This window comes from Peromyscus eremicus, chromosome 5 (genome assembly GCF_949786415.1).
Source record: "Peromyscus eremicus chromosome 5, PerEre_H2_v1, whole genome shotgun sequence".
Lineage (NCBI taxonomy): Eukaryota > Metazoa > Chordata > Mammalia > Rodentia > Cricetidae > Peromyscus > Peromyscus eremicus.
Genome location: NC_081420.1, coordinates 43,985,227 through 44,273,584, shown reverse-complemented (window position 1 = coordinate 44,273,584; position 288,358 = coordinate 43,985,227). Strand labels below are relative to the sequence as shown.

Sequence of the window (288,358 nt, the reverse complement as noted above, 5' to 3'; positions counted from 1 at the left end):
TGTAGCTCTCTAACATCATCAAAGAATCTTCTCATTTTCACCAGACCAAAACCATTACAAAAAGCCACAACTGGTCAAAATGCAAAGAACAACTGACCATGGAGTACTCAATTCCAGTCGGTACATCTACAACACAAACACCTACACCTCAGCCTCAGGAAACATCTCAGAAGAAGGGCTGGAAAGACTCTAAGAGCCAGCAGACCAGGACATCTGCTGCAAGGTTGTGTCATGTGTATAGGATAGGAAGCTACACTGTGAAACCTCAACAATATGGTAGCCTAAACAAGACCTCAACAACAGGGACTGGAGAGATAGCTAAGGAGTTAAGAGCACTTGCTGCTCTTGCAGAGGACTCGCTTTAGTTCCCAGGATCCACTTGGTAGTTTACAGTTACTGCCCATAACTCCAGTTCCAAGGGACCCACCACCCATCTCTGGCCTCCGATAGTACTAGGAATGCATGATGCAGTATACTTAGATGCATGCAGGTAAAACACTCATGCAAATAAAATATAAATAAATCTTTTAAGAGAAAAGAAAATGTTAAAAAAAAAAAAAAAAAAAACAATGCCGGGCGGTGGTGGCACACACCTTTAATCCCAGCACTCGGGAGGCAGAGGCAGGCGGATCTTTGTGAGTTCAAGGCCAGCCTGGTCTAGAGAGCGAGATCCAGGAAAGGTGCAAAGCTACACAGAGAAAGCCTGTCTCGAAAAGACAAAAAAAAAAAAAACAAAAAACAAAAAACCTAAACATTGACACCACCAGTTGATATGCCAATGCAAATGGGGGAAATCTCCCAAGTCCTCTTGCCTAGATGAAGAGCTACAGGCAATTAGTGACTGCTGGACAGGAAGAATCACCCTTTCCAAGGGATGAACCTCCTAATCAGTTACCAAGTGGTCAGCCCTAAGAATATTGTCATATGATCAAGACTAAATGGACTCAGTAGGTAATATTTATATATTTATATGTACATGTACATATAAAAATAATAAAGAAAAAGAAGGGATGGATAGTGGGGGGACATGGGAAGAGCTGGAGGGAGAAATGGGGGGTGAATATGATCAAAATACATTGTATGGAATTCTCAAAGAATTAATAAAAAACATTACCTTTTAAAAAGAATATTTCTGTGGTGAACAAAAATATATACAGCTTAGAAGAATCACTGCGTGAGTATGCTGGGCTTCAAATGGCCCTGAGGAGTGTGTGGGAGGCAACAGCCTGAGGCATCACAGGCAAAGAAGAGTAGAAGGGTCAGGTGTTAGGATGATGAGGAAGTAAGAAAGTAAGATTCTAGCCGGGCGGTGGTGGCGCACGCCTTTAATCCCAGCACTCGGGAGGCAGAGCCAGGTGGATCTCTGTGAGTTCGAGGCCAGCCTGGGCTACCAAGTGAGTTCCAGGAAAAGGCGCAAAGCTACACAGAGAAACCCTGTCTCGAAAAACCAAAAAAAAAAAAAAAAAAAAAGAAAGTAAGATTCTGATATACCTTAACTAAGGTCAAGTCTGGCCCCATGCTAATGCCTTTTCTCACAGTGCTGAAAGAAACATGGCTGAAATGTCTAGCTGGACTCCATAAGGAAATAATAATATTTCCTTATTTTCCAGGAAAATATGGAAAAACAAAAAAATTACATTTCTTAGAAACTTTTTAAATAATTGTAGTATCATCTTTTCTACTTCTAATTTTTTGAATTTTCCACCCAATATATTTTGTTCATATTCTTTCTACTTCTCCAACTCCTCCCAGATCCTCCCTCTCTACCCATCCAACCTCCTGTTCTTTTTCTCTCTTAGAAAAAAATAGAAGAGTATGCTGACATCTCTAAAGCTTTCATCAAATGATGGCTGAACCTTAAAAACTGTTGCTGCTACTGATGCATAACATACTGCTATTATTGGTCTTTTTACATAAATGTAAGATATACTCATAAACAATTTTAATCTTTTGAAACTTTATCTGTGTGCTGACAACTTTAGAAAAAAGTACCCCAGTTTATCATGCTGAGTTGGCATTGTACAAAAGTTAACAGCCATGTTGGTGTAGAAACATTAAATTTGATTTTTTTTTCCATTTGTACGGGGTAACACATGGTATTAAATATGTAAGGTCTAATCTACCTGGGTTTGATTAGAGAAACTAATAAAGAATTCTCTAAATAAGTTTCAAAAGGCACAAAATGGAATTTGTTTTGTGTTGGCCACTATTCCTGAGCATGAGGCCTGGCCTGAAGTGTGATTGATATACCCAGTATCACTTCATCAAAGAAAATTGATTTTCCCCCTCTCAGGCCATAGCTGAGACTTTGTATCCACAGCTCAGAATTTCTATGGCTTGAACCTGTACAGGGCTTGAGCATGCTATGACAGTCTCTGACATACATGTAAACCGTTTCCTTAGAGTTGTCTGGCTCTAACGGTATTTTTGCCTCCTTTTCCACATAGATCCCCAAGCCTTGAGGGGAGGAATGAGTGCTCCAAACCTCTCACTCTCTGCACATTGTCATTAGTCTCTGTGTTAGTTACCGTCTACTTCAAGAAGAAACTTTTCTGATAAACTTTCAGCAGTATCATTTAGGAGTTTTATTGCTATGTTAATTCATTAGAGTGAAACTGATAGGGTTTCTCCTTAGGCTCATGACCTATCTAGTCTTAAATTCTTGGCTTCATTAACAATGTCAGGTATAGATCCCACTCATGGAACAGGTCTTAGATTCCATTTTTTAAGTGGCTGGTTACTTCCATGACATTTATGCCACTGTTGCACCAATGGGTACATCTTGCAGGCATATTCTTATGCTTGGCAGTATTTGAAGGGTTAATATCTGGGAGACTGGTGATTACTTTTCTCTTCTGGTAGCATGAACAGCACCTTCCATCAATATGAAACCCAGTCCATAGGGGGTGAATCTTCTAGTTGGGCACCAGCTCAACTTCTCTGTGTTTGATTATATAAGTGTGCGGTGTCTTCAGTAATAGAGTCTTACCATGAGGTTGTGGGGGCTAAAGAATAACATTGGCAAGAGTCTGTAATACTCGAGATGGGATCTATGGGACCTCTTTGCCCAATAACTCAAAATTTACATAACCCATTCCTGGTACTGAAGGTTTTATTTGGTAGAACATGGTGTCTAGTTGGAGCACTATCTCCCCCATTATATGGTAACTCCACTTAAATTTACTTTATATATGCATATATTTGGGAAGCTTCTACAGTAGAAGGCTTCTGCATGGCTTTTCAAAAGACCTTTAGCATTAAATGCTCTACTATACATTCTCACCCATATCCTGTCCTCCCATTCTCCTTCCCATTTAATGCCCCTATTCTAATTTCTCCTTTATCCCTTTATAATACCATATTCTAGTTCCTCTTCCTTAAAAGATTCTCTCCTCATCCTTGATCCCTTACTAGCTACCTAATCTCTGTGGTTATTCTAACTGAAACACACATATCTAAAGCTTAAAAGCTAACACCTTCATATAGAGAAGTCATGCAATGTTTGTCTCCCTTGGTCTGGGTTACCACATTCAGGATGACTATTCCTAGCTTCATCCATTTACCTATAAATTTTGTGATTTCACTTTTCTTAATAGCTGAATAATATTCCATTTTGTAGATGCATCATATTTTCAATATCCATTCATCTGTTGAGGGACACCTAGCTTGTTTCCAATTTCTGGCTATTTTGAATAGAGCAGCAACGAATGTGACTGTATCTCTGTAGTAAAAGGTAGATTCTTCAAGAGTGGTATAGTTAGAGCTTGTGGTAGATCTATTTTGAGCTTTGTGGGGAACCTCCACACCAACTTCTATCATATCTGTATCTGTTTGTCCTCTACCAACAATGAATCCTTTCCCCTGAATCCTCACAAGCATGCACTGTCCTTTGTTTTATTGATCGTGGACATTCTGACTAGGATAAGATGAAATTTCAAGGTAGTTTTAATTTGGCATTTCACTGATGGCTAAGGATGTTTTATATTTTTAAATATTTCTCAGTACTTTGTGTTTCATCTTTTGAGAATTCTCTATTTAGTTCTATATTTCATATTTAATGTGTATTTGGGAGGGTTTTTTGATGTTCAGGGTTTTTTTTTTAGTTCTTTGTATATTCTAGATACTAACCCTCTATCAGATATAAAATTGGTTTTTAAAAAAATCCCATTCTGTAGGCTATCTCTTTTTTTAAAAGGTGATGTCCTTTGCTGTACATAAGGATTTTTCACTTCATGTGGTACCATTTATTGTTGGTCTTAATGTCAGCTATTTGATAATCCTATTCAGAAAGTCTTTCCTGTGCCCGTGAGTACAGGCGTACTCCCTACTTTCTCTTATATCAGATTCAGGATATTTGGTCTTATGTTGAGGTTCTTGACCCATTTGTGGTTGAATTTTGTGTAGGGTATTAGGTAAGATCTATTTTCATTCTTCTACACATAGCCATCTAGTATAAACTACTCCATTTGTTAAAGATGTTTTCTTTTCTCTGCTGTATTTTTTTTTTATTCTTTGGCGAAAATAAGACAGTTTCTAGGAGTATGTGGACTTATGTCTGGGTCTTCAATTCAACTCCATTGATCAATGTGTCTGTTTTTATGCCAATACCATCACTGTGTGGGGATCAATATGTAATTTCAGATTTAGTAGTGTTTCTTTTATGAAACTGGATACCCTTATATTCAGTGCATAAGTGTTTAGAATTATAATATCCTCTTAATGGATATTTTTTAATGAGTATGCAGTGTCCTTCCCTATCTCTTCTGATTAGTTTCAATTTGTAGTCTATTTTGTCAGATATTAAAATATCTATTCCTGCTTGCTTCTTGGATCTGTTTTCTTAGGATACCTTTTTCTATCCTTTTACCCTAATATGGTATCTGTCCTTAATGGTGGGAATGTTTCTTGCAGGCAAGAGAAATATGGAAATTGTTTTCTAATCCAATCTGTTAATCTGTGCCTCTTCATTGCGCAATCAAACTATTAATATTGAGAGTTATTATTGAGCAATATTAATTCCAATTATTTTGCTGTTGTGGTGTTGTTATTGGTTTTTTTAGACCTCCTTTGGTTAATTGTACTAGGATTATTTAATCATTAGGTCCTCTTAAGTGTAGCTAATGTTCTTTTCAGACTGAAGGTTTCCTTCTAGTGTCTTTTGTAGAACTGCATTAGTGGACAGAAATTGCTTAAACTTGCTTTTATCATGAAATATTTTTCGTTTTCCTTCTATTACGATAAATAGGGTATTATGGGTTGGCATCTGTGGTTTTTCAGAGCTTGTAGAGCATCCATCCAGGGCTAGGCCCTTCAGAGTCTCCACTGAAAAGTCAGGGGTTATTCTAAAAGGCCTGCCTTTATATCTCATTTGGTCTTTTTCTATAAAGTAGCCTTTAATACTCATTTTTACTCTTGTTCTATACATTTGGTGGTTGGTGGGCTAGCTGAAAGGGGAGGGTGGCAGGGAAAATAGCTCTTGGAATTGCTACCTAAATTTATGATTAGAATTCTAGACTACAGATAGTCCCACAGTGGTACAGTGGGAGAGGTAGGTAATCTGCAAGAAAGCTGAAAAAAACAGCATCTTTTTCCATTTTAAGGTAAAAGCAGTAATCATGGTATCTATTTATTATAACAGACAATTCTCATCCAAAAGTGTTCATTAAATTCTGTTTCCTCAATACTTGAAAATTTTGTAGACAATATTAAAAATGATAAATTATAACACTAGAATGATAAAATAAGGTCAATAGCAATAAGAATCTAAAGACATAAATTAGTGTATAAATAGGATTTAGACTCACAACATGAAATACTGGTCATTATTTAGCAACAAACAAGTGTCAGCTACATGATTAATACTGTGCTCGTTCTTTAGGTTGAAAGAAAAGAGAAAACAACACTCTTAAGGTAAAGTGCATTTAATGTGTACACACAGTCTCAATTTGTTACTGGACAAAAGCCTATTTTATCTGCTCAATACCCAGTCATTGAATAGATGGGTAAACAACACATGTTAAAAAATGGCTTAATGGTTGTGGCATAATAATCTGAATATCTCTCATAGCATTCCTCACAGACTGGATTAGTCTTCACTGCTTTTCACTTTTTAAAAAGTACACCATACAAGCCATTAAGTGCATTCATATTGCTGTATAGTTGATGTGGTGGCTCTCAGCAATTTCCATCGGCTTTTACCCTTAAAACCTGTACTTATTGAACAGTTCCCTACTCCACTCTCCCCTAAACCATGGCAACCACTATTCTACTTTCTCTCTTAATTTGACTGTTCGGGGTAACATATACCAATAAACTCAAACAGAATTTCCCTTTTTTTTTTCTTGATTGTCTTACTTTACTTGGCATAAGGTCTTTAAAGCTCATCTGTTTAGTAACATGTTCCTCAGTTTAGTTTCCTTCCTTTTTAAGTTGAAAAATGCTTCAATGTATGTGCGCACATGTCTGTGTGTGTGTGCTTTGTTTATTATTTCATTAGTCAATGGAAACTTGAATTGCTTCTACATTAAAGCTATTGGAATTAAGCTGCTGTGAACATGGGTCTATAAATCTTGTCAAGATCTGGATTCTTTTAGGAATCTACCCCGAAGTGGAATTGCTGAATTATATAATAGTTCTTCTGCTTAAATTTTTTGAAGATAAGGCCTGGGTATGTAGCTCAGACTAGTACCATCCTCCTATCTCAGTCCTCTGAGTACTGAGATTACACACATTTGTGCCACTACACCTGGAATGTATGTTTAAATCTTATTGCTGTTTTGTACACAAAGTTTCCAATTTTATTTTTGAGACAGAGTTTGTTATGCTACTTGGGCTGACCTCAGACTATTGATCCCCCTGCCCAAGCCTCCCAAGAGCTAGGATTGCAGGTACTCTACCCTGACACTCAACAAGGATTCTAATTTCTCCACATCCCTGTCAACCTTTCTTTCTTCTTTCCTACCACTCCTCCTTCCTTTTGTAGCCATCCTAGTAGGGATGAAGTAATATCTCATATTCTTTTTATTTATATAGATCTATTAAACATTATTTAATTGCTAATATTGAACATCTTTCCTTGTACTTGTCAATTCTCCCCTTCCCCACGTGCATGTGTGCGTGTGTGCATGCGTGTGTGTGTGTGTGTGTGTGTGTGTGTGTGTGTGTGTGTGTGTGTGTGTTTGGGGTTTTGTTTTGTTGTTTTGTTTTGTTGTTGTTGTTGTTGTTTTGGTTTTTTCAAGACAAGGTTTCTCTGTGTAGCCCTGGCTGTCCTGGCACTCACTCTATAGACCAGGCTGTCCTCAAACTCACAGAGATCTCCCTGCCTCTGCTTCCCTAGTGCTGGGATTAGAGGTGTATACCCCCACCACCCGGCTGTACATATTTTTAGGAGAAATGTATATTCAAGTCCTTTGCCTATTTTTAACAGGCTGTTTGTGAGACTAGTCTTTCCCATAATCAAGTTTTTGCCAATATTTTTAGCTTTGCTATTTTTCATTTGTGACACTTCTGTGGGGTTTACAGTCTCCACAGCCAGATATCCTTGGTTCTGCAATTGGAGTCTATCAATATTCCTGAGTCTAGCATTCATGACTCTTGTTCTACATACTTTTGACCTTGTGAATAAATATGCTGTGGTTCAAATAAAGGATGAGAATGTAATGCTGCACTGTGCTGGCTTAAAAGACCATCCGAAGAATGGAAAAAATCATTAGCATCCATGAAATGCTATCTTAACTCTAACACTTATTCTTTATCCTTTTAAGTATAAAATGTCTTCTTATCTATCATTGCTTCTTTTAAATTATGGATTTTTCCCCAGGCCTATTACTATAAAGGGAAACTATTTAGTTTTGATGAAAGAGTTCTTGGAAGGTGGCTAAGCCTTGGCACATTTATTTGACACAATCTGTGAAACACTCAATTTGTAAAGGTTTTAAAATAATTACTACTTTCACATTAACTAAAATTGTCATCTTTTTCTTTTTCTGGTCCCTGATTCCCAAGAAATTCTTTTGTGGGGGTGGGGTGTTTGTACATATGCTCACCCATGCATGCATGTATAAGGTAAGGAAGTTGTCTTTCTGCCTGGGTCTTCTGCTTATCTGGTGTCTCTGTTTATCTCCACCTTGTTTTTTAAGACAGAGTCTCTCTGTGAAGCTGGAGCTCACTATTTCATATTGGCTAGCCAGTGCACCCCCAGGATTTGCCTGTCTTCACCACCCCAGGAGTGGGGTTACAGAAGCATGCCACCACACCAAGATTTCACATGCCTGCTGGGGATCCAAACAGTTCCTCATGTTTGCATAGCCAGTGCTTTATCTACTGAACCACCTCCCAAAGCCCTCCAAAAGAGTCTTTAAACTGTGAACTATTGTATCCATATATCAAAAGTTAGACAGTTAATGATAATCCAATTTATTTTGATGGATAAAGAGCATAATACATTTATAGCAAATGTTTAGTTCTAAGAGATCTAGAATTTCAGAGCATATAGAGAAAAAAGCTCAACTTCTCTTAGGTCTTGGGTTTCTCTTTCAACAATCAATAAAAAAAGAAAAAGAACATTGCTGGGCAGTGTCTTTTTAATCCCAGTACTCAGGAGACAGAGGCAAGCGAATCTCTGAGTCTGAGGCCAGCCTGGTCTCCAGAGCCAGTTCTAGGATAGCCAAGGATACACAGAGAAACCCTGTCTCAAACAAAAAAGAAAAAGAAAAAGAAAGAAAGAAAAGAAAAATTATGCAGAAACTGTAGTAAAGTCCCACATTTATAAGCTTTTGTTATGAAATAGTTTCATGATAAATGGTACTTAGATACCTATAGTTATCCCCAGCAGACAAGTTACTTTAAGAAGAGCAATTTCCTTTTTTAACATAATACATCATCATTTTATTCATAGTCCAGTAGGGTTGTTTTTAGAGGGGTGGCTGGGAGGGTTGCCTATGAAGCGTAGAACCCAGGGCCTTGCTTAGGCTAGGCAAGCACTGTATGTATCATTATGCTACAGGTTCAGTCCTTGTCTGAGATAGAACCTTCTTGAAATAGAACCTTGCTATGGTGCCCAAGCTAGCCCTGAACTGACAGTCCTCCTGCCTCCACTTCCCAAGTTCTGGGATTACAAACAAGAACTAGCATGTCCATCACCAGTCCAGTAGAACTTCTTAACCTCACAGTTCATAGGAAACTATCACAATAGTCCTAATTCTTCTCACTATAGTCTAATACTTCTAACTATAATCCTAATACTCAGAAGTAACTCAGTATCATCTTTACTGTTGGGAAAAAACATTTATTTTGAAATCTGGTATATGGAAAAATGATCTTTTTACTTGATTTTAAATAGTTGAAAATTTATGTTAAGTTAGTAATATCATTTAATCATATTAAATATTATCTTTTCATACTTAAAATTCTTGAAGACAGAAATTTCATGTTCACACTACTGATATTTTTAAAGTCTTACCATTTTATTTCCATGTGATCAGAACCTTTTATCTGCATTTCTACACAACCATCCATTCTTCATCAGACATAAAAACGCATTTTCTCTGAGTCTCTGTCTCTTCACCTATTAAAAACAGGACCCCAAGAAAGACACAGGGATCGCCCAACGACAGAGAAATGGAATGAGATCTACATGAACAGCCTGGACATGAGTGGGGGTAGTGAAGGGCGAGGGTCGAGGGAAAGAGAGCTTGGGTGAGTGGGAGATCCCAGCTGGATCAACAACAGAGAGGGAGAACAAGGAATAGGAGACCATGGTAAATGAAGACCACATGAGAATAGGAAGAAACAAAGTGCTAGAGAGGCCCACAGAAATCCACAAAGATACCCCCACAACAGACTGCTGGCAATGGTCGAGAGACAGTCCGAACTGACCTACTCTGGTGATGGGATGGCCAAACACCCTAATTGTCGTGCTAGAAACCTCATCCAACTACTGAGGGATCTGGATGCAGAGATCCATGACTAGGCCCCAGGTGGATCTCTGGGAGTCCAATTAGCGAGAATGAGGAGGGTTTATATGAGCGAGAATTGTTGAGACCAAGGTCGGATAAAGCACAGAGACAAATAGCCAAACAAACGGAAACACATGAAATATGAACCAATGGCTGAGGGGTCACCAACTGGATCAGGCCCTCTGAGTGGGTGAGACAGTTGATTGGCCTGATCTGTTTGGGAGGCATCCAGGCAGTGGGACCGGGTCCTGTGCTCATTGCATGAGTTGGCTGTTTGAAACCTGGGGCCTATGCAGGGTCCCTTGGCTCGGCATGGGAGGAGGGGACTGGACCTACCTGGACTGAGTCCACCAGGTTGATCTCAGTCTGTGGGGAAGGCTTTGCCCTGGAGGAGATTGGAATGGGGGGCGGGCTGGGGGGAAGGTGAGGGGGGCGGGAGGGGGGAGAACAAGGGAATCTGTGGCTGATATGTAGAACTGAATTGTATTGCAAAATAAAAATTAAAAAAAAAAAGAAGCTAGTGTGTCAATATTTCTAGTGGAGGGCAGTTTGCCTGTCAAAGTAATACCCTTGCAAATCATTGCCCCTTCAATTTGAAGATGCAAGTTCATTGTTTATCTTGGAGTGGTCCTAGTAAATGCATGGATAAAAAAATAAATAAATAAATAAAAATAAAAAAAAATAAAAAAGAATCCCATAGAACTTGGCTAAGCAATCTTACTAAGCTTTTTCATCAGTAACCTGTGCTTTGTTAACATAAGTGTCAATTATGGTTTATGTGATGAGTGATGAAAATATATTAATTACTTTATATTAATTATTTTGTCCTTATATATACTCAAAAGAAAACAGAGGTGAGAGAAGAAAAGATAGCAAGATCTTGTACAAACTCTCAGGTAAACACTACTGGAGAATTGCTATCCTTCACTCCATGAAAAAAAATGTATTTCTTAAGCAAGAGTTGAGCTAAAGAATGTTCAAACAGGACCACTTGTCTTTTTCAACCGAGTCTTCAAATCCACAGAGAATTGCCCACATGCAGGGACATCAAAGCAAGACATACTAAAAGATTATGAAAGAAGGTTCATTATCCTTAGATTTCTTCATCCACCAAAGAATACTCAAGAAAAGGTGGAAAAATATGAGATATTTAGAAAGGACTTCCTCATAAAGAGTCCAATGCAATCCATCTCTACATAGAGGAAGAACAATCTACCCACCATAGGGCCACATAATGGTGACTTCAAAAACAGCATCATAGAGGTCATGGCTACATCAGAAAAACAGCAAAACAGAGAAATAGCCCTCTTGCCAAAGAGGAAGAGGGCTTTTTCCCTGTGAGCCAAATGACCCATCAGGAAACCATTACTAGTTGGTTTTTAAAGGAACCATACCCATGAAAGGTCCCCCACAGCACCAAGGGATATTAGCAGTGTACCTTGGATATAGATGACCACAAAAAGCCACAAAGAACTGTAATTTGTGTCTAAGAGAAACTTAGAGCACTCCCTCCACAGACAGGGCCAACAGCAAAGCTCAGAAACCCGGAGAGCTACTGAATAAATAGCTGCTCAAGCACTGGCTTTCTGGGTTTTTTGTTTTGTTTTGTTGAGAGAGGGGTGGGGTTTGTTTTAGTTTTGGTTTTGGTACCCTATAATTCATGTTTTCCCTGGAAAGGTTTGACTCTAAAGAAATCACAAATGGCATGGAAGAAATGGATCCTAAAGGAATGAATGAGAAGTGCAAAATAAAACAACACTGAGATTTCATTTCACCCCAGTCAGACTGCTAAAGCTCATGAAAACAAATACTGGAGGGGTGTGGGGGAAGGAGAAACCTCTACCACTGTTGGTGGGATTACAAAATGGTGCAGCCACTCTGGAAATCAGTGTGAAAAATTCTCAAAAAGCTAGAAAAATAAATCTACCACATGATCCAGCTATACTTCTCCTTGGTATATTCCCAGTGAGTGTAATATTCTACTGCAAATATTCTTGCTCAGCCATGTTCACTGGCACTCTATTAATAATAGCAAGTACATGGGAACAACCTAAATGTCTTTCAACTGATAAGTGGATAATGAAAATGTTGTACATATACTATGAAGTAGTATTCGGCTATAAAGAAAAATAAAATCCTGAAATTTTCAGATCAGTGGATGGAAGTAGAAAATTATTATACTAAATAAGATAACCCAGACTCAGAAAAGACAAATGTCACATGTTCTCTTTTATTTGTGGATTCTATATCCTAATCTTTAAATGTGAGTCAATAATGTGGAGCAACTTCAGAAACTAGGAAAGAAAAAAGAACCATGATGTGGAGAGAGAGAAGAAGCTTTAGAGGTAGACATAGTTGGACACAGGTGCTATGACAGTGAAAATGGGGGACAAAAGAGAAGACTTTAACTAGGGAGAGGAGAGGAAGCGTAATACAGAGAAAGAGGAAGGAAAGAGGGAAAGGTAACACTGAGGACGTTGAAAAACACATAGGGAAATATTTATGTTTACTGAAGAATACATATGTAATATATATTAGTGAACATGTATACATAAATAACTTAGGTGAAGTTATGTCATTTGGGGTGATAATGATCCCCCAAGAACCATTAACTATCTAATAAAAACCCTAGCACCAAGCAAGAAAAGCTCCACTTTGAGTGGTTGGTCAAAGAATCCAAAAGATTCCTCAAAAAAAATATAGGCTATTGCTGTTGTCTTTGATTGTCTCCCACAATTTGAAGGTAGGACCCTATTGCTAAAGACATCATATACTTCAGAAACATGACTTCAAGAGATAAAGCTGGCACTGATCTGGAAGTCTCCTCCTTGAAGACTAGCTCTCATAACGTCTGGAGGTGCTGTGTAAGATGTCAAGGGAGAAAAAGCAATTAACAGGCCTATCCAACTGTAATGCCTATGAACCACAATGACCAGGGGAGCATGATATGTCCAAGGAGGCAATAGTGGCACTTACATCTCAGGGGAAAACAACAACCAAGTGGACTTAAGGCCTGATCAATAGAAGAAAATTCACACTGGGTTCTATAAACTTGGCCAACTACCCACAGATGATGAGGTCAAGAGCCCTGAAGGAGAACCTACTACTACCACTTTCCTAAATCAATATAATTCCCTACTGCATTCTAAACCTATCCTTAGAGGCACAAATAACTGTAGTTGTCCCTCATCAAAGAAGCTTGTTTTTCAGCAGATGGAAACCATCACAGAAATCCACAACTGGTCAAAAATACAATATAAGCCCTACACTTAAGGCCCAGAAAACATCACAGAAGAAGGAGTTGAAAGATCATAAGAGATGGAGGACCAGGACATCTACTATGAGACAGTGTCTTCTATATGGCACAGGAAACTGTTCCCATGAAGTCTTAACAATATTGTTGCCTAAACAAGACCTGCACAGTGACAACACTGACTGATATTTCAAAGTGGATAGGGGAAATCTCACATGATCTCACCTCTAAATGAAGAGTTATAGGCAACTAATGGCTACTAGATGAGGAAGAATCAGTCCTCCAAGGATGAGTCCTCTGATAGGTTTTCTAATCTCAAGTGGTCAGCCCTAAACACATACATACTAGCAACACTAAATGGATTTAGTAGGTTGTATTTATACACACACACACACACACACACACACACACACATATATATATATATATATGTATATGTAACAATAATAAAGGAAGAAGTCATGAAAAAATTTTAATCAATATTCTCAATGTCTTATAAAAATAAAACAATAAATTTTTATATAAAATTAATCTATATTTTACATAATATTTTTATTGATTATTTGGGAATTTTACACCATGAACCCTGATCACACTCACTTCCCAGTCCTCCCAGGTCTGCCCTCTACCCTAGTGACCCCCCCCCAAAAAAAAAAGAAGAGGAAAAAGGGAGTCATCCAACTTGTGTTGCCCATATACTCAGTGGAGCTTGGTCAAACTGGTGGCCAGCCTCTTAAAGAAAACTGAGTCCTTCAACACCTGTACCCCCCACTAGAAGCCATCAACACTGGAGAGCTACAATTTTTAGGAATTCTCTTCTATGGCTTTCTGTCTAGGCTGTTACTTGGTGAGGAGAGGAATAGGGGTTGTCACAGAAGCGTTCCATTCCCACTCCCAACTGTGAGTCTGCAGTCGTCAATACCATAGCAAAATTAGCTTCCTTGCCCTTTACAGCTATCCCAAGCATGGATCATGGACTTCCACATGGTCTCCAGCATCAATATGTGCCACAGACCTCAAAGTAGAAGTACAGACCACAGACATCAACATGGCCCTCTGCCAAAGCACAGGCCACAGATACCATCATAGCCTTCCACAGCAGCACAGGCCAAGAACATCCACATGGCCTTTGATGGTAACATGACTATGGACATTAACACTGCCCCCAGCTGCAGTAGGACCACAGACCAAGACATGGCCCTCGGCAGTGGCACTGCCCATGGACATTGACATGACTTCAGGGGCAGCACAGACCGCTGATATCAACATGGCCTCAGGTGGCTGCACAGGCCACTCACATCAACATGGCCCCTAGCGGCATCATGGCCCACAGACATCAACATGGCTTCATGCGGCAGCACAGACCACAAACAGCTGCGTGGCCTTTGGTAGAAACTTGGGCCACTGACATCAACAGGGCCCTGGCTGCTGTAGGATCAAAGACATCCACATGGAACTCAGACTTCAACACATGCTAGGGCAGTGGCCCACAGATACCAAAGTGGCCTCCAGTGGCAGCACATGGACCACAGAGGTGTTTTGAGGAGGTCCAATCCAGAAAATGAACTGTTCTTCATCTCGGACATCCTGTGGTTGCTCAGAACCAAGGCTGGGCAGTGTGTTCAGGTGCTGAGTCTGTGCAAGCTCCAGGCTGCTGCACACCACCCTGTTGGCCCTACACAATAAGGACATGTTTCTCCATCCATTGCAGCCTTCTCTCACACTTGTCACCGCCATGTGTCTCTAGTTCACCACTTGGTTCCTCTATCTTCCCCACCTCTCCATCCAATATTCGTTTGTGGTAGTGGCACTGGAAACTGCAATGTGTCACATAGTATATTTTTTGTCCAAACAGCTTTACATGCAAATACTCGTTTTAGTGAGTCGTTGGTCTGGTTTAAAGTTTCTGGTTCCTGAAGCACCATAAATACTGGACTATTTTGGAGACTCGTCTCAGATATCCTGCTGTTACCCAGAATCGGGGTGATAATGGGGCTAGGCAGGGAATCCAGGGACAAGTTCTGAACAGACTCTGTCACTGTGAGCCTCACCCAGCTCAACCTTTGTGCTTGTAAGGCTCTCCTGGCTCTGTCTCCCAGCCACAGTGGCTCCATGCTAGAGCAACCCTATTCAGTAACGACATGTTCTGAGGGATCTCCAGGCTGCTGCACACCACCCTATCCTAGGTTCTGGACCTGGGCATGATTGTTGTGCTTGTAGACTGTGGGAGCACTGCTGCTCTGAGCTTTCCATCTCCCAGCAGAGCAAGCAGCAGGAGCCATAGCCTTGGTGGCTCTATGCTGGGACTGGCCAGTACTGACCTACTTCTGCAGGAGCTCCAGGCTATAGATTGTCAGTCTCTGCCTCTAGCGGCTCTGTTCTGCCATCTTTCATGAGTCTATTTTTTAGATTTTTTTTTAAACTGTTCTGGAGTTATTTGGGGCTCTGCAGACTCCTTTCCCTTTGGCGCCTCCATGGGTCTCTCAGACACCTTGGAGCTCCACGGCAGGTGCCACCATCTTCCTTTTTCTTAAATTAATCTATTTTAAAGAATTTTTCATAAAGCAGTCTTCAGTTTTAGATTCCTGTTTACACAAAATTATGACAGCATAAGACCTGTACAAGCTGAAGCCAGACAAAAATCCCAGCATCAAGCCAGAAGGTGTCACCCAGTCCCCACGCTAAATGATGAGTAACTGATAGCTGCTGGAAAATGGAGAGTTAATTTTCTTTAGTGTGTGCCCTCTGAAACACCAAAACGTTCCAGTGGATGGTCACACCCCCAAAAGCATACAGGCAGTACTAAATGAACTAAATAAGTTTAAAAAAAATGAGGACACAAAGTTGAGTGGGTATGGAATAGGGGGATGATCTGGGAAGAGTTGGGGGGAGAAGTGAATATGGTCAAAATACGATAATTTTTCCCAAATAATAAAATATTTTTAAAATAAGAAAAGAAATTGGCTATGATTTTCTAAGTCTTTCTCCCTCTGTTCTTTCCTCCTTTCCTTTCTTCAAATTTCCAACAAAGCAGGCCCAATATAGAGAAAAGGGGAAGTCATAAATTGAACTAGATAGAGTCTGAAAGTTGTTCATTTTTTTAATTTATTTTTAAGAGAGGGTCTCCTACAATGCCGACTAGCCACCAACTAGCTATGTAACAGAGGCTAGCCTTGAAGTCTTTGTCTCCTACCTCTGCCTTCCCCAAGTGCTGGGATGGCATATAGCATCATGCCCTGATCTTAAGCTTTAATATTAAATTGGACTAGGCTTTTTAAATACTTTAAATGAAATAATAACAAAAAGTATATAGAGAACTTTCCTGGGATTTCATCCTCTAGGAGGTAAATAGTGCAGGTTTACAAAGAAGAGTGGGAACGAAGACAGTGTCTGTTTATAGCACATCTGTTGCATGTGTGTGTGGGGAAAACATTTGAAGATAAAAGGTTATGCATTAGGGGACAGCAGGAAGGTACAAAGTCACTTTCTGGAATCAGCCCACAGCTGCAGACACATATCTCAGTGCTTACTTTAGGGCTGTTTTGAAATCTTGTGATTATTCACTAATTTCTCTTCTCTTGCAGATGGAATCATCATTTGTTTAAATAATGTGTTTAGTATGAAATGTAAATATATCAAACTCACTATGAGGCTAGGCAGATGGCTACAACATTCTGAAATTCTGGGGAAAATCTATTTCCTGACTGAAGAGAAGGCAACACAATGCTCGGGGTTTATACAAGTAGTTTTATGTTAGATGACCATGGGGTTCTTTTAGTTTCAAAGCCTGTCAGATCCATATTGATTACTTATTCAATGTAAAAATATGTCTAATGCTATGTGACCATCTGAGGATTAAGAGGATTACTTTAATTTTATTCATTTTTTTAGCACATGAACTATACATAATAATGGGTTTCACTGATATTTTCATATATGATTACAATGTATTTTGATCATTCACCTCTATTCTCCCTCCCTTGTCCTAATGTTGCTTCTGTTATTAAAACTTTCTTTCTCAATTTTTTTTGAACTGTAGAAAATTCAGGAAACCTTCATTTTCTACAAGCAGAAATAAAATTGTACGTTACAAGTACAATTTCACAAGACCTTTTAAATGGCTTCCCATCAGGTATACCAAATGCCCACAGTTACTATTGCTATGATGAAACATGACCAAAAGAAATATGGGGAAGAAAGGGTTCATTTGGCTTACACTTCCTCATCATAGTCCATCACTGAAGGAAGTCCAGACAGGAACACAAATAGGGCAGGAACCTGGAGTCAAGAGCTAATGCAGAGGCCATAGGGTGGGTTGGACGGCGGTGTGGGGGTTGCTTACTGCCTTGCTCCTCATGATTTGCTCAGCCTGTTTTCCTATAGAACCCAGGACCATCAGCCCAGGGGTGGCACCACCTACAATGAGCTGGGTCCTCCCCCACCAATCACTAATTAAGAAAATGCTCTATAGGCTTGTCTAGAGCCCCATCTTATGGAGGCATTTTCTCAAATGAGGTTGCCATCTCTCAACTGACTCTACCTTGTATCAAGTTGACATAAAACCAGCCAGCACATGTTCTTACCAGCAATGTACAAAGGCTTCATGGGGGTGCTCATGTTTTGTGATGTTAGACTTAAGTGTTTATTAAACTCATTTCTTTTTTTTTTTTTTTGGTTTTTTTTTTTTTTTTTGGTTTTTCGAGACAGGGTTTCTCTGTGTAGCTTTGCACCTTTCCTGGGACTCACTTGGTAGCCCAGGCTGGCCTCGAATTCACAGAGATCCGCCTAGCTCTGCCTCCCGAGTGCTGGGATTAAAGGCGTGAGCCACCACCGCCCGGCTAGGAGTGCATTTCTTTAACTTGGCATTTTCCTGAAGAAAAATCAGGCTGAATATCATATTTACTAATTTTAAGTTTCCTTTTTAGAGCTTATTCTTTTTTCTGTTGAACTAGACCTCTTTTTCCTATTTAATTTGATTTTTTTCATTCTGGATTTTTCTTCCAAGATTTTATGACTTATCTTTTAACTTTTTAATGGTACCTTTTGATGCACAAAAGTTTTTAATTTTAAAAAGTAGTCAAATTGACCAACATTTTTCTTTGTGGTTTGTACTCTGTGTTGTCTACAAAACTCTTCCTTACACTTTAGTCATGAAGATATTTTCCTCTAATAGTCTCAAAACATAATATTTTCAAAATATTTTAAAGTTTGAATTTTCATACTTAGGACTTAAAACATTTTTCAATATATAGAACCAACTAAAAGCTCATTGCCTTTCTTCATACTGCTAGGAACTGATTCTACCATAATTGTCTGAAAAATACATTTGTTGAGATCAGGCTGTGCACTACCCTAAGTTACTTTATATTGTCTAAAACAGGAGGTTTTCTGACTGTGAATTGCATTGTACAGACTCCATTTTGCAAGCAGCATTTCACTCTGTACTTTGGTGGACATGTACAAAGCACCGTCTGTCCAGTCCCAACCACAAAGCACGGGCTGATAAACAACTCATTCCTAAAGTAAGAAAGGGCACAACCCTATAAATTTATTAAGTAAATGTGGACTATAGAAGCATATGGGCTATTTAAACCATATCAAATAAATAAATTAATTAAACAGGATCAAGAAATTATCAGATATACCAGACTGACAAAGGAGTATAACTGCCTCACCCATACCCCATGAACAAGGGGACACAACACTGCAATGGTATTTGTCACACCAACCTGTCAACTGACTACCCAGCGTATGTCCCAGGATGGACAGGGAGGATGGGCTCCTGGTTGTCCCAGAGACTTCAGCTCAGCTCCATTTTCACTCTTGACACAGTTTTCTTGAATTGCTATCTGTCCATCCACCCATTCATCTGTCTAGATCCAGTCCTGCCCTTTGCCTCTATAGCTTCCACTAAACCTCATTTCTGCAGCTCTGCTTGGGCCCTGCAGCCTGACTCAGCAGCAACATCTGCAGCATCATTTTGTTATCCCATAGACTCTTTCCATCTCTATCAGTTCTGCCTCTCAGGCCTCTTTGAAACTCCTTTAATTCTGCTATGGCCTTTTTAACCCCTTTGAAACCATTCTATAATATACATATACAGAAATTTACTGTGTGATGTGTAATGAAAGCTCTGATCTGAGAGTTAATATTAGTAAATAAAATTATGATAAAATAACTTGTATTTGCTCAGCTAGATCTATGGAGAAGAATGGGCTGCTCAACAAACTGCTGCCAACAAAACTGCCATACCTTATGAATTTATTATTACTCAACAAATCTGACATGGAATAAAGACACAAATATGATTATCTATGTTTCTGACATAGTACACTCACAACATAAATGACTCAGCCTTAATATTTAACAGGGAAATATGCTGCCATGGTTCTTACTAAAAACTGGCTTGGCTATTCTTGTCCTTTGGTTCTAATATATGCTCTCCTTGTGCTTCAGAGGCATGCTCCAAGGTCTTTCTACTTAGAGCTAAAGAGTAAGTCTAAACCCTTGGGTATGTTCTCTGAATTGAGCCCTTAGTATCCCTTGCCAGGCCCTTTCTTCAAGACGAATCCTATCCATACAGGGTGGAGATTAAGAAGATACTAATGATGGAGAAGCAAAATCAAAGTTTCATTTTCCAAGCCACCTCCTTTCCCAAATTCCCCATCCCAAAGGAAGTTTTATTAAAAGATATTCACTGTTCCCACCAAAATTCAATCTAGTCAAATACTGTCATGTTTATCCTTCCAGAAAGAAAGAGTAATGGAGTGGACAAATAGAAAAAAAGAAATATTTTTAAGTGTGATGAAAAGGATTCATGCTGCTAAATTTTTTTATTAAAAAAATGCTCCAAAGACACAATTTTACATTGTTAAGAGAGGTTCCTTTGTAGATCTACAAGTATAGAGAGGTATAGAGTGACCATTTAAATTTTAATAATAATTTTAAATTATTTTCAATTTTAAAAAAATATTAATAATATTAATATAATTTTTAAAGTCTTCCATTTTAAAAATATAAATCTGTACCATTAGAGATTTGCCCTACTCAGGTTCACAGAAAGCAATGCAGTTTTTGCAAAAAGTAATTGTTAAAAAACAATAGCTTTTTAAACACTGCCCCCTACTGTTCACATTTAGCTTCCTTTGAAATGATAAGGACCACAGAAATAATAATCAGGCCCTTCCGCATTTGAAATCAGTTTAGCATTTTCACTCAGTGTGCCAGATTTCACAGATTGGGGCAATTTCAACTATACAATTGTCGGGCTTCGTTAAAGCAAATCCCAGGCATTTGAACATTACTCTCATCAGTAATAGAGCCAACTCCAAAGAGGGCTGAATTGGACTTGGGCAGCACTGACAATACAGTAGCAACCCTGAGAAACATCAGGAAAGACAAGAATCCCCATGATGACATGTGCAATGTTAGACTGGTATAATCAGTCTTAGTTTTAAAAATTAAAAAGAAATCTAGCAAGAATGACAAACTTCTACAAAAGAAATGAATCTTGCTTTATATCCACACAAACTCACATCCATCTCATAGATGATTTCTGCTTTCAAATGATCTGTTGACTAGACTTTCTGACTAATTGCTTTGCTCCAAATATGATTAACAATAGATGAAAGAGAGTGGCCAAAGCAAATCTCAGGTAGAGCTGCTCAACATCCTATGATCACAAAGCGCATGTCAGCACTTGTGCTGGCCAGTCTTCTGTTAGTGTGACACAAGCTAAGTCATATGGGAAGTGGAAACCTCAACTGAGAAAATGTCCCCACCAGATTGGCCTGTGGGCAAGTCTGTGGTGCACTTTCTTGATGACAGATGTGGGAGGGCCTATCTTACTGTTGCTGGTGCCACCGTGGTCCTGTGTGCTGTAAGAAAGCAGACTAAGCAGTCATGGGGAGCAAGCCAGTAAGCAGGACTCACTCCTCTGTGGCCTCTACTTCAGTTCCTGCTTCCAGGTTCCTGCCTTAAGTCCCTTCCCTGATTTACCTGGATGTTGTACGATAAGCACTAGGATGAAATATACCCTTTCCTCCCCAAGTTGTTCTGACCATGGTGTTTCACCATAGCATTTCAGAATGACTGTCAAAGGATGGAAGGTGATGAATCACTTAATATTAAATCAAAAAGCCTGGGGGATTTATTATATAGTAATTTACACAATAATGGGTTTCATGATGTAATTTTCATTTATGTATCTATTTTGATCATATTTACCCACAGCAAAATTTCCTACCCCTTCCTGATGAACCTTATTCCTCTTTCCAAATAGCCTCTCTTCTGATTTCATGTTTTTAAAACTCTAGATTCAACATATGAGAGAAAACATGCAATCTTTGTCTTTCTGAGTCTTATTTTGTTTAACATAATGATCTCCAGTTTCATCCATTTTTCTATAACTGACATAATTTCTTTCTTCTTTATAGTTAATTAAAACTTAATTGTGTCTCTACACTACATTTTCTTTATCTGTTTATGTGTTGATGGTCAAACTACACTGATTCCATAACAAAGCTATTGTGAGTAGTGCGGTAATAAGCACTATTAGATATTTCTAACATATGCTGACTTTGATCCATTTTGGCATAGACCCAGGAGTGGTATAGCTGAATCATATGTTATTTCTAACTTTAGGTTTTTGAGATACTATTCTTATTCATTTCCACAGTCACCAGAAAAATTTACACTCTCATCAAAGGTGTACGATTCCCAGCCCCCCTCACCCCAGCCCCGACCACCACCAAAGTGTTTTGTTGCTTGTTTTCTTAAGGTTAGCCACTCTGACTGGGGGAGGCAGAATCTCAATGCAAGTTTGATTTGTATTTCCATGGTGTCTAAGAATGTTTAACATTTTTAATGTAAGAAGCTTGGATTTTAAAACTATTTACCATTAAATAGTTATATAGCCTCAGGTCCCTTAGCAATTCAGGACACTGTGCAGATATTATTCTAAAGATTGTCAGGAGGTAGTAATGAAGGGAAATCAAGAAAAATGACAGGAGTTTTATTCCAGACTGCCTTGCCCCATTCCTCCTTAATCCCCTAGCCCTACCACTAAAAACCATGGGATCCACCCATTTTCCTCTTAGCTGAGAAATACTAGCTTATATCATCTTTCTCCAAGGACTTTTCTTCATTATATCGGACATTTTGAGGCCATTATGATAGCACACACTTGTAAGCCTAGCACTCAGAAAATGGAGACAGAAGGATTAGGAGTTCAAGATCATCCTCAGCTACAACATAGAAGGTTCAAAGGTCAGCATGGTCTAGATGAGACCCTGAGTTTAAAAAAAAAAAAAAAAAGATAAAGGGCTGGAGAAATGGCTCAGTGGTTAAGAACACTAGCTGCTCTTCCAGGTTGAGTTCAATTCCCAGCAACCACATGGTGGCTCACAACTATATGTAATGAGATCTGATTTCCTCTTCTGGGTGTGCATTGAGACAGGTCACTCATAGACATAAAATAAATAAGAATTTTTTTAAACTACAGAATTTGAGAAGTGGAAGAAAACTCAAGGTTCCACAATAATAACTGAAGGCCCAGAAAACCTTTTGATCCTAACTATAATTATGTATAAATGTGAATTTCCAATTCAGAAAAGAAATACAAATAACCACTAAATCTATGAAATGTCCAGTTTAGGTCCTTAATAGTTCTGTTCAGCAGTTTCTGTGGCTTTGGGAGAAGGAATGCAAGTTTCTTATAGAAGAAAAAAATCTCACTAAAGATAGCACGGGGTTGAAATACCTGTGATGGAACAGTAGATGATGTGAGGAGCAATCTTGTCTACATCTTCATATCCTAGGCCCATCTCAGAAAGTTTGCCAGGGACATAGTTTTCCACAAACACATCACTAATGGCTGCAAGCTGAAAGGAGAGGTAAAGATTAATCAGATTTTTTGAGGGACTTCCAAACCTTCAACAACTTTTCCCACATAATAGAACTATAATTTTAATAAAATTATCACATTGTAAGATCCCATAAAAAGAATTACAGGATAAATGAAGAATGTTTATGCAAACAAAAAAGCTCCAATAAATTACTTGAACTGCTATCATCAAGGAAATAATGGTGATAATATTTTTGTAAGTGTATTCTATTAAATAGATTCTGTACCCTTCAACTGTAAGAAACATTTACTAAACATCGTGTCCAAAACTATTCTCAGAAGAATAAGTAAAAATAAAATATAAGAACATAAAATTCATTAATAAAATCTCTTAAAACCTTCACCAAAAAAAGAAACCCTAAATACAATATCATCATTATACTCTATCCTTACACTGTACTATTTCTAATTACAACACAGTTTAGTACATTAGAACATGATTCTGAAATGCCTTTATACTTTCAAATGTTTTTTCCAAAGAATTTTAAGTGTCTTTCATGAGATGTATTTTATTTTGATTTTCAGCAACTGAAAGGGTGCATCTTAGCAGACATCTCAAAAAGAGAATATGTTATCCTTTGAAGTTCTAGAAATAAAAGCATCAGATGAGTAAGTGTCCTTTCCAAAGACACACAAAAAATACATCAAGAAATATGAGCATCATAGCACTACTCTAGAGCAGGGACTTATTTACTTCACATCTTAGAGATTTAAGAGCAAAACACCAGTCTCAGCTGAGGTCCAGTGAGGACCTCGTGGAGAACACCATCACAGTACATGAAGCATATGCAAGAGAGATCAACCACATTATGAAACAGGCAGACAGAAAGTAGGATTTCATTATTCTAATGAGAACTGGAATCCCACGAGAACTACCTTAATTTATTTTGAGGACAGATACTCCCATGACCCAGCTAACTTACATCTTCCATTTCTACTATATTCTTCTTATATGTTCCACCATATCCCAACATTGTCAAGCTGAGGACTAAGCTTGAATTGACTAAACAAGAATTCTTGGAACCACACTCAAACCACATCCAAGTAATAGCAGATAGAGACAGAAAAGCTGCATGTACGCCACTTAAATATCATGGTATACAGGTATCCTTTCCAAATCTCACGTTAAATTGATAGACCTCTTATATGGGTGAGCTATACAGCATACTCCAGGTGTATTATTCTATTGCTATGATTAAATACTCTGCACAAAATCAGCTTAGTGGAGGATGGGGTTTATTTGTCTTACACTTCCAGGTACAATCTATCATTAAGGAAAGTCAGGGCAGGAACTCAAGCAGAAACCATGGAAGAAGGCTGCTTACTAACTTACTTTCTGGCTCATGCCCAGGTAACTTTCTTCTACAGCCCAGACCCATCTGCCTAGGTATGGTACCACCCAAGTGAGAAGGGCCCTCCCACTTCAATTGTCAATCAAGACAGTCTCTCATAGACAAAGCTATAGGCCAATGTGATCTGGACAATTCCTCAATTGAGGTTCTCTCTTCCAAGGTGACTCTATGTTGTATCAAATTGACAAGAAAAACTAACCAGCACACCAGACGAGCCTCAATATAAGGACATTTATTAATGTTGATGATTCTACCAAACATTTCTTAGGAAAATGGAAGGAAAGTGTTGTTATTAAATGCAAAACACACTTTAGTTACATCTTAATTTACTCTACAAATTTTGTTGATCTGTTACTTACAAAGCAGCCTTTTTAGATATTGTAAAAAAGAAATGCTATCAAGTATATCTAATCTTCTGTATATATAATCTCTGTTGCATTTGTACTACACGGTAATTAATGTAATGTTTAATTATGTAAATGTTACTAAATATTTTACTTTTAAAACACTATTGGGTGGCAGAGGAGGTAAGTCAGCAGTCAAGAGCACTCTGCAGCACTTCTAGAAGACCCAGGTTCAGTTGCCAGCATCCACATGGCAGCTCACAATCATCTGTAGCTACAATCCCAGGGGAATCCAAGATTTTCTTCTGGCTTACAGGAACCTCATATATATGGTGGACAAACAAACATACAGGCAAGACACCAATACACATAAAATAATAAACAATAATCATTAAGATTGTTTAAAACCTAAGGCGGAATCCTTCTCCCCAAAACACCCAACAACTTGAGTTTGATCTCCATAGCTTACAGAGTGGAAGGAGACAACTGTGTCTTACAAGTGATTCTCTAACATCCATATATGCTCTGTGGTACTCACATGCACACACACAATAAAAAATTAAATAAATAAATAAACAAACAAATAAATAGCATCCATATATGCTCTGTGGTACTCACATGCACACACACAACAAATAGATAGATAGATGGATAGATAGATAGATAGATAGATAGATAGATAGATAGATAGATAGATAGATAGATAGATGAAAACATAAATGCTTGGCCATATATTTTTAATTGAAAATAGATTCTTCTCTCATACAATACATCCTGACCACAGTTCCCCCTCCCTCTAGTCCTCCCAACTTCCCCCCATCTCCCCTCTCCCCTAGATCCATTCCCCTTCTATTCTCATTCAGAAAAGAGCAGGCCTCCAAGAGATAATAACCAAACACAACAAAACAGGATACAATATGGCAAGGTAAAATCCCTCATACTGAGGCTGGACAAGGCAATCCAATAGGAGGAAAAGAGTCCCAAATGCAGGCAAAAGAGTCAGAGAAAACCTTCTCCCACAATTAGGAGTCCCACAAAAAAAAAAAAAAAACAAGCTAACAGCCATAACATACAGCCAGAGGACCTGGTACTGACCCATGCAAGCCCCGTGCTTGCCACTTCAGTCTCTGGGAGTCCTTATGAGCTCTGCTTAGCTGATTCAGTGGGCCATATTTTCCTGGTATACTCCATCCCCTCTTAACTCCTACAGACTTTCCTCCCACTCTTTAGTGGGGTTCCCTGAGCTCCAAGTGGAGGAAACCTATGGAGACCTCCTCTAAATTGAAGAATTTAGACTCTCTTTCTCTCTGGATAATATCTGGCTGTGGGTCTGCACCCATCTCATCTACTGCCAGAGGAAGTCTCTCTGATGATGACTGGACAAGGCATTGATCTGTAAGTATAACAGAATATCATTAGGAATAATTTCATTTATTCTTTTTGCCAGTTGTGTCTCATTATACCTTAGGTCTCTGAATTATCTATTTTCTGGACATCCAGGCAATGCAAGGCATGGGCTCCCTCTTGTGGCATGGGTCTTAAGTTAAACCAGACATTGGTTGGCCACTTCCACAAGTTCGGTTCTACCACCGTCCCAGCACATCTTGCAGGCAGGATAGATTGTACATCAAGGGTTTTGTGACTGGGTTAGTGTCCAGATTTCTCTTTCTGTAGCCTGCAGAGTACCTTTCCATGCCAAAGAGACTAGAATGTAGGGGTGAAGGCTTCACGTAGGTACCAGCTTGACCTCTCCGCATTCAAGGAGCTATGTGGATCTTGTCCTCAGCAATGAGGCCCCACTGTTATTTTCAGAGAACAACCTCTGTCCTAGCATCAGCCTGAGTAGTTTAGGGACCTTCATGGGACCCCACTGGCCAATAACTCAACTGAGTATAACCCAGTCCCACCACTAGAAGCCTTGCCTGACTACAAAAGATAGACAGTTCAAACTCTATATCCTCTATTACTAAGAGTCCTAGTTAGGGTTACCCTCATAGATTCCAGGAAGTTTCCACTGCACTAGATTTCCATACCACTCCCCAAGTACCCCACTCAATTCCAGCTGACTCCCCTTACATTCACTCCCTCCATCACTTCCCCCTCAACCTGCCCCCACCTGCTCCCCTCTTCCCCTGCACATCCAGTCCACCTATAAAATCTATTCTATTTCCATTTACCAGGGAGATCCATGTATCCCCTCTAGAGTAGTTTCTCTTTACCTAACCTCTCTAGGTCTGTAGAATGTAGCTTGATTATCATTTACTTAATGGCTAATATCCATTTATAAGTGAATACATATTATATCTATCTTTCTGAGTGTGGGTTACCTCACTCAGGATGATTTTTTCTAGTTCCATCCATTTGCCTGCAATTTCACAATGTCATTTTTTAACTAACTGAATAATATGATATTGTGTGAATATACCACATTTTCTTTATCCATTCTTCAGTTGAGAGACATCTAGGTTGTTTCCAGTTGTGAATTATCATGAATAAAGCAGAAATGAATATGGTTGAGCAAGTATCCTTGTGGTGGGATGAGGTGTCTTTTGAGTATATGCCAAGAATGATATAGATGGATCTTGAGGTAGAATGATTGCCAACCTTCTAAGGAACCACCATATTAATTTCCAAAGTGGCTGTACAAGTTTGCACTCTCACCAGCAGTGGATGAGTGTTCCCTTTATTCCACATCATCACCAGCAGAGCTGTCACTTGTGTTATTGGTCTTAGCCATTCTGACAGGTGTAAAATGGAATCTCAAAGTAGTTTTGATGTGAATTTCCCTGATGGCTAAAGATGTTGATGTTCTTTCAGTGTTTCTTGGCCATTTGAGTTTCCTCTATTGAGAATTCTCTGTTTAGATGTATACCCTATTTTAATAGGATTGTTTAGGGGTGTTGTTGTTGTTGTTGTTTTGGTATCTAGTTTCTTAATCCTTTAGCTGATGTGGAGTTGGAAAAAAAAGTCTTTTCCCATTCTATATGTTGCCACCTTTTCAGAATGACTGTGTCCTTTGCCTTACAGGAGCTTTTCAGTTTTATAAGGTCCCATTTTTAGTTGTTGATTTTAGTGTCTGTGCTCTTGGTATGCTGTTCAGAAAGCCTTCTCCTCTGCCAATGCGTTCAAGACTACTCCCCACTTTCTCCTTACCAGGTTGAGTGTATCTGGTTTTTTGTTGGGGTTTTTGATTCACTTGGACTTGAGTTTTGTGCAGGGTGGTAAGTACGGATCTATTCATATTCTTCTACATGCAGACACCCAGACTGACCAGCACCGTTTGTTGAAGATGTCTTTTCCAGTGTGTTTTTCTGGTTTCTTTATCAAAAATCAGGTGTCTATATGAATGTGGATTTATGCCTGGGTCTTCACTTCGATTCCATTAATCAACATGTCTGCTTTTATGCCAGTACCATGTCGTTTTTATTACTATAGCTCTGTAGTACAACTTTGTTGTGGGATATTTGATTACACTATGAAACTCCAAGACTCTGTTAATAAAATTAACCTTGGATCAGGGGGTGAAGCCAGTGACTAGTTGACAGGAATAGGCCATAGAAAGTAAGGATGACCCAGGAATATGGATAGAGAGACACACACAGGAAGGAGTAGGGAGGGACTCAGAGATTAGAGGTCTTTTTGGTTTGGGATGAGTGGAGAGATGCTCTCTTTCTGGGTCTCCAGACAAAAAGGAAGGTCAGCTGGTTCCTTCTCAGCTTCACTGATCTAGCAGGTTTTCACCCTAACATCTGACTCCAAAGTCTTTATTGGTAAATAGAACAATAGAGCCTTAGTTAAAACCTACATTTGTTGGCCACAGCCGAGCCAGTGCCAGTGGAACTGGAAATCCTGCCGGAACAGAGTCCGAACTTCGATTTGCTGACTTCAGGGCCACAGGACAGAGGGTGGTTAAAATATCAGTAGGTTCAGGTGTGGCCACTAAGCCAACAGAAAAACAACATAACTTAATATCAGGAATGGTGAACCCTCCAGAAGTTCTTTTATTGCTCAGGATTGTTTTAGGTATCCTGGGTTTTTCGTGTTTCCATATGAAGCTGAGAATTATCCTTTCAAGGTTTGTGAAGAATTACACTGGAATTTTAATGGGAATTGCACTGAATCTGTAAATTTATTTTGCTAGGATGACAATATATACTATGTTACTCCTATAAATCCATGAGCATGGGAGATCTTTCCATCTTATGATATCTTCTTCAATTTCTTTCTTCAAAGACTAGGAGTTAGGTTTTTTTTTAAGACTTGGGAGTTTTTATCATACAAGTCTTTCATTTGCTTGGTTAGAGTTACCCCCAAGATATTTTATATTATTTGAAGCTATTGTGAAAGGTGTTGTTTCCAAGATTTCTTTCTCAGCCAATTTGTCATTTGTATATAGAAGGGCTACTGATTTTAGTTAATCTTCTATCCAGCCATTTGACTGAAAGTGCTTAAAAGCTGTAGGAGTTCCTTGGTAGAATTTTTATGGTCACTTGTGTATACTATCATATCATCTGCAATAAAGATACTTTGACTTCCTCCTTTCCAATTTGTATCCCCTTGATCTCTCTTCAGTTGCTTAATGTTCTAGCTAAGACTTCAAGTGCTATATTGAATAGACATGGAGAGTGGACAACCTTCTCCTGCTCCTGATTATACTGTAATTGCTTTGAGTTTCTCTCCATTTAATTTTATCTTAGCTATAGGCTTGCTGTAAATTGCCTTTATTGTGTTTAGGTATGTCCCCTGTGTCCCTAATCCTGATGGGACTTTTATCATGAAGGGTGTTGGATTTTTCAAAAATCTTTTTCCACATCTAATGAGATGATTACACTTTTTTTTCTTTCAGTTAATTTATATGGTGGATTACATTAACTGATTTTTATATGTTGCACTATCCCTGCATCTCTGGAATGAAGCCCACTTGATTATGATGGATGATCTTTTTGACACGTTCTTGGATTTGGTTTACAAGTATTTTATTGAGTATTTGTACATCTATATTCATAAAGGAAATTGGTCTGTAATTCTCTTTATTTTCATGTGGTTTTGGTATCAGGGTAACTCTGGCCTCATAAAATGAATTGGGCGATGTTCCTTCTGTTTCTATCCTGTGGAATAATTTGAGGAGTATTGGCATTAATTTTTCTTTGAAAATCTAGCAAAATTCTGCTCTAAAACCGTCTGGCTCTGGGCTTTTTTTGATTGAGAGACTTTTAATGACTGTCTCTATTTCACTAGGGGTTATAGGTCTATTTAAATTGCTAATCTGATCTTGATTTAACTTTGGTAAATGTACCTATTATGGAAATTATCCATTTCTTTTACATTTTTCAAGTTGTTGGAGTACAGGTTTTTAAAGTATGTCCTTATGATTCTCTCAATTTCCTCAGTGTCTGTCGTCATCCCCTTTACATTTCTAATTTTGTTAATTTGGATATTCTCTCTCTGTCTTTTAGTTAGTGTGGATAAGAGCTTGTCTATGTTGTTGGTTTTCTCAAAGAACCAACTCTTTGTTTCATTGATTCTTTGTAGTGTTCTCTTTGTTTCTATTGTATTGATTTCAGCCCTCAGTTTGATCATTTCTTGCTGTCCATTCCTCTTGGGTATGATTAGTTCTTTTTGTTCTAGAGCTTTCAATATGCTGTCAAGTTGCTAGTATAAAATCTCTCCAATTTTTTATAAGGCACTTAGTGCTATGAATTTTCCTCTTAGTACTGCTTTCATTGTGTCCCATAAGTTAGGGTATGCTGTGTATTCACTTTCATTGAGTTCTAGAAAATCTTTCATTTCTTTCTTTATCTTTGTCTTGAACCATCTTTCATTCAGTATAGAGCTGTTTAGTTTCCATGAGTTTGTAAGCTTTCTGTTGTTTCTCTTGTTGTTAAAATCCAGCTTTAACCCATGGGGGTCTGATAGGATGCAGGGAGTTATTTCAATTTTCTTTATTAAGATTTGCTTTGTGATCAAGTATGTGGTCAATTTTGAAGAAAGTTCCATGAGGTACTGAAAAAAGGTAAATTCTTTCAAGTTTGGATGAAATGTTCTGTAGATATCTGTTAAGTCCATTTGGTTTATAACATCTATTAGCACCAGTGTTTCTCTGTTTAGTTTTTGACTGAATGACCTATCCATTGGTGAGAGTGGGGTATTAAAGTCTTCCACTATCAATGTGTGAGGGTTAGTATGTGATTTAAGCTGTGTGGTGTTTCTTTTATAAATTTGGGTGCCCTTATGTTTGGGACATTGATGTTTAAAATTGAAATGTCATCTTGGTGGATTTTTTTCCTTTGGTGAGTATGTAATGTCCTCCCCTACCTCTTTTGATTAGTTTTGGCTTGAAGTCTATTTTGTTAGATAGTAAAATGGCTACACCAGCTTGCTTCTTACATCCATTTGCTTAGAATATCTTTCTCCAACCCTTTACCATGTCTATCCTTGATATTGAGGTATGTTTCTTGTATGCAGCAGAGAATAGATCCAGTTACTGTATCCATTCTGTTAGTCTATATCTTTGGTATAGGGGTATTGAAACAATTGATATTGAGAGATATCAATGAACAATGGTTGTTGATTCTTGTTATTTTGATGTCGGTGGTGGTGGCAGTGGTGGTGATGATGGTAGTGCTTTCCTTTCGGTTTTGCTAATGTGTGATTATTTATTTCCTGTGTTTTCATGGTTGTAGTTAACCTTCTTGGGTTGGAGTTTCATTCTAGCACATTCTGCAGGGCTAGATTTGTAGATACTGTTTAAATTTAACTTTATCATGGACCATTTTATTTTCTTCATCTATGGTGATTGAAAGTTTTGTTGGGTATAGTAGTCAGGGGTGGCATCTGTGGTCTCTTAGAGTCTGCAGTACATCTGATCACTTCTGTCCAGGCCCTTCTGCATTTTAGAGTTTCCATTGAGAAGTCAGGTGTAATTCTAATACATTATTTGTTCTTTTTCCTTTGAAGCTTTTAATGTTCTTTCTTTGTTCTGTTTGTTTTTTGTCTTGATCATCATGTGGCAAGGGAACTTTCTTTTCTGGTCCAATCTATTGGTATTCTGTGTGCTTCTTGTACCTTTATAGGCACCTCCTTCTTTAGGTCAGGAAATGTTTCTTCTATTATTTTGTTGAAAATATTTCTGGGTCTTTGAGCTGGGATTCTTTTTCCTATATCCCTATTATTCTTAGCTTTGATCTTGTAGAGGACCAGCTCCCACTATTATTTACCCCAGGAACTCTTGAGGAATGAGGGATAAGAGACTTAGTTAGAAATAAGGAGAAAGAAACAGAGAGAAAGCACAGGATAGACTTGGGTGGGCCTGGATCCTTATCCACAGGTCCAGAACTTTATTTCAAAGGTCTATTTATAACAATGCCAAGAGGTGGAGCAAAAGACCTCCCCCTTGCTAGCTATAGTCACCTGGTACCCAGGCCTGTGGTCCAATCAACCTCTTATGCAGTCCTTCTAGGTACAGCCACTAAGAAATCTAGTGGGCTCCAACATGATCTCAGATTTCCTGGATGTTTTATGTCAGGAATTTTTTATATTTAACATTTTCTTTAATTGATGTATCCATTTCTTCTATTCTATCGTCAATGCCTGGGGTTCTTTCTTCCATCTCTTGTAATCTGTTAGTGAAGCTTTCCTCAATAGTTCCTGTTCGAATCTCCAAACCAAGGCAATAGTTTTAGGACAGCCTGGATTTTGTCTAATTCTTTGTAAAGTTTTTCTTTCAGTTAATATTCAGTTACACTCCCACAGCAGAAGGAGGACCCACAGCAGATAGCAGGAGACACAGAAAATTTTCACTACACTTTCAGTAGCATGCTAGGAAGAGCAGCAAAACAGGAGAAACCATAACAAAGGTGCATGAAGTGACACCAGAATAGATTAAAAAAAAAAAAGCGGCACCAGAAAACTCCCATCCTTTCAGAACTTGACTGAAGCAGTCATAGGCACCATTTTAAAACAAAAAACTGTATAGGTAGCTGAAAGTTTTCCTGTTTCCCACCTGGTCTGCAGTCACTCAGACCCAGGTAAACACACAGAGGCTTACATTAATTAAAACTGCTCGGCCATTTGCTCAAGCTTACTACTGACTAGCTCTTGCCCTTAAACTCAGCCCATTTCTGTTAATCTATATGTTGCCACATGTTCCGTGGCTTTACCTGTGTGCCATTATATGCTGCTCCCTGGACGGCAGGCTGGTGTCTCCTGACTCAGCTTTCCTCTTCCCAGAATTCTCCTTGTCTGCTTATCCCATCTATACTTCCTGCCTGGCTACTGGCCAATCAGCGTTTTATTAAACCAGTGTACAAAAGCATTATCCCACAGCATTGTATCTAAATATTTAAAAATTAAAGATAAATAAATAGATAAAATTTAAATAACCCTTGTAGAACCTAGAATTGTTATTTTGCTAAATGGTCATTTGTCAAACTACCTTCTAAATATTTGTTTATATCCATAGACCTGGACTATAGTCAACCTTGCTCAGAGATGCTTCATTTGCAGTAGACAGTAGTCAATGTAGAGATGCATAACTGGTCGCGGTGTTGAGAATGAGAGATTAGGTGTTCAGTTCTAAATGGGACACCTATATTAACTCCAACATTACGACAGCTCAGGGAACATTGCAGAAGAGAAGGCAGAAAGAAAGTAAGAGCCCAAGAGTAGGGAAGAAATTAAAAATTTTCAATTTAAAATAAAACAGCAACATAGACGCTTGCTGAGTCACTGATTTGGTGGCCCCAAATCCTCTGTGAACTGCATGATTTGGAAACTCAGAGCCACTGTCACCACACTATACACCCAAACATGGCCAGCAGAATACCTCTAAAGTACAGGGAAGTAAAACCATACAGTATTCACTGATGTGAAACTGTTGAGAACCAGCATCTACAGAGGAACAAAGACTGTGCTTCATTGTGGTATTAGTGGTGACAGTGGTAGTAGAGGTGGTGGAGGTTATGGTGAGTTGTGTTGTGTTTTATTTTGAATGTTGAACACACTCCAACTTAAAGAATATAACTAAAAAGTAATAAACCAAAGCAAAGAAATCCCAACACAGTAACACCAAATTCATGGATAGTGGCCATAGAAACAGAAGAAGAACCTAGTTCTAAAGAAAAAGAAAACTATTAAGAATCAAAACAAAATACCCCAAAGGTAGCAAAAGAGATGTCAATCCAGAAATACAGGAGGCAGTTAAAACATAAGGCAGGGAAGACTAGAAAAGAATGACCATAATATAATCAAAACACTAAACAGACAGAACAAAGAAAGTATATTGAAAGCAGCAACACAGATGGACTGATTCACAAATAAAGGCAGGCTCATGAGAATACCAGATTATTCAACTGAAAATTTAAAGCCAGAAAGGTTTGGAATGTTATTTTTTGTAACTGCTGAAAGAAAGAAACCACTGACCCAGACTGCTATGCCCAGAAAACCTCTGTCATAATTGAAGGAAAAATAAAAATTTTCCATGATGAAAATAGACTATAGGAATTTATGACCACTAGGCCAGCACTACAGGGGACACATGATGGAATGTTTCAAACTAAAGTGGAAAGCAAAGCCATCCAGGAGACCTCAGGAAAGAATAAGCCATGATAGGATAATAGCTAAGTAAGAGAAGAAGAGGAAATAAAACAAATACTAAAAAAATCAACAAATCAGCAGTAATCAATGCACAACTTTCAGGAACTATTACTATTAGTGGTCTTAATTTATCAATCAAAAGACACAGAGTATTAGATTGAATAAAAAAGCAGAGATCAGCTATTTGTTGCCTCCAAGGAATGCACCTCACAACATAAAATAGACACCTTAGGCTTGAAATACAGAAAAAGGTATTTGAAGCAAATGAACCCAGGAAACAAGCAGGTGTCACTGTTATGATATCTGACAAAACAGACTTCAAACCAAAGCTATTAAGAATAGATAAGGAATGTCATTTCATACTGACCAACAGACCACTACATCAGGAGGATATTGCAATCCTAAAGATACATGCCCCAAAGTTTATCCCAGTTTCATAAAACTACTACTACTGAATGTAAAGTCACAGACTAATCCCAGCACAGTAGTTCAGGGTGACTTCAATACCCTACTCTCACCAACTGACAATCATCAGGACAAAAAAAATTAACAAAGAAATGTTTTATTTAAATTATACCATGTGATGGCTATTCTTAATTATCAACTTGACTACATCTATCAACTTAATTAAAATCCAAGCAGCTGGGAACACTTATGAAGGGTTTTTCTTAATTGGATCCTTTGAATAGAAAGACCTTAAATCCAAATCATTTGAGGTCACAAGACATGCCCTAAATTTGGGACATACCTTCTGCTGGCAGCTTTAAAAAAAAAAAAAAAAAAAAAAAAAAAGAACTTGAAAGAAGGAAGCTTTTGTTTTTTCCTGCTTTCCCTCACTCTTGCTGACAAGTTCATTCCTTCACTGGTATTAGAGCCTACTTCTTTGGTATCCTGACATATACTGAAGACCAGCTGAGACATCGAGCCTCAAGGACTGACCAACTATTGGATTCTTGAACTGTCAGAAGACAACCATTGTTGGACTAGCAGAACCACTTCCTTTAAGATACTCTAATAAATCCCAGATAGATGCATAGACAGACAGACAGATAGATATGATAGAAAATAGATATAATAGATGATAGATACAATAGAAAATAGATATAAATAGATATGATAGATGATTGATAGAGATGATCGGTAGATATAGATAGATGATTGATTGATAGATGATAGACAGAGATAGATAGATAGATAGATAGATAGATAGATAGATAGATAGATAGATAGATAGATAATGACAGGTTCATTCTAGAGAACCCTGACTAACTTGCCATACATCAAGTATCTTAATAGACATCTACAGAGCATTCAATCCAAACACTGCAGATTACACATTTTGTTTTTCTCAGAAGCCCATGAAACTTTCTCTAAAATAGGTTATATGTTAAGATACAAAGAAAATTTTAACAAATACAGTGAAATAACTACTTATAGTCTTTCTAATATAATAAAATAATATTACAGATGAGTGGTTCCCAATCTTTCTAATGCTGCGACCCTTTTATACAGTTCCTCATGTTGTGGTGACTCCACCCATAAAATTATTTCATTTCTGCTTCATAACTGTAATTTTGCTACTGTTATGAATTGTAATGTAAACATTTGTTTATGCAGGATAACTGATATGTGACCCCCAAACAGGTCACAACCCACAAGTTGAGGACTACTGCTACAGATCAACTGCAAAAGAAATCCCAGCACATAGAAAAACTAATGTAAATTAAACAACACAAGAAATAATGAACAAAAATGAAAATACAGCACATGAAAGTCTTAGAAAAGAAATTTATAGCTCCATAGGGTCAAGAAAATATGCTCTCCATAGCACCATAGTATCAGCTTTGTAAGAGGGACACCAGCACACTTGAAGAACTCTATCATTGTTCTTCCCTGGGTGCCCAACACTACAGTGGGAGCCACAGCTGCGCGACAGTATAATTTAAATTGAAGTGGGATTAATTAGATCCTCAAGTAGCAAAGGCCAAATAGCAGCACTGAGTCAACAAAGGTAAGGTAAACATTTTTAATGTAATGAGCATTAAAGGCAAAGCCATGTTCACAATGGCCTGACTTGTATAGATTTTTGGCACTAGCTAGTTAATTATTAATAATCATGGTGTTCCTAGAAGTGAAATAAATAGGAAGTCTACTAAATTCTCATTCAATTTGTAAAAGCAGAAAATTTTCTGAACAAGTGAACCAAAGCTACCTTGGATCACAGAAACAAAGAACCATGGTCCTTCAACCAATTTCCAGGCTTGAATCAGTTTAGAAACAAAACTCCTCAAATAAAGTACAGGCTGATTCTACTTGAAGAAGGACCCAGCTCCAACTCCAAAAAAAAAAAAATAAAATAAAATACTAATGAATCTTTCTCCCATCCTTACCCCAAAGGAACTTACGACTTTCTGCTAGGGTAACTGTACACTGGAGAAAATGAAATAATCAGACCATTCAGGGCCTACTAGACACTAGCTCTGAATTAATTCTTGGAGACCCTAACATCACTGTAGCCCTCCAGTTGAAGTAGGGGCTTTATGAAGGTCAGGTGATCAAGGAAATTTTAGCCAAATTCTGAATCATAGCAGCCCAGTAGGTTCCTGAACTCACCCTGGGTGTATTTTCCCATTCCCAGAATGCATAATTGGAATAGATATACTTAGAAGTCAGAAGAATGTTCATATCCATTCCCTCTTCTGTAGAGTGAGGGACATTATGGTTGGAAAGGCTAAATAGAAGCCATTAACCTGCCTATACAAGGAAAAATATGTGAATCAAAAACATTTTCACATCCCTGAAAATGATTACTCCATCAGGGTCTTAAGAGATGCAAGGGTGGTAGTTCCCACTATACATCCCTTTACCTCTCCTATTAATCCTGCGCAGAAGATGGATTTATCATGAAGAATGACAGTTGATTATTGCAAATTTAATCAAGCACTGACTTCAAACAGCTGCTGGACCAAGGTATGGTTTCCTTGCTTGAGCAGTTACCTATCTCCTATACCATGTATGCAGCTATTTATCATACAAACACTTTTATCATCATTTGTGTCCATAAAGACTTCCAGGAGTAATATGATTTCACCTGGAAAGGCCAGCAGTACACCTTTATAGTTCTATTTCAAGAATCAATTAATTATCTATCCTTATGTCATAACTTAGTTTGAATGGATCTTGATTGCTTGCCTCTGCTACAAGGTATTATACTGGTCCATTATACATGGCATCGTGATGATTTGATAAAGCAAACAGGAAAAAGCAACTACTCTGGACTTGTTGGTAAAGAATATGCACAAGAGAAGATGATAAACAAGTACAATCAAAATTCAAGAGCCTTCTAGCTCAGTAAAATGTCTAGGAATTCAGTGCTATAACACTCACTGAGCTACCCTTTCTAAGGTGAAGAATAAGTAGTTGCACCTTTCCCCTTCTACCACCAAGAAAGAAGCACAAGGCTTGGCAGGCCTACTTGGGTTTTGAAGCTAGTACATTCCTCACTTGATTGTGTTACTCTAACCCATACAGCAAATGAGTTAGTTGGAAAGCTGCTGTGGGGTGTTCTGTATGGCAAATGTGTTGCACTGATTGCTTAGTAAATAAAACACTGATTGGCCAGTAGTCAGGCAGGAGGAAGTATAGGCGGGACAAGGAGGAGAAGAATTCTGGGAAGTGGAAGGCTGAGTCAGAGACACTGCCAGCCGCCACCATGACTAGCAGCATGTGAAGATGCTGGTAAGCCACGAGCCACGTGGCAAAGTATAGATTTATATAAATGGATTAATTTAAGATATAAGAACAGTTAGCAAGAAGCCTGCCACGGCCATACAGTTTGTAAGCAATATAAGTCTCTGTGTTTACTTGGTTGGGTCTGAGCGGCTGTGGGACTGGCAGGTATCAAAGATTTGTCCTGACTGTGGGCCAGGCAGGAAAACTCTAGCTACAGAAAGCTGTTGGTTTTCAGTAGAGTCTAGACCAGGAGAAGGCTTTTCAACAGGTCTAGACTGCTATATGGGCTGTTGTGCCACTTGGATCACAAGATCTAGCAGGCTCAATTGTATTAGAGGTGTCAATGGCAGAGAGTAACGCTGTTTGGGGCTTTGGCAAGCTTCCACAGGTGAATCACAGAAGTGGCCCTTAGAGTTTTATAGCAATAAAGCTAAAGTTGATTCTTTGGCTTTAAAAAAATTAAACTTGGTTGAAACTTGGTTCCCTAACCAAATGGATACAAATCCATTAAAATGAATTGAAAAATCTTAGTGACGATGAACAAATAAAATTTATCTCACATGATGCAGGCAACCACATTTGCATCAGGAAATAACTGATAATAATTGTGGGTGATATACAGCAAGAGCTCTTCTGAGCCTTTAAAACATATTAGCTTAATTCTAAGCACCATGGGAAGAAGTTACAGTACTATTCCTACTTTAGTGATGAGAACATTGAGGCACAAGGAAATCATCTACCTAAATTTACATAGCTTGCAAGGAAAAGAGGCAGAGTTCAAATCTCATGTCAAGATGCATATCCTTAACCACCGTGCAATACTACCCCAGAAGAAAAACACGCTAAGATCAGATCTCGAAATGTTGAACATCTGGAAAAACATGCCAGTGAACGTGTGGTTTCTGAGGGTTGTGATCCCATGTTCAAATGTCAGCTTTCCCCCTTATTTTTGTTAAAAGCCAAAAAATTTTATTAAAGTAAATATTAAATTTAATAGAGTTTATTTCTAAAAAGAATGATGCATGTATCAGGCAATGTTGAGAAGCAGGAGAGATCCAAGGAACTCCACACAGCAATGTGGGTAGCCAACACTTACAAACAAAAAGAAATCACATCCAAAAATGACCATCTTATCAGTTGGCAGCCTAAGATTGGCTGAAGTTTTGTTGTTGTGATTGAGAGTTCATTGTTTATCACAGTAATATAGCTAAAAATAGTTTACTTGATAAATTAAGTTGCAATTTACTACAAATATGATAGCTTTAGGCCAAATTTAACATTAATTATGTCATCTTTAGGATATCATTTATATCCCATGCCACTTAATCACCTTCCATAGCAATGAGGATTCTTTTTTAAAAACAAACAAAAAAACAAAAACCATATTTATTTAGTTACAAGTAGTGCACACCTTTAATCCCAGCACTCAGGAAGCAGAGACAGGGTATCTCTGAGTTCAAGGCCACCTGATCTGCAGAGTGAATTCCAGGACAGTCAGGATTATACAGAAAAACCCTGTCTCAAAACCTCAAACCAAACCCAACCAAAACTATTTGTTTGTTTGTATGTGTATGATCATGCACATGCCAAACATGCATGTGGAAGTCAGGGTACAATTTATGGGGATTAGTTCTCTCTTTCCATCATGTAGGTTCCAGGATTGAACTCAGATCCTCTTGGCAGGAAGCACCTTTACCACCTGAGCCATCTCACTGGCCCAAAAAATAAAAATTCTAATATTTCATTTACACAAAAATTTGTAAGGCTTTGAGGGGAAAGTGTAAGTATAGTACTCAAGTCTAGAATCTGGTGCCAAAAGAACCCAACCTGTAATATGAGGACTTTAATTACATGCAACAAATAAAAAATTATTGAGAGCACTATGCTCACTAAAAAAAAAAAAAAAAAAGTCAACTCATAAACATACAAGCAACACTTAATGGATTCAGTGGGTTGCCTTTATATATTTGTTAACATATGTATGTGTGTAACAGTAATAATTAAAGAAAAACAGGTCATGAATTTGAGAGGAGGTGGGGAGGGGGACATGAGAAGGGTTGAAAGAAGGGGTGATGTTGTAATTATATTTTAATTAAAATTTAAAAATCCAAAACACGGGGGCTGGAGAGATGTTTCAGAGGTTAAGAGTGCTGGCTGCTCTTCCAGAGGACCTGAGTTCAACTCCCAGTGACCACATGGTGGCTCACAACCATCTATAATGGGATCTGGTGCCCTCTTCTGGCATGCATGCATACATGCTGGTAGAACACTGTATATATAAGATGTATTTTTTTAATCCAAAACGCTAGAGAGAAACAAGGCACGCACACACAAATTATTAAACAGGACTTAAAGCCACAACTTACAGGTTGGCAATAAAACAGTTTTAAGACCTTTTCCCAGATATCCAAATCCCTAATAAGAACCCAAGCACTAAGATACCATAGCACATACTGTACCTCTTTGACGATTCTCACCCCTCTCGGATCCTTGATATTAACAGCTATACTCTAAAAATCAAAATGTAGACATTAAAATGTTTTCCTAAACGGTCTCATCATCATTGGCAGTTCAACAGCAGAGCCATTCATTCATACCACACAAATTCTCACTGTAAAGCAAGCTTAGTTTCTTTTTTTTTCTTTTTTTTAATTTTATTTTATAATTTAATTTAATTTTACATATCAGCCATGAATTCCCTTGTTCTCCCCCCTCCCACCCACCCCCTGCCTTTCCCCCAGCCCACCCCCCATTCCCATCTCCTCGAGGGCAAAGACTCTCCTGGGGATTGAGTTCCACCTGGTAGACTCAGTCCAGGCAGGTCCAGGCCCCTCCTCCCAGGCTGAGCCAAGCGTCTCTGTATAAGCTCCAAGTTCCAAACAGCCAGCTCATGCACTAAGGACAGGTCCCGGTCCCACTGCCTGGATGCCTCCCAAACAGATCAAGCTAATCAACTGTCTCACTTATCCAGAGGGCCTGATCCAGTTAGGGGCTCCTCAGCTATTGGTTCATAGCTCATGTGTTTCCATTCGTTTGGCTATTTGTCCCTTTGCTTTTTCCAATCTTGGTCTCAACAATTCTCGCTCATACAAACCCTCCTCTTTCTCACCAATTGGACTCCTGGAGTGCCACTTGGGGCCTGGCCGTGGATCTCTGCATCCAGTTCCCTCAGTCATTGGATGAGGTTTCTAGCATGACAATTAGGGTGTTTGGCCATACACTAAGCCTATAGGCTGAAGATTATGCCCCAATGTTGCAGAGAAACCAAAAATCATCCTGAGTGAGGTAACCCAGACTCAGAAAGACAAACATGGTATGTACTAACTCTTAGGAGGATACCAGATGTAAAACAAAGATGACTAGACTGCTACTCACAACTTTAGGGTGGCTACCTAGAAAACAGGACCCCAAGAAAGACACAGGAATCGCCCAATGATAGAGAAGTGGATGAGATCTACATGAACAACCTGGACATGAGTGGGGGTAATGAAGGGCATGGGTCGAGGGAAAGAGAGCTTAGGGGAGCGGGAGAGATCCCAGATGGATCAAGAACAGAGAGGGAGAACAAGGAATTAGAGACCATGATAAATGAAGACCACATGAGAATAGGAAGAAGCAAAGTGCTAGAGAGGCCCACAGAAATCCACAAAGATACCTCCACAATAGACTACTGGCAATGGTCGAGAGACAGCCCGAACTGACCTACTCTGGTGATAGGATGGCCAAACACCCTAATTGTCATGCAAGCTTAGTTTCTGTATGAACAAATACTTAAGTCATCTTCATTGACTTAATTTACAATCAACAGCAAGGATCACAGTAAATACTTTTGAGTGTTAATGCTGTGTAATACCAATAGAGAAGCAATAAATGTAAAGAACCAAATTACTTGTCTTTCACAGAATATTTCAATTATGAATTCTCATAATTTCTTAAGTTATTTAGTAGAGGAGGAAGAGTAATACAAACTCTATTGCTTGGATGTGATCATGAATATCTGAAATATTAGTTACGTATCAAAGCCAGCCATGATATCAAAAGTTTTGTAATTGCCAAGAGAATTACACAAATAAAGCAAAAACAGGAAATAGCCTTACTTTTTTATTTCGATTAACACTGAGAAAATATGTACTTTCTGTGTCCACAAAAGGAGGTCCCCAAGTTCGTGTGTCATCACCAGCTCCTGTAAATGATAATATGAGCTGTTAATTGCAAACCAGCAGGCTCACTCCTGGGCATACTCTCAGGTACCTGAACAAGGTCAACTCATCCTATGGAATCCTTACCCCTTGGGGCTTCTGTAGCTCAACAGAACTTCCCAGATCTCCACTTTTTAATGCCAACTACTAAATCATTCCATATTCACTTTCACTAACTTGTAGTATTGAAGGTCAAAATCCAGAAGGAAGTATCTTGTTAGTGGTCTTTAGAGTTGATAAACAGCCAACTTAGGGGGGCATTTTTTCAGTTTTTGTCAAGCATGTTGATTAGTTTCTTCATGATTTCTTAACATTGAGTATGAAATGAAAGTATAGAGTAAACAAAAGATGTGTGTTACATATTATTTAAATCTGAATAATAATGTGAGTAAATGTGCTAAAGTAGCATAAAGGGCTGAGTATATAAGAATGACTAATAATCTATAAAATATTTCTGTAAACCAGGTGGTGATGGCACACGCCTTTAATCCCAGCACTCGGGAGGCAGAGGCAGGCAGATCTCTGTGAGCTCGAAGCCAGTTTGGTCTACAAAGCAAGTTTCAGAACAGGCAGGGATATTACACAGGGAAACCTTGTCTCAAAAAAAAAAAAAAAAAAAAAGAAAGAAAGAAAGAAAGAAAGAAAGAAAGAAAGAAAGAAAGAAAGAAAGAAAGAAAGAAAGAAAATAAGAAGAGGAGGAGGTATGGTACTGAAATAGGACTGGAATAAGGAAGCTTGAACTTTACAGAATCTGGAGTGGGAGGTGTGAAGTGGGAAGTTCAGCATTCTCCAGCATATCCAGCAAAGACAAAAAGTGGAGTATATCACTGACTGGTGGGTGTGGTGTTGCCTCTGGAAAGCAGCACTTGATAAGCACTTCTGCCGGTCAAGATTGACAAGCCCAGGCTCAACCAATGCAAGGACATTCACCTTGGTGCTGATGAGAATTTTCTGCTAACTGCTTTAGGCTCTTAGGAAAATCTATTTAGCAGGAAATTTAGTCTCCCAGGTATTCTACTTTGAAGGGCTTATCACTTATTGTAAATTAATAAGTTCATACTATTATAAACTATTATCTTTTGAGTCTTGTGGATAAATAGCTACTATGGAACTAGACGGGGCCATTCTCATTGATTTGAGAATTCTGCCCCAGGTCCTTAAGGATCAAATCTTTGAAAACAAATGATAATATAGTTTCATCGTTGTTTTTGAGACATGTTATTATTTAGCACATGCTGGCCTAGAACTCCTTAGGTGGTAAAGAATGACCTTGAACTACTGATCCTTTTGCTTCCACCTCTCCAGTGCTGGGATTACAGGGAGCACCACCACACAGAATAATAAGGATAATTTTGGAAAACTCCAAAATAAACAAGCTAAAGAATAGTGTAGAGGACAAGAAGAATGGGGATTATGCATAAATACTTGTTAGAGAACAGGGGCATGCTACATTGACACTTTCCTGAGCATTTTATCAATAATAGCATGAACTAACAGTTTGCCAAAATACTAAAAAGGCACCAAATAAAGTGAGAAATGTATGCACAGAGGATGTTTGCTTTGTATGAAAAGGAGAAAGAATGAGCTGGAAAGATGTTACATTCTAGCACTGGAGTCTGAGGCTTTAAGGCTCCAGGCCAATCTGGGTTAGGTAAAGAGATGCTACTATAAATAAATAAATAAATAAATAAATAAATAAATAAATAAATAAATGAATGAATGAATGAATGAATGAATGAATAAATAAATAAATAAATAAATAATTTTTTTAAAGTAAAAACTTCCAAAGAATTTATCTAAAATTCACTTTTTCCCTCAAACTTTTATGATAGTAAAATGGCAAAATATTTCTTTTATTTGAAAATAATGACATAGGTTGGGTTTTTGGGTCTCCTGTTGAAGAACTTTGATTCTTTTTCCTTCTCTCTATCTGTATTCTATTTCCTTCTTTTTCTGCTCCTTTGCCCTTTAGACCCAAGTCAGGGAGTATAGTCACACTAACCCATGGGACCACTCCTAGGGGCTTAGTAGCATCAGGATCAGAACTGAGTACTTATACATTCTTTATTAAGCGTGTGAGCTTGAACAAAACACCTTACTTCTTGGTGCCTTTGTTTTCTCACTGTTACATTAGGACGAGTTCACCAGCATATGGAGTTGTTGCAAAGATTAAACAAACGTCAGTGGAGGGCTTAGAGCTTTGGCCAGCACTTGGTGCAACTATCAGCACTGTAATTACCTACCGTAACAGAACTTTCCAGTATATGAGAGGGAACTAGCTTGAGCCTGTTCTTGATACATGTAAGTATAAGACAATTAATACAGATACAGAGAAAGATGGGGAGTGGAGAAAATGCCTCATTTCCATTATTTTCTCACTCAGTTTATGGGTACACTAATCCTGAATTATTTAAAGAACTATCAAGAACATGTACTAGCCCAACTCTACTTCTTAAAGGTAAATAGATTTACCTGGTCTTTCCACCTTTATAACTTCTGCTCCAAGGTCGCCTAAATTCATAGTGGCAAAAGGTCCTGCCAGTACTCTATAATGTCAAAGAGTAATAAATAAATGACCATTTTGAAAATCTATGTATTAAATATTTTAAGTCAATTAACACAGAGAAACTCATATAATGCTAACAATGTTCAAACTTGCTAAAATTGTAATTTTTAGTATTTATCAGGAGCTTTAAAAAATTATAACCCCTCTGATGCAGGAACTTTATTTCTAGAATTTTATCCTGAAGAAGAAATTAAAACAAAAGCAAAGATTTGCATATAAAAACTTTATTCAGGCAACTGGGTGACATTTATTAATGTCTGTTGTGGGATGGTCTGTATGTCAAGTGTGTTGCTGATTGGTCAGTAAATAAATCACTGATTGGCCATTGGCTAGGCAGGAAGTATAGGCGGGACAAGGAGAAGAATTTTGGGAAGTAGAAGGCTGAGTCAGAGAGACACTGCCAGCCGCCACCATGACAAGCCGCATGTGAAGATCCCGGTAAGCCACAAGCCACGTGGCAAGGTATAGATTTATAGAAATGGATTAATTTAAGCTGTAAGAACAGTTAGCAAGAAGCCTGCCATGGCCATACAGTTTGTAAGCAATATAAGTCTTAATATATGTCTGTGTTTACTTGGTTGGGTCTGAGCGGCTGTGGGACTGGCGGGTAAGAGAGATTTGTCCTGACTCTGGGCCAGGCAGGAAAACTCTAGCTACAAATGGCGTCCAACGTGGTGGCAAGAGTTTCCACCTAAAAACTGAGAAAAAAGATTCTAAAACGGAGCTAAAAACAGCTTCCTAATTGTCTCTCTCAAATGAGCGGCAGCTGCCGGTTTGAGCTACTGGTGGGTTCCTGGCATGCACGCTCAACCTGCAGTATGGCGGGAATGAGGCCTCTGCAAGTGGCACATTAAGCTGTGTGGTGGATTTAGCCTTTGCTAGTACAAAACAAAAACAAAAAAAAAAAAAAGAGGTTTCTGGGCTACACGCTGCTTTGATAGAAGCATAGACCCACTATTTCTGAGAGTTGATGGCTCCCAGAGCTGGCGGAAAACTTACTACCGCCATGTTGGAAAGCTGAAGCGGGCAAAGCCAGCAGCCATAGCGCCAGCGCTGTTTCAGGCTTAGAAGGCTACAGTTTAAAGCAATAGGCTCAAGCTAATATAAAATAAGCCACGTAAAGATGGCTACCACACAGAGAATCTAGATTATGTTCTCTTTGATATTCGTAACTAAAGAAAAACATTTGATTACAAAAGCTGTTGAGTTATGCCAAAATGTATATTTTAAAGATACCTTAACTTCAAAATTTGGATGTAAGGATATGTTGCTTTGGAAAGGAGGCTCTGCTTTTGTTTTCACAGAAAGCCAGAGGCTATGGATTTGTTCCAGATTAAGATACATCAAGTTTGACCAGCCAAGACCACCTGAAAGGTCTCCGATGACACCATGGCCCAGATGATCCAACATCTAGAACCATTTCAAGGCAACTGGCTCAGATGATACACCCTCATGGACTACTCCATAATCCTAAAATATTCTTTGTGTCCCCATAAGATACAGTGCCCCCCTCCAGCAGGAAGTAGTAAGAGAAACTACGCCCAAATTCCCAAATATACCAAGCTGACTTTGGAGATTATATATAAAGGTTAAAACCTTCCTTTTTAAGAAAAGAAAAGAAAAGAAAAGAAAAGAAAAGAAAAGAAAAGAAAAGAAAAGAAAAGAAAAGAAAAGGGGAACTGCTGTGGGATGGTCTGTATGTCAAGTGTGTTGCTATTTGGTCAGTAAATAAATCACTGATTGGCCATTGGCTAGGCAGGAAGTATAGGCGGGACAAGGAGAAGAATTTTGGGAAGTAGAAGGCTGAGTCAGAGAGACACTGCCAGCCGCCACCATGACAAGCCGCATGTGAAGATCCCGGTAAGCCACAAGCCACGTGGCAAGGTATAGATTTATAGAAATGGATTAATTTAAGCTGTAAGAACAGTTAGCAAGAAGCCTGCCATGGCCATACAGTTTGTAAGCAATATAAGTCTCTGTGTTTACTTGGTCGGGTCTGAGTGGCTGTGGGACTGGCGGGTGAGAGAGATTTGCCCTGACCGTGGGCCAGGCAGGAAAACTCTAGCTACAAATGTCATCTTTCATTAACTTAGTGAGCACAGAAAACTATTCAAAATATATTGGTACATTTAAAATATAGGTAAAAACATAACTTCTATATAGTTCCAATTTGGAGGAAAAGTTAATTATTCACAAATATGTATATTGGAAAAATTCATGAATACTATACTTACTGTCTTTGAAAATAATGACAGTCCAGAATTTCTTTTCTGTTTATTCACCAAAATTTCAAAGTAAGCATTTAAATATCTCTTTATAGCCTTTTCAAAAAAAAAGGAGGGACTCAATCACTAACTGAAGATAATCCAACACAAACCTTGTTAGATCCAGAATTCTCACACCCTCCAGTGGCTTCATACTATCAGTATCTGGCAAAACAGACAACATTGAAGGGTATGGATTACAAATTTCAAAGTAAACAATGCATAATTCTTCATGTTCTAAGTAATCTGTTATTATCAAAAGCATTTTTCCTTCACAATAATTCTGTTTGATAGGTAACACAGAAACCTTGACCTGTCTCATTAAAAACAATCTACATGGGGTCTGACAGAAGCATAATGAAAGGATTTACAGCCTCTCTCCTCTGCAAAGACTGACGGCTGCCACTCAAGCCTCTCTCACCAAGCACCAAATGGAGCCTGCTGGAGCCAGAGGGATGTGACAACTTCACCTTTCCAATCAGCACAACTGTGCCAGAAATGTATTCCACAGAGTACTATTCTAATTTCTTACTTCTTGTTATTAATTCCTACCCTTGCCTGTACATCTGATGGTTTCTAGACTGTACTGTGTATTTCTCTACCCACTCGTTTATTGTCACTTTCTACTTGTACTTTTCACCGGCCCCTCATACACTCTCCTCTTACTCCTGTCTTCCTTTTTCTCCCAGCCTTATACCTCTCTCTTTATTTCTTGATTACACCATCCCTAGCTTTAACAGTCTCTAAAATCTGTGGGTCCTAAGTATTTTGGCTTTCCCCTCCCAGTTTATTGCCCACCATATCAATTATTTTTTCATTTTCAAAGTTGATCTAAATCTAATACTTATCCTTATCTTTGCTTACCTACTTACCTCCCATGCCTAATCTTAGTTACTAAAATTAGTGTATGCCCTACTAGTCAAGTTTGTTTATCCTCTAACGCTTACTGAAGGCAAAGGGACTGTATTAGCTAGCTCTGTATCAACTTGACACAAGCTAGAGTCATCAGAGAGGAAGGCGCCTCAGCTGAGGAAATGCCTCCATGAGATCCAGCTGTAATACATTTTCTCAATTAGTGATCAATAGGAGAGGGCCCAGCACATTGTCAGTGGTGCCATCCCTGGGCTGGTGGTCCTGGGTTCTATAAGAAAACAGGCTGAGCAAGCCAGGGACAGCAAACGAGTAAGCAGCTCCCCTCCATGGCTTCTGCATTAGCTCCTGCTCCAGGATCCTGCCCTGATTGAGTTCCTGTGCTGACTTCCTTCAATAATGAACATAAAAATGGAAGTGTAAGCTAAATAAACCCTTTTCTCCCCAACTTGCTTTTTTGTCAAATGGTGTTTGGTCACAGCAACAGAAACTCTAGACAGGGACCACAACTGTTAACTAGCTAACACAACGTTTAAACAGGCCAACCTGATATAGAAAGATCCCTCACTGAAACTTCCAAAGTTATTATGGATTGTATCAAATTGACAGTTAAAACTAACCACTGGGATTGGTAACATGGCTTAGCTGCTGAAGGCAGTTACTTCCAACCCTGACACCCTGAGTTCCACACCTGGAACACACAGAGTAGAATAAAACCAGCTTCCACAAGTTATCCACTGACCTACAAACATTCATTGGGAACATGCACACCTTTTTGCATACACACACATGCAAATAAAATAACCAGCTCTAGGAAGAATTGGTGAAGGGGGAAACATGTTCAAAATATATTATGTGGAAAAATTTAAAACCAGCCTGTGGTGGTATGGTCAAAATAGTGGTTAATGGCTAGACAGAAGTCAGGAGACAAAGGCAGGCTGGTCTCTGTGAGTTTGAGGCCAGCCTGGTCTACAAATCGAGTTCAGCCAGGGATGTTACACAGAGAAACCCCATCTCAAACAAGCTAAAAAAAATGCACTCAAAAGGCAGAAAGACAGACATGGCCATATGTAAAGGGTTGCTGATCAGGACAGTTCCAGATTTCTTAAAGATTTTTTGTTTGTTTGTTTGTTTGTTTGTTTTTGTTTGTTTGGGTTTTGTTGTTGTTTTTAGTGGGTTAGTGTGTGTGTGTGTGTGTGTGTGTGTGTGTATGTGTATGTGTGTGTGTGTTTCTGGAACAAGAAGAATTGGCACTTGAATGTATGCAGACACCAATGGGAACCAGAAAAGGGTATTGGATCCCCTGGAAATGGAGTTACAGGAGTTTGTGAGCAGCCCAAAGTGTGTGCTGGGAACTGAACACTGGTCCTCTGCAAGAGCTGCAAGCAGTCTTAACCACAGGGCCATCTTCAAGTATCAGATTTCTCAATAACATCACTAGAAGCTAAAACATATATTTTTAAAGGGAAACATTTTTTTAAAAATTGAGGATATAGAAATTTCTTCCCTAAGTTCTAAATCCAATCAAAATACAAAGCATGTGTGAAAATATAAAAATAATATTGAAAACCTTTATCACCACGTATCCTTTCTCAGAAAAAAAAAACTGCCGCTAGGTGTCACTATTCAACAAAAAGATGAGTAACAAAAAATAGTGGCTTACACAAAAGAGGAGAGCATAAGAGGGGATGCTGAGGATCAAAATGGGGTACAAATGGTTCAGGATACCTAAAATGCAGCGGGGGGGGGCTGTTAAATGGAGCTCCGACACATGGTCAGATGCACCTTTGAACTGGGCTGCAGACACACCACACCACTCCGTGTGAACTGACTTTTGAAATACTCTTAGGTCTGATGGTCTGTACGATGGACCCCATTACTCAAACTACTCCAAGATAGCACATCCAATCATCCAATCCCATTTTTTACAAGATGACTTTTTTTTTTTTTTTTTTTTTTTTTTTTTTTGGTTTTTCGAGACAGGGTTTCTCTGTGTAGCTTTGCGCCTCTCCTGGAACTCACTTGGTAGCCCAGGCTGGCCTCGAACTCACAGAGATCCGCCTGGCTCTGCCTCCCGAGTGCTGGGATTAAAGGCGTGCGCCACCACCGCCCGGCACAAGATGACTTTTTATAATCACTTGTAATAATTTCTGACTAACAATTAATATTATTTCCATCCAACTACATTGCAATTTAAAATCATTAATACATGAAAGCTGCCCCAGGAAAGGATAGCAGCTGCTCCCTTGAGATCTCAAGTGGCATGAAGGGATCCAAGGGAACTACTAGGAAGGGATTTACCACCTCTGCTCTACCACACACCAGAACACCAGCGCTCCAGAGACCAGTGGATCCTACTCAACCCTCCTACATATGGTTTCACGTGAAGCCAGACTGGATAGAGCCAGACAAATATGAGAACTTTAACCTTCCACACATCACAGCTGTGCCAGCAACTCATTCTCTAAGTATTCTTTTTTTACTTCTTACTTACACATATTTAATTTCCACTCTTGCATATATGCCTCATGACAGTTTTGAGTGTGCCTGTATATTGCTCAGTTAGAATGCAGGACTGTTGTTTATGTTTCTCCACCCAGATACCATAAGACATACTTTCTTACACTTTTCAGCTTCATCTCACTACTCTTCTTCTCCCTGTGTTTTCTGCCTTCTCTCATTCTTATCCCAGCCTCCTTTTTCTTCTTGGTTGCAACCTTCCAAAAATTTAATAATCTCTAAAAATCTATGGATCTGGAGCTAGAGAGATGGCTCAGTGGTTAAAAGTGCTAACTGCTCTTGTAGGGGACCAGGTTCAGTACCCAGAGCCCATATCAGATGACTCACAAGTGCACGTAGTGTGCACGAACACACATTCACACACCTGCATACACACAAACACAAATCAAAATAATAAATTTTTTAAATAAACAAATAGAATCTATGGACCCCAAAAGTATCTGAACTTTTCCCTCACAGCTACTTTACCCACCTCATTTTTTTCTTTTCAAAGTAGATCTAATATTTAATTCTCATCCTATCCACTGTACTTTTCTCCCACCCATATGTTTAGTTAAAATTTAAAAATACTCTATAATACCCTTGGTTGCTTATTGTCCAAGAGTTATTGAAGTCAAAGTAGCCACTGCATAATGAAAACACCAAGCAGCTATTGTTGACATCCCAGTTAACACATTACTCAGGGAATAATGCAAAGTTTACACTAAGTAACCCTGAGCTCCTGGACTGAGGAACTATTTTCTAAACTACACTCAACTCTTACCACATCCAAGTTCGACTTGAATATTACAAATACTTCCATGAAAAGAATATAGCTAAAAAATAACAAACCTAGCAAAGAAATAACACCACAAGTAAATCCCAATGCAGTAACAAAGAAATATGAGAAACCAAGACAACATAACACCTCCAAAAATTACTAATCCTACAGTAATGACGTTTAATAAGAGTGAGTTAAATGAAATCTTGCACAGAAAAATGATTATAAATATATTGAAAAAAGCAAAGAAAAATAAGCTCCTGAATAAGAACACAAACAAGTAAATAAAATAAAGAAGGTGAAAAATATGAAATATGAATTCAACAAACAGAAATACTGAGGAAAATGATCTAAAATGCTGGAAATGAAGAATATAACACATCAAATTAAAAAAACTGTAGCAAGTCTCATCTATAGAATGGATCAAGGAAAGAATAGACTAACTCAGCTTGAAGACAAGATAGAGGAACTGGAACAATCCAACAAGGACAAAAATAAGCTAATAAGGTACCAGGAAGAATCCAAAATGGATATGACACTTTGAAAAGACCAAATATATAGGTAATAGGCATAGAAGAAGAGTCAGGTCTAATGCCAAAGAAAGCATTTTTAAAATAGTCATAATGGGAAATTTCTCAGAACTAGGAAAACAGATGCCAATCCAGATGCAGGAAGCAATTAGGACTCCAAACAGACATATAATAATTACATCATATAATAATTACAAAACTAAATATAAAGAACAAAGAAAAGATATTGAAAGCAGAAAAAATGAGACACCAAGTCTCAGGTAAAAATAGGCCCCAGGAATAACACCATGTTGTTCAACTGAACTCTCAGAAGGCAGGAAGGCCTACACAAATGTGTTTCAAGTTCTGAAAGACAACAACCTCCAACCCAGGCTACCATCCCCAGCAAATATTTCTGTCATGACTGTATTAGTATTTGCTCCGTCACAGTGTTTCCTGCTGTTGTAAAATCTTAAAATGCACATGGAAGCATAAGAGGCCCCAGATAGCCTAAGCAATCCTCAGGAAAAAGGATACTGGGGGAGGTATCACCACATTTGATTTCAAATTATACTGCAGAGCCATATTACACATTGGAGAAAAGAAGCATCTTCAGCAAATGCTGCTGAGAAAACTGTATAACTATATCTAGAAGAATGGATCTAGATCCTTATTTCTCACCATGCTCTAAAATCATTTCTAAATGAATCAAGGACCACAACGTAAGAACCGAAACTCCGAAACTGTTGCAAGAAAAAGTAGGGCCTGGTGGTAATGATGCACACCTTTAATCCCAGTGCTTGAGAAGCAGAGACATGTGAATCTCTGCGAGTTCAAGGCCAGTCTGGTCTACAAAGTGAGTTTCAGAACACCCAAGGCTATTACATGGAGAAACCCTGTCTCACAAAAGAAAGAGAGACAGAGACAGAGAGACAGAGAGACAAAAAAGTGTAATGGTATTTGCTCCACCCATGACCTTGGGCTATAGGACCCAAAGGTGGTGGTGCTTCTTGCCATTGTGCTGATCTCTTATAATGAAAGGGAGAAGAGTGACATGCCCCTTCTCCCTGCTGCCTTCGAGGTGAATTCACTCCCAGTCAGATCAGAGGACAACTTCAGCTGTCTACTCTGTTCTGTATTTGTGAGTGTATTTCCTCAATTTATATCTTCGTTCTTGATTTTTTTTTTTTTTTTTTTCGAGACAGGGTTTCTCTGTGTAGCTTTACGCCTTTCCTGGGACTCACTTGGTAGCCCAGGCTGGCCTCGAACTCACAGAGATCTGCCTGCCTCTGCCTCCCGAGTGCTGGGATTAAAGGCGTGTGCCACCACCGCCCGGCCTCAATTTATATCTTAATAAATCCCTATTACCTATTAAATAGACTCATGTGGACTGATCTTAATAGAAAAGAAAAAGGGAAAGTAGGGAGTACACTAAAATATAGGTAAGGACTTTCTCCAGTTGCTCAAGAAATAAGGTCAATAATCAACAAATGGAATCTCATTAAATTAAAAAGCTTCTGCAAAGCAAACTGACAAATGAGTGAAGAAACAGCTTTTAAATGGGAGAAAACTTTTGACAGTAAAACATTTGGCAGATGATTATCTAGACTATATGAGGAATAAGCAATCCAATCAAAAAGAGGGATAGGGAACTAAATAGAGTTCTCAAAAGAAGACACACAAGTGACTAGTAAACATTTTAAATTGTTTAACATCATTATTCATTAGGGAAATGCAAACTAAAACTAATTTGAGATTCTGTTTCAGACTAGTCACATTGGCCACCATCAAGAAAATAAATGAAAGTCCAGGCATAGTGGTGCATGCCTTTAATCCCAGTACTATAGAAGCAGAGGCAGATGGGTCTCTGTGACTTCAAGGTCAGCCTGATCTACACAAATGTTCAAGACCAGCCAGGGCTACACAGTAAGGCCATGTTTCCAAAAAGAAAAAAGAAAGAGGAAAAGAAAGAAAACAAATGACAACAAATGCTGGTGTGGCTATGAGGAAAGGGAACTTTTATCTGCTGTTGGTGAGAGTGAAAATTGGGGCATCCATTAAGGCAATCAGTGCGGAAGTTTCTCAAAGAGCTAAAAATAGGACTACCATATGATCCATCTCTACCACTCCTGGGAATATACCCAAAGGACCCCATATTCTCAACAGAGATACTTGCACATCCATGCTAAGTGCTGTTCTATGCACAAGAACTAGGAAATAGCCAGCTCCCCTCTCATCCTGTGAGTTTATCTGGTTCAATATAGTTTAGGTCTTGTGCATGTCTTTACAGCTTCAGTGAGTTCATTATGTGCACTGCCCTGCCCTGTCCAGAACACACTGTTTCATGATAGTCACCCACTGCCTCTGTCCCTTCAAAGCTTTCTGCCCCATCTTCCAATGTTCAGCCTAGATGTTTATCAGTGGATGAATGGATGATAAAAATGTGGCATGTATTCATAATGCAATTGTATTCAACTGTGAAAAAATGAAATTAATTTCTAGGTAAATGAATGGAACTGAAAAAAATCATACTAATTGTTATAACCTAGGCCCAGAAAGTAAAACACAATGTGTTCTCTCTCATATTTGGATCATAGTTTAAAATTTATATATCTGTGTGTTTAATTTGAATTCAATGTACAGTCAGGAAGCTGAAAAAGGACCATGAGAAGTGGGGTTGTAGTGGATAGCTGTTCTATGACCTTGAAGCATTTCTACAATTATGTTAGTTAGGTTTCCAGATTTACAGAAACTTATATCAGATTGATAGGTAATCTTCAAACACTTCATAGATCTAGAGAATATAGCATTTAAATGTTTTGATAACTTAGAATTCTATTGACATGAGACATGATTGCTCCTGGCAGCATTGATCTACTCCTGAGAGAATGTTGGGCTTCTTCTTGGCACAAAATGGCCTGCTGGGCAAAGAACTGCCCTTGCCTTGACTGCTGACAGTATGAACACTGTCCTTTCCGGATGGGCAGGACACAAGGAAAAGTGACTACTGAAACTTGCCAAGACAGGGTAAGATGGTCTTTCAAAATTCCTGCTTCTGAAAATGGTCTGTCAGATATTCTAGGCCTGTAGCCAAAATGGATGACTCAACAATGCTGAGATACTTTAGGTGACTGTCCAGGCTGCCAGCTGCCTCTGTCTATTCTCACAAAATTTTCAGAAACTACTTGCTTGCATTTTCTGTTTGCTAAGGCATTATGATGTTCCTCTCAGGTCTTGGATGGAGTTGAAGACTAAATAGTTAGTTATGATCCTCTCATATCTTAGCTAAGAACATTTCAGATACTAAAGTTAGATTCTTTAGGATAGGATAGCTATTGGAATAATCTCTGTAACATGCCATTTATCTATATTCTGGACATCTTTGGATTTTAGTATATGTCTCTTGTTTGATGTTGTTCTTGCTGGTTGTATTTCTATTTTTGTTTAGGTTATTACCTTTCCCCTCTCCTGGACAATACTTGATAATTATTCCTATTGTATATAGTTTTATATTAGGTTAGAACTTTCTTATTTAGACAAAAGGGGGAGATGTAGTGGATAGCTGTTCTGCCTATGACCTTGAAGTACATGCCCCTGGGGTATGACCTCTCAGCTACCTTTAAAACCTGAGATGCAGGTAGGTTAGGCAGTCTCTCGCCGGATTTGGATGCAGGACTGACTCAGTAGGCCAGAACAGCATGAAACTTTGTCCCAGCATTCCAGAACCTGCAACAATTCTGTTCTGTACAGTGAGTTTTTCTCCCCTAATAAATTTCTTTGCTCTTTAAGCAGATTCTGTGGATTTCTCGAATTAGGGGGTGGTGGAAAAAAAGTACGTAACGGGTGAGGGAATAGGATATATGTGAGGTGATTTATGAAAAACTCTTATGGAAACCCACTACTTTGTAATGAAATTTAAAAATACAATTAAGGGGATGGAGAGATGGCTCAGCACTTGCTGCTTTTGCAAAGGACCTAGGTTCAGTTTCCAAACCCTACATTAAGTTTCACAATTTTTTTTTTTTTTTAATGAGGGAAGGGGTAAGCCCTGGGCTCCAGGCACCTCCATGCCATTCAGGCCTCCCTCTTTTAAGTAATTGATCCATTTTTATTTTATGTGCATTGGTGTTTTGCTTGTGTGTATGTCTGTGTGAAGGTACCCTGGAACTAGAGTTAACAGACAGTTGTGAGCTGCCATGTGGGTGCTGGGGATTGAACCCGGGTCCTCTGGAAGAGCACTCAGTGCTCTTAACCACTAAGCCATCTCTCAAGCCCCAAGTTTCACAATTGTCTGTAACTCTAGTTATAGGAGATCTGATGACCTTTTTGACCTTTTCTGTCCCCCCTTGGAAACCGGGTACACACATGGTGTACATACCTACATGCAAACACTCAAACATTTAAAAATAAAAATGAATAAAACACGACCAAGTTGGCAAGAGATGCCTATTGGCACAATACTGGCACAAATATTATGGGAAACCAAACACTTTCTAATTGGATTGAAGGCCTACTCCACAAGACAGAACCTATACCTGCCACTGTTATCAGGGCCAAGAACTTGTGGCTAAACAGGCCAGGGCCTAGGAGAGAACCTACTACTGTTTCTTCTACTAAAATGGACATAGAATTAGCCAACTCCTAAAAACTTTTTGTTATACCCATACATTAGTGTATCTTTCAACCTTTGTCAGAGAAGCTTCTTTCTGCAGTAGATGTCAACTAATACAGATACACATCTGGTCAATGTGCAAAGAGACTGGGGAGTGACCTATGCTAAATGGGACTTCTATATAACACCCCTCCTCCCAGGACTTGGGGGTCATCTTGGAAAAGGGAGCAGAAAAGATTTTTAAGAGCCAGAGTCAGTGAATGACTACAAGAAAGGTGTTTCCCAGACTATGAACTCACAGCAGTTGTGACAGCATACACAAGACCTGGGCAAGATCAAGCCAGACAAAATACTAGTATGGACTAGGAGAGTGGGCATGAAGTCCCACCCTTAACTAAAAAGCTGCTGGCAGTGGATAGCTCCCAGGAAAGGGAAAGTCAGTTTCTTCAGGGATTTGAGACATGAGAAGCTACAATTGTATTTTTAAATTTCTTTACAAAGTAGTGGGTTTTCATAAGGGTTTCTCATAATCATCTCACATGTATTCACCCCTTACGTACTTTTTTACCACCACTCCCCTTCTCATTGGGCCTTTTTCAGCTTCCTGACTTTACAATGAATTCAAATTAAATGCACAGATCTATAAATCTGAAACTAGGGTCCACATATGAGAGAAAACATATAATAAATGGTCCTACACCCATGAACATACAGACAGAATTAACTGGACTCAGTGGGGTTTCAAAAACAAAAAACACAACAAGCTTGGTGGTGGTGGTGTGCACCTTTAATCCAGCACTCAGGAGGGAGGCAGAGGCAGGTGGATATCTGTGAATTCAAGGCCAGCCTGGTCTACAGAGCAAGTTCCTGGACAGCCAGCTATACAGAAAAACCCTGTCTCAAAAAATCAAAACAAACAAGAAACAAAAAACAAAACAGAGCACATGAAGACAGAATTAACTTTTTTCTTTAGTTTGTTTTTGAGACAGTGAGACTACGTAGCCCTGGCTGGATTGGAACTCCCTCTTTAAACCAGGCTAGCCTCAGATTCAGAGATCTGTCTCCCATCTGATAGTAGGATTGAACGCATATGCTACTACACCTAGCCACAGATGGCTTTTAGTAGTTAAGTTTACTTTTAAATTAACCACACAGAATTTCTGATGCTTAGCTATAACAGCACTTAAAAAAACTAAAGGGTTGGAAAACCAGCACTCTGCTGGCAGTGGCAGGACTGCATAGATGTGTTGAGTAACCTGGTCTACATGGTAAGCGCCAGGTCAGCAGACAAATGTGAAGTCTCACCCCAAGTATCAATCCCCTGCTGTGCAGTCTCTGCACACTTTGAAGATTTTATTGACCAATAGCTTTGCATACGTTAGCAGTATCAAAGAGAATTTACAACAGACGGTTTTACTTGAGATTTGGCTACTCATTAAATTTTATTTGTGAACCAAAATTAACAGGTCTTTCACAATCGCTTTCAAACATACACAGCACAATGCAGAGGAAAACTGAACCACCAATGCATGCTCCCATCTGAAATAAGATGACTTCATCCCTCTTGTTTCAACTGTTATACCAGAAGTAAGTGTCCACTTGGCAATGTATTTCATAGACCTTTGCTTTTTCATTGTTGATTTCACTGATTAAAAAATAGTCCATGTGGGAGGCTTTGCCCTGGAGGAGGTGGGAATGGGGGGGGTGGGCTGGGGGGAAGGTGAGGGGGGCTGGAGCGGGAAGAACAAGGGAATCTGTGGCTGATATGTAGAACTGAATTGTATTGCAAAATAAAAATAAAAAAAATAAGTAAAAGCAAAATTTAAAAAAAAACATAGTGGTAAAGTGGTATCTAATATTGCTGACCACATGAAGGATATAATCTGTGGAGAACATGTTAGCTAAGCTGAATTCAGGTATGATTTCAATACTGATGAATTAATAGTATGTTACATAAGGCGTCTTTAAACAGAAACATTTATTAAACAAGGCTACATATTAATACACTGATGAAATATGTAAGCAGTTTTGAAGGCCCCTAACCTTGTGTTTGCCCTGGAAGCAGGTTCATTATTCAGCATACACTACTACATGAACCACTGGCCTTATAGAGCATGACTACTGTGGAAACATGAGATTAGTTCACCAGCACATCTGAGGCAAGGCTTAGGAAGCCTACAAACAAAATTGAATGTATTATTAAAATTCAACTTGGGGACCAGAGTTTGGTTCTAAGCACCCACATCAATGGCTCACAACAGTCAGTTCCAAGGAACCCACAGGCATTGCACATGCTTGCACATGGGCACATTCATAAGCACGCACACACACAAATACATACACACAAAAAAAAACTTTTAAAACTTTAAAAAAACAGGCATGGTATCACATGCCTGAATTCTCAGCACTTGAGAGACTGGGGCAGGAGGACTGCCATGAATTCAAGGTCAACATGAGCTATATAGTGAGTTCTATTCCAGCCCGGAATACAGAGCAAAACCCTGTCACCAAAAATGCTTAAGACATCTCTGTTGTGGGATAATCTTTTTATACACTGTGAAGATGTATCTCTTCCAAGGTACCTTCTGATTGGTTTAACAAAGAGCTGAACAGCCAATAACTAGGCAGGAGAGGATAGGCAGGATTTCTGGGGAGAGAGAAAGGAACTTAGGGGAAGAATCTGAGAAGCACGGAATTCACCAGTGAGACATAGAGGAAGTCAGACATACACTGTATTGAGGAAAGGTAGTAAGTCACATTACAAAATATAGATTAATATAAATAGGTTAATTTAAGTTATAAGAGCTAGTTGGGAACCAGCTTAAACTAAGGCCAAGTTTTCATACTTAATAAGAAGTCTCCATGTCATTATTTGGAAGCTGGCGGTCCAAAGAAAGTTCAACTACACATCTCCTCATTATCAGGAAAAGAAACAGAAAGAAGAATTAATAAACTTATTTTAAAATTCATTTTGATGAGTACATGATCAAAAACTGTCAGTAAAATTATGGGGTTAGGGAAGGATACTTAGGCTAAGAGAATATACAATATACTATATCAACATAACAGACAATTGAAGCTGAGCAGTGATGGCTCACACCTTTAATCCTAGCACTTGGGAGGGAGAGGCAGACAGATCTGTGAGTTTGAAGCCAGTGTGGTCTACAGAGTGAGTTCCAGGACAGCCAGGGCTACACAGAGAAACTCTGTCTCAAAAACAAACAAACAAGTGAATACATCTACAACAAAGAATAGGGAAATAAGCATAATAGAAAAATGAAATACTATTACACAATGAAGAAATTTCAAATGACTGAGGAGTGTTAAATTATAACATTATTTTTCTTCACCATTCTGTAACATTTAAAAGGTTGACAAGGGCATGTATGGTAAGGGGATACTTTCACATCTTTAGGAATGACAATCAGTTACCTTGTATGAAGACAACCTGGCAGTTTCTACAAAACTTTAAAATACTAATATTCTACAATTAACTTTCCTGTTTACAGAATTTAATTCACTCTCAAAAAAACCTTTATAGCCAAGTGTGGTGGCATACACTTTTATTTCGAGCACTTGGGAAGCAGAGGCAGGTGGATCTCTGTGAGGTCAAGGCAAGCCTGTTTAGCAAGCTCCAGGTCAGTCAGGGATTCGCAGTGAGACCCTTTTTCAAAAACAAAAAACAAAACAGAAATCATTCCACATGTATGCTAAGAGATAGGTGTAAATATGTCCATTATGGAAGGCCTGGGGAGATGGCTCAGTTGGTGACGTGCTTGCTTTATAAGGAAATGAGTTAAATAACCAGGACCCACATGAAGCTGAACATGATGCCATGTACTTGTAATCTCAGCACCAGATTGTAAGTGGAGATATGTAAGACAAATCTTTTTTTTTTTTTTTTTTTTTTTTTTTTTTTTTTTTTTTTTTTTTTTTATGTATACAGTGTTCTGTCTGCACGTATCCCTTCAGTCCAGAAGAGGGAGCCAGATCTCATTACAGATGGTTGTGAGCCACCATGTGGTTGCTGGGAATTGAACTCAGGACCTCTGGAAGAGCAGCCAGTGCTCTTAACCTCTGAGCCACTCTCCAGCCCCAAGATGAATCTTAAAAGGTCTTATTAATTGAAAACCTGGAGCCAGATATTGTTCCTAGTGTGGCCTTGAACTAACAGAGATCCAGGTGGATCTCTGCCTCCCAAGTGATAGGATTAATGGCATGTGTGCCACCATTTTCTGGCCTCTATGTCTAATCTAGTGGCTGTTCTGTTCTCTGATCCTCAGATAAGTTTTATTTATTAGAGCACAAATAAAATATCACCACAGAGACAGGAAAATCCATGGTGATCACTGACAAGCCAGCGCAACCTACTTGGCAAGTTCCAGGCCAAGACACTGAGAGACCCTGTCACAAAAAGACAGCACCTGAGAAATGACACCTTATGCTGTCTTCTGGTTTCCACACCCATTTACATATACATAAACAAGCGCTCTCTCTCTCTCTCTCTCTCTCTCTCTCTCTCTCTCTCTCTCTCCCTCTCTCTCATACATTGCAGGAATTTTTAAAATATTTTTTGCCTAAGTCTATTTCAGGCTAGATAGAGTGTTTCACCATCCCTTTAGAATCAGCCTTTTCCAAACAGGCTATATAAAGGCTTTATGAAAGACTACATTAAGAATTTTTAAGAAATCAATTCCAAATCAACTTGTACTCATGTGTTTCAGTAACTGTTAGGCCTATTTCATTTACAAGCCTTCTCCCACTCTGAAAAAGAGAGAAACAAGTTCCTCACACATCCCAGAAGCTTATTCTTGCTTTGGTTCACGTTGGAAAATTTATTTACATGATGAAAATTGCTGCCTAGAGAACCAGCTCTTAGCAGGTCAGAGAAACTGGAGAGGAGATGTGGAGTAGGTGAACTAAAGGAGATGTGGAGTAGGTGAACTACTGGACAAACAGGCACACAGGGACTTTTCTTGGGGGACAAAGCTTAATTTACAGTTACAGAATTTATAACCCAAAGTCAACAAGCAATAGGAAAAACTGTATAGCTGTCCAGGCTTCTCCAATAGGGCATTCTAAAATCAGCTGCCCAGAGCCCAGAAACAGCTGAATCAGAAACTGGTGAGGAAAATGACTGATGTTCACAAATGCTAGACTTCCTGAAAACTCTTAACGTTGGTACAGCTCTCTAGGAGAATTGACCAAAGAGATGCCTGTGCAAATCAGAAAAGGGCAACCCCGGTAGGAGTTGAGTAACAAAACAGAGTGCATTCCTACACTGCTCAAACACCCCTCTAAGTACTAGCAGACTTATTAAGGAGCACAGCGAAAAAGAAAATGTGTGTGAGGTAGGATAGTGGGATGTTCCACTGTTCAACTGAATGCAAGAAGCTCCTTTTGACAGGCCCAAGTGGTGATCCAACTACTATTACTTTGCTAAATGGACATAGAATCAAATTGCTCTCTAAATTTGTATGTCTACACTCATACATTAGCACAGCTCTCAATACTTACTGAAGGAATTTCTTTGTGCAGATGTTAGCAGTTAATACAGAAACTCACAACTGATCAAAGTACAGAGGGAGATCAGTAAGTGTCCTCAACCACAAGTGGGGCATCTATATATATACAAACACACACAGATACACACAGAGAGGGTGGAGAGTGCATGCATGCACATATACATGAGCTCAGGAACCCTCACAGAAGAAGGGGCATGGAAAGACTGTAAGAACAAGAGGTTGGGAAAACCCAGAGCAAAACAGTGTCCTCTGGACATGACAGGACCACCTACCACACTCATTAATTCATAGCAGCTGTGGATGGCTGCACAAGACTTGCACAAGGTCAAGCCCGTCAACATTCTAGCATGGAGTGGGGAAGAGTTCCTGAACACCCACCTGTAGCTGAAGAGTTATTGACAGTTAATGGCTGCTGGAGGAGGGAGGGTCAGTTTTCTTTAAGGGTGTGGCCCGGGCTAGGTTGCTCAAGCACCAGTGCTACACAATAAGTATGTGGGCAGCACAATTTGGTACCACAGGGTTATAGAAGAGGAAGAGGAGGAGAGGAAAAAGGGAGGGGAGGGGGGAGAACAAGAACAGGAAGGGGAGGAGAAAAGGAGAGGGAGGAGAGAAGTATAAGAGGAGAAGGAAGAGGAAGAAGAAGACAAAAAGAGCTGGCAGAGGTGGGAGATAGATGAATCTGGAAAGAGTTAAGGGGCAGCGAGGGGAAGTAAATATGTAACAACAATTAACGAAAAAAGAAGTCAGGAGGGCCAGGCAGTGGTATCAAATGCTTTTAATCTCAACACTCAGGAGGCAAGGACAGACGGCTCTCTGTGAGTTTGAGGCCAGCCAGATCTACAATGCAAGTCCCAGGATAGCCAGGACTGTTACACAGAGAAACCTGTCTTGAAAAAAAAAAAAAGAGAAAAGAAAAAAAGAAGACACAAATTAGAAATAAAGCAAGGATGGGTATATGGGAGGGCTTGGAAGGAGGAAATGGGAGATAGACACAACAGAATTATATCATAATTTCAAAAATAGGAGAAATAAAATATGCTGTATGAAATTCTCAAAGAATAAAAATATATTAAAAAGAACATTGAGCCCTTATTTCACAGAACATTGCACATGTGTAGCTCCAAAGAATATTCAAGGGAGAGCAAGGGATTGCACTGAAGAAATATGGGGATGAATATGTCTGCAAGATAGAAGGTTTTATTTGACGTGTGATAGCTTTCAGCGGGTAACTGTGAAGAGCAAGAGAGATGTGTAGAGATACTTTGTGTATAAAGGATTATGGCATCTTCCCAGAGTCTTTGAATAGGAAAGGTAAAGTTAATGTTTAACAAGGCTTTTAGAGTTTGGGGAAATGGAGCAAAAGCAAGGAGTTTGTTTCTAAGGAAAAAGACTAATATTGAGGTAGCCTAACTATGTTTACATGATAAGTGCTTTAGAACTTTTAATAGATATTATCCAACTGTCCACCAGAAAAGTTTCATTCATATGTGCTGGCACTAGCGGTGTACAAAGATAATGTTTTCCATCATCTCCCATATCCTGAATATAATCTTGATTTGGGGTTTTTGTTTTCGTTTGTTACAAATCTGACAGTTAAAAATTTGAGTACTGCTATCATTAGTTCATACACAGAATATTTTTGTATCTTTTCTTGTAAATTACTCTTGGTTATTTGCTTACTGTAGAGAAAAAATTAGTAGACTCATTATATCTAGGGTAAACATTAAAATGAAATAGTTGTTTTCACTGTACCTAGGGTAAACATCAGAACAGGTGTTTTCTAGAAGTACTTAGACTTGAAGAAATCATTGTGGAAAGCATTGATTGTTTTCTGTTATCTATAGAGTTTTCTGAAGTAGCTTTACAGTCTTTGCATAGCTTTGGTCACAAGACAGTCCTGGCACTCCTGGATCATCTTGCATTACTGGGTACTGCAAACAGTACACAATAAGGACTAAGCGGCAGGGGTGTGATGTTTTCCTTCAGAAAACATAGATTAGGTCAGGGGCTTTGGTATGAGGAACTTGTTTTACCCAAAAAAACAACTTTTGTGTAACAATCAATAAATATGACTTTGCACTGCTGTTCAGGGTTCAGCTCATGGAAACTGTTCCCCCCTGCTGCCAAAGAGCCTAAATTACATTCTGAAGTAACCCTCTTTCTTTTCTTCAACTGACCCTCACAACATCAAATACCCTAACAGCTCATATTTCAAAAAGCACCTTAATCTTTTTTATTGATTTATATAGATTTTGGCAGCTAAAATATTAACTTTTAGCCAAACGTGGTAGTACATACTTTTAGTCCCAACACTGAGGAGACAGCAGAAGGCAAATACCTATAAGTATGAGACCAGCCTACAAATGGAGAGTTCCAGGCCAGCCAGGGCTCCCTAGTAAGACCCTGTCTCAAAAAAAAAAAAAAATTAACCTATTTTAACCAGTCATTATATAGTAGAAATAAATAATGCACAGGTTGAGGTTTTCTCAATCCCAGATTAAACCATTTATAGTTGGTTTGCCCATTTAAAAAGCTTCTATTTCATATTTTAAAAAGATCTGATGTTTTTCCTATTAAAATATCAAGTAGTTGCTTCTTGTATAAAAGTTTAGTATTTCTCTTGTTTTTTATGTTTCTAAATCTTTACTTTTCGTGCAAAAAATGCTTTATTTGCTGGTTTTCTGCTGCTATAACAGAAAACTAGAGACTGAGTAATTTATTTAAAAATGAGATTATTTCTCATAATCTAAGAGCTAGGACATCCAAGAGGGGACGGTGTCTACACGTAGTCTTTGTATTCCTTCCCCATGGAAGAAAACAAGAGGACAAAGGCCAGCAACAACAGGGATAACAAAGCTGAGTTTGATTTTATAACAAACCATTCTGGCAATAACTAACTTAAAACCATGCTAACCCTTCATAAGGGCTGAGTCCTCAAAGTCCAAACATCTTTTAAAGGCCAACACTATTATAGTTGTGATTAAACTTCAACTTGTGTTTTGGAGGGAACTCAAATCATGAAAGCACATGTATCATTTTATAACTAGAAAACTACGAAGATAGATTCCAATGATATTACAATGTCATCTGCTCATTTAAAGGAATCTTTCAGTGTTTATTTCTAGAAAACATGACTCACACTTCTAATGTCAGGCTCCAGCCAGACTGATGTTCAGGCCACGATATCTGCAGAAGCCTCATCCCTTTTACATATACTGACAGGTACCCTACTATGAAACTGAATCTCCAGCTAATAGACTTCCAGGTGCCAGGAGTTCTCACCTGGGGTACTGATTGACAAAAGTCAGTATTGGTGGTCATGCATATACTCTGTTCTCCTGCCTTCTGCTGGAAACCAGAGAGTCCAGATGCAGGCTTGTGCTATGAAGTCCCCACACTTCCTCAGAGACTGATTTTTTAAAAAGGCCCCAACTCCTGCCTCATGAGCCTGATTCTGTTGCAGAGTACTCACCACGTTCTCTGTCTCTAAATTCTTCAAGGCCTGCGCCATGCTAGTATCTATTTGTTCATGGTATTATTAGCCCTTCTGATAAACTACTTACCCTCGGTCAGGTGATGGTGGTGCACACCTTTAATCCCAGCACATGGGAGGCAGAGGCAGGCGGATCTCTGTGAGTTTGAGGCCAGTATGGTCTACAGAGTGAGTTCCAGGACAGCCAGGACTGTTAACAGAGAAACCCTGTCTTGAAAAAACAAATAAAAGAAAAGAAAATAAACTACTTACCCTCAACAATTCATCTCAATGTTCCTTTGAAACTCACATATAGTCCTTTCAACTCTATTTCTTCATATAAAACTATTTCTGTAAGTATTTTTATTAATTTCAATGGAAACTTCTGTTGGTATAACTGCATTAATACATGTATTATGCATGGGTGAAGCATATTAGTCAGAAAAGAAGTAAATATGTATAATACATTTCTCTTGTGCCTGACATGCTTAGAAATGAAACAGGAATAAATTTTAACAAAGCAATGGAATTTGACTCTTGAGAGACTTAAAAACAGTTCTGTAGCCGGGCGGTGGTGGCGCACACCTTTAATCCCAGCACTTGGGAGGCAGAGCCAGGCGGATCTTTGTGAGTTCGAGGCCAGCCTGGTCTACAGAGCGAGATCCAGGAAAGGCGCAAAGCTACACAGAGAAACCCTGTCTCGAAAAACCAAAAAAAAAAAAAAAACAGTTCTGTAAATCTTTGTCAATGGAAATATTAAGTGATTTACTGTGTTTGAAGTAGATTCACTCCTTCCTATTAATGAATGAGCTAATCATATTCTTTTTTCTACTTTTTAAATTTATTTTCCTATTATCAGGTTGATACAGTATAAATTCTTATCCTAACTGTGAAATGTTTCATTGAGGCTTGCCCAGTAATTGAGTAAAACCAAAACTTATTATAAGCTGCAGTCATCCTAGGGTCCCCCCTGCTATGTAGCCTCCCTGCTTCTGTGGTTTGCAGTCTGATTGTTCTTTGCTTTATATCTAGAATCCACTTTCATACATTCACTTCTCGGTAACCTACATTACAGGGGTTGAACCATAAGAGAAGATTCCAAAAATTATGAATCTAGGAGTTTGTGCAGGATGATAGATAGTCCAGCTGCCACCTTCCTCTGATAAATGGGAGCAAATACTCCTGGGGGGGGGGGAAACTGATGCCTGAGACCCTACCCTGTGGGATACAGCCTTTCCAGGGGGATGGCAACCTCACTGGGTTTGTAGTCCTGAGAACACACCCAAGCCTCTCCCTTCGTAGACCTTTAACTATAAACACATACTACTATCTAATCAATCATCTTTTAACTTCCAAGGCTTGTCCTTTAACCCAGTTTCCATTTAAAAAGCACTAGCAATGCAGAAACATGAAACTATTTACTTTTTGCAGACACATTAAAATAACCAAAATATCAATGAATGAAGCACTGATTACTGCCATTTACCTAAAAGAGGGGTGTTCAGAATCTTTTTTGCTGAGATCTGGGAATTCCTCAGAAGGGTTCCAGAGTATCTTTGCAGGTTGGCAAAGTAAGAACACAAGGTGAGCAGGATTCTGGGTCTCCAATCTCTGTTTTAAGCATTATTCTTCTGCTTTTATATATTGGGCTCTCAAGTAGGTTTTTGTTGTTGGTTTTTGTTTTGAAGATACAGCATGATGAAAAGAAATAAAACTGATATCCACTGCAAACACACACACACACACACACACACACACACATAGAGATAACCTAACGGATTACAACCTTATAGAAACAAGCAGAGTCAGTTACCTTGTTATTTTTTTTCCCCAGAGTTGAGGAGCAAACCCACACAGCCTTGTGCTTGCTAGGCAAGCGCTCTATCACTGAGCTAAATGCCTACCCCGCTCACCAGGCGGTGGTGGTGTATACTTGTAATCCCAGCTCTTGGGGAGCAGAGGCAGGCGGATCTCCGTGAGTTCGAGGCCAGCCTGGTCTACAAAGCGAGTTCCAGGACAGCCCCGGCGGCTACATAAAGAAGCCCTGTCTTGAGAAACTAAAAAAACAAAAAAAAACAAAAAAAACCCACAAAACTTTTTCCTAACTTCGTCAACTTCCACGAGAACGGAAACGCAGGGGTCAAGTCCAGCAACAATTAGTACAGGCTCTTTAAGTTATCAAGTCAGCAGTCTGCTTTCTAAAACTCAGCTTTTGTGAGTGTTTTGTTTTTTTTTTTAAGTTACCAAAACTTCGGGGACTAGAAGGTTAAGGGTGGAGAGAAGCAGGGCACGAACGCGGCCGCGAGCCCTGCAGTGTCGCCTGGCCTGGGGAGACAAGCGCTCCCGAGGCGCGAGCGCTCTCCTCAGGGAGTCTGGGCGCTCAGTGTCGGAGGGTACCTGACTGCAGGCGGCCGGTCCACAGCCCCCTCCCGCCGGCCCGGCCTCGGCCGGGTCTCCGAAAAGCCAACGCCCTGGCCAGCGTCCACAGCATCGCCCCGCAACCGAGTGAGAGCAAACCCGCTACCGCCCACCTTGACCTTAGGACCCTCGGCCAGCCCCGCCCCGTCCGCCAGCCCCGCCCCGTCCGCCAGCCCCGCCCCGTCCGCCAGCTCCGCCCAGGGCTTCGGTCCCGCCCCCCTCGGACTCACCCCACCCCACCGCTGCGCCTGGGCGCTCGTCTCCGCCTCAGGCCCCCTCAGCCCCGCCCCCTCGACTCACCCCTCCCCATCCCACGCCCGTGCCTTGGCGCTGGACTCCACCTCAGTCCCACGACTCCCGCCTTTGGAGGGGCAGACGCTTCACGCCCCGCCTTCCCGAAGCCGCAGAGCCCGATGGCCCCACCCCTCGAACACGCCCCCTTCGGGACCTCCTCCTCCGACACGCCCCTTTCCCACGCAACCGCACTCCCCCACGCCCCACGCCCCGCACAGCCCATGAAGCAGAAGGACGAGTTTTGTGTCTTCCGCTTCTGCCTTCGTGTACTTGGGTCCAACCGAAGGCCACTGATGGCACTGTTCTTGCTGGGGTCGAGGGTTTGGTTTCCCCTTTACAGTCTTTCCTCCTCTCAGACATACCCACGGTCCTCCTACTTGAGTGACCTACTTAACTCGCCTTCCTCCGGAAGCTTTGTGAGGTCGGAACCTTTGTGCAGCCGGAACTAAAGTGCCATGCGGTGCTGGCAGCCGGAAGGCTACATAAATAGAGGAATACCAGCTTTCTGGCGGTCGATCGGTGGAGTTCCGGTGAGAGTGTCGGCGAGCGAGCTCTTCAGCTTCATTTCCTGATATGCACCGACCGAATTTTCGACCCCCGACTCCTCCGTACCCCAGCCCGGGGATAGGAGGCTGGGGTGGAGGAAGCAGCTTCCGGGGTGCCCTGGGCGGGGGGCCGCGGCCGCCCTCCCCGCGGGACGGGTACGGGAGTCCGCACCACACTCCACCGTGCGGGCCCCGGGCTAGGCCGTACGGGAGCAGCCACTCTCCGCGGCACGGCGGCAGCTTCTCGGGGGCCCGTTTCGGGTCTCCGTCCCCGGGCGGCTACCCAGGCTCCTACTCCAGGTCCCCCGCGGGGTCCCAGCATCAGTTCGGCTACTCCCCAGGGCAGCAGCAGACCTACCCCCAGGTAAAGACAATAGCTAGCGTTTGCCGAGCTCTTACTGTAATGGCAGGCGCGATACTAAACTTCCCTTTACGTGGATTGTTTAATCCTCTGTGAGGTGACATACTACGTTGGCCCAATTTCGCAGATGAGTAAACTGAAGCGTAAAGAAATTATTTAAGATTACCGTAAGTGGCAGAGCTATGGTTCTCTGTTCCACAGAAATTGTGCCCTTAACGAGTATACCATATTCATATACAAATTATCTTAATCCTCCATTTCTTCTCCCCCACCCCCCACAGGGTTTTTTGTCAGTTATTTTCCGTAAATAATCCTGGATTCCCAGGGAGAGAACATGAATGATTCCCTACTGTTGTATGGCTTCTCTATAGTCCACTGCCATTTCCTACAGATGGCCATCCCTTGGTTTTGCTTTCTTGCTCTTTTTTTTTTTTAATCGTTATAATTTTCTCCCGAGATATATTAACTTCTACTCCATTTCTCTTGAAGGAAAAAATCAAGAATTGGGTATTGTGGAAATTTCCCTTCCTCATAATGAGTGAACACAAGGCAGGAAGCTCTTTGGTTAACAATTTCAATATACGGCAGGAAGTAGCTCTTTGGTTAACAATTTCAATCTACGGTGTTTTGAAAACTTGAATATTCTCACCCAACTGAATCCCTTGAGTTGGAGTTAAAAAGTATAGGAAATTTTTGTGCAATATAAAAGTTGTAGAGATCTGAGACTTAGCAGGTTAAAAAGTTTTCAAGAAAAATTGAATACAATTAATTTGATCACTGCTTGTACTGGATTTGTTTGTATTTAATAGCTGCAGGGTTATCACATTAGAAACTCAAAAGATAATAGGCATTTTTTTAAAAACGAAATATACAGTTGGTTTTAGTAATTCTTATTTTTATTTTATTTTTCAAGACAGGGTTTTTCTGTGTAACAGCCTTGGCTGTCCTGGAACTAGCTCTGTAGACCAGGCTGGCCTCGAACTCAGAGATCATGCCTGCCTCTCTCCTATTTACTGGGATTAAATATGTGGGCCACCAAGCCTGGATGGTTTGAAAAAAAAAAAAGAAAAAGAAATTTGCAACTGAATATATTGGGCTTCAGTTTTCAACTTTTCATGTGATCACCACTAATCTTCAACTAGAGTTGAAAGTACCAATTATCTCTATTAGATGTTTTTTTAACTGATGATTTTTTTCCTAAAGGGTTCTCCAAGGACATCTACACCATTTGGATCAGGGCGTGGTAGAGAAAAAAGAATGTCTAATGAGTTGGAAAGTTATTTTAAGCCTTCAATGCTTGAAGACCCTTGGGCTGGCCTAGAACCAGTATCTGTAGTGGATATAAGCCAACAGTACAGCAATACGCAAACATTCACAGGCAAAAAAGGAAGATACTTTTCTTAACTTTTCTGAAATTCAACTGGAAGCTTCATGTGTCAGGAACATCTTGGACAGAACTTTACACAACTTGTACTTGTATAAATGAGTTGAACCCAAAGATGATGACTTTGGATAATGAATGATTAGCAGACCCTTGGGACATCTCTAACTTTGTCAAGTATTGTTGATGTTAGAGAAGATAATAGGATCATTTGCAGTATTTAGCTATCTGGGAGTATGTACCACATTCAGAAGACCAATTTCCATATTTCACGTTTCTAATATAACACATTTGTTTTTTTCAGCGGTTTAAAATAAAACATTTTTGTCTTCCTAGTTAAATTGTGATTTTGTAGAACTGCTAAAATAATGCTTCATAATCACTTAGAATTTGAGGGTAAATGTTTTGTAAACTATTTTTTTAGTGAAATAGATAAGCTACTCAAGATAGTTCTCTATATATTAATAGAAAATTATTCTACATTCATATTTTACTTAGTATTTTTGTTAAAATATTGAAACTTAAAATCACTGGAAATCACTCAACATAATTTATATGCCTTTAACTAGAAAAGGCAAGGATAAATCATATATATAATGTAGGTCAGTGTCCTACCCAATTTTCTCTATATTTTGAGCATTGTAGATTTATTTTCTCTTGAAGCCAAATGGTGTGTTGATTTGCTGTCATAAATACGAGATAAAATGCCAGACAAAAACAAGGGAGGAATTTTGGTTCATAGTTTCTAAGGTTTCAGTGAAGGTCAGCTAGATCCATTAATTTGATCTTGAGGTGAGCCACAATATGGCTGTGGACGTGGCAGACACTGCTCACCCTTGGCAGCCAAGCAGCAGAAGGATAGGAAGGAGTTAGGGAGAAGAGAAGCCTTTCCAGGGCACCTTTGCCTTCTACTTCCCAATAATACCATCATGTAAACCATTAAGGTATTAATCCCCTGATACATAAATACCCTGATGGATTGGACAAGTGGGGAGACCCTTCATATCCATATATAACAAATAACTAACAATAATCTCAAATCACTTCCACAGCAAAGACAAATACATATATTTGATTCCATCAATCCCAAAGAAGACATATGAAGCCAGTTAACTATGACCTAGACAGTAAGGCCTAATTACTTTGACTCATGGACACATTTCTAATCTGAGGGAGGGTTTTATGAACTTTAGCTCAGTTTGCCTACCTGGAGTAGTAGGGAAGGGATGCTGTGTATATGTACCTATAATAATGGAGATAAAATGTGGAGGAATATCCCCAGTTATTTAAAATCAAGTCTTGAACTGTACAGTCTTTTGAAAAATTGGTCAACATTCTCCAAAAGAAAAATGAAATGGCTATTCCACCTAGTTGAGCCATACCTATTTGTTGATAAAGTCTTAAAAAGGCAAAAAAAAAAAAAAATACAAAATACTACAAGGATTTGTAAAACCTCCATTGGAGCCAGGACTTCAAAATTTTTCTACAAGTTTTTAGCTAGATGCCCTAATTTTATCATGCAAAATGAGGAAATTCATAGTACTTAAGTTCATTTATCCCTGTATTCTGAGTTTTTAGAATAATGCCTGCAAAATAATAGGTACTAAATAATTAAATATATAAATTTGAGTTATAACTATTTTATTGTATAAGGGTTAATACAATAATGTTATATGGTTATTTGAAAGAAAACATCCATATTTAAAACATCATGGGTTTTTTTCACGTGTTGTATTTGATAAAAATAAAAGCATTTTGTAAAATGCTTATTGAACTTTATAAATAAAAAGTAACAGTTGAAAATAATTACTAAACAGTCTCTTAGAAAGTATGTTGTTGGCAAAGATGAAAAATAGAGCCAGACACATGTTACGCGTGGTTATAATCCCAGCTGCTCCAGAGGCGGAGCTGACTTGATTGTAAGGTTGAGGCTAGCCTGGGCAATTAACAAGACCTTACAAAAATAATGAAGTTATGAAAGATTGTGTGTGTTGTGTTTGTACTATGTTTGGAAGACATTCAAATACAAAACTCAAAGAATTCACATTTTATGCTGGGCGGTGGTGGCGCACGCCTTTAATCCCAGCACTCGGGAGGCAGAGCCAGGCGGATCTCTGTGAGTTCAAGGCCAGCCTGGGCTACCAAGTGAGTTCCCGGAAAGGTGCAAAGCCACACAGAGAAACTTTGTCTCGGGGAAAAAAAAAAAAATTCACATTTTTTCTGCTGGACTTTAAATGAAATATTTTTTAAAAATTTAAATTCTGTTATCTACTTCCAGAGGTCTATCGAACCTTTTCTGACTTTTTAAGGAGAAAATTTTGTCCTCAGCAAAAGTGCATACACGATTAGTCATTTATTCAGAATTAGGTTTTTGATGGGGTTTTACTTTGTTTCTGCATTGAGAGTCTGGCTATGTAACTCTGGCTTTGATGAACCTAACTATGTAGATCAAGCCAGCCTTGAACTCAAAGAGAACTGCTTGCCTTTGTCTCTCAGTGCTGGGATTAGAAGAGTGCACTACCACACCCTGCTATCTTTAAGAAGAGTTGAAGGCCGGGAGGTGGTGGCGCACGCCTTTAATCCCAGCACTCGGAGGCAGAGCGAGGCAAATCTCTATGAGTTCGAGACCATCCTGGTCTACAGAGCGAGATTCAGGACAGGCACCAGAACTACACGGAGAAACCTTGTCTGGGGGTGGGGGGAGGGGGTTCCTTGAGCTGGGCATAGTGGCCCACACCTTTGGCCACAGCCCTTCAGGAGGCCGAGGCCAGGTCTGGTGGATCTCTAATTTTGAGGCCAGCCTGGTTGGTCTATGAAGTGAAGGACAGCCAGAGCTACATAGTGAGACTGTGTCTTGAAGAAATAAAGCTGAATAACGTTTTAGTTACACCAGCACCGGCAGGCAAGCAAGCAGGGGATCTCTGAGTTCGAGGCCAGCCTGGTCTACAGAGCGAGTTCCAGGATAGCCAAGACTACATAGAGAAACCCTGTTTCAACAAACCAAAAGAAAAAGAAAGATGCCTATGATCAAGGGAACACGACAATTTCCTGTTTAATCTGTCTTCCATTTTACAAAAGAATGAGAAGATTTGTTTTCAAAAAACAAGCCCAACAATTTCTACTCTTCCAGAAATCTGCCTCTTACCTATCAAGAAGATGTGTCCTTTTGAACTTTATCAATCATTTCTTCCTGTCCTGATTAAAGGAGTATGATGAAATTTAACTTATTTTTATTGTGAGTAAAATATTTCATTCAGACTGTTAGATTGCATATGAAAATGTTCAGAATTCAGATGTTTTGTCAAGTAAAGAAGATGGCAATGTTTGTTTAATGACTTTGTCTTTTTTTGTCCCCTATTTTAAAAACTAGTCTTCGGGTGAATCGCATAAAGGAAAACTAAGAGTATGAATATAACATAAAGGAAAAGCTGCCTTTTTAGGCAACAAGCAAATGGTAAGGCTATTTGCCTCATCTAAGAATATCCAAATCAAATATAAAACTATGATTGATTTTGGTGAATCAGGTTCTGTGTTTCCACCATGCTGAACAATGATGAGTTTGAAGATGGGTCTCAAACTCTCAAAATTTCTATGATTTCAAGGGAGGGAGAAGTTAAAAGCCATGTGTACTTCTTATATACTAACATTACATTTCACGTTAAAGGAATGTGGCTTAAATCAGACAAGTATAGGTCTGTAGTCTCAGGACTCAGGATGCTGAGGCAGAATTACAAGTTCAAGCCCAGCTTGGGCATTATAGTATGACCTCCTATTCTTGCTCTCCAACCCCCATCCCTTCCACCCCCAGATATTTTTCAGTTGGTGTTTTATATTTTCTGGAATTTCTTTCAGACTCTTGAAACCTTTCAGTAATTTTTGCCAGCCCATTAGATAATCTGTAAATTCTCATTAATTGTTTTCTCAGGCCTCCTTAGCTTCCTGTCATGACTCAAACCACAAGTGTTTACATTTTTACCATGAACTTCCTAGTATCATTTCCTCTATATCCAGTACTTACCACCTAACCCAAGATTTGTCATTTTATAACCCACTTAGTGAAAACACTGCCAGTTAACTTAGGCAAATGCATCTCAATTCCCACTTTGACAAAACACCATATATAATTAGTAGAACCTGCCCATTAAAATAGGAGTAGCCAAGCATGAAGACATGCCTTTAATCCCAGAAATCTGGAGGCAGAGGCCAGCCTGGTCTGCATAGCGAGTTCCAGGCCAGCCAAGGCTGCATATGTAGTAAGACCTTGTCTCAAAAAAAAAAGGCGGGGGGGGGGGGGGGGGGGAGAAAGAAAAAGAAAAACCTATAGAAATAAGTCTCCAAAATATAGTCTAGAACTTAGTGTATTTAACCCAAGAATCAGATGTCTTTATTTTGTTCTAATGCATTAAAAAGCATAATCAGTTATAAAATTCCTACTCTGTATAAATAATTATCTTCATGAAATCTGAGATTTAAACACCCTAAGTAAAATGACTCTTAAATATAAGGATTATGGACAATGTTTTGTAAGGCCTTTTGGATTACTCTCAAGGGATTACAGAATGTGATTTGAACTACTAGGTCTTCATTGGAAGTGGTTTTCAGGTTTGTGTTATTCACAAAAGTCAAGGTAGTTTAAGATGGATAGTAAATGCCTATAATCTCAGTCTAAACACCTATAATCCACCTGTAATCTAGATATATCAGATGCAGTAGGCAGAGAGGTGAGAATTAGGAGTTTAAGGCTATCCTCAGCAACTTAGTGAGTTTGAGGTTACTATAGGCTATGAGACCCTGTCTCAAAAACAAACAAATTTAAAATAATTTAATGTTAAGTCATCTTTTGTCTTTTAGCATATAATTAGGAGTCCAAGAGTATCTTATATAAAAATATTTATTTTATGTGCTTGTGTCCAGGTGTATGTATGTGCACTATATGCTTGCAGGAGTTAGAAGAAGCATCATATTCCCTAGAAAAAGTTTCAGAAGGTTGGGAGTCACTATGTGGATGCTGGGAACCAAAACTGGGGGATCTGCAGGAGCACTGAGTGTGCTTAGCCACTGAGCCATCTCTCCAGCCCCTTCCATCTCTTTTCTTATGCATATATAGAATGAGTTTTGAAAAACATGTCTTTATTTTAAAATAGTAGTAAAACTGATGCCTTTAGTATTTTTGTCAAAATTAGTATATTTTCAATTTTTTTAATTTAATTTATTTGGTTTTATCACTTGGAGAATTATTAAAGCTATTGGAAATAGATTGTTTTAAATATCAAAAAATATTAATTAATAAATATAACTTTTTGCTTTCTTTTGAGGCAGTCTCATGTAGTCCAGAGTGACCTCAAACTTACTGTGTAACCAAGAATGATATTGAACTCCTGATCCTGCTTCTGCCTCCTGAGTGCTGGGATTGTGGGCATGTGTAGCTGTGCCTGCATGACCTTAGTGTATGTGAAGGAGCAGATTTGTCCTAGGGTGTCAGGGTAAAACCTGGAGTTATACTTTTTTACACTGAGATTAAATTACGTGGGTAAGGAAGGGAAATGCAAGTTTGGAATAGATAATACAGTCTCCTACCTATTAAAGAAAAGCTTAAGAATTTTAAGAAGTGGTGGTAAATATTAAGTTTCTGTGAGATCTAGATTCTGTTCAAATAACTATAGTAAAGTAAATGTATCTTAAAATAATAGTGTTAGAGAAATGACTAATTTTTAAAGTGATGAAAAAAAAATTTTGAGACAGGGTCTCACTATGTAGCTCTGGCTATCCTGGAACTCACTGTGTAGACCAGGCTGGCTTCAAACTTACAGAGATCTGCCTGTCTGTGCCTCCAAAGTGCTGGTTTTAAAGGCATGTGCCATATATCTATACCTTTTCAAAATTACTCTAAATAGAGTATGGGACCAACATTTTTAGTGATCTCAAATCAGCTGAGGAAGGAGGGAAGGGAATATAGTAAACTCAACCCAAGAAAAGTGAAAGAAAAGGATGTAAAAGATTCAGGAATGAGGATGTGGGTCAGTTGATAGAGTGCTGGCCTGGGAGGCACAAAGCCCTAAATTTGACCCCCAGCACATAATACCCCTTTAATCCCAATGCCTGGGAAATGGGAGGCAGGAGAATTAGATCAAGCTCCTCAGCCTCACAGCTTGAATCCAGCATGGGTTTCATGAGACCCTGTTTCATAAGTCAAAAAGAAATAGAAAATTTAACATCACAGTGGAGATTTTAGCACATCTCCCACAAAAATAGCTCTATCAAGAAATGAAGAATTTCTCAGAGTATAAGAGATATTTATACAAAATGAACACACATATAATGTATACATACTTTTATAAGTATGCACATGTAATTCATTTTTAAATTTTAAAATCAGTACAAATTTAAGATTTGTTTGATAGATTACATTTTTCCTCACCAAAATAATAAATTTCAAAACAAAGTACTCCCCTCCAAGAAATAAAAGTCTATGAAATAAGACAGCCTATAAAGAATGCCTTTAAAATTAATACCAATAAAATTGTGAATTGATATTTGTAAATTCTCCCTCCACAAAAGAGTAGACTTCCAGGCTATCATTGTATGTGTAATTCTTGTATTATATGAACCTTTCTTTGGTGGAGGAAGTATTCAATATTATCTTAAACTTAACGTTAATTTATCTCAAAGTTTCCAAGAAATAAATAGAAGTTGTAGATTATTTCATTTATAGACATTGTTATCAAAAGTCCTAAACAAAATTCACCAGAGCCAGCTGCAAGTGACTGCTAGTCACACTGGTACTCGAGAGGCTGGAACAGTCTGAAAGCTGCCCTGGGATTAAGTCCTAGTCTGAACAAGAAAAGTTAAAAAGAACTAATGGTGCTTATTTCACTTATCTCTGGATTGCGGTGAAGGATCAACCTTTCAGAGTATTTTGGTGTAGTATACCTTATTACCCAGTTAAAGAACAGGATCCTCTATTAATAGGTAAATAAACTGAAGTAAAAACATCCTTAAAACTAGATACACAGACGTCTTAGAGAAGTGGAAAAAGAAGAGATCACATCTACCCAAGTGCAGAAGAAAAGATCAAACTCTCATGGGCCCGTGAGAGGAAGACTTGAACTATCACTCTCAGTCCAAAACAGTTCTGCAGTTATAGTTCTCCAGTGTACCAGTTGGGGAAAATGTAGTAGATAAAAATGCTCTAACTCTGTAGCAAGCTGTAATCTTGGAGGAATGGAGGAAAAGTACAAAGCATATTTGAAGGACTTTTTAAAGTATAACTAAATGGAGAAGTAGGTGCTCAGTACTGTACTGACCCCCCCCAATCTACAGGTAGTGATTATGAGATGGGGTTATAACTACAACTCGTCATTATGTCATTCATACTTTTCTAAATTTGGAACTGAAAATACTAGCCATAAAATATTTGCAATCTCAGCAAAATATTTTTCTAATATTTTAAATTTACATATATATAATTTTGAAGTACAGTGTTATTTTAATATTTGTATATTGTGTAAACTGATTGGATGAAGGCAATTGGCAATTCTATCAGTTAGAACATTTATCTCATCTTTGTTTTTACCAGTACTTACTTTGAAACATGCAGTTATTAACAGCCATAGTTACCCTACTGTGTTCTAGGGTTCTTAGAGAACACAGAAGTCACTCTTGCTGTTCAGCTGCATCTCTGTTCTGTTAGCTCTCTTTACTCCACCTGCCTTGTCTCTTAGTCATCCTTCCCAGCCATGATCGCCTTTTTAAAATATAACATCCCAGTGAGAACATGGTATTTGGGTTTTCCTTATTTCATTAAGGAATGTTATTCAAAAGACTGGGTGGTGGTGGTGCATGCCTTTAATATGAGCATTTAGGAGGCAGAGACAGGTGGATTTCTGTGAGTTTGAGGCCAGCATGGTCTACATAGTTCTAAGACAGCTAGAGCGACATAGTGAGACCCTGTCTCAAAAAACAAAAAGTCAACCAGGCTTATCTATTTTGCCACAAATGACAAGATTTCGTGGTTTTTATGACTAGTTAGTGTGTATGTATCATATTTTCTTTAGCCATTCATCATTTGTTGGAGACCTAGACTAGTTTCATATTTTTACTATTCCTAGCAAGTTGTTTTATTTAATTGACTCTAAATTTTAAAACAGACTTTTTTATTTTGGGGCCATACATGTGCCATGGTGCCAGTGTCAGAGGACAGTTCATGGGACTTGGTTCTCCTTTCATGGGGGTTCCAGGGGTCCACCTTGGGTCATCTGGCTAGGAGGCAAGCCCTCTTTACCTGCTCAGCCACCTCACTGGCCCTGTTGAATCTGAATTTTAATTGTGAAAGCAAAAGACCTAGAATAGCCAGTTCAATAGAACATGAGCCTGTAAAAGAGTCTAGCAGAGAATATGAGGGGCTGGAGAAATGGCTCAGCAGTTAGGAGCACTGGCTGCTCTTGGAGAAATTGAGGGTTTGATTCCCAGCACCTATATGGTAACCCACAACTGCCTGTAACTTTAGGGTAGTGGTTCTCAACCTTCCTAATGCTGAGACCCTTTAATACAGTTCCTCATGTTGTGCTGATCTCAGCCATAAAATCATTTTGTTGCTACTTCATAAATGTAATTTTGCTACCGTCTTTCTCTTTTGGGTTTGGTTTTTTTCAAGACAGGGTTTCACTATATAGCCCTGGCTGTCCTGGAACTAATTGTGTAGACCAGGCTGGTCTCAAACTCAAAGAGATCCTCCTGCCTCTGCCTCCCAGAGTGCTGGGATTAAAGGTGTGAGCCATCACTGCCCCGCTTGCTACTGCTATGAATTGTGATGTAAATCATTTGATACAGGATATCTGATATGCTACCCCTATGAAAGATTCATTTGAATGCTGCAAGGGGTCATGACCCACAGGTTGAAAAACTATACTCTCGTGGATCATACACTCATGCAGGCATATACACATAAAATGAGATATCTTTTTAGAAAAAAAGAAAAGAAAATCAGAGATCTTAAGCATTCTGCCCAAAGTTCTGCTTCTTTGCCCAGTTCCTGCCTGGTGCCAACGGATTGGTGCTGTTCTCAGACTTGATCAGAGAAGCTTCGTACTGCAGAGAGTAGTGATAATGTAGAGATTCATTAACTGTTCAAAATGCTAAGACTAAGGGGCTGTGACTTAGCAGCTATAGATGGAACATCTGTATCAACAAAGCCCCCAAGCCTCAGGGAACACTGAGGAACACATGTCAAAGTCAGAAGAAAGGAAGGAGTACTGTGAAGACTGGCCTCTGGACATGGCATAGCTGTTGCTTGCATGAACTCATCCCAGATGTGGGTACCAGCACAAGATGAAGGGTTTAAAATTCCAGCATTAGAGCTGGAGAGAAGCCCCACTGGTTGAGCACTGGCTGCTCTTCCATATGACCACTGTAATTCTTTTCCCAGCATCCACAGTGTGGCTCACAGCTAGCTCTTATTACAGTCCCATGGGACCTGAAGCTCTCTGATGGCCTCCAACACTGTGTGCACATTACATACATACATGCAGGCAAAACCCCAAAGCACTTAAAACTCCAGCTGCAGCGGGAGGGGCTAAAGGGAGCTGATGACTGCTGAGGGAATGAAACTTTAAGGTAGTGAAATTATAGATAGTGATAATGGAGAATGCATGTTAATTGTATAACCATGTATCCAAACCCATAGAACGGTAAAAGTACAAAACATTGAAAAGTCACTTTGAGGTGGAGGGTTTGGTAGGTTGCCCATGCCTCAGTGGAAGACTTCAGACAAGTGCACATAACTGGACTTGGTGAGTTTAAGAAATTTTGTAAAAAGAACTTTTTAAAAAGACATGGAAGTGCCGGGCGCACGCCTTTAATCCCAGCACTCGGGAGGCAGAGCCAGGCAGATCTCTGTGAGTTCGAGGCCGGCCTGGGCTACCAAGTGAGTTCCAGGAAAGGCGCAAAGCTACACAGAGAAACCCTGTCTCGAAAAACCAAAAAAAAAAAAAAAAAAAAAAAAAAAGACATGGAAGTGAGATAAGAGATGTTGGGGGAGCTGAAGGGAGCTAGTAGGAGATGGATATAGCTAAGATACATTGTATAGCATGTATGAGATTGTCAAAAATAAGTTTAATCTATACAATACTGTTTAACAAAAAGAAAAAAAAGGAAAGAAAATTTGGTTGACCTTTGGATTGGTGTTGACTTTAAGATAAAAAACCAAAAGCCTGATTCGTAAAAGAATTGAAGGTTGAACCTCACAAAAATAGATATTCTGCTTTGTGAAAAATGCTTAAAAAATTAAGACAGGGATAGGCACATGACTTTAATCCCAGTACTTGGAAGGCAGAGGCTGGAGGATGATCTTTGTGAGTTTGAGGCCAGTCTGGTCTACATATCAAGTTCCAGGACAACCAGGGTTACATAGAAGCTTTCTCAACCCTCGCCAAAAAAGAACGAAAATGAGAAGTCAAGACATGGACTGGAAGAAAACACTTTGAAAACAACAGTATGCCATTATATACCTTTTACAGTGTCAGAGAAGAAAACATGCTGGTGACAGATGCTGGCCAGTGGTGGTGCAGTGCCAGCTGCAGCCAGAAGAGCTCGCTGGATCCGTTGGAACTAGAGTTGTGAGCCACCAAGTGGGTGCTGGAATTGTCCCCTTGCCTGTAAAAGCAACTAGTGCTCTTAATTGCTGAGCCATCTCTCTAGCCACGTTTACTGGTTTTGATGATAGAAATTTGTGTTCCTAATAAACAGATTAAAAATGTCGGTCAGCAAGATGGCTCAGTGCATGAAGCACTCGCCACCAACCCTGCTGATCTGAATTCCATCCCCAAAACCCACATGACGGACCAAAGAATTGACTTGCAGGTTGTATCACTTGGCACCAACCCTGCAGATCTGAATTCCATCCCTGAAACTCACATGACAGAGCAGAGAATTGACTCGCAGTTTGTCCTCTGAATTCCATGGATGCACTGTGGCATGTTTGTGGGCACTCACATACAAATGCTAAATAAATGGGAAATGTAAGAAATGTGATCTTGTGACTAGCTCTTGTAACCCCAGATCTAATTCAGATTAGATAATTCTAAAGATTTTACATGCATATTTTCACACAGGAAATCTGTATACCAGTCAGAATTCCTTCAGGTAGTAAGATTCAGAAAATCTAACTTAGTTTTCCTTAAACACCAGATATCCACTTTAAGACCAGGACCTGGCTAAGTAGAGGAGCTCACATGATGCCGTCAACTCTTCCTTCCTCTTTCGTGGTGGTTCTATGCTGTCATGCCTTGTTCTTGTTTCCCATAGACTCTTCCCTCCTGAAGACAATAAGATTGATAAAACTCCCCTTAGTGACCTAATGGAGAGACTCCAGGTTCCTTAGCAGTCTTGCAAGGGTCTTGGAACTGCCTCTTGCTGGCTGGCTGTCACATGTGCATTTCCTGATCAGTAACTGACAATATGTGATATTGCTCAGGGGGTCAAACCTAGGTCCTGTGGCCTCCATAGTGGCAGAAGTGAAGGGGACACTGTTCTGCACTCCAGAGACTTAAGTATAGTGAGCCATGTAGTTTCCCAGTAGAAAGCTGAGGAGAAATAGTGCTACAGATGAAGAGCCATTTTATAGGTATCTTTTTATACATACTCTCTACTTTGTAACATTTGCAGAGAAGTTACAAAGATAGTACAGAGCTACTTGTCAAAAGCAAGGGTACTAAACACATTAAACTATAGACTATTAGATTTATTGATGGCTTATGGAGTAAACATGATTCCCACACAAGCCTGACAACCTGAGTTTGATCCCCAGAACCCATCAAAGGTCCAAGGAAAGACCAGTTCTACAAACTTTGTCTACAATGTTCTCTGACCTTGATATTCATGCTGTGGCAATAGTTCTTATTTTCTCCTCTCTTCCTCCTCCTTCCCCTGTCTCACACAGAATAATTAAGTTTATAATCCTTTTTTGTTCTATGATCCAGTGTAAAATTTTACTTAACATTGAGCACCCACCGTCTTTTAAGTCATGCCTACTAAGATACCTTAGGGAGACGGAACTGAAACTGAAGTCCAAAAACCTCTGTGTGATTTGTTTGTCCTTTTCAGCTCTAAATATACAGCTCACCGTGACCCATTATTATATCTAATTCCACAACATCAGTTTATAGTGATAGAGAAGAATAATTACATTTGAAAGGGAAAAAACTCTCCCATTAGGATAGGAGAAAAATGAAAACATAATTAATACTCACTGGTCGAACTGCATACTTGTGCTTACGAATATCGAAAGGATTTCCTGGAGGGAAAGTGAATTTTCTGATCAGCTAGTCTGGTTCTATCAGAGAGAACTCCCTTTGTCTATATGTTTTTCATATGGCTAAATCCAAGATGGGATTTTTATTATTGCCTTTCTTCTAGGTGACTATTCTTGGCAACCTACATCTTGTTCTTATAAAGTATGTTGGATATCTTTGATGAATTGTTGTACAATTTTATTATAGTTCTATGATAATTCAATATGCAGGGACTGGTTTCCTATCTTGTATATCCCTTTTAACATACACATATACAGGTTGGATTGGTATCTGCTCATTAAGTAACAAAGCAGGTATGCCAGGTATAGTTCTTGATGCTGGACACAAAACAAAAAGCCTCTCTCTTGTAGAACTTTCATTGAGGTGGACTTCCAGCCACCAGAACTGAGAGAAAATAATATGCTGTTAAGCTATTCAAATTATTTCTATCTAGCAACCCTAGCAACAAATACAGAACATGCGCTTGTTTTAAAATTGATGAAACACTGTATCACAGTGATTGGGCAGCTTTAGGATATAGGAGATTAGTGATTATGAGGAGAAATTGGTTGGCATCTTTAAGCATTTCTCTAGCAATGATCAAAAAATGCAGGCTCAAAACAATATTTGGGGGTTCTGAATCTAAGTAGGGTTTTAGCTTTGTCTAGAGGATACAGGGAAGTAAGATGTAACAAGCATCTGGAAGTGTTCAGGAAGTGGAGGCATTAATCATGAAAAAGCAATGGAGTCAGTGTTTCCTGACTTGTCAGAGTAAAGCCTGAGTTCCAGAAATTCCAGCCTGTCCCCAATATGCCACTTAACAAGGACGAATGCTGGTAAAGAGTAGATTTATTCATTGGAAACATTGGGAAGAGGATGAAATAAAGGGATCTAATGATCCCCTGGTTTGTCTTCTGGATACTGACATGAGCTTTGGGGTTAAATGGGAAAAAGAAAGAGAGCAAGACATGTATATAGTTATAGCAGTCCTGGTTTAGGTGTGATCTTCTTGATCAATCTCAGCTCCAGTCTATAAGATGGGGCCAGGGGAGTCCTTATTGCTTGAATGGACAGGATTGTTCTCTAGACATAGGGACTCATAGGGAATTTTCCCCATCTGGAGTAGGGAGATCCCGTCTTGCTGTTAGCTACCTTGTGGGCCCAAAAGAGGTGTCAGTGCTTTTCAGGGAAACACACACACACACACACACACACACACACACACACACACACACACACAACACAGCTTCTCATGCGTATTTCAAGAGTATTAAAGAGAATTGTACTGCAAGCCTAGGAGGGAATTTTTTAGACTCTTAAGTAATACATTGAAATTGAGGTCAATGTTGATGTAAAGCCTGGTATGATGGGCATGAAAGACATGCCTCTGTCTATGAATGCCAAAGAAGATACATACCAGAAGACATACACTTAAGAGTACATCAAAGTAAAGCTAAGGGTTGAAGACCATATACTTGGTGGTTAAACAGGGCCTGCACAGGTTTGCACTGGGTCCTCTACATATAGTATGGCTTCCATATTTATGGGATCCAATTTATGGGATTCCTGAGTGCAAACAAGTGGATCTCAGATTCTTGTGCCTTCTCTTAGGCTTTTTTCCTTCTGTTGGCTTGTCCAACTTTGATATGATAGTTTTTGTTATATCTTATATTTTATTTTGTTATATTTTATTATCTTTTTTTTTGTTTGTTTGTTTTTGTTTTTTCGAGACAGGGTTTCTCTGTGTAGCTTTGCGCCTTTCCTGGAACTCGCTTTGGAGACCAGGCTGGCCTCGAACTCACAGAGATCCGCCTGGCTCTGCCTCCCGAGTGCTGGGATTAAAGGCGTGCGCCACCACCGCCCGGCTATTTTATTATCTCTTAGAGGCCTGTTCTTTTGTAATGACAGAAAGGAAGTGGATCTGGATGGGAGTGGAGATGGGAAGGAGCTGAGAGGAGGGGAAACTATAATCAGGATATTCCATGTGAGAAAATACTTCATTTTCAATAAAATAATAAAATTCCAAAACTAAAACAAAACAGACTACAAATTAAAAGGGTAATATTTTGTCTTATGGGTATGTGTGTTTAGCCTGCATGCATGTCTGTGCATGAAGTTTGTGCCTGGTACCCTTGGAGGCCAGAATTCATCAGATCCCTTGGAACCATAGTTATAGATGGTTGTGAGCCACTGTGTGGGTGGGGATCAAATGACTCCAGTACAAGCAGTCAATGCTCTTTACTGATGAACAATCTCTCTAGATAACCCCCTAATACATTTTTGAAAAGACTAGATAAAAGATGACTGAATGAGAAAAAAAAAATAGGAGAAAATGGTGAGCCCTCTGAGTATGTTGGAGAGGAAAACAGATTGGCTCAGTCAGGAAGTGTCTTTGCAGCAGGTAGTGAGTTAATAGTTTGAATTAAGAATGACCTGAAAGTGAAAGAATTCAGAACACCTAGTTTGACTCAAAGCTGCCCTCACTTGATAAGGCTAAAGGCACATGGTGTCCAGGGAAGATTTGGTCAAAGCAGAAGCCAAGGAAATACTTCAAGAAAAGAGCTGATTCCTTATACCCAAGCAATACTTGCACACACTAAGATAAAACGATTTTCTTAGATTTTGCAGAGTAATCTTTACCATCCAGTAACAACATGGAGTCAGATATTTTTATAAGTAATCATTTGCAAACAAAAGTACTTTTAAAATAAATGTAAAATTTTGGGGCTGGAGATGGCTCAGCAGTTAAGAGCACTCACTGGCTGGCTTCCAGAGGAGTCCGGTTTGATTCCCAGCACCACAGGGCAACTACCATCTCTTAACTTCAGTCTCAGGCGATCCAGTACCCTCTTCTGGCCTCAGTGGGCACCATGCAAACACACGGTACACCAGTATGCATGTAGACAAAACACACATTTTAAAAAATCTTTTAAAAATATTTTAAAACTCTGAAATTCTGATACATTGTAATTACATATCTTTTGTCATGTATATTGCTTAGCATTCTGTGAACATGTTAATTGGCCCATTTTCACTGAGAAATTTTCTGCCAATATTTGTCTCCACTCTATTTCCTCTTCTACTGTCCCTGGAAAGTGGGATATCAGGATCTCTTGCCGACTTACTGATTCTCCATTTGTACTTTACTCCAGTTTAATTTTTGCAGTAAACTGTAGAAAGGAGCACCCCTTAAAATGTTTAGACTTGCTTCTTCTTCGGGTGGAGATGTGGTTTTTAGCCTGCCCACTTTTTTGTTTGCAGTTGTTTTTAATGTCCCATAGCTCTTACTTTTTCAAGTCTTTCTTTAGTGATAGCTTTAATAACTATTATTGGTAACCTTACAAGATTCCCTTCAGCTCAAGTTATGGAAATAACATTCCCGCTTTCATCAATTGTTTTGACATATGTGAATAGCTTTTATGGATAATTCTTGCCCTAGAGCGCTTTGTTCATCTGATAGAATTGCTGCTGTGCTGAAGATGAAGCCAATACAAAGAGAAGTGAAGCAAAATAACTACAAAGTAGTGGGCCGTATCTGAAGCATGATCTTCTTGAGGTGTAAGAGAAGAAATTCTCTCTTGTCTATGCAACTTTCAGCCAAATTTTCTGGTGTTTGCAAACCCACACATGCTGACCTACTAGAGGATTTGGTTAAAGTGACGTAGTAAACTCAAATATTTGGAGTTGGCAGAATGAAGGTGGAGAGTTGGAAGTAATTCCCACTATCCGAGGCATGAGTGATCTTTGCATTTGGCCATATTGCTACCTTATATATTAAGCTACTAGCCCTGTTCCTATAGTAGCATTAAGGGAAGTAAAAGAGGAAATCCAAATGATAGAATATATTGGCTATTTCCTAAGGTCCACAAGAAAACTGTATCCATTTGAAGGTGGCCTGGCTAGAAGCAGAAGTCCTTTCTGACTGTTACCTACACTCCAAGTGGACGTTTTCAGTATTTGAAAAGCTGGATTATCCAGCTGGGGAGAACAGCATCACTCATTTGGTAAAGTGCTTGACTAGTATGCAAAACAAAACAAAATTTAAAAAAACCCAGAAAAATAAAACAAAAACCTGGTCTGAATCCACTCCCAGTACTCAGGAAGTGGAGACAGAAGAATAAAAAGTTCAAGGTTGTCCTCAACCACATAATAAGTTCAAGGCCAGCCTGGGCTACAAGAGACTGTGAGACACACACACACACACACACACAATCTAAAAACAAACAAAATTGAGAATAAAACAAGAACAGCTAAATTATCTTCAAAGTGGGAGACATAGGTGATATGACTGTGGGGATAAAGTTAACATCAGTCTTTTCAAAATTAAAGGATTATGAATAATTTGTTCTCACCCAAAGCTGTTGTTTCTCATAGCCTCAAGGCCAGATCTTACTAATGAAAGATAAGAGGAACCAGTAGGTTACAGAAATAAAACATGAACGAAGGACTGTATTGTACTATCATTCTGTTCTGATCTACTACACAGAGGACTGTATTGTACTATCATTCTGTTCTGATCTACTACACAGAAAAACCCAACAGCAATTCACATCTGTCCTTCAAACAACCAGTTCACTTGGAGTTTTTTTCAAAATTGGATTTTGTGATCTTTTATTTCCAGTGCACATGAGAGACATTGGCTTGCAAAGATTTGCAAAGGTCGTGTCAGGTTTACAGGAACACAGGAGGGACAGTTCTTTCTCTAATCTAAGAATATGTAACGATTCTAATTCATAAGGAACATTCTCAGCCTACACTGAAAAGATTTGTTTCAGATTCTGACATTTTAACAGATTTTTTGAAATGGACAGTTTTTACCTGTGTCTGTTTAATCCAACTTATCAAGGCATTGAGAAAACACAGTCTGGCTCTGTTAATATGAACCTTACAAAGCAAACCTAGCTTAGGATAGAAGTTAGTAGTGTCTGCTTGTTCCAGGGGAATGACTGGAAGGAGCAGGCCTTCTGCTGGTAAATATGTTAAAGTTCTAAATTACATAAAACTAAAACCAACTTGTGATTGGTGCTCATCTTGGGTCGAAGTTAAATGCAAGCCGCATGTGAGAGCAAATCTATCAAAAAGGTTCTAAGACGGGATGGAGTATTAATAGTTTCTTCCCGGCAAATACAAAACTAGCTAACTAGCTCTCCTAATGGAAAGTAAGGAAAAAAAATATGGAAAGTTGAAGGTAAAAAGTAGTGTTTACACCACAAAGAATACAGGGGCTACATTCACTTTAGCGTTCTCCATTAATCTTTTTCAGAATAAGATAGAACTTGGAAAGTATTTCAAAAATTTATACTCTAAAGAAAGCATCAACAATGATGCTTTTATTATCAACAGGGAAGAAACAAGATTCCTTCACCACTTTCATATCTTTCCTTTCTCAATGGCAACAAAAACATCACTTCACATCAGAAACTATAATGTACTTATCTCCAGAATAAAATAAAGGTACTATATCCATTTTCCTAATGAAAATTTTAAGGAGTTTCAGTTAACTGCCTAAGACTATATACAGATGAACAAATGGTAAAGCCAAAATTTAATTATGGTATTAATCTATACTAGTTATAACACTAGTTTTGGGTTTTCAAACCTCTTCCTTAAGCACTGTGTAAGGATCTGCCTTGTCCTCTGCAGATCAAAAGCATTGTGTATGATAGGTAAATGCTCTGCCTGAGGTATACTTCTATTTCTTAATTAAATGGGCTGATGCTACTTTGTATTCACAGTATTTCCCCCATAGATGAGTATTTGACACATGATGGGTATTACCAACTGTCAATTTGATGAAATCTAGAGTCACTTGAGGGAAGGGCCTCCGGGCATGCCTATAGGGCATTATTTTGATTGGGTTCACTGAGGTGGGGAGACTTGCCCCCTGGGGTGCCACCATTTCCTGTGCAGTAATCCTCAATGGTATAAGAGAAAGTGATCTAGACACAAGCATCCATCACTCTTCTTCCCGTGGATGTGACCAGCTCTTTTGAGGCCTGCTGCCTTGACTTCCCAGTCATGATGGACTTGCACCTTAAACTGTAAGGCCAAATCAAGATTACTTTATCACAGCAACGGGAATTGTAACTAAGACGCATTTGTATTTCACACTTTATAAATTATCTTATACACGTATCAACACAGGAATGCTCAAAATGCACTTTTTCTTCCTTAGTATCTTATTTTGCCCTGCTAAAGTAGGTAATTATTTCAGTGTTTTCCCATTGTGAACAGTAAATTATACTGAGTTAAAACCTGGTAGAGAAACTCCATTGAAAATAAATTTGTCTGCATGTATGTGGGTATACATGCCGCAGTCCATGTGTAGAGGTCAAAGGGCAACACATAGAAGTTGGTACTCTATGTGGTTCCAGGGATCGAACTCAAGTTATCAGGGTCCTGACAAGTGTTTTTATGCACTGAGCCACCTACTAGTCAAATGATCTCAGCCATTCATGGTTCTACGTTCTTAAGCATGTTTCTTAACACTTGTTAAAGTCTCCTGTAAGGCTAATAGTTCAGACTCTCTGACCTCTATGTCTTACCGTCATGTCTAGCATTAAACATCTTTCTTTCCTCCTCCTCGCCACCTTTCTTCCTTGTGTAACAGACTTGTTACAAAATGTTGGTCATGAGAATAGCAATGACCATTCTTGATCTAAAAAGGATGTTACCTAGTATTCCACCCCAAATATAGCTGTACAATTGTTCTGGAAATGGCTAAAGCTATATAAGAACAGAAATACCTTTTTAAAATTGATTCTAAAAATCATTAATTTTACTACAAAAAAATGGGGAACAAATAGTTGGTTAAAGTAATATGAAAGTGGATACATTTTGTTTTTTATATTGGATCATCTCAGGCAATTTTTTTAAATCCCTGATGTCATTCGCTCAAGAGATAGATGGAGGTCCGGAACTTATCTCAGTGATAGCACTTCATTAGCATTCACCAGGCCAAGTTCAGTTCCCAGCACCAACAAAAAACACATTTCAAAAAGGAAAATATGTGGTTAGAAAAATCTGTCCTAATTTTACATTAGAAATCAGCAAGAGGTACCAAAATACAACTTTAAAACAAATCTCCGGAAAGATTAAAACAAAGGGGGTAGGGAGACAGCTCAGCAGTTCTGAGCTCTTACAGAAGATCTAAGTTCTGTTCCCAGCAGCCTATGGTCCCAGCTCCAGGAGCCTGTGCCCTCCTTTAGACACTTTCATTCACATGCACATACTCACACACAGATACACAGAATGAAAAAATATATTTTAAAGCAACAATCATAATTGTCAACCAAAAAGGTGGAGTGGCAACGCATGATGGCACACAAACAATCCCAGACGTGAGAGGCTGAGACAGGAAGCTCACCGAGTCTAAGACCATGCCTGCCCACATAGACGTAGTCTGAAAACAACTTGGCATACAGCCGAATCTAAACAGAAGACCAGTAATTGTAGCATACTAAAATAGAATCTAGTAGAATTCATGTTAAAATGTAAATACCATGAACATTTACGTGCTGAATAATATAGTATATATGAATATATAAGACAAGTGAAAAAGAATACAGGGCATCTCGCCAGTGTTTTAGAAAATAACAGAGGAAAATACAGTAATTTTATACAATAAGATCAAGTTAAAGAAGTAATCAGATTCCTAACATTAAAATGCCTCCTTTCAAAAGTTGAAGAAAATTATTACTCAACAAAGCAGGGGGAAAAAAATGAAATTAAGGATACCAAAATCAAATAGTGGAATAAATTAGAAAATAATCTATATGAATAGTGAGAGAATGGAAGTAGATTGGGAAAATGAATGAAGAAAATAAGAGGAAAAGAAACCAAGAAAAACAAAATGCTGGGTAAAATGACAAGGAGTCCTAGCTCACCTGAGACTAAGTGAGGGTCTCTGGAGCTCACAGGTTCAAGACCAGCCAGCCTGGGTAACACAACTTAAAAACTCCTTGTGAAAAGAGCAAGACTAGACCTCCTATCCACCCAAAAGAGGAAATTAACAGTATGTTTAAACAAGATATGTTTATATGCATGCTAACTGTTCAAACATATTGCAGAATATATAAATGTTCAGAAAACAAAATTCCCAGGATTTGTATTCCAAACAGAACCCTGAACAGATGGAGAATACAAATGGAAAGAGGAAAACTAAAAGATTACCTTCAAATTGGAAATAAAACATTTTTTACTTATGTGTCACTACATGTTAATTAATACCTGCCTGAGTAAACACAGATACAGAATCTTAAATACTTAGTCAGTAGTACACAGCTATATTAAAATTTTAAATAGATGGCTTAATATTGGATCCTATTAACAGGTGTCCATTACCAGGACAGGGTGGTGTCTTATGGAGAAAAGTCCTTATAAACATTGTTAAAAAATTGAACCTTATCCTAATAAATATGCTTTAGGAATAAAAAGAACTCATATTATGAAGTAGCCCATCCCTAATTTAGTTTATACATGAAGGCCAAAACTGTAAAAGTTAAAGACATTCATAAAATCAGAAAGGATAAATCAGTCAACTCAAAGTTTATTAAAAATAATAGCTAAACAGTATGGCCAGATTTTAGTTTTAAACGATTAAACTTTCCTATATAAAGTTACAAGCAGCTGGGCGGTGGTGGCGTATGCCTTTAATCCCAGCACCAGGGAGGCAGAAGCAAGCAGATCTCTGTGAGTTTGAGGCCAGCCTGGTCTACAAAGTGAGTTCCAGGACAGGCTCCAAAGTTACACAGAGAAACCTTGTCTCGAAAAACAAAAAAAAAAATAAAAATAAAGGTTCAAGCTTAAAAATATTACAATACTGGGGCTGGAGAGATGGCTCAGTGGTTACAAAAACAAGTACTGCTCTTTCAAAGGACCCAATTCTATTCCCAACACTCCCAACAGGCAGCTCCTAACTGCCTGCAACTGCAGGTCAGGGATCCAGTGGCTGGCCTCTGGGCACCTGCACTCGTGCACAAGCCTAGCTAGAAATTAAAAACACATCTTTAAAAATTATTACAATACTTACGAGGACTTTCTTTGTAGAAGCAACAAAATACTATAATCTGAAACAAAAACAAAACAAAAAACAACCTAGTACATCCAACAACAAAGAAAAATTTGGATCTTACAAGGGAAACTTAACAAAATACTATGTTCTAAGTGGCAAGCTCCTCTAAGCAAAGTTTGACTGAATGTTATTTTCAACTAAAATAGGTAATGGGTAAAGTGATGAGATGGGAACAGAAAAGGAGAGAAATGTAAAGTTCTTCTTGGTTTTTTGTTTGTTTGTTTTCAATGCAGAGTCTTCATGTAGCCCAGGCTGGCCTCAGGAACTCACATTGTTGCTGGATTACCCTGAACTTCTGATCTCCTGCCTTCACCTCACAAATGCTAAGATTACAGTTGTGCAGCAACACATGCATTTTATGCCAGTGCTAGGGGATCAACCTGAGGCTTTGGGCATTCTAGATAAACACTCTTAGCAAATGAGCTACATCCCTAACTAGTCAAGTTCTGAAGCTCTGTCCTATAACAGGTTATCCATACAGGCCATACATTTTGCTAAGAAGTGTAAATATAATAAAAACCACAACACCACACAGCTCCATGGTAAAGCACTTTCCTAATGTGCAGGGTTCTGAATTCAAGCCTCACTAAAATACAAACACATATAAACAGGTCACAAAGATCAGGATGGAATACCACAGAGACCTCAGGATTATAACCAAATCAATCAGACATAGAAAACACAAAAACTAGGAGTAGAACAGGTCAGCAGAAGCTTTTGGTGTAACTAAGTATAAGTACAAGCTTCAGAAAAGGCATAAAATTGAACCCTTGCTTCACAAAAAATAAAACTTTATAGACAAGCAAGAATATCAAATAAAGCTCATTAGTAATAAGACACAATTTTAAAAGATTATCACCTGACAAACAGAACCCTCCCTGTACTCCATTCCTAAAGAAACCACATGAAAGTGGAAAGCAAGTGTCTGAGGTGCTAAGTTTTGTCCAGCAACCACCACCCCTCACTACCTCACAAAAAAACATGGCACACTAAATCACAAGGGGTCTTTTCCAGAGTCTATTTTAAATATATACAAAAAGAAAACAAGGCTCTTAAAAAGAGACTATCAAATACAAACCTCTTTTCCTTTTAGAAACAAATGGCTTATACATTAGATCTAACTCTGAGATATTATAAAACTCTTGCAAAAGAATTTAACTGTACAACAAACTAATGGGGAGGAGTGAGGATGACTCATTTTAATAAAATCAGAACTAGAAAATTCTCATGAGGCAAGAACTATAGTCCGTCCTTTCACTGTGATCAAACTTCTGTTTCTTCCATCTTCAGTTGATCACATGACAGCCTATTAGTAACATAATAATTTAAGAAAAAATGAAGAAGCCCTTTGGTAAATGGCAAACTTATAAAATGATTTGAATTAATAGAACCATTATAAGATTTACATGCAAATTATTTGTAAGCCTGATACTAATCCTGCTGTGCAAATAGGAAATACATTTTTAATGACTTGGTCTCAGAATTAGTGCATGTAGCCTGTAGAAAATGCACAGGAACCTTTTAGTAACTGCAAAGATGAAATGCATCTGCTACCAACTTCTAGTTTTCTAAATTACTTTTCCTGTGTTTTTTCTATAGTCAAAGAAAATGGGATTTTCTCAGTTTTGTTTTCTTGAGACAGGTATCATTGTAACTCTAGCTGGCCTCCAACTCAATAAGTAGACCAGGCTAGACTCAAGCTTCTTGCCTCTGCCTCCTAAGGTCAGGATATAGACATGTGCTACTGCCTGGCATTACCAAGTTTTTAGGGGTTTTTGTGTGTGCTGGGGATTAAACCTGGGCATTGTGCCTGTTAGACAAGCATTCACTGAGCTATAGCCCTAGCCCTTAAAAAGTTACTAAATTATTACTAATAATTTAGCTAAATTATGAGGCTAGTCTAATACTGTCAGATTATTAGTTGCCCTAGTAAAAAGTTGGTATTGCTTAGGCATGGTATCAGGTACCTGTAATACTAATAGTTGGTGGGTAGAGGCAGGAGGATCAAGAGCTCAAAGCTAGCCTTAATTAAGTACATAGTGAGATCAAGGCCAGCCAGAGCTTCATGAGATTGCCAAGAAACAATAAAATAAAAAGTATTTACTGCAGAATTAGAATGTGGTGTAGGTGTAGAGGAACCACACTGGCAATATCAGCTATCAAAATTAAACCAGGGTATTCTCTTTCTAAGCCTTTTCTTCAGCTGTACTGTGGAGATTGATCATTTCATTTTGGACTTTTAGGTGCAGCTCAGACTTCAGATAGCAAAGCCAGCATCCCAAACATTTATGTATTCAAAACCTGCATTTAAGTTCCACTTCAAACAACCTGGAGTCGGGTCAAATTCACCAAAACCTTCACACATAAGTGCCAGCCATTTCAGTTCAGAAGCATATAATCCACACCGTATGTGTTTTCCTCAAATCTCAGCATTTATGAGCCAGCGAGATTTAAGTTGAAATTTGTTTCCTTCACTGACCTTGTGGCTTTGCTTCCTTACAGAGCCTTATTTCTCCATTCAAATTTCAATGTAAAACGACTCCAATTTCCATTTTATATTCACTCAAACATAATTTATTCAAACACCTAGCTCCTCCAGAAATTAATAAACTCTGTCAGCCTCATCGATGCATGGTTGAATCTTGACGATTATGAATATATCCCAAGAACTGGACAAGCAACTGGCAGGTGATAGTCACTGAGTATGTATTTGCTAGCAGAAGTGGAAGCAGTTCAGCTATCACATTATTTCACATTCCACAAACCAGCTTAGTCAATTAACTCTCTAAAATTATATTTTCAGTTTTCCAACAGATAAAGATTGAAAACTTAGACATACTGACATTTCCATGCAGGAAAAATTCATGCTGAGACATATAAACTTAACAGAAAAATTGTTTTTTCATAGGTTGTTGTTTTTATGTTCATTTTCTTACCTGCAGTCTGACTTCTTTCTACCCCCAACTTAGTACTTATTTAGACTTTACTCAAGAATACAGATTATAACCTAAATAGTCAGTGATTTTCCAGCTCTGTTCTTAATCCAAACTCACAGAACTGAAATAGTAATGGTCTGCAGCACTGCATTTACACTTTACTGATGTGTTTCATCATAAGATACATTTTTCATGTACCACCACCCTAAGTCACATTACCCTGCAATAACTGGCCTCTCAGCACTGCATTATGGTTGAACTGGTATCCCCTTTGCTTCTCTATACATAAGGTATTGTCACACTGTCTAAGAAAACACAAGTTATTAGAAGGGATAGTTCCAACTTTCTATTTCAAAGCCAACAATTTCCCTGACTTCCCAGCCACTCTCCCAACATGGATATATATCTGAAATGTTTAATTAGAAAAACTATCCAAACACAGGTCAATTTTATATAAAATATTTAATTTTTAAAACACAGGCTATTCATGTCACATAAATAGTTCCAATTTTAGGTTAGCTGCTTATGGCCAGCAGAAATACCATGTGTGACGAGTAAGAATAATTTAGATACTTTCCCTTATAGTAAAGTCAGAGGCTCTAATACTCACCATATTAAAATTTCAGAGACTTGAATACTCTATTTTGCTAAATTTCAAAACATTTCTTCACTTCCTCTAATGTTTTATTAATTTGTTAGTACTCAATATTCAAATAAAGGCAAAATATTTTTTCTTCCATTAATTTTGTTACATCAACAAAAATAATACCACCAAAAATAAAATGGTCAACTAAAAACTCATTTTATAGGCATAAAGTAAAAATTATCTTCTTTAAAGTATTCTTACTGGTTCCTGAATCATGTTTTTAAATGCAGGGTCACAAAGCAGATAAAGGGCACGAAGGTTAAACTGGCTTTTCGTAACCATTTTTCCTATTAAGATTCCAATTAAAAATGTAGAACAGTGAAAATTGTCAATTGGCACACTCAGTTTCTCAGAGTTTCTAAGTCAATTAGTGATGAGGGAGATGCTGGTTATTCACCTTTGGTTCCTTTCCAGAAATAGAATTTTGTGTTTGTGTGTGAATGTAAAACAGTGAGACTTGACAACATTAGTTATTCTTTCTCGGTTGATTTTAATAGAAGAAAAAATATGAAACGACCTAGTAGCACTGCTCTAATCTGGCAGAAGTTACAGTAAATTTCACAAAATTGAAAGGAAGAGGGAAGGTTTTTCTCTCAGTTTTCTTTTTGCTATACTAAATTAAATCTAGGACATGTTTCTACTTAAGTTGACTTTTAAAAACAATTACATAACTTAAACTACGGTGTTTGCCACCCTCCTTCTGTGACGTTTAATACATTTATTATGTGAATCATTATTACATACTCACTTCAAAAATCCTATCCTCCACATAGAAACTAGGTCAGTATGGCAGCCCGAAAGAAAAGAGTACTCTAAAATTCTCATTCAGCTATTATTTTCAACCACTGAAGTGATTAAAAAAAAACAAAAAAAAAAAATTAGTACTTCCCAGAAGTAACAAAAGGTACTGAGTTCTCCCTTTCTTTTCTCTTACACCCCTACCAAGAGAAGGTAACAGTGAAAGTTAACACAGCCAAAAGACAGGCAGAAAAAGATGTGTGACAGGCAGAGGGAATGGACCTAACAGAACTGGCCAGGCGACTCCTAAAAACTGAGAGCTTCCTGCCTCTTCAACACAATGCAGACTCCCTTTAAAGACAAGTGGGTGTACAGGCTAACTTCATCCTCAGTCCTTAAGCTTACCAGTTAAGGCACTTACTCAACCCCTCCCACCCTACCCATAGTTTTCATATAAAAACCACTATTTCATTTCAATGAATTTTGCTGGGTTATGGTAACCTGAAAAACAAAACAAAAATAATGTTGACCATTTTTTTTTATATAAAACTGTTGCATCAAGAGAAAGGTTGTGTTTTATTTTCTGAAATGAGCACAAAGTACACCTTTCACAATAACACTGAAAGCAGGTGCAAAGACTGACAGTGACCTTTGACTAAAGGTAGCTTCATAAAAAGAAAATACCAAATAAATCAGTGCCCTTTCTGATTGTTGTAAAACTGGAAGGGTGAGGGAAGGGGTTGGTTGTTACATAAAAGTTGGTCCAAACTTACAAAAAAAAAGCACAAGTGTGCATAGTTCAGAAGATCTGCAACAGGGCCATAAAAACATTACGTCCCTAATGTTAGCATCCACTTAAAACTGCAAGAATACAAAAGGAAACTGTTAACTAAAATCTGTGACGATGTACAATCAATAGAGCTAGTTTTAAGAACAGCATGAATTTAAGCAAAGGTTTTTTTTGTTTGTTTTGTTTTTTCACTATTGTATGCAAGACCCTTTTCCACATAAAAATAAAGCTGTTGTTGAATTAATATTATTCAAGTCTCTTGGATTGCTGCCTGAAATTGCAGCTAGAAAAGTCTTTCCAGATAAAAATGATGTGCCTGAGGAAAAACAGATACTCAGTATGGTAACCCTCTGCCTCGACCTCTGCCAGCTGATGTGCTAATGTGTCCTCTGTATCCTTGTGAGTATCCAGGTCCTTGGGCAGGAGAAGTCCAGGTCTGCCCATGCATAAGACTAGGGCCACCTGGATTTTCCTGTAAGTTACCACCATAGTTATAGTTGTGCATCTTTGCTGGCAAGGGATGAGTACTCTCTGGCCCTGTGGAAGGGTCGTTGCTGTTTGTGAGGACTGCAATAGGACCATGGCTATATTCAAATCTATGGTCCTTGTCTCCACTAAACAACATGGGACCAGCATTGAGGTAAATGTCTCCATATCCAGCTACTGAACTGGGAAATGACTCGGAAAAGGCAGAAGCTTGAGGTGGACCACCAGTGTGAGATGAAGCAGTACTGTAGTTCTCCAAGGACTGAATATCTGAGTTTCCAATGAAACTACGTGGTTCCAATGGTGCGGCAGCAGAGCTACTTCCTAGACCATCACTGCTAACATAAGGAGCGGCAGAGAAAGAAGATCCAAAGTTGTCCTTATAGTCTGAAGTGGGCACATACGTGTCTCCTGTGGGATAATCAATACCACCTTCTCTTTTGGGATCATCCTGGGGCTGGTGTTGAGCAAGCAGCTGTAAGAGGGCTGCCTTCACTCCAGCATGAGGGTCAGTTAGTGAAGAACTAGTGGTGGGTACATGCTGGTTTTCTGTCCGATAATCCAGGTCCTCCTCAGTAACTGGTGGTGGTTCAGGAGGTTCAGGAGGTCGTTGATCAGGAGGCAGAATCCGAGGCCGGTCTGGTTCTGGTGTCAGCTCCAATATTCTCCTGTCCTGGTGTTGGATGAGGTCATCTTGCCCTAAGTGAAACAAAACCAAGAAGAGTCAAAAGCTACTATGGAAAATGAAATACTCAAAATAAGTGGTCCCAAGAATGATCAGACATCCCATCTCTGACAAATGTCAAATGCAAAAGACGACCTCACAAGTGCACATGTTGCCCACCACCACTTAAACACAAGGTCACCAAAAAAATACACTATTCGGTTTTTCAAAGGTACTCCACGTGTTCATACTTAATGCTTGAGGAGTAAGTTACTACACATACAAATACTTATCCTTTTGGGTCAAACATCCTTTTGTATTCAGAACAAAGGGTTATTGGAAAGTTACCTTAGAAAAAAATCTATAGTATTCATAACGAATAATATGGACAACCTGCTAAACAATATGCTCCAAAAAGTAAACAGAGTAGGTCACTTGCTATCTGTCCTTACAAATGTCACTGAACGCCACAGATATCAACAACTATTAGCAAACCACTCACCAGATCCCGGAGTGCTAGGTTCTGGAGGTGGCCTGAGCTGTAAAGGAGCTTCATGTCCCGATCCATTTTCCCTCTCTTCTAGCATGACATCTTTCTGTTTTGACTGTTGAGCCTTTATTAACTGAGTCAAGAGAACTGCAAATGCACTCTGCACAGCAGCTTGGGCGGCATCAGTTTCCACTTTAGGCTGGATGGTCTGTGAAGGCTGAATTCCTCCCAGTGACTTTGAAGACTCCTGTTGTGGTGTTGATGGATCTGTCTGTTTTTCACCTGTTGCCAAAATTCCAGCAGGAAGGTTTATTTTATTTAGCTGCTGTTGAGTCTCAGAGTTTACCTTAATGTTCAACACTTGGACAAAATCAGCCATATTAACACTTGGTTTAGATTGTAGTAGGTTTAGAAGAATTGCCAATTCACTGTGGTTTAACGGCTGTCCAGGGCCTGTTATTACTAAAGACAAAATGTATTAATTAGAACTGCCATAATTCATAGATTTCCCAACCCCCACAATGTCTTCATTACACAGCATTAAAATGACATCTGAGGCAGGGCGTTCAAAAACAATTTGAGAAGGGTACTTCAGTCTATTCATCATGACATTCAAAAATCTAACTATAACATCAACTAAAACTACAGTCTATTTTGGGTATTCCCCGTTGTAAGTATATGTTTCAAAAGAGAAATTAAGACTACCACCAGACCACATGCACAGATTGAACCAAGAACTATCACCTTGTGGGTTAGAAATGACAACTGTTAACAATGTCAGGTACGCCGGGCGGTGGTGGCGCACGCCTTTAATCCCAGCACTCGGGAGGCAGAGCCAGGCGGATCTCTGTGAGTTCGAGGCCAGCCTGGGCTACCAAGTGAGTTCCAGGAAAGGCGCAAAGCTACACAGAGAAACCCTGTCTCGAAAAACAAAAAAACAAAAAAACAAAAAACAAAAAAAACAATGTCAGGTACTTTCTAAGCATTTTGTAGTCTTTATCCCTCACAACTACTTTATAAAGCAAGATCTATTATCAGCCTAAAAGAGTGGGTAATTTGCCAAAGGTCCTGGATTCTGAAATGTAATTCTGAATAGTCTCTGAATTCTTTATTATGCTATACCACTTCTCTAAAGTGAAGTTGACTTTGTAGATATTGAAACTAGAATATTTTACTGACCATGAGAAAAATCTCTGTATTTTTAAAAATAATTTATTTATTTTTATTTTATGAGCATTGGTGTTTTGCATGCATGTATGTCAATGTGGGTGTCAGATCCCCCGGAACCAGAGATACAGACAGTTATGAGCTGCCGTGTGCGTGCTGGGAATTAAACCTGGGTTCTCTGGAAGAACAGACATTACTCTTAACCTCTGAGCCATCTCTCCTGCCCCTAAATCTTTGTATTTTTATTCAAACTACTTTTTTTAAAGTTAGGCCATTTGGGGTTAGAATGGCCTACACAAACATTCATGTTGCATATTAATTCATTACCAGCAATACACATTCAGTCAATTTTCTTTATCCAATATTCAGTCTAGAACTGGCAGATTCCTGGGTTATTGAGGGGAACCTAGATTTCATTTTATAAAAGCTGTCAACTAGCCAAGCATGGTGGCATACATCTTTAATCCCAGCCTGTGGGAGGCAGAAATGGGTGGAACTTTGTGAGTGTAAGGCCAACCTGGTTACAAAGAAAATTCCACGATAGCCAGGGCTACACAATGAAACCCTACCAATAAATAAGTACATAAAGTGAATAAATGGATGAATGAAATAACTTGGTATAAAGTATCCTTTTAAACAACAGGTTCCAATCTTTTAAAATACAGCTTCTTAGCAAGGATGACATAAAAACATCGATCAATGGGATAAAGAACTTCTATTGCAGTTTTGGCTGTCTGCCTATATTTTCTATGCCTTAAGCATCCATAGAAATTAAATACTGAACCTCACAGACTATTAATGAATGGTATACTGAGTCCTAAACTAGGAAAACAAGGAAAAAGAAATCTGACCAATCATCACAAATACATGTCTTGAGACTCCTTAACTCTGCAGTGTGAGTAGCAATGAAACCTTTGTGCTAGCACAAACAATAAAGTGATGCCAAGGTTACCAAAGAGGCCACAGCGTTCACCTTTTTGCCAAATAATATGTTTTAGCAGTAGAAAAAACACATTGAACACAGGCCATGTAGGAATGTGAACAAAACAAGCCACAAAAGCATTACTGACCAGGTGCTGCACTTGAGTTGCTTTGAGATTTCAATTGTGCAGGTGGTAGCACACCTTGGGGTGTGTTAGTTCTGCTGTCATCTAAGCCCAGAGACAGGTCCTTTCTGGGGGCTTTGATTGTGGAAAGATCATCAGTCATGCCCATCTGTTTCTGTCTTCTTCGCTTTTTACTCCATAATTCATGACAATCTTGCCACAAAGGAAGGCTGAAAAAGATAGATGAATACTAAATCACAAATGTCATAACAACAAATGCTAATGTTACAATGTACCACTAAAGCCATACCCTCCCGCAAACCATTCTGGAAGACTTCATACATACATACATACATTTAGTAAAATTCCATCATACTTGGTGGTTTTAACTTTAATAATGGACTAATTATTTTTCTTTTTATTTGTCCTAATTTTTTACTGTTTAAAAATTTTATTCATGCATATAATGTACATCCCACATTCCCTCCCCTCAAGTTCCTTCCCTATCTCCCCTAAACCTCTATTCCCTCTCTCTCTCTTTCTCTCATAACTAAGTCCACTTAGTGCTACCAATATGTGCATGGATAAAGGGCTAACTGCTGGAACAGGGGTAAACTCTAAAGGGGCCACAGCCCTGAAGAAAAAGGTGACTCTTCCTTTCACAATAGCCATTAATTGCCAGTATCTCCTCAGCTGAGAGTGGCCTTCACGACCCACTCCCTCCCTCCACATTGGGATTCTGTCTGGCTTGATCCCATGTGGGCCTAATGCATACAATCACAGCTGATGTGCATTCATACACACAAGTGCCCTGGTGTAGAGATGAACTACTTTTGTCTTCTGAATAATCAAATAATTGTCCATCAAAATTATGAAGAATACATATTAATAAAATCTGGCTATTATCCTTCATACAACTTTTTATAAGCAGTTCTTACAGCACACTGTAACACTGACCAGGATTTGAAAAAGGATGCAGAAACACACTATCTGTAGAAGCCAGACATGAATAAAAGGAGAGGAAAGCCTAGAGCATCAGATTCGTACAGAACTTTGTAGTAAAACCTCTTCCCTTTTTAGTCACGTAGTTCCTACCATTACACCAACTGCATTGGAAATAAACTGATTCTGCAGATGAGTCTCAAGAATGGGTAATCCAGACACAGAGAGGCTCATTACTCATCAACAGAGGTCCATGTGATTAGGAACTGCCAAAATCACCCCTAATTCTAGAATAAGTTTTCATCTTCATATAATTCTATAACACTGAACACTAGAAAACTTGTTCTTAAATAAAAACAAATACTTGATGTACAAATTCTTTTTATCCCAGTTATAAAGCCCATGGAAACTTACTATTACTTTTCTCTAGCTTAAAGGTGAGAAAACTAAGGCTTGGAAAGGTTAATAAACTTGCCCAGAATATCTAGATTCTTTTAAGCAATGCCATCTAGTGGTATACACCTGCTGTTCTCAACTTGATGTGTATCTCCAGAGGTACACGAGGTTTTTCCAAGAGTGTACCTGAGGCTACTAAAGGGACTTCATTTCCACATGTACTCTTTTCAGACTGAGCTAGAAGAATGCCCTGAATGCTCAAGCAAATTCTTCCACAATTACTTTCTCATATTATAAAATAAAGGCATATGCAACAGAATGGTTGAATCTTAGCAATATAATATTAATAAAAATGTCATTTCCACAGGATTACAAAACAGCATGACACCTTTGTATAAAATGAAAAACAACTACATTTTTAAATGTAATTTTTTTATGAATACATACAGATGGCAACAGAAAGTATATACAAGAATAAGGAAACAGGAATGATGGTTACCTCAGGAAGAAGAGGGCAAGGGAACACGTGGGTAGGAGGAGGGGTTATGATATGATTAAAGTTGGTTATTTTCAAGGTTCTAGCTTTTGCTTGGTAGGCTCATGGCTGCTTATTAACATTTAAAATAACTAATTAAAGTAACTAAAATAAATAAAAGAGAGCCATGCATGGACCAATGATGAGTGACACAAGGATCATGATTAAACCAAGTCTGTGCACCTGAGGTCTGAAAACAAAACGAAGGCATACCTCTCAGCCATCTTACTATGGTGCATTGCCTCAGCGTGCAAAAACCTCCTGGATAACAAACAAAGGGACAATTGGAAAGGTTGACACTGGGAAGCTTTAAGGCATCAAAAACCCTCTAAAAGACTTTCCTTTCTGGGAATGTGTTTGTGTTTTATGATGTGTGCTTTAGCCTCTGTTGGGATGCTGATTTCAAATACACTATAGTACTACAGATTAGGGTAAATAAAATCATTACATCTCCTCCATTCTGACAGCCAAGAAATATAATACTCTTGTGGAAAAGCAAAGAAATCCAGGAAAAGGATTTGTTTGTTCCCTTCCACAACTTAGAGATAAGAGATTCATTATGAATTAACTTAACACTCACCTCTATGAAATATAAACATAACCTTACAATAAACTATAATGGAATAGATTAATGACACAGATTCTCTAAACAAATCAGGCATGTTCTCCAGATAACCAAAAGTATGTGCTTCCTTGAAGGTTCAAATGCTGGCTCAGCCACTTATTTGCTATCTTGTCAGGCAAGTTTCTAGACCTCTGTATCTCAGTTTTTCTTTAAAAATGAAATTAACAGTATTCCCTATTTCCTGGGGTCAGAAGTAATATGTTAATGTTTATCAAAAGGCATCCTTGGACAGAGCCTCTCACACAGTATGCACTATATTTGTGATTGATATCACTGATCATCAATCAATTGTATTAAAGTAGTTTATCAAGACATACCATTAAATTATTTTCATTATAGATCATCATATTATTGTGCAAGCGTTTAATGCTTTTTGTATTGTTAATAAGGTATAGACTAGCAGTCATTTAATTCACTTTCGTTATATAGTTATATATATCTTTTTTGGTTTTTTGTTTGTTTGTTTTTCGAGACAGGGTTTCCTCTGTGTAACAGCTGTGGCTGTGAGGAACATGCTTTGTAGAGCAGGCTGGCCTCGAACTCACAGAGATCCACCTGCCTCTGCCTCCAGAGTGCTGGAATTAAAGGTGTATGCCACCACAGCCCAAAATCAGAAAAGTTGACAGAGCATCCACTACAATTAGTGGAATTATTTCTGATTCAATAGTTTTACTCATTTGAAAAATAAAGTATTTTTCAACAATTTGATTATTGTTTTAAAAAGTTATCAAAAATGTTAGCTATATACTTTGTTTTCAAAGGAATACACCCCTACTTCATAGTTTTTCTTATATGTTATAGAGAGTGTTACATGTTGTTTACATAACTTTTTATTTACAGATTCAATGCAATTTAAACCTTGGCCTGATTGCTTTAGTGATGTATCTAAGTGCACAAATCATAATAGGTTCACAGAATACCTATCAAGTGTACTGCTATCTTTACTTTTTAATAAAAAAGGACATAAAGTATATTCTGATAAAAATTAAGTTTGAGTTACTGGGCCTTGTTTGACAAAAATTAAAGAGTTTGTAACAAAAACAAAACAAAACATCCACGAGTATATGAAGTCATAGAACAAAAACTGGAAGAGCCAGTTAAAAAAAGGAATTAATGACAAATGTCTAAACAAGCTTTCAGGTCATATGGTTTCCTTACTCTCAGATCTGCAGGGAGAAAATTTTCAAATGATCTTACTTTTTCTTTTTGTTTGTTTGTTTGTCTTTTTAAATGTGTGTGTGTGTGTGTGTGTGTGTGTGTGTGTGTGTGTGTGTTTGCCTGCAAATAAGTCTGTGCAACATATATGTACTTGCAGTCCACAAAAAGTCAGAAGAGGGCAATGTTTCCCCTGGAACTGGAGTTTTATATAGTAGTGAGCCAACCACCATTTGGGTGTGGGAACCAAACCCAGATTCTCTGCAATGAATGAGCTCAACCACTGGGCAATTGTTCCAACCCCTGATCTCTTTTTTTTTTTCCCCATAAAAATTTTTGTTTGTTTGTTTGGGTTTTTTTTTATTTATTTTTTTTATTTTTTATTTTTTTGAGACAAGGTTTTCTCTGTGTGACCACTCTGGCTGCCCTAGAACTTGCTCTGTAGACCAGGCTGGCCTTGAACTCAGAGATCCACATGCTTCTGCCTCCCGAGTACTGGGATCAAAAGTGTGCGCTACCATTACCAGCAATTGAAAAAAGCTTTTAATGCTTATTGTAGAAGGAGTTTAAAGACAGTGATATAGCTGTGCCCAACACCTTGCAGTGACTGCTTTGCAAGAGCACTCATGAAAATAAAAATCAAAATATAATTACTGTGAAACTGTGTCTCAGTCTACAGTAAACAGCACTGATTCAGAGGTATGTAAATTGCTACATGAATTATTTATAGGAAAGATCTCAGCTTGATCACTTCTAGTAGACTGCATTTCTAACAAAATTCACTGATGAATTTAAAACACTGATATATTTACTACAAATGCAGCACCAAATATCATATATTAATGATACATTATCATAAGAAATGTTTTTAAATTAAAGTCCATTTATAAATAGCCTGTTTTAAAGAAGTACAATGCCATAATTAATTATTCATACAATTTGGATACATTACAAGATTAATGTAACTGCAATACTTAAAAATGTTAATTAAAAATTCACTATTACATCTATTGCGACTTATAAATTTGGTTTTAAAAGTTTATCAACTCCAAATGAGCTTGATACAGTTTCACCAGAATCCTTTATTGTGTATTAACTTATTAGAATTGCACTACCAATAATGGGACAAAAATCACTATACTCCTTTTGAAGTACTCTATCAGGAAACACATATCACCTTGAAAATATTAATCTAATCTTGATCACAGAAAAGTAATCAAATCCAGATTGCGGGATGTTTTACCAAACAGCTGCCTTAGGCTCTTGTTAGGACCAAAGATGTAGTTTACTGGCAGCACTTGCCTTGCATGTGAAGCCCTGAACTTATGTCCACCAAAAAAAAAGAAGTCAGTGTCATCAAAACCCTCTGAGTGACAAAAAAGTGAAGAGATATGCTAAGGAAACACAGTATGTGAGTTCTGAACAAATCGTTCAATCTTGACTCCATAGAAACTTTGTACGAAAAAGAAAAAGTTATAGGGCTATTGGAGAAACTTTAATATGCATTATTAATTTTTTTATGCTTTATAATAGTAGTATGTAAAGTTCTGGTTTTTACAGATTCATGCAACAACTCAATATTCAACTACTTCAGAAAAAAATTATAAAATAACAAAGCAAATGTGTCCACACATCAATAATTAGTGAATCTGTATGAAGGATATATAAATGCTCATTTTCCTATTCTACTTTTCCGTAGAGGTGAAAACTCAAAATCAAAAGTTAAAAGAAAAAAAAACTTTGATAGGCTACTAAAATCAAGCCACCTGCATACTACTGATATATTCTAAATACGCAAAAGAACAATAAAACTAAACAGTTCAACAATGTCTGATATAGGTGTGGTGGTGCACACCTATAATCCTAGCACTCAAGAGGCAGAGACAGGAGGATCTTGAGTTCAATGTCAGCCTGTACTATACAACCAAACTCTGAGTCAAAGAAAAAAAAATAAAAACAATAAAAAAAATAAAAACAGAAAATCTAGTGAATGACTCAGTTTTTCTGCATGTCAGATGATAGTTACTTTTTAACTTTCAAACTATACCATGGGTCATTTATAATATAGTTCAATTATCATGACAAGCTCTGTAGAAGTAAACTCCATATAACTGGTAAGTGGAAGAGCCAGGATTTGAACTCTAAAGCCCATGCTTATTCATTTAAAATGTGAATTTTATTACACAAAAATATTTTATTGGAGACAGGCTTGCTTTTAATGCTGCTGATCACATTGACAATTACCAAGGAAATAACTAAAAAACTTTAGACCCTACCATAGAGAGGCAAATGGACTGCCTTCTTCCCAACCAATCCTAGAGAAATTACAGAAGCTGTAAGGAGACTCAAGAAACTAGCTATTTCAATTTCTCAAATTATGCATTTTCTCTCCATGATCTGACTCATTGCAAACATGCTTCAGATACTAACATTCTTTTAGGTAATGATAAGAATTTTCTATTGTACAGGATATGTCACAGAATATTTCCAGAACTTTTCTTTCTTATTAAACTGACTTCAGTTTGAGAGCTGGCACCACCCTTTACCATATTTGTATTCTTGGGCAAGTTTTTTAACCTCTTTGAGCCTGCTTCCTCCTCTGTTAAGCAGTGGTAATAATAATAATAAAATACCTACCTTAGAGGGTTGTAAAAAAAAGCTTAGCATAGCACTCAAAGTTTTGGCTAAAGCAGGACGACTGGAAGCTAGGGTCCTGATGTATGTACTCCACCACAGTGGGGGTTCTTATTCTTAGAGGTGAAACATAACACTATCCTATACCAGCTAAAGAAATGTTAAGGACTATTTTTGCTGTTCTATGGTAAACTCAACAGTAAACAAGCACCTGCATTATTGATGTGCAAATTATGTACTTTTCTGATGTTTTACTTAGTTAGGCATGGAATATCTTCTGATCATGACAACTAATTAACAAAGTTTTTTTCAAAGCTGTCCAGATTCTGCAAAAATAAAATCTAAAATAAAAGAAAGTCACTTACTCTGGTGGAGGCATTTTGGAGGGTTCCACATCCCGTAGGAACTCACACTGAAGAGCCTGCTCAGCAGTGCACCGCTTACTGGGATCCAAGGCAAGCATATAATCAAATAAGTCGAGCGCAGCTGCAGGGATACTAGCACCAGAGGACACAAAAGTCAAGCACTGCCTTCACACAAGCCCTGTGCTTCTGTGAGCACTTATTTTAAAGAAAAGTATTTGGTATCAAATTTGAAAATTAATTTATAATTATATTTTAAATACCAACTGCTTTATTCTAATTACCTGTATCTTTAAAATTCTCTTTACTTTGTTATTAACTAATAAATTCTTGTTATAATTTCTAGAATACTATAATAGGTAACTGCAAGTGATGAATATTTAAAAGCTAATTTAATAATCATTTGGAAGTATTAATGAAATATTGATTAAATAGTGTTCGCAGTAGTTTGTGCAAGTAATTCAATTTTCTTTTCAAGAACTATTGTTATTTTTATACAATTCTGGACTGTTTAGCAAACAGCATCTTTTATTACTCTATGAACAATCCACTGTCATAAATTAAAAACTGAATAGCTAAGTAAAATAAAAACTTAAGCTCAAGGCTGTTTCAAAAAAATTTACAACACAATTATTAACTATTTTTTTTTAATGTAAACAAATAAAGCCTAATGGGCCAGTTACTGCCTCTATGAGGTGAAAGGCCCTTTATATACAGCAAAGAGAAATGCACAAGACAAAGCCCTAGAAGAGCTGCAGCTGGGCACTGGGGGCACACACCTTTAATACCAGTACTTGGGAGGCAGAGCCAGTCGGATCCCTGTGAGTTCGAGGCCAGCCTGGTCTACAGAGCGAGATCCAGGACAGGCACCAAAACTACACAGAGAAACACTGTCTCGAAAAACAAAACAAAACAAAACAAAAAGCTGTAATATGTCTGTCTCAGGTCATAACGACATTTCAAATTCATAAGAAATGACTTTCTGAGTTGTATATGCTAAGGTATACCCATATTCTCAGCACCTGTGAGGCAGTCCAGATCAAGAGTTCAAGGTCATCCTCAGCTACATAGACAATTAAAGGCCAGCTTGTGAAACTCTGCCTCAAATATCAACAGAAGACAAACCCAAACATAATAAAAATCCTTCAACATCAAAGTGACTTCAAAATAAACAATCAATACAATATGGATATTTAAGCATCCCTTTCTTACAAAACAAATTCTTCTCTTAACTTTCGCCGATATTGCTTCTTTGGTTTCATGGTGTTGAAATATGGCAGTTTGATTACATCAGGCCACACTGCAGGACAAGGACTCCCACATATACGGCTAAACAACACAAAAAAAGGGGGGGATTTAATCATTACAAACTACATACAAAAACAAATAAAACTGTTAAATCAACTAGTTGTTTTATTAGAAGTTTAAATACTTTAGTCTTCACAATTTAATTTGAAAATCCCCAAATTTTCCACAAATACATTTAATCTGCTAAAGGGCATTCCTATTAAATAAAATGTTAAAACATAGGTGATGTTTAGAATATAATGCCTATGTGTTACAAATTAAGGAAATGAATTTAGTGTATGTCTTACTATGGTTTCAGGGTATTGGCATGGTCTCCTCTCATAAACGTAAGGTAAGGTAGCCTGGTATTAACAGCAGAATAAGACTTCCTACCCAACCCCAATAACTATCTCTAGATGCAAACAAGAGCACCCTGAAGGTAGGAATCTTGAGATAAACAGTTCTGCAGTTTCAGCAGTGCCACTGGTCATGAGTATTTATATACTTTGATTGCTCTACTCATTGACTACCTTGAAATTCCTCAATAGTTTGTGTAAACATATAAGTAATCACATTGGGGAAATAGGCTTTAGTATATAAAATCACAATGTATGTTTATCATTAGAAAACTGTCAATAAGGCTTAACACATTAAGAAAAAATGTGGGTCCATCACTGCCACCATTTATGCCTTATTTCCTGTGCACTCTAGTCTCTTGTGCTTAAAACAGTTTTCAAAACCTCCTTAAACTTCTCTTAGGAAATGTTGGACTCCCAGAGAATGGGCTCTTACAGGATCCCAAAAGGGCATAGCCTCACTCGTGTGAAGCTGATCCCCTGTCAGAATGCATCTTTTCCCACAGACTGTTCCTTCTTTTCTGCACCTGTATTTCTTCCTCGATTCTAAGCATCTGTACCCTCTTCACAGTCAGTCTACCGCACAGGTCCTTCTCTTCCCAAAGGCTATGCAGAATGGAGGTCCTTCCACACGTTATTTGTTTCTTTAGTACTTGTCTCATCCTTTGAGTTCTGATTTACACACCTAGCTGTTTCTCTTGGTTCCAGGCATTCTAATGCACATTACTAACATGGAGTATACTGGAATAGAGAGATGAAGGGCACTTTCAACTGCTGATATTAAAGAAAATTTAAGTGAGAAAAGATGAGTATTTTTGGTTACAGTTCCAAGGATAAACCACAGCCAGGTGGGAGTATGAGAAGTATGTTACAGGCAGAGAAAAAACACCTACCTATTAGCACTCACACAAACATAAGCTAAAGAGTTTCAATTGTTTTTTATATGCACTCTTGGAAAGTAAGTACTAGAGTCAACAACAGCACACAAGACACTAGAATCTTGATGTTTTAAACTTAAAAGCATTGCATTTCCAACTAGGAATAATCTATTTCCCTCAGTTTTATGTGTTTTTTGCAAAAACTTGTGTTTCCTATTGACAGTTTTAATTTTTTTTCTTTTTTGAATGTTTTTAGCCCATTGTATCTTCTAAGGAGTTAACCTGGAAATATATAGGAAAGGGTCAAAATTGAAGCTTTACAGATTTACAACACACATACACACACACACACACATACACACACACACACACACACACACACACACCGAATGTTACATTATTTAGCAATTCTCAGACAGTGCTAAAATAGTGATGATGGCACATTATAAGGCAATTTTGATCTCTAGTTTTAATAGGAATGCTCTGAATTTAATCTCTTGGGAAGCTGATGAATTCTGGTTTAAGAAACACAGAATAAACATTGAAATATATTCACAAATATAAACAAAAATTCCCACATATCTACTATAAAGGTGGCATTTCTTGAGCCAGCTGTGGTGGTACACACTTTTTTATCCCAGCACTTGAGAGGCAGAGGCAGGTAGATCTGTTCTGTGAGTCCGGACAGCCTGGTCTACTTAAGCTCCAGCCAGCTAGTGCTAAAGAGTAAGTCCCCACACTGTGTGTGTATGTGTGTGTGTTCCCCAAATGTGGTGTGTGTGTGTGTGTGTGTGTGTGTGTGTGTGTTTTCATTTACTTCTCTTTAGGTTTTAATTTTTGTGGCTTTTAAAATTTTAGTTTGTCAGTCTGAATTTTAGAAGCTCTATAGTTCTCACCACCTGTATTTCTTTTCCTAGAATTATAATGCCACAAATTACATTAAAAGATTTTCTAATGTGCATTCATCCTTATTACTCAAGCTTAATAAAGGGACTACTACATTGTAACAGTTTATAATGGTTTATTTTCCACTTGTTATTTTTAATGTTTTGCAAAAGTATGTATATGGCATCTATGTATAACAGCAGTTCTCAAAAGTGAGGTCCAGGGGCTGGAAAGACGGCCTGCTAGTTAAGATTAAAGGCATGCACCACTATGCCCAGAATTGGGAGATTTACTTCCAAGCAATGTAGTCTTAAAAATGTGTACTCATACAAACAACCTAAACCTGACACTTTAAAAGTGCAAACCTTTAGTGGCTGTGGTGACCTATGCCTTTAATCCCAGCACTTGGGCGGCAGAGGCAGGGGGATCTCCGAGTTCAAGGCCAGCCTGGCTACAAAGCAGAGTTCCAGGACAGCCAGGGCTACACAGTGAGAGATCCAGTCTCAAACTAACCAAACAACCACAAAAAAGGGTGAACCTTTGTCTGTGTCCACATAGAAATAAATTTGTCCCCCACTCACCCGATTTTGCTGCCACCAATATTTTCCACTCTTTATCACTTCTGTCTCTAGTGCAGACCTAACTATCTGCCTAAAATACTTACATAATGTGAAAATACCTGTATATTATCTTTTATTTATTTTAAATTTATTATTATTGCAGATTGAAACCAGAGTGTTTCACGTTGGGCAAGGTGTTTTACCACTGAGCTACATCCCCAGCTTAACTTTCTTGAACAAAGCAAATTATCAATAAATCAGTCATTGCAATGTAAGTCTTTAAAGCAGATTTTGATTAGTATTTCCACTTGATTGGTTTTTCATATTTGATCTGGACACCAACACTTCAGCACACACTCAGTCTCTGACTGAAGAAATAGTCACGTATCATGGCAGATAAGGTGAGACAAGGAGCTCATTCCCGATGCCCCTAGGTATGTTATCAGTCCTGTTTCTAACTGTGAAGAGCCCAAATTACAGCATCCCACAACTCACTCACATCAGTCACAGGACAGGTATCTGAACTCGGGTCTACTGAACTCAAAAGCCCCACACCCTTTCAGTATACTTTTGCTGTATGAGATGCTCACACTTCTTTCTAAGAGAGTTTACTTTGTTGAATTTTCTTTTAAAAATAATGTTATAGAATCAACTCTTGAGCAACTTTTATAAATACTTAACATCAGAATCAAACATGATGAAATACATAAACTAGAAAGTAAAACTTTCTTCCTTAGCATTCTCACTAGTCCATACTCAGGTAACAATTACTGGCGCCTCTGATGTGTATCTAAAGGGGATCAAACTGTGAAACTGCTCTTAGGCTGCTTTTCTACATTCTGCCCACGGCCTACCACTTCCCTTTTCAACTCTTAAGTATGCATTGAGTAGATGGACTGAGCTGTTCTGCTCCTGATCATTCACTCACTCAGTCTTGGGGTCTTTAATTACTTTGTTGAACTTCATTTAGATGTCTACCCAAATGTTACGTTTCTTGGTTTTTTTTTTTTGTTTGTTTGTTTGTTTGTTTGTTTTTCCCTGAGACAGGGTTTCTCTGTGTAGCTTTGAAGCCTTTCCTGGAACTCACTCTGTAGCCCACGCTGGCCTCAAACTCACAGAGATCTGCCTGCCTCTGCTTCCCGAGTGCTGGGATTAAAGGCGTGAGCCACCACCGCCCGGAGAGGTTTTTTGTTTTGTTTTGTTTTGTGTGTTTGTGTGTGTGTGTGTGTGTGTGTGTGTGTGTGTGTTTACCTGTGTGTATTTATAGAACCTCTCATCATTTCCTACACCCTTATACTTTACCAATTAGTTTTGTCTGTGCCCACCCAGAAACAGAAAATAGAAATTTGGGGATTTCTCTCCCTCGGACCCCAAGGCACTCTCAGTATGTAGTAATGCCTGCCATACAAGCATCCTATCAACAAGCATTGTTCATGCTGGGCAGAGTTGTTACATGTCCATAATTCCAGCACTTGGGAAGCAGTAAGATTATCAGAAGCTTGGGGCCAACCTGGTCTACAAAGTGATTCTAAGCCTAGCTGGGGTGAGATAGTGAGGCTATTTAATTGTCTCAAAAATTAAAAAAAAAAAAAAAAGCCAAATTACTATAATTTGCTATCCTCTATATTACAGTCTATTACCTACACACATTAACTTTACTTTTTAGAGTTCATGTAATTCCATTGGTTGATCCATATATATATACCCAAGTAGTTTCGTTACTGTAATTTGGTTTTTAAAAGCTATGTTAAGTTCTCCTATTCTTAATAAAGTCCTCTGATTCCTTTCTTCTTATTGTCCCCAACTCCATTCCTAATTATTTGCGCATTTATCCTTCCACAGAGAGAAAAAACAAATGCAAAAACAACCAAGTGTTCAGTGCGAAAACCCGTGTTTGGAAATTCTGGTTATTTATTGTAAGGTAAGACAAAATGGGACTGGGCAGATGGCTCGGCAGTTAAGTGCATGTACTGCTCCTACAGAAATTCAGGTGTTCCAACATCCTCTTTTGGACTCCTCAGGTGCTGCATGCATGTGATGTACACTCACCCATATAAAATTTTAAAAAATGTTTTAGTTTTTTCCAAGTCAGAGTTTCACCATGTAATTCTGGCTGTCCCTGAAGCTCATTACATAGGCCTCGAACCCAGAGATCTGCTTACTTCTACCTCCTGAGTGCTAGGATTAAAGGTATATGCCATTACACCCAGCTGAGAGAGAAAAAAAATATAAAATGGGGATGGAGAGATGGCTCAAGTGTTTAAAAGCATATGCTGCTCTTGCAGAGGACCCCACATCTGGTGGCTCACAATGACCTGTAACTCTAGTGCTAAAGTACCTGACACCTTTGGCCACTTGGAGCACCTACACATGACCACAAACCCACATACTTAAAAATAATAAAAACAAACATAAAAGCAAACAACATTCAAGAATGGATAAACTGCCATTTTAAAAAGCCCTTTAAAGCCTACTTATAAAAAATAAACTATGCCCCTCCAGCAGCCTTTTAAAAACTATTTTAATTATGTATATTGTATGGATCTGTATATAAATCTGTATGCACAAATATGACATGTTGAAGTCAGAAGAGGGTATCAGATCCCCTGAGCTGTAATTACAGGCAATTGTTAGCTGCCTGATGTGGGTGCTAGGCAAGAGGAGCAAATGCTCTTAACCAGAGTCATCTCTCCAGATCCTTCTCCGACAGTTTTTAAACTCTTAAAATTTTAAGAACATTAAATAATCTAGACACACACACACACACACACACACACACACACACACACACACACACACACACGATTTTATTAGAGACATATCCTTCTTCCCCACTGTATTTTCTGGTTGGTACACATTTTTAAAAGCTACTGTTTTCTTTATACATAAGTACATGATGACAAACATATCTTAATATGAGTCTTTTGTCATTTTAATCAACTGTTTTGTTCTTGGATATTTTAGGTGATTACTAGAAGGCAATTTTTCTTTTTTTTTTTTCCTCTCCAATATTTTATCATTAAACATTATTCCGGCTATTAGTGGTATTTTTTTTTTACTGCATTTAATACTCATTTATACTTAAAGACCTTATATATACCCCCAGCAAATACTTATTCAAAGCTATTAAACAGATTACTTCATATCTATTAAAAAGACTAATTACAGTAAAAAACATTTTTCCTAATACTTCCTTGTATTCTTGGGATGAATCTTGTTTATGTTAATTAATGTTATGAAATTTAACATTTTTCTATTAGTTCTTTAAAAAGTTCCTACATGTATACAATATATTTTTATCATGATAAACTTCATAATGAAAACCAGAATACTGTTTGCTTTATCTCCCACAGAAATCTCAAATATAGAAAATTTTCATTCTGTCTTTATCAAATATTACTGTTTGTGCATACTATATAAAAAAAGTTCCTGAAGTCCCATTTCTTACATGTACAGAATGGTTAATTCAAAGCTCAACTTTTCCACTTATTACTTGAAAGACCCTGGATAAATTCACTTTTCTAAGATCTGGCTTTTTATACTAAATAGAAGGCACTGCATTGTATGAAGTTTAATGGAAACAATTCAGGTGAGAGGACAAGAGCAATGCTTACTTTGAAGACTAGCTATACTCACTAACTAGCTCCAGTCTCCAACAGAATCGGGGCCAACAGTTAAGGTTTAGAGGAATCATAGTGAAAGAAAATATACAATACATAATCTAAGTATTTTCTAACTTGCCAAGGCTTCCTCTTTCAAGAGGATGCACTGAATAGAACTCCGTATTACTAACTTGTACACACCATACCCACAACACATCATTGACATTTAGTTTTGGTCTCTTTATTGTTTGCATTTCTTTTAAATACAGAGATTAAAAACATTTTCAATGTACTAAGCATAATCCTTTTCTTTTTACTTATGAAATTTTTGCTCATCCTTAACTAGTGAGCAATGTTTTAAGGTTTCTGAAAATCACTGATTCTATATTTAACTAAACAATATAAATCAACTTAAAAAAAATCAACATCCAGCCAACTCTTGATATTCACATTTCTTAACTGAGTAGGATAAATATGTCCCCTTAATAGAAAGCTCCAGGCTACTAATCCCATTCTTTTTAACATGCCATACCTTCAAGATAATATTTACCGAGAAATAGAGAACATAAGAGCATGAAACAGAAGGTTGGAAAACTGTTATATAATAGATTAAGGAACATTATAACTAATGGTTTTAGAAATACTTGCAAGAATTTACCACTAACATGCCAGGACTGGTTCTTCAAAGTAATACTTTCATAGTGCCATTTTATATATTTAGGGCTTTCTAATGTGTTTTAGCGGTCTTTTTTTATGAATTAAACAATCTTATAGTTTTTATTTTCTTAGGTTATTTTCTCTATCAAAGTCTCATTTCCGTTTTTCTTTTCACACTGTTAAGTTACAAGATTAATTTACATAGTACATGTGTTAATATTCCAAAATGAAATCCTGGGTTTATACATAAAGTTCTACAGCTTTCTGTATTGTAGCTCATTAAGTAGTTTTTAGTCCCTGGTTTTATTTTACTGCTCTCATCTGTCACCTGAATGCTCACTTCATTGGTTTTCATTTTCTTAACTTATACAATAGTTGAGTCGCTCAACGACCGGGATATGTTCTGAGAACTGCACTGTTAGGTGATTCTGTCATCATATGAACATCAGAGGGTGTACTTAAACAAATCTAGTTTGTAAAGTACCTGATGTGGCTTCTTGATACAATCAAAAGAGGCAGTAAACACGAGTTATATAAGGCTGCAGCCAGTAACGTGGCATATTGTTTTACAATAAACTTATATAAGTACAAGTACACATGAGAATACAATAAAAAGTACAAATACAGTAAATAAATAAGCCAGTAACATAGCAATTTATTACCATTAATGAGTATGGTGCACTTAATGATTGTGGTAATTTGAATGTAATTGGCCCCCATATGCTCATAGGGGGTGGCACTATTAGGAGGTGTGACCTAGTTAAAGTGGATGTGGCCTGTTGGTGGAAGTGTGTCACTATGGGGGTGGACTTTGAGGTCTCCTATGCTCAAGCTATGCCTAGTTCAGTTCACTTCCTGTTGACTATGGATCAGAGATGTGGAATTCTCAGGTCTTTCTCCAGAATCATGTTTGTGTACACACTGCCATATCTCACTATGATGATAATGTACTGAACCTCTGAACTGTAAGCCACCCAATTAATGTTTTCCTTCATAAGAGTTGCCATGGTCATGATGTCTCTACACAGCAACAGAAATCCTAATTAAGATAATGATTGTGTGTACTATGCTTACAAGTGACTAACACAGTAGAGTGGGCATCCCAAACTGTAGCCATCTGTACACTACCATGATAAAATAACTATGATAGCATTAGCTGATAGCAATTTTCAGCTTCACTAGATCACCATTGTCCATACAATTTGTGGTTGACAAAATGTCAGTATACACACAGCACGTGACTGCATCGAAGTCCGTGACTTTCTCCTAAACAAAGATTTAACCCATGATATTTTTACATTTTATATACTACTTCTGATTTGTGTATGTATGTTTCAGCAGGCATGTTCATGTGTTGTGGCAGATGTGTGGAGAGGACAGCTTTCACAAATTATTTCTCTGCTTTTCATCACATTGGTCCTCTGGTTCAAACTCAAGTCATTAGGCTTTGTGGAAAGCATCTTTACCCACTGAACGACCTCTCCATTCCTACTGCTCCTTTTAAAATGCATTTTAACTTTATTCTATTTTATTTAGAGACTATATTCTAGTATTTAATTATTTGTGAATTCTCACTTTTGGTGTATTCTAATATGTAACTAATGCTTACAAAAGTTCAAATTAGCACTGAAAAATATACCTATTATTTGGGGGGAGTATCAGTTCCTCTTGATTTTAGTTCACTTGTCTGTCATACCAAAAAGGAAAGATAAAAGCTTAGATGTGTTCCTGGTAAATTCTGTCCCTGCTTTGGTTTTATATATCCCTTAAATTTCATGTGTTGGAAAATTAACCCCAAAGCTCCATGTTAATGGAATTTGATAGGTGTAAATCCTGGGGGTGGGGGTTGGGGGTTGGGAAAGTCAGGAAGACTCATTAATGACGTACTGCAGGGCATCTCTACTATAAAAGCTAGCCTCTGGTTAGCTTTGTCTGTCTCTCTGTGTCATCTTAGGGCTTTGCACAATTTACTATTAATAAAAAGGACCTCATCATCTACTCCTTCTCAGTCCCAAACTGCCAGCCTTGAGAATCATGAGCTAAACAATTTTTATTCTGTATGTATTATCTAGCCTGTGGTATTCGGTCAGTAACGAAAGGAAATAGACTGAGATAGCCCTTTATATTTGTAGTTTCATTAAAAGTGTCATGTTTGGACACCCGTGGGACACGTGCTTCCATTTTATGAGGCAACTGGCTGCCCTGGAGTTGAAGCAGTGATAATTCTGGCCGGGGTACTTCTGACTGTAGGCATGCTATTCCCCAGAGAAAAGAGACTCTAACACACCATTTGGGTTTTTGTTTTGTTTTTTTTTGCTGTGCTCTATAGCAGAAGAAAAAATAATCTGATTCAACCACTGGAAAGAACAATATTAAGTTTGGGGACTCCCGCCTTTTTTTTTTTCCTGAGGGGAGAATTAAGGGGTAGCCAAGTTCTAATAGTATAATGAACTTCCCCAAAGGCAGAATGTCCGTTCTCTGGACTTTCTTCTTTGATTAAAGTGTTCTCTTTCTGGATTGTATCTTTCAAATTTCTAAGACAAGTTGGGAATCCGTCTCTGGTTACTGTCTGTTGCTCTATATTTTTTTCAGTTAGCAAAGAAAAAATGCTGTAAATTTGTGTTTCCTTTAAAATTCTCTATAAAAACACCTTATTCTCATTGAAACTTTCATGCAAATCTTCTAAGTTATACATTTACATTGTTATAGAGAAAACCAAACTCCTTTAAAAAACAAAAGAATTTAAAGCTTGGTGAGATGACTTATACTTGGAAATCTCAGCACTAGAGAGACTAAGGCAAGAGAAGTTCTAAGAGTTCAAGGTTGGCCTGCGTTACACAGTAAGCTCAAAGCCAGCCTGTGTTAGAATATGAAATCCTGTCTTGACAGGAAAAGAAAAACCAAAAGAGAAAATAGAAAAAAAAGAATACTCTTAAAATGAAATATAAACAGAAAGTTGACTAATGTGTATAAGCTAACTGCTTGTGAGTTATATCCTGAAAGCCTATAAAAAATGACATATGTTGATAAGTACACACATATATTCTGGTATGCACACATAGACACAGTTATATGTAAACTTACTATGTGTACACAGAATGAAGTATTTATTCATGAATTCTCTCCTACCTCATATTACTCAGCCCTATGAGGGACTAAGTTCTGTGATTTAATCCATCTCTTCGCCACAAATATGCCAGAATAAACAAAGGAACAAACAAAAACACGTTTAAGATCCTTAATTTTACTGGAACGAGTATCAGAGGGCCCGTACACTAGTTTGTCCTCCATTTAGTAGTCGCTAGACTTCAAGAGAACCATGTTGCTCCCCTGAAGAGACAAGCTTGAAACGAGCTCAATAATCTGTGGAGTATAATGTCATCCATTCCCAAAACTGTCACCAGCAGCTTACCTTATTAGCTCAAGCTGTGCAAGTTCCTGATTTGCCTGAAATATAGGCTTTTTAGTGAAGAGTTCACCAAGGATACATCTAATAGAGAAAAGTACAGCTGTCAGTATTCAATTTTCTCATTTTAATTCACTATCAAAACTTTTTAGTACCATAAGCCAATGTGTCTATCTTACCCACAGCTCCATACATCAATAGCTGGTGTATATCGTTCTTCTCCCAAGAGTAGTTCAGGTGGACGGTACCACAAAGTAATGACCTTGTTCGTATATGGTCGACTAAAAAAAAAAAACAAAAAAACCAAACAAACACAAAAAGCCCTCTTTAAAGTTAGCATTTGTAGTAAGAGATTCTATTAGGAAATGCAATATATTTTGGATAATCAAAACAATCCTACAATCACATTTAAAACTAAGATATTTAATACACAATCATAAAATGCATGGACAGTAAGCAGAAAATCCTTCAACATGAGAATATAAAAATAGGCAGTTAGCTATTAGCTGTAATTTGGTCAAAGAGAAGTCCCTCATCAACTCAATTGCTGAGTAATGATTTTCCTTTCCATAAAAGCTTTTTAAATGATGAATTCATAAAGGAATGGATTCACAAACCTGGCAAAGGACTAACAAAACAAAATGGAATTCAAATTGAGATCACCTAACAAAATGCCTGCTTTTGTTTTGGGTTTGAGGATTGAATCCAAGACTCTTCATGTGCTAGGCAAGTGCTCTACCCAAGTCTTAACAAAAGTTTGCACTTTATTTCCGTGTGCTAGGATTCAATGTGGGCACCACCAGAGTTGGCCCCTAGCAACTAGACATATCTGTGAAAATATTTAGCACATTTGGATGCACTCTGGTTTGTGAAAATAAAGTAGATACTAACTACAAAAGTAGTAGTGGTCTAGTCTACACAGAACCACAAGCTACAGCAATGGTGCTTTATCAGAAAACTACAAAAAGAATATACATGTAAACAGAGATTACTTAAATCTAGCCAAGTTATAATAATGTGAAGTCTGACTATCATCACAGTACAAACTCAGCAGCAAAGTATTTCTAAATATCAGACAATAGTCACATTCTCCATGATTTATATGAATGAAAATGACCCTAAAAAAATCAGGACCTATAGCTAAAGGATAGACTTCAGAGTAACTACCTCTTTAGAGCAATTATAAACCTTATAATTGTTTTAGATGTCATCCAAACGACAGGGACTACAAGGACAAAGAGTGAATTCCCCAGGAAAGCTGTATTCTAAGCCCATTCATTCACCTGACATGGGTTGGATCAGATTCATTTGGGGAAAAGAAAAAAGTGCACACAATTTAATCCAACAACTTCTTTTAGCAAACATAGGTCTGAAATCTCAGGAAGCCTAAGATCCATCTGAACTGCTCTGCCACAACTCAGCCAAATTTCTCTAAATAATCTGAGCGCTAATACTGTAAGTTATCAATTTGGGCATCATAATATCCCAAGCCCCCAACCCCCGCAAAAAAAAAAAAACAAAAAAAAAAAACCTTCTGTTGACATTGGTCAAACTGAATTAAGCAGTAAGAGTCTAAGGTTTTTTGGTTTGGTTCAGTTTTATTTTCAGGCAAAGTCTTACTATCTAGCCCTGGCTGGTCTAGGATTTGCTTTGTAGCCAGGATGGCCTTGAGTTTCCATTAACTTTCCTACCTCTGACCCCCAAGAACTAGGAGTCAGGCATATACCACTATATCTGGCTAGAATGCCTATGAAGCAAATGAAAATTGAGTATACTTTCCTTAGCAACATCTCTTTGCTTGTTTCCTAGCATCAACTATCTTTATATAAAGTATTTTAAATCCTGGCTGTTCTAATAAAGATGTACTTAATTATTCTTATTTAAGCATAATTCCTTCCCAATTTTCTTACTTACTTCCCATTAATTCAATGATGTACAGCAAAAGACCTGCCAGCATCAGGTCTAATCTCTACTCTCAATAATTCATTTTGGCATGATTCCACTGTCTTAAACTCTATTTTCTATCTTGACTCAAAAGTATAAAGGCTCATTCACAAACACCAAGCCCAGGAAAACACGGGCTACAATAGAGCACTTAAAATGTAACATTAAGGTGACATGTAAATGAGCTTATTGGGGGAAGAAAGCTTGGAAACCTATGAGGACTAGCTTCTAAATTGTTTCAAGGGTCTATACGCACTTGAAGCTTATGCTGTAAGACTGAAACTAGGTTGACTACTCTCAAAGAAATATTTAGATTGATATAAATCTAATTTTTTAAATTTAAAAAATAATGAAAGTTTTAGAGAATCTACAAATATTCAGGTGTTGAAATTTTATTTAAAAAGTGTTCAAAATAAAAGATTAGTTTACATGTCACATATCAAATTCTATGTAATTTATTACATAGTCAGTTTTAGCTTCAAGTTTGGCTAACAGCCTTTATCAAATTTAGAATAGTCAATTTTCAAAATGATTAAACACAAAATGACACAAAGTATAGTTCTAAGTGTATCAAGGTATTTAATGTACAGCTAATTGTTTTCTAAGTATTTCTAAAATGTTACCTTTTATCAGATACTCTCTGCTTGTTTGGTACACATTCCAATGCTTCTTCTATACAATCCTAACAATTTCAGAGCTTGGGGGAGGGGTGTTCAGGGGGATAGATTTGGTTATGGTGTTTCTTATCTTACAAGTTTGACAAGATCATTCTATGAAATTCAAAAAGATTCATGTAAAGGGATACACCTAAGAAAGATTTAAATGCTTAATTTCTCCAACAATACATGATAAAATCTTCAGTGGTTTCTTTCATTCTGTAATTTGTAGTATTTTTGAGACAAGAAGGAAAGCCTTCAGGTAACTAACTACTCAAGAGAAATCCAGGTCATTCTGCTAAAACCTACCCAGCTGCTGCAGGAAGACAACCCAGGGAACCTTTCTTTGCTTTTGTGGGTGGGGAATGGGCATGATCTCCCCATGTAGCCCCCTCAGGTAGGCCTCAAATATAAAAGGCTTCCTGTTGTAGCCTCCTAGATGCTAAGATGACAGATAGTATTCATAGCTAGCCAGGAACCATCAACAAGCTCATCTTAAATACTTTTTTGAAAAAAGGATTTCAACAGTTACAACCCAAGTCTGAGCCACTACTACTAATTCAACAGTATAGTCATTGGTTTCCTCACCTCTAAAGTGCCCTTGCCTGCCATCTTTTTAAAAACATTTTGTTTTAAAAACATAAAATCAGGTCATATCCGACTGCAAATAAATAGAACTTCAGACTCTTAAACACCAGGGTGCTTCCTAGTAGCTGAGCTTCTCCTACTGGAATACTCTTTGTCTGGGTCTTAATTAAATTTTCTTTGTTCACCCTGAGATCTTAGTTCCAATTAACTTCTTCAAAGACAGCTATCCTAACTGTCCTATCAAAAATTCCTCCAGCCACTGTCTCTACAGCCAGAATCCTAAAGTCATTATTTTACTTGAGTTGTAGCACTACTTAAATTCTTTAACTTCTCTGAATACCACGTAAATGAGACAGGGATTTGGTCTTCTTTTACAGTTCTAATGCCTAGCCTTTGGATACTTCTTACATCATACTCTGTCCAAGTTAGTACTTGTGTGTACTTTTAACTGAGTGGCATGCTGTAACTACTTAACAGTAAGTACAAACTTTTTTCTCACGCCCCTTCTTTTCTTTTGCCTTTATACTTTTTAATACTTTCACATTCCTTTTTATCTTGTAAAGAAATAATTTTTCAATTCCTGTAACATAATGCTATACATTGAAAAATAAAACTCATTTTCCCCCATAGATGCTGTCATCGTAAGACCACTTGTCTACTCTGAAATGTGCAAGTTTGTAAGTATCTATAAGAACCTACATCATAGCTTTCAAAAGTTAATTTGTTACCCACTGCTGCAAATCTTGTCTCCTGTTTCCACAACCAGCAGCACTTGTGGTAGAGAACAAGCGCTGTCCTCTTGGACTTGCTCCTTTCTTCTACAGCAGCTGCCCCGCTATATACACTACACTGCTCATCCTCACTGCAATGAGGTGTGGCCATGCAACCAATTGCATGCCACTGAAACAGGAATATACATGCTAAGACCCTTTTCTAGACATGATTCTTAATACCACCCCCTTCTTTTTGTATTTCTGGCAACAGCCTTGGAAGGCATTATAAAAGATAGCAGATTTTCCACCCAGGTTTTCTGGATGACTGTATGTGACAGTCACCATCTGAACTGATGCTATGGTTAAAGATTAATGGTAGACTGAGATAAGCAACAATTATTAAGTGAGAAATTATAATACTTTAAGCCATTACTAAATGTTTACAATAGTTTTGCCTCTCCTAACTCTAAATGTATCCAGCTACTTAATTAAGCACTTATAGGTAGGAGTGGAGACAGATTTTCCACAATATGTACTGGGCTCCAACTATTCTCCAGTAGAGACCCTTATGATATAATTCACCTCTTTCTAACACATAGTCCAGTGCCTAGTTCTATCCACAATAATTTTTATCAAAATTTAGTGCAACAGCTTTCTAATCAATTTTTCTTGCTTCCAGATTTTCAATTCACTTTCCAAAACACAGTAAAAATGATAGTCTGAAAACATATTACTAAGACTCATTGGTTCTAGTGACTAGTCACACAAGGACAATAAATCCCTTATTACTGCTTCCTGCTCCAACCACACTGAATCTTCACTTCTCTGAAATTGCTGAGCAAATGTACATTTTCTAGAGCAAGGAGACAGAAACCAAGGTGGAAAAAAAAGACAGCAAAAAAAACCTTTGAAGAAGTGAATGGTGCTTTAATGTTTTAAACAAACTCCTTTAACAAAACAAGTTGGTGGAGCATTCCTGAAATCCCAGCCATCAGTAGGCTGACAGACAGGAGGATTTTCAGTTTAATACGGAGGTTAAGGCCAATCTGGGCTATACAGTAACACTCTAACTACAATTTTAAAAAAGTAGGTTGGTGCTCTGGTTCTACCCCCAACCCCTGCTCCTCCAAAAAGGGTGCCATACCTCATTTTTCATTTTACTTTAAGTGAGAAAAAAAAAGCAAACACTGAGAAGTATGCAGACAGAAGAACTTTAATCATAAAAGCAAATTTCAACATAAGGAGAGCTAGGAGGGCATGAAGCCAATTTCACAAACCACATCACTCAGCATAGTTTATACAGTATTATCAAGAAAATGTTCCATGTTATGAGTAGGTTGTTGTATTTACAAAGGTAAAGATTAAAGTAAATAAGATTGAAATTATGGTTAAAAGTAAAAATAACTTAAATCCCAAGAAACTCAGAGAATTGTTGCAATCTGAAGAGACAATCCAAATGTAGAAATAACTTAAAATCCAGAATCCTCAAATTTTAGCTTTTCCACCTTGGTCTTCCTGGGCTGGTTACCTACTGCCAACATCCTAACGATAACACACCATAAAAAGAATTTAAAAGTAACAAATATATTTTTTTCTTCATGGATAAAAAAATAATTGTACTTCTGAAAAGTTAATCCTGTCTTTTTACAAAAATTGAATCAACACTTTATTGAAGATACAGCACTGAAAAAAATAGTTATTTGGTTGTATGCATTTATTCACTTAGAAAAGGAGACAGATTGAGAATATGAAATGAATCATTTCAATTTATTTCCATACTTGTTACATAATCTAATCAAGGACAGACAGACTGACACAAACACCATGTCAGTAAATTTAGAGTTCAATAAGTGAGTTCAATAAGCTGTTATTTACAGGTGGCAAAGCTAAACTTTATAAATACTTCAGAAATAAGAGTCTAAAAGTCAGTGACTCTCAACTGCACTTTCTATTAAGTATCGCCCTCTATAGACCACTACCAACTTGAGGTTTGCTTTACAGTGCCAGGTATTAACCCCAGTACCTTGAGCGTGCTGGGCAAGTACTTTACTACCAAACTAGTCTCTGGCCCCCATTACCAGTTTTTGAAAAGGCAGAGCTGACACTATCATTTTATCAATAAGGGAAGAGATATCTGGAGAGGTGGGTAACAACAGCAGAAAAAAAAAATTGCCTTAAAAAAACTTTACCTTAATGTAATTATCAAAATAGTTGGGGTTTTTATGTTTGTTTTCACTTATTAGCTTCCTATTTTGGTATTGTGACAGAGTTGAACATGACTATGGGAAAAATGAAAACTCTGTAACTTGGCATTCCACTTCTAAAACAAAAACATGTATATGACAGGGGAGCTAGAAGGATAAAGCCAGTTAAATTCGGCAAATCTGGGACTAGAGATGGGTCAGTGGTTAAGAGCACTGGCTACTCTTCAGAGAACCCAGGTCCAATTCCCAGCACCCATATGGCAGCTCAAAACCATCTATAACTCCAACTCCAGGGTATCCAACACCCTTCTAGCCACCTTGACACTGCACATACATGGTTCATATACATACATGCAGACAAAATACTTATTCAAATAAATTCAGCAAACTCTTTACCATAAAACTGCTACAAAAATTGTTGGTAGCCTAATGGTACCCTTTAAAAACACAAGATCAAGGTATGATTCAGGGGGCTGAAACAGAACATACTACAGAGAAAAATGTTTCTGTCCAGAACTCCACATTTACTTCCTAGCTCTTTGGGAACTGACTGGCAGTATGAACAAACAAAAGCTTTTTTGACTGAGCAAAATAAAGACACTTACACCACTCATCTCAGAGGACTTTCTCTACAATTAATTATCATGAAGCTAGCTACTTAAAAATAAATCAACATATAAAGACCTTCCCTTTGTCCCCTTTCTTTAAACAATTCAAACTGAATTAGGGACTATGCTAAGCATTAATCGGTGCTTAGGCCAAACAAATAACTATGGTTGTAGTTCTTTAGTGTCCAGCAGTAATATAGTTATAAATTATAATAATGTACCAAAGCGCTACACACACAAAATAGTGATGATGATGATGATGTGCCACAAACACATGAAAGAAGATGCAGTGACACATTTTTCAAAATGAAACAATGGGAATTACAATTGCATATAAAAGAAAAACAATTTATGTAGACTTGCAGAGGTATTTCAGAACACTGTGTTTAGGGAATTGTAAGTTCAACAATGCTACTATGGGGGCATGGCTGGAAATGGCAGTGTCTAGGAATGGGAGTAGAGAACAACATGAAACAAAAAGACTAAAGGCAGGGAATATTCTTTAGAGGGATATGTATGGTTGGTAATATGTATGTACACACATACATACATACATACACACACACACACACACACACACACACACACACACACACAATCTGTGAAAACAAATGGATAACCAAAGAAAAGTAGTATCTTTTTTTCCCCTGACATGTTAGACAGGGCTTAATTTAAGATATGCCGATCACCTAGGTAGAGATGTGCAGTAAACAACACACATGCTTGATAACCTGAAAAAATACCAACATTGGAAATTTAGATTTGTAGTGAGAACATGAATGAGATTGCCAAGGAGGTGGTAGGAATGGGACAGTAGGACATGCTAGAAAATTTAATTGCCTTTTCCATTTCACATAATCAAATTGGTGAGTACATGAAGAAAGAAACTGCAAATTTATTTTGATTTTACACTTAAGTCATCGACCTGAATGAGATTTCCATTTGTGAAGGCTGTTGAGGTACGTTATTTACTGTTATCCATATCACTCTGTAGTAGTCTTTCTCTTGTCTTATTGTCATGGTTTATAGTTTTGTCTCCAGCCTCCCAAAAGATGCTCAGCATTACCCGGAAACCCCAGAGTTCCCTGTAGTACAGTAGAACAGCTCTGCAGATCAGAGCCCCCTTCTCCCAAAACACATTTGGTGTTTTAAAGCATATGAAATAAAGCATTGTTTCCATCTCTAAAATGACAACAATTCTAGATTTAGGGACAATGAAAGTCTCTAAACAAGTGGCAAGAGAGAAATAGCCACTAGATGGCAACATTGCTTTTCACACAGTCTGCCTGAAAAGGATGGGTTAGCAAGTGTTAAAACCCTTTTCCTCCTTTCCCCTCGCATGGGATCACACAGAAATGCAGCAGACTTTCGTTACTATTTAAGTTTTGATAATGGCAACTTTTAGAAACATAACAGGTATGTATATTTGTTAATTTGTTTGAATATTTTGTAGGAACTTTGCAGCATTTTGAGTTTTGGTAGTTTTGTGAGTTGAACCCATAGCCTCAAACACGCCTCACAGGTGCTCTACCACTGAGCAACACTTTGAGCCCAGCATTTGGAGATGTAAAGATTTGTTCTTTTTTATTTTATATGTATGAGTGTTTTGCCTGTATATCAATAAATGCTCCTTGTGTATGGCTGGTGCCATGGAGGCCAGAACCAGAAGATGGCATTAGATACCCTAGAACTGGAGTTCCAGATGGTAGTTAGGTGGTATCACATGGCTGCTAGAAACCAAACCTGGGTCCTCTGCAAGTGCAAAAAGTCCTCTCAACTACTGAGCCATGTCATCCAGGCCCAAATTTAGAAGCATTAAATCCATCACCATAATATTTAGAGTCATGAAACTCACTAACTGGCTTAACCAAGATTTTAAAGCAACACCAATTCAGTGGCAGAAGTAGCACCAGGAGGTCATTTCAAGACCTAACTGAACTACAAAGTATGTCTGAGGCTGACCTGGAATATATAGCAAAGACTCTGTCTCAAGAAATCCTTACAACTGGATAGGATAAGGATAAAGCAAAGTAATCTTTCTCAACTTATGACTACAAAATTGATTTTCTTCAAACTTCAAACCAGTAATACGTGTAGTTATAATGTTTCCTCTAAAAAAAGCAGTTAATTTCAATTTTTGTGGAAACACTTTTGTTGTCCTATGGGAAAAGACATTTATAATATATAAATGTAGCTATACAGTATTTTTTCTGGAACATCTATTCCAAATGCACAGGGATATCTTCTATAAAAAGAACTTTTTAGTTATAAAAGGTACTTAGGTGTATACCAATATGGATGAAACATAACAAGAAAGAAAGAAGGGAATTACATTCAAGTATGACAGATAAATTGCATCAAGCAACTGCAGTGAAATTTGAGGGGATTAAGAAAATAGAATCCTTAACCAAATAACCCCACCCACAAAGAATAGCCAGATTAGTCAGAAATTTAAAAATGGTTATTCAAGTGAAGTTTTAGATTAAGGAACATTAAGATCATTTTCTTTGCAAATTCTACTAAAAGAAACATTACTATATTGTAGAAATATTTAAAAATTTAGAGCCAGGCATAGAGATGCACATCTTTAATCTCAACACTTGGAAAGTAGAAATAGTTGGGTCACTAAGATCAAGGCCAGTCTGGATTACATAAATACAGAAATAAGAGTTGAAAACCTGAACTATATAGCTCCTCGACCCTTAAAGTCATTCAGTCCTCTACATCAGCAAAGACACAACAACAGGAGAACTGATGAAGAAAGTATGTCATACATGCATATAGAATTCCATGAAGGTGGCGAGAAAGGGAGGTGGGAGAATCTGGGAGTTGGGGTAGTTGAAGGAGTATGACCAAATATAGTATAGGAAAAAAAAATCTAATAAAAATAAGCTATAAAAATAATAAATACTGTGTTGTTCAATGTTGTGAGAACATGATGAACCTGAAAGACATTAGGTTAAATAATTCAGGCACAGAAGATAAAGATCACATGATCTCACTTGTATATACAAGCTAAAAAAGTTCAACTCAAAATCATACAAGGCAAGAGTGGAAGTCACCAAAAGTTGTGTGTTCAAGATTGAAAACTGGTCAAAAAATATAAAATTTTCAACTAGATGGGAGATGTAAGTTCAAGAGATTTATCAAACACCTTGATGAACATAATAGCAATTCAATATTGTCTTGAAAATTACTAAGAGTTTTTTTAAGTGTTCCTACTACAAAAAAATTAACATAAGACATTAGCTAATTAGCCGGCTTTAAACATTCTACAATGTTATACATAGTTCAAAACAATTTATTGTATATAATTTTATACACTGTTAAAAAATAATTTTTAAAAAAGATAACATCACTTAATTCACAAATGTATAATTATACAAATATATAATTAAAAGCAGGAAAGGAATGAACTACACTGACTACATTTATTAAACCCAATCAATCCCACAGCTTATTTACATAAAATCATTATTTCAACAAAATGTTTTATTTTAAAAATCTGTATGAATTCTAATAAGAGTCCTATTTCTTTACCACCAGACACAAAGGGAGCCAGTCAGATACACACCCCAACTTTAGCCAGAGAAGCTCCATCTTTCTCTATCTTACACACTGAACTTCCTCACAACTGCTTGTTTAAATAGTTCCAGGGAGTTGGGAAAAAAGACTACTGTAGATATAAGTAAAACAAAAACAAAAAAGGTGAAGTCTAAAATAATAAAACAAAGTTTTAAATTTTAAACGTACTATTTATAAAGCATATATCAAACTTTATTATTAAATACACAATTAAGAACCTTAATCTCTAGATCCGCACTAAAAACTTAAGTATTAGTTTTTAAAAAGTTTAAGTTCATTGTAGTCATATTTAAAGTTCTACATTTTAATAGAAATTTTATTTATCCACCATTTAAAAATCAAACTTGTAGCCGGGCGGTGGTGGCTCACGCCTTTAATCCCAGCACTCGGGAGGCAGAGCCAGGAGGATCTCTGTGAGTTCGAGGCCGGCCTGGGCTACCAAGTGAGTTCCAGGAAAGGCGCAAAGCTACACAGAGAAACCCTGTCTCGAAAGAAAAAAAAAAAAAATCAAATTTGTTTAAAAATTAAATATACAAATTATAAAATTAAATCAGCCAAACAAGTTTTTTCTTTATTATTCAGGAAACATAAACGTCTGTATTTAAAAAAAAAAAAAAAACAGGGCTGGAGAAACAGCTCAAGGAGCACTTGTTGCTTTTTCAGACTACCTAGGTTCAGTTCCCAGCACTCACAGGGTAGTTCACAACCCTCTGTAACTCCAGGTTCAGGGGACTCAAAGGACCTCTTCTGACCTCCACGGGTAGAAGACATACACGTGGTACACATACATACATGTGGCCAAAGACTTATACACATAAAATAAAATTTTAAAAATTAACATTCTAAATTTAGTTTCTAAAACTGAACTTTGTGCTTACAATAATTCATCTCAAAGTACTCTTACCTTTCTTCTGAGCTATATAAACGAGCAAGTCCAAAATCTGCAAGTTTTATCTGTCCTCTGGTAGAAATAAGACAAAATAAAAAAGCATTAGTCTATCATGAATCTGATAATATGTATTTACATTCTATTCCTGGTGCTCAATTAAGATACAGTTTAAAAAAATATACAAATTCTTTCACTGAACTGCTGTACTACAGGCAAGATTAACCAGAGGAAAATGAACAAGGCAAATTTACAAAGTAACAACTAGAATCTTGCTTGGATAGTTTCTTTTTGTTGTTGTTATGTACCCATTCAATCATCCATATCTACAAGTTCTTAATTTTCAGATTCAACCAGCTGTAGATCAAAACTATTGGAGAGACTATATTGTACTGAAGTCATGTGTGTTAATATTTCCTACATGACAGTGTACCAACTGTTTACAAAACATTTACATTTTCAATCTAGACAAATACTACCTTAATTTATGAAAAGCCTAAAGATCCTAAAAGGATACAGTGTATAGTCTTAGAAACAATCTCCCCACCACCCCCCCCCAGGGGCTCAACACACTTATTTCAGTGGTGCTAGTGTGACAGTATCTCAGGTGCTATTTCAGTACCCAATTAGGAAAGTAGTACCTCAGTGACATCTAGACAGAGTACTTACTCAAGTAGACAGTACTCTTGAACTAAGTCATGGTGTCTGAAATTTATGTTTAAGCTGACTGTTGTTCATTCCCCAAGAAATATGAAGCAATAAACTGAATTTTACAGGAAGTTATATATTGTATTAACACTTAAATACATAAAGCTCATATCCATACCTATTATTTAGAAGGATATTTGAACATTTAATATCTCTATGCAAAAAGTTCTTCTTATGACAATAATCCAGGCCTTCCATGAGCTGTCTCATAAAAGATTTTATATGATTTTCATTAAAATGAACCAAGCCTGATTCCAGTAGTCCCATCAGATCATGGTCCATATATTCAAACACCAGGTAAAATGCACCTGAGAATGAGAACAATTAACATATTAAAGGCTTTTATTCCTATAATCTATCTAGAGATTCAAATTTTTTTAAATAAAATACTGGGATGGGGGGATTATCCTTGAAAGTAATAGCTACTTTGTCACATATTTGTAAGACTTGCTTATTCTCTCAATACTTAGTATCAAAAAATGTATCAAAAAATAGTAAAAGCAGTTTTCTTCTAAAGAAAACCATTATGATACAGATCAACTCTGCTAATTTCCACATTTTACAGTTTTTGATCTGATTAAATCCTTACCAATATCAGACAAATTGTTTTTCAGTAGAAAGTGAATAAAATCTGCATGGTTCAAAGAAAATTAAATAGTTGACCAAAGTCATCTTTAGATGGCTTCTATTAAACTTTTAACGGACACATAATTTGTTTATATAAGACCATGTGTGAAAGCATAAAAATTACAACTTTACCTTATACAACCAGTGTTTGGTGTTTAACAATCTTAAATAAAACTTATACAAACTAAATCCAAAACTATATAAAGAAATATACAATCAAGTAAAGCTTTACACAGTGAGTTCCAGGAAAGTCACTGAAAAACCAAAAAAACAACAACTAAAAAAAGCCATGATATCCTCTGTGAAAAGAGGAAAACCAGCATAATGCCAAAGAAGATACTCAAACACAGTTCACAATCAGCTCCTAACTTTAAACAGAGCAAAGAACTTTCAAAAAGGATACAATTAGCATTTTGATAAAAAAAAAAAACACTTCATGGTTACTAATTCTGTATAGACATTAACATTCAAAATTTAAGATAAAGTTATACTTAGAAAGAAAATACGATTACAGTTATTGGTAGGTGAGATGACTATCTTCCTGAAAATTTAAAAGAATATAGAGGAAGTCACTGGATTAGAGAAAAGCCTATATGCACAAAAAGCAAGATCAGACACAACCACAATTCATTAAAAGGAGGTTTTAAGGGTTGGGGAGATGGCTCAATGGCTAAGTGTTTGCTGCACAAACCTGAAAACCAGGATTCAAATCTCCAGCACCCACATAGCAATAGCTGGGCATGGCTAGGAGGGTTTATAATCTGTGTTGGGGGTGAAAACAGGCAGTTCTGAACATTCACTAGCTAGCTAGCCTACCTGAAATGGCAAGCTTCAGGTTAAATAAGAGGACCTATCTCAGGGGAATAATTACATGGATATAGCAGGACCCCCTTTCTCCTCCTCCAGCCTCCACATGAGCACACCTAGGCACATACATCCCTGCATGTTCTCTCTCTTCTCTCTCTCTCTCTCTCTCTCTCTCTCTCTCTCTCTCTCTCTCTCTCTCTCTCTCTCGCGCACACACACACACACACACACACACACAAATTCACTGTACACGCACAAACAAAAAGTTTTTAATGATACAATAACAAAAATACAAATGACTAGAACTAAATTATAACAAGAATTAAACATCAAAATAGAAAAATTTATAAAGTAATTTCAATAAAAAGACTGATGGTTAGGTTTTATTCTTTTGCCTCAGGGAGAAGGGGTGGGAACTTAACTTGACAAAAATAATTATAAAATTCACCATGAAGAAACTCTATCAGATCATTATCCAAACACTGGTGAAAATACACATTTTGCCATACAAGAAATTAATATGCCCTGTCCATGCTTAGAGAAAGACAGAACAGTGTAATAAAATACACACCAGAAAACAAATTAAATGTTTACCCAATAATTATGAGAACAATTTCAATTTTAAGAAAGTAAAAGATGACAAAATTCATTTAGATAAAATTATAACCCACAGTGAGATAAGCAGTTACATCAAAAACAAACTAATGAAAATGTAACTAACAGATTCTACTAAATAATGACTTCAGAATACCACTGGAAGACAACACAGAGCCAATGAGGGAAATGACAACTGGGAAAATATTGTCTGTGATATAAGTAAACATCATTAATATCAAAGAAGGCCTTATAAACCAGTACAAAAGAAACTCATCCCACAGAACATGAAGAGAAATAAAATGGATGATCAGATGGACACAATGGTGTATGTCTGTAACCCTAGCACTTTAGAAATATGAGAAAGATCCGAAGTTCAAAGTCATCCCCAGCTCTATATTAGGTTAAAGTAGAGCCTCCAATATTCAAAATAATGTCTGTGTCCAAAGCAGCATTAAATATACTAAATCTCACTACGACTCCAAATGATTAGATCAAAACAATGTACCATTTTAACAAAAAGATTTCAAAAGAGTATACAATATTAACAAAGGTGAGGGGAGTACATTTCTACTGCACAGCTCACAGAATAAGCCACTAGTAGCTACTGAGAACTTGAGGCTAGTCCAAAATAATTTTTAAGTATAAAATGCACACCAGATTTCTATTACTTAATATGAAATATCTCAGTAATATACTACACAATTAGATATGGTATACAGGCCTGCAACACACACGGAAGAATCTCAAATGCAAGGTCAAACTGGTTTATATAGCAAGACTTTGTCTCAGAAAAATAAAATACTAATAATAATTAATGATAATAATGGCTAATGGGCTAGAGAGATGGCTCAATGGTTAAAAGTCCTTGCTGCTCTTGCAGAAGAACTGAGTTCAATTCCTAGCCTCCATTATCATGTGGCTCCCAACTGTCTGTAATTATAGCTCCAGGGGATACATCCTCTTCTGGCTTCCATGAACATCTACATGCACAAGAGCGTACTAGTGTGCATGTGTACACACACAAATATAAAGACATATCCATTAATAATAATATACGTAAAAGCTGACACTAGGTTAAAAATTATTAAAATTGGCCAAGCGTTGGTAGCACACGCCTTTAATCCCAGCACTCAGGAAGCATAGGCAGGCAGATCTCCGAGTTCAAGGCCAGCCTGGTCTATAAAGTGAGTTCCCAGACAGTTAGGACTACACAGAGAAACCCCGTCTCAAAAAAATCAAATTATTGCCGGGCAGTGGTGGCGCACGCCTTTAATCCCAGCACTCGGGAGGCAGAGCCAGGTGGATCTCTGTGAGTTCGAGGCCAGCCTGGGCTACCAAGTGAGTCCCAGGAAAGGCGCAAAACTACACAGAGAAACCCTGTCTCGAAAAACCAAAAAAAAAAAAAAAATCAAATTATTAAAATTGATTTCATTGTGAAACAAAATCACTAGATCACATTTTATTTTTAAATAAAAACCTTCCGGTTCTATTTCTGTCAAGTAGCAATAAATGAGAGTACTAAGAACTGGAATAACACAAAATGATATTCTGCTCTCAGAAACCATATTTAGTGGAAAATTACTAGAAACAGTAAAAATTCAGAAAAGATAGTGTAACATACAATAGTCATGAATATTAGCTATCACTTAAAAGATAAAATAGAACTCATTAATAACAGCTAATTAAATTGAAAGGAAAAAACTCCTAAATGTGCAAAAATTTTAAAATTCCTTTATCAGACAGAAAGAAAAGCACACAAAGAGTATGCAAAGGAATAAAAAAATGCCAATCTTCCCAAATTAATTTGTCAATTATGCAAAAGCCCAATTTCTGAAATTATTCATGTTATGCTTTAAATGATAAAATGACCCATAAGCTCATGTACTCGGACACCTGATGCCAAGTTAACAGCACTGTTTAGGAAGGTTATGGAATCTTTAAAGAGGTGGACTCTTGCTAGAGTAAGAACTTTGAGGTTTATAGCCTGGCCTTAGCTGATTCCCTCTTTACTACTTCCAGTGTATGGGTGAAATGTGATCACTCTGCTTCCTGACTGCCATGCCATGCCTTTCCTGCCATGCTGGACCAAATCCCCTCATGAACTGTAAGCCAAAATAAATTCTTTTTCTCCTCTAACTTGCTTTTAGTCAGAGTAATTTATCACAGCAAGAAAAGTAACAAATACAATCAGAAAAAAAAAAAATTCCCCTACAATGTAGATAAAAAAAAAAACTGAGAAAAACAAAAGCCTCTGAAAAAGAAAAGAAATATATAAACAATGGCTCTACATCCTATTTTTTTCAATTTTTTAAATTATAATGTAAATTGTTTCTGTAATTAAAAAGTGTGATTCAGGAAATCCAAAAATAGATTCCAAGTGCACACTGAATTTTTACTGTAGGATAGACTGTGGGGTTGGCAGACAGCTCAGGTGACAGGCATGCATGAATTCCAGATCCCCAGCACCATGTAAAACTCAGGCACAGTGGCACATGACTGTAACATCGGTACTGGGAAGGTAGATCCCTATAGTTCACTGGCCAGCCAGACTAGCTGACTATGATGAGACAGCCTGTCTCAAAAACTAAAGTAGAGAGCAATTAAGAAAACACCCAATTTAAAGAAAGAAAGGAAACAACTGATAGTGACCTCTGGTTTCTACATGCACTTAACACACCCACACAAACAGGTACCTACACCCACTCACCCACCCCACAGAGAGACAGAGAAGAGAGGGAGATACAGAACTCAAAAGGATACTTCATTCAGTAGGATGATCTTCTTAGTAAATAGTGGTAGGATAACTAACTGCATACCCAGATAGAACGAGGTAAAAATAGTCTGTCCTAATAACATTCACCAACATAAAAAGCAAATAAATCAATTATAGAACTAACAAATAAAAACAGAAGCATTTGTTGAAAATAATTCCTTATGCTAAGAGTAGGGAAAAACACCCCTAACCAGCAAAAAACAGTAAGAAGACAAATAACGGTGACTACTATCTCTAAATCAGAAAAACAGGCTGATAGAACCACACAACTAACCAATGAGAAATCTCCACGGGGGCTGGAAAGATGGCTCAGTAGGTAAAGGCACTTGTCAAGCAAGCCCAGACACCAGAGGTGCATCCCCTGGTAGGTAGAAGGATAAAATCAACTCCACCAAGTTGTCCTCTGACCACATGTGCACCATAGCTATGTATCCCCCCATGCACACATCACGTACAGAAACAATGACATTAAATTATAAACAAAAACAAAGAAATCCCCATGGGAGCCATTACCAAAGTAGGAAGCCCAAAAATTTAACCAATGAGCTGGAAACCCAGTGTGAATTAAGTATGAATAAATGGTAAGGGGACAGACTTAGCCAGGAGAGGTATCTAAACAGGCCTGATAACCTAAGTTGAATAGCCAGATGCAACAAGGTGCAGGAAAGAACCAACTCTCAATAGTTGTCCTCTGACCTCCACTCTGAAATGCACACATGAGCATGCACGCCTTCCCCCCACCCCCACCCCCCCACCCCCCCCCACCCCCCCCCACCCCCCGCCTCCCCACACACACATATACATACCACACACCACCAATTAAGAAACAGAATATTTGGGCTGGCAAGATGACTCAGCAAATAGAGGGTCCTGAATTCAAATTAAAAAAATAATAACAATAATATGCAGTGAAGGATTCAGTCTTGGACTCCAGTACTTTTCCCAAATTTTTATCACTTAGAAGTCCTACATCAAAATGATCATAAAAGAAATTCAGTGTTCCCAGTAAAATAAAGTATTTGATATGCCCAGAGCAGTGGTTCTCAACCTGTGGGTCATGACCCCTTTAAAGGTCAAAAAATTTTCACAGGAGTTGCATATCAGATACTTACATTACAATTCATAATATTATGAAGTAGCAACAAAAATTGTTTTACGGCTGAGGGGGTCAATCACAAAATGAACTGTATTAAAGGGTCACAGAACTAAGAAGGTTGAGAACCACTGGCCCAGAGCATCTTGTTCAGAGCAAGACTTGTCCTCCAGAGTAAGTTTTTACCAGAGCTTAGCCAATAGGCTCTACTGGCATCTTCCACCTCTGGAGCCCTCCTAGCCTTCAACTAACCAAAACAAGGCTCAACTCTAGCACACTCTAGCTGTTTCTATCTCATTTAAGGGCAAGAAAAACCAGCCACAATTAAGAAGTACCTATGAACGTCACAGCCTTGAAGCACAAGCTTGCTAAAAACTAATGCAATAATAGTTTTCCTACCCCCATTCCATACCGTTAATAGTGCTCATAGACGAAAGATCAGAGAGTGCGTCAAAAGAGCATGTTTCAGGCCCTATTTAACAAAAAACAAAAAATTTCAGAGAAACTGAAAAACAACTAACTAGGAAGACAAGCCTAAACAAGAGAGAAAATTCTAGCCTCAAACCCTAACTAGTAGTATAATAAATACTAAAAAGAGTCCAAACAGATAGCCAGGTAAGCATAAAAGCTTACACTAAAGACCTATTCACCTCAGCAATCACGTATTATTTAGGACTTCAAAGAAAATTTATAGGGCATATTAAAACATAGTCTCAAGAAACACAATAAGCATCAGCATCAGAAGTAAATAGAATTATCTGATCAGGAACTTTTACAAGCTATGATGAATATGCTAGGAACATTAGTTGAAACGAGTACATAACATGTCAGAACAGATGGGCAGTGTAACTAGAAGTTCTGAGAACTGAAGGTAATGTTGGAACTTGAACACTGTAACCGAAATAAAGACTGTCTTTTCAGTATCCTGTACTGATCTAAAACCATGTCAGCTTGCACTCTCTGCTTGCCTGTGTGAATATAGACAATAATGACTTTCCTGCTCAACTCTTGTATAAGATCAAGTCAGCACATCAGAATAACTTGTAAGCCATTAAAATGCTTGACAAAGAAGGGAGGGCTTACCAATGTACATTTATTTCATTATTCCACATGGAAAGGGGTGCTATAGTTTGAATCTTAAAATTATTAATATGTAAATATATTAATTTAGGAAATCTATGGAAGTAAAAACAAGCCCTAGTACACTTCTTCACTGTCTATGCTGAAGACTTTGTTCTAAAAAGGCACCTGTAAAATAAAGGAAAGCAAAATGTTTCTACTTAAAAAAGAAAGAAAGAAAGAAAGGAAGAAAAGAAAGAAAGAAAGAAAGAAAGAAAGAAAGAAAGAAAGAAAAGAAAGAAAGAAAGAAAGAAAGAAAGAAAGAAAGAAAGAAAGAAAGAAAGAAAGAAAGAACGAACGGAAGGAAAAATTATCTTTCACAGGTTCATCAATATACCAAACGTATCCAAGGAAAGACTCACTGAGTACAAAGATATGTCAATAGGAATGTTCAAAAGTGATGTATAGAGTACTAGTTGTGGTGATACCAAAGGTGGGGAAAAAAAAAAAAGAGCAGAATATCCAAGGACCATAAAACAATTACAAGATGCTAACTTTTTTTTTTTTAAAGGCTGTATCAATCAGAGGAAAAGAGAGAAGGATGCTGTGGGATGGTCTGTATGTCAAATGTGTTGCTGATTGGTCAATAAATAAAACACTGATTGGCCATTGGCTAGGCAGGAAGTATAGGCGGGACAAGGAGGAGAATAAAGCTGGGAAGTGGAAGGCTGAGTCAGAGAGACACTGCCAGCCACCACCATGACAAGCAGCATGTGAAGATGCCAGTAAGCCACAAGCCACGTGGCAAGGTATAGATTAATGGAAATGGATTAATTTAAGCTGTACGAACAGTTAGCAAGAAGCCTGCCATGGCCATACAGTTTGTAACCAATATAAGTCTCTGTGTTTACTTGGTTGGGTCTGAGTGGCTGTGGGACTGGCAGGTGAGAGAGATTTGCCCTGACTGTGGGCCAGGCAGGAAAACTCTAGCTACAGAAGGAACCAGAAGAAACATCAGAAGCAATAATGAGTAAGAAATCATTCCTCGAATTACTGAAAACCAGAGATGTTTTCCTATATGCCAACATAGGAAACAACCATAATTTGAAAGTAAAAACATGAACTGGGCATGGTTGGCACATGTCTTTAATCCTACCACCCAGAAGGCAGAGGCAGGCAGATCTATGAGTTCGAGGCTAATCTGGTCTACAGAGTTCCAGGACAGTAAAGGCTACACAGAGAAATTCATCTCAAAGAAACATAGGCACACACAAAACATCTGCGGAAAAACTACAAAATTCCAATGGAATCAATTATAAATCCAAACATGATCCATGTATGTGATGGTAGGCTCAACATATCAGATATGAGTTCTTCCTTGCTTAATGTATAGATTTAACACAATCTTGACAAAAACCCTGCCAAGTTATTTTGTAGATATCGATGAAATGACTCTAAAGTTTAACTGGCTAACAACAGACCAAGAAGGGAAATACCATGTGTTTAGAAGAAAAGTTAAAAAACAAATACTCCTCAATCTAAGACTTACTCTATAAGCTCCCCATCATCAACATGGTGAAGCTAGAGGAGAAACATGAAAGCAGATGAGTGGTACACAAGAAAAACATGGAAATGGACTCATAAAAAGCAGAGAACTCATCTTCAACAAATATGGGAAGGCAGTGCAGTGGAAAAGTTTTCAAAAAATGTTGATGAACAAGTAAACAATATATAAACAAAATAATTCTACAAACAGCTGTGTACCATTCACAAAAATTACTTTGGGAGGGGCTTTTCAAGACAGGGTTTCTCTGTTTAACAGCCATGGCTGTCCTAGAATTCACTTTGTAGACCAGGCTGGCCTCTAGCACTGGGACTAAAGTCAAGTGCTGGGACTTAATGTGTGTGCCATCACGCTTGGCTCAAAAATTACCTCTTACTGGATCACAGAACTAAGTGTAAAATGGAAAACTCAACTACTAGAAGACATATCCAAAATATCTAGGTTTATCTTAGGATTCATGATGATTCTTTAAAAATATTTATTTTTAAATTATGTATTTGGAGAGGTGTGTGTAGGTAGGTGCTAGTGTCCGAAGAGGACAGAAAAGGATGTCTGATCTACTGGAGCTGGAATTACAGATTGTTGCTAGTTGACCAATGTGGGACCGAGAACAAAACTCAGGTCCTCTGCAAGAGCAGACAGTGCTCTTAACTAAGCCATGGCTCAATTTCTGATGAGTTTTGTATGTAAAAGGCTGACATCACAATGTTTGAAAAATTGAACCTAATAAATTATATGATAAAATTCAAAATGTCTCTTTTTAAAAAACACCCTTGGAGAGTGAAAAGACAATTTGAGAGGAAATCTTTATGAAATACATATCAGATTAAGAAAGTCTGGTTTCCGGGGCTAGAAGGATGGCTCAGTGGTTTGGGAGCACTGGCTGCTCTTCCAGAGAACCCAGGTTCAACTTCTAGCACCCACATGGCAGCTCAAGGCTGTCTGTGATTCCAGTTCCAGGGGACCCGACACCCATGGCAAAAACACTAATGCACATAAAATGAAAATAAATTAAAAAAAAAAAAAGTCTGGTTTCCAAAATATTTGAGGAATTCTTAAAACTTTACATTAAAACTCAGCATGGTGGTGACGCCTATAATCGCAACTACTCAGTAAGGATGAGAAAGAAGGCCCCGAAGTTCCCCATAAACACTAAAATCAAACCCGAGCTCCAAGTCAAAGTTTGGTGCTTAAACTCTCAAGAGTACAATGAATTTACACTCTACACAAGCTCAAGGACTGAAGATCATACAGGAAGTAACTATCATACACACTAAAACACTAATGAAATAAAACACAACTTTCCACTTAAATTTTGTATAATTATTAAAATGGCATCCAATTTCCACCTGTCCTAGAAACAGACTAACTAACCCCAATGAGAAAAAAGCCATCAGCAGACTTTGAGCTATAATGCACTAAAGAAGGCCCTTAAGAGAAAACCCTGTACTTCAGAGAACCACTGAAAGCTAGATTTTTTCAATAAACAGGAGTATCTACTCTTCAAAGTAAGTGGGAATGAAGCAGATGTTGTAAGCAGAACTTGGTTTTATTTTTAGCACAATCAAAGACTGAACCTCGGAGGTCATGCAAGCTGCAGCCCTAGCCAGAGGTCTCTGAAAACAGCCTTTCTGTCACTAATCAACCAAGCTTAAACTCTGCCCTTTCTTTGGATGTTTTATAGAAGATAACAGATTCCCATATAATTTCAAGTTATTTTACTTGGTTTTCTGACACTCTGCCCAAATCATCCTTTATAGTGTGATGGTTAAATTTATTAACTATAATACCTAGCTACTCCCTTGAATCTAGCCCAAGTCTAATTAAGGCATTTTAAAAGACACAAACTGAAGACCCCAAAATCTAAAATCCTGCCATACCCAATCTAAAGCTTTGGTCACAAACATGACACCACAATTACAAAATTTTACCTCACCTCCTAAGATGTGTCTCAAATCAAAACAGAAACACAGAAAAAAATTACCTTTAGAATAGTATATACAGATATATATTTAAAAGTATCTCACATCACAGAAAATTCTACCTTGAGGCATGGTTCCCATCAAATGTTCCAAAATTTAGAAAACCTAAAAAGTAAGTCACATCCCATGCATTTCACATAAGGGATACTCAACTTCTCTACTTCTCTATTAATAGGAGACATTGAGAAGAGGCTACCTCCACAGTGTGCTTGGGCCTTCATCAAGTTAGTTAAGAGAAAAGATTAAAGATGGGAAAATGGTGGTGCAGGCCTTTAACCCCAGCACTTAAGAGGCAGAAGCAGCTTGATCTCTGTGGGTTCCAGGATATCTATAGCTACATGAGACCCTGTCTCAAAAATCAAAGGGGGGGGGGGGTGTAAAAAAGAGGGGGAAAAAACAACTCTGGTTCTAGATGGTAAAGTAACAGTACAGATATCTGAAAAAGTCTTAAGGAATCATACTATTATCTACCTACCTATATAATACATGTAAGTTGGCATATAAATACACGTATACATTTTAAATAAAATTTTCCCATCTAGGTTGTCAAGAGTCACAGAACCCTAACAAAACAACCCAACACTAAGCACAAGAAGCCCTCTTCTGAGTTGTTGGTCAGAATAATCCAACACATTTGCAAAACATTGTAGGCTATTGTTACTGCCCTTGGTCAGTCCACAGTGCTGAAGACTTAACTCTTCAGAAATAGGGCCCAGAGGCCCCTGAGCTGTAAATGACCTAGCCTCCTCCCTAAGGACTAACTTTCAGAAAATTAATGTCTGGTACTGGAAACATAGCCAACCACCTAGGGCTAGTGAAGTCAAGGATCTTGGAGAAGAACCTAAAACTGTCATTTTCCTAAACCAGCATGATGCCTAACTACATTCTAAATATTTGTTCTTATACCCAGAGGTAAGTGTAGTCCTCACCCCGTGTATCAAGGAAACTTCTTTTCAGAACAGATGGAGACCATTACAGAAAAACCACAACCAATCAAAATACAGAGTTGTGTCCAGTCCCAAGGAAACATTTACAACACAACCAACCACCCAATACTAAGGATCATTGTGAAAGAGGAGGCAGAAAGTCAGAGGAACAGCAAGTTTGCTGTGAGATTGTCTCTTGTAGGAATATCAGCAATTATATCAATAAAGCTTCTCTAACGTGACTGCCTACACATGAACTGAACATGAACAGCAGACATGCTGACACGGATGGGGAAAGCCCAGGAGGTCTCAACCTTACACAAAAAACTACAGGCAACCAAAGAATGCCAAGAGCTAGAGAAATACTCTTCACCACAAAAAAAGCACACCAACTGGTTATCCAATACCAAATGTTTTCAGGTCTGAAAACACGCACAAGTAAACATACAGACTAAACAGGTTATATACTTGAATGTATTTAGGAATATATATGTGTATGTATACACATATATGTATGTAACAATTATTAATGAAAAAGCCAAGAATTTGAAAGAGAGCAAAGAGTTTGAAGGGAGGAAAGGGAAAGGAGAATGTTATGATTATAATGTCAAAAAGACAAAATATTAAGAGACACAAAAAAACAGGGAGGGGTAATCTAGTTGCAGAGTGCCTTTGGACCCAAGGCTGAAAAAGCCAATTCCTGTGAGACTCTCCATCCTGATGGCCAGCCCCCAATAATCATGTTACTCAACTCCACAACTTAAATCTATGGAAATTCAATATCCCATTAGTTTTTAAATAATGCTCTCAACAGTTTAACTTTAATTTATATTTTTAACAGTTTTTTAATATAAAGATACTTTTACCAGCTTCTGTATGTTCGCTGATAGTAATAAATGGTATGTGTTTAGAGGTGACAATTTCAGTGGTTTCCAGAGATATATACCTCTGAGACTGGCTACACTAAAGATAATAAATATATCCTCATCCCCAAAATGTCCTTGTAGTTATGGAATACAGTAACATAAATATTACATTAAACTTTACCTATTCCTTTATAAATATTTCCTAATTATCAATAGAACAATTTTTTTGAACTGACATGTTTTTAATGTCTCTATAGCATTTCCCAGTGGTAAATATGCCATGGTGATGTTCATAATTCCTTTCACTAGATATATAAATTGCTTGTACTGTTTATTATAAGCAATATCATAAAAAAATCAAAGAAAAACTTTCTAACTATGAAAATTCCAAATCAGAACTCTAATTTAAAAGGCACATTTTACTTTTTTAAAAAAAATAATAGAACACTGTTAATCATATATTTACTATGTCCAAGACATCATATCATATCTTAAAAAGTTCTTTAAAGGTTATGACAATCTTCTCTTTATAACAGTACATTAATATTACTGCCAATGATCCATAACCTCAGTATTTTATTCATTCTTTGGTATTTAAATTATATTCATTCTCAATCCTCCCTCCAACTCATCCTCCCAGATCCTATTCCCATTCTTCTCCTAAATTCAGGCCTTCTCCTTTATTAGTTTTTAAATAACTGGGTCCAACTAGTATTACCCATATGCATAAGGGTACACAGACATCCACAGGAGCATGGACTACCTACCATTAACCACACCACTGAAGAAACCTGGTTCCTCCTCCCACAGCAGCCATTAGCAGCTCCTCAGCTGAGGGAGTCTTGTGAGCTCCTCCCCCCCCCCCCCCCCCCGGGATCATTTTTTTCATAAATCCTTGTCCCTCCCAGCATTATAATTCCATTCAAATCTCCACTGGTAAGTTTAAAAACTCATAGCCATGTGCGCATAAAAACAACTATAATGTTTTTAAAGAAAAAGGAGAAAAGACCTCTACATACCAGAAATTAAAATACTATACTATATAACAAGGACAGTAGCAGGAAATGCAACAGAAAAGGGCCAGTGAAAAAGGAAAACCCAGAAAATTCGGGATCTTATACAGGGGAATTATGATATCAGAACTATGTGAAATAAAAACAATTTAAGTGCCAAAATATTTCTTTATAACTCTAATTAGAAAAAAACTTTAAAAAACAACAACAAAGAAACAAAAACAAAAAAACCCACATACTTGTCAGGCAACAGGTGTAGCTGAGTGATAGAATGCTTGCCTAGCAGCTGCCCTGACCTTGCACAGCATAAAACTGAGTGTGGTAACTGATGCCCAGCTGCAGTCTTCGCTGCCAGTCAGGTGGGTAGGAGAACTATTAGAATCTCAAGGCTGCCATTCTAAGCAGTGCAGTAAGTTGGGGGAAGGCAGAGATATTGTCAAAGTTCCAAAGATGGGGCTTTTGCCACCAACCCCCCGCCAAAAAAAAAAAGAAAAGAAAAAAAAAGACCTCAAGACATAGGAAATGAAAAGTTAAAAATAAGCAGGTAAGATACAACGGCAAAAAAAAAAAAAATAACAGACACAAGAAACAATTTCTCTAATCTTTTCTTAGTTTGCTTCCTATTGTTATGATAAAGACCATGACCAAAAGATACTGGGGAGGAAGGAGTTATTTGATTATAAGTTACAGTCCATCACCAGGGGGTAGCCAAGGCTACTCAAGGTAAGAACCCAGAGGCAGGAACTGAGCAGAAACTACAGAAAAGTAATGCTTACTAGCTTGCTCTGCTCAGTCTGTGTTCTTTTTCTTTTTCGTTTTTTTTTTGTTTGTTTGTTTTTTGTTTGCTTTGCTTTGTTTTTCAAGACAGGGTTTCTCTGTGTAGCCCTGGCTGTCCTGGAACTCACTTTATAGACCAGGCTGGCCTCAAACTCAGAAATCTGCCCGCCTCTGCCTCCCAAGTGCTGGGAGTAAAGCCACCATGCCTGGCTCAGTCAGCTTTCTTATACAACTCAGGACCACCTGCCCAGGGATAGTACTGCCCACAGTGGACTGGGCCCTCCCATATCAATTATTAATCAAGAAAATGCCCCACAGACATGCCTACAGGCAGTTTGATAAAGGCATTTTCTCTCTTGAGATTCCCTCTTTACAGGTGAATTTAGATTGTGTCAAGTTGATAAAAAACTAACCAGAACAATCACCAAGAAAAAGTAAAATGACCCAGCAACCTGAAGAAATGTAGAGAAGCTGCTTCATCACTCAGCCAGTAAAGCAATCCTAGCACTTGGGAGATTGAAAATGAGGGTCCCTCAGAGCAAGCTGGCAAACCAGACAAGCCAAATGGGCAAATCTGGGCTCAGGTCAGGGACCACATCTCAACATGTAAGGTGAACAGCCATCAAAGAAGAGATATCAATGGCAACCTCTGGACTCTACCTATATGAGCAAACATGTTAGATATGCACCCACAACACACATACACAACACATGCATTCACATCACATACACAACACATGAATAACAAAAATGTTATAATAAGGATAAAAGCATGAAAATATGTATAATCTCAAAATAGGGGAAAGTTTTAGTAGATAGACAAAAGATGAAAAATTAAAAGTAAACTGCATTTCAGTAAACTGAGTATCAAAAATTTTTGATGAGAAAAATTGGAATCAGCTTTCTTGTATGGTGATCTGGCTTTAATCATTAATATGAAAAGAGCTAGATATATCACTTAACCAAGTAATTCTACTTATGTACCCCATGAGAGTCCCAATTAGATCTTTATACTAAATGTTTTTTAGTAAAGTACTCAACAGTCTAAATACACCTAAGTGAAAAACCCCTAACAGAATAAGATACATCAAAATTATAGCACTATAAAATACTGTCTCTTTTTAAATTAAGGTATATAAACATTATCTATTTGTAGAAGATAATATACTTCATTTTTAATTACATAAAAGTAAACAAGTAACATACATACTTGTTATATATACACCGTCTAAAAAAGCTAAAAAGTGGAAGCCTCTTGTCTCTTCCCTAGAAAGCATATTATTTTATTTGCATTGACTACATGTGCATATATCCCCCTAATAATGTGTTTTGTTTTGTTGTTTTTGCTTTGTTTTCTGAGACAAGGTTTCTCTGTGTAGTACTGGCTGTTCTGAAACTCAGAGATCCACCTGCCTCTGCCTCCCAAGTACTGGGATTAAAGGTGTGTGCCACCACATCTGGCTGTATTCCAATGTTTTAATTAAACATTCCCTGTTGTTTGTTTGGTTTCTGTTGGTTTTTGTTTTTTTTTTTCCAAACATTGATTCTCTTTTCCTTCTACTGGGTTAATTATTATCAGCTAGTTAGATGCTAAAGTTTATTTTTTTACATTCATTTTGTAGCACTTGTGTGGAGGTCAAAGAACAACTTCTTGGAGTACGTTCTCTCACATGGCTCCCAGAAATTGAACTCAGGTCATCAGGCTTCTGTAACTCATCTTTGTACCTCTTCACACCTTCCCAGAAATCTCTATCTGCTGGGACATTTGCCAGCCTCATTTTTACTTTTCTTGACATTTTTTTAGTGCTAATAATTAAAGACTTCTAAGCATTAAGGGAAGATTGTATTTTGTGTGTGCATGCTAAGTATGTATGTGCATGTATGTGGGGGCCCATGTGCCTGTATGTGCACATGAGGAGACCAGAGGATTCTGGTGTCTTCCTCCACTACACTCCATCTTCTGATCTTGAGATACAAGTTTCATTAACCTGAAGCTCCTCATTTCAGACAGCTTGGCTAGCTGGCCAACAAGCTCACAGATCTGCGTGAATGTTCAGCAAAGAACTCAAGTCTAAATACACTTATGTGAAAAGCATTATTCGGGGGCTACAGACATGCATGGATTTACATGGGTTCTGGGGATTCAAACTCTGTTACTCAAGGTTGCACAGTAAGATTCTGACTCACTGAGCCATTTCCCCAGGCCCTAAAAGGTACATTTTTAAAAATTAACTTCCAATTCACTAACTAAACATCTGATCTCCAGCTTTAAAACTCCAGCTTTAAAACTATTCACGTCTTCAAATAGCCATCCTTTCTTCCTAATAAAAACAATTGCTTCTATTAGTGATCTCATTCTGTTCTTACCATCAACCTACTACTTAGCTATACCTATATACTGTGTGCCATCTTGCAAAGTGCTTCACTGTATTATTACATTAAATGACCACAATAAATCTAAGTATTATTACTTCCTTTTTCCAGAAGAGGAAAACAGAGTACAAAGGAAAGAAAATACTGAGCTTTTTTTTTTTAATTTAAAAATGCTAATAACAAAACTCACCATTTTAAATCATTTTTAGGTATGCAGTTGAGAGACAATTACATTCACAGTTACCCACACCCCCTCACCAATAGTTACTTTGATGTACTCTGTTTCACAAAGCATCCTAATGGGTGCAAACTAGTATATTACTGAGGCTTTGACTTACATTTCCCAAATACCTATTATGTTCAACTTTTTTTTATGTGATTCTTGGCCATTTACACATCTTCTTGGGAAGAAAAATCTACTTAGGTTCTCTTAATCACCTTGCCTTTTAATTATTTAGTTTAAAACTGGTTTTTATATTCTTGTTAAAAGTCCCATTATCAGACATAGGACTTACAAATATTTTCTCCTATTCTGTGTTGTCTTTTCATTTCTTTTTCTTTTTTAATTTGGAGACAGGGTCTCACTATGTTGCTCTGGCTGGTCAAAAACACCTTACATAGATCCACCTGCCTCTATTTCCTGACTGTTGGGATTAAAGGCATGGACCATTAATCTCAGCCTCTTTCACCATCATACCCAGCCTCTTTTCATTGCTTGATATGGTCCAATTTAATTCTGGTGAGGTGTAATTACTATTTTTTTTCCTTTACAGCTTGTGCTTTTGATGTCATCTAATAACATTTAGCACTTTAGTCTAACCCAAATACCAGGACCAACTGATTTGAGTGTTAAGACTTATTTCTAGTTTCTAAATTCTTTTGTTGATCAATAATTTACTCTCATGGTAGTGCCAGACAGTCATGGTCACTTTAGCTTTACAGTAAGACTTAAATTACAGCAAGATTTAAATTCAATGCATTCTACTTTACTCTTCCTTCTCAGACCCTATTCACTGTCCCAGATCTTGTATTTATATAAATATCAGAATCTACCTGTCAGTATTTGAAAAGCCAAGCGGCATAACAAGATAGCTCAGCAGGTAAAGGCACTTGCTGCAAAGCCTGACAACCTGCAACCAAGCCTGAGTTTGATTCTCCAGGACCCACAGGGCATGAGGAGAGAAATGACTATCACCAAATTGTCCTCTGACCTCTACACACATATCATGATACCCTCCTCCCAACAAACAAACAAATAAAACTAATTCTAAGAGCACTGGCTGCTCTCCCAGAGGACCCGGGTTCAATTCCTAGCACCCATACAGCAGCTCATACCTGTCTGGAACTCCAATTCCAGGGCTTCTGACATCCTCACACAGACATACATGCAGGCAAAACACCAATGAACATAAAATAAAAATAAACTATATAAAAAAAAAAGTTTAAAAAATGAAAAGAAGCCACTTCTAGTTTTGAGAAGGGCTACAATAACTACGAAGATAAATTGGGAAGAGTGTTATCTTAATATGATTAATTCTTTTAAGCTTTAAAAACGGAATATTTTCTATTTAGTCTTTTTAATATTCTTTCAATGATGTTTCCCAGTTTTCAGGTTACAATGTTGTAAATTATATTTTCTATCAGTTTATCTTAGCTCTTTTATCCTGTGAGCATAACTGATTGTTTCTATTGCCCTATATCTTGTACACACACACACACACACACACACACACACACACACACACAATAGTTTAGCTTCTTCCTTTCGAATCTAAATATCTTATCTCATTTTCTAGTGCAATTGCTCTGACTAATGCCTCTAGTATGCTACTAAATAGGAGTCTCAACACCACATACCCTTTCTGTTCAAGATGACATATGTAAGTTGAAATAATTTCCTTATATTCCTAGATATTGGGTATACTGATCTATATTTGAGAATAGCAGTAGCCCTTCCTTATCATCTGTATCAGTTAACTCTTTATCAGTCATGATCTAAAACTATTAGTTGAAAATTTCAAGAAATAAACAATTCATATTTTTAAGTTGTACTTCCTTCTGAATAGTGTAATGAAACTTTACACTGTCCATTCTATCAGGATATAAATCATCTTAATCCAGTGAATCCTTGGTATTCCCCCCGCAAGACACAGTTTCTCTGTGTAGCTTTGGTGCCTGTCTTGGATCTTGCTCTGTAGATCAGGCTAGCCTCGAACTCACAAAGATCCACCTGGCTCTGTCTCCCGAGTGCTGGGATTAAAGGTGTGCACCACCACCACCCAGATCTTTTTTTTTTTTTTAAAGGCAAGGTCTCACTATATAACCCTGGATGGCCTAGAACTGATTATGTAGACCAGCATGGCCTCATACTCAGAAAGATCTACCTGCCCCTGCTTCCCAAGTCCTAGGATTAAAGGAATGCCCTACTACACCCAGTTTCTTTCTTTCTTTCCTTCCTTCCTTTTCTTTCATTCATTTTTGTTTGTTTGTTTGTTCGAAATAGAGTTTCTCTGTGTAGCCTTGGCTGTCCTGGAACTCACTCTGAAGACCAGGCTGGCCTCACTCAGAGATTCATCTGCCTCTGCCTCCTGAGGGCTGGGATTAAAGATTCACCTGCCTCTGCCTCCTGAGGGCTGGGATTAAAGGTGTGCACTACCACCACCACCACCACCACCACCGGATTCTAGTTTCTTTTCTTGATCTTTAAGAGAAATTACAAATTAAAAGAGTACTTATATTTCCTCAATAGTTAAACACTAACAGTGGAAGCATTATAGTGTAACGAACACACAATAGCTAGAACAGTAGAATCTGGCTGTCTTGGGATGCATGTCAATAACTTCAAGAACCAAACCACTATTTTCTAAAGTGCACTTTTGTGTTTTTTAATCTGAGTTATAAAAGATATCTGAAGTGGGCATCAAAATCTATGAAAATTTATGTTTTGTGAAATGGGGTGCATTATATAAGAACCAAAACAAATAAACAAAAGCCAAAGGCTTCAGAGAATTTATAATTTAGTGAGGCAAATGAGTTATGACCAAAAGCAGAATACAAGGAAGACTATTTACTTTTCTTTCAAAGGCACTAGCAGCCTTTACCAGAGTACTGAAAGTCTGGGCAGTATTATAAAGTGAAGCTCATTTATTCACTCAGCAATTAACCATTTGAAAAAATTTTGTACTGGCTGTGTTTGGTATAGAGTCACACCAAAACAGGGCAGGATCCATTTTTTTTTTAAAAACCAATAAATAAGTGAAAAATAACAAACTAATTAATTATGTCTAGTTATTGAGAAGTTGTTTTTTTTAATCTTTTTTAAATGGGGAAGTTACTTTAAATTGTGTTTCTACCTAGTGGAAGTTGGAAATACTGAACAATTAAGACATCACCAATGAGTAAAATAATATTCAGGAGCAAAAATTCGTCTTTCAAACTTCAATTCGATAACACCATACTCTGCAGGATATGTTATGAAGGGTTGTTTGTGTGTGTGTGTTTAGAATTACTAACATAGAAGTATCACATGTAATGAGTTGAAGGCATCAAAGTTTACTGGCATGTTTGTGGACCCCAAAGACCAACATAACCGAAACTTAGTGCATAATCAAAACTAGCAAAATTAGGATTAGAGAAGTAGGCAGGGAGGTGACAAATGAAAATAGGAGACTCAGAGCATGTTAGAGGAAGAACAGATACACTCACTGTCTGCAATGTGGTATATAAAGGCAAAACAAATCATTTCTACTCTACTTCATGGTTAAGATCCTTAGTCCAATATTTACTAAATGTTAAGAGATATAATGGTCCCTTTTTAAGAATGGAAAGAAACAGGCTGAGAAGAGATAATAAAACGCCTTACTAATAAGGTCACAACACTAATAAATTAAGTCTGCAATCAGAGACATTTTATAACTAAAGTCAAGCCAGTAAGTATCTTCTTTTCTATTGTACATTCAGAAGCAATAAAGTAAGGTTAAGATGGCAAAGCATGTCAAATGTCAAGTTAATAAGAAACACGTACTTTACAAATGACAAAAATCATAAGACGTAACAGTTAAGATGATTCTGATCTCTACACTACATACAGACTACTTTTAAAAAGAGGGTGATTTATACAAAATAATTACCATATGATCTATCAAATATTTAAAACTGTACATCCCAGAACAGTAGTAAGACTGTGTATGTGCAGCCAGTAAAGAGACTACGTACAATTTTCAATTGTAAAGTAATTGTGATAATTGGTTTTTATTGTCAAACTGATAGAGCACAGAGTCACATGGGAAGAGAAAAACCTTCAATTAAGGAACTGCCTAGACCAGAATGGCCTATGGGAATGCATGTGGAGCACTGTCTATATTTCAGATAGATATAGGTGGGCCCAAACCACTGTGGCAGTACCATCTCTAGGCAGGTGGTCCTGGGCTTTATGAGATAACTAATAAACATGAGCTGGCAAATAAGCCAGCAATCAGCATTCCTCTCCATGATTTCTACTATGAGTTCCTGCCCTGACTTTCCTCAGTAACAGACCATGACCTGGAAATGTAAATCAAAGAAACCTCTCAACTCCCAAGTTGCTTTTGGACAGAGTATTTTACTACAGCACCAAAAAGAAACTAAGACACAGTCCAACTAATTTAACTCTGCTTTATATTAGATTTAATGTATGCCCTATGGCAACTACTTTTAATAAAAGTCAAACTTTTCTTAGTATTTTTTTTTAATTAAATGCAACCATATATCAACTTACTGAAAACAATTTCAAGAATGCTGTTCCCATACTTTGCAATACGGAACACACCTGCCAAAAGGTGCCAGAGGGAGTCTGAGGTGATGGTTCAGAGGATGAGCATTAGGATTTAATGTTCAAAACCACAGAACACATATCAAAAATGTGGCACATGAGAATGGTCACATGAATCTATAACCCCAACTCTAAGTAAACGCAGAGACAGGAAGATCAGTGGGGCTTGCTGGCCACCAAGAGAACTCCAGGTTCTTAGGGGAATAAGCAGACAGTAATGGAGTAGGACAAATGATATCTCCTCTGGCATCAGCACATAGGCACAGGCATGACTATCATACACACGCATGAGCAAACATCCCCTGCTACATCTTTACATTTTTTTCTGTGAATTCACAAAATTCATAATGTAAAAATGTGATAGAAATATACTCTAATATCTTTTCTTTTTTTTTTTCTTTTTTTTTTTTTTTTTTGTTTTTTGAGACAAGGTTTCTCTGTGTAGCTTTGCGTCTTTTCCTGGATCTTGCTCTGTAGACCAGGCTGGCCTCGAACTCACAAAGATCCACCTGCCTCTGCCTCCCGAGTGCTGGGATTAAAGGCGTGCGCCACCACCGCCGGCTCTTTTCTTAATCAGTTAAAAGTACAAAGATTAAAAATATATCCAAGCTGAAAAAAGTGTTACTATTCAGTACTTGGTTGAGCTGACTCAAGAACCTCAAGAACCACTGAAGTAAATAATGTAATTCTTTAACTCTACTAAATTTTACAATAGTTTGACATTAGAGAACATTTTCATTTACCCAATACTCAAATGATTAACACCTAGTAATAAAATCTTCAAGGTGGAAATACCATGAACTCAAAAACTTGCAATCGGAATACATACCTTTGTCCTTCTTAAAATCCAAAGCATCTTCTTTATCAGTCACTATTTCCTTCATATTGATGATACTCTGGTGGGTGAGTTGCCGAAGAATTTTAATTTCTCTAATTGCTGTAATTGGGAAGCCCTCCTTTTCATTATCCAGACGTACTTTTTTTAAGGCTACCATTTCTCCTATTAGACAATTCAATAAAAGCAGATTACTAGCTAGCAAAAAAAATGACATTTCTCTTAATTTAAATTCTTATAATTTCCATTCCTACATTTTAAAATTATAATGCACAAATTGTACTATAGTTTCCAACGTAACAAATAATATTTATAGTTCAAGAAATTAGCCTCTCAAGTAAACTATGGATCATTACACTGCATTTAACACTAATTGGTTAGGATGAGGTAGTTTTGTATTTTTTTATACTCTCTACTGATACAGAAAGAGATGGTGAAGAATGGGTTTATTACCATTCTTTCTGTATGAAGGAGGAAAGGGTCAATACATCCAGGATACTCATTCATTCATATTAATATGTACTCACACTCTCTAGATCTCTCTCACCTCTCTGAAAAGAAAATATATTCCAACATTTCTTGTCCATACTCACCAATTATCTAGTCATGAAAATGGGGTTCAGACTGTCTCAAAAATACATTTCCCCCAATAATACTACATTGCCACAAAATTTAGGTATGTGTGAGTTTTGTATCAGATATCATGTAATTAATCAGATACACATACAAACACAAAGTTATTACAAGTTAAGATTAGGTCAAGAAATGCAGTAGATTTTGGAGATTTAGGGTGTTTTATTATGTTTTGTTTTATGGGAATGTGCATAGACTTAGTAGGCTGGGCATCAGTCAGCATAAGAAAAAATTCACTATAATAAAGGCATATTCCACTTCTTTGGACAGATGGAAAAAAAGGACGAATTTTACAAATTTTCTAAGGAAAAAAATTATGCTCTTAGTCATTAAAATTTATTTTTCATTTTTATGATGTTTTCCTATAATATAGTGTTTTAACCATTAAAGCTTCTGACAGTTATAAGTAATGTTATTGATAATACAATATTATCAAATATCAATGGTTATTCTACGTTCTAACTACCTTCATTAGTTTCTAACCACAAGGTGTTCTCCCATATACTAAATGACCTCAAATAGCTGTCAATTTTAATATTAGTTCATGTTAAAAATGAACTTAAGCCGGGCGGTGGTGACGCACGCCTTTAATCCCAGCACTCGGGAGGCAGAGCCAGGCGGATCTCTGTGAGTTCGAGGCCAGCCTGGGCTACCAAGTGAGTTCCAGGAAAGGCGCAAAGCTACACAGAGAAACCCTGTCTCGAAAAACCAAAAAAAAAAAAAAAAAAAAAATGAACTTAAGTTTAAAAAATGCTAGTTCTGTTGGGCAATGGTGGCGCACATTTTTAATCCCAGCACTTGGGAGGCAGAGGCAGGCAGACTTCTAAGGTCGAGGTCAGCCTGAGCTACACAGAGAAATCCTGTCCAATTTAAAAAACAAAACAAAACAACCTAGCTCTATGCATTATTTAGTGAAATGTCTACCTTCTGTAATGTGACTTCTAATACAATTACTTTATTTCTTTGGAGGAGTCTTTCAAAACTTGCCCCCAAAATTCTTGATTATGCTCTGAAAAAATAATGTTCTGAAAAATTTAAGCTTCTGAATCTGGTCCAAAGGGTAATTTCTACAGAGGAGAGAAAGTTGGCCAAAAGAAAAGTATTATATAATTCTTAATATAAAATAACTTACTCCTAAAGACAAGCATGGTGGAACATGCCTATAACACCAGCCCTCAAGAAGCTCACAAATTGAAGCAGCCTAGACTACATACTTAAGACCCTGCCTCAGCCAGGCGGTGGTGGTGCACGCCTTTAATCCCAGCACTTGGGAGACAGAGGCAGGCGGATCTCTGTGAATTCAAGGCCAGCCTGGTCTACAGAGTGAGTTCCAGGACAGGCTCCAAAGCTACACAGAGAAACCCTGTCTCAAAAAACCAAAAAAAGACCCTGTCTCAAAAAGAAAAAGAAAAAGAAACTACTAATACTTTTGTCTAGCTACTAAGAGTTTAATAACTATTCACCACAAAAGGAACACATCACTAAACCCCACTATACAGCATAGCACAAATACTGAAGGAACAGTTTTATAAGTTTGTTGTGTACCTGTATGTACAGATACAGAAAATGCATATACAGAATGAAATGAAGACTAAACAATAGCACTAAGAATCTTTACTTCTTTGGAAATTCTTAAAGCTATATATTAGAAGAAAGACAGAAAGCAAACACACTCCACTCCAAACTTAACATTCTTACCAGTGTCTTTGTCCCTGGCTTTGTAAACTTGTCCGTAAGTACCTTCTCCAATAATTCCGATGATATCAAATTTATCCACGCAGCGTTTTCCCCAGTCAATATCTTTTTCTTTGATTTCACCATAGCGAGGCCCACATATTCTATTAAATACAGTTCTGAAGTTTTTATAGACAATCAAGCAAACTGAATGAACTGTTTAATAATTCAAAATTGATCCCACCCAATCTTAAACCTGTTCACCCTATTCTTCTATATTTGTGAACATTCATGTAAGACAAGTTATTACTAGTCGATACTATAAATTTTCATTAAAAAAAAAAAAGCCCCTACAATTCCTACATACTGACTCTTTTGTAGATTAAAGCTTAGAAGAGGGAAAAGAAGCAACGGTGCTTCTTTAAAAGGCTTTTAGAAATGTAGCTTTTCAGTAAGTAGATAAAACCAACATTACTAGGAAACTAGAGTCAGGATTCTCTACCCAGTCTCCATAAAGTTTTGTTTTTCCATTCAATGATTCTCTCTCTTCCCATAAATGTGTGTGTATACGTGTATATATAGAGAGAAGGGACTGTCACAGTACAATGGAACAAACACTAACAAAATGACTAAAAATTACTTACAAATTGAGACTCATAGTAGCATAAAATCACCATAAAAACATAGAAAATTTTTCACTCAAACAAGTACAGAAAGTGTTAATTCATATAAAATCAAGACTCAGAATTCCATAGTTGGGCAGAGATTAACAGATCTGACAAAAGTCAAATTCTTTAAAAAGATGTTATTTTGTGGTGTTTTAACCCACCACAGAAATTCAAGAATTGTAGCAAAAGAATCAAGGACAGACTAACATTCTTTCCTCATAATAGAAAATGATCTCATATTCTTAAATTACACATTACCTGAAGAGCAATACTAAATCAAATCTATCCCCAAAGTTTTAAACTTTCCCTTTGTTAAGTAGATATTTTTTAAGGAGCACCAGTTTTTTATCCCTTAGCTTCAAGGAAAAGAACTCTATCAGGTATTTAACATGAAGCTACATCAGCTCCATTTTGAAAAATTCTATGTCTTGGAAAATTAAGAATGTATGCAGTTATATGGGGGAAACGAGTAGTTAAAAGCAAACAAAACCACTGTCCATTACTCATTTTTTTTTTAGCTCACTGAATGCTGTCTTCCACTTTGCTCGATTTCAGTGTTTTTATATTAGTTAGCTATCTTAACTATAAATATCTTTGACACATACAACACCCCCAAATTAATAAATACAAACTGTAAGAAATTTTCATTTGGTTTTATTAGTCACAGCAAATAGATACCACTCGTGAAAATTTGTTTCACAACTCTCAACCTGTACATTTATGTTCAAATAAAAATACACTTTTCATTTTCATCTTAAGTGTTTTCTAAGTTTATAATGATCCAGGATATATTGTTTCCAGTCAAGTTAAGTGCAGGGAGAAAGCAAGCACATACTTAGGCCTTCTTTTGCTGTGTAACTGAGCTGCTGTTTTCTTCTCCTCTGGACTCTTAGAAAGATCATCTCCTCCTGGTAACTCAGGGGGCAACGGTAAATCAGCAAGCAGACATCGGAGTTTCTTTTCTACTTCTTTTTTAACTGCTTTTACAGAAATACTGCCTCTTAAGCTAAAGAAAAGAAAGGAGGGGCCACATAAACCACAAATATTTGGTTATATGACTGAAAGCATGCAAAGGCTGTATCTCCTATATCACACTTTAAGTCCAGCTGAAAAGATCACTATTCTTCAACCACTAAGTAAAAACTTTAAGAAAAAAATGACACAGAATTAAGTAAAAACCATGGAAATCTATAAAATGTAGATTTTAATAATGGTAAAGTACTGATACTAATTAACTGTAATAAATGCAAGGTAAATAGGGAGTGTAGAATATAATGATTCCATACTGTTGAAGATATAAGTTGGCAGTCTTGTTAGGATACAATTGTTGGTCTTATCTCTATTACATGGATATAATTTGTCATATTCTGTCTTACAAAATTTGACATTTATTTTATAAACCTAAGTGTCTTATTAATAGCAGAAATATATGATGTATCTATTTTATAAATAAGCATGCTGGACCTATCCGATTAGCATGGAAAGATCTTTAACACAGTAAATGAAAAAAAGGAGTGAAGGAGTATCATGAAGGGAGGGAGGGAGGAAAAGAGAGAAGGAAAAGAAAGAGGGAGGGAGGGGGAGAGAGAGAGAGAGAGAGAGAGAGAGAGAGAGAGAGAGAGAGAGAGAGAGAGAGAGATCTTATAAAAACACAATGGGCAATCGTAATGATCTATCTTTTGGAACAAACAGTTTACTAAAATTCTCGGAGAAGGATTCAAAGTGAGTCTGACATACACTATCTGACGAAGACTCAAGGAGGCACCAGTCCAGCAAAAAGGTGAAAGGAGCTTAAAGGAGCACCTATCAGCCAAACCCAGATCAGATGACTATAACTGATTATAATGTAGGGGGAAAAAGTTCCATTTGATTAACAGGACTAGGTAGAGTAGGAAGAACTGTCTTTTATATGTTAGCTTTATTAACAGCTATTAAGAGGAATAATCAAATTCAAAAATCATCATTTGCAGTTCCTATTATAGTAACAATTAGTAATATTAGTGGGTGCAGGGAAAACAGGTCTTCAAACTAACCAATGTATTATCCTACAGGAATATATCCTAAAGTAGACATAAGTATCCTCTACATAGAAGTTTTAAGGTTGGTCATCACTTAACCAAGTTATCACAGTTTAAGATTTTGTTCCTCATATAGTAAGAACTACATAAAATCATCTCCTAAATATTCTGGCCAAAACCAGTATTTGTTCTCAACCTAATCAAGATCCAACTGATTTCTAAATTTATAGGAAATGGAAGGGTTAAAGAAGAGCAACTTAACTGTCATCAAGAAGAAATAATCACACAAATTCAGAGGTGAAACATACATAAGACTGCAGATCCAGAGTCTTCAACTTATGGGGGTAAGTAACATTGTAATTGTCTAAGTTACATTAGCAGTACTTAATGTGAGTAAACTGAAAACTATTGCAACCACTTATTTTAAAAAAAAAAAAGTGTATACACATACACTTTCCTTATACAGAGAAATTAAGAGCATAGAAAGATATTAAATATTAGCACTTGTTGACTCTAGCAGTTCTCAATCTGTGGTTCACAATCCCTTTGGGGGGTCAAATGACTCTTTCCAGGGGGTCATCCAAGACCATCAAAAAACAGATATTACATTATGATTCATAACAGTAGCAAAAGTATAGTTATGAAGTAGCACTGAAAATATTTCTATGGTTGGGGTCAACACAACATGAAGAACTGTATTAAAGGGTCATAGCATTAGGAAGATTGAGACCCACTGCTCTAGAAGGTTGTATAAATACTAATTTTATTATTTAGCATTTTAAAATGCCTGAATACATAAAAGTAACAACAGAACACAGATTTATGAAATCATAGTCACAAAAAAACAAGTACAACCTTTCATAAATTTAAGGATGTAAATGTGACAGTTAACTAGGAGTAGAAGCATGCTTAAAAAAAGTAAAGGCGGAAAGCACTCCTTATAACATGGCTACTGAGATTATACAGACCATTACTGTTCTTTAAAATGATCTGTAAATTTCCAGTGAATAACAAGTACATAAAGATGCCTTCCATATTTAGGTTCCCAGAAGCATTAACAGAAGAGAAAAGATGATCTCCCTACATCAACAAGACAATTTCAACTAATACCTGTTTAGCACAAAAACAAACAACAAAAATCCATACCAGGTTGCTAAAAAGAAACTTTTAAACATAAAACTACCATGCTCATTAAAACTGGTGAAAGGGGGTGTAGAGGTGAGGAGTGGTTCCTCCCTTATAAAAGGAGGAACTGTTGTGAGCAACAGCTCTATGCTTACAAAAACCTAAACACTAGTCCTTTTCAAACAAAGCATAAGGTCTACTCTACTTAGTAACTCTACACAATAATAATTAGACATTTTACTTTTTAAAAATGAAATATCGCCAGGCGGTGGTGGCACACGCCTTTAATCCCAGCACTCGGGAGGTAGAGGCAGGCGGATTTCTGTGAGTTCGAGGCCAGCCTGGGCTATCAAGTGAGTCCCAGGAAAGGCACAAAGCTACACAGAGAAACCCTGTCTCAAAAATCCAAAAAAAAAAAAAAAAAAAGAAAAAAAAGAAAAAAGAAATATCATTAATCTAAGGTAGCCAATATTTCCCACAATCTTGATTTATACTAGAGCTAATAATAATCATAGTATCTGAGATGCACGGAACTTTAGCTTACAAAATTCTATCAGGTCACTTAATTCAAATAACTAATATGTGATTTTTCAGGATAAATATCCTCATCTTTGGATATAACTACATGGAATCGAGCACAGAAAAACTGAAAACATAAGACTATCAACAGCTATGATCTTCTACATTCAGTCCACTAACAAAATATATTATTTCTAACAAGAATAGTAAGGCTATAAAAATATCTTCTGCCCTATCCAAGTAATTACTTTTAACCATTTTTCTTTTTCACAGTACATTTTTATTTAATCACTTAACATTTCCCTGAAAAGAATGTCTCCTCTTTATATACTTTTGTACTTAAATCAATCGCTGAAAGAAAGAAATTATTAGCATAGTCATGTCTGTAGTAGCAGTAATAGTAAGAAAATTTCATATCCACAAAACATACAAACCCATTCAAGGAGCAAAGAAACACTGAAAAAGGAAAATCAAGAGATAGTGTAACTGAAGTTTTCTCTGGTCCTGTCCAGCCCCACAGACCCCGCAGCTGCTTGTATTCAGAAGCTTGTATTAATTAAAACTGCTCGGCCACTAGCTCAGGCTCTCTTGGGAAGCTACGGTGAGGTGGTAAGCTAAGGTTAGTTGGCGGCTATTGCTCTGATCTCTATGGCTTATACCTCTGTACTTGGCTCTGTGTTTCTTATTTAATAAGATTGTTTAGAAATTCGTCTACAATTGGTGCCCACGTGGCAAGAATTCTTTAAAAAACCGTTGGTGGCCTTACAGGCCAGGGGTTACAGAAATTCATCTACAAGACAGTGTAGAGAAAGCTGTAGCTGGGTGTGGTAGTGCATGCCTTTAATCCAAGCACTCAGGAGCCAGAAGCAGACAGATCTCTAGAGCTAAGAGGTTAGCCTGTTCTATACAGTAAGTTCCAGGATGGCCAAGGGCTACATAGTGCAAGGCCAGCTCAACCTCCCTACTCACCCATTCCCTGAAAAACAACAAAACAAAAAAGCTTTTATACTAACTTTGGGGAAGGATAAGCCAGAGAGTTAAATCATTTCTCAGTTTAAAAGTTTCATTTTTTTTCTTTGAACAGTTACTGACAAATTTCAAATCTGTGGGCACTTACCTATCAGCATCTTTATCTTCAGGCAGCATAGGAGGTAAGGGTAATGGTGGTAATGTAGAGGTCACTAAAGCCACATGCTGCTCCTTCTCCTTGGCTCCTACGCTTGGTGTGAGTGGCTTGGTTTTCTCTTTAGTAGATACTGGTTCTTCCTTTGTAGCAGCAGCTTTACTTTCCTTCCCAACAACTGTTTTCTTGGTGGCTTTATCTACAATCAAGTTATTGTCTACCTTTGTTACTTGAAGGGGTGGCTTTGTTTTTGCTTTGTCACTTTTCAAAGTCCCACCACTTGAAGGAGAAGGTGCATGCTCACTTTTAAGTTTCTTCACATCCTTTACATGGTTGGTTTGTGAGGCACAGGCACCAGTTTCTGTGTTCCCCTTGGTAGGGGTAGATGCATTTTGGGCTTTCGCAGCTTTGGCAGCTGCCTCTGCAGCCTTGGCTGCCTCTGCAGCTTTTGCTGCCTCTGCAGCTCTTGCTGCCTCTGCAGCTCGTGCCTTTTTATTCTTGTTCAATTCAGCTGCCAGGCTACTCTTGAGAGTTAGTGTGCTAGGAGAAATGCTTGAGTGACGACTTCTTGATCTAGACAATCTGTGCCTGCTACGAGACCTTGAGTGCCTAGATGAATACGGGCTTCTGCTTCGAGATTTGGCAGAGCGTCTGGTGAAAAATAATTAACATTTTTAGTCAGTAACCAAATTAAACTTTATAGAGTGCTAATGTGAATCTCTGAAGTAAAACAAATTTACTTAATTTCAAAATAATACAGCATCTCTGAAGGGTTTTGTTGTTTTTAAGTAAAATACCAGATGGCAATTTTCTTTAAAATATTCTTCCTTTTCTCTGGCCTATGAATGCCCAAAGATAAGGCTGGATTTAAAACAAAACAAACAAACAAAAAATAGAAAACTCCAGAAGAAATAAAACAATTAGGGCAGCAACAGGCCATCATTGCTAATTCAGAAAGGAAAAGCAGACAGTAAGGATCAAACAAAGACAGAAGCAAATAGTCTCCCACTCCCCTCCCTCGGTCACATTTCCTGGGACAAATTGTGTCTCTTTACCACCATGAGACCTATTTTTGATACTTCAGAGTTCCCTGTTACTCCTCTTCTAAGTTCCCCTCTATCTCACCCCTGCAATCCCTTCAACTAAAAGTCTAGCATCCACAAGGAGCCTCACAAACATCCCTAACTCTAGATCCAGGAGATCCAACACCCTCCCTCTTCTGTCCTCCACAGGCTCCTGCACACACATGGTGGTGCACATACATACAGGCTCAGATGTGTACATACCCTAAATATTTTGGGAAAAAATATGTCTGTACTGGAAATGTAGTCTTAAAAAAGTCTCTTGACATCTAAATTGGAATCCTTTCTAGCGCCTTAACTAACAAGTTAGTCATATGCTAGGTATTAAATTCGCAATTTTGAACTCTACAGGAGACAGGTTAGCACAATTTAACATACTGAATAGAGGATAAGAGAGCTCTTTATAGATCTGGGTAGAAAGATAATTCTAAAGTAGGACAGGTTAACACAGTAAACTACCAAGAAGACAGACTATACTGAAAAAACTTGCGGGAAATTACAAGAAGCAAGAAATCCCAGGAACCCATAGTGAAAATTAGCAGAAACAAAAGAACAGGACATTTCTATTTATAGCTAGTGTTATTACAATGTGGAGAGACATTTTCATAAACATTCTATAACTCTAGAATATAAACAAAATTACTAGGCTCAGGATAAATTGATATAAAAATCCAGCTTCTCCCTCATTCCTTCAAAACAAATGTGGAAATAAGGCCTAACTTGTTTCAGCACTGAGCTATCATTGTATACAAATCCCATGCCTTACATAAAAATATATACAATTATTTCAGAATAGTAAGAACATTAGTTTAAAAATATTCTAACACATTAAGTAGTTGTACATACCAATTATTAAAATAAACGTAAGCCTACAATTATTCACTGCAATGAATGAAAACAGTTAACTAAATGCAAAGCAAGATGATTGTAAAATAACCTGCATAATTTTATATAGGCAGCAAATGCTGTACTAGGACACTTGACTACATTTTAATTGTTTCTTCTCCCTTCAGATGGCTGAGCTCCAAACAAATCAGATATAAGTCACATTTGTATCCCCTGACCAGATAGATACCAATGAACAGCAAGAGAAAGCATAGAGATGGCATCTCATCACAGGTAATAGCAGAGGCTTTTATAAAAAGCAATTTCTCTACAATGTATTTTCTAGGACCATGACTCTAGCTACTTATTTAATATTGATTAAAAAATTATATGCAACACACTCTCAGCCTCTGCTAAGTTGCTAGTAAATTACAATGATACATTTACTATTTACAACTAACATAGTTTGATAAGCTAAAATTTAATATAAAAAACAAAATTTAAGTATTTTTTACTAATAGTTTTGCTATACATTACCAAAAGCATTACCATTTTACTAATGCTTGAGGCATATAGTTGTGAGGGTGAAAAAGAAATGCATCTTCAAACCTATAACAAACTACACTATAACAATCTTACTAAAATACTTTCTTATAAATAAAATTTGTCTGTTTAATTTTTTTTCCTGGGGGCTGGAGAAGATGGCTCAGCAGTTAAGAGCACTGGCTGCTCTTCCAGAGGACCCAGGTTCAATTTCTAGCACCCATATGGCAGCTCACAACTGTCTGTAACTCCAGTTCCAAGGTACCCGATACTCTCATGCAGCATACATGCAGGCAAAACACCAATGCACATAAAATAAATAAATAAATTTTTTAAAATTTCTTTTCTTGGACTGACAAGACAGCTCAGTGTTAAAGTACTTGCCACCAAATCTGAATACCAAAAGTTCAAGCCCCAAGGACCCACAAGGTTGAAGGAGAGAATCAATTTCTGCAATGTCTTCTAATCTCAATGTTCTCTCTCTCTCACTCTCTCACTCACTCTCTCTCTCTCTCACTCACTCACTCACTCACTCACTCAAGTAAACATAATTAAAATGGGTTCTTCTGATAGTTCTATATGTTGAATCTACAGTGAACACATATTAACTATTCACTGCTTGCTTGTTTTGTGGTTTTTCAAGACAGAGTTTCTCTGTGTAGCCTTGGCTGTCCCGGAACTCACTCTGTAGACCTAGCTGGCCTCAAATCACAAAGATCCGCCTACCTCTGCCTCCCCAGTGCTGGGATTAAAGGCATGTGCCACCACTGCCCGACTCATTGCTTGTTTTAAATAAGTTAAAGATCTCTTTAGAAGCTGACAAGATGGCTTGGGGGTGGTGATGATTAAGAGCAGATAGTGCTCTCAAAGGTTCAGCACCAAGGTCAGGCACCTGGCTCCAGGAGATCCAAAGCCCCGGCATTGCAGTCATTTGCACATACCCTACACATACACACACAATTACAAACAAATAAAAGTTTTAAAAGACATCTTTTAAAAAACTAAGTCATTATCTTATGCTTTTAAGAACTTTCCCCAAATTTATACAATTCAAGTAAAACCAGAATTGCAACTCAAACAGGCTAGTGCTCACTATTAATTAGGCTTATTTAAGTGTCCCTTATAGCAGTGGTTTTCAACCTTCCTAATGCTGCAACCTTTTAGTACATTTCCTCGTGTTGTGGAGAACTCCAACTGTAAAATTCTTTTCATTGCTACTTCATAACTGTAATTTTGCTACTGTTATGAATTGTAATAGGAGACAGAAGTTTGGCAAAGGGGCCACAACCCATGAGTTAAGAACCACTGCTTTAAAGGGAGAGAGCATGGTGTCCTGGTCATTCCAACTATATCACAAAGAGTCTGCAAGAACCCAGTTCTGAACACTGTACTTGGTAAACACACACAAACTCAGGCAGCTCTGTCCTCTCTACCATCACAACTACTGCAACAGATCCTCTTCTCCGCAGCTCTCATCAAGCCCCAACAGTACTGCCTTCTTCTTGTCGTTTCAGGGTTCCCTATTACTTCTGACTAAGCATTCTTTGTGAGCTCCCTTAATATGCATCACCTCTGTGGTCTCTTTAAAGTCTTCTGAACCATCTAAGTTGGATTTCATTCTTTCTAGGACTTTCACTAGCTTAGAGGTATGCCAAGTCTTAAGCCAAAATACTTTAATAACTTTTTAGCTTCCTAAATTATTTTTGCTGAAAGAATATCCAATCCACCATGGAGAATCATTTGCCAATATAACTTCCTGGGATAACAGAAAACATACAGTGGCCATTATCCCCAACATTTCTTAGCCTACTTTTTCTGCCTTATCTTACGTGCTCAAGGAATTTTCACAGTCACATACATTTACTTTAAAAAGTTGTTAAAAGCCGGGCGGTGGTGGCGCACGCCTTTAATCCCAGCACTTGGGAGGCAGAGCCAGGCGGATCTCTGTGAGTTCGAGGCCAGCCTGGGCTACCAAGTGAGTTCCAGGAAAAGGCGCAAAACTACACAGAGAAACCCTGTCTCGAAAAACAAACAAACAAACAAACAAACAAACAAGTTGTTAAAAGTCTTCAAACAAGGTATGAAAATGATTACCAAATGAAAATTACCATGTTAAGTGCTATTTCTTTTTCAAAACATGCCTTTCCACATTCATGTTTAGTGCTGCACTAATCACAACAGTTAGGAAATAGAACTTAGATGTCTATCAACATATGAATGGGCTAAAAAAAAAAACCAGCATGGTACATACACACAATAGAACTTTTATTGAGCCATGAACAAAAAATGAAATCATGGCATTTGCAAGGAAATGAATAAAAGTGGAAATTGTTATACTAAGCAGATTAAGCAAGATTCATTTTTTTAAAAACCTGCATTTTTCTCTTAAATGTACTATTTAGATTTTTTAATTATGTATATTTTTTAAAAGGTCTCTCTCAAGCATTTCTTAGCTACCTTCTTAAGTTAAAACTTTAAATGGCTAGACATGAGACAGAACTTTAATCCCAGCACTTATGAGGCAAAAACAGGCAAAAATCTTCATGTGTTTGAGGCCAGATTGGTCTACATATTAAGTTCCAGACTAGCCAGGGTTACATAATCAGACACTGTCTCAAATAAAAAAGAATGAAAAAAAAGCCACAAAAAACCAGACAATTATAAATGATGTTCCTATGTACTTTATTATGCACTGTTGTATACACTCTATTATTTACAACAGACTCTTAAATGTATCTCATTTAAATCTTCTACCTTATCTAATCTATGATACTAGACTCAAACTACTGAATATATCAGATACAGCACCATCTGAAATTAAGACTTGGGAAGTACATACATCATCCTCTAATATTTGCTCCTTTTAACATTCTCTATTTTTAATTTTACTATTCTCTATTTGCTTAACCAAGCTATTAATTTCATTTCCTGGTAAACACATGTTATCTCGGCAACTGCCTCATCTTATTGATTCTAACTCTACATTCCCTTATAGCCATGTCCTCTAAATATTTCCTACTGTTGCTGTAACCAACTACTTCCAACATGGTGACTTAGAACGAACAACACAAATTATCTCACACTTCTGGAGACAGCAATACAGTGAGCTTCGAAAATTAAACCATCTATCTCTGCTCAAATCTCTTGAGACAATCTGTTCTCTTACCTTTCCCAGTTTCACTTAGTCAAGGCGTCCATCATGCAGACCTCTGCTTCCATCATTTCTTTCCTGTTTGTACCATCACATGGCATTTCTGACTCAATCCTACAGTCACTTTTCTATAAACCTCCTTGCAATCATACAGGAACTACCTAGGTAGTGCTTTTTAATCATATTTTTTGCCACAACATCCTTTATATACACATTCCAGGGGGTATAACAATGATATCTTAGGGGACTATTACACAGCCTACCATATTGTCCTCTTTTACCCTCAAAATCACTTTTCTCTTTCACCCCACCACCTTCTTTCTCTCCTAATCTACCCTGTCCAATTGATAGATTCTCTCTGCTCCACTTATTTCTGCAAACAGCATAACCAAACCGATTCTCACTGTTCAATGATTGTTTTACATGTCCCAAATCCTTCATTTTCCTTTTCTTCTACAAACCTTCACAACTTTTTTTAAGCTCACAACCCCAGTTCCAATATTTACCAGGCATATCTTCTCTCACACAAATTATATTACTTTCCACCTACATTCTACCTCATTGCTATCTAAAATTATCCCCTCTGGTAAATTACTGATGCCCCATTCTCTGGTACCTTATTTTACATAGTGTTGACCCCAAATGGCACAACCTGTAAGCTTGCAAAAAAAAAAAAAAAAGATGCTGTTTCTCATATCCTTTTCCCATACCTTGGACTCAAACACAAAATATTTTTTTTAAGTAGAAGACAGGTTTGTTTTAAATAGTAGACAGGTATCTTGCTATTTTATCTTTCCTGCAAGTCAAACTCCTGTGCCCATAAACTCATATACTCACTGAACTCAACTAGAGAAAAAACATGCTTTACAAAACTACAACAAGAAAAACTCAAGTGTCTATGATGACAATGTTTTTTTGTTTTTTGGTTTTTTTTCTCCTTTTTCTGGAGCTGAGGACCAAACCTAGGGCCTTGTGCTTACTAGGCGAGCGCTATACCACTGAGCTAAATCCCCAACCCCCTATAATGACAATGTTAAGTATATTCTTAAAAATACTCCCTACCATTTCAGCTTCCCTTATTTTTTCTTGCCTATATATGTTGGCAGCTTCTGTCTCTTAAGGTTCCTCTTCTGTACCATATTTATTCTCACGCAGAATTTAATTTATACTTACAAAATGTGGACTGAATGAGAATGGCCCCCATAGACACATATATTGGAATGTTTAGTCATTAGGGAGTGGCACTATTTGAAAGGAGTAGAAGGATTAGGAGGGGTGGCCTTGTTGGAGGAAGTGTGTCACTGGGAGGGGGCCTTGAGGTTTCAAAAGCCCATGCCATGGCCAGTCAATCTCAGTGTCTGTCTCTGTCTCCAGCTACTCTTTACTACATTGGACTCTGCATCATCACTTGGAGTAGTCTCTTTACCAGGCTCCTACGTCAAGTCTCCATCCTTTCTGATTACTCTCCATGCAGCCACTTAAATACTCTTCCAAGTACTCCTCTACCAAAAGTCCTTAGTCACAGCATGTATACAAAGCCCTTGTCCAACCATTCAAAAATAAATCAAATGCCAGGCCTAGAATGTTTCTCTCACATTCCTCTAATCACCTCCTGTAACTGCCTGACAAAGGGATGCAATATCTCAGCATAATGCTTACCACCTATCTAAAATTTCCCTTTATTGATAGCATGTATGAAGCCCTGAGTCCAATCACTTATACAACATAAACCAGGTATGGTGGGGGCACAACTATAATCCCTACACTCAGAAGCTGGAGGCAAGAAGATCAGATCAAAGATCAAGGCTATAAAGCAAGCTCCAGACCAGTCTAGGATACATGAGACTCTGTCTAACACACACACACACACACACACACACACACACACACACAAACATACACCAAGAAAACAAAAATTCACCTTCTTTTAATATGACTGAGCTAGAAATAATCTTTGTCCCATAATCTTCCCACACTGTCATATCTCATTATAATAAAATAATTTAAACTGATAGACAATATCTTCAAAGCTTTAACTCTGAATACAAATCTGGCCAATTCCAGATGCTCAATAAATATTTATATAGTAAGAATATTACTGATGATATTCCTAATGAATGGAATTTCGCCTTGTTAACCCAGTTATCAAGGTGCTGCAGGTGAGTCTAGTCCTACTCTAGCTTTCCCTACTATTGTGGTTTGTATCTAAAATGTTCCCACAAGTGCATGGCATGTCTTTGAACATTTGGTCACCAGCTGGTGGCACTGTTTGGGAAGGTCATAAAAACTTCAGGAAGTGTAACCTTGCTTAAGTAAGCCCATCACTAGGGGCAGGCTCTCAGGTTTTATAGCCTGGCCCCACTTCTTGTTTTCTCTGCTTCCTGTATATGAACAAAATGTGACTGGCCAGTCTCACACCTGATGTTGCCATTTCTGTCCAACCATGACAATATTGTATACCCTCTGGAACTATAAATCAAAATAAACCCTTTTCCCCCTAAAGGTGTTTTTCCCAAGGTATTTTATCATATTAACAGAAACAAAACTGAAGTACCTAACAACTACTAGATGTGACCAATGCTATACTGTGTTTTCAATGCCTATGGAGAACATTCTCCATCTCTTACACTGAATTCTTCCCAATTTTCAAGGACTAGTCCAAGAGCTCTTCCTTCATACAGCTTTACCAACTCCAAGAAAGTCGCAATAGTGACTTATCGGTACCATTCTTGTGACCAAATCCATCATTCTTAACTTTTCATTTTAGACATTTATCACATTACCTATCAGACTATACCTTCTTTGAGGAGTATAATATAATCCAAGTCAATTTTATTTTATCACACTACTCTCTATAGTTTAATGCCATCTGGACAGCAGTTCTTTGTCAAATGAATATAACATGATGAATATCAGTCTACAAAACACATTTCATTTGACTTGCTCTGCCTTCACGACAATGAAAATACAGAGAAAGAAGACGGGGAAACTAAGACAGAATGCTAAGAAACTTGTTACTCTGAGGTAGAATCAATAGTCAAGCCATGTCACCCAATTCAAAGCCTGATGCCACTTTCTGTTACCACACTGAACTCTTTCACCTTCATATTTACTTAGTTCTTAACTAGTTTCCAGAAATCAGACTGTATTTTGTTCTCCATCATCTGTCCATTTGCTGAAATCAGAACATTTGTCACTACTACAAGGCACTCCAGAATCAACTTTAAAAAAAATTACCAAAACCCAGAATTTATAACTAAATACTCTGTTGAAGAACTAGATATTTTCCTTCCATCATCAGGTATAAGAGGAGGAAGTCTATTCCTCCCACCCTATTATATTTGAGATTCTAGTCCCTGTAATTAAGCAAGAAAAAAGTAAAAGAAACCCAGAAGTAAGAAAGCCAGCTATGTTACTTTCAGATGACATAGTCTTGTTTATAGAAAAACCCTAGAATCCATTAAAAATATAGAAACTAATAAATAAGTGAGTCAACAGTTTCCGCATATACACTCAGTATGAAAAAAAAGTTTTAGTTCTTGGCAAGGCAGTGGTGGTGCAAACCTTTAATCCCAGCCAATGTGGCCCCATGTCAACGGTGGTGGCGTCCTTCCCCAAGCCTTCCTTATAAAGGTGCTCTCAGCTGGGTGGTGGTGGCGCACACCTTTAATCCCAGCACCCAGGAGGCAGAGGCAGGCAGATCTCTGAGTTTGAGCCCAACCTGATCTACAGAGTGAGTTCTAGGACATCCAAGGATACAAAGAGAAACCCTGTCTTGAAATACCCCAAGAAAAGCAGTTTAGTTCTACACATTAGCAAAGTACAGTCAGGACAGACAGGGGACAGCTAGGCTGGCTGCCATCCTATCAGAACAAACCTAAGCTCCAGGGTCAGAGAGATAATCTGCCCTGATTTGCAGGGTCTCTGTGTTCAAAGAACTGGACTGCTCTATATACCAATGACATATTACCTCTCTTCCCAGTATTCCTTTAGGACAAAATTGTCTCATTTCTATCACTTCCTACTACTACAGCTCCCCTTATTATAAGCACGCTCCTCTTTTAATTTATCACTATCATCCCAAAACTAGTCTCCCATTTCTATTTCTTTCTACTAATACACACTGTAACTAATACATCAGTTCACTGAGTACTGTTGATATCACTTTGCTCCATAGAATAATTAGTAGTTAAGGAGTGACTGTTATATACTTAACTATTATGCTGTTTTCACAGAGGGTATACTCTGGATAGTGACAATTATTGCAGAGAGTATTCAACTGAACATTACAAATACTTCCAACTGAAGGTGAGAAAGAAGGAAGGGAGGAAGGGAGGAAACCAATGATCTAACTCCTGATACATAAAGCCCAAGCAAAAAAGACAAGTATACTGTGGGATGTTTTTCTGTATGCTGTGAATATGTGTTACTTTGATTGGTTGATAAATAAAGCTGCACTGGCCTATGGCAAGGCAGCTTAGAGGCAGGCAGGAAATCCAAGCAGATATACGGAGAGAAGAAAGGAGAGGAGGGTGAGACACCAGCCACCACCGAAGGAGCAGCAAGATGCCAACAGACTGGTAATGTCACGGCCACATGGCAGCCTATACATTAACAGAAATGGGTTGTTATAAGTGCTAGCTAGCAAGAAGACTGCATAGGCCATGCAATTGGCAATTAATATTAAGCCTCTGAATGATTATTTTATAAGCAGCTGAAGGACCACAGAGCCAGGTGGGACCAGAGAAACCTTCCAGCTACAAAAGTAACAAGAAAAACTAACACAACATCTCATCCAAAAGTTATCAATCTCAGAGTAAAGGCCCAGAAGGAAAGACTCAGACAAATTCCAAACCAGGAATTCAAAACATGTTGAAAGAAAATTAATATGTTCAAAGAAATGAAAGAGAGGCTGCATAATTTCCTGAATGCATTAAAAAGGACACAGTAACAGGTGAAGTCAACGAAGAATAAGAAAATGGAATTCATTAAAGAGCCAGGTTTGCTAAACAAATACCAAATGAAGTAATGTTAGAAATGAACAATTCAATGTCAAATAAAAAGCATAGTGAAAGGGCTGGAGAGATGTCTCAGGTGTTGAGGACCTAGGTCTGACCCCCAGAACCCACATGGCAGCTCCCAACTGTCTGTAACTTTAGTCCCAAGGCATCCAATGCCCTCTTCTGACCTCTACAGGAAGGAAAGCTGGGGGAGGGAGGGAGGGAGGGAGGGAAAGCAAGGAAGCAAGCAGGCAGAGCCACAGCAGAGAGGCAGGTTTCCCAGCCCCATTCTGCTTGTCCAAAGCCTAACAATCACCCCACCCATCACACCACAATAACACTTGGCATCCAACTTAGAACTCCAGATAAATCCCCTGTATGCATTCTGCCCACCTCAGTCACCCTATCCACCACTCCACTGGAAAGCACATGGAGTATGTTCCAGAATTCCAGGAAGGGACTACCCCAAACCAGTCAAACCCATTTACCAAGATGCCCTGGAAACATAGCTCCCTGTGCTCCTAATCCCACATACAGAGTTCCAGACTGGCCTCCTCTACAATGTGGCATACTGTAACAGTGAGAATCCTCTAAGACTAAAGATTTACTCATAGGCTCAGAAGTTGGCACCTATCCCTAGCTGACCTGAGGCCACTCCTGACATGCTATTCAAACATCAACAAAGTGGCTGTAAGAATGAAAACCAAGCACCATTCAGCTGGTCTAAATTTGACAAGATGGGTTAACAGAAAACAAAGATCCAAACACCCAATGAACAAATAAATGTGAGACCACAACCCATATCAAGAAACATTACTCCCAAAATTAGCTCCCCCATCATAATATTACCCAAGAAAAGCTAATGTACAATGACTTCAAAATAACAATTTACCAATACATAAAAAAAAACCACTCAGAGTATATGTCCAAATGTCTGACTGAATGAGAACTGCAAAACTGCAAACAGTTGAAGGAAATAATAAAAATAGTTCAAGATTTGAAAATACAATTTTTAATCTAATTTTTCTTTCTTGTCATCTTTCAGTTGGAAGTATTTGTAATGTTCAGCAGGCACAAGGTTTTTGTAGAGCTGTGATGTCTTTTTCCTTTGTTAGAGTGGTGTTCAGGGTACCAGGCTCTATGACAAGACATATTCTGTGAGTAGAATACTGCCTGCAACTAATTTCCAAAACTAATAAAGAGACAGACTCCCTAAAGAAAAGCTCAATTGTGCCGGGCGGTGGTGGCGCACGCCTTTAATCCCAGCACTCGGGAGGCAGAGGCAGGCGGATCTCTGTGAGTTCGAGGCCAGCCTGGTCTCCAAAGCGAGTTCCAGGAAAGGTGCAAAGCTACACAGAGAAACTCTGTCTCGAAAGAAAAAAAAAAAAAAAAAAAAAAAGCTCAATTGAAATATAAGTGAAATGAAAGTGCAAGAAGCAAAACAAGAAGCTCAGAGGAAAGTCTCACCAAAGTACTGGATCAAGTGGAAGAAAGACTAGTAGTCTTGAAGACAAAATAGAGGAAGTGGGTAGCTCCATGAAAGAAAATGTTAAATCTAAAAAACTCAGGAATGGAACTTGCAGGAAATCTGGTACACTACCAAATGAATAAACTTACTGTAAGCATTGCAGCTCAGACAGAAAGGTATCCTTCTGGCAGTCGGGAGCCAAAGAATACCACAAAGTCACTGTAAGTGTAGCTGCTTACAGTCCTGCTCAAGGGAAAGGTTTCCCCCCAACAACTCTGCTCCTGCAGGGGAGGGTTTCCCAGTGAAGTTGTTACAGCTCTGTTTAGATCCCCTAGAGTGTAACAACTCTGCTGGGCTAGGGGAAAGCTTCCCCTTCAAAATGTTACAGTTCTGCTCTTGCTCTGCTCTGCTCTGCTCCACTCTGCTCTGGCTCCAGCAAATATTGTTACAGCTGAGCTCTGCAAATATCACACCACACAACAAACCTCATTTGAGATTTATTGGGAAGGAAGAATACAGGAGGGTGGCTGCCTCAGGTGAGAAACAGCAGCAAGCTGAACAGGGTATAGAGCTTATATAGGCTTTCTTGAGGGTGAGGGGGGGAAGCTTTCCAGGGTGGCTTGGGACTGGTGGATTTTTGTGGTCTGATTCTGGGGAAAGCTCAGGGATTGACCTCGAGGATTGGTGGGATTCTGTGTTCAGGGATTGGTGGGATTTCAAGCCCTGGTCCTGGGGTCAAGTCAAAGTCAGGGTGTTTTTTGATGGTCCTTTTTACCCTACACCTGCATAATTATATGTATAGGAAAAGAAGCCTACTTCAAAGGCACAGAAAAATATTTTCAACAAAATAGAAGAAAACTTCCTCCCCAAAAAAGGAAAGAGATGTCCATCAAGGTGCAAGAGGCATAAAGAACATCAAATAGACAGACTAGAAAAAAAGCTCCCCATGTCACATAATAATCAACATATTAAATGCACAGAACAAAGGCTATATATTGAAAGTTGCAAGAGAGGAAAACCAAGCCACATATCAAGGCAGGAATACCAAAAATCCTTTAAGTTTGAAAGCCAAAAGGGCATGACCTAATACTCTGCAACCTTAAAAAGACCAAAGGGTCTCAAGGTGGTGGTGGTGGTGGTGGTGGTGGTGCTGGTGGTACACGCCTTTAATCCCTACTCTCAGGAGGCAGGGGCAGGCAGATCTTTTGAGTTCAAGGCCAGTCTGGTCTACAGAACTACACAGAGAAACCCTGTTGCAGAAAACAAACAAACAAACAAAAAAGACCACAGAGGTCAACACAAACTACTACACCTGGGAAAATTACTATTCATAATCAAAGGAAAAAGAAAAACTTTCCATAATAAAAACAAACTGAAGAAATTTATGTAAACCAAGTTAGTTGTACAGTAGATATGTTGGTCTAAAGAAAAAGTGAAATATACTCAAGAGAACACAATATATAATCCTGTAATAGTGAACCAAATGAAGTCTAAGAAAACACCATAACTACATTGCAGGAATAAGTACTATTCAATAATAACTCTTAATATTAATGATCTCAATCTCCCAATAAAAGGACACGAATAGATTGGATTAGAAAACAGGATCCATCTTTTACTGCCTCTAAGATAAACACCTCACCATCAGAGATGGACTTAGAGTAGAGAATGGAAAAAGGTACTCCAAGCAAATGGGACTAAGAAACAAGCAGGCATAGCTAATTTAATGTCTAACAAAATAATTTCAAAACAAAACTAGTTAGAAGAGATAGAAAAAAAAAAAAACTTCATACACATTAAAGGAAAATTTCATCTAAAGGATAACCCAATCCTAAACATTTATGCACCAACCATGGGGGCATCCAATTTCATAAAAGAAAACACTGTAAGATCAAAAATCACAGATTGACCCAACCCACTGACAATGCATGACTTCAATGCCCCACTTTCACCAACAGAGGGGCTATCCAGACAAAAATTCCACAGCTAGATGACATTATAAATCAAACAGAGCTAGTGAACATTTATAGAACATTCCACCCGAACACTACAGATACACTTTTTTCTTAGCAGCCCACAGAATTTTGTAACTGGAGTTTTTTTCTCCAGCTCCTGCCAAGCCCCCGCAGTCCCGTAGCCCACTTATAAAATAAACACACAGACTCTTATATTATTTAAACTGTTTGGCCTAATGGCTCAGGCTTTTAGCTATCTAGTTCTCACATCTTAAATTAACCCATTTTTATAAATCTATACCTTGTCACATGGCTGGTGGCTTACCAGTATCTTACATGTTGGTACTCATGGCGGAGGCTGGCAGAGTCTCCTCTCCTCTACCTTCCTGTTCCCCCAATTCTCCTCTCTGTTAGTCCCACCTATACTTCCTGCCTGGCTACTGGCCAATCAGTGTTTTATTTATTAACCAATCAGAGCAACACATTTAACATACAGAATATCCCACAGAAGAATTTTCTCCAAAATAGACCACACATTAGGACACAAAACAAGTCACAACAAATTTAGGAAAATTAAAACAGCATGCTACATTCCATCTGATCACAAAGTAATAAAGATAACAGCAACAGAAAAGACATTACACAAACTCATAAAATCTAAACACACCACTGAACAAAAATGAATACCAAAACCTATGGGACACAATGAAGACAGTCCTAAGAGGAGATCTTATACCAACCACTAAGTGCCTATATCACAAAACCTAATGTTGCTCTTGAAGGCTTTGGAAAAACAAAAAGAGTAGCTAGCTGGTAAGAGAAAATTAATAGTCAGGACTAAAATTAATAAAATAGAAGTGAAAAAATACAAAGATTGAAGACTTGGTTCTTTGAAAATATTAAAATTGAGAACCTTCGGCCAAATTAAATTTAAAAAAAAAAGAGGACACAAATTAATAAAATCAAAGAGAAAAAGGAAACATTTCAAGATACTGCGGAAATTCAGAGAATCATAAATTTATAATATAAGAAACTTATACTCCACTAAACTGAGAAAGCTAAACGAAATTGATGAAGTAAGCAACAGATCCCTCACAACCAATGAGACAGAAGCAGTAAATAAGTCTCACAACTAAAAACACAACAAACAAAACACACCTCTGTGGTTGTTTGAATGTAACTGGCCCCCATAATCTCATAGGGTGTGGCACTATTAGGAGTGTGGCTTTGTTGGAATGGGTATGGCCTTGTTGGAAGAAGTATGTCACTATGGGGGCGGACTTTGAAGACTCTTTTGCTCAAGTTTCTCTCAGTATGACAATCGACTTCCTGTTGCATGCAATATGTAGCCTCTCAGCTCCAGCATCACAGTCTGCCTGCACACTGCCATGTTCCCTGTCATGATGATATGATGATAATAGAATGAACCTCTGAAACTATAAGCAAGCCACCCCAATTAAATGTTTTCTTTGTAAGAGGTGCTGTGGTCATGGTGTCTCTTCACAGCATAAAAACACTAAGACAACCTCGAACCAGATGGATACAGTATAGAATTCTATCAGACCTTCAATGAACTAACACCAACACTCTCAATTTATTCCATAAAACAGAAAAAGGAGGAATGAATACTTCTAAATCCTTTTTATGAAGCCAGCATTACCCCCACACCAAAACCAGACAGACCCAACCAAAAAGTAAAATGATAGACCAATCTCTCTGATGAACACTAATATAAAAATTATCATTAAAATACTTGCAAACTGAGTTCAAGAACACACAAAAAAGTTAAGACATCATAGTCAAGTCGGCTTCATCCCAGAGAAAAAAATGATGAGTCAACACATAAAAATCAATAAACATAATCCACTACATTGACTGAAAGTCAGAAACCACATGATTATCTCATTAGATACAGAAAAGGCAAAAATCCAACATCTTTTCACGACAGAAATCCTAGAGAACATAGGGACACAGGAAACATCAACATAATAAAGGCAGTATATAGCAATCCCAGCAGCCACACACTAAACAAAGAAAACTCAAAGCATTTCCACCAAAATCAGATGTTAGACAAGGATATCCAAGCTCTCCATTCCTGTTTAATAATACACTGTTCAAAGTCTTAGCTAGACAGTAAAAAAAGTGAAGGAGATAAAGTGGATAAAACAGGAAAGAAGTCACAGTATCTTTATTTGCAGATGACATGATTCTATACATTAAAGACTCCACCAAAAATTAAAAAAAAAAAAACAGTAGTCTGAATGAGAACTCAAGAGGCTTCCATTCTGAGGAAACAGGATCAGCTGAGGGATTGGCAAGGTGAGATGGCTGTGGCTTGTTCTGCTTCTCTCATCTTCCAGCCATTCACTCCAATACCTGGCTCCTGGATTTGTTTTTATTAATATGACCCTTTAAGATTCGTGCTACACTTTACCAACAGAATACAAGAGATGGAAGAAAGAATCTCAGGCACTGAAGATAAGATAGCAGAAATGGATACATCAGCCCAAAAAAAAAAAAAAAAAAGATTAAATCTAAAAAATTCCTAACATAAAATATCCAAGAAATCACAGACACCATGAAAAGACCAAACCTAAAAATAATAGGAGTACAGGAAGAAGAATCCCTGCTCAAATCCCCAGAAATGTTTCCAACAAAATATTAGAACAAAAATTTCCTGACCTAAAGATGAAAGGTACAAGAAGCACACAGAACACCAATAAATTGGAGAAGAAAAGAAAGTCCCCTTGCTACATAATGATCAAAACATAAAACATACAGAACAAAGAAAGAATATTAAAACCTGCAAGGGGAAAAGACCAAGTAACATGTAAAGGCAGACTATTAGAATTACACCTGACTTCTCAATGGAGACTCTAAAAGCCAAAAGGGCCTGGAATGATGTCTTGCAGACTCTAAGAGAAAAACTGTCAATCACCACAGACAGTTTTTCTCTTAGAGTCTCTTAGTTTTCTCTTAGAGAAAACAAAATATTTCATGACAGAGTCAAATTTAAACAGTATCTATCCTACAGATAGTACCCTACAGAAGGTACTACAAGGAAAATTCCAACCCTGGGAAGTTAACTACAACTACAAAAACACAGGCAATAGATAATCTCATACTGGCAGAACCCAAAGAAGGGAAACACGAACAGACACAGACACACACATACACACACAGAGACACACTACTGCTACCACCAACAACAAAATAACAGGAATTAACAATCATTGGTCATTAATATCACTATCAATGGATTGAGTTCACCAATAAAAAGTCACAGGCTAATGGAATAGATACAAACACAGGATCCATCATTTTCTTGCATACAAGAAACACATCAACATCAAAGAGGTAAGAGTTGAAAAAAGATTTTCCAATCAAATGGACCTAAGAAGCAAGCTTGTATAGTTATCCTACTAACAAAATAGACTTTCAACTAAAATTAATCAAAAGAGAAGGGCATTCCATATTCAAAGGAAAAATCCACCAAGATTTTTCTCAATTCTGAACACCTATGCATTTGTAAAAGAAACATTACCAAAGCGTAAATTGCACATCAAACCCCACACATTAATATTGGGAGACTTTAACACCCCACTCTCACCAATGGATAGGTCGTCCAGACAGAAACTAAACAGAAAAATAATGGAACTAACAGACATTATGACTCAAATGAACCTAACAGATAACTACAGAATAGTTCACCCAAACACAAAAGAATATACCTTCTTCTCAACACCACATGTAACCTTCTCCAAAATTAACCATATACTCCATCACAAAGCAAGTCTCAACAGATATAAAAATACTGAAATAACCCCTCTATCTTATCAGACCACCATAGATTAAAGCTGGATTTCAACAACAGATACAATAGAAAGCCTACAAACTCATGAAAACTGAAAAACTCTCTACTGAGTTACTACTGGGTCAAGGGAAGAAATAAAGAAAAGTTAAAAACTTCCTACCATTAAATAAAAATGAATGCACAACATACCCAAACTTATGGGACACAATGAAAGCAGTGCTAAAAGGAAAGTTCATAGCACTAAGTGCCTTCATGAAGAATTTGGAGAGATCTCATACTAGCAATTTAGGACACCTGAAAACTCTAGAACAAAAAGCACCAGACACCCCTAAGAGGAGTAGATGGCAGGAAATACTCAAACTGAGGGATGAAATCAATAAAATAGAAACAAAGAGAATACAAAGAATCAATGAAACAAAGAGTTGGTTCTTTAGGAAAATCAACAAGCAAGACAAACCCTTACCCAAACTAACTAAACGGCAGAGAGAGAATGTCCAAATTAAAAGTATCAAATACAAAGAGGGGGACATAACAACAGACACTGAGATAATCCAGAAAATCATTAGGTCATACTTCAAAACCTGCACTTTACACAATTGGAAAATCTAAAAGAAATGGGCAATTTTCTTGATAGTTACTATTTACCAAAATTAAATAAATTGAGATCAGATAAACAACTAGACCTACAACCCCTAAGGAAATAGAAGCAGTCATTCAAAGTCTTCCAATCTGCCAGGTGGTAGTGGGTCATGCCTTTAATCCTGGAGGAAGAGTCAGGTGAATCGCTGTGATTTTGAGGCAAGCCTGGTCTACAAGAGTGAGTTCCAAGACAACCAAGGATACACAGAGAAACCCTGTCTTGAAAAACCAAAAGGCCCAGGGCCAGATGGTTTTAGCACAGAATTCTACCAGACTTTCAAAGAGCTAACACCAATACTTCTCAAATTATTCTACAAAATAGAAACAGAAGGAACATGGCCCAAGTCATTTTAGGAGGCTACTCTGAAACCCAAACCACACAGACTCAACAAAGAAAGAGAATTTACAGACCAATTTCCCTCACGAACATTGATGCAAAACTACTCAATAAAATGCTGGCAAACTGCCGGGTGGCGGTGGCGGTGGCGGCGGCGGTGGCGGCGGCGGCGGCGGCGGCGGCGGCGGCGGCGGCGGCGGCGGCGGCGGCGGCGGCGGCGGCGGCGGGCTCACGCCTTTAATCCCAGCACTCGGGAGGCAGAGACAGGCGGATCTCTGTGAGTTCGAGGCCAGCCTGGGCTACCAAGTGAGTCCCAGGAAAGGCGCAAAGCTACACAGAGAAACCCTGTCTCGAAAAAAAATATATATATATGCTGGCAAACTAAATCCAAGAACACATCAAAAAGATCATCCACCATGATCAAGTAGGCTTCATTCCAGAGATGCATAGATGGTTCAACATAGGAAAATCTGTCACTGTAATCCACCATACAAACAAACTGGAAGAAAAAAAGCACATGATCATCTCATTAGATGCTAAAAAAGGCTTTGACAAAATCTAACACCTCTTCATGATAAAAGTCTTGGAGAGATCAGGGATACAGGGGACAACATACCTAGGCATAATAAAGGCAATTTATAGCAAGTCAATAGTAAACATCAAATTAAATGGAGAGAAACTCAAAGCAATTCCACTAAAATCAGGAACAAGACAAGGCTCTCCATTCTCTCCATATCTATTCAATACAGTACTTGAAGTTCTAGCCAGAGCAATAGATAACTAAAGGAGATCAAGAGGATACAAACTGGAAAGGAAGAAATCAAAGTCTTGCTATTCACAGATGATATGATAGTGTATGTAAGCGACCCCAAAATTCTACCAGAGAATTACTACAGTTGATAAACACCTTCAGTAAAATGAGATACAAGTTTAACTCAAAAATAAATAAATAAATAAATCAGGCTGAGCGGTGGTGGTGCACGCCTTTAATCCCAGCACTTGGGAGGCAAAGCTAGGCGGATCTCTGTGAGTTCGAGGCAATCCAGGACAGACACTAAAACTACATTGCTGTGAGATGTTCTGTATGCTATGAATGTGTTGCTCTGATTGGTTGATAAATAAAAAGATAATTGGCCAGTAGCCAGGCAGGAAGTATAGGCGAGATAAACAGACAAGGAGAATTCTGGGAAGGCTGAAAGGCTGAGTTAGGAGACGCCAGCCTGCTGTCCAGAGAGCAGCATGTAATGGAACACATGGCAACATATAGATTAACAGAAATGGGCCAAGTTTAAGTGTAAGAGCTAGTCAGTAGTAAGCCTGAGCTAATGGCCATAGTTTAAAAATATTAGCCTGTGTGCGTTTACCTGGGTCCAAGTGGCTATGGGACTGATGGGTGAGAAAGATCTGTCCTGACCTCAGGCCAGACAGGAGACAGAAAAACTTTCAGCTACACTACACAGAGAAATTCTGTCTCAAAATAAAAACAAAACAAATCTCACGGTATTGGCAAATAAACAGACATGTCAATCATGTCTGAAGACCAAACTGAAGAACAAACTGAAGACCAGGACATAAATCCACACCTATGAACATCTGATTCTCAACAAAGAAGCCAAAATTATACAATGAAATAAAGAACACACCTTCAAAAAATGGTGCTGGTCTCACTAGATGGCAGCATATAGAAGAAAGCAAATAGAGCCATATCTATCACCCTGCACAAAACTCAAGTTCAAGTAGATCAAAAAACCTCAACATAAAACCAGATACACAGAATGTGATAGAAGAGAAAGTGGGGGGATGGCCTTGAACACAATTTGGCTCAGGAGACAACTTCCTGAACAGAACATCTCTGAACAGTAAGCCACCTCAATTAAGTGTTTTCCTTTATAAGAGTTGCTGTACACATGGTGTCTCTTCACAACAACAAAAACTCAACCTGGCCTAATAGAGAGTAGTATTATCAGGAGGTGTGGCCTCACTGGAGGAGGCGTGTCACTCACTGTGGGAATGGGGCAACCGAGCCGCCACACACACACACCCACACACCCACACACACACACACAGAGAGAGAGAGAGAGAGAGAGAGAGAGAGAGAGAGAGAGAGAATCTAACTAAAATGAAGACAAAAGATTCAAATTAATAATATTAGAGGTGGAAAAAATAGAGGTTCCAATGGACATCAATGAAATCTAGAGAATCGTTAGGGAATACAATGATAACTACAAATGAAAAAGAAACAAATTCCTAGATACATATATATGATTTACCAAAATTAAATCAAGAGGATATAAACAGGACTGGAAAGATGGCTCAGCAGGTAAAGGCACCTGTAGCCAGGCCTGGCATTTCAGTTTAATCCCCAGGACCCATATGGTGGGACAAAGGAGACAACTTTGTTTTGTCTCAAAAACAAACCAACATAATTAAAAAAAAAAAAAAAGTAAAAAAGAAAAATAGTGTTTGCTGCTCTTCCAGAGGACATAAGCATACACACACGCACATTAAAAATTTTAAAAAGAAGTCTTTACCAACAAAGAAAAAAAAAATACAACTATCCAACAAATATTTGAGAGGAGGTTTTGGTTTGTTGGTCTTCTGTTTGGTTTTGTCTCTTTTTTTTTTTTTTTTTTGAGACAGGATTCCACCTGCCTCTGTTTCCTGATCACTGGAATAAAAGGCATGCACCACCATGCCTAACTTCAACAAATATTTAAAGTATTCAACATCCTTAACCAGTGAAATAAAAGAAATACAAGCAAATTAAAATTATTTTGAGATTCCATCTCACCCCAGTCAAAATGGTTACCATCAACAAAAGACAGCAAACGTGGAGGAGAATCTAGCAAAAGAATCTTTATGCACTAGTGGCAGAAATATAAACTAGTGCAGTCACTATGGAATAACTTTTTCTTTAACAAACAAACAAACAATACCTGAAATATGCAACGCAACAGACTTGATGTCCATAAACAGACAAAGGATAAAGAAAATGGAGTACATGCATACAAAGAGCCACACAAAAGTATTATGTCAATATGCAGGAAAGGAATAAATCTGGAGATAAGCACATCAAGCAAAATAAACCAGACCCAAAGACAAATAGTCATGTTTTCTATCATATCTAGATCCAAAATACGGCATGTAAGCAGAAAGGAGAGACTGTGGGAGAAGAGGCCAAAAGGGAGAGGAGGGAGAAGGAGAGAGTGACGGAGCAAAGAAGGACAAGGATTGCATTTTTCTTACATACATAGCTGCATACAAATATAAAGTAAAAATGCAGAAGGTGGAACATTTGTGGGAAAAGGGGGCCCAACACCACTTAATGGGGGGAGGAGGCAAAAATAAGCAAAGTATTAAGAAAACAAATTTAAGTTAGAATAAACAAGATTGAGGTATTGGCAAGGGGACGGACATATAAAAACAACAGAATTGAGAGTTCAGAAATAAACTCTCACATATATGATCAGCTGATTTCCAACAAGGATGTTAAGACAATTCAATGGAAAATAGTCTTTTTAAAAAATGGTCCTAAGATAAACAGGCAGCCAGATGCAAAACAAAAGTAGAACCCTCGCCGGGAGGTGGTGGCACACACCTTTAATCCTAGCACTCGGGAGGCAGAGGCAGGTGAATCTCTGTGAGTTCGAGGCCAGCCTGGTCTACAAAGCGAGTTCTAGGAAAGGCAAGAAACTACACAGAGAAACCCTGTCTCGAAAAACCAAAAACAAACAAACAAAAGTAGACCTCTTCATAAAACTCATCACACATAAAAGCTAAATCAAAATGGATTAGAAGACTACAACTATAAAACTTTTGGAAGAAAATACAGGACTAAGTCTTTGTAACCATGGGTTCAGCAAGATAAAAAGAAATAACTAAATGTCATTAAAATGTTTAAATACATTTAAGAAAAATAAACAACACAACTGGGAATGCTGGATCAGGCTTCTAATCCCAGCACTGAAATAAGACTACTGCCAAGTTTGAGGCAAGCCTGAGCTATACAGTGAGACCTTTCTTTAAAAAAAGAGAGCAAATCAAACAAAAATGCACTATTATAACAAGTGATAAAAATGAGAAAATATTTACAAGTTATATGTCTGAGAGTAACTAATTAGTAAATATAAAAGACTAAAGGTCCTATAGTAAGAACAAAGCCAGGCATCATGGCACAGGCTTATAAGTCCAAATTCAGGAGACTGAGGCAGAAGAATGAGTCTCAGGCTAGTTTGAGGTACCCAGTGAAAGCCAGTCTCAAAAACAAACCAAAATCAAATTCCAAATTTTAAAATGAGAAAAAGAACTTAAGGCATTTCTAAAAGAAGAAAAAGATATTCAAATGTCCACAAACATGGAAATATGCTCAACTTCACAACTCCTCAAAGAAACGTAAATCAAAACCACACGATACCACTCAAGTAAGAGAGCTATAATCAAACACTTTTTGTACTCTGAGTTTGATGGAGAAAAAGTGGAGGTCCCCATTCACTGCCAATGTAAAAATGATGCAGCTACTTTGAAAAATAGTTTGGTAGTTCCTCATGTTAAAAATTACATGACCCAACAAATCTTAGGTATACACCTGAAAAGTAAAAACACATGTAAAACTTTATATAATACAGGTTCATAGGATCATAAATCTTAATAGTGAAAAAAAAAAAGTAACAACCCAGATGTTCATTAACAGTAAAATGTAGTGTTCTCTATACAGCAGAGTATTATTTGAACATAAAATGGAATAAAGTATTGATACATTACACAACACAGATGAATCTTGAAAACCAGTCCAAAAGACCATGTTAATATATTATTCCAGTTAAATGAAAAAAATCCAAATTATGTCTATAGACAGAAGACTAGTGATGGCACAGGCAGGAGGAAGTGAAGTACAGAGTGAGTGCCAATGCTAATGGCCATGGCTTCTTGCACAAGTGATTAAAATGCTCTAGATTTAATGGTGATGGATGTAAAACTCTAACAATGTAGTGAAGACTAATAAGCTATACAATTTAACAGAGTAAATCCACAGCCAGGGAAAGTTGTGCTCACCCTCTTCAGAAAAAGGCTAAAGCTGGAAGAAAACTGAAGTTCAGGAGTTCAAGGCCGGCATGGGCAAAAAGTAAGAAGTTTCAAGAAACTTATAAGGAAAATAAAAATAAATTAAAGAGTAAACTGTGTGGAATGTAAATCACATCTCAATAAGGACATTATTTTTAAAATTAGAAAATCGCAACAATGTACTTAGTCTAAAAATGTGTTTCCTTTCAAGGTTCCTTAAACATATTTTTTTAAAGACACATAACTAACCATTTACATATTTGCTCTAACAACTTCTACTCTACTGAGCTTAAACCATCTTCATATTTCATTGAACCATGACCTGAGATGTGTTTTTAAAGCTAAAAAGGAAAGACAGTCAGAGCAGCAGGGGACTCTGTGCCTAATTTGCATAAAGACACACACGAATTTGATTCTCTGGTCATTTTACACCTTGTTAATATTAACACATTTAAAGAAATGGTGGTTAGTGTTGAATGTGTTCTCGTCTAAATGAGGTTAATATCTATCACTTGCTGGGTACTTAACTGTCACATAGTGTGCTAGATGTTAAGAGATATTAACTTAAAAAAAAAAAAAAACTTCACTAGATGTAAAATCAAGTGACTGGAAAAGAAAACCTAAACGCAAACTATGGAAGCCAGATGTGGACAAGTCTAAATACTGACAAAGAAAAAATACTGACTTAGGATTCCATAGTCAAGAGAAATATCTTTCAAAATAGACTTCTAATTCCAGATTAGCAGACTGCATTATAAGAAATCTATCACACTGGCCAGAGGAAATCCAACATACAAAGTTGGACCTATACAAAGGAATGAAAAGCAATTGAAAAGGTATGTAAGTAAATGTGATTCCACATTTTAAAATCCTGTGTCTATATATAACACATGTGTCATATGTGTCTAAAAATAAATCTATTAACGAGAATATGCAAGGAGGAAGGAAATGTAAGTATGCTAATGTAAATACCTGATAAAATGAACACTAGAACCAAGGAGAAAATCTTTTTCACAAAGTATTTTAGACAAAGTATTTTTAACCCAATTTTAAAAATTATGAAAGCTAAAATGCCAAAGACAAGACATTTGCAGAATTTATTTGTATCCAGAATATGTACAGAAGTTTAAAGCAATTCAATTCCAAAATATAAAAAAAAAAAATTGAAACAAATAAAAAAGTGAAGGGCAAATAAGCATTTGGGAAGATGTTCAGTACTATACTATCTTAAGGAAACTAAAAACAAAACTGAAATGGGATGGTGGGGTACTAGAGAAAAATGAACTATTTTGCACTGTTGGTGCTAATGTAAACTAACAAAGCCATTACGGAAAACAGTATAATGGTTCCTCAAAACTTTAGAAATAGAATTGTCACATGATTCAGTAATCTGACTTTTCCATATAAATCCCAAAGAGCTGAAATCAGTGAACTAAAACTTTATACTCCCATATAGGGTGTAACATAGGTATCCATTACCAGATGATCAGATAAAGAAAATGTGGTGCATATATACAGAATGAAATACTATTTAGCCTTATAAAAAGAAAATCCAGGCTGTAGAGATGGCTTCATTGGGCAGCCCACACCCCCTCTAATGCTCACTCCAGTGGATCCAATACCTTTTGGCTTCCATGAGCACTGCACAAACCCACACACAGAACATATTTAAAGGAGTGATAATGATAATAATGATGATGTGCTTTGGGGAACTGGAGATAGGGCACAGCAGTTAAGAGTGACTGCTCCCTTGTAAAGGACCCACACCCAGTTCCTGCTTACAACTCCAGCTCCAGGCAATCTGGTATCCTGGACTTCCACAAGCACACACTCTCGCATTTACACACACACACACACACACACACACACACACACACACACTATCATCTACAATAATGTGGATTAACCTTCAAAGATTAAAGTCAAGTAAGTTATGCACAGAAAACCAAACGCTCTATGACTTCACTGTTATGTAAAAATCGAAGCATCAAGTCTGAGTGTATTACTCTACCAAGCTTTTAAGAACTTCTACTACAGAATGGACAAGGAGATAGTATCTAACAGAGGTTTGGGGAAAAGGACAAATAGAGAAAGGAAAAACGTTGATCAAAAGTGTATAACATTTCAGTTAAGAAAAGCAAGATTTAGTGATTACACAAAATTATGACTATACAGTAGCAGTAAATATCCCAAAATTTCTAAGAGGAGACTTCACATAGGAATGGTGATGCACATTAGGAAGGAATCCCAGGGGTCAGAAAGTAAGAAAGCACTGGGGAAGATGGAGGACTGGGTGTACACACACACACACACACACACACACACACACACACACACACACAGACATGAGGCAGTAGACTGTTAAATTATCTTGAAGCTCGCTCACATTGTGTCTCACAAAAACACACAATCACTACTTATCAATTAAAAACAAAACATAGCCAAATATAAAGAATGGTACATAACTGTAATCCCAGCAACTCGGGAGGCTAAGGCAGGCAGATTGCCACAGGTTGAAGCCTAGCCTAGGCTACATAACTAGTACTAGTACAGCTAGCGAACACAGCAATGCCGTTTCAAAAATTAAAAAAAAAAAAAACAAAAGTACCCACTAGGGTGCTTGCCATCAAGCCTGACTACCTAAGTTCAATTCCCTGGACCCACAGAGTGAAAGAAGAAAAACCAACTCATCCAAGTTGTTCTCTGTCCTCCACAAGAATGCAGTGGTATATGAATACACACACATACACACGTGTACACATACACACACACACACACACACACAATGAAAATAAATACAAATAAATTTAACAACAACAAAAAAGAATATTCATGTATCTAGAGTTAGGCAAGGGCTCTCTCTCTGTACCACTGAGTCACATGCCTACCCTGAGGTAATCAGATTTAAGAATACTTACAAGGGCTGAAAAAGATGGCTCAGTGCTTAAGAGCACTAGCTGTTCTTACAAAAGAATCAAGTTAGGTTTCCAGCACTCACAGAGCAGCTCATAACTACCTGTAACTTCAGTTCCAGGGGATCCAATGCCCTTTTCTGGCTCCTCAGGTAACAGGCCTTCGTGGGTACACATATACACATGCAGTCACAACACATATACACACACCAAAAAAAATCTGCAAAGAACACTTTGTAAATGGGTAAAAAATAAAGAACAGTATCAAAAGATAGAGAAAATTAAACTATACAGAAAAACCAGAGAGAGAGAGAGAGAGAGAGAGAGAGAATGTTACTCCAAAAGAGGTGAAATCCTTTACTCCTAGATGCATTGTAAAGAGTCGCTGTAACCCAGTGAAAGTGCCCTGTAACTGAAAACAGAGCGACAGAGAGTGGGGAAGAAACTAACCCAATTACAACTTTCAGTTCCTTTCAATACCCTTTTCATATAAATTCCCTGCTTCACTAACATTTTATCCTGTAATACACATCTACAGTATTGAGTCTCCCACAACTTCAAGGTTTTAATTCTATCTCTGTAAAGAAGTAATATTTCTGATTCCAGCTTGGTACTTTTGCTTCCAACATCTACTTCAAGCTTATAAATTTCCATGCGAGATAAAGGCAACCCAAAACAAAAATAACAGTTAACTACCGCCACCAAAACAGAAAAGAAAGTGATATCCACAAGGGGGTGGAGAGGTGGGGGGATGGGGACCAAATAGGGAAAGAGGTTGGGAATACCTTATATAAAAAAAAAAAAAAGCAACATTCACTTTCAACTGATTTTTCAGAAATAACTATATTCTAGGGTTTCAATCAAATAAAATATGATAGTCTGCTCAGAAACTTTCTACCATAACAAGTGACTTAAATTCATCAAGAAAAACAAATGACTTATCCTGGTCAATAGAAGATACAGCAAATATAAACAGTAGGTATGAGTTTATTTTATTTACATTAAAGTGACCAAGCATTCTCTTCATTTTCCAGTAAATTAAGATGTTTTCCTTTTTCTTTTGAGATGGAGATTTTGCTATGCAGCCCCAGCTGGCTTAAAATGCAGAGATCCACCTGCCTCTACCTCCCAAATGCTGGAATTAAAGGTGTGTGCTACCACCCACACCTGGCAGAGAGACGTTTTTAAAGTCTCATCGTTAAAATATATATATTGTTGCTATTGTTTAAGTGTGGGCACTCAGGCCATGGGCATGTAAAGGTCAGAGGACAATTTTCCAGAATCAGTTCTCTTCTGAACCACATTCAAGACCTATACAGTAAATATTTTTACCCACTAAAGTCTCTCCCTATAAATCACAATTACTTCCTCAATCCTCAATCCTAGAAGATATGTGAACCAAAATGGCAAGCAAGTTTCAAGATGGTATGTATCTGTGCAAATTGATTTGCTTTACTCTGTGAAGGGGAAAGGAGATGTTAAAGAACTAAATAAACTACTACTACCAAATACATTTTGGAAATTTGTCCTTTTAGCTTACAATCTAGTAGGGACAAACAAATATAGTCAGCCAATTAATTAAGACAGAATATCAGAACTTTTAACAGCTCTACAGCAAAAACAAAACCAAGTGCTTTGTAAGGAGGACAGAGAAAGAAATGAACATCCAGATGAGTAAGCAATCAAGATGCTGAGATAGAGTTCTGCGTGAAAGACAAAAGGCAAAGATGGAAAAAAAAGTTGTCAGTGTCTCTTCTACCATTTCAAGCTCAGAGAACAGTTAATAGAGAAATACAGAAAAATAAATGTGTCTGAAAAATAAGAGTCCTAATAGAATGGGGTCATAATATTAAAGGCATTAAGTCACAATGTATCACAATGTTTATACCCAATCCTACAAGAGATACACTATTTAACCTTACAGTAAGAAATAAAGCATGGACCAGAAAGGGTTGGGAGGAGACAGTTACAGAAGTTGACTCCTTGAATACTAGTGTGCCAGAGGCTGAGGCAGGACTGCCCCAGTACAAGGCCAAACTAGGCTAGAGATCCTGTTTCAAGGAACTGAATGAAGAGGAGTAGAAAGAGGGTAGTAATAGAAAGTCTAACACATTAATAATGACAGCCTAAATGAGACTATAAGAATGAAAAGGTACCAGGCATAGCAGCGCATGCCTTTAATCCCAGCACTCAGGAGGCAGAGGCCGGCAGAGCTCAGTGAGTTTGAGGCCAGCCTGGTCTAAAAAGCAAGTTCCAGGATAGCCAGGGGTGTTACGCAGAAGGCAGATATAAATGTTAGTGTTAAGAGGAAATAAATTTAATGAGGATGGACAGATGAAAATGTGAGGTAAAGACTGACCAGAGAAAAGAGCAAGGTACTTCTTCTTAGAATGAAAGGTAGAACTGCCACTTTTTGAAACTTTTAAACAGTTCACCCAAAGCTCCATTCTCTTCTGTTTCTGCACTTATTCACCATCTTACATTTCTGATACTTTTTCTATGACATACATATCAAACCAGAAGCATTTTGTAACAGGAGCTTAAAAATATCCTAATTTCACATCATTCGGAACAGCAGTTGTGAGAACAAAATAACCTTAACCAAGTGCCCCATATAATAGGCTAGTAAACATCAGTGACTTAACTTTCATCTCTATCTGAGGTCCAGTCATTGGATTCTCAGGGTCTTGGTATTATTCAACAGCAAAGCCTTCTACTGAACCCTAAACCCTGAGCCTACACGGATGGAGTCAAAACCAGCTATATACACTTCATCCTACTGCTAGTAATTAACCTGACTTCAATAACTTCAAGTCGACAGCTCCCGCAGCAAATTAGTCATCAATAACTAATTAGATCTCCAAGAAATATTTTTGGTCTATCTTGTAAAGACAAAATAGAAAAATCATTCAAAGATGTCAACCTCCTCATTGTTCTTTTAAACCAAATTGAGACTGGAAGGAACCAGTGGTGGAATGCTTACTTAACAAGCCAGAGAACCTGGGTTCATTCCAAGCCCTACAAAAAAAAATTAATTAACTAATTAACAAACAAACAAAAACTACAATCAAGCTAAACGCATCATCAGAAACACTGATTTTGTTTCTTGTATTTTCAGACACAGTCTCAATGTAGTTTGTGCTAACCTTGACCAACTCCTGTCTCAACATCCTGAGTGCTGACTCAGTCTACCTAGAAAATTTCTTTAAAAAAAAATCTTTAGGGGATGGGGAGTTGGCTCAACGGTTAAAAGTACTTTTTGCTCTTTGCAGAGCGTCCAGTTTGATTCTCAGCACCCACATAGCAGTTCACAACTGTCTGTAACTCCAATCCCACAGCATCTGACACTCTCTTCTGATCATCTGACCTCAGCAGGCACCAGGCCAGCATGTGGTGACAAACATATATACAGCAAAACTCTCATAAAATAAAATATTTGAAGCTTTTTTTTGAATCGAGGGGAGAAATAGCCAAGGAAACGAAAGTGACACTTAAGTACCCTTAAAAGGTTAATTTTTTTTTTTTTAACAAAACACGTCCATATGAGAGGTGCCACGAATACCAACTGAAGTTGAATACACCACAGTATTAAAGACTTTCAAATCAGTTCAGGGTATGAATCCAAACTGACTTTGATACAAAACACTGAAGTTTTTGAAGCATTTGCTTCCTATTCCATCAGCAAATCACTCAAGTTTTGGGGGGTATTTGTTTCCTAATCCATCAGCGGGAACTATACAAGGACTTGCCTGTGAGCCTGTATGTTAGTTAGGCCATGGATCAGTGCCTACCATAGGAACTCTACACTCAGCACCTTTCTTTCCTTCCATCGACACACTCACATTTATTACATGGCTTATCAGGAAGATGCTAAGAATTAACACACCTCAACAATCAAATAGTAAAGAAAAATTCATGAAACAGCTTATGAGGAGAAATTAATCTAAGAAAGCTGATGAAATGAAATGCTTGAGTTGAGAACTGGAGACACAAATGCAGACCAAGAACAGGCTGGAAGGTAGAAGCCTCTAGAATGATTTCAATAGTATTTTGGGTATAGAAACATTTCCTTTAAAAAATCTACATTGGTAATTCATTAGTATGTGGGCTTGGAAAATGTCATATTGACGTTTCTTATAGCATAGCACATGGTCTATATTATTTATTCAAATGAAGCATGTAATCCAGAAACAGCAACAGTTCCTATGTTCACTCAACTCTATCTTCCCTTCACTTAGCTATTCAACGATTATTAAGTGTCTATAAATATCCTACCCAAATACAGTGTTGAGCACTAGGACCCAATGGTGGGCAAGACAGGCTAGATGCCACTGTGGAGCTTACAATCTTGTCTACTCATTGAAGAGCCAATCATCTGACTCTACTACTAAACTTCGCAGAAAATAAAACTCTCTGTACTAAGCTGGACAAGTGAATTCATGTTCTTCAGCAGTATGTACATTTGCTATCTTTCTAAATCTTGTTTTTCAAATAAAACTAGCCATTAATTCTGGACCCCAAATTTTAAGCAGAACATTTGACAAGCAACACAATGCAAAACAAACAGCAATAACAACAAAAACCTTAAGACCAAACTTCATTAAAAAAAAAAAAGAGAGAGAGAGAGAAAGAAAAGAAAGACAAGCTTTTGATCCAGAGAAGACTTGGAAACATGACAACTATCTTCCATGTTTTAAAGAACTAGTATAGCACACAAATTTGTTTTGTACCATTCCAAAGCATTATATTTGGAAAATGCATAGATGTGGATTTCTGTTTCAGTAAGATTTTTAACAATTCAAACTATTCGGAATTCAACCACTTTAGGTTTCTGTAGGGTTGTATACTTTATAACAGGCAAAATTTCATTTATCCCTTGAAATTACTTTTTTTAAAAAAAAGACAAGTATTAAGTATTAATAGTTTAGCAAAAAGTCTTCAATGGTTTTGCTAAGAAACTGAACAAATCATACAAGAAAAGAAACTGGGCTAACAGTGCCTGAACTCATGTCCAATCCAGACTGCCCAAGCATAACGTGTTCCTACCTACTGATGTATTCAGGCATGAACCACATAGCCAGCTGTCAGAAATGATGGGCAATACTATCGAAAAGCTCCTTCCCAAATGAGCCCTTTGGAAATCAAGCTGGTCAATACACACATCATGAAAAGATTCCCCAGTGAGTGGACTTTCTACATGCTAGCTCCATGAGGACAGTAACTCTGTGTTCACTGTTCCACTGCAGTGCCTAAACTAGCACTGGCATGTAGTATGTGCTCTTAGAGATTTACTAAGCATGCACAGTGCTAATCACACAAACTCTATAGTACACACTTATCACCAATGTGTAACAAAAAAACTCACTAAGATATCTAGAAACACAAACCCATTGTTAAAATTGCCATTACACACTTAAATTGCTATCTAAAGTTATGAATCTATCTAGTAAGTTTGCAAAACAAACTGAATTGCAGAAAATGAAAACTTTGGCAAAGGTAAAATATTATAAGTAAAAAGTAACATCATATAAAAAGCACAAGTCAAATTGCTGCAGAGTTGTCAGTTGCAAAATTCTTAAAACTGGCATTTTGTGCGTACTCAAACACTATGAAGAAATGTATACAGATCGTATGGTTTAAAGACACTTGGGCGTTCTGCTAACTTGACAGTAAGAGATCTGCAAATTTCACAGATGCATGCACTACACTGAGCACCAGCATAACCAGTCCCTACAGATGGGTATCCATTTGGCATTACCACAAACTAAGACAAACAGAAAAATAACCCCAATCCTGAAACTTGTTTATAACACCACAAACCATAAAGCCTAGAAGACCCAGCCGTGTTAATATAAGAATCTACAAAACCTACGAAGTACGCAAAAGCCACTTTTACTTCACTCTACATAATAGACATGTATCAATACACACATTTGAGACTAGTATTGTACAACAAACAAGGCTTAACAGCCATATAAAAACTTTACTCCAATTTCACCAGATTAAATTATATCTGCAAAAATTTCTGAACACACTCATTAGGATTATTATTACTTAAAAGGCCTAAACCTTACAGCGAGCAGTTTCAGGTTTATAGTGGTCTGAGAATTTACTAAGCCATTCACTCGGTTACATTGTACCACTATATCCATTTATATTATTGGCAACTGAGTGTTGAACATAAGGCATTTTTTCCTTCTTTTTAAAACCATGAGTCTGAAAGAACAGGTAAAAAGACACCCGACACAAAAGTATCTCAACTGTAATTCCTTTCCTTCTCTTCAAACTCTATTACTATCAACGTCTACTTACACGTATTTTGAGCATTAAAATAAACTTAATAAAAAGCTGCTTTTCCCATCCTCGTATTAACTACATGAAATATCTGCAATCCTTACCTAACTCTGACATCACCACCCGATTCTGATTGCTCTTTACAATGTAAGTCCCTGTACTGCAATCCATTAATAAATAACCAACAAAGTAACCTTTTCTCCATAAAACAGGTTTCAAAAGTATTAAGACAAATTAAGCTACTCCTAGGGTTTATCCTAACTAGAAATGCTGAGAGAGCAGAGCAGTTTGCAGAAAGCTGCTAACAGTTAAAGCAACAAGTTTAAAACTTTGAACTCTTAGAAACCGTCCCTGCTGAAGCTGGTTGTTTGGTCCCTCCAACCCCCAGAGGTTCGCATAGCACCCCTCCCCAGTAGAAATCCCTCCTCTGGTCCGGAAAGAGGACCTGAGGCACCCAACCCCACTCTCTAGTCCTCCTAGGGGTAGGGGGCAGGACTCACCTGAGCACTGGGCTGTAGGGGCTGCGCGAGCGCCGCCAGCTGCTGCTGCTGTACGGGCTGGGGGACACGTCGCCGCCCCGCTCGTAGGAGCTGTGGCGGCTGTAGCTGGGCGAACGGCGCCGGCTGTAGGGACTCGGAGAGCGCGGCAGCCTCCGGGAATAGGGGCTGCTGCCACCTCCCACCGGGCTGGGAGACTTGCGACTTCGGAGGCTCTGCGAGGCCCTGTGGGACACCGGGCTTTCGTCCCGGCCTCCTAGCGGGCTCAGGGACCGCTGCCGCCGCCTGTAGGCCTTGGGCTCGCTCTTGTCCTCTCGGTAGGCCTTGGGCGGCTCCTTATAGGCCGAGGGCGGCTCCTTGGACGACTTAGTCCGGCTGCGGTGGGCCTTGAGGTCCCGGTCCTTGCGGCTGCTGCTGCTGCTAGACGTAGCCGACGCACTCTTGCGGCGGCCGCCGCTGCTGCTGCTACTGCCGCTCTTGACGGCCTCGGCCCGCTCCTCGCCGCTGTGTCCGTGGCGGCCGCGGGCCTTGGAGGCCTCGCTGCCGCTGCGCGTCCCGTCCCGCCGCCGGTGCTCGCGGTGGCGCTCCTTGCTGCGGCCACTGCTGCTGCGGCGGTCCCGGCGCGGCCTGCGCTCCGACCCCTCCGCGCGCCGCTGCGTGCCGGAGGAGGAGGCCGGACTCCCGCCGTTGCCCCCCGTTCCCCCGGCAGCCGTCGCCGCCGTTGCCGCGCTGGCGCCCCCCAGCAGCAGCCCCTGCTCGGACTGGGAGCTCACATCCTCGTACTCCACCAGCGGGGTCACACCCCCGCCGCTACTGGCACCGCCACCGCCGTCCTGCTGCGGCTGGGGCAGCGAGAAGACCCGGCGCTTCTCCGCCTCCTGCCCGGCGCGGGGCCCGCGGCGCCGCTTCTGCCGCCCTCCGGGGCGCCTCTTGCCTCTCGCCAGCCGCTTGACCTCCAGAGGGGGGCCCGGGCTGAAGCAGGAGGAGGAGGCCGCGGCGGCGGCGGCTGCGGCGGCGGCCGCGCCGGGGGCAGCCAGGAAGAGCAGAGGCGGCGGCGGCGGCGGCGGTTGCAGGAGCTGCGGCTGCAGGAGCGGCAACAGCAGCGGCGGCTGCTGAGGGGACAGGAATCGCCTCCGCTTGCGGCGCTCCTCCAACTTCTTCTCGGCCCAGCTCAGGCCCCCGCCTCCCCCCAGCGCCGTGTCCGAGCTGCTCGGCATCGCCTAGAGCCCGCCGCAGAGTGCGGCGCGGGTGCGGCCTCCTCCGGGGTCAGACCCTGGCCATGTCCCCCGCCGGGAAGGGGGACGGCGGCAGCGGCGGAGGGGTAGCGAGCAGCAGGGCCGGCCGGGAGCCGCGCCACGATAATCCGGGTCGGGACGCGCGTCCCCGGTTCCAGTCGCGGTGTGTGCGCAGCGGCCTCCGGGCCTGGCGCGGGAGGATCCTGTCCTCGGCAGCAGAACGCCGGCCGCGCCGGGCGGCGGCGGCGGCGGCGGCGGCGGCGGCGGCGGCCTCGGGCTCCGGCGGCGCAACGCGGAAGTGCCACCGCGGGCCGCGCTTCACTCCATCGTCCTGACGTCGGGGGCGAGCTCGCGGGAGGGCAGTGGGCGCGACCGCAGCACGCCTCCGTCGCCCGCCGCTGCGCGTCCACGTCGTCCTGTGGCGGCGGCGGCGGCGGCGGCGGCGACACCCCGCGGCGCTCGGACGGGCCTGGGCCTCGCGCCCCGAGGGCACTGCGCGCAGTTTCCGGAGCGGGGGCGCGGCCCGCTGTCCTCCGCCCCTCCACGCGGGCCCCGCGCGCGCCGCTCGCCCCTCCCTTCACTCCGCGTTCTCCCTGCGGGAGGGCGACGCGACTGGCTGGCGGGGCCCTCACCCGCACCACCCCCTCGCCGCGCTCCTCCGGCCTTTTCCCCTAAGCCCGACGCTAGGGCCGGCGGCGCGCACGCTCGTCACGTTCAGGAACGCAGACAGGGAGTGGCGGCGCCGTCCAGGGAGGTGGGAACGTAGGCGCTGCGCGGCGGCGTGCTCGCTCCCGCCGGGGCCCCCCCCACCTGGCCGTCGCCGGAAGTGACGTCAGGAGCCGCTCCGCTCCCGGAAGGGGTGGGACAGAGAAGCGGGGTTAAAGAAAGGAGAGGAGGCGTGGGCTGCGCTGTGGTGTCCCGGCGGCGCCAGCCATGGTGCTTGTTGCTCGCCTCCAGTGAAAGGTCATGGCAGGACCCGGGCGAGCCTTGACGACTCCTCTTATCCCAGCCTCGGGATTGGAACAGCTGTGAGAGGAGACGAGACTCCCCGCAGAGGGCGGAGATGACGTTAGCCTGGCCAGACACGTACGCCCAAGTTCAAGGACCCATCGTAACCTAAAAATATACTTGGTGATCATAGCTTGGAGCTTCCGCAACACTGAAGTTCTCTTTTTAAAAGCCTTAAGTCAATCTGGAGAATAAGTCGAATGTCAAAGGACTACTGAAAATCCCAGGGACTGCCCTCTTTGTACTTTCACCTTTACATCTAAACCAATAAGGCTGTCAGCTGCATAATGCCCTCACATCGCATCTCTTTAAGAATGCCCTTCAGCTAGAGGCTAGGCATCCAAGATAATTAGATTAAAATCTAAATGGCTTATTGGCTTTTAGTATGGTTGGAAAGAGGCTAAACTGTCTGCTCAGTGGTTACATATAGTTACTCCAGATCATCAGCTAGTTCGATCGTAGTTCTTAAACACTTAGTAATTTAATCAAGTTCAGCATATCACAAACTGATGGAAGCTCAGACTTCACAGAATAAAAAAGATATTCGCTAGAAGATAAAGGAATAGGTTTGAAATTGAGCTATTTCTGATAATGATAGGCCTGGGTGGATCATCAGGGGGACCTTTTTTGGGGGTGGGGGGAGGCAAAGGTACCAGGAAACTGAATTTTAAAAGTATGTTGCCTAAAGCAGATTTTTTTTTCTTTACAATAGTGTTAACTGGCACTTCTGTAGCTTTGTTGTACGAATCCTAATTGGTTTTAATAATAAAAACCGGGAGCCAGATATCAGGGTAAATGCTGAAAGATCAGAAGGAAACCAGCCACAGCCACTTCTCACCTCACTAACTCCTCAGCCAAAAGGGGTGTGCAAGATCTTGTCTCCACAAATCCTTAGACTAAGTGCCTCTGAGTTCTCAGCCGAAAGGGCAGAACTCCTCTCTTCCTGCCTTATATTCCTTTCTCTGCCTAGCCATATCACTTCCTGTCTCATGCTGGGATTAAAGGTGTGAGCCATCATCGCCTGGCTCTGTTTCTCTTTAGACTAGATTAATCTCATGTAGTCTAGGGTGGCCTTGAACTCACAGAGATTCAGACGGATCTCTGCCTCCCAAGTGCTAGAATTAAAGGTGTATGCCACACTGCCTGGCCTCTATGTTTAATCTAGTGGCTGGCTCTGTCCTCTGATCTTCAGGTGAATTTTATTTGTTAGAGTACAAACATTATCATCACATAGCTTCTTAGAGAGTGGCTTTTTTCAGAAAAAAATAAGATCAGCCTGCCCCATCATGCTGCCTTTTAAAGCCTGGTGCGAAGGCACATGTCTATTCCCAACAAGAGAGGCTGAAACAGGACAAGGAAGATGGTGAGTGTCTGGCCTATCTGAGCTCTACATAACGATCCACCCTCATAAAAAGATAAATAAGCCTGGACCAGAACAGAGGAGGCAAAACGAGGTTTGTACAGTAGTTCCTCCAGCAAAAGCTACACCACTTAAGAATGCCATCTATCTTGTCCCTACAAAGGAAACTTGATCTGTAGTAAATGGATAGTACCTAGTCCAGGCTTCAAGCAGAAAACTTATGAAAATATTTTAGTGGGTTTCTGCCATCCATGTTTCCTCAAAATCCTGATTTTGGAAAATGGGTAAATGGAGCATTTTAAGTTCCCCAGAGGCACTTGCCCAACTTGCTTGGAAAGGCTTTTAATAGAATTCACGCTCCAAAACAATGGAAATGATCTTTAAATTAGATGTTTCTATAAGAATATCTGCTACTTGCATAGAAAGAGATTTTAAATTGTCACTTGGAACTTTTTTTTTTTTTTTTACAATTTGCTGTTAGTGTGCTTTTCATGTAGTTATGTGTCTTTATTGCCCCTGTGATTTTAAAAAATATTTTTTCTTTGTTTATCTGAAAAATCATTATCATACCACACAAGCTATTCTTTAAAGTTTGGGCCTGATTAGGGGGGAGGCGGTATCTCTGTTGTTAGAGAGCTTGCCTGGTATGCTCAAAGCCCTGGGTTTGAAGCCCAGTCACACAAACTAGAACATGGTAGTTGACACCTGCATAGTGGGTAGGTAAGAAACTACCGTGCAACTTTGGTGTAGTGTTGAAGAATATCCACACTTAATCTAGAAAGGCTATTAAAATTTTGCCCCCCTTACAGTAATATATCTGATTTACATATTTTACCCAAACAAAATATTCAAACATTGCATAAAAAGTCAGAAGAGCCGGGCGGTGGTGGCGCACGCCTTTAATCCCAGCACTCGGGAGGCAGAGGCAGGCGGATCTCTGTGAGTTCGAGGCCAGCCTGGGCTACCAAGTGAGTTCCAGGAAAGGCACAAAGCTACACAGAGAAACCCTGTCTCGAAAAACCAAAAAAAAAAAAAAAGTCAGAAGAATGCAATTTGACATTGGAGAGATGATTCAGCGATTAAAGAGCATTTGTTTCTCTTTCAGAGGTCCTGGGTTCAGATCCCAGAACCCACGTGGTGGCTCACACTCATTTGTAGTTCCAGGGAATCTAGTGCTCTCTTTCAGTCTCTGAGGGCACATATACGCCAACACACACACACACACACACACACACACACACACACACACAGGATAAAAAATACAAAAATCAAATTTCAATTACATTAATCTGGGCAATAAAGAGGTTTATAAACCCAATCTCAGGACTTAAAAAGTAAAGGCAGGAGAATCAGGTGAGCCTTGGCTATGTAACAAAGTTCAAGACCAGCCTAAGACACATCAGGCCTTGTCTGGAGGAGGGAGGGTGTGATATGGCAGAAAGTAAAACAATAAACCTCTAAATGTTTTTGTTTTGTAACCGTTACTTTTTCTTTTCTTTTTTTTTTTTTTTTTTTTTTTTTTTGGACAGAATTTCTCTATGTAGCCTTGGCTATTCCTTGTAGACCAGGCTGGCCTCACAGAAATCCACCAGCCTCTGTCTCTGAGGTGCAGGGATTAAAGGTATATGCCCAGCAAAAGAGTTACTTTGAATAAATAAGGTTTTGGGGTTTTTTTTCTTTTTCTTTCTTCATTTTATGTATCTGTTTAAAGGCCAGGCTGGCCTCAAACTCACAATCCTCCAGCTTTTGTCTCACAAGTCCTGGGGTAACAGGCAGACACCAGTTTGTTTAATTTTCTCAAATTTCATTTCTAATATAGTAAAAGTACCAGTAGATACATTTTTTTAAGTACTTTATGGTTTCTACCAATTTTTAAGAGTATGAAGGACTTTGGGCCAAATGCTACACTAAATCACAAACATAAAAATTTGATTGTTGCCTTCAAGCTTGTAAATGATACACAGTTCACAAGAAGGCCACACGCTATCACTCCATGATCCTGTAAATAGGAATTTAACAGTATGTGTCCACCTTTAGAGGTTGGTTGGTTTAGAGTTTTTCTTAGTCTTGAAAAAACTTTAAACTCTTAGCCTTTTTATTCTCCATCACACACACACACACACACACACACACACACACACACACACACGATACCAGCATATTATTATTTAAATTAAGCTAATGAACTTTTGAATAAGTAAATACCACTGGACACTTACTATGCACCACATTCTATGCCAAGTATTTTCTCATTTAATGCAACAGCATTTACAAGTAAGATGGTCATATTCTAGGTTTTTCCAGGGGTTGGTCCTGGTTTACACTGCTTGTTCAAGTTAATAGACCTCCCTTTCAATCGTGAGTTTTCCCTCCTGGTTATAAATTATCATGTCAATCTTCCTGTAAAAATTATCAGTGGTTACAAGTGAGAGTAAGGCATACAGAAACTAGCTCAAAGTATACGTCTAGTGAATAGAACTCATTGATCTGTCCATATTTGATGACCATACTTTCAAGAATGCAAGCTGTTTTACAATGGCATTGCTGCTCTTGAACTTTATATTGAACCCAATGGTGGTAATATATTCCAGAATTAAAATAGAAAAGTATAATGCTGCTATAGCTTTAATGTTTCCTTCAAAAATCTGTGTGCTATAAACTCAGTTCCCAAATAATATGTTAATGGTAACTAAAGACTGCACCTTTGGGAGGTAATTAGAATTAGACAAGGTCACAATAGCTGACTCTCATGATGAAATTAGTAGCTTTATTTCATTTTTTTGTTTAGTTTAAGTTTTTCATTGAATTTTTATTGTTTGTGTGTATGTGTGTGTTTATGTGTGTGCACTAGCCAAGTCTACATAAGGAGACCCTGCCTCAAAATAAATAAGGAAATAATGTGCTGGCAGAAGCAACCTATGGTAGATAAGGTTTATTTTGGCTCTCAGTTCTAGGATAAAGTCTAATGTGACAACGAAATCACAGAATAGGTGTAGGCAGAGTTTTCCTGTCCTGACCACCTGCTCCCAAATTACTGGTAGCCACTTCCCAATAACTGACTCAGAGACTTAATATAATTTATAAGTGCTCAGCCAATAGCTCAGGCTTGTTGCTAACTAGCTCTTACAACTTAACCCGTTTCTATTAATCTATGTGCTGCCTCTAGGCACGTGGCTTTTACCTCTATCCCATTTTGTATGTTTGACTTGTTCTTCATCTGGCTGGTGACTCCTCTGACTCTGCCCTTCCTCATCCCATCATTCTCAGTTTGGCTCTCCTGCCTAACTTTATCCTTTTCAGCTATTAGCCAGTCAACTTGTTTATTAAACCAATCATAGTGACATATATTCACACAGTGTACCAAAGGATTATTCTACAGCATATAAGAGCTTGAGGAGGCTGGTCACATTGCATCCACAGTCAAGAAACATAAAGGGATGAAAACTTGTGCTCAGTTCGCATTCTCTTTCTCACCCACTTCCTCCTTTTTTGTTTTTGTTTTTGTTTTTGTTTGTTTGTTTGGTTGGTTGGTTGGTTGGTTTTTCAAGACAGGAATTCTCTGTTTAACAGTCCTGGATGTCCTAGAACTTGCTTTGTAGACCAGGCTGGCCTTTAACTCACAGGGATCCTCCTGCCTCTGTCTCCCAAGTGCTGGAATTAAAGGCATGAACCACCACTGCCTAGCTCCCCAACAACCTAGACCAGTGAATGGTGAAATGGTAACACCTGCTTCACACAGCAGGTGGCTCTTTCCATCTCAATTGACCTAATAGAATAATCACACATAGGAATGCCCAGAGGCCCCTTTTCTAGGTGATTTTACATCTCATCAAGGTAACAATTGAGATTAACCACCATAAGTTCTTATATAAATAATGGTTTGATTATAAATAACAATATCCTGATTTAGGCCAGGCATAGTGGCTCATATATGCCTATAATCAGAGCACTTGAGATGTGGAGGCATGTGTGAGGCCAAAGCAGGCTCTATGAGACACTACCCCCCCCCAAAAAAAAGGAAATCAAACAAACAGAAGCCCCCAAACAATATGTTGATTTTGTTGTAAATTTAAATGTGCTTATATAAAAGCTATATCACTTAGCATTCCTTGCAGATAAAGGAAGTAGCTATTGGTTCCTGAGAATGAAATGTAAGTGAAAGTTGTAGAGTATAACTTTTGGAAATATTTCTTAAAATGGAAGAAAGCCTAGAGCCACCTAGAAGACAGACCTATAGTACACCTGTGAGAGTCTCTAGAGGAAAGATAGGCTCCTAACAGCTTCTTTTCTTAATTAAGAGTTCAAGAATTATGAACTATACTAAATCTTAAGCAAATTGCAAATTAAATTCATAGTATTACTAAACTACTTAAATAGTGCAATGATTTCTCAAGTTACAGTGCTTACATTAGGAAAAACCAAGTGTGAAATACCTATAGAAACAAAATACAATGAACTATATTTGAAAATCTGAGCATTATGCATTAGTGGACTTTAAAAGTGCAAGTATATGTTTGCATTCTATATTAGCATTATCAAAAACCAAAGATTGAATTAGTATTCATCTATCTTCTGGATCTGATATTATCTTGTTTACAACTTTGGTCAATCTTTGTAAAAAAAAAAATCAGTAAATGGTTCTTTTGACCCAAGAATGCCTTCATATATAGCTCAGTTGGTTTCCCTCATTCTGGAATCTTTTCCCAAGCATTTAAGGCTGCTGTATGGCATATCGATAATATATGCCCATCAAAAGTAGATTCTGCATCTATATCAGCAAAACAGCCCTCACCAAGAATTTGATCTTGGGAGATCTTAAAACCTCTAATCTTACCTTGCTGCTCAAGGAACTTAGCTTCTTCTCTCAACCAACTTTTTCATGTAACTGCTGGCTATATTCTACTACAACTGATTTTAACTGGTTCCAGTCATTTGGTGTGATCCTATTTCTAGAAGACCATGTATTTAACATCTGTTTCACATATGTTGGATGTATACCATAGGTAACTAGAGCTTCCTTGATGTTCTTTAAATCTCTCATATGTATAGACTCCCATTTATATTCTACATATTCTTCAGGATATTTATCAGTTGCTGGCTTTTCACAAATGATAATATGATATACCATAGCATGGGAACTTGTAACTTTTGGTAAGTCATCTCTAACTCTGTAGAGCACTGGTGATGTTATAACCTCTCTAACCTCTTCCTTCTGCACATTAGCACTTTTATTATCAGTTCTAACAGAGTCCTGTAAAACTTGAAATCAATTAACCACAGCTTTTTCTAAATTCTGTACTTCCTGTACCATAAGTGATTCCAGTGACTTCATGGAATCAAAGCACTTTTATGTTCATCATAAACATATGATTCCAAAGGTTTCATTCTATTGATTAATGATGAGTGTTCCTCCTTAGATATATCTGTATGGCATTAAGATTGCCTTGCAGGCTTAATGTTCTATCCCATAATTTTTCACATTTATTTTCAATGGAATTAAATCTGATTGTCAATTCATTATTAGTGGACTGAAGTTCATGTGGTAAATTAGCAGATTCCAAAGAATGAATACTTTGGTTTAAGTTGTCATTACCACTTTGCAAAGTCTGTATCAGTCCCATTAATGTCTCATATTTGGTGCTGTTATTAAACCAGTTTTTTAATGATATGATATGAATTACTATGCTAATTGCCATTATGGCAAAAATTGTATACATCCCAGGAAGGTCATATATGTCTTGTAAAATTTCATCCATAGCATAAACAAAGAAGTTTTTAAATTCCTGAATGGTTATATTATCTGCTATGGTGTAAGAAATACTTAAATTTGTAAAGAAAATTTTTTTCATTTTATTTATTTATTAATCAGTTTAAGGTATAAAATTATCAAGTAATTTGCCTCCAATAAGATCCTCGAGAGATTGTCATAAGTGTCCAGATGTCCTAAGCACTTAATTAACCAGGTAAGGTGAATGGCTAGATCATTTGATGGTTTTTGGCTGTAGTACCAATGTTCAGCCAGCAAGTGTCACAGGTGTAGCACTAAAGCAGGTCCTACAGCACTGCTCCAAAAGTGTTTGACCTATAAGACTTAAGCAGTAAAGCAGAACTAGTTTAAAGAGAAAGGAGTCACCTGCTGGCACACCCACATGCAACATGGTCACTAGTGGGCTGCCTCAGCCCGTGTAGGAACACAGCAGTCACCTGAGAAGGTCAAGCACCTAGACTGGCCTCAGTGCCTCTGTGTACCTATGGAGAGTGCTGGTAAACTTGGTTCTCCAATCTTGCCTTGCGAAATTTGCCTGGGATGAAGCAGGTAAGCACTGATTGCCCTTTTTTTTGTAAATAAAGAGCTGGGTTAGGCTATACCTGCAGTTTGAGGTGTGGGTGGGCACGCGAGGCGTCTGGTGATTGACCTCAATCCCTGACGTGAGACATAGCAGTGCCAGCCACCATGCAGGGATTAGTGCTGGTACCCGGTGGCATGCAGGTCCTGGCACCCACGTAGAAAGGAGTAACCACCTTAGCTCAAAGTAGGGAGTGCAAATTGTTGTGCCTGCATCACAAGACCCCCAACAAGACCACCACAGAGCCAATACCTGATGCAAACACACAGAGGTTTATTGATTACAAGCTCGAGCTTGGACCATCATCCAGCACTCTGATGCAGCAGCGGGTAGAGGAGAATGGCCCTGAGCTATCGGGGTAAGGGGTTTTTAAAGGGAAAAACTGCAAGCAGGAAGTTACAAGCCTTGGCGTCTCAGGATTGGGTAAGGGTGTGCAACCTTTGAATACATTGGATCGGGCCCTGGGCCGTTTGTGGTTGTTTTTGAAATTTTGTGATTTTTTTCCTGTAATCAAGTTCAGCCCCCAGTCAAGTCCTGTCTAAAATGGAGTTCTTTCTTAAAATGGAGTTGGTTCTGCTCTTTCATTCTCTCCTCTTTCTAGGACCTACAAGAGCCCAATCATGGGTCTCAGTTCTGCTCTAATTCCATCCATCCTCTCATGGCCCTTTCAAACAGGGGCTGATAATAGGCTTCCCCCCAGGAATATTTGTTGCCACCAGCTAGTAACTGGACCTGGTGACCATCAGCTGAATAGCCCCAAGTCTCTCTTTCATAAATTGTACCAGCCTGTTCAAGATGCAAGGGCCAAAGTTTAGGAGCAGTAGTAATATGAGGATGAAGCCCAACAAAGTAGAAATTAGAGTAGTCAGCCAGGGAGAGGCATTAAACCATGACTCGCGCCATCCCTGGTTTGCCTCTCACTCCCTCTTATGCTTTGCTAGCCCTTCCCTCACTTTGGCCATTGAGTCTTTTATTACTCCTGAATGGTCTATATAGAAACAGCATTCTTCTCCTAAGGTAGCATAGAGCCCTCCCTGTTGAAGAAAGATCAGGTCTAGACCTCTTCTCTTTTGTAGAACAACCTCTGCCAATGATGTTAGGAACTCCTACAGGAGAGAGATAGAGTTCTCTAACTGCTCTGTGTCTATATCTATGGTGGCATCTAGGCTGAGATGTTGGTTTTGGGTAATTAGGAAAGCTGCTCTTGTTCCTGCTCCTGCTAGGCTGGTCCCCAATAAGATGCTTAAGGTGAGAGCAGTTATTGGCTCCCTTTTTGTTCACATCAAGGTTGGGGCTTCTAATTTGTTGAACAATTCATCCTCCATGTGATAGATCAACTTAGGGACTAGTCTTACCAGGACACAGAAGCCCTTAGTGTGATTGAGAACTTAGACATGAGTACATGGTGTCAGCCCAGACGAGCATGCCCACCAAGTATTGTTGTGAGGGTTTAAGTATTTTGACCATGACAAGCTGGTATGAGCAAGGGTCTGATGGCAGAGTATGGTGATATTTTATTTGTATTAAAATGTTATTTGTATGTTAATAAATAAAGTTGCCCGGGGGTCAGAGCTATTAGCAAGCCATAGGAAAGCCGGGCAGTAGTGGCGTATGCTTGTAATCCCAGCACTTGGTAGGCAGAACTAGGTAAGTCTCTGTGTGTTCAGGGATACAGCCAGTATTGGATGCACATGCCTTTAATCTCAATACCAATCATAGAAAACCTGGAGGTCTATACAGACAGGCCGTGATGAGGCAGTCATGTGGTTGGGTTTACAGCCAATGAGAAGGCAGAACAGAAAGTCTATATAAAGACTTTAACACAGGAAGTAGCTCTCTTTCGGAGAGGTAGGACCACCGCAGGAGGAAGGGTAAGGTTTTAGCTCTTAGCTCTGACCTCTTGGCTTTCTTCTTTGCATTGGTTCTGTGTTTCTTATTTAATAAGATGGTTGGTTACTTCTACATATGGCACCCAACGTGTTGGCAAGAGTTTCCACCTAAAACCTGAGAAAAGATTCTGAAATGGAGCTAAAAACAGCTTCCTAATTATCTCTCTCAAATGAGCAGCAGCTGCCGGTTTGAGCTACCTGTGGGTTCCTGGCGTGCGCGCTCAACTTGCAGTATGATGGGAATGAGGCCTCTGCAAATGGCACATTAAGCTGCATGGTGGATTTAGCCTTTGCTAGTACAAAACAAAAAAAGAGGTTTCTGGGCTACACGCTGCTTGGATAAAAGCATAGACCCACGATAGCTCCCAGAGCTGGCGGTAAACGCCATGTTGGGAAGCTGAGGTGGGTGGAGCCAGCAGCCATAGAGCCGGTTCAGTCTTACAAATGCTGCAGTTTAAAGCAACAGATTCACAATAAGACAGATTCAGATGTAATAGTTTACAATGTGTGTAAAATATACGTAGGCATGAAAGAGACAAAAAAGGTGATATATACAGTTATATAAACAAATACATAGTTTTAAAAAATAAAGTCTTTAAAGAGACAGTAAAATTAATATAAAAAATAAGCCACGTAAAGATGAATATTACACAGAGAATCTGGATTGTGTTGTCTTTGGGATTTTTAACTGCAGAAAAACATTTGATTGTAAAAGATGTTGAGTTAAACCAATATGTATATATTAAAGATACCTTGACTTCAAAATTTGGATGTAAGGATGTGTTGCTTTGGAAAGGAGACTCTGCTTTTGTTCCCACAGAAAGCCAGAGGCTATAGATTTGTTCCAGATTAAGATACATCAGGTTTGACCAGCCAAGACCCCTTGAAAGGTCTCTGATGACACAATGGCCCAGATGATCCAACATCCAGAACGGTTTGAAAGCAACTGGCTCAGACAATACAGCCTCATGGACTATTCCATAATCCTAAAATTTTCTTTGTGTCCCCATAAGATACAGCGCCCCCCTCCAGCAGGAAGTAGTAAGAGAAGCTATGCCCAAATTCCCAAATTATATGTAATTTTACTTTGTTAAGGTTAAAACCTTCCTTTTGGAAAAAAAAGGGGGGGAGGGAAGTGCTGTGGGATGTTCTGTATGGCAAATGTGTTGCTCTGATTGGTCAATAAATAAAACACTGATTGGCCAGTGGCTAGGCAGGAAGTATAGGTGGGACTAACAGAGAGGAGAAAAGAAAGAACAGGAAGGCAGAAGGAGTCACTGCCAGCCACCACCAGGACAAGCAGCATATGAAGACTCCGGTAAGCCACGAGCCGCGTGGCAGGGTATAGATTTATAGAAATGGGTTAATTTAAGATATAAGAACAGTTAGCAAGAAGCCTGCCACGGCCATACAGTTTATAAGCAATATAAGTCTCTGTGTTTACTTGGTTGGGTCTGATGAATGTGGGACTGGTGGGTGACAAAGATTTGTCCTGACTGTGGGCAAGGCAGGAAAACTCTAGCTACAGCAGAGGGCCTACTGTTCTTCAAGAACTCCCTCGATACGGAGGCCTTGGCCTAAAACTTGTCAGAGGGTCAATGAGGCTTTAGACTGCCAATGGCACTAGTTGTGGTCAGAAACCTTAGTGTAATAACCCAGAACTATGATACCCTCATAGGACAGGGAAGCAGTATCATAACAGAGCCAGCAGGAGGAAGTTAAGTCTGGCTTAGTGGAGTTCAAAACCAGGAACAATCAATGCACCAAATCAAGGAGCTGGTCTACTTCAACTGGGCTCACCTTCGAGGTGGTGGTGCCAGAGGCAATAAGAGGCATAGAAGTTGAGGTTTGGGGAGAAGTAGGCTTGGGCCTTGTGAACTCGGGCTTGAGTTTGGGCCCAGGAACAGGAGCAGGTTTGGGCTTAGGTTTGATCACTCAACTGGGACTCACTGTCATAGATTGAATCATCCTGGTGAGGAGTCTTATGGTGAATAAAGCCCTGGGTCCAGTGCCCATCCAAAAAACTGAGCTTTGTCATAATCCCTAATTCCCCACATTTTCCCCTAGTCCAACTGACCTCTTTCCATTGTCCCTCTGGAGTGTAGGTTATTTGTACAGGGTTGCACCAGCATTCCTGGCAGCCCCATGCTAAATATTGACACTCTGGTAGGGGGAGGCACTTTAGGGAAATGTAATCTGTTTTAAGGGGAGGTGTGTCCACCATAAATGCCTAGTGGACATGCAGGCCCACTTGGCACAATAGTAGTCATTTGCCCCCCCCCCACACACACACATTTTAGGCTGTTCTTCCAGACACTTCGGGGTACATGTGCTGGGCACACATAGAAATTCAGTTCCTTGCATTGCAAATCCAGAGTGGAAAAATGCATGGGAGGGACCCAAGCTGCATCTGGATCATGAGGAGGGTAAAACTGACAAAGGTCTACAGTGATATTGGAGAACCAGGTGCCCAATGGAGCCACCTTAGACAACTGAACTATGACTTTCTGGCTCTCAGCATTTATAAGTTGCCAAATCAAATTCAGGGGTGTGTGTGTTCCCTGAGGAACATCCCACAGATACAGTACATACAGTCAGCAAGGTTGGTAAGATTGCTGTTGCTTGGAACCTTGTCAAACTTGGAGTTTGAGTGGGTTGCTTGGATCTTTGACTGTTTCTCATTCTTGTCCTCTGTAGTGTTCCTTGAGTGCAAAGGGGTCTGCAGGCCTGGTGTGAGTTTAGTGGATACAGGCTGCTATACCATCAACCTTGATGGTAGTAGGTGTAGTCAGCAGGATGACAAAGGGCAACTTCCACCTGGGTTCTAGTGTCCCTTGGCAATGCCTTCTGACATAGACCCAGTCCCCTGGCCAGAACCTGTGGGGTTTGGGAGGGACACAAGACTAATAAAGGGCCCTAAGCTTTAGCCAAACATGCTTGTGTGTCCATTGGACTCCCTGTATGGCTTCAAGGAGATCTTGGTCATCCAGCTCCACCAAGAGATCTGTTTGCAGGCTGGGAATAATAGGGGGTGGGGTGCCAAACATAATTTCAAAAGGTGTAAGTTCCATCTGATAGAGTTTCTAACCCTGTGTAAAGCAAAGAGGAGAATAGCCACCCAGTCCATGCTAGTCTCTAGGGCTAATTTGGTGAGGTTCTCCTTTAGAGTTCTGTTCATGTGCTACACCTGTCCTGAACTCGGGTCTTTAAGCACAATGGCCTAAATTCTGACTCACCTGAGACACAAAAGTCAGTCCATTGTCTGACCCTATCATAGCAAGAAATCCATACCTGAGCAAGATGTCTTCCAGAAGCTTCTTGGCCACCACCTGTGTTGTTTCATGGTTGGAGGGAAATTCTTCTCTCTATCCTGAAAAAGTACCTATAAATACTAACATATACTTATATCCATACTTGCCAGGTTTTATTTCAGTAAAGTCTATCTCCCAGTAGGATCTGGATTTCTTTCATCGAAGTCTTGTTCCAGGATTCTTTGAATTAACAACAGTGTTGGTTAGTTGACAGGCTTTACATTTGGAAATGATGTCTATGACCTTTTGGTGTCCATCCCTGACTTTAACTCCAGATTACCTCAGTAGGTCTTGCATTTTGTGGGTCCCCGTATGGGAGACATGGTGAATCTTTTGAAGCATCTTTCATCCCAAGTGTTCAGGCAAAATAACCTTGTTGTCTACCAATCATCATCCTTCTAGGCACTGCACCATGGGATGGGACTTTATCTAGGCAAGGTCTTCCTTGGTGTATTTTGGAGCCTCGGGTAGGTCAGGGGCCCCTGGATCTACTAGGACCAGAGTCAGGATTGGGTTGATCTGCAATGCCACCTCCCAGGCAGTCAAATTATTGGGGATGGGCTCATTTCCCCTTTGGTGCCCTGGGCAATATATTATGGCCACCGTTTGGGGCTTCCACAGGGCCTTGAGAAGGGCCAGGATTTCTTTCTTATTTTTGATAGTCTTTCCCTCTGCAGTCAACAGTCCCCTCTCTTTATATATTGCCCTGTGCACATGGGTGGTGGCAAATGCATAGCAGGTGTCAGTGTAGATGTTAACTTTGTGTCTCAGTCCCATTCCAGGGCCTTTGTCAGGGCCACTAAATCTGCCCTCTGAGTGGAGGTGCCTGTTGGCATTGGTTCCGCTCAGACTACCTCCTCTGAGGGGGTGACTGCTGCCCCTGTGTACCTCTGTCCATTCTGCACAAAGCTGCTTCCATTGGTGGACCAGGTAACTTCCACATCAGGCAGGGGGGCATCCTTCAGATTGGGTTGGACACAATGTACCTGAACCAAGATTCTGTAACAGTCATGTAGGGACACTTTCAGGTCTGGGTCAGGTAGTAGAGTGGCCAAGTTTGGGGCTGTGGGCACCTGGAATGTTATTCTGGCAGGGTTGAGTAACAGAGCCTAATAGTGAGTCATTCTGGCATTACTCAACAAGCTATCAGGGGTTGCTTGAGAACTCCCTCTAAAATGTGAGGGGTAGTTATGGTGAGGTTTTGTCCCAAAGTCAGTTTGTCAGCATCCTTGACTGGTAGAGCCACAGCTGCTATTATGTGGAGGCATGGGGGGTGAGGGCATCCAGCTGCAGCAGTGTCCAGGTTTTTGGACAGATAGGCTACGAACTGTTTCCAGGGACCCAAGGTTTGGGTTAGGACACCTTTGACTATTCCTTTGTGCTTATCCACAAATAAGTGGAAAGGCTTAGTCATATCTGACAGGCCCAATGATGGAGCCGAAAGTAGGCTTTTCTTGAGTTTATCAAAACTGTTGGTGATGTTGAGTCCATAGAAAGCTTTGTCCCTCCTTAGTGGCCTCATATAATGGTTTAGCCAATTCAGCAAAACCTGGGATCCACAAGTAGCAAAAATCCACTGTGCCTAGGAACTCTCTCACTTGTTTGGCTGTGGTAGGAGTCAGGATCTTAAGCACCGTCTACTTCTATGCATCTGAGAAACACTGCTGGATGTACGCCAAGTAAGTTACCTGCTGTTGACAGAGTTGGGCTCTCTTGGCTGAGGCTCAATAGCTCAAGGTTCCCAGGGCATGGAGCATCCATTTAGTCCCTTTTAGGTAGCTTTCCCAGTCAGTGGCTGCAATTAGTATATCATCCACATACTGTAAGAGACTAACCTTGGGGATCTGTACTTGGTATTCACCCAGGTCTTCATGTAAGGCCTCGTTGAAGATGGTGGGGGGAATTTTTAAATCCTTGTGGTATGTCAGCTAGCCACTGATCCTGATTTCTGGGTTGTGCCACTCAAAGGTGAAGTACTGTTGACTCTTAGGGGCTAGAGGCAGACTGAAGATGGCATCTTTTAGGTCTAAAACTGTATACCACTGCCAATCAGCAGGTAAGGAGCTAAGTAGGGTGTATAGTTTGACATCGTCTGATAAATATCAATCACTCTTTTATTGATCTCCCTCAAGTCCTGGACTGGCCTATAATCATTAATATGAGGCTTTTTAATAGGAGCAAGGGTGTGTTCCAGACCAATTGCACAGGTCAAAGGATTCCCAAGTCTAGTAGGCACTTAATGTGTGGGGTAATGCCCTTCTTGGCCTCCAGGGGCATGGAGTACTGGTGGACTTTGACTGGATCTTCCCCCCCCCAGCTTGATTTCCACATAAATGAGGGGGCAATACACCACCAGCCCCATTCACCCTTTTGTGACCCAGGCCAATGGGAACTCCTAAAGCCTTCAGTTGAGAGTCAGACTCAGTGGCCATTAGGTATAGTCTATATTCTTCAGTCATGTCACTAGTCACTAATACATGAATAGGTCTCCCATCTTCGTTGAGCAGTTTAGCTCCTTCATTAGAAAAATGTGTCTGGGTTCTTATTTTAGTCAGTAGGTCATAGCCCAACAACAAATATGGACATTCTGGGATTACTGGAAATAAGTGGGTTATCCGGCCCATTTCTAAGTCCACCATTCTTCAGGTGTCCATGAGTAGGGCTTAACCCCTGTGGCCCCTTGAACTCAAGTCTGCTTGTCTGTTATAGGTCCATCAGCCTTCAGTAACACTGAATTCTGAGCTCCTATTTCCCTCTACTTTTAGGGTTACCCTAGGTTTGGGGAGGGGAGCTGAATTCCATCTCCCCTAATCACTATCCATATCCCTCTGGTTAAGGACTTTAGTGTCGCCCTTAATCATCTTCTCAGGGCTTTCCTTTGCCCAGTGCTCTTCCTTCTTACAATAAGTGCACGGATTTCTCCCCAGTGGGGCCCTCTGTTACCTCTTGGTCTTTCTTCCTCCCTGGCCACCAGTCACTGTAATCTCTGCGTTCATCTGGATCAGCAGTTGCAGCTAGTAAAACACTAGCCAGATGCTGGTTCTGATGTGTTTCCTTTTTTATCTCTTTTTCCTCTGCACTTTCTCTTCCATTATACACCTTCTCAGCCACTGTAACTAAATCTCTAATGCTTTTCTCTCCTAGGCACTCTAACTTCTACAATTTCCTTTTAATGTCTGGGGCCACGTGATGAATAAAGGCTAAAGTCATGGCAGCCATGTTTTCTGGTGACTCTGGATCATACGGTGTGTATCTTCTGAAAGTCCCCTGTAGTTGCTCCAGAAATGCAGCTGGGCTTTCATCCAAGCCCTGACTAACATCATAAACCTTGCTCAAATTTGCAGGCTGGTGTGTGGCTGCTTTGAGACCTGTGAATAGAGATTGGCAATAGACTAAAAGACTCCTCTTACAATCAGCTGAATTATGGTCCCATTCAGGGCAGGGCAGGGGGAACTCGGCATCTATGAGGGCCTGGTTAGTGGTGGGTTCCCCAATGGGACTCAGAACCAATTTCCAGGCCTCTAGTTGAACTATCATCCCAAGTAGGATGGTATGTAAAGAGAACAGTTTCAAGGAGTTTAATCAGGTCCTGAGGGTTCTCAGAAAATGGCCCCCATTGGGCCAGCATCAAAAGTTTGCTCTGGAGGACAATTAACACCAAAAGTGGGACATTCTGCACTGCAAAAGTGACAAACTTCCCTTTGTAAATTTCAACCCCTTGATTGTGAGCAGTGGATATCATGTCCTTCCAATGGGCTAGACAAAGGTCTATGGGAGAAGAGGGGAACGGTCCCATAGCATCTGTCACAGTCAAGTCTACAATAAGGACAATTAACACACTACACACAAGACCCAGGGTGTGCGCACATGCACACACACACACACACACACACACACACACACACACCACCACCAACAACAACAACAACTCTGCACCAATGAGACAAACAACAAAGCTCCAAAAACAGTGATGCCTTGATGTCTCTGGAGGGAGTGAACCTCCAGGCTCAATTACTCTAAAAAACGTCCAGACTTGAGGCTCTCTGTCCTTGATCAGACAGACCTCAAGGGTTTCCACATCCCCTTCTCCAGGGTCTGGAATGTCTTCTGGATCCCCATGATCTCAGTCCTCCAGTGTGTCCACTGGCTGCCACAAGCACTGACCATTACTGGATTACACTACAGGCTTGGCATGCCACAGAAAATGAAAGTACAAAATTACACAGGGACAGAGACAAATAGAAATACAAAGACTTACCAGCCAGTCAGGAACCCCTCAGGTTGGGGTCTGGGAGTCATAGGGGATCCCAGACAAGCCCCCAGATGTTGTGCCTGTGTGGCAAGACCCCTGAACAAGACCACCATAGAGCCGATATCTGATGCAAACACGCAGGGCTTTATTGATTACAATCTTGAGCTCAGACTGTCATCCAGCACTCCAACACAGCAGGTGGAGGATTACGGCCCTGAGCTATGGGTGTAAGGGGTTTTTAAAGGGAAAAACTGCAAGCAGGGAGTTATAAGCCTCAGCATTTCAGGATTGGGTAAGAGTATACAACCTTTGAATTTATTGGCTCAGACCTAAAGGAATGTCCATCAGTGGCTAGCAGATACCAAAAAGACATCTGGAGGCTAGAAACAAGGACATCTGCAGCTCAGGGAGTTGTTTACCAAGTATTCTGGTTGGTGACCCCTCTAGGGCCCTGGGCCATTTGTGGTTGTTTTTGAAATTTTGTGGTTTTTCCTGTAATCAAGTTCAGCTCCCAGTCAAGTCTTGTCTAAAATGGAGTTCTTTCTTAAAATGGAGTTTTTTTTGCTCCTTCACAAATCTGCTGCAGCCCCAGTAAGGTCTATTGCCACTCCAGTGGAGGGCTCAGTCATGTAAAGCTAGCTCTGGACCGCAGAACACAGGCACAGGTTGGAAGGGGCCAAGGCGTGCATCTGACAGAGCAGGGATTTCTGGCCTCCAAGGACAGGATGTGAGCTGCCAATAGCAGGTAAGGGTATAAGCTAGCCTGTGTGGATAAGGGCCATGGGAACAGCCCACCCACACGTGGGTGCCAGGTATAGCAAGAAATCTACAGAAGTCTGTTTAAAGGGTAAAAGGAATTTATTAGGAAAGAAAACTCACTAAACAGAATAGGAGAATCATCGCAGGGTCCTGGAAGGCTGAGGTACTGTCCCATGCTGTTCTGCCATTTGAGTCAGTCTGCACCATCCAAGCCCACGAGGGAGAGAAGCAAGGGCTCTGCATGCCTCTCTGGTCTTAAGGGTAGCCCTGCCACCATGCCCCAGGGGCTGGTACTTCAAGGTTATAGGTAGAACAGTTACCTGCTACATCTCTAGGGGTTGTACTCCAAGGTCATAGATAGAACAGACATCCACTATAGGCCTGTGAGCATGTCTTGGAGTAGGGATGTGTGTTATCTTGATTAGTAAATAATGCAGGAGAAAGACAACTATGTGTGGCACTATCCCTGGGCAGGTAGTCCTGGGCTATATAAGGAAGCTAGCTGAGCCTGTGAGCAAGCCAGCAAACAGTCTCCCAACATTGTTTCTGCTCCAGGCTCCCCATTGCGTTCCTGCCCCAACTTTTCTTGGTGATAGGCTATAACTTGAAAGCTAGAATAAACCCTTTCTTCCTCATGAGTTGCTTATGGTTATAGTATTTGTCACAATGGAAAGGAAACTAGAATAGTTACCCTCTTATATTAGCTATGCTATTTATATTAGCTAGGGTTCCGCACAGGAACAATACTTAAAGAATGAATTTCCTTCACTGGCATTAGAGCCTACTTCTTTCAAATTCTGGTGTAAACTGAAGACCAGCTGAGACATCCAGCCTATGGACTGAACTATTGGATTCTTGGACATTGGTAGAAAGCCAGTGTTGGACTAGCTAGATCACAGCCTGCAAGCCATTCTAATAAATCTCCTCTGCATCTCTGTCTGTCTGTCTGTCTGTCTGTCTCTCTCTCTGTCTGTCTCTCTCTCTCGTGTGTGTGTGTGTGTGTGTGTGTATGTGTGTGTGTGTGTGTGTGTATGTCCTATAAGTTCTCTTCCTCTAGAGAACCCTGACTAATATAGGTTTTGGTTCTAGAGGGAGGAGAAATCCTGCCAAGAGACAACAAACTCCATCAGAAGCCCAAAGTGGCCAAGGGGAGTTCTGAGCTTCCAGTTCAATGGAATGTTGTGGAATATTATTATAGTGGTGGCTGTTTGTGTCTTGCCCTGAAGCACCACCCCTAGTGAGGCAGAAGGTAGCTGCTAGGTACCTGTACCTTGGGCATGGCACAAACAATCACCCACTACATCTCCCCAAGTTTTCTATAGTAAAAAATAACTCTTTCCAATAGCAATCTCTGAAATCTCCAGAAGGAAGGTGGGGCCCGACAACAATGACTCTACTCAGTCCAGTATGATGCCATGGTATTCATGAGCATTGCTCAATGATCAGCTTTGGACTGATAATTCTTCAGGACAGTTACAAGATGAGATGGTCCATCATACTACACTTTTAGCCAGAATCTCAGACAACCTTACCCATTACTCTGAGACTGGCTGTATACTCTATGGCTAGTCCTATTGAGACATAACTATCTAAGCTTTCTTACAGGACTCCACATAGACACCATCACCCCCTAAACAGCAGAAATCAATTCTAAGAAAACAACACCCCTCTTCCAAAGGTTTCATTTTTCTCAGTGTTATGGATGGATGGTTATAGGGTTGGGAGTGGAACAATAAAATTTAGACTTAGTATTCTCCTTTAGAAAAGAAAAAGGGGAATGGATAGGTATAGTATCTTAAGGTAGGTTATTGTATCTACTAGTAAACTGATTTAGCAAACTATTAGCCTTGGATAATTTGCACTGATATGGATTCTTGTATATTTGATACAAATGTAAATTATTCTTATATTCCTATTTAAGATCATTTGTATATTGATACAAATACAAAACTATATTTGTTGTATTGTACATATATTTCTACTCCTATTTGAAATATTTTGTATTTTGATACAAATGTAAAATTATATTTGTCATACTGTATGTATGTTCTACTTTTGTTTAGGATATTTTGTATATTGATACATATTAAGAATATTGTTGTCATATTGCATGCTGCACTATATATTTCTGCCTCTGTTTAAGATATTTTGTGTACTGTCACAATTTTGAGGTCATTGTCTTTTTACAGTACATCTGCTTACAGACTCTTTACCTTGTTAATGTATATCCTTAGTTCTTAGGTTATTTAGATAGATAAGACTTACAGAATTATAGTCACCCATTCTTGTCATTTCTTTAGTTATGTTAGTTAGGTTCTCCAGATTTACAGAAACATATGACAGTTGCATAGGTAATCTTCAAATACTTCATAGACCTAGAGAATATGGCATTTGAATGTTTTGATAACTTAGAATTCTGTTGACATGAGACATGATTGCTCCTGGCAGCACTGATCTGTTCCCGAGAGAATGTTGGGCCTCTAAGACATGTCCTTTGGGAGTTTGTCTTCTTCTTTACATAAAATGGCCTACTGGGCAAAGAACTGTCCTTGCCTCGACTGCTGACAGTATGAATGCTGTCCTTTCTGGATAAGCAGGACACAAGGAAAAGCAATAATTGAACTCTGTCAAGACAGGGTAAGATGGCGTTTCAAAATTCCTGCTTCTGAAAAATGGTCTGTTAGATATTCTAGACCTGTAGCCAGATTGGATGACACAACGGTGCTGAGAAACTTTAGGTGACTGTCCAGGCTGCCAGCTGTCTCTGTCTATTCTCACAAGAATTTCAGAAATTGCTTGCTTGCATTTTCCATTTTCTCAGGTATTATTATTTTCCTTCTCAGGTCTTTGATGGAGTTGAAGACTAGATAGTTACAGTTACAATCTTTGCATATCTTAGCTAGAACACATTAAGTACTAGAGTCAGAATCTTCAGGATAGGACAGCTGTAGATGTAACCAACCTTCTTATTAAATAAGAAACACAGAACCAATGCAAAGAAGAAAGCCAAGAGGTCAGAGCTAAAAGCTAAAACCTTACCCTTCCTTCTACAGTGGTCCTACCTCTCCGAACCAGAGCTACCCCTGTGTTAAAGTCTTTATATAGAGTTCCTGTTCTGCCTTCTCATTGGTTGTAAACCCAACCACATGACCGCCTCGTCACAGCCTGTCTGTATAGGCCTCCAGGTTTTCTATGATTGGTATTGAAATTAAAGGCATGTGTATCCAATACTGGCTGTATCCCTGAACACAGAGAGACTTACCTAGCTCTGCCTACCAAGTACTGGGATTACAAGCGTACACCACCGCTGCCCTGCTTTCCTATGGCTTGCTAATAGCTCTGACCCCCAGGCAACTTTATTTACTAACATACAAATAACATTTTAATACAAATAAAATATCACCATAGACAGCTATTGCAGTAATCTTGGTAATTTGCCATTTACTTATGATCTGGACGTTTCTGGACATTTAGCATGTCTTTCTTGTTTGATGTTCTTGTTGGTTGTAGTTCTAATTTTTTATGTTATTACCTTTTGCTTTCCCTGGGAAATACTTGATAATCATTCTTATTGTATATAGTTTGCATTAAGTTTAGAACCTTATTTAGACAAAAAGGGGAAATGTAGTGGTATTTGCTCCACCCATGACCTTGGGCTATAGGGCCCAAAGGAGGCCGTGTTTCTTGTGGTTGTACATGACCTCTTAAAAGGAAAGGGGGAAGGGTCATGGGCCCTTTCTTCCTGCTGCTGCTGCTTGGTGTGGTCCAACTGCCAGGTGGATTTGCTCCCAGTCAGATCAGAGGATGACTTCAGCTGCCTACTCTGTTCTATATTCATGAGTGTATTTCCTCAATTTGCCCTAATAAATTTCCCTAATACTCCTTAACCAGACTCCTGTGGATTTATCGCATTATATTTCTCCTTTAGTTTGCCTCCATCAGTTGTGCCATTTGCTGGCATGGACCAAGGTTTTGCTGAACATGTGACTTTCTCTAGGAGCATTGATGACATTACCATCAGCAACAACTCTCCTCTTTATAGAATGTACATTGGTTAAAGTCCAATTTCTGGGATCTCCATGGATCAAGGACATGGAACTCACCGGAGTTATAGGGACTTTTAAGAGGTGTCCCATCATTCATGGGATTTGACCAATCTGGGCCAGGGGTCACAATATTGACTATCCTTTTAAAAAGTGCCTTTATCCTAATTGGTCTTGACTGCTAAGTATGGCTGTTGAACATCCAGAAAGTTAGCTATACCAGTCTTGAAGAATAAATAGTCTTTTCAAATTTAGATGTGTAATGTTGTTGGTTGTCTTTTGCAGTTTTATTCTGCTGGGGGACCCGCCACCCAGCTCCCAAATAAATACACATAGAGGCTTATTCTTTCTTATGAATGCCCAGCCTTAGCTTGGCTTGTTTCTTGCCAGCTTTTCTTAACTTAAATTTTCCCATCTACCTTTTGGCTCTAGGTTTTTACCTTTCTCTATTTCTGTGTAATTTTTCTTTCCTTCTTATTCCATGTCTGGCTGTGTGGCTGTGTGGCTGGCCTCTTCTTTTCTCACTCCTTCATCTCTCCTCCCAGATTTCTCCTCCTATTTATTCTCTCTGCCTGCCAGCCTCACCTACCCTTTCTGCTGCCTTACTATAGGCCACTCAGCTCATTATTAGACCAATCAGGTGTTTTAGACATACAAAGTGACACAACTCCATATAATTAAACAAATGCAACATAAAAGAATGCAGCACATCTTTGCATCATTAAAACAAATATTCCACAGTATAAACAAATGTAAGACATCTTAAAATGATATTCCACAACAATGTAACATTTAAAGTTTGAAAAAAATAGACTTCAAAATAAATTTCAGTTTTCTAATTAGCTAAAAGCATGACATCGCAGTAAACATAATTGTCTTGCTAAAATAAAAAAAACTTATTTTAAGTCAATATTTATAATTATATCAAGAGAATAAATTTAGATTTAAAAAATGATGTATAGAGTGTTTTGCCTGTATGTATATATCTGTACCACATTTGTGCCTCGTATCCACAGAGGTCAGAAGACGGTGTTGGATCCTTGGGAAGAGGAGTTACAGTTGGCTGTAAACTACCTAGTGGGTGCTGGGAACTGAACCTGGATCTTCCACAGGAGCAACAGTGCTATTAACTGCTGAGATATCTCTCCAGTGCCTCCACTTTATTTTGAAGCAGGATTTCTTGTAACCCAGGCTGATCTTCAACTCAATATGTAGCCAAGGATCACCTTCAACTTCTAGTCTTCCTGCCTCCTTTTCCAAGTCCTGAGATAACAACAATGTACCATCATACCTGGAAATAAATCAAACTCTTAATTGAGTGAATACACACTATAGCACTGGTTCTCAGCCTTGCTGATGCTGTGACCTTTAACCAGTTCCTCATGTTGTGGTGACCCCCAACCATAAAATTATTTTTGTTGCTACTTCATAACTGTAATTTTGCTATTGTTATGAATCATAATGTAAATATCAGATATACAAGATATCTGATAAGCTACTTCTGTGAAACGGTTGTTCACAACCTCAGATTGAGAACTGCTGCACTATAGAATGGGAGAGAATCTTTGCCAACTATAATCTCATAAAGGATTATAAGTAATGTATGAGGATTGAGTGTGGTGGCATGCACCATTAATCACAGCATTCAGGAGTCAGAGGAAGACAGATCTCTCTGAGTTCAAGGCCAGCCTGTATACAAAGTGAATTTCAGGCTAGCCAGAGCTGAACAGTGAGACCTTGTCTCAAATAAAATAAAATACAATTTAAAAAGGACTAAGGCACTGTCCTAGTTACTTTTATATTACTGAATAAGACAAAATGACCAAGGAACTTACAAAAGAGTGTATTTAATTTTGGTTTTATTGTTTCAGAGAATTAGAGTCCATTATTACAGCGCAAAGGCATGACAGAAAGAACAATTGAGAGCTTACATTTGAATCCACAAGCAAGAAGCAGAAAAAGGTGGAAGGTGGAAGTCTTTTGAAACCTCAAAGTCCACCCCCAGTGACATACCTCCTCCAACAGGGCCACACCTCCTAATCCTTCCCTAACAGTTCCACAAACTGTGGACCAAACATTCAAGTATATGAACCTTTGGAGACCATTCTCATCCAAACCACTTCAGGACCTGGTCAGAAAATTATCAAGGAAGAGTACAAATATCCAATAAATATTTTTAAAGTGCTCATCATCCTTGGGTATTAGAGGAATGCAAATTAAAACTTTTCTGATATTCCATCTCACCCTAGTCAGAATGGCTGTCATAAAAAAAAACCCTAATCTCAACAAATGCTCATGAGTGTATGGAGAAAGAAGAACACTTATTCACTGTCTGTGGGAGTTTAACCTAGTGCAGCCATTATGGAACTAAGTGCGGAGGTTTCTCTAAAAGCTAAAAATAGAACTAACATATGACCAGCTCTCCCACTTCTGGGCATCTACCTAAAGGATCTTATATCTTATCACATAGATACTTGCATATCTATGTTTATTACTGCTCTATTCATAATAGCAAGGATATTAAATCAGTCCAGATATCCATCAATGTGTGAATAGATAATAAAATGCCATACATATGTGCAATGGATTGTGGTAATATATTGTGTGTCAAATAAAGCTTGCCTGAGGATCAGAGGACAGAGCCAGCCACAAGATTAAACATAGAAGCCAGGCAGTGGTGGCACACAGCTTTATTCCCAGTATTTTGGAGTCACACGCCTTTTATCCTTTGCTACCAGTGTTTGGGAAGCACACACACCATTAATCCCAGTACTAGGAAGGAAATGAAATGGCTAAGGGGAGAAAAGCATATAAGGCGTGAGGAGACAGGAATTAGAGACCCTTTTGGCTGAGGACTCAGAGGCTTGCAGTCAGAGGATTCCTGGAGATAGGATCTCACCTTCCATTCAGCCTGAGGATTCGGTAGTGGTGAGACGTTTCTCTATTGGCTTGTTCATTTGTCTCTCTGATCTTTCAGCATTTACCCCAATATAAGACAATTTAGGATTCATGTTACAATGGAATTTTATTCAGAAACATAGTATTATGCAAAATTTCAGGAGAAGTGGATGGAACTAGAAAATACTATATTAAATAAGCTAACTCAGGCTCAGGAAGACAAACAAACATGTTCTGTCTCATATTCTGAGCTAAACTTCTAAAATTTTCAAAAACCATTATTTATGTTACATGTATGCATGTATGTCCCTCTGTGTGTATGCCACGCATGTGCTGGTGCCCTGCCCTCAGAGGCAAGAACAGGATATCAGGTTACCTGGGGCTAGAGTTACTGACAGTTTAGAGCTGCTGAGAACTGAACTTGTGTACTCAGGCAGAGCAGCAAGTGTTTTTAATAACCGAGCCATCTCTCTAGCTTCTTAACTTTTTATGTCTGAGCACCTATGTGGGAGTAAGGAAAGGAAATTCCAAGACACCTGAAAGGGAGTCATGAGCAGGGAAAAGTTTACTTTCAGCAAAAAAAAAAATTATTTTATAAAGACATCTCAGTAACTAGTATTTGTGGTTTATATCAAATCTAAAAAGTCATGATGGATTAGCAACCAAACATTTATGATAAATCTTAAATTCCTGATTATGTTCTGTTAGAATTCCTGTTTAAATTTACTTCAACAGGGGCTGGCTGGAGAGATGGCTCAGTGGTTAAGAGCACTTGCTATTCTTTCAGAGGACCTGGGTTCAGTTCCCAGCAGCCACATGGCATTTTACATCCATCTATAATTCCGGTCCCTGGGGATCTGATTCCTTTTTCTGGTCTATATGGGCATGAGTGCACACAATACATATAGACAATACAAAAAGACATATAAAAATAAAAATAAATAAACTGGGAATAGAGATACAATGCAGTGGTTACGAGTTGGTACTGCTCTTGGAGAGGACCTGAGTTCAGTTTCCACCACCCATATGGGGTGCCTCAGAACTACCCTTAACTCCAGTTCCAGGGAATCCAATGCACTGCCTTCCTTGGGTGCCTGTACAAGAAGTGTGAAATAAGACGTGAATAACAAAACTGAGTTGGCTACAGACAGCCAAGACTTTAGCAGAAGCAGCCTAGAAGGACCTAGCCAACTTTGATGTAGGACACAGCTCACATCTTTCTTTCTTTTTTTTTTTTTTTTTTTTTGGTTTTTCAAGACAGGATTTCTCTGTGTAGCTTTGCGCCTTTCCTGGAACTCGCTTTGGAGACCAGGCTGGCCTTGAACTCACAGAGATCCGCCTGCCTCTGCCTCCCGAGTGCTGGGATTAAAGGAGTGCGCCACCACCGCCCGGCACAGCTCACATCTTTTAAAGACTGCTCCTCACTGCTATTGAAAACCAATTTCCCACAGCTATGAATTAAAAATAAATTCTTTATCTTTGTGTCACCTGGTAGACAAAGTTCTAGAAAAATGATTACGGGCTGGCCGCAGATCACATGTTCACACCCAGAATTTCCAAGCTGTGAAGCCCCAGAAGTTGTCCCTTGGCTCTTCCAGGGAGAGAAGGAGGGTGTACCTCTCACCCAAACAGTGGGGAAGTCCCTCAAACAGAAGGACGGGGTTAGACACAGTTGCTAGCCAATAAAGTACAGCTGTCCATTCCAGCTGTCTCGAACGAAAGCAAAGTATGTGTTCCTACAAAGAGCAGCTTGCTTTGTTACAGTGTGTATATTTAGGGCCTCCAGAATGGCGTAAAAGACACGAATTGAATGTGACAGTTGTAGAGTTTCCCTTAAGGAATCATAATTTTCGTTCTGTTCTCAAAGGAATATGCAGAAATTGAGACGTGCTTATGCTAGAAGTTTTACTTAATGAAGTGTTCACTTAAGAGTAAAAACAGAAATTACGAATGCACATTTAAAACATCAAACAAAAGGAACTTAAGATACTTTTTGATTGCATTATGGAAAACTTCTTTAGTTTTATTATTAGAAAACTTCTTTATAACACATATTCTACCTCTCTGTGGACATGACCTTGTTCTTAGAAATTTAAGAGACTTGGAAAAATCTCAAACAAATTGTAAAATATCTATCAGTTTTGAGGGAACTTTGCTGCAATTAATTTTTAATGTTGATGTAATGAGAATCCAGGCAAAAATCAAGATCAAAGTTTTCTCTCTAAGAGATGGAAAAGGGAAAAAATGAAGCATATTGGGAGAAAAACCACACAAACACAGAAAATTCCAACAGTGTAAACCTGCAGATGCCGGGATAACAAAGTATGTACTCACATAAAACCTGCACATGGTGGGATGGGTCCCAGCTTGGCGGTAAGATGTTTTTCCTAGTGCGAACAAGGCTCTGGATTGGATCCCTAGCCAAGGAAAGTAAATGAGCAAACCAAAATAAAAACCAAACATGGATGTTTAAATGATTTTATTTATAAGTGCCTCAATTGGAAACCATCAAAGATGTCTTTCAATAAATGAATAGTAATGCATCCCACCATACATACTGTGGAAGTTTAATGTATTTGGCCCCCATAAGCTCATAGGAAGTGTCATTATTAGGAGGTGTGACCTTGTTGGAGGAAGTATGGTCTTGTTGGAGGAGGCTGCATGACACAGGCCTTTAATTCAGACCTTGAGGCTGGAGAGTACACCTTTAATTGGGGCCACACCTTCTGTTACAAGTGTGTCACTGTGCGGGGCGGGGTTTGAGGTCTTTTCTCAAGCTTCACTCAGTGTGACACTCAGTCAACTTCCTGTTGACTGAAGGATGTAAGAAACTTGGCTATTTCTCCAGCATCATGCCTACCTGCATACCGCCACATTCCCTGCCATGACTGACTGAACCTCTGAACTGAAAGCAAGCCACCACAATTAAATGTTTCCTTTATAAGAGTTGCCATGGTCATGGTGTCTCTTCACAGCAATAGTAACCCTAAACTAAGACACATACATTCAAAGGAAAATTATTCAGAATTAAAAGAACTGAGTTACGCTAAAAGAAGACATGGAAGAAACATAAGTCCATATTGGTAGGTGAAATAAGTTTATTTGAAAATATTTCAAACTGTGTGATTCCAGATACATAATTTTTGGACAATATAAAACTATGGTGACATTAAAAAGATCTGAGGTTGCTGGGGGTCAGAGAGGAAGGAAGACTGATGAGTAAGTGGAGCAAGGGTTTGTTTAAGGTGTAAGATTGTTCTGAGTGACACTGTCAAAACCCATAGAATGCAGTGTAAGTAAGCACTGAATCTTTATGTAAATTATGGACTTTGATTAATGATGATGTGGTACTATTGCCTCACTAGTTTTAACAAACCTAACACACTGATATAAGATACTGATTTGAGAAAGGGCACTAGGGAGAAGAAGTCAAGCAGGAATATATTCTTCCTACTTAAGTTTTCTGTCAAAATTAAAGCGCTGAATATAATTTAACTGTTAATTAAAAGTGAAGTAGACACAAATGTAATTTCAAATTGCCATAAGCTTTCCAGTTATTTCGTAATAATATCTATCATACTAATTTTCATTGGTAGTTTTTTTCCAAAAGTGACAAGTGAAAAGCTTGCTGGGGAATAGTGATGTGACTAGGTATATCTTAAAGCAGTTCCCAAGGACCTTCATCTTTTTTTGTTTGTTTGTTTGTTTTGAGACAGGGTTTCTCTGTGTAGCCCTGGCTGTCCTGGAACTCTCTCTGTAGACCAGGCTGGCCTCGAACTCACAGAGATCCGTCTGCCTCTGCTTTCTGCCTCTGCTTTCCGAGTGCTGGGATTAAAGGTGTGTGCCACCACCACCCTGTGACCTTCATCTTTTTATTGTTGCTTTAACCCCCAATTTTGGGGGTATTTGTTATATAGCATTAGATACATAATATACTGCCCTTGAAATGACATTAAATTAACAGATGTACACCAAGACATAAACACCCAAGCAAAAAAATTGACACCTGGATTTATAGAACCCTAGACAGGTTCTGGACTTAGATATAGGCACTATTGTGAAGAAAAGAGGGATAAACTGGTTTAAGACAGTCTAGATAACAGAGTAATTCTCATTCACACTCAAACATAGAATAGTGGCAACCAGATGACTATGATGGGGAGATCAGTAGTGGCAAAGGTCAGGGCAGGCAGGCGACTTCCTCCATTCAAGCAGTTGTAACAAAGGGACTCGGCTTAGATGACTGAGAAGCAACAGACATGAATTTTCTACAATTCTGGAGTCAAAGTCTGATATTGAGGCTCCAGAAAATGTGGTGTCTGGTGAGGACCCACTTGCTGGTTGACAGAAAGCAGTCTTTTGTTGTAGCCTCAGGTGGTGAAAAGGCCAAGGCGCTCTCTCTATTAAGGGGTATGTAGCCCATTCTTGTGTGCATCACTGTCATGACTTGATCATTCCCAAAGGACCAACATCCTAATATCATCCTCACCTTGGAGCTTAAGATTTCAGTATATGAACTGAATAGTGGCTGGGGAGAGATACAACATTCATTGTGTAGCTGCACAATTCTTTCCACAGAGCTGTTAGTGAGAACCAGGAGAGCTGCAGAGGGCCACAAACAGCACAGAAAAGTTTCCAGCATGAAACTGACTTATTTTTTCAATTTGGGTATAACTTATAGATAATATAGTGGCAAATGGCATGTGTAATCACTGCACAAAGCAAAGAAATTTCATTCATAAAATAAATCTGCAATCAGTGACCCAAGCCTTACCAGTCTATCCAAGACAGCTACAGAAACATTTTCATGTTTTAGAATTTCTTATGAATTGAATCTGGAGAATGTGGTATTAGCTTCTTTTGCTCAATGTAGCATTTGTTTTCTATGCTTGTTTTGTTGTATATCACTCCTTTATTATACTGATATGGAAAATATTTTCAAATTAAGTCCTGAGTCCATGTATAGGGCCAAAAAACTGGAACTCAATTCATAAATTAGACACAGTGAGAGTCACACTCATATATGATCAAGGGGCCTTGACTGCCATAAAACAAGGCAGAGGAAGGATTCTTTATTTTTTTATTCTTTGACAATTTTATACATGTGTATGATGTATTTGAGCATTTTAGCTTCCCATTACTAGAGAGGAGATTCCAAGATACACAGCCAGAGAAACTCCAGCCACTTCTGAGGCCAAAGAGCTTATCCAATTTTGGTATGAGAAATGGCTTATTTTCTGTTAACTACATGTTGGACTATTTCAACCACAACTAGAAATCCCAGAAGGACTTGTAAAAATATATACCTGATAAAGGTTTTATATCCCAAATATGAAAAACCTTAAAATCCATATGACAAAAACGTACCACATGGTGGTACATGCCTGTAGTTCCAGATACTCTGGAGGTTGAGGCAAGAGCATCACTTGATCTCAGAAGTTCAAGACTAACCTGAACAACACAGTGAGAACCCAAGTTAAAAATACCCAGTTCGGAGCTATGTGCTGAGCCTGAGCACCTGAGTTAAGTCTCTGGAACCCACACAGTAGAAGGAAAGAACCAACACCCCAAAGCTGGCCTCCTGCCTCCACATGTGTGTGTCCCACTACAAAGAAATCAATGGGGAAAAAAAAAAGATTCAGCTTTCAAAATGGCAACCTGATTTAAAAGCATTTTTTTGAAGGCAAAGATCTGAAAACATTTTTTAAACACCAAAGAAGATACATAGATGACAAACTAATTAAATGCTCAGTACATTTGTCATGAGGGAACTTCAAATGAAAATAGTAAGACACTACTCCACATTGGCTCAAATCACTAACATTTAAAGTCATAGTGATGACGCAAACAAGAACCTCTCTCATCGCTGGTTGGAAGAAAAGATGTTGCAGCTTATTGGAAGAGAGTTGGAAAGATTCCTTTACATTACCAGGTAGTCTAAATGGCTTCTGCACATGATCCAGCAGTTGTATTCCTATTTATCCATCTGATTTGAAAATAATAGTCACACAGAAACTTACATACAAATAATTAAAGTAATGATTCATAGCATGTGCCAGTGTCTTATTTCCTGGCCTGGTGAATGCCATAAAGATTACAAAAAAAACCCCTTCAGTTATAGCTAGTAGTGGCTCATACCTTTAATACCAGCACTCAAGAGGCAGAAGCAGGCAGATATCTGTGAGTTCCAGGCCAGCTTGGTCTTTATCAGTGGTTCTAAAACCTCCTAATGCTGCCACTCTTAAATGCAGTTCCTCATGTTGTGGTGATCCCTCAACCATAAATTGTGTCATTACTACTTCATAATTATAATATTACTACTGTTATGAATCATAATGTAAATATCTGATATGCCGGATGTCTGATATTCAACCCCCAAAGGGGTCACAACCCACAAGATGAGAACCACTGGTCTAAATAGTGAGTTCCACGCCAGCCAGAACTACACATCATGTTATATGCTTGTGGGTCTCTACTCTGTGCCTCTGAGAACTAATAACCTTCTTTTAAGAGCCCTGCCTTCCTCCATCATGTTAACTTCACTCTCCTGTCACCTTACTCAGAGAATATGAAACCCAATCTTGCTTTTAAAAGTCTTGGTTTCTCTCTGCATTTACATAAAGTAAAAATATTCAACAGTTTACAGCTCATTCTGATTACTGGGTTCTTATAGGTACAAAGAGGGTGTGGTGGTTTTTAAGAAAATGGTCCTCAAAGGGAGTGGCTATCTTGTTGGAGAAAATGTGTCACTGCAGTGGCTGGCTTTGAAGGCTCATATATGCTCAAGCCACGCCCAGTGAGACAATCTACTTCCTGTTGCCTGCATATCAAGATGTAGCAGCTCCTTCTCCAGCACCATGTCTGCTTGCCCACCACCATGCTCCCTGCCATGATGATAATGGACTAAACCTCTGAAAGTGTAAGTCGCTACCTCAATTAAATATTTTCCTTTATAAGAGTTGCCATGGTCATGATGTCTCTTTGCAGCAATAGGACCCCCAAGAGGGTATTTATTTATTTATTTATTTATTTATTTATTTATTTATTTTGAGCTGAGAATCGAACCCAGGGCCTTGCACTTGCTAGGCAAGTGCTCTACCACTGAGCTAAATCCCCAACCCGAGGGCATTTATTGAACAAGTCTCTTCATCTAATTTTCATTTTCTTGGAATACTCAATCTAAAGGAGATATTCATCCTTGGGTCCAGGTAGCTTTCGCTCCAACAGTTTGAGAGGCCACTTTTAACTGGATTGTTGGGTTAGAGGTGCAGGTAGATGGGCTCATTACTTGACAAGAGAAAAGCACAGAGGGACACCTTGACAAGTCAGAGCAAGGATGATTTTAGGAGGCAACTTCACTGTGCTCCCTGGGAAATGGATCCCACTCTTTGGGATCCATTCTGACACACTGCTGTGACTACTCAACAGAAATAAGTTAATTCAAAGAAAAATACTTAAAGTACTTCCAAAATTAATAAACTGCTTTCAAAGCTTGTTTTAATTTTATAGAATTGATTAAGCAAATTTAGGATTATACATTGTACTTGTTTCTTTTAACTGTTTTCTTCTCTTAAGTTTTGGGGTTCAGTCTTCTGATATAATATTAAGGGGAAGTGTCGGAGGTAGCCAGAGTGAGAGGCTCACTTGGGTGAAATCTGGCCTTGCCTTTTCTAATATTCATTTAACTTCAACCTCTAGAGTGATAGATGCTTCACTTATCTCTGTAAATTCTCATGATGTTTGTATGTCCACTCTCTGACAGATTACAAGTAGCTATTATGACCCATCTCACAGAAGAGGGAACTAAGGCTTGAAATACGTCGGTGACTTCTCTAAGGTCATCCACAATACACCAGACTAAACTGATGCTCCAGCCAGACTCACTCCACTCCTTCTGGCCTGAACTCTGGACTTTGGCCTTCTTGTTCAGTGCACAAATCTGGCTTCTTAACATCGCAGCTGATTTACTTCCCCAGCATGAAGGCCTGACCTCCCTGGTGCCTGTGGCAGTATTTGTAATAGTTCCCCCTCCTCTCCTTCTGTTTTTTTTCTCTCTCTCCCCCTTCCCCTCCCTCCTTAAACCTCACTGCTAAATTTATTTTTCTTTTAGTACACTGCTTTTACCCTCATCTCACCAACTCTGGAAAGGAGACCCCATCTCCCTCTCAGCCTGGGGGAGTAATGTATGAGGCGTGAGATGGTGAGCATGAAATATGGAAGTATCTCTTTCAGAAGGATAAGAAGGTACCACTTGCAGCCTTAGCCTTCAGACACGCTATCCCCAAGTCCCTCTGCTCCTTTAGAAATGCTCCTGGGAGTCAACTTGAGTATGGAGCAAGTCCATCTTCTAGAAGGGCCTTCAAACTCCAAAACAGAATAGGAAGTTCTGAGAAGAACTGAGTGAGAGAATGGATGGAACCTTAGATCCTAACAGGGACATGACTTTGTTCATCTCCTAGAATCTGATGCCTTTGTTCCAATAGATCTCATGTAAGTAATAATTTGTCGTAGGTCCCTACTTTTCTCTGTTTCACACAGGGACTCTCTCACCTCCAGAGGAAGCATTTTTTCCCCCTCTGATCTTTCCTTTCTTCCCTTCTCATATTCCTGCAGAAGGGAAGAAAAGGAAGATTGTGGGTAGTGGCAAGTCTTTCAGGTCCCTACTAGGTCAGAGCAGCGTCTTTTCCTAAGGAGGTCCTCTGAAGGTGCTCCATGTCCTTGGTCAGAGGGGTGGGTGGTGTGGTGTGGTGTGGGTTCCTTCCTCCAGAGCAGGGTCAAGGCAAGTAAACAGAACAGTACCAGATGTAGACGAATTTCTAAATGATCTTAATAAATAAAAAAACACGGAGCCAAATATAGGTGAAAGCCTTAGATCAGGGAAATAGGGAAAACCACCAGCCAACTTACCTCACCAATTCTGCAGCTTCCAAATGCGAGTTACTTCCCGTCTTACCCAAGCCTTTATTGCCTTGCTGTTCTGCCCTCTCACTGGCTCTCTTAGCCCAGCTACCTCACTCCCTCTTCCTACACAGCTCTGTCACTTTCTGTCTGTCTGTACAGACCTCCAGGCCTCTAGGGTTGCTACTGGGATTAAAGGCATATGTCACCATGCTTGGCTCTGTTTCCAGTGTGGCCTTGAACACACAGATCCTGCCTGCTAAGTGATAGGATTAAGGGCGTGCGCTACCGCTGCCTAACTTCTTTGTTTACTTAAAATGGCTCGCTCTTTCCTCTGATCTCCAGGCAAACTGTATTTATTAAAGCACCAATAAAATATCACTACAAGCAGAGGTACAGTGGTTGTGGTGGGTGAGGTTATCAATACTGAATAGCAGCCTCCTTCATTTTCATTTCAATGCAATTCAGTAGCATTGGGATTTATTTCCATTTAAATGAACTAGAGTTAAATAGAACTAAAAATTCATTTTCTCGGCCTCATCAAACACATTTCAAGTGAACAATAGCCACATCTGAGTAGTAACAGAACAGATATGAAGCCTGTCCATCACCAGAGAAAGTTCTTTGCTCTTCCCCCACTTTTCCAACCTTTCTCCCCTTCCCTTTCTTTTTTTTTCCACCTTTTCTCCTTCCCCCCTCCCCTTCCCCCCCGCTTTTTGATTTTTTTTGAGACAGAGTCTCACTATATTAGTGGTCCTCAGATTTGAAATCCTTCTGCCTAAGCATCCTGAGTGCTAGGGTTACAAGCCTGTGGCCCTGTGTCTAGCATATTGCAGAAGGTTCTGAATGGTGCTGCTGTGAATCTCATCATAACCAGCTAGTTCTATAGCAAGCATAGCCACTCTCTGTGGCAAGGCCTCAAACTTTCTAGGTTTTTCCAGTATAGCTACTGTTGTGTGGGTACTTCCTGTAAATGGAAATACCCCTCCTGAAAGGAGAGACACTTGAGGTCAGGAAGCTAATGAAGCTTATGAGGCTCAGTAAACTCATATACAAGGTGCTTAGAAAGACAAAAGACTTATTCAGTCCCTTCTTGAGTTTATACAAGTGGTTACTGTTCCTAGGGGAGAAGAGACTCTGATGGACCTAATTGCAAGTTGGGCAGGGAGCTCTGAGGATATCGCTTCTGTGAATCAGAAACTCAGCTGCTTTTGAGTCAGTCCTGCTCCTGTAAGTTAGCCCTCATCCGTGTTCTTATAAACAACTCCAACAGACTTCATTGATTTACCATATAGACTTAGGTTGAATCCTTTCTTTTGTGTGTCATTCATTGGTGTTCTTTGTGGAGCGAGTCGATGTTTGTACTTCCCAAGGGAAAGTCATACAACACTGTGGACAAACAGGGACTAAGATGAATTGAGGAGAAGCCATTGCATGGTCTCTGCAACAAGTGATAACCACAACGGAGGCTGATGAGTCTGAGGGTGGAGTGTTTGCTGCAGCAATCTCAATATGACTATCTTTCCCCATGTGGTACAGGATGGTGCCCTCTCTTGCTGTAATAGATGATAAGTAATGCAACAAGACTGATCCATCTGAGAATGGAACATCCTTAAGGGGAAATGCCATGGTGGCCATCTTGCTCTGTGGAGTATAAGGTGGCATACACCTTTGATGAATGAAGTGCTGTGGGATGTTCTGTATTGCAAATGTGTTGCTCTGATTGCTTAGTAAATAAAACACTGATTGGCCAGTAGTCAGGCAGGAGGAAGTATAGATGAGACAAGGAGAATAATTCTGGGAATTGGAAGGCTGAGTCAGAGACACTGCTAGCCGCCGCCATGACTAGCATCATATGAAAATGCTGGTAAGCCACGAGCCACGTGGCAAGGTATAGATTTATAGAAATGGATTAATTTAAGATATAAGAACAGTTAGCAAGAAGCCTGCCACGGCCATACAGTTTGTAAGCAATATAAGTCTCTGTGTTTACTTGGTTGGGTCTGAGCAGCTGTGGGACTGGCAGGTGAGAGAGATTTGTCCTGACTGTGGGCCAGGCAGGAAAACTCTAGCTACAATGAAGTCTGTCACATGAGTCTTAAGACACCTCAAAAGGTTGACTAGAAAATATATTGTAATCTCCAAAAGTCCCAAGTATGGGATGAACCTGTAAAAATGCTATGGTGGCAGTTTCATGACCTTTTTGTGGGTGATAGGACCTGTCACTGAATCTCAGCCATCTGTCCAGAAAGAACTCACCCACAGGAGGAAAGAATTATGATGACAAAGGGACATACATGTCCTGTCTTCTGCATGAGTCTTCAGTTTGGTAGGAAAAGAGAGAGAAAGGAAGATGAGATAGAGGTGTTGGCTTACCATTTCTTATAGATGATGGGATGTAAGTGAAAGTACAAATTAGATCTGTGCTAATGAGCCCTTTCTGGTTTCCAAAATCCTTGGAATACGTGGGAAGATTCAGACAATGCGGATGGAAAAAGTGGGGTAGAAGTGATAGAAGATACCACTCTCATCTTACCTTTAATATAAATTAAGGGAAACATCCATAATTCGGTATTCACATGACGAGGTGGTTTGAATAGTAATGGCCCCCCCATAGAATCATATGTTTGAATAGTTGGTCCATAGGGAGTGTCACTATTAGGAGGTGTGGTCTTATTGGAGTAGGTGTGGTCTTATTTGAGGAAGAGTGTCACTGTGGGGACAAGTTTTGAGGTCTCCTATGATCAAGCTACTCCCAGTGTAGCACAGTCTCCTTCTGCTGCCTGTGGATCAAGATGTAGAACTCTCAGCTCCTTCTTTAGCACCATGTCTGCCTGCATTTCACTATGTTTCTTGCCATGACAATAATGGACTAAACCTGTGACACTGTAAACTAGTCCCAATTAAATGTTTTCCTTTATAAGAGTTGCTGTGGTCATGGTGTCTCTACACAGAAATAGAAATCTCAACTAGGACAGAAGTTGGTATCAGGGACTAGGGTATTGCTGTGATAGGCCTAACCATGTTTTTGTTTGGAGGAATTTTGACTTCGGGAGTTTGTGTTAGGAAAACAGTGGAATGCTTTAATCACTGCTTAATGGGCCGTATTAATAAGAGCATGAAGACAGTGGTGCTGAGGTTGATTAGAACGGTGGGGCCTGGCTCAAGATGTTTCAAAGGAGAAGAATGTTAGTATGGGATCTAGAGACTGTTCTTGTAATACTTTGATGAAGAAAATGGCTACTTTTTTGGCTCCTGTCCAAAAAGTCTGCCTGAGGCTAAAGTGTAGAATTTTGGATTAATTTCATTGGCAGAGGAAATCTCAAAGCAGCTTGGTATTGATTCTGTCGTCGGTTATTAGCGGTCACTCTTATGAAGATCTATAAAGAAAATGAGCAAGCTGAGAAAGTAAAAATACAAAATGCACAATTTCAGGAGGATAGGGATACCAGGATATGGAAAGGAGCTACATCCTGTGTTCAAGGAGATAAAGAGATTAGTGTAAAGCCTGATATTAAATGGAATACAGGGAGTAGTGACTTCGGGGCAAGACCCCACCAGCTAAGCTTCCAGCTTGTGAAAAAGAATTAAAGAACAGCTTAGGTCCAGGCATGATGGTACATTTTATTCCCAGCACTTAGGAGAAAGAGGCAAGTAGATCTCTTAGTTGAAGTCCAGTCTGATCTACAGATTGAATTCCAGGACATCCAAGCTTAGGCAGTGAAGGAAGCCATTGAAAACAGAAAGCTGGTGAAGATTTAATTGAACAAGGGGACTATGTTCCAACACCAGCAAGCAGCAGAACTTGGCAGCTTTGGCCATGTAGTTCTGCTTTTGAGTCAAGGACAGGAGAAAGGGGTTATTGAATCTTCCTCCACAACTAAGGAAAGCTCTGAGGCCAGGTGTGTGGCAGGGGGATCCCTAAATAGAGGCCCAGAGAGGCCATTATGTGAAGTTGTGAAGATGAAGCCTGGATTGCCTTGGAGAACCCAAGAGGCAAGAGCCATGGGATACCTGCTGAGGAAAGCTGCTAACAGGGAGTGGAACCAGCCAAAGAGAAAGAAATGTGTTGCAGTCAACAAAGCTGAAAAAGGAGTTGGAGATCTGAAGAGCATTTTGACATCAGAAATGGAGACATAGAGTTTGGAGTTTGCCCAGTTGGATGTGATGTGACTGCCAAATTGCCTTCTGTATACATTTGTGTTTGTGCCCATAAATTACTCCTGCTGTCAGCCACCATATCATTAGGCTGAAGGGCAAACACCTTTACCTGCTGAGCCATCTTCCTGTTCCAACCTTGATGTCGACTTTTTCCTCCTTTTATTTTTTGACATTGTTATGGTCTAGATATAATTTGAGGTTGATTATCACTCTCTGCTTTGTGTTTGTGGTTAGAGAGAGGAGCTCTCAGCTTCCTGATTCTGCTGTCATGCCTTCCCACCATGATGGACTCATATGGTTCCAAAGCTGGAACCATAAATAATAAATAAACTTTATTTATTTATTTATTTATTTATTTATTTATTTATTTATTTACTTACTTACTTACTTACTTACTGCTTTTGGTTTTGAGACAGAGTCTTTTTGTGCAGTCCTGGCTGGCCTGGAACTCACTATGTAGGCCAGGCTGGCCATAAACTCACGGGAATTGGCCTGCTTCTGCCTCCCAAGTGCTGGGACTAAGGGCATGTGCCACCATGCTCAATTAAACTCTTTCTTTAAAAAAATAAAATTGCTTAACAAAGGGACTGGCTACAAGCATTGAATTTGCAGTTATGAATTGGGAGACATGTGAAGCATTTCCAAAGAGGAAAGCAGGAAGTTCACACTTGTGCACTCAGGATATGGCTGAGACCTACAAAGGGAGAGTCCTGTTGATAGAGGTGGATCAGCGGCAGGAGACACGCAGACACCAGGTCTAGAGACGTCGAACAGCGGTATAGCCCTTGCCTAGCATGACTGGAGACTGGAGTATGTCCCCAGAACTGAAAAAGAAAAGAAGACTGACTCCTGTCTGTGGAATGTGGACTGTAATGAGTCACAAATTTGTGACTTCTGCACCTTGGCTTACTTGACAATCACCTAAGGATTTCTCTAAAATCCATGATCCTTATCTCTACCTTTGGAGATTCTAATTTAGCATGTTTAAGACTGCAAATAAGCAATATAGATATGGCTACCACAGAGTCTGGTGGAGTGGACCTCTGGCCACTCCAGGAAGTGTGTGTACCATGAGCACACAGAACAGGATCCGGCACTCCCCTCAACAAGGCATTGGTAAAGGCTGTGATAAAGGTAGAGCCTCAGAGGACATGGCCTGTGGAGCACTGTGCCACTGGGAGGAATCGTTTATTGATACCGTCTGCTGGGAAAGGAGGTGGAGGAAGGGCTTAGGGATGCAGGGGACCAGCTCTAGACACCAAGCACACTGCTATTTTTAACTCACACAGTTACTTTATTGGTTCTTCCTCTTTAATTTTGCTTTGATCACACATTGCTGATAAATAGCTTCATAACATCTATTTTGGGGATCCCCACATTAAGTGAAAACCAGCAATCTAAAAGTGGGGTTTCATAGGCTTCAAAAAGCAAAACCTGGATTGTTTGTTGTGAGAAGTGGAAACCAAAATGTTCAAGCCTAGGACGAGTCGTCACCAGAGGGCGCCATAACTCTGTCTCCAAAAGTTTTCCCAGAACAAAACCCTTTGGATTTCAATTAAACAAAAGATTGCCCACAGTGACAGGTTCCACCCAAATAATCCTAAAGACAGAAAAAAGGGGACAGCCAGACCTTGAGAAGCTTGCTGGGACATAGGGCTTCAGTGACATCATCATCATCATGTAAAAAACTGACGTGGTTCTAAGGAATCTGAATATATCTTGCTTTGTTTTGTTTTTTGTTTTTTAATGTGGTATGTGTGTGATCCTGCTTGAGTTTACGTACGCCACCTGCCTGTAGAAGCCTACGGAGACCAGAAGAGGCCTTAGAATCCCTTGGAAATGTAGTCACACACGATTGTGAGGCCCTTTGTGGGTGCTTGGAACTGGACACGTCCTCCGAGAGAGCAGAAAGCGATCTAGCCGCTGAGCTATCTCTCCAGTCCCCTGTTCTGCTGTTTCTCATTTTTCTTCCTGGGTAAACAAAAAACTCAGAACGGAGAGCGCCAGGTCTGTCTGGCACACTCCACCCACTCCGTGTACTCAGGGCGAGGGAGTGAGGAGCTGGTCTCCCACGACGACACCCTTACACTCCCTGACATCGACCCGGGACTGTCAGGTCCCTCAGCCCTGTTTTTACTGTGTTCACACAAGCGACACTGCTAAGAACCACACGTGAGACCAAGCCACGAAGGGACAACAGCATCACTCAATGCGAAGGTGCTCTCTAGCCACGTAGTTGATAAGATTGTCTAAAAAAGGGTTATGAAATAACTTGAGATCTAGGAAACAAGTTTCAAAATCAAAAGAGCCCCTCTGCGGCAGAGGGCGGAAGTGGGTTCAAACAATACTTTTCTGCAAAATAACAGAGCAGTGCTGCCATCCCGTGGACAACCAGAGAATTAAACTTAAACTTTTCAGTAAAGCTGGCTTTTCCAAATACTTTGTAATTAGCCGGGCGGTGGTAGCGCACGCCTTTAATCCCAGCACTTGGGAGGCAGAGGCAGGCGGATCTCTGTGAGTTTGAGGCCAGCCTGATCTCCAAAGCGAGTTCCAGGAAAGGCGCAAAGCTACACAGAGAAACTCTGTCTCGAAAAACCAAAACAAACAAACAAAAAAACAGAGCTCACACTTGCTATATTTCTATCAAAATCTTCTTCCTAATGTGCTTTTGGTACTCCAAGATCAGTAACAATCATATAAATATAAAGGGTCCAAAATGAAGAGGCACGAAAAGACAACTAATTATTGAGAAATTAAACATGTCTTCTAGGCTTTAAGTACACAAAAGATTTGGGGATCTGGAATAGTTTCCAATATGCACTCGCTACACAATAAATGAACCACAAATCATATTCAGAATTAAAAGAACAGCAAACACTTGTTGAGTACTTTCTGTTTGCTGTATCTGAATTTTATGTGTGTAATTTTATGGATAGGGTACTTTATTGATTCATCTATACTTTTATGTATGAATTTACTTAATTCTCATCACTACCCCCTCCAGTGGATGCCATTCTTGTCTTCACTTTATATGTAAAGCTCTGAGGCGTTGCCCAAGGTCACACAGCAAACAGATGGCGAATTGGAAGTCTGAGCTATTGTTTGGCCCGGCAGCCTGTGCTCTTGACTACTTTTTCTCAAACAAGGTTTGAAACGAGCATCACCATCATCATCACCTGGAGACTGGGCTACCCCGGAATGAATCAGTGGCTCCGGAAGGAAATCAGGTTGCCAAGGGAAGACTCTTAACCACAGAGACAGCTATGCTGTTCCCAGCTTTTGAAGTACCGACATAAAAGGAACCCTGGTAGACACTACTAGAGAGACACGCTGCTTCACATAGGCATGCATATCCAAGACTGCCCAGGATTTAAGAAAAAGTGTATTCTGAAACATATACTTATGTAATTAAAAAAATCAGCTGCATCTCCCAAACTCTAAATGTTCAGGGATCCTTTGCTCCTGCATTTTGAGCCGTGATAAAAGATCCTCCTTTGGAAAAGTCCAAAATGGAAGATTTGGGTGCTTCTAAAGAGATAGCTATCTGAGACAGCCAGGAATATCTTTCCTGCAAAATGAAGCATGAAATAAACAGGAAAGAGGAAATTTCCTGGGCGGGAGACTCCCCCCTTCTCTCTTCAGCATTAAAAAAATTTTTTTTATTTACTTCTGTGTATACGAATGTCTCACTCTGTGTGTGTGTGTGTGTGTGTGTGTGTGTGTGTGTGTGTGTGTGTGTGTTGTGAGTGCATCTCTGTGTGTGCCACGTGAGTGCAGTTCCCAAGGAGGTCAGAAGAGCTCTTTGGATCTTCTGAAGCTGGAGTTTCTGGTGAGAAGTTGTGAGCCGTCTGATGTGGGTGCCAGACACTGAATTCAGATCCTCTGGAAGAGCCCCGAGTGCTGAGTTGACTTTCTAGCCTCCTTTCTTCAGTTTTTTGATAATCAGGAAAGAAACGATCCTAGCCACAAATTGGATCTCACCTTCCTAGTTATGTGGTTTAAAGTTGCAGCAGTTTAGTAGAACTAGAGCTATTCACAGAATTCATTTCCCTGCATAATCCCAGGTTGCCATGGGCCACCAGGAATCTAGTGTATGGGATTTGGAAGGTAGATATGAAGCAGCAGCCATATTTCACACTCCATAGCTACACCGGGCACTAGTGTAGCACATGCTCATAGGACACTGATCTGTTGGCTCCTCTTGCTGTGAACAGCCTTGGGCTCCAAGATCCTCCAGCTCTGCTGAAGCCACTTCTGACTTCTCTGACTCCTGCCCAGTAGTGTGTTTAGTGTCAAATAGGATGCATAGGAGGCCATTGGCTTGGACTGAGCTACTGCTGGAGACCTAATGGACCAAACCAAAATGGGAGGGAAGGAAGGAGGGGGGAGATGGGGTGGGGGGGAGAGAGAGAGAGAAAGAGGAGGAGGGGGAGAGGGAGAGGGAGGGGAGAAGAGAGAGGGAGAGGGAGAGAGAGAGGAGAGAGGAGAGAGAGAGAGAGAGAGAGAGAGAGAGAGAGAGAGAGAGAGAGAGAGAGAGAGAGAGAATGAGAATAAACCAACTTTCTGAACAAGCATAATATTAATGTCTTCTCTGATTTTGAAAATTGCCACTGCTGTTGGTCACAGAACCAGGTGGCAAGGCTCTATTGCTGAAGATGTTACGTGCTTTGGCCACAAAGCAGAGAAATCAATCTGGCACTGGTCAGGAAGTTTCTTCTCTATTGTCTAACCATCATAGTGCTGGAAGGCACTATGTGGGCTGCTGGGTAAGAATTGTCACAAACAGTCTGACTCAGATACGGACCCTGAGTGCAACAATACGGGCCAGCCAGGCAAGAGACTCTTCTCACACAATAGTGGTGGGTCTGCCCATGTTTTCTCCACTTATATGCAGTGATGTATTGTGTCCCTCAATATACCTTGTCCCACAATAAAATTTATCTGAGGATCAGAGGAAAAACCCAGCCACTATAGTAAACATAGAAGTCAGGCAATAGTAGCACACGCCTTTAATCCTGTCACTCAGGAGGCAGGTATCTGTCTGGATCTCTGTGAGTTCAAGGCCACACTGGGAATAGAGCCAGGCATGGTGGCACATGCCTTAAATTCCAACACTAGCTAACCATGGAGGTCTGGAGGTCTGTACAGACAGACAGGAAGTGACAGAGCTGGGCAGGAAGAGGAAGTGATATAGCTGGACAGAGAGCAAATGATATAGCAGAACAGAAAGGCATATAGACGTGGGTATACAGGAAGTAGGTCTCTTCGGAGACTGAGGTGTTGGTGAGGTTAGTTTGTGGCTTTTCCTATTCCTCTGATCTCTAAGGTTTCCACTCCTATATCTGGCTCTGGGTTTTTTATTTAATAACTGTTTAGCAATTTGTGTTATACTTATATCCATTACATCCTTACATCCAGAAAGCTGCTCTGCAGACTTGAGATCTAAGGACTAGCCACCTGTGGACTGTTTAACAAGCTCTGGAAATTGTTTAGTATACGCTCATACATCCTTTATTATATATCACTCTTGATAGGGATTTGAATGCCTACTGATATACTCATGGGGGCAGAGAGAGGTCTGCACCAAAGAGCAGCCAATGGAGAGGCCGAGAAGATCTGGGTACTAGACCAGAGAGAGAAGGGAAAAGGCTAGAAGCTCAAGGTGTCTTGGTAGAGTAAACCATAGGTCTTTGGGGCTAACTCAGTTTTCAGAAGAAGAAAAATCAACCATGGTTTAGCAATTCTGGTTGTTAGTACTATCTTTGTGGCAGGTAGACTCACATAAACACCATGAGTCACTGAGGACAGATGAATAACAGTTTCCAGACTAGGAAAGGATGTTGTCTTAGGGTTTCTATTGGTGTGAAGGGGCACCATAACCACGGTGACTCTTAACAAAGAAAACATTTAATTGGGGCTGGCTTACAGTTCAGAGGTTCCATCCTTTATCATCATGGTGGGAAGCATGGTGGAGTACAGGCAGACATGGTGCTGGAGAAGGAACCAAGAGTTCTACATCTAGATTGGCAGGCAGCAGGAAGAGAGTGAGACACTGGGCCTGGCTTAAGCATCTGAGACCTCAAAGCCCACCCCAGTGACACACTTCCTCCCACAAGGCCACAGGCCACACCTCCTAATAGTGCCACTCCCTATGAGCCTATGGGAGCTATTTTTATTCAAATCATCACAGATGTCCAGAAGAGCCAGCCTAATCTGAGGCCAGCTCCACCACTTACCATCTGGGGACTTTGCCAAGTTGTTTAACCTCTCTGCTTCAGTAGGTAAACGTAGCTAATGATATTACCAGCCTCACAGGTTGCTGAGATGTCTACGTGAGCAAATGTATGTAAAGTGTCTATAATAATACCTGTAAGTACTAGGTTAGCCTTTTCTATTTACTCATAAGATGAATTCACCTTTACAGACAACTCATGATCTACCCACACCTCTTGGAGAGTACCACTCTCCTACTGTCCCTACCATAGCCCCGGGAATTACCCTGGCATGCATTTTTCTCTTCTGTTCCTCTCCTATCCAAACATACTGTCAGTCCTCAGGGAGGAAGTCTCACCCACAGTGTGCGACACCCATTCCTTCATCTTTTGTGTCCTTACCTCACCTATGGAAAGCAGTAACTAGCATCAAGTCTTCTGGCAAGATCACTCAGTGGGGAAAAGTGCTTGCTTCCCATGCCTAATGACTTGAATTCATCCCCAAACCTATGGTGGAAGGAGAGAAGCACACCACCCCCTCAACAGGCTACTAATCAATAAAATTATAAAAGTCAGTCAATCAACCAATTCAAGGCGCCTGTGAGGTCTGAGTGGCCATAATGAGGTGTGTGAGGAAGACATCACTCTTATAAGTGCTCTCGTTGATGTGACACATCAACAAATTCAACAAAATCAACAAATTCAAATGTGCCTGTGAAGTCTGAGTGGCCATAATGAGGTGTGTGGGGAAGATATCACTCTCATAAGTACTCCCATTATTAACTTCACTGCTTACTTTTCTCATTGATGTGACACAGTGTCTTTCAACCCTCTCAGTGGGTAAACTTCTGACTCCTCTTTATCACCATGGGTGTTTTTATGTCATGAGAAAAACAATAGTAACGTCTGCTGAAAACAGTTCCACTTTTAGCTGTTTGCAGGGACAGTGTTTTCAGTCTTTGGTTATTTTGCTGTCCTTTTCCCCACCTCTGCAGGTGGTGGGGCTACCACCTCATCTCCAGACAAGGGGCCTTGGAGGACGCTTTGAGACAAACATGCTTGAGGCTGAAAGGGAAACCAACCCTCTTCTACAGCCAACTTCTCAGTGAACTCAAACAGCATATGGGGATTCACCGATACAATCTGTACCATAAATCCATTGTCTTTCCTCCCTCTGCTTCCTGGCTGCCATGAAGGGAACAACTTTGCTCTAATGCACACTTCCCACAGTGACATTCTGCCTCACTGTGCTTGGGGCCAGAAACTGTAGAACCCAGGGGTCAGGAACAGAAATGCCTAAGACTATGAGTCCCAAATAAATCTTACCTTTACATGGTTCTCATGGATGTTTTGGCACAGCAGTTAAAAACCGACAACACATTTGCTCTTTGTTTAGTCAGGTTCCTTCTCATAAGGGAGGGTGCGCCCCACCCCCCACCTCAGTATAGGACACACCCAGACACCAAGTTTTCAGCACAAAGGAGATTTATTACCCTGATTGGCAAGCTGGAGGTGGGGGTGGGGCTGCCTCTGTATTGGCTAAAGGCAGACAGCAAGCCGCAGGTGTTTTTGCAGGATTGGATATTTAAGGAGAAGAAGGGCAAGTCTGTGCTAGGGTGAGTTGGTAAATCATCAGTTCTGATTGGACAGGCTAGCCACTGTAGCCAAATAATGAATTTTGATTGCTGGACTTTGGTGTTCAGTTTCAGGAATGAGTCAGTGGCCAAATAAGGGAATAGACCTTCGGGGCTAGGTTTAGGAATGTAATATAACCATTTACCAAAGGAGAGAGGAGGGTAAAGAGCAAAATCTGTTGGTGGCATGCTTGCCATGCTTGAGCCTGCTAGAGAGCCCTTCACTACTCACTGTTCATTTGCCTACAAAACTCTTGGTGGTTGAGTTTTTCCAAGTTTTTCTTTTCGCTGTTTTTGTTTGTCTGCTGAGACAAGATCTTGCTATGTAGCCTCAGGCTGGTCTCGGCTTCTAACACATCCATTTCTACCTCCCTCAAATGCTGGATTACAGATGCACACTACAATGGGTAGCATTTTTTTTCTTAAATTCTTTATATGTTGTCAGCAAAATATGTAGCTTCTAAAACTAAGTTGTATCATTTCAGCTTTCATTCAGTAATAACAGCACATAACTGCTGTGGGGTGTTCTGTATGACAAATGTGTTGCTCTGATTGGTTAATAAATAAAACACTGATTGGCCAGTAGCCAGGCAGGAAGTATAGGTGGGACAAGGAGAAAGGAGAATTCTGGAAAGTGGAAGGCTGAGGCAGAGAGATGCTGCCAGCTGCCGCCATGACAAGCAACATGTAAAAGATACCGGTAAGCCACAAGCCATGTGGCAACTTATAGATTAATAGAAATGGATTAATTTAAGATATAAGAACTAGATAACAAGAAGCCTGAGCCATTAGGCCAAACAATTTAAATAATGTAAGCATCTGTGTATTTATTTTGTAAGTGGGCTGTTGAACTGCCGGGGCTTGGCCGGACCTGGAGAGAAAATTCTAGCTACACATAACCCAGAATGAAAGAAAATAAATCTAACTGGACTCTAATGAATTATACAGTTCATAAGTAAGTCTTGTGAAAAGAAATTAATTAACTCACAAAAGACGTAAAGTTTAAGGGAGAATCTGTGTCTTAGTTACTTTGTTACTTCTTAGTTGCAACTTATAGAGCAAACAGTTTTACTGACGGCTTGCTTGCTGTTTCAGAGTCCAATCATGGTGCAGGCACAGCAGCAGGCAAGCATGGCTCTGAAGCAGTAGTTGAGAGCTTATATCTTGATTCCAGAAGCATGAGGTAGAGAGAGCTAACTGGGAATGACATAGTTTTTTTTTCACACCTCAAAGCCCACCCCTAATGACACATCTTATCCAACAAGGCCACATCTCCTAATCCTTCCCAAACAGTTCCAGTAATTGAGGACCAAGCATTCAAATATATCAGCCCATGTGGGAGATTCTCATTCACACCACCACAATCTGGCATAAAGTTTAATATAGGACCCAAACCCTGTCAACATGAATCTACCTCCAAGCTCTTTCCTGTGAATATATGCCTTTTGGGTCAGCCCTTCCAGTTTGGTTCTAAAAAGAGGGCTGCCAATAGCTACTGTTTCCTCAGACTAGACCCTGGTGAAAGCAACCACATCAATGATGAGTATCCACATATTCTTCCCTTTGTGGGTATCCACAAGTGGGTACCCATGGTAGTTTGAATGTAATTGGCCCCCATAAACTCAGAAAGAGTGGCACTATTAGGAGGTGTGGCTTTGTTGGAGTAGGTATGGCCTTGTTAGAGGAAGTATGTCACTGTGGGGGCAGGCTTTCAGGTTTTCTATGCTCAAGATACCACCCAGTGATACAGTCTACTTCCTTTTGCCTTATGATAAAGATGTAGCCAGCACCATGTTTGCCTGCATGCCACCATGCTCCCTGATATAACGATAATGGACTGAACCTCTGAAACTGTAAGCTGCCACCACAATTAAATGTTTTCCCTTATAAGAGGTGCTGTGGTCATGATGTCTCTTCACAGCAATAAAAACCTTAAGATACCAAACATTCACATTATAACCAGACAAGAAATACATTCTATACTTGGCAACAAACAACAGTGGTATTGAAACCAGAGCATAAGTAGATTCTGGCCTATGTTCTCATCTGCATGTGTGTGTTAGGTGCTCTCACCTGACCCCTCTTGACCTTACAGTACTTGTCAAAGAGATATTTTGGTCAATCTGTTGCCTCTGAGTTTTTGTTTCTGTTTCTTTCTTTTTCAACCTAATTAATTCTCACAGCAATTCTAGGAAGCAGAGAATTGTATATCCATCCACTTCAGGAGGCCTATCCATCCTAAGGCTGCATTGGTCATCCTTCCATAACTTTGACAATATTGAGTTAAAAAACTTATAAAAAGAAAAGATAGACTTCAGCTTAGTCTTAGAGGTTTCAGCCTACAGTGGATGGGTCATATGCCATGGCCCATCGGGCAGTGATCGCAAAGCTGGTTCACCTCATGGCAGGGACATGAGAGAGAAGACGAGACTGGGGTCCCACTTCCCTTTCTAGGGTGCACCCCAAATATCCAAGTGTTATGGAAAATTCTGAGGAATCCCTTCCTGGTCACCTGATGATACTGGAGAAATTTGGGTCCCTTCTTGGGGTTCTTGTCTCAATAAAAGAAATTAAGAATGGGCTCAAGTGGAAGGTAAAGAACAGTTTTATTAGAGTTTAAAAGAAAAACCTAAGACAAGAAATCTGCAAATCTCAGCAACTGTCCAGAGGAGGAGAATGGAAAAGAGGAGGAAGAAAAGCTAGGCCACTTGCTGACCCTTGCTCTCCTGGTAGGGTAAGAATTGCCATTGCCCCTCAGCCAGGGGTTAGACTTCATGTCCAACTCCCCTCTCCATGCTGGGATTTGATCTGGTTTGGGCCTGGATGAGGGCTTTAGAGACCGAATAAGGAAGCACAAAGTACCAGGAAGAGCATACTTCAGTTTGGGGCAGCATCTGAAAGTGACAGAAAAAAGAAAAAGGAAAAGTTGCATTTTTTTTTTAACAAAATCTCAGTCATTCAATTTTACCAATAAAGACTCGGAAGCCAGATGCTGGATGAAAACCTGCTAGCTCAGAGAGGCAGAGAAAGCACCCAGCTGACCTTTCTCCTCAGCTGACATCCCAAAAGCCTCCCCTTTCTCTATGCTGTCTCAAACAACTCCTCAAACTGAATGTCCCTCCCTTCTACTTCCTGTGTGTCTCTCTATCTGTCCTCCTGACTCCTTCTTACTCTCTATGGTTTTTTCTTAATAATCCTATGTTCACTTCCTGTCAACTGGTTTCTGGCTCCACATCTTGGCCTATGATTGACTTTATTTAATCCTGTTTACAATATTCAAGCAGAAAGTGCTTGGATTAAAGGTGTGTGCAGGGCTGAGCCATACCACAACTAGAAACAGGTTTTTCCAGTAAATAACACAATCTCGGTTCACAGTGTGATCATATATCCTACAACATTTCCCCCTTTTTGTCAACAGTCTAAATAAAAAGTAAAAGTATTTATAATAATGAAGCTACTTCTGCCAAGCTTTCCACAATGTCCAGGTTGGCTGTATTTGGCAGTCTTAGGATTAAGTATTTTTGAGTTCTAAGTTCTGTCAAATTTTCATGTTTGTCTCATATGAATTCAGCAATTTGAATATCCTGAGCAGTTTGTAGTCCAAAGCTGATCTTTGAGTGGTGTTTGTCATCTTATTGGCAATCGTAGCTAGGTAGAACACAGCAGTCAACCCAAAGGTTTCCACTGTTTGGACAGAACCTGGCGGCAGAAGAGGCATGGGAAAGTTTTGTCCAGTGATTAGTGTTACCACACTCCAGGTGAATTCATTGTTGCAGGACCCCATCATGTTCTTGGAGACCTCAAAGGTTACTGTTAGAAATGGTCAGTTTATTGTAGAAAACTTAAACATTTAAAATGCTATACTCAGCAGATCTCCAAAAGGTTTGAGGACCACAGTGTATTAAGTACACCCAAGGTACACAAACTTAGTTCCTAGTTACCTGCTTCAGACTCAAACCTGAAAACATGTACAGGAAGCTAGATGAAGCTTATTTCTAGAATTAGTTAGTACTCTGTATGACTACTAATATCATGACAGAAAGTTTATATATACATAATAATCTTATAGATTTTGAAATAATACTTATACCTTAACAGTTTTAGAGAGTAAAATGAAAACCCAAGATTATGAGATTAATGGCAATAGAATAGTCCCTTTATTCTTTGTTTTCCTCTATCCCATACCAGGTGGCTTTTCTGACATGAGACAGAGATTTTGGGTTTTCCTTTAACAAGCATATATGGCTTTACAGAAGAAGAGAGCCACACTCCAACCCCAAAGCCAGCTTTAATTTTTGATTGAATTGGGACCACATAAAGACCATTTGCCACTTATGTCTATAGAGGGCAGCAGAGACAAGCATTTGGGAATCCGCCATGGGCAGCCCAGTTGCAGGGCAGGAAGAAGGAAGGGAGGGCCTGCCTGGGCTGTCCTGCCCCTAGTCCACATCGGGTGATTGTCCAGGCAGCAGCTGCTTGGGCAAGATGGTGGCATGGATGCCAGTGTTCATCTGGGCTCCAAGCTGGGGTTTCAGGCTGGTTAGCTGGAGGTGGGTGATACTACTCGGCCAAATAACTCTTTTTCTCGGGACAGTTTTTCTTGATGATCTGTCCTTTTTCTTCAGATGTTTCACTTGTCCAGCGGTCTTTGGATTCCTAGGTTGGATGCTTTTATTTTCCTGGAAAGATAAAACAAAATCCTTCCCCCAACCCTTACTTTGGGGGTGGTGGTGGGGCTTCCTTTTTTGGCAGGCTATATCTTTCCTAGGGCAAAATATTTTTTTTGGCAACAAAAAAGTGTTAACTTTCAATTAAAAAAATTCTTTTGAAAATTTGAAACTAAATAAACCTTAGAATGTGTGGATAAGTACACCTATATTCCCTTTCTCTTTATATATAAATTCAAGGTTTAAGTGTACATATTTTTAGATCACAAAACACATTTACTATGAATTTCAGCCTGTGTTTTGCAAGCGGCTTTTAAATTTAAATCACTGTCCTGGTTTCATTTGGCTCTCCATTTCTCCTTATTTTTTAGTGTTAGGTAAACTTGCAAGTTTTTTAAATGTGTAATCTGTCATTCTGGCTGATTTATTCTGAATGTGTTCCCTGGCAAATCTTAATGTTTTAGTCTCAATTAAACATGAAGCCAATTTGTCCACTAATTCATTATTTTCAGACGTTTTGTCTGTCTTGCCTGTGTGAGCTACATAAAATGTGATGTTTTTTGCTAAGTTTTGCCATTTCCATGCATGCCTTCTATGACCAGATATCTTTGTCTTTTATCAGTATCAGTTAGTGGTTTTCCATTTCCATGACCATATAGCTATACCATTGCACACGCACCATGAATTGGAGAAGATGGAGATTTTCCTTTTGCTTTCCCAGTCGTTTGTCTTATAGCCAAGAGTGCTGCTGTTAATTCACTGTGTTGTGCTGATTTTGTGGTTTCTTCCTCAGTATGGCCATTCCATCCCCTGGTCTACAGGCTGCCACTGTCTGTTAGTTTTGGTTCCATCAGTAGTTGATGAACCATCAGCAAACCTTGCTTTAGCCAAATGTGACCATTCCATAGGCCCTCACAGTTCACTAGGTGCTTCTCTTAGGGGAGGGGTGAACAGTTTGGCAACTGAGCTATTTCCTCTGTGTGGGGAGGTGCAGACCCCTTTGCTACCATGTCCTGTTCACAAAGGAATTCAGTTAGGTATTGGTTTCACTGTAATATCTTTCCTTCCATGGCTGAGCCTATAAGGACTCTGCCTTCTAATGGACCCAATCCATTATTCTAAGGGGTGCTGTTCTGACCATGGGGTGATTGGCAATGACTAAGTATAAGGTTCTCCATGCTTCGTAAAATGCCCAGATTTGTTTCTCAAAGAGAGAATATTTATTCTCTGTAGGTGGAAAGTGTTTTCAATAGAGGTCAATAGGCAAATGTTGGTGGACTTCTTTTTGCTTGCTTTATGAAGAGTCCCCACTTGCCAATTCACCAATAAATTTGATATCCATAATTAGGGTATCATCTGGTTCAAAATTGGTGAGGGTTGCATGCATGGAGAAGAGCTTACTGGCATTCATAAAAGCTGCTCTCTATTCCTGTCCCCATTGGAAATTAGCTGCCTTTCTAGTAACCCTGTAGAGGGTTTTTATAAAAACCTATAAATATGATATGTGATATCTCTAGTATGCAAATATACCAGTTAGGAGCTGATCTGAGTTTTGTCCCTGGGTGGTGGGTTTAAAGGTGTGCACCACCACCATCTTGTTCACTGTAACTCTAGAATTTAGAAAACAACTAACTAATAGAGATCTGTCTGTCTCTGCTGGGATTACAGACATGGGCTACCACTGCCCTGCTCTAAAAAAATTTTAGCTCTAAATCATTCCAACTCTTAGAGATAAGAAAACAAGTTTGAACTGTAGCAACTCTTTGAATTTACTTAAAACATTTAAAATCTCCTGTGTGTTTTATAACAAACAACAAAAATATCCTTTTTATTTAAGAAGAAAACTTAAAAGCTGATGTTCACGATAGCATGGGCCATGTGGCAACATACAATCTAATATTCTAACATGGAATTAAGACACATGATTTAAGAAAACCCATTTTATATTTCATGCCAGTGAGATAGGTGTGCCTTTGGTTAAATTATTGTTTGAAAATATTATTATTTTTTATTTTTATTTTTTCATGCCTGATCAAATGAAAGGCATTTGTTAGTCTTCATAATTAATTTGGACTGAATGACCAAGCTGTCTCATCAGAACTATCACCTCACCTTAATCAGGAGGTCTCTCCTGGTTGAATCTAATCTTTATCAATCTTGATGGTGTCCACAGCTTTTCTTCTCTTGTGGAAACAAAAGCAAAACCTCTTCTGCAACATAACACATATCCCAGTTTCCATTTTGAAGTCAAATCTACATCTTTGAAATATGTAGGCTGATTTCATTCAGTAGTTTTTTTCTGATATTCAATTTATCTCTGCAACTGTTGTTCCTTTCTCATTAGTATTTAAAAAATATAAAGTTAATAAAGCACAGTGTAATCTATCTCTGGGGGTATTTTTTACTCCTTTCTGTTCATTAAACTTTTCTTTTAAAGTGTGATTTCATCTTTCTATAACTGCTTGTACTGTAGGATTATGTGGTATAACTGAAATATGCTTTATGTTGTAATATACAAAAAACTGTTTCATTTTACTGGAGACATATGCTGAGTATTGTCAGTCTTAATTTTTACAGATATTCCCATCATGGCCATAACTTCTAATAAACATGTGATTACAGAATCAGTCTTTTCAGAATTTAAAGCAGTTGACCATTGAAATCCTGAATATGTGTCTATGGTATGGTGCATATACCTTAATTTTCCAAACTCAGCAAATTAAAACACATCATTTTGCCAAATTTTACTTCTTTGTGTATCTTTTGGGTTACTTCCTTCAGGTAATGGGGTTTGGTTATACAAAGAACAAGTAGATTTCTTTGGCTTGTTTCCAAGTGATAGAAAAATCTTTCTTCAAATTTTTGCTGTTAACATGATATTTCTTATGAAATTCTGAGGTTTCTGGCATATTTCCTAGTGATAGCTGATCAATTTCATCATCTTGTGCTAGAGCACCTGGTAGACCCATATGGGATTTGATATCTGTTATGCACAATGGATGATTTCTATTTCTGATTACTATTGTAGTTGAATACATTGTGAAGTTAATTCTGAATCATCTGAAATAAGTTCAGCAATTTTAATATATAAAACAACTCTTTCTGCATATTGAGAGTTAGTAACTATATTAAGAGATTTAGGAAAATCTAATAATGCCATAGGAATGGTATTCAGCTCTGATTTTTGGACTGAATCATAAGAGCTTTGAGCCACTTCAATTATATTTCCTGAAGTATAATGTGCCTTTCCTGATTTATTTGTATCAGTATAGAATGTAGTATCTCCAGAAATTGGTGTCCCTTTTACTATATGAGGGTAAATGTAATTAGTTCTTTTTATACACTGAATCTCTTGCTTTGGGGATATTACTGCAATCTCTTTGCCAATGTTCATTTTCTGTCCATAGTGAGGCAATTTCAGCATTAGGAAAAGGTATCACAATTTCTGCTGGGTCTGTGCCTGGTAATTGATGAAATCTCATTTTTTACTTTCAGAATCAATTCAGAAAGCTTTTCTACATAGGTCTTTAATTTTTACTCTCTTTGTGTGCTAAAAATATCCATTCTAAGATTTTATCTTCTTTCTACATAAGAATTCCTGTGGGAGAATGAGTGGAAAGCAAAAGAACTAAGATACCATCAAGCTTTGGATCCAAGCAATCCACATGCGCACTCTGTGATTTCTTTTCTACCAGAACCAATTCTCTCTCAGCCTCAGCTGATAATTTTCTTGGACTATTTAAGTCCTTATCACCTTGCAAGGTTTGAAATAAATTACTTAGCTCTTGAGTAGTTAATCCAATTGTGGGCCATAGCCAGTTAATATCGCCCAACAATTTTTGAAAATCATTAAGGGTTTGTAATTGATCTCTCCTGACGTGCACTTACAGTGGTTGATTTTCTGTAAATCTATCTTATATCATAGATAACTGATAGAATCTCCTCTTTGTATTTTTTTTTTCAGGAGCAATTTGTAATCCCCAGCAAGGCAAAATTCTCTTTACTTTATCAAACATTTTTTTCCCTAGGGTATCTGCTTCTGAACCAGCCAGTAAGATATCATCCATATAATGGTAAATTATAGATAGAGGAAACTGTTTACAAATTATTTCTTTTCCTTTTTTAGTTTTTTGAGACAGGATTTCTCTGTGTAGCTTTGGAGCCTGTCCTGGAACTTGCTCTGTAGACCAGGCTGGCCTAGAACTCACAGAGATCTGCCTGCCTCTGCCTCCCAAGTGCTGGGATTAAAGGCGTGTGGCACCACTTCCCGACTACAAATAATTTGTAATGGCTGTTGTACAAAATACTGACACAAGGTGGGGCTGTTTAACATCCTTTGTGGAAGAATTTTACACTGGTACCTTTTAACAGGCTGATCATTATTATAAGCAGGCACTGTAAAGGCAAATTTTTCTTTATTCTGTTCTTGTAAAGATATAATTAAAAAAAAGCAATTGTTTAAATCAACCACTATAAGAGACCATCTCTTAGGTAATAGAGAAGGCAAGGGAATTCCAGAATGTAAAGATCCCATTGGCTGGACCACCTTATTAATATCTCTTAAATCTATTAACATTCTCCATTTTCCAGATTTCTTTTTAATAACAAATATAGGAGAATTCCAAGGACTGATCGAATCTTCAATATATTGAACATTTAGCTGCTCCTGTACCAGCTTTCCTAGTGCATGTGATTTTTCTGATGTCAAAGGTCATTGTTTTACCCAGACAGGCTTGTCAGTTAACCATTTTAAAGGTAGGGTGGTTGGTACCCTTGAAAGACCAACAGCTATTGTGTCCTGCTATGTACAACCTGAACAGTCTGTGATTGCTCTTGATAATATATTTTAATATTTTTCTCAGAAGTATTCTTTATTTTATGACTTGTTTCTGATATTGGAAGAATGCTAGTCTGGATTTTCCATTGCTGCAATAAATCACATTCCTATAAATTCATTGCTATGTTAGCCACATATGGCTTCAATTTTTTCTATCTACAATTCTTGCTCTATATACTCGACCTATCTTGCATATTGTTTTACCTGAGATAAAGTTACAATCCCTAGAAGCTGAATATTTACCTCCTGAAAAGGCCAATCTGGATGCCAAAATTTTGGTGAAAGTATTGTTACATCTGCTTCTATGTTTACTAAACCTTCAAGTTCAATGCTGTTTATTTGTATTTTTTGCTTTGGTTGCTGATCTTCTATAGCAGTTTGCCAAAATACTTGTTTTCTGGCCTCTCCTGAATTTTTTCTTTTATCTAATGAAGATGTTCTCCTTGATTACACCCACAGTAGTGTTATTTTTAACAAAAGCCATTAACTCTTTAATTGCTTTGTGGATGAGTTTCTCTGATGCTAATAGTGAAGGATTGAATCAAATTTGATATCAGGTCCTGTGGGAGGCCCTTTAAGGCATTTCCTGATGGCAAAGAGTTACCTTGCCTGTACCTTTGTTGATCTGCATTCATTAGTCCACACTTTCTGTGTACTTCATAAGGCAGGGGCCTTCTTTTGGGATTCTCTTTAGGAAAAAAACATTGTTTCTAGGAACAACTTGCCTATAATCCCTTTTCAGATGACTTTGCTTACCATAATTAAAACATCTGACATTTTGATTTTTCCTAAAACTTTTAGAAATTACTTCTTCTATCAGTACAGCATCATAAACATGAAATTCAATATCAACTGTATTTCTAATCCATTCTTCTGTGGGTGCTGATCTTGCCTTTAAAGCCTAATCACCCTTCTGCATTCTGAATTAGCATTTTCAAAAGCCAAAGTTTCAATTAATATTTGTCTGACTTCTGAATCTCATATTATTTTATTTATAGCTGAAGTCAATCTTTACAAAAATTTAGTGAAGGCTTCTTTGGGGCCTTGTATAATTTTAGTAAATGACTCAGACCTCTTTCTTGATTCTTCAAGCTTGTCCCAAGCATTTAAAGCTGCTAAACAATGTAACGCCAATGTGTGATAATTAAATTCAAGCTGCCTTTGTAACTCAGCATATTGATCTTCACCTAAAACTGATTTAAGGAAATATTAATACTTTCTAGCCCTATTTCATTGTTCTATGACCCTAGCTTCCTCTTTCCACCATGTTTGCCATTGTAACTGAGGACCAGCTTCCAATATTGCTGTTGCCAAATCTTTCCAGTCTTGGGAGATAATCTTGTTCTGAATTGCTCATGAATTTAATATCTGCTTCACATAGGGTGAATGCATACCATATGAAACAACCACTTCCTTAGATCTCCTCAAATCTAATATTTCTATAGGATTCCATTTAACTTCTTTATAACCTTGGGGGTGCCTATTGTCTGCTGGTTGTTCTTGTATAGTGACTGGATAAACTAAGGTTGGTTTTCTAACAACCTTGGTTGCCCCTCTTCAGTTTCATCATACAGTGGTGTGGTAGTTCTCCAAATGTCTCTGTCTGTGTCTGAGTATTTTTCTTATTTTCATTTACAAGTCTTTCTAATGCTTATATCTTATCAATCTACTTTCTACATTTGACACATTTATCAAATCACTTTTCATATTTTTCACAAAATACCCACTACCACTATTAAGGATAAAATATGAATTACCAGGCTGATAGTAATTATAATTGGTATTATGTCAATCTCAGTTAAGTTAGTTATCTTTTCATTTTCTGCTTTTATTTTCAAGCCATCCAAAGTAGAACTATACAGGATCCTAGAGCCCTGTATTATGATATTTCCCATCCTTAATGTAGGAAAGATTCCTTTTAATATTACTTAACTCTCTCCTTAAGGACTTCCCAGGTGTCTTACCAAATTTGATGACTTCTAAGTTTGTCCACAGCTGGTGTGATTTTTCTGTCCTTGTGGTCATTCCACATGTTGGAGAGGCAAATGTTTTTAACAAAAATCTCAATCATTCAATTCTACCAATAAAGATTTGGGAGCCAGATGCTGGGGTGAAAGCCTGCTAGCTTCCAGAGAGGCAGAGAAGTCACCCAGCTGATCTTCCTTAGCCTATGTCCTAGAAGCCTCCCCTTCCTCCTACATTGTCTCAAATGAATGTCCCTCAAACTGAATGTTCCTCCCTTCTACTTCCTGTGTGTCTCTCTTTCCTTCCTCCTGACTCCCTCTTACTCTGTTTTTTTTTTTTCCTCTCTTAATAATCCTATGTTCACTTTCTGTCAACTGGTTGCCTGCTCTGCCTCTTAACCTATGGCTGACTTTATTTAATCCTGTTTACAATATTCAAAAAGAAAGCTCTTGGATTAAAGGTATGTGCTAGGGCTGAGCTACACTACAACTAGAAACAGATTTTTCCAATAAATAATGCAATCTTGGGATTTGCAGTATAACCAAATATTCTGTAACAGTTGCATCTTTCTGAGTCAGATGGGCTGACCCAATAAAGCCATGGCAGCCTTTAGGGACTGCACTAGCTGGTGAGAATTCTGTGAAAGAAAAGTACAGTATCTCATTAAAGGAGTAATTCATTCTATTTCTTTATCACAATTTCAAGTGAGCTGGCCTTCCTAAGGATGGTACCTACCACCTTCCTGAGGGGTGGTCCCTTGGCCAGATGGTTGGTGAATCCTTGTGGAATGTTAGGTCTCCATCCAGGTCAGAGATTTCATTCTCTTGACTAGAAGGAAAACCCTTACTGGCTTTTGTCTCTGCATCACAAAGATCTCTTGCTAGACCATACCACTTTGCAGTGCTGTCGAGAGAGACAAACATTTTTAACATACAGACCTTTGGAAGATTCTCTAGATACAAATTATAGTAAAGGCAGATACTAACTGCTACTCAAAGAAATGAAGCAGTATTAATACTTTACTTGTCATAAGTATATGAAATAGTGTTTCTTTTTTCTGAAATAGTATTTTCCCCCCCAAAAGAACATAGGTGCTGTTTTTCCTAATTCTGAAAATGAATCTTAAGAACTTCCTTTATTGGACTGCTCATTTGTGTATTTTGTATGGTAGATCTGTCACCACAGAAGCTATGGCTCTAGGTGATTTGTTACTGCTTTGTGTTTCCCTTGAGCTCATTTTCCTCCGAGTTATAAAGCTCCTAGGTGATTGGTTGTCATCCTAACAGACTTGTAATCATCTTCTCTTTGTGCCCTCCTCTGCATCAGTTTGTTCATCCCCAGAGTACTTGTAAACCAAGGAAAAGTAATTTCTTGTTTTAGATCCACAAAGTACTTGAGAAAGCATACTCTGAACCCAGGGTAGAGTGTATCCTGAGGCACATGCATTTGATAATTAAGCCTAAAAGTGTCCTCATTATAGGAACATGTTTTTGTTTCCTAAAATTGGCTTTTTATTTTCCATTCTGCAGAGAACAAAATTGCCTTAAAAAGCAATCTCATTTAAAACAGTTTCTCTCTATTCTTATTTAACAATTAGATCAATATTAAGCAAGGAACCCCGTTTTCCATTTGTGTGGATGTGTTGCAGTATGTGGGGAGGGTCAATGAGACCTCAGCCAAGTCATCTAAAACTGTGATGTCCAAGAAGAGCCCTCAGATGTTAATAGTCACAGCCTGCTCAAAGTGGTAGTTCTGAGCCTTCCTGAGAACAGTGGTAACTTTGTAAAATAGGACTCAACCTTTGCAGTTACAATCTGCTTACATCCCTTGTATAATGACAGACATCCATCCAGGAGCAAGAAGGAAAAAGCTTGTCCTCCTGGTACACGTGTTCTGTTTAACCAGCACCAGGACAACCTAAAGGAATTTCTGTAGATGTAACCAACCGTCTTATTAAATAAGAAACACAGAACCAATGCAAAGAAGAAAGCCAAGAGGTCAGAGCTAAGAGCTAAAACCTTACCCTTCCTCCTGCGGTGGTCCTACCTCTCTGAACCAGAGCTACTTCCTGTGTTAAAGTCTTTATATAGACTTTCTGTTCTGCTTTCTCATTGGTTGTAAACCCAACCACATGACCACCTTGTCACTGCCTGTCTGTATAGACTTCCAGGTCTTCTATGGTTGGTATTGAGATTAAAGGCATGTGTATCCAATGCTAGCTGTATCCCTGAACACACAGAGACTTACCTAGCTCTGCCTACCAAATGCTGGGATTACAAGCATATGCCACCACTGCCCGGCTTTCCTATGGCTTGCTAATAGCTCTGACCCCCGAGCAACTTTATTTATTAACATACAAATAACATTTTAATACAAATAAAATATCACCATAAATTTCTTTTAAAATTGTCATGCAAACCATGAAAGCAAGGCTTCTAAAGGGTAAAGAAGGAAAAGTGGACAGATTTCATATTGGGAGGTAAGTGATGCTGGCTAGTTTTCTAGGAAATTCCTCACCCCAAAGTAAATAGCAATTTTGTCTTGAAATCCATGTTTGCCACTAGTCACTGAAGGGTCCAGGAATATAAAAATATAAAATTATAAGCTTAAAAAAAAACTGACAGTCATCAGCTCTAAAGGTTAACTGTTAACAATGGCTGTCTGCGTTTCAGCCAGCTCCTCTGTCAACGGCCAGGGATTAACTTTTAACCCCCTTGCCCCTTATAGCCAACAACTGCCTAGACCAAAGTTAGCTTTTAGTAGTTGTTTCTACGTGACTTCTAGCCTGCAACCTATGCCTGATGTTTCTATGTGACTCCTAGCATGCACCCCATGCCTGACACTATAAAAGGGGGCCGGTACCTGCCTCCATTGCCACAGTTTCAGAATTCCAACATTGTCTGTGGTCTCAGCTAGCTGATAAGCTTTTGTGCCCTGTAGTGTTTTATTTTAATTTTAATTTTTTATTTTCATTTTTCTGGAATAAAGTTTGCTTCTGGTTTATAGACTTTGATGGTCTGTCCCCCATTATTGTGTGACCCCGGCCCCAACAGTCACTACCCATAATTGTATTACAATGTGGAAGAGTTTGAAGTAAAGCAGAAACAGAACATGGAAAAACGATCCCTCAGCTCTCCTGGAAGGCAAGTGAACAAATGGAGTCCCTAGATTCCAGCTTTTCACATTCCCATCACAAAGAGAGTAATCCTTTTCTTTTTGGCAGAGCTGAGCCTCAAGCCAGTTGACTCCTCTTCAACTGGGCTTCACCCTCAACCCTGAAAGAGAAACACTTTAGATAAAGGGTCTCTAAGGTGAAAAACTTTGTCATTAGGTCTTACAATTTTAAAAAATAAAAAATCTATATTGTTTTGTAAAAGGTAAATACTTTTTCCAGTTGTCTGTGTTTTTCACAACTTAGTCTAAAACGGATGAAAGGAACTCAGCTCAGAACACCCTAAGACCAAGTTCTCAGCACAAAGGAGATTTATTTGCCCCAGAGAGACAGAAAACAGAGAATAAGAGACAAAGACAGGAAGATATAGCATGAGTGAGAAGGTAAAGGGGCCAAGGGAAAGGGGGTAGGGATATTTGTCCTGGGGGAAAAAAGAACTGCTCTGGATAGAGAGGACAAGATGTGGCCCATAAGAAAATGGAAGTTTATAAAGGTAAAGGGGGAAACTCCCGTGTTAGGATGAGGTGTTTAATTTTAATTGGGCATGTTAATTAGGTGAGCCAAAGGGGGCTTTTGATTGCTGGACTTCAATACTTGGACAGCTGAACTTTGGTAGTCAGCCTCAGGAGGAGGAAGTGGCCAAATAAGGGAATAGGTCTTAGTGGCTAGCTTTAGGAATGTAATTTAATGGGTTTTAGCAGGGCAGAGGGAGTTGGGGAGAAGTACAAGGCCTGCTAGGGCCATGCTCGCCATGCCTGGGATGACCAGAGTCCCTTCCTCTCCACCTTCATGTTTTATTATTGGGTTGCTCGGTCTTAGATATGTGAGCATCATTCTCTCTGGCTGCTTCCTACTGACATTGGGTGTCATTGTTAGGGGACCCAAGGAAGCTGGTTGCTGGTCAAGGCTGGGAAGCACAAGCTGTTTCACTTGTTGTACCATAGGGAAGTGCAGTCTGTTGGGTGGACCAGGATGTAGATTCTGAGGAAGCAGCTGGGGCTGGCACTGTAGTTGCTGGAGCAGTCTGTAGTTGACTTGAAATCTGTTGGAACAGATGGACTAGGGACAGAGGTAAAGTTAAGGAGTCTAGAAAAAAAAAATTTTTCCTATCCTGGATGTTCATTTGAAACTGTTAGGTTCTTGATCCTGATAGTTGGGAAGAAGTGTCCCAAGACCAGGGAAATGGGGAGAGATCCCACCCCTAGGAATAGGCAATAGACAGGAAAACTTAGGCTGTTGGGTGGCAGGCGTCCTTATCTGGAGTGTCTGAGAGTTCTTGAAAGGAGCCAGTAAAATTTAGATTGGCTGTATAAGGTTAATTGGGGAACAGCTATTATCTGAAAGCAGGGTCTCATTGTGTAGGGGAGAATACAATTTGAGAGGCTTTTGTTATATCAGAATAGTCTTTCCTGGGGAGGTCAGATGGGTTCTGGAATTGAAATATTTTAGGAACACCTATGACTGGGGAGGCTCTTGGCAAATGGTGAGAGGGTTGGTCTGTAACAGGTTTTGGGGTTTGCTATAGAAAAGTTGAGAGAACTTGACTTTGATTCCCAAACAGGAACTTGGATGGTCAAGGAAACAAGTGGCCAGTCATGAGGGTGGGACATTGGTGACTGAGTATCAGGGTTGAGAGAGAGTGTAGCTAATAGAGGACAGAGGACTTGAAAAGAGGTACAAAGAAAGCAGGGGGGCATTGAAGGAGGAATCAGTGAAGTTGAGTTTGTTGAATGACCTTGACCCAAGTGAAGGTCTGTCCATGAGAGAGAGAGAGAGAGAGAGTGTGTGTGTGTGTGTGTGTGTGTGTGTGTGTGTGTGTGTGTGTGTGTGTGTGTTGGAAAGGAGATGGCTTGGGTTTAGTTATGTCATATAATTGGGAATACAGGATTTGTTGAGAGTGTTTGATGTCTGGACAGTTAGGGGAGTCAGTTGGTGGTGGGTGCTTGACAATCATTTGGACAGAAGAAAAGTAATAGTTGTGAGAAGAAAGATGAGATTTGTGGGGAACAGGTGATCTTGAAAGAACAGGAACTGGAGGGTGAGGATGAATATTGATAATGAAGGGGTCAGTGTGATGTGGCTGTCTGACAGGAAGGAGCTGCCATTCACATAAAAAGTGTAGGCAGAAGTAGCTAAAGGACCCTTATGTGTATGAGAATGGGGGAAGAAGTCTTTGAGAGTTTTTGGACAGGAATGTAGAGCATCTGGGGGAATGTTGAGGCAAAGGGATAAGTATGAATGGATTGAGGGGAAGACAAATAAGAAATGTGAGTAATAAGTTTTGGTAAGAGAAGTTTGGAGGGATAGAATCCGACACAATGAAAGAGATTGGAGTCCTCCAAAGTTAGGAGTTGAGGGAGAAAGTGGTGGGAATAGATTGTGAGAGGAGATCCCAGAGCCTGTTTGTTAGATTTGGAGGTTATCAGAGAGGCTGTAGCAAGAATGCATAGGCAAGGTCAGTTGTGGATGGTGTTGTCTAGGGTTTGGGAGAAGTAAGTAACAGGGGCAAAGGTCAGTCTTAGGGAGTGTTTATATATTTTGGAAGTATAAGGATGAAATGGTTTGTATAGGTCTGAAGGCAGAGGACTGCAGTAGAAAAGAGAAAGTTTTAAATTTAATGAATTGTTTGTGGATAGGAGGAAGGAGAAGGCCAGAAATGGCTTGGTAAAGGAAATATATCAGGAGTGAGTATTTAGGGATATATGGGTGGAGGATATTGGCCATGGGGGCAGAGATAAGCAATAGAGATGGGCAAGGTGGTTTAAAGTGAAGTATTTCTGGGTTGACATGAGAGAATCCTAGATAATTGACTTGAGAGAGTTGAGTTTTGCAAGGTGAGACCTATTACTCTCTGGAGCTGAGGAAATTGAAGAATGAGGTGGGTGTCAGGTTGGCTATCAGAGAGGGAAGGGATGCAAAGGAAGAGGTCATCTATAGACTGAAACAGGCAGGAGGGAAAAAGGGGGAAGGCAAGCCAAGTCCATAAGAGTGCCTGGCCAAAAGGTGGGGATAGTCTCTGAATTCTTGGGGAAGGACAGTTCAGGTTAGTTGTCATGATTGTTGAGTATCAGGATTCATCTATGTGAAGGCAGAAAAGTCTTGGGAGTGAATATTCAGGAGTATTGAGAAGAAAACATCTTTAAGATTTAGGATTGAAAAGTGAGTGGTGTTGTCAGGGATAATGAAGAGGTTAGCCTAAGAGTTAGAGACTTAGAGTATACAGGAACAATAGTTAATGGAGTTAAAGTCCTGGACTAGATGGAAGGTTCCATTAGGTTTTTTTGACTGTTAATATGGGAGTATTGTAGGGTAAAATGTTGGGGCATAGAAATGATGGGTTTGAGGCCTAGGCAAAGGCTAGCTAAGGGTAGGGAGTATTGGGAGTAGGGAGAAGTAGGCAGATGAGTCTTTGAGTTTGATACAGAGAGGTTTATGATGTGCAGCAAGGGAAGGAGAAATGGCATCCCATAACATCCCATACAGGGGGATTGATCAGAGAAGGAAAGAAATCTGAGACAACTTTCCATATACTTTAAATTACTTTCTAGGACTCACAAATGACCTACTTAAGCTTTCAAAGCTTTAGACCTAACACATTTTCTTGGACTGTCATAACTTCAGACCTATATATCTTAGACCTGCATGAATTGTATCATTTATTTTCCTTGACCTACATAACTTACTTGTCTCTTTCTTATAACCTTTAGAGACTCAAATCTTTGTTAGTGGGAAGCCTGCCAGCAAGGTAAACTGTACACATGAAATGGACTGACCAGGCAGCGGGGTGTTTGTTGTTGATAAAGTGACAGTTAGCTATCAATGTCATCAGATATCTGAGAAGGATAAATTTGAACAGGAAGTATAATTTAAATTGTTTTTGTATCAATTAAAATGACAGAGACTTACTTAGATAGTGATTTGAGGTATATGTGGTATCTTAGTTACAGTTTCTATTGCTGTGAAGAGACACCCTGACCACAGAAACTCTTATAAAGGAATAACATTTAATTGGGATGGTTTACATTTTCAGAGGTTTAGTCCATTATCATCATGGTGTGAAATGGTAGCATACAGGCAGACATGGTGCTGGAGAAGGAGGTGAGAGTCCTGCATCTTGACCCACAGACAACAGGAAGTGCTCTGTGTCACTGGGTGTAGCCTGAACATAGGAGACTTCAAAGTCCACCCTCATAGTGACACACTTCCTCCCCATCTTATTCTTCACAGAAATAGAGCTATGCTAAATCTTACATGGACCCAACCAGGAAAAAACTGGATAGCCAAAAAATTCTGAGGGAAAAAAAAGAACAATGCTGGGAGAATTATCATTCCAGTCCCCAAGATATATTACAGAACTATAGTAATAAAAACATCATAATACTGGCACAAAACAGACATCAATGGAACAAAATAGAAGAACCAAACATGAGTACACGTGGCTGTAACCATCTGATATTTGGCAAAGATGCCAAAACCATACATTGGAGAAAAGACAGTATATTCAACAAATAGTGTAAGGAAAACTGGATGTCCAAATATAGAAAAATGAAATGAGACCCCAAATGCACAAAAACTAACTCTAAATGGGTCAGACCTAAAAATGAAATTTGAAACTACTAAAAGAAAACATAGCCTACAGATGTGACTTTTAACATTTTTTCTAACATGCTTTTCAATTGTCTTTGACCCTCAATCCATTACTCAAGTTAAAATGCATTGCTACATTTTTAGGGAATTGTTATAGCATCATGCCTCTTCTTACAGGTTCTTTGAGACATACAGAGCTAAGAGGATATCTATTAATAAATACACTATACATATGTATACATATACATATATAATGAAATGGTTTATTGATTCTGGAAGTTGAGATGTTCCAAGACTACTACAGTTGGTGATATGGAAACTCAGGAGATCCAATGGTATGGTTTACTGTGAACCTGAAGGCCTGGGAAGCAGGACAGTAGGTATTGCTCCATCAAAGGCTGACTCAAAGGTCATTCAAAGATAACCTCTACTCAGCCTTTTGTTCTGAGTAGTTCTGGTTTGAAGTCTTTAATGGATTGGTGAGGGTAATCTGCTTTACTACTGACTCAAATGTTTAGCATATTCAAAACACACACATTTGCACACATACATATTTAGTCAAATATATACCTCGCCACCACATGACGCAAGTTGACACTCAAAATTAACTATCACATAAAGATAATATTTTCCTTTCCAAAAATAAATGTCTGGCATCTTAGAAAAAGTTTGTAGGGTTTGAATGAGAATGGCCTGCGTAAATAGGCTTGTACATTTGAATGCTTAGTCCCTAGTTGGTGGAACAGTTTTGAGAAGGATTGGGAGGTAAGGCCTTGTTGGAGAAGGTGTATTACTTGGGGGTAGGGAGTGAGCTTTGAGGTTTCAAAAGCCCATGCCATTCCCAGTTATCTCTCTTTTGGCCTCTGCCTCATGGTTGCTGTCTCAACATGTAAACTCTCAGCTACTGCTACAGCACCATGCCTGCTGCCTGTGGCCATGTGCCTACTGCAGTGGTCATGGACTCACCCTCTGAAACTGTAAGCAAGTTCCCAATAAATACCTTCTTCTATAAGTTGCACTTGGTTATGATATCTCTTCACAGCAATAGAAAAGTAACTAAGACAGAGTTGAAATAACAGAGCATGTTAGATGAATGGATAAAGAAAATGTGTGCATATAATACACAATGGAGTTTTTTTTTTTTTTTACTTGTTTTTTGTTTTGTTTTGTTTTTCGAGGCAGGATTTCTCTATATAACAGCTCTGGCTGTCCTGGAATTCACTTGTAGATCAGGCTGGCCTCAAACTCTGCCTGCCTCTCCCTCCCTGATTAAAGGCACATGCCACCACTGCCTGGCTCACAATGCAGTTTTATTCAACCACAAATACTGAAACCCTCTCTTTTGTAAGAAAATGGGTAGAACTGAAAATAATTGTGTTAAAGAAAAATAAAGCTGATAAGGACAAATATCACTATCTGTTATATGTGGAGTGTAGATTGAAAAACAAAATATACATGTATAAATGCATAATTTACATAGTAGAAATGTATTATACGCATGTGTATATATGAAAAGAAAAGGATTGACTATTTGGGGAGGAAGGAGGCCAGTGTGTGGGTAAACAAGAGAGGGTAATAGGGGAATATGAGCAAAATACGATATACATGGGAGAAAATGTCATAGTGACACTCCTTCCTGTAGGTTAATTTTCAAAAAGAGGAGAGCATGTTAATCTAAAAATGTTTTAGACATTCAAAGAAGTGTCTAGTAGACAAGAGAGCATGGCTACCCAGAGTGGTCTGAATGCAGGGCAAATCCAGGGTGGCAAGATTTAACTGTCCAAAGGTAAGTGGAGAAGAATCTGCGGCCCAGGGCAGCAAATCATGTAAGCTAAAAGCTGTTTGCCTGTTCCCTCATACAGGAAGTAAGATTTATAAAGCATCATTATGAGCACAAGATGATATCCCACATGCAAGAGGCTTAGAGAAATGAACAGCTGGATGGATTTCAGATAAAGAAAATATACTGGGAATTCTAATTTGTCTAGAAACAAAGTAACTCATTTCCCCCCATTAGAAGATCCAAAGAACACCCTAGAATGTCACTTTTAAGGAATGTTAGATTTAGAATTTACACACCATGTGGAGCAGTTAAATAAAAGAATTTTGGCATGGGGTGCTGGAGATCAAACCTGGGACCTTCTGCATGCTAACTAAGTACACTATTCCTTTAAGCCCTTGGCCTTTAATGCCAACCTCTCTGACCTTACTACTGCAAGAGTAGTCCATGCCTCATGAGCACCAGAGCTACCTGGGAGGGAGTTACAGGTAGAGCCTTGAGCAGTGTCTGGCCATGTGCATGCAGACTTGGCTTGAACAAGAGTCTCATGCACCAGCTGTGTGCACTACAGTTGGGAACAGCTCTAATATCACAGCCAGCTCCAGCGGTCTGTGAGAAAGTGGCCAGACAACTCAAGTGAATGCTCAGAGTGGGTTTAGGTTAGTGAGATTTCCTACCCAGACTCTGCACTCCTGCAAGGCCACCTTCTTTTTCCTGTTTATAATTGCAATTATTCTAAAGGTATTTCCATATCATTATTCTTCCTCATTTGTTTAGTTTGAGACAGGGTTTTGCTATATAACTCTGGGCTGTCCTGGACTGTATGATGGACCAGTTTTTGCCTCCAGAATGCTGGGATTCCAGATGATCACATGTGGCTCCGCATTATCATCCTGTAGTACAGTCACTTTTGTTATAAGAAAACCTGAATTTGCATTAGGGAAGTGCCTGAGCATAGTGGGAATTTCACATTTGCTTATGTGTGATTTTCCTCTGCAAGAAATAGTAACTGGGGAAAAGAGCAGCTCCTAAACTGAGCCGCAAGAGGAGTCCACAGGCTCCACACAGCCCCACACTTCAGTCATCTTCCAACTGCCCGGTCTTCCTGCTGTGCCATACCCAAGGCAAGATAGGCACGGACTGAAATGATTCCATTCCTTAGGAAAGAGAGAACCTTTGCAAGCTCAGTGCTGCCATCTCTCTTCTAGAGCCGTACAACCATGAACAGTGGAGATTTAAGGAGACAGCAAGAATCTCACATACATGAGAATTACATTCCCTTCTAACATTAGATTCTGTGGGTGAGAAAAAGAATAAAGCCATGCTGCCAGGTGGTTGCACCTAGCACACAGTAGGGAGCCAGGAGCCTGGGCTCTGCCTGGAGAGATGAGGTCAATGACACAGGCCCCCTCCCAGGGAGAGAAGTTCTCAAACAGCTTGGCAGCATGGAAACTCTTAGAGGCCCAGCAACAAGCTGGGAAAGTGAGGATTGACCAAGTCTCCACTAACTCACTACTGTAGGCTACTGCTTTTCTTTTCTTTTCTCCTACTTTAAACTTTATCATTTATTTTTTAGTGTGCGTGTGCGTGTGCGTGTGCGTGTGCGTGTGCGTGTGTGTGTGTGTGTGTGTGTGTGTGTGTGTAGGTGAGCATGTGAGGTCAGAGAATAGCTTTCAGGAACTGATTCTCTCCTTCCTCCCTCCATGTCAGGCAGGATCTCTTTATTTCTGCCATTGCCCTTGTATCCAGGACTTTTGCCCGTGAACTTGGGATATCTCCTGACCATGTCACCCATCTCACCTTAGGAATGCTGGGATTACAGACGCATGCCACCGCACTGGGGACTTTTTGATGTCAGATTCGTGCAGCCAAACTTTTACTCATGACACCATCTCCCTGGCCGAAGCTACTGGCTTTCATACCCCTTCCTGTGCATAAGAATCACTCAGGCCATGCTGATAATGTAAATATTGCAAGGGCCCAGACAAAGATTTCATCAGCAGATTCTGCACCCTAAGAATCCTTGGGGCCTCTGACCTGGTTGTACCCCTTAAGCTATAGCTGTAACTGACTCCTTTGTCCACAATTTTGCTTTCTGATGTTTCAATTATTTGCAATTAACTGTAGTTTGAAAATATTAAATGGAAGGTTCCAGAAGTAATCAACTCCTAACTTTTAAATTATGCACTACCTGAGTAGTGCAATGAAATCACACACTGCCCTGCTCTGTCCAGACCACAGTGTGAATTTTCCCCTTCCCAGAATATCCACTCAGCATGGGCTGCCCACCCACTGGTCAGTTACTACAGTCACTAGCTGTCTGGATTAGTAGATTGATACCACAGTGCTTGTGTTCAAGTGATTATGATTTTACTGATTAGTGACTCTGCAGGGCAAGAATCCTGGGGGTAGCAAGTCAGTTGTGCCAAACACAAGCTGCAGAGTGTTTAAGTAAAAACATGCAAGTTGCCAAGTCTTAATAAGGAACGGGAAAAGAAATCATATACTGAGGCTGCTAAAGTCACAATTAGAGCAAATCGTCTGCTGTGAAACTGTGAAGGGGAAGAGAAGGAGTGTCAGCTTCAGGATCACAACTCAGACTGTGAAAGCTGTGGAGTGTGTGACACAGTCGTGGTGTGAAGACGGGGAACTTCTGAATGCTTTTATATAGAGAAAAAGCACAGGTCTGTTGGACTTGTTGGGGTTTCTGCTTTTGCGGGGGATGAAAGGGTAGGCTGATAGGCTTATCTCAAACTCAGAGGCTGTCCTTGAACTCTTGATCCTTCAGCCTCCACCTCCCAACGCTGGGATTACAAGCTGGGACCTCCGTGCCCGGCTTTGCTGTTTGGAACTACCCATGGTTTCAGGCATCCACTAGCTGTTGGAAATACATTTCTCCTCTGGATAGGAGGGTACCATTTCGGAACCCGGTAAATCCTGTAGGTTTCTGTGCAATAACTGACAGTTAATTGGCCTGTCTTTTTAGAAAGGGCATCCATGTTCACACCTAAATCTCATCCAGGATTATCCCTTTATACAGATGGAAACTGGTGTCTGAGCCCCAATCAGAGCTTGAGTCCTCGGCTTCTAGATCCTGTTCCTCAACTATCCCAGGTAAAAGGGACACTAGGCAAAAATTGTCCCAGCATGGTCCCTGGCCGGGAATTAACTGGGAACTTGTTAAGAGTGACTTGAAGGTTGCCACACAGGACACTTGGTCCCAGAGACTGTTTTCTGTGTGCCTGTGATGCTGAGAATGCACGGGGTAGTTTTCTCTGCCAGGCCCTGGAACCTCAGGATCCTCTGTGTCTAGAGGATCCCCCACTCCCACTGCTGAACCAAGGCAGCCCACTGGAGAAACCACAGAGGGTGGAGCAGATGGGGGTTGGGTGGCACACATGTTACTAGACCAGTGTCCTGGGGGATGTCCATTTGCTTCTCTGAATGATCACACTGTCCCTATTTCCATCATTCGTCTGGGAATTCTATCTGACATCAGATAACCTGAAGCTGACTTAGCTCCCCGTTTTTCTCCCACAGGCCATCTGGATGACTCTGACCTTTACCCCAGCCCAGATCCTGACACAAGCTGGCTCTGAGAGGGAAGGCTAGAAGGAATGCCAGCCACATCCTCCCTGTCCCCACTCTCTGCTGACATGTACTTCGAATGGGGCCTTTTGACTCCTGAAAACTGAGAAGTCCCTGATTCCCACAGCAGATATCTGGTAACTTCTTTTCTACAGAACCAGGCTCCAACATCTCCTTTGAGACATCTTCTAATCCTCCTTACACTACCTTTCCAGGAAAAGATTTCCAGCCCTTTCTCTGATCTCCTGTGGTCCTGAGAGCTGACCTCATAACATCTACTTCATTGTTCCTTAATTCTCTGTTTACTCTTTCGAAACCTTTGGCTTTTCAGTGTCTATCTGTTCCTGGCTCCAAGAGGGATACCAGTAAATGATCCTTGGAGGGAATGAATTTTTTATTTCCTCCTAATCACAGGCTTGAGATCAGTATACTACACTTTCTGTATCGGGAGGCACTTAACAAGCAAGGGTGACGCTGAGTGTGGAAGTGAGCCAGCACATCTGTCACTGCATTCTGGGTCTTTCCCATGTGGGCTTGAATAATGCAGACCTCTCCCTGCACTCTCCATCTTGTTTACTTCATAGGAACCAGGGCAGTATCCCAGACTCCTGATCTCCAAACCCGGACTGTCAAGTCTTGCTAATAAGGAGACCATGCAGGTGATCACACGGAATGGTGGTGCACTCAGGAGAACGAGAGAGCGGCGGTAATGATGATAGCAGCCGACGGCAGCCGACATGCTTTAATTGCGGAGTGCCGCAGGCAAATAGGGAGGTGTGGGCAGCTCTCTGAACTGACTCTGACTAGGCTGGGCACAGGTAGAGGCTGGACATGGGGTAGTGAAAAGGCTTTCAGAGTTGTGGCTGACTGCACTGTCATGTGGAAATGAAGCATTTCTCCTCCTCCACACCATATCCCAGCATCAGGGAGCTCTTTTCTCTTTGGAGAAAAGGATCTTTTCAGTGTCTGGGCCTTCTTGTGCAGTTCCTCTGCTCTGCCTGGAAAGTTCTTGTCCACACTGGGTTGTCCCCTGAGCCTCTCTGCTAACAGGATTACAAGCCCTGGCCGTGTTTTTGAGATCCGCTGACTGGTCTACCATTATCTTTAGCTCAGAGCAGCACCTGGTAACTATCTGAGGCATTAACCCACATTGGCTGTAAGGTGACGTCAGATCTGGGCAGGTAGATTTCCAACAGCACCATGGAACTTCTGTGTTGTCTTTGTACGCATGAAATTAGAAGCTTAATGGGACATGTTACTAAGTAACTACAATTTTAAGAGTTGCTTACAAATGAGAGTTAGTAAGTAAAATTTCCTTAAGACATTGAATTTCTAAGTAGCACTAGCTCATTTCTTTGGCAAAATGTCATGTGAAAACTCCTTGGGAAAAGATCCTGTTCCCAAAAGTGATGAAAGATATAGATTGCTTGGGAGTAAACAAAAATCAACGCTTAGGAATGATATGAAGAAAACTAAAATATTTGGAAAAGAGATATAAACATTTTATTAAACATAATTGAAAGTTCTCAAAATGAACATGCCAAGTTAATCTATATTTGCCTTAAATAAATAAAAATGTTAGCATCAAAGTACATTTAAATAAAATAATGGCATACAAAGATGACCCAAAAATTCTGAAGAAAAAGTAATAATGAAGAGACTCAATTCACCTAAACATAAAAAAACATGGTCATAGTGATAGTAGCATTGCTGATAGTAGCCAGGAGTTAAGAAATGCCATCCTAGAGGTGGCTATGATTAGTAATGCTAGGATTGGAAACATTCATTGATCTTGGCATGTATAAAATACACATGTATAGTAAAGTGACATGCATGCAAACATGCTAACATACCACAACTGTAGCTTCTCTCCTCCACTTTCCATGTATGTGGACTATGTGTGTGTAGCACTTAAAATCTGCTACCTTACCCAGTTGCTGGTATACAGTATTAACTCCAGTTCCTGTGTTGTAAATCAGGGCTCAGGTTTTATTATACTATGAAATTGAAATGTTGTGACCTTTGACATATATGTTCTATTTACCCCTAACGAGCTCTTAGGGACCCCCACCATCTAAACACCATCTAAAACTATTGGTCTACCCTTTTTATGTATTCAATTTGCTTGTTTTTTTTTTCAGATTTTAAAAACATGTGCATTCCTTTTGACCTTGCAACCCTCCTTGTAGATAGAAATGGTTCCTAAGGAAACAATAACAAAGGCCTCAAAAGACATGTGTTGAAGTAATGTTTATCATAAATATAGAAAAAAAAAACCCTAAATGCCTGATGCTAGGGAAACCAGATGAATAATTTATGGGACATGCCTTGCTGAAACACTACCCAGCCAACTGTTGACCGCCCAGACCTGCTTTCATGGAGCAGAAAAAGGCTCCTATGGGGGGCAAAGTAGGTATCTGTCTGATGCTTTCAAATACAATAAGTGATTCCCTCGGTAGCTTTGGGTGGGGGCTATGTAAAACTTTCCTTTAGCTTTACTGTTTTATTTTTTTTTAATTAAACTCTTATCTTTCCAAGGTTAGCCATTTATTTATATTAAGACACACTGGCTGCTGATAAACAGATTGTTGTCTCCCTCTAGAAACCTGAATTCTGTAGGCAGATCCAGAGCTATTTTCCAGCCAGTTATTAGTCATGTTTTTCTGTGGGTACCGCTTCAAGGTAAGAGCTTCCTTGGCTGAGTGTGTGGCAAAGTGAAAGAGCACATGCCCCATATGCACGGTGCTCAGGGTGGTTCAGTCCAGGGCATCTATTTGACTGGCGGTCTGGCTGCAGTCTTGGTGGCCCAACAATGGCTGTCTTGCCATGAAAGGCCAAGAATCCAGCAAGAATTCTTCAGTTCAGGAGACTGGATGTCTCAGCAGCTGCAGTCTGATGCTGGAGTCCTGGAGGATTACTAGAGAGCTGCTAATCTTTAGCCTGTGTTGGAATCCTGAAGAAATAGATGCTAATCCCAGTGAAGGAATGCCTCAGCAGCAGGATAAATGAACTTGCTGGAGAGACTAAGGGCAAGCAGGCAAAAAGCAAAAGCTTCTTTAGTCCGTGTCCTTGTATGTGAGCTGTCTACAGAAGATGGAGCCCAGCTTTAGGGTGGGTCTTCCCACTTCAAATGATCCAATGAAGACACTCCATCAACAGTGTGCCCAACTGCTTGAGTTTTAGTTAGTTCCAGGTGGGGTCAAGTTGACAACTATAAAGATTAGCCATCATAGACTGAAGTACAAACGTTTAAGTGGGTTAGATGACAATTACTTATTACAGAGTACAAAAATAAGCTTTCTGAACGAAACATAAAGCACGCCAGTATTATTTCAGTTTGGAAGACCTGGCAGCAGGAAGCTCTCTACCACTGAATCACTACCGGAAAGAACACCAGACTGACCTTTCGTTTTTTCTTATTTCTCTCTTCCTCTCCCTTCCCCTTCCTCTTTCTCTTTTCTTCACTTCATATTTGACTACTGAAAAAACTTCAAGCAGGTGAGAGATCAGAAACACAGGCCTCTGGGGTTCTAAGACCCTCCACTGCAGATCAGTGTTTTAACAGACAAATAACTCAGAGCAAAGTGAAGCCCGGAATGTGGGCTCTAGTTCTGAGCCTGCAGCTGCTTGTCATCTTAGACAGTCCCCTTTCCTCCAGCTCTATGCTGGAAAAACGGGACTTGCAAGGATATTTGATCACACTGTGTGAAGATGTATCTGTTTTACCTCACCTGTCTAAGGCACCTTCAGATTGTTTCAATAAAGAACTGAATGGCCAACAACTAGGCAGGAGAGGATAGGTGGGACTTCCAGGCAGAGGGAGGAACTCTGGGGGGAATCTGAGGCATGGAGGAAGTCGAGCATATGGTACTGAGGAGAGGTAACGAGCCATGTGGCAGAATGTAGATTAATATAAATGGGTTAATTTAGGTTTTAAGAGCTAAGTGGGTACAAGCCTAAGCTAAGGTCAAGCTTTCATAATTAATAAGAAGTCTCTGTGTTATTATTTGGGAGCTGGTGGTCCAAAGAAAGACCCCATTACATTATGCCTAAGGCAGCAAAGACTCCTGTTCTGAGACCTTGTTACTTGTGAGGAGTAAGATGGCCCTACCTCCCTCCTGCTATTAGTGGAGTCAGTTCCTCTGGGCTGGCTCAGGAGCAGCCTGCTTGCTTTCATCAGGGAACCCTCTTCCCAAGTTCCCAAGAATCACGGCTCTTCCTCTGTTTTTCTTTCCCTCCATAGGTGATCAGGACTTAGCCACTGGAGAGGGAAGGGGGGGGGGCATTCCTGTGATGTCAAGGGTAGGTAAGGCAGGCATCTTTCTAGCAGTGCACAGACAGGTTAATTGGACACTTGGAGCCTCTACTCTGGTCAGGGGTTGGAAAGAGAATCAGAAAGACAACCTCCTCTGCTCCCAGAAGTCCTAATGATAGGCACTTTGCAGTCTGTAAGAGCACTTTTTTTTTTTTTTTTTTTTTTTTTTTTTTTTTTTGGTTTTTCGAGACAGGGTTTCTCTGTGTAGCTTTGCACCTTTCCTAGAACTCGCTTTGGAGACCAGGCTGGCCTCGAACTCACAGAGATTCGCCTGCCTCTGCCTCCCGAGTGCTGGGATTAAAGGCGTGCGCCACCACCGCCCGGCTTGTAAGAGCACCTTTGTACTCATTCTGTAAGAAGGAATCTGTATACACACTGCTAATATTTGTTCTGAATTAACCTTCAATCTGGATGTTATTCAAATGAGGAGCTCAGGAGAATGTAAGACTCAGTGGCCTTGGTATATACAAACCATCCGCTCCTTTACAGAGAGATAATAACGAGGAAAAAGTAAGAGTCCAACACCAGTTACATAGAGCAGGGAATGGATAAGGAGAGAATGACCAACACCACAAACCTCAGGAGAGAGACCCACAGGACCAGAGGCCAAGACTGAACTATGAAACTTTGCCTTGGTTTCCCCTTATGTAGCAGCATAGCGGATCTTCAGGCTAGAGAATGAAGATCTTTAGGATGTGAATCCCTGTCTTCTCAGACTGCTGGCTGTAGAACAAAATGGTCTCAAGACTCACTCACTGGTTTCTGTCTATGGGTTGGGTTGCACAGATCCCACCACACCAAGGCACCTCCCATCATGTTCACGTTTGCCCCTCCCCCAGCAGCCCCTCCCTTGAAGTCAGTTTCCATGCCAACACCATCTTCTGCTACTTTAGAACAGCCTGTTGGCTGAGGCAGCTGGGAAGGGGAGCAGGCTTCACTCAGCAATCTGGTCCTGACTGGATTCTGCCAGGAAAGACTGGGTGGGGCCCAGTCAGGGGTAATGGTGGGAGTTTTCCTATCCTGGGAAGAGAGGTCTAGTCATCTGCCTACAGTGGCACTGGCAGTAGGGATGTGACTAGTGGCAGCTGTAGAAAGCCTGATTCCAACCTGTGAGCCTCCCCTGGTTTGCTTAGAGATGGCCAGCAGTGAGAAATGTGGGTCTGGAGCCCCAGAGCCCCAGAGCCGCAGCTGAACATTGCTCCTAAAACAGTCAGTCACTAGCGTCTTAGTTTGCTTTCTATGTCTGTGATAAAGACCAGAAACAACTCTCAGAGGAAGGGCTTCATTTGACATACAAATTCTGGGTTACAGTCCCCTGAGAGAAACTGAGCTCGAACTTGAAGCAGGAACCTCGATGCAGGAACTGAAGCAGAGGTCAGAGAGAAAGGCTGCTTACTGTCTTGCTCATCCTGCTTTCTGCATATACCCCAGACCCAGTGCCCAGTGAGCCTGGTCTGCCCACATCAATCATAAATCAAGAAAATGCCCTATAGACTTGCCTCAAGCAATCTGATGGAGGTGTTTTCTCAATTTTATTTCCTCTTCCCAGAAAACTCTAACTTGTATTTGTTTTGACAAACAGCAAAACCCCAAGCAACTAATCAAGAAACCTAGACATTACTATTTAGGGAAGAAGAAAAGGAAGTCTTTACTGAAGGTTCTTTGAAGCTAGGATGTTGGGCTGATATTTCTCAGATGGAACTTGCTTTGTTCTGTTTAGGAAGGGTGTCTCAGTCTGTATTAGGGGCCATCTATGAACCCAGCCCTGTTCCACAATATGGGGCTATGGTAATAAGTAAGACAATGAAACTCTTGACCTTGAACTCAATATTAGGAGGCATCATTTGTGTACATTTCTTCAATTTCCTTCTTGTGTCCTGAAGTTTTTTTTATCATACAAGTCTTTCACTTGCTTGGTTAGAGATACTCCAAGATATTTTATATTATTTGAAGCTAGTGAAGGGTGTTGTTTCCCTGATTTCTTTCTCAGTTTGTTTGTCCTTTGTATGTAGAAGGGATACTAGTTTTTGTGAGTTTATTTTGTATACAGCTACTTTGCTGAAAGTGTTTATCAGCTGTAGGAATTTCTCGGTGGAATTTTTAAGGTCACTTATGTATACTATCATATCGTCTGCAAATAGTGATACTGTGACTTCTTCCTTTCCTATTTGCATACCTTTGATCTTCTTCAGTTGTCTTATTGCTCTATCTAAGACTCCAAATACTATATTGAATAGATACGAAGAGAGTGGAAAACCTTGTCTTGTTCCTGATTTTAGTGGAATTGCTTTGAGTTTCTCTCCATTTAAGTTGATGTTGGCTATGGGCTTGCTGCAAACTTCTTTCCTTATGAGGAGGTATGTTCCTCGTATCCCTAATCTCTCCAGTACTTTTATCATGAAGGGAAGTTGGATTTTTCTCAGTTTTTTTCAGCATCTAATGAGACAATTATTTGCTTTTTGTCTTTCAGTTTGTTTATATGAGCATACATTTATTCATTTATGTATGTCAACCCATCTTTGCCTTTCTGAGATGAAGCCTACTTGATCATAGTAGATGATCTTTTTTGACGTGTTCTTGTATTTTATTGAGTATTTTTGCATCTATGTTCACAAGGGAAATTGGTCTATAATTTTCTTTGTTGAGTTCTTTTTTTTTGTTTTTTGTTTTTGTTTTTTGTTTTCCAAGACAGGGTTTCTCCGTGTAGTTTTGGTGCCTGTCCTGGATCTTGCTCTGCAGACCGAGCTGGCCTCAAACTCACGAGATCCACCTGGCTCTACCTCCAAGTGCTGGGATTAAAGGTGTGCACCACCACTGCCCAGCTTCTTTGTTGAGTTTTTATGTGGTTTGGGTATCAGGATAACTGTGGCCTCATAAAATGAACTGGACAATGTCCTTTCTGTTTCTATTTTGTGGAATATTGGCATTTACTCTTTTTTGAAAGTCTGGTAGAATTCTGTGCTAAAACCATCTGACCCTGGGCTTTTTGGTTGGGAGACTTTTAATGACTGTTTCTATTTCACTAGGGATTATAGATCTGTTTAAATTGCTTATCTGGTCTTTATTAGCCTTGGTAAGTGGTATATATCAAGAAAATTACCCATTTCTCTTAGATTTTCCAATTTGGTGGAATACAGGTTTTTAAAGTATGTCATTATAATACTCTGGGTTTCATTGGTGTCTGTTGTTATGGTCCCCTTTTCATTTCTGATTTTGTTAATTTGGATGTTCTCTCTCTGATTTTAGTTAATTTGTATATGGACTTGTCAATCTTATTGATTTTCTCAAAGAACCAACTCTTTGTTTCATTGATTCTTCGTTTTTTTTTTTTGAGGGGGGAGGGGTTCTGTTTTATTGAATTTTAGCCCTGAGTTTGATTATTTCTTGCTGTCTACTCTTTTTGGGTATGACTTTTTTCCTTTTTGTTCTAGAGCTTTCAAGTGTGTTGTTAAGTTGCTAGTGTGAGATCGTTCCAATTTTTTTTATGTAGGCATTTAGTGTTATGAACTTGCTTCTTAGAACAGTTTTCATGTGTCCCATATGTTTGAATATGTTGTGTATTCATTTTCATTCAATTATAGAAAGCCTTTATTTATTTCTTAATCCCTGTCGAACCATTTTTCATTCAGTAGAGAATGTTCAGTTTCCATGAGTTTATAAGCTTTCTGTTTTGATAACTATCTTTAATCCATGATGGTCAGTTAGGATTCAGGGTGTTATTTCCATTTTCTTGTATCTGTTGAAATTTTCTTTGTGTCTGAGCATGTGCTCAGTTTTGGAGAAAGGTTCATGAGGTGCTGAGAAAAAGGTATGTTCTTTTGTGTTTGGGTGAAATGTTCTGTAAATATCTGCTAGGTCCATGTGCTTTATAATTTTGGTTAACTTCAGCATTTCTCCAGTTTTTGTCTGGATGACCTATTAGCAAGATTGGGGTATAGAAGTCTGCCGTTATCGGTATGTGAGGACCAATATGTGATTTAAGCTGTTGAAGTGTTGTGTTTCTTTTCCAAACTTGGGTGCCCTTTTGTTTGAGGGATAGATGTTAAGAATCCAATGTCCTCTTGATGGATTTTCCTTTCATGAGTATGTCCTTCCCTATATCTTTTAATTAGTTTTGGTTTAAAGTCTATTTTGTCAGATATAAAAATGGCTATACCAGCTTGCTTCTTAGGTCCATTTGCCTGGAATATCTTACAAACCCTTTACTCTGAGATGATATCCTTGATGTTGAGGTTTGTTTCTTGTATGCAGCAGAAGAATGGATCTTGTTTTTGCATTCACTCTGTCTTTTTCTTGGGGAATTGGGACTGTTGATGTTGAGAGACATTAATTACCAATGGGTTGTTGATTTCTGTTACTTTGTTGTTGTTCTTAGTGGTGGTGGTGGTGTGTGTATTTTCTTTCTTTTGACTTTGGTGGTCTAGAATTATTTATTCCCTGTGTTTTCTTGGATGTAGTTAACCTCTTTAGGTTGGAGTTTTCCTTCTAGTACTTCTGTGGGGCTGAATTTATAGATAGATATTGCTTAAATTTGTTTTTTTCATGTAATGTTTTATTTTCTCCATGTATTGTGATTGGATGTTTTGCTGGGTATAGAAGTTTAGTCTGGCATCTGTGGTCTCTTAGAGTCTGTAGAACATCTGTCTGGACACTTTGGCTTATAGAGTCTCCACTGAGACGTCAGGTGTTATTCTAATAGGTCTGCCTTTATATGTTACTTGTACTTTTTCCCTTGTAGCTTTAATAATCTTTCTTTGTTCTGTATTTTAGTGTTTTGATTATTATGAGCCAAGGGGACTTTCCAGCCTATTTGGTTTTATGCATGTTTATTGCTTCTTGATAGGCATTTACTTCTTTAGGTTATAAAATTTTTCTTCTATGATTTTGTTGAAAATATTTTCTGTGCCTTTGACCTGGGGTTTTTCTCCTTCCTCCATTTCTATTATTCTTAGATTCATTTTTTCCATAATGTACTTTATTTACTGAATGTTTTGTGCCAGAGGTTTTTTAGATTTAACATTTTTGTTGACTGAGGTATCCATTTCTTCTATTGCGTCTTTAATGCTTGAGATTATCTCCCATCTTTTGTATTCTGTTGCTGAAGTTTGCCTCTGTGGTTCCTGTTTGAGTTGCTAAATTTTTCATTTTCAGATTTATTTCAGTTTGAGTTTTCTTTATAGATTCTATTTCCACTTTCAAGTCTTGAATGCTTTTCTTTCACTGTTTGCATTTTCATTATGGGTTTTATTCATTTCCTCTTTATGGATCTGTATCATATGCATTAAAGGCTATTTTAAGCTTGTTTTATCTGTGCTTCGATTATGTTGGAATATTCAGGGTCTGCTGTGGTAGGGCTGCTGAGCTCTAGTGTATACATATTGTCCTGGATGTTACTGATTGTATTTTTGCAGTGGTGTCTAGGCATCTCAGATTGGGAAGATTGTAATTCTAGGTGCTGATATCTAGTCTTGATTTTTTTGGGTGAGTGTTTTGTTCCTTGATTTCTGTTTCTTCTCTAGTTCTTAGGAAAGTGTGGTGGCTGTGTATTGCCTGTAGGTCCTGATGGGTGTAGGCACTGGGGGTTCCAGGTAAAATGTGTTTCTGCATTTTGGGACCTGAGACATAGGAATGCTGATGGGCTGGGGGGAGTGGAGGAGCTTCACAAGAGAGGAAAGCAGCATGTTCAGCTAGGATCTGCTTAGTTAGTCCCATGGAAATGGGGTCAGAGAATGTGGAGAGGTTACAGCAGAAGGTCTGCTACAGAGCTGGGAATGAGACTAGGGGATTGGACCTGGGATATGGAGGGAGATGTGAAGATCTGCAGTTAACCTCCCTGCTTCCCTGGCAGGAGTGGCCTGTGTGTTCCCAGAGAGTGCTTGCTGGAGTTGGGGGCTGGGATAAATCAATGAGTTTGGGGAGGGAAGCTTGGAAGGGAAGATCTGTGTGATCCACTGGAGATGGGTGCAGAAGGGGAAGGGGGCCTGTAGCAGGTGCTTTTCTGCAAAGCTGGAATGAGGCTGGGGCATTAATTTGGAGGAGCAGAGGGAGAGGTGAAGCTCTGCAGTTAGCTGCTCTCCTGGCTGGAGTGGCCTATGTGTTATCAGAGACTCTCAACCTGCTTTCTTATAGAACCCAGGACCACCAGCCCAGCGGTGGTACCACCCTCAGTGGGCTGGGCCCTCCCCCATCAGTCACTAAGTAAGAAAATGCCTTAAAGTCAGATCTTATGGAGGCATTTTCTCGGTTGCTTCAATCCTGTCGGACAACTTCAGCTTGTGTGTCAAGTCGATATAAAACCAGTCAGCACATCCCTAGAACCTCTGAGACGGTGGACAGCTTAATTTTAGCTTTTGTCTCCTGAGAATTGTGACAGACTCATGAAAGATACAAGGAGGCAAGCTGTATGTTATCATTGTCAATCTGTAAATCGGGACTTGTGTCTTCTGTCTTCTGTTGCCAGCTGGGGAGTCTGGAAGAAGTAATGTTCTTCATAATCTGCAACTTTCCTGTCAATCTAAAATTATTCCAAAACAAAGACTTATGAGAGACTTCAATATACAATTAAATGTTCTCTGTGAACAGCATTTAGATCCTGATTCAAGCAAACCAGCTATAAAGAGGGTGTGGGGCAGGGGGCAGAAAACAGCACATGCTTGAAGATAAACTGGCTGATGTTAAGGAATAATAATAAGGAATGGCTTTCTTTTTTTCCTTCAATCCCTTCCTTCTCTCCTTCTATTCTTCCATCCATCCTTCCTTCTTCTCTTCTCTTCTCTTCTCTTCTCTTCTCTTCTCTTCTCTCCTCTCCTGTCCTCTCCTCTCCCCTCCCCTCCCCCCTCCCCTCCCCTCCCCCCTCCCCTCCCCTCTCCCCCCTCTCCCCTCCCCTCTCCCCCTCTCTCCTCCCCTCCCCTCCCCTCTCCCCTCCCCTCTCCCCTCCCCTCCCCTTCCCTCCCCTCCGTCCTCCCCTTCCCTCTCTTCTCTTCTCTTCTTCTTCTTCTTCTTCTTCTTCTTCTTTCTCTCTCTCTCTCTCTCTCTCTCTCTCTCTCTCTCTCTCTCTCTGGGGTTAGCTAATTTTTAATGTTAACTTGACACAAGCTAGGGTCATATGGGAAGAAGGAATCTTTTTTTTTTTTTTTTTTTTTTTTTTTCCCGAGACAGGGTTTCTCTGTGTAGCTTTGTGTCTTTCCTGGAACTCACTTGGTAGCCCAGGCTGGCCTCGAACTCACAGAGATCCGCCTGCCTCTGCCTCCCGAGTGCTGGGATTAAAGGCGTGCGCCACCACCGCCCGGCCGGAAGAAGGAATCTTAATTGGGAAAATATCTCCATATGATTGGCCCGTAGGCAGGTTTGTAGGGCATTTTCTTGATTTGTGATTAATGTGGGAGGCCTCAATCCATTGTGGGCAATGCCAGTCCTGTACATTCATTCTGGTGTATACAAGCAAGCAGGCTGCTAAGCCATGGGAAACAAGCCAGTAAGTGTAGGAGACCAGCTCTGACCTGTCAGAGGTTCTTGGGGGAAGGGGTGAGGAATGAGGAAGTATTACATAGAAATATAGACATAGACGATGAGAGAGACAGAGACATAGGATAGCTTTGGAGGGCCCTGGGTCAATACCCAGCTGCCTGAATTTATTCATAATTGGTCTTTTATACATCAGCATGGGGAGGGGCAAAAGACCTCCCCCTTCCAAGGTCGCGGTATAAAGTACCAACAAGTATAGACCCTTCAAAACACCTGTTACCCACAGCCTTGGCCAAATCATCATTGTGCAGTCCTGCTGAGCAAAGCAAGCTCAGACTTTCTGCCCTTGAGTAAGGCCTTACTAGGGAGCCTCTGTGGGCCCCCACAAGTAAGCAGAGTTCTCCCATGGCCTCTGCTTCCATTCCTGTCCTGACTTCCCTCAGTGATGGAATGTGGCCTGAGAGATGTAAGGCGGAACAAACCCTTTCCTCTCCAAGTTGCTTTTGGTCATGGTGTTTATCACAGTAATAGAAACCTAGTTAAGACATGGAGATCCAACCTAGGGCCTTACACATGAGACTAGTGCTGTACCATTGAGCTATGTGCTACTATCCTATCCTATCATTCTTTTGTTTTGTTGTTCTAAGACACCCAGAAAGCTACAAAACAAACAATGGAAGCATTTATGGGTAAACTTATAATTTCTTCAGGCTCTCTCAAAATGCTCCCCAAAATTGTAGTTGGAAAAAAGGATGAGAAAGATGGACAGAATATTGGTACTTACTGACATTGGATCAAAGGTGTACAGAGACCTTGCTGTCTTACTCTCTAGTTCTAAAGTGGTTAAATGTTCCACAGTATGGCTGGTGATGCAGCTCAGTGATAGAGTTCCTATGGCATCTTCAAAGCCCTTGTTCCATCCTTGGTACCACAAACACACAAGGGAAAGATAGTTTCTAAATAGTGAAAACTGATCTGTTAAAGGCAGTGATTCAGTGACTCTGGACTCCCTGCTTCTTTCTTCCTTGGGGTGTTTTCTCTTCTCAGTGGCACTTCCTGTTTACTGATGTGTCTCTGAACCAACCCTGTTCACCTGACACATCCATGTAGACCGTTACTTTGCATTCATCTCTGGATGGCACCACAACACCACAAGGGGTAAAGACACGGGGACAGGTGTAGCAGAGTAGGCCTATAATCCCAGCATGCAGGAGCTGAGGAAGAGGACTGGGAGTTCAAAGCTGGCCTGTAAAACACAGAAAATACCTGTTTTAGAAAAACAACACAAAACAAAGCTCTGGAGGTTTCTGAGGAAGCAATGATCAGTTACTGGAAGCTTTGATCTGAAAGATGAGAGGAAATGACCCTCATTCATCAGTTAAGATGCTCTTGGTTCAAGTAACAAAAACCCTAACTCAATTAACTCAAATATGAGGAAAATGCTTCATTCCCCCGGAGGATGCCCAGAAAAAAAAGGAATCTTCCATGTTGGTCAATACAATGGCTCAACAACGTCAGTCCAGTTCAGGGCTGAGGACACAAGATAGGGGAAGTGTGTTTGTCTAGCCTAGACAAGGTTTCAATTTCCAGCACTACAGAACAAAACAGCAAACAAAAAACAACGAAAAAGCCAACTTCCTTTCCCCTGGCTGTGGTCTGTATTAGCTCACATTCCAGGTGACATTCAGAGATCCAGATGTCTCCCCAGGGTAATCATTGCTAACAAGTTTGGGGCAACTAACTTGCATGTCTATTTTTAGCATAAATATTTTCTTGAAGTCAGGAAGCAGGTGTTGCCTCAAATCCACTGGCTGGGAACAAGGGGCATCTGATCCAGCTGACAGCCAAGGGAATGCGCTTTCCTGTTTGCTCAGATAATTAAGAATGATGCCCTGCATCCCCAGCTGGAGGTAGGCTGGGCCTTGGGGCTCTTCCTCAGACTCTATTCTTTAGTAAAACTGGGTCTGTCTGGAAGGAAGAGTGGGTGGTAGAGGAATAAACTCAGGTAGGAAATAAATGGTGCTTGCCAAAGAGAAAGGAAAAAGAGCTTTCCTGGCAGTGAGGCCAGATCAGGAGACAGTCCTGAACTGGGAAAGGCTCCAAAGAACCAATGTGGTGGAAACGCAGTTCAGGGAAGGAAGCAAGGTGTCTGACAGGGAGAGCGGGCAGTCTCAGCTCTGTGAGACCCAGGTAGCCTCCATCCTTGGCTTCCTGTTGCTGTTATAAAGTTACCACAGACTTGGTAGCTTCAAACAATGAGGACTCTTGTGAGGACCTTGGACCCAGCAGGATAATCAAACTAGCTCAAGATACTTCACATAATCATGTCTTCAATGTTCCTTTTCTGAAGACACGTGTTTATCCTAAGAAGAATGGGAAATGGTCAGTTTAAGCGGAAGGAGCCATGATCAGACATGCAGTTCTGTGTCACTGCTGTATCCAGCATAGATGGGGCTGGGAGAGGGACAGAAGAGCAAGGGCAGTTATGGAGTCAATGGGAGCTGCAGCTGTCATTGGGGTGAAGTTCTTCAGCTTGGATTTGAATGGGGGCAATAAGGCTGGAGCAAAGATCTTCAACTCCCGCTGAGTGCCCATGTAATAAAATAAAAGGGTGGATATGTAGTAGGACAGGCCTATACGGTCGAGGAAATCAGCTCAGACCAGTTGTCAAAGCATGCACATAACATACTCCTTAAGAGCCAATCTGGAGTCTGCCTGAGGGTCCAGCAACAGTCGCTGTCAGAGTTCCTGATCGTGCCCAGCCAATGAGGGACGACCACACAGACTAGGTGCTGGGAGGAGGGTATATAAGGCCTTCCCTGTTATTGAATCAAGGAGTTCATTATTTGCCTTCAAAGGACTCCCGGTGTCTGTGCCATTGATGTCACACCTTCTCACCCCCTCCCCCAAAGGATCCGTTAGAATCCAGCAACAGTAAAGGAGGTCCTATCCACTATGACTTGGGAAGAAGGAAGGTCACCTTACTCCATGAATATGCCATTCGCCTCACAAATATTCACTAAAAACTTCTTTAAAGTACACAACTTGGAAGCCACTAGCCTTGGTGTAGCCAATCTCTATTTGGAGTATTTTATGGGCTTAGCATTGCTCTACTAAATAAACTTTTGTTTAAACTGTCTAGATCTTCTGACTGAATTCTTTCTTTCAAGAAGGCAAGAACCAAGAGATTCCTATATTATTTTATTGCTTGTTTCATGGGATTGTTTCCGTAAGCCCACCTGCGCCTTAGAGCCAGACACAGATCCCAGCCCCTCCTTCTGTTCTGTTCTCTCTGCCCCCCATCTCTATCTCTCCCTCTCTCTGCTCTCTGCAATGCTTCCCCCCAGGCCTGGTTCTTTTGTCCCCTCCCCCTCCCTCTTCCTCCTAATAAAACTCTGATACCAATACTGGGTTTTGTCGTGGCTTGTGACCTTTCTGCGCGGTAACCAGCACCACTAACCAGTGCCGCTTATCATTTTTTAAAACCATCACTTATAAAGGAAAGCATTTAATTGGGGCTTGCTTGCAGATTCAGAGGTTTAGTCCATTATTTTCATGGCAGGGAGCATGGCAGCACACAGGCAGACATGGTGCCTTCCATCTGGTGGATGTGCTATGGGGGGTGAGATAACCTGTACATGGCAGTTGCTGGCTTTTCCACAAGTGATTCTGTTGCTATATGTAGTTTCCTTGTTTTTCTTTTTCTATGTTAAAAAACAAAAATCCTGTGTGATATAAACCCCTGATGCTACTCTGTTTTGGGATAAATACAAGTATGGCTTAGGTCCTGCATGTTATTTAGCTGATTCCACATGTACCATAACTTTCATTTACCACCACTCTCCAGAGGCTTATGGTGTGTTCCTGTTGGGATCTGAAGTGTTATGTCAGCATGTGTGGGCATCCCACCTGTGCTCTTTGTGGCCCACTCAAGAAGGTTGTCTTTTGTGATGCAAATGGATCCTAAGACTGGAGAACCAAGGAGAAGGCAGACTGCTCTACTTTCAAGGTGTAAGATAGTGAACCACTCAGTAATTCCCCAAATGCAGCTTTGCTCACATCCTGTACAATGGGACCTGCTAAGTTTTATTAGTCAGCTTTCCATCCCTAGAACAAGAAACTGAGATGATCAATTTATAATGAGAAAAGTTGGCACACCATCTTTAGAGGTTCAGTCTGTGATCATTTGGCTCCATTACTTAGGGCTTATGACAGCAAATCATGGCAAGGGTAAATGACAAAGAAAACCCCCCTCACCTCATGGCCAGGAGTGGAAGAAATGAAGAAGAAAGGGTTAAAGTCTTATAGGCCCCCAGAAGGGCACTTCCCCATGACCTAACTTCTCACCAGGGCTCATGGGCTAAAAGCTCTTTTCAGCTCCCAGTAGGACCGTGCTGGACATTGAGATTTCACAGGACCTAAACTGACAGATTTTGTGGGGCCCAACTTGTCTGTCTCCTCCTCATCGGATACCGTAGAGATATCTGACAGGGAAGTGGTGGGTGTGATGAAAAGATTACTCATCTTTTCAACGGGATGAAAATTTGTATCGGACCCTTATGTCCTGTGCTTAGTGGGGGACTTTTGTGTTTTTTAGGCCACGACCGTATGCCCACACAGTGTCTCCGGACGAGGGACAGTCACTGGGAGCTGAGTCTTGGTTCCACCTCCTGGGGGGGGGGGTGTCAATCCTTATGTGGAGGTGCTGGGCAAACCAAAATGGGAAAAAAAATGTGCCTTCCTAATGGGATGTGTCAGACAACACAAAAGAAGGAAAGAAGTGGGGGTCTGTAGCTAGAGTTTTCCTGCCTGGCCCACAGTCAGGACAAATCTCTCTTACCCACCAGTCCCACTGTCGCTAGTAAACACAGAGACTTATATTGGTTACAAACTGTATGGCCGTGCCAGGCTTCTTGCTAACTGTTCTTATATCTTAAATTAATCCATTTCTATAAATCTGTACCTTGCCACGTGGCTCGTGGCTTACCGGCATCTTCACATGCTGCTTGTCATGATGGCGGCTGGCAGTGTCTCTCTGACTCAGCCTTCCACTTCCCAGAATTCTCTTCTCTGCTTGTCCCACCTATCCTTCCTGCCTGGCTGCTGGCCAATCAGTGTTTTATTTACTAACCAATCAGAGCAACATATTTGACATACAGAACATCCCACAGCAGGGATCCCAATGCTCACCTGCCAAAGGGACCGAAAGAACGCAACACTGAGGGGCCTTCTCACCGAAACACCATCTTGGGGGCACTATCAAGCACTTCAAGTGAAGAGAGGGAGACATCAGAACCTGCACTGGGAGAAACAAAGTAACAGAAGCCCCATGTTCAAGCACCAGATGTTGCTTGGATTCTAACCTCTCCCTGTGGGGAGGGGGGTGAAAAAGTGCAGCATCAATGGCACAGACACCGGGAGTTTGTTGAAGGCAAATAATGAGCTCATTTATTCAATAACAGGGAAGGCCTTATACACCCTGCCCCCAGCACCCAGTCTGTGTGGTCATCCCTCATTGGCTGAGCATGATCAGGAACTCTGACAGTGACTGTTGCTAGGCCCTCAGGCAGACTCCAGGTTGGTTCTTAAGGAGTACATTATGTGCATGCCTTGGCAAGTGGTCTGAGCCAATTTCCTTGGCCCTAGGGGCCTGTCTTACACTTTATAGGATATTTCTTCTCATGGTCCTCTAGAACAAACACAATGCGAGTGGTAGCATAATGACATCTGGACTTTTGAGGATGTGGGCCCTTTGCTAGTGTACATGTGTGAGAGAATGTCCTGATGCCTTACTTCCTGACACAGTGGGGACAACCTAACCACAGCTTTAAGGATGCTTAACCACAAAGGGGCATCTGACCTTCAGGAGACACAACTGGCAAGATACAGCTGCACTTTCCTTGGCTACATCATCCCCTTGCCTACTTGTTATCAGAAACACTGAAAGGAGGGTGGGATGATGGCCCAGTGGGCAAAGGGATTGCTACATAAGCATGAGTTCAGATCACTAGTACCAATGTAAAAGGTGGGCGTGGTGGCACACATCTGTAACACCAACACTGGGAAATGCAGAGTTAGGATGACTCTTAGACAGTCTAGCCCAATAAGGGAGCTCTAGGTTCAGTGAGAAACACTGCCTGAAAAAATAAGGTAGTGACTGAGGAAGACAGCCACTACCAACCTCTGACTTCCACATATGTATGCACACATACATGCACAAACACCCAGAAAGCATGTGGGCATGTACACACACAACCTCACCCTAAAACAAAACATCACTGGGAGGCTGGATTGCCCAACATTTCAGTCAGTGAGTAGGAGCACACTAATAGCTTTCAATAGCTTTCAACATTCACACATTCACATCAAAGGCCAAAGAGAATCTCCATCCTCACTCTAGTGATTTCTCACTCTTTCCTCCAGGCCTTTGGTGAGGCTAAGTTATGAGCTAGTCCCTGCCCCCAACTCTCCCCCCCCTACTCTAAGTGGCAGAGTACACTTTTTTTTTTTTTTTTTTTTTTCGAGACAGGGTTTCTCTGTGTAGCTTTGCGCCTTTTCTGGAACTCACTTGGTAGCCCAGGCTGGCCTCGAACTCACAGAGATCCGCCTGGCTCTGCCTCCCGAGTGCTGGGATTAAAGGCGTGCCCCGCCGCCGCCGCCGCCACCACCACCCGGCTCAGAGTACACTTATTTTAAAATCTATTTTTCTCAGTATTTAAGTATGTTATATATTTTCCTAAGTTTTTTTAATATGCTAGGCTCTCACCCGCTCAGTAAGGAACCCCTAGGCTTGAGCGAGCATCTTAAGCAGCTGTGTACCACTGTAAACCTAGCTAAACCTTAAAATTGATGTGTAGGACTTGTACAGATTTAAAGGATACAGCATGACATTTCATTACCTGTAACCAGGTATAATTTCCAAGTAAGGTGGAGCGTTTATCATTCATTTCTGTTGGGAACATTAAAAATCCTGTGCACTGTCTGTGGGAGCCCACCGAGGCTCCCTAGTAAGGCCTTACTCAAGGTCAGAAAGTCTGAGCTTGCTTTACCCAGTAGGGCTGCATAATGGGACGACTTGGTCAAGGCCGTGGTTACCAGATGTTTTGAAGGGTCTACACTTGTTGGTACTTTATACCCCAACCTTGAGAGGGGGAGGTCTTTTGCTCCTCCCCTTGCTGATACATAAAAAGCCCGCCATGAATAAACTTCAGGCAGCTGGGTGTTGACCCAGGGCTCTCTTGAAGCCATTCTGTGTCTATGTCTCTCTCTCTCTGTCTACATCTATATATCTTCCTATTATTTCTCACTTCCTCCCTCTTCCCTCCAAGAATCCTTCAACAGGTCAGGACTGGACTGACCCTGACAACTACCTATTAGTTCAATTAATTGTTGTTGATTATAGTTATCCTATTGTGTTATAGATCACTAAGTTACTCTTCCTAACTACATTCCCGAACCCACTAACCATTTTCTCTCCATCCCTTCCCTGATACTTTCCTGGCTCTGGTAATCATTTTCTCTCTCTTAGAGATAACTTTGGCTACCAGTGGCTGCATCTTTGACCCATCCTTCCTTCCAGGGTCTTCACACTCCGCCCTCTGTTGGGACAATCTTTTTGTACACTGTGTGAAGGTGTCTGTTTTACCTCACCTGCCTAAGGCACCTACTGATTGGTTTAATAAAGAGTTGAACAGCCAACAGCTAGGCAGGAGAGGATAGGCAGGACTTCTGGGCAGAGAGAGGAACTCTGGGAAGAATCTGAGAGTTGGGGATTCACCAGCCATACCTGGAGGAAGCTGGAGGTAGGATACTGAGAAGTGTCAAGCCATGTGGCAGAACATAGATTAATATAAATGGATTAATTTACATTTTAAAAGCTAGTTGGGAACAAGCCTAAGCTAAGGACAAGGTTTTATAATTAATAAAAATTCGGTGTCATTATTCAGGGGCTGGTGGTCCAAAGCAAGTCCAATTACAACCTTCCCTACATCAGTCATCAGTTATTTTTCTTTCTGGCAATGCTGGGGATTGAACCTAGTGCTTTGAGAATCCTAGGCAAGTACGGGTGTTCAGCTGGAATCTCTAGCTCACCCCTGCTTGACAGGGCAATTCCTCCCTCTCCAAACCCCGCCCTCTCGGAGAAACCATCAAGGGTTCCCAGAAGCTGCTAGCTGCTCAGAACCCTGTCTAGATTGGCATACCATGCTTGGGTACAGACCCAGCCTGCCACAGATGTCAGTGTCCCTTGACTGCAGGGTATTTAAGCCCCTTCCTTTAGACTACTGGCTGTGTGATTTTTCTCCTGTTCCCCCTCCCCTACCTTGGTCTCTGGGGGCTGGAGGGTCACCTGGGAGTGCTTTGTCCAAATAAACCTGGTCTTTTAAAATTCAGTTTGATTTGGCTTACTGTGAGACCTATTATCAGGTTACAGAAAACCTATCACAGGGATTCCTGGTTGTTGTGAGATACTGGAAGTGGGTGGGAGAAGCAAGAAGGACCCAGTAGCACAGAATTAAGTCCTGATCTGGCCTCTCTAGCTGACAAGGCCACCTGGTCTCTGCAGTTTACTTCTCTCTGAGAGTCAGTCCTCTTAGTGCTCAGATTCAGGGAATACTGAAGGGAGACAACTTAAGTCTCTGGATCCTTCAACTAGTTTTCCAGTTCTTTTGTTTTTTTTTTTTTTTTGGTCAGCATACCAAATAAAATAGACTCGAGTTATTTCATGGTTTAATCAGTGTTAAACTGTGTCACACAGAAACTCTTTAATATTAAAGGGGGCATGAATTGTAACAGTTACAGGGACACTGGAGCAAATGTCCACATTCCAGCTATGTTTTTTCAGTTCAAGCTTCCACTCTTCTTGGCTGGTTCAAACATTCCCTGCCCTAGGTATATAGATGTTTGAAGTACTTAAATGCTTTAGGTGTTTTTCCCTTGGGGCTTCTGATAAAAAGCAATTTTGTCCTTCTACCAGATATATCACGTGTTATCATGGCTTGAAGCTTCTCTAAACTAGATTTGGGGATACAGATCACTAGGTAGAGTGCTTGCCTAGCATACCTAAGGCCCTAGGTTGGATTCCCAGCACCACAAACACACAGAAAGTTAAACCCTTTGCACTTTTCTCATGCCTAGAAAGGCACCTCAGTACTACTGGATAACGAAGAGCCCCTCCCCCCTGCTCACGCTTCTACAACAGCTTGTGTGCAGAGCTGCTGAAGCTTAGGACTAAGAAGTGACTTTGCAGTAACTTGTTGTGAGTGAAGGCTCCGTCTGCTTCTCGACTGAAATGGGAAATAAAAGCACAAGGTCTGACTCCAGGCTGAGCTCTGTGGTTTCTCGGGGGGGGGGGGGGGGGGGGCGGGGGCGGGGATAGCCACCAGGATGCAAGCAGGAGCTTTCCTGTTTACACAGCAACATCTGCCAGCTTTCTAAAGACAACCCTTGAATGCTAGGAAACCTTGGGTGATTCCCACCCTAGTGAACTTAAAATGCATTATTTTATATACAGTCTCAGCTTCACTCTGCTTCTAGAGTATGAACTGGGGGGTCTGGGGCTTTTGTAGTATGCATGAGTTCTTGGATTTGATCCCCAGCATCCTATAATTTT

General features: G+C 39.4%; 3 protein-coding genes across 7 annotated transcripts in view; 1 reads left to right on the top strand and 2 right to left on the bottom strand.

Moving 5' to 3' along the window:
• Sugct (succinyl-CoA:glutarate-CoA transferase) overlaps window positions 1-67,923 on the bottom strand; it is a 721,641-nt gene extending 653,718 nt beyond the window's left edge. For 2 of the 3 annotated variants that reach the window (XM_059263377.1, XM_059263378.1), the window contains exons 1-5: window positions 47,278-48,228; window positions 44,807-44,880; window positions 42,233-42,318; window positions 40,595-40,645; window positions 22,970-23,090 (exon numbers count right to left, since the gene is read on the bottom strand). In XM_059263377.1, the coding sequence (XP_059119360.1) occupies window positions 22,970-23,090; window positions 40,595-40,645; window positions 42,233-42,318; window positions 44,807-44,880; window positions 47,278-47,486 (541 nt within the window). In that variant the 5' untranslated portion in view covers window positions 47,487-48,228. Of the gene's footprint in view, window positions 1-22,969; window positions 23,091-40,594; window positions 40,646-42,232; window positions 42,319-44,806; window positions 44,881-47,277; window positions 48,229-67,829 lie in introns of those variants that run through there. The other variant, XM_059263379.1, reaches the window with a different exon arrangement.
• On the top strand, window positions 67,790-71,863 carry Mplkip (M-phase specific PLK1 interacting protein). 2 transcript variants are annotated; one of them, XM_059263381.1, is made up of 3 exons: window positions 67,790-67,937; window positions 68,501-69,053; window positions 70,254-71,863. In XM_059263381.1, exons 2-3 carry the CDS (start codon window positions 68,718-68,720, stop codon window positions 70,452-70,454), a joined length of 537 nt encoding a protein of 178 aa, XP_059119364.1. In that variant the 5' UTR covers window positions 67,790-67,937; window positions 68,501-68,717; the 3' UTR covers window positions 70,455-71,863. The 2 variants fall into 2 exon arrangements, with proteins under 2 accessions (XP_059119364.1, XP_059119363.1); XM_059263380.1 differs by lacking the exon at window positions 67,790-67,937 and having other exon boundaries at window positions 68,185-69,053.
• Window positions 71,864-96,668: 24,805 nt separating this feature from the next.
• Cdk13 (cyclin dependent kinase 13) lies at window positions 96,669-195,828 on the bottom strand. 2 transcript variants are annotated; one of them, XM_059263375.1, is made up of 14 exons: window positions 194,370-195,828; window positions 160,783-161,439; window positions 156,839-157,009; window positions 155,360-155,499; window positions 153,023-153,193; window positions 131,045-131,234; window positions 130,237-130,293; window positions 119,214-119,315; window positions 119,041-119,118; window positions 108,616-108,732; window positions 107,407-107,538; window positions 100,779-100,984; window positions 98,554-99,003; window positions 96,669-98,086 (listed from the first exon to the last, which is right to left on the bottom strand). In XM_059263375.1, exons 1-14 carry the CDS (start codon window positions 195,581-195,583, stop codon window positions 97,236-97,238), a joined length of 4,536 nt encoding a protein of 1,511 aa, XP_059119358.1. In that variant the 5' UTR covers window positions 195,584-195,828; the 3' UTR covers window positions 96,669-97,235. The 2 variants fall into 2 exon arrangements, with proteins under 2 accessions (XP_059119358.1, XP_059119359.1); XM_059263376.1 differs by having other exon boundaries at window positions 98,554-98,823.
• Window positions 195,829-288,358: the final 92,530 nt, after the last annotated feature.

Excerpts from the sequence above, each read along its gene's own strand:
- Mplkip (XM_059263381.1), top strand. The coding sequence starts at position 68,718 with ATGCACCGACCGAATTTTCGACCCCCGACTCCTCCGTACCCCAGCCCG. Across the intron at positions 69,054-70,253 it reads AGCAGCAGACCTACCCCCAG|GGTTCTCCAAGGACATCTAC; the intron begins GTAAAGACAATA and ends TTTTTCCTAAAG.
- Cdk13 (XM_059263375.1), bottom strand. The coding sequence starts at position 195,583 with ATGCCGAGCAGCTCGGACACGGCGCTGGGGGGAGGCGGGGGCCTGAGC. Across the intron at positions 108,733-119,040 it reads GCACAGCTTGAGCTAATAAG|CCGTATATGTGGGAGTCCTT; the intron begins GTAAGCTGCTGG and ends TGTGTTGTTTAG. Across the intron at positions 100,985-107,406 it reads TCCAAAATGCCTCCACCAGA|CCTTCCTTTGTGGCAAGATT; the intron begins GTAAGTGACTTT and ends TATCTTTTTCAG.